The sequence below is a fragment of the Diaporthe citri genome (genome assembly GCF_014595645.1).
Source record: "Diaporthe citri strain NFHF-8-4 chromosome Unknown scaffold_4, whole genome shotgun sequence".
Classification (NCBI taxonomy): domain Eukaryota; kingdom Fungi; phylum Ascomycota; class Sordariomycetes; order Diaporthales; family Diaporthaceae; genus Diaporthe; species Diaporthe citri.
This window is the reverse complement of record NW_025064849.1, coordinates 3926153-4195766: the sequence shown is the minus strand read 5'-3', so window position 1 is coordinate 4195766 and position 269614 is coordinate 3926153. Positions and strand designations below refer to the sequence as shown.

At 53.6% G+C, this 269614-nt stretch overlaps 79 protein-coding genes across 79 annotated transcripts in view; 39 read left to right on the top strand and 40 right to left on the bottom strand.

The window, feature by feature from the left end:
* INS49_010309 (uncharacterized protein) overlaps positions 1 to 427 on the bottom strand; it is a gene marked incomplete at both ends in the record, with an annotated part of 1222 nt that extends 795 nt beyond the window's left edge. The window contains 3 exons of the mRNA XM_043171035.1: positions 1 to 81; positions 177 to 225; positions 317 to 427. The exon at positions 1 to 81 is cut by the window's left edge and continues 679 nt beyond it. Of these exons, the coding sequence (XP_043025600.1) occupies positions 1 to 81; positions 177 to 225; positions 317 to 427 (241 nt within the window). The remainder of the gene's footprint in view (positions 82 to 176; positions 226 to 316) is intronic.
* A 1078-nt stretch (positions 428 to 1505) lies between these two features.
* INS49_010308 (uncharacterized protein) lies at positions 1506 to 3356 on the bottom strand (the record flags this gene model as incomplete). Its single annotated transcript, XM_043171034.1, has 1 exon — positions 1506 to 3356. One exon carries the CDS (start codon positions 3354 to 3356, stop codon positions 1506 to 1508), a length of 1851 nt encoding a protein of 616 aa, XP_043025599.1.
* Positions 3357 to 8650: 5294 nt separating this feature from the next.
* INS49_010307 (uncharacterized protein) lies at positions 8651 to 10253 on the top strand (the record flags this gene model as incomplete). Its single annotated transcript, XM_043171033.1, has 2 exons — positions 8651 to 9005; positions 9112 to 10253. 2 exons carry the CDS (start codon positions 8651 to 8653, stop codon positions 10251 to 10253), a joined length of 1497 nt encoding a protein of 498 aa, XP_043025598.1.
* A 392-nt stretch (positions 10254 to 10645) lies between these two features.
* INS49_010306 (uncharacterized protein) lies at positions 10646 to 12825 on the bottom strand (the record flags this gene model as incomplete). Its single annotated transcript, XM_043171032.1, has 6 exons — positions 10646 to 10749; positions 10854 to 11048; positions 11134 to 11641; positions 11711 to 11979; positions 12043 to 12154; positions 12211 to 12825. The coding sequence occupies 6 exons, from the start codon at positions 12823 to 12825 to the stop codon at positions 10646 to 10648; spliced, it is 1803 nt and encodes a 600-aa protein (XP_043025597.1).
* Positions 12826 to 17331: 4506 nt separating this feature from the next.
* Positions 17332 to 20802, top strand: INS49_010305 (uncharacterized protein; the record flags this gene model as incomplete). The annotated part of the gene is made up of 2 exons (XM_043171031.1): positions 17332 to 18432; positions 18490 to 20802. 2 exons carry the CDS (start codon positions 17332 to 17334, stop codon positions 20800 to 20802), a joined length of 3414 nt encoding a protein of 1137 aa, XP_043025596.1.
* A 666-nt stretch (positions 20803 to 21468) lies between these two features.
* Positions 21469 to 21991, bottom strand: INS49_010304 (uncharacterized protein; the record flags this gene model as incomplete). Its single annotated transcript, XM_043171030.1, has 2 exons — positions 21469 to 21638; positions 21802 to 21991. The coding sequence occupies 2 exons, from the start codon at positions 21989 to 21991 to the stop codon at positions 21469 to 21471; spliced, it is 360 nt and encodes a 119-aa protein (XP_043025595.1).
* Positions 21992 to 26384: 4393 nt separating this feature from the next.
* Positions 26385 to 28779, top strand: INS49_010303 (uncharacterized protein; the record flags this gene model as incomplete). The annotated part of the gene is made up of 2 exons (XM_043171029.1): positions 26385 to 26858; positions 26947 to 28779. 2 exons carry the CDS (start codon positions 26385 to 26387, stop codon positions 28777 to 28779), a joined length of 2307 nt encoding a protein of 768 aa, XP_043025594.1.
* A 689-nt stretch (positions 28780 to 29468) lies between these two features.
* On the top strand, positions 29469 to 30756 carry INS49_010302 (uncharacterized protein; the record flags this gene model as incomplete). Its single annotated transcript, XM_043171028.1, has 4 exons — positions 29469 to 29496; positions 29619 to 29638; positions 29806 to 29916; positions 29986 to 30756. 4 exons carry the CDS (start codon positions 29469 to 29471, stop codon positions 30754 to 30756), a joined length of 930 nt encoding a protein of 309 aa, XP_043025593.1.
* A 1050-nt stretch (positions 30757 to 31806) lies between these two features.
* Positions 31807 to 33138, top strand: INS49_010301 (uncharacterized protein; the record flags this gene model as incomplete). The annotated part of the gene is made up of 1 exon (XM_043171027.1): positions 31807 to 33138. The coding sequence occupies one exon, from the start codon at positions 31807 to 31809 to the stop codon at positions 33136 to 33138; it is 1332 nt and encodes a 443-aa protein (XP_043025592.1).
* A 324-nt stretch (positions 33139 to 33462) lies between these two features.
* INS49_010300 (uncharacterized protein) lies at positions 33463 to 34479 on the bottom strand (the record flags this gene model as incomplete). The annotated part of the gene is made up of 3 exons (XM_043171026.1): positions 33463 to 33976; positions 34155 to 34297; positions 34453 to 34479. The coding sequence occupies 3 exons, from the start codon at positions 34477 to 34479 to the stop codon at positions 33463 to 33465; spliced, it is 684 nt and encodes a 227-aa protein (XP_043025591.1).
* A 2016-nt stretch (positions 34480 to 36495) lies between these two features.
* Positions 36496 to 38129, bottom strand: INS49_010299 (uncharacterized protein; the record flags this gene model as incomplete). The annotated part of the gene is made up of 3 exons (XM_043171025.1): positions 36496 to 36842; positions 36904 to 37917; positions 38003 to 38129. 3 exons carry the CDS (start codon positions 38127 to 38129, stop codon positions 36496 to 36498), a joined length of 1488 nt encoding a protein of 495 aa, XP_043025590.1.
* Positions 38130 to 38692: 563 nt separating this feature from the next.
* On the top strand, positions 38693 to 39222 carry INS49_010298 (uncharacterized protein; the record flags this gene model as incomplete). The annotated part of the gene is made up of 3 exons (XM_043171024.1): positions 38693 to 38728; positions 38999 to 39133; positions 39190 to 39222. 3 exons carry the CDS (start codon positions 38693 to 38695, stop codon positions 39220 to 39222), a joined length of 204 nt encoding a protein of 67 aa, XP_043025589.1.
* A 6249-nt stretch (positions 39223 to 45471) lies between these two features.
* Positions 45472 to 46725, bottom strand: INS49_010297 (uncharacterized protein; the record flags this gene model as incomplete). The annotated part of the gene is made up of 1 exon (XM_043171023.1): positions 45472 to 46725. The coding sequence occupies one exon, from the start codon at positions 46723 to 46725 to the stop codon at positions 45472 to 45474; it is 1254 nt and encodes a 417-aa protein (XP_043025588.1).
* Positions 46726 to 47231: 506 nt separating this feature from the next.
* INS49_010296 (uncharacterized protein) lies at positions 47232 to 47946 on the top strand (the record flags this gene model as incomplete). The annotated part of the gene is made up of 3 exons (XM_043171022.1): positions 47232 to 47387; positions 47472 to 47704; positions 47805 to 47946. The coding sequence occupies 3 exons, from the start codon at positions 47232 to 47234 to the stop codon at positions 47944 to 47946; spliced, it is 531 nt and encodes a 176-aa protein (XP_043025587.1).
* Positions 47947 to 48603: 657 nt separating this feature from the next.
* Positions 48604 to 49424, bottom strand: INS49_010295 (uncharacterized protein; the record flags this gene model as incomplete). The annotated part of the gene is made up of 4 exons (XM_043171021.1): positions 48604 to 48673; positions 48757 to 49053; positions 49218 to 49294; positions 49407 to 49424. The coding sequence occupies 4 exons, from the start codon at positions 49422 to 49424 to the stop codon at positions 48604 to 48606; spliced, it is 462 nt and encodes a 153-aa protein (XP_043025586.1).
* Positions 49425 to 49980: 556 nt separating this feature from the next.
* Positions 49981 to 50664, bottom strand: INS49_010294 (uncharacterized protein; the record flags this gene model as incomplete). The annotated part of the gene is made up of 1 exon (XM_043171020.1): positions 49981 to 50664. One exon carries the CDS (start codon positions 50662 to 50664, stop codon positions 49981 to 49983), a length of 684 nt encoding a protein of 227 aa, XP_043025585.1.
* A 647-nt stretch (positions 50665 to 51311) lies between these two features.
* INS49_010293 (uncharacterized protein) lies at positions 51312 to 52679 on the bottom strand (the record flags this gene model as incomplete). The annotated part of the gene is made up of 1 exon (XM_043171019.1): positions 51312 to 52679. The coding sequence occupies one exon, from the start codon at positions 52677 to 52679 to the stop codon at positions 51312 to 51314; it is 1368 nt and encodes a 455-aa protein (XP_043025584.1).
* A 1789-nt stretch (positions 52680 to 54468) lies between these two features.
* INS49_010292 (uncharacterized protein) lies at positions 54469 to 55977 on the bottom strand (the record flags this gene model as incomplete). The annotated part of the gene is made up of 1 exon (XM_043171018.1): positions 54469 to 55977. The coding sequence occupies one exon, from the start codon at positions 55975 to 55977 to the stop codon at positions 54469 to 54471; it is 1509 nt and encodes a 502-aa protein (XP_043025583.1).
* Positions 55978 to 56745: 768 nt separating this feature from the next.
* INS49_010291 (uncharacterized protein) lies at positions 56746 to 57225 on the bottom strand (the record flags this gene model as incomplete). The annotated part of the gene is made up of 1 exon (XM_043171017.1): positions 56746 to 57225. The coding sequence occupies one exon, from the start codon at positions 57223 to 57225 to the stop codon at positions 56746 to 56748; it is 480 nt and encodes a 159-aa protein (XP_043025582.1).
* Positions 57226 to 58615: 1390 nt separating this feature from the next.
* On the bottom strand, positions 58616 to 59859 carry INS49_010290 (uncharacterized protein; the record flags this gene model as incomplete). The annotated part of the gene is made up of 2 exons (XM_043171016.1): positions 58616 to 59077; positions 59134 to 59859. The coding sequence occupies 2 exons, from the start codon at positions 59857 to 59859 to the stop codon at positions 58616 to 58618; spliced, it is 1188 nt and encodes a 395-aa protein (XP_043025581.1).
* A 1661-nt stretch (positions 59860 to 61520) lies between these two features.
* Positions 61521 to 62542, top strand: INS49_010289 (uncharacterized protein; the record flags this gene model as incomplete). The annotated part of the gene is made up of 2 exons (XM_043171015.1): positions 61521 to 61568; positions 61661 to 62542. 2 exons carry the CDS (start codon positions 61521 to 61523, stop codon positions 62540 to 62542), a joined length of 930 nt encoding a protein of 309 aa, XP_043025580.1.
* Positions 62543 to 62969: 427 nt separating this feature from the next.
* Positions 62970 to 63736, bottom strand: INS49_010288 (uncharacterized protein; the record flags this gene model as incomplete). The annotated part of the gene is made up of 2 exons (XM_043171014.1): positions 62970 to 63493; positions 63676 to 63736. 2 exons carry the CDS (start codon positions 63734 to 63736, stop codon positions 62970 to 62972), a joined length of 585 nt encoding a protein of 194 aa, XP_043025579.1.
* A 1612-nt stretch (positions 63737 to 65348) lies between these two features.
* Positions 65349 to 68190, bottom strand: INS49_010287 (uncharacterized protein; the record flags this gene model as incomplete). Its single annotated transcript, XM_043171013.1, has 2 exons — positions 65349 to 67310; positions 67375 to 68190. 2 exons carry the CDS (start codon positions 68188 to 68190, stop codon positions 65349 to 65351), a joined length of 2778 nt encoding a protein of 925 aa, XP_043025578.1.
* Positions 68191 to 71445: 3255 nt separating this feature from the next.
* INS49_010286 (uncharacterized protein) lies at positions 71446 to 72567 on the top strand (the record flags this gene model as incomplete). Its single annotated transcript, XM_043171012.1, has 3 exons — positions 71446 to 71459; positions 71524 to 72214; positions 72283 to 72567. The coding sequence occupies 3 exons, from the start codon at positions 71446 to 71448 to the stop codon at positions 72565 to 72567; spliced, it is 990 nt and encodes a 329-aa protein (XP_043025577.1).
* Positions 72568 to 73624: 1057 nt separating this feature from the next.
* On the bottom strand, positions 73625 to 75947 carry INS49_010285 (uncharacterized protein; the record flags this gene model as incomplete). Its single annotated transcript, XM_043171011.1, has 3 exons — positions 73625 to 75088; positions 75128 to 75167; positions 75853 to 75947. The coding sequence occupies 3 exons, from the start codon at positions 75945 to 75947 to the stop codon at positions 73625 to 73627; spliced, it is 1599 nt and encodes a 532-aa protein (XP_043025576.1).
* A 2906-nt stretch (positions 75948 to 78853) lies between these two features.
* INS49_010284 (uncharacterized protein) lies at positions 78854 to 80137 on the top strand (the record flags this gene model as incomplete). Its single annotated transcript, XM_043171010.1, has 1 exon — positions 78854 to 80137. One exon carries the CDS (start codon positions 78854 to 78856, stop codon positions 80135 to 80137), a length of 1284 nt encoding a protein of 427 aa, XP_043025575.1.
* A 1145-nt stretch (positions 80138 to 81282) lies between these two features.
* On the bottom strand, positions 81283 to 83921 carry INS49_010283 (uncharacterized protein; the record flags this gene model as incomplete). The annotated part of the gene is made up of 2 exons (XM_043171009.1): positions 81283 to 81333; positions 81420 to 83921. 2 exons carry the CDS (start codon positions 83919 to 83921, stop codon positions 81283 to 81285), a joined length of 2553 nt encoding a protein of 850 aa, XP_043025574.1.
* Positions 83922 to 89464: 5543 nt separating this feature from the next.
* On the top strand, positions 89465 to 90838 carry INS49_010282 (uncharacterized protein; the record flags this gene model as incomplete). The annotated part of the gene is made up of 3 exons (XM_043171008.1): positions 89465 to 89507; positions 89615 to 89903; positions 90076 to 90838. The coding sequence occupies 3 exons, from the start codon at positions 89465 to 89467 to the stop codon at positions 90836 to 90838; spliced, it is 1095 nt and encodes a 364-aa protein (XP_043025573.1).
* Positions 90839 to 94277: 3439 nt separating this feature from the next.
* On the bottom strand, positions 94278 to 95516 carry INS49_010281 (uncharacterized protein; the record flags this gene model as incomplete). Its single annotated transcript, XM_043171007.1, has 1 exon — positions 94278 to 95516. One exon carries the CDS (start codon positions 95514 to 95516, stop codon positions 94278 to 94280), a length of 1239 nt encoding a protein of 412 aa, XP_043025572.1.
* A 993-nt stretch (positions 95517 to 96509) lies between these two features.
* Positions 96510 to 97509, top strand: INS49_010280 (uncharacterized protein; the record flags this gene model as incomplete). Its single annotated transcript, XM_043171006.1, has 2 exons — positions 96510 to 96678; positions 96749 to 97509. 2 exons carry the CDS (start codon positions 96510 to 96512, stop codon positions 97507 to 97509), a joined length of 930 nt encoding a protein of 309 aa, XP_043025571.1.
* A 335-nt stretch (positions 97510 to 97844) lies between these two features.
* INS49_010279 (uncharacterized protein) lies at positions 97845 to 99789 on the top strand (the record flags this gene model as incomplete). Its single annotated transcript, XM_043171005.1, has 3 exons — positions 97845 to 98022; positions 98081 to 98480; positions 98535 to 99789. 3 exons carry the CDS (start codon positions 97845 to 97847, stop codon positions 99787 to 99789), a joined length of 1833 nt encoding a protein of 610 aa, XP_043025570.1.
* Positions 99790 to 100076: 287 nt separating this feature from the next.
* On the top strand, positions 100077 to 101381 carry INS49_010278 (uncharacterized protein; the record flags this gene model as incomplete). Its single annotated transcript, XM_043171004.1, has 1 exon — positions 100077 to 101381. The coding sequence occupies one exon, from the start codon at positions 100077 to 100079 to the stop codon at positions 101379 to 101381; it is 1305 nt and encodes a 434-aa protein (XP_043025569.1).
* A 664-nt stretch (positions 101382 to 102045) lies between these two features.
* On the top strand, positions 102046 to 103094 carry INS49_010277 (uncharacterized protein; the record flags this gene model as incomplete). The annotated part of the gene is made up of 2 exons (XM_043171003.1): positions 102046 to 102097; positions 102160 to 103094. The coding sequence occupies 2 exons, from the start codon at positions 102046 to 102048 to the stop codon at positions 103092 to 103094; spliced, it is 987 nt and encodes a 328-aa protein (XP_043025568.1).
* Positions 103095 to 110170: 7076 nt separating this feature from the next.
* On the top strand, positions 110171 to 111890 carry INS49_010276 (uncharacterized protein; the record flags this gene model as incomplete). The annotated part of the gene is made up of 2 exons (XM_043171002.1): positions 110171 to 110306; positions 110362 to 111890. 2 exons carry the CDS (start codon positions 110171 to 110173, stop codon positions 111888 to 111890), a joined length of 1665 nt encoding a protein of 554 aa, XP_043025567.1.
* A 432-nt stretch (positions 111891 to 112322) lies between these two features.
* On the top strand, positions 112323 to 113999 carry INS49_010275 (uncharacterized protein; the record flags this gene model as incomplete). The annotated part of the gene is made up of 2 exons (XM_043171001.1): positions 112323 to 112757; positions 112824 to 113999. 2 exons carry the CDS (start codon positions 112323 to 112325, stop codon positions 113997 to 113999), a joined length of 1611 nt encoding a protein of 536 aa, XP_043025566.1.
* A 72-nt stretch (positions 114000 to 114071) lies between these two features.
* INS49_010274 (uncharacterized protein) lies at positions 114072 to 114650 on the top strand (the record flags this gene model as incomplete). Its single annotated transcript, XM_043171000.1, has 1 exon — positions 114072 to 114650. One exon carries the CDS (start codon positions 114072 to 114074, stop codon positions 114648 to 114650), a length of 579 nt encoding a protein of 192 aa, XP_043025565.1.
* A 4446-nt stretch (positions 114651 to 119096) lies between these two features.
* INS49_010273 (uncharacterized protein) lies at positions 119097 to 119951 on the top strand (the record flags this gene model as incomplete). Its single annotated transcript, XM_043170999.1, has 2 exons — positions 119097 to 119801; positions 119889 to 119951. 2 exons carry the CDS (start codon positions 119097 to 119099, stop codon positions 119949 to 119951), a joined length of 768 nt encoding a protein of 255 aa, XP_043025564.1.
* Positions 119952 to 134468: 14517 nt separating this feature from the next.
* Positions 134469 to 135199, bottom strand: INS49_010272 (uncharacterized protein; the record flags this gene model as incomplete). Its single annotated transcript, XM_043170998.1, has 2 exons — positions 134469 to 134616; positions 134682 to 135199. The coding sequence occupies 2 exons, from the start codon at positions 135197 to 135199 to the stop codon at positions 134469 to 134471; spliced, it is 666 nt and encodes a 221-aa protein (XP_043025563.1).
* An 878-nt stretch (positions 135200 to 136077) lies between these two features.
* On the top strand, positions 136078 to 137829 carry INS49_010271 (uncharacterized protein; the record flags this gene model as incomplete). The annotated part of the gene is made up of 3 exons (XM_043170997.1): positions 136078 to 136304; positions 136359 to 136874; positions 136923 to 137829. 3 exons carry the CDS (start codon positions 136078 to 136080, stop codon positions 137827 to 137829), a joined length of 1650 nt encoding a protein of 549 aa, XP_043025562.1.
* A 2377-nt stretch (positions 137830 to 140206) lies between these two features.
* INS49_010270 (uncharacterized protein) lies at positions 140207 to 142958 on the top strand (the record flags this gene model as incomplete). The annotated part of the gene is made up of 4 exons (XM_043170996.1): positions 140207 to 140447; positions 140618 to 141798; positions 141855 to 142324; positions 142385 to 142958. The coding sequence occupies 4 exons, from the start codon at positions 140207 to 140209 to the stop codon at positions 142956 to 142958; spliced, it is 2466 nt and encodes an 821-aa protein (XP_043025561.1).
* Positions 142959 to 145014: 2056 nt separating this feature from the next.
* INS49_010269 (uncharacterized protein) lies at positions 145015 to 145633 on the bottom strand (the record flags this gene model as incomplete). Its single annotated transcript, XM_043170995.1, has 3 exons — positions 145015 to 145053; positions 145155 to 145477; positions 145531 to 145633. 3 exons carry the CDS (start codon positions 145631 to 145633, stop codon positions 145015 to 145017), a joined length of 465 nt encoding a protein of 154 aa, XP_043025560.1.
* A 1943-nt stretch (positions 145634 to 147576) lies between these two features.
* On the top strand, positions 147577 to 148611 carry INS49_010268 (uncharacterized protein; the record flags this gene model as incomplete). Its single annotated transcript, XM_043170994.1, has 3 exons — positions 147577 to 147769; positions 147931 to 148097; positions 148171 to 148611. 3 exons carry the CDS (start codon positions 147577 to 147579, stop codon positions 148609 to 148611), a joined length of 801 nt encoding a protein of 266 aa, XP_043025559.1.
* Positions 148612 to 149557: 946 nt separating this feature from the next.
* On the top strand, positions 149558 to 150907 carry INS49_010267 (uncharacterized protein; the record flags this gene model as incomplete). Its single annotated transcript, XM_043170993.1, has 1 exon — positions 149558 to 150907. The coding sequence occupies one exon, from the start codon at positions 149558 to 149560 to the stop codon at positions 150905 to 150907; it is 1350 nt and encodes a 449-aa protein (XP_043025558.1).
* A 460-nt stretch (positions 150908 to 151367) lies between these two features.
* Positions 151368 to 156587, bottom strand: INS49_010266 (uncharacterized protein; the record flags this gene model as incomplete). The annotated part of the gene is made up of 6 exons (XM_043170992.1): positions 151368 to 152580; positions 152816 to 153258; positions 153402 to 155885; positions 156018 to 156100; positions 156152 to 156191; positions 156246 to 156587. The coding sequence occupies 6 exons, from the start codon at positions 156585 to 156587 to the stop codon at positions 151368 to 151370; spliced, it is 4605 nt and encodes a 1534-aa protein (XP_043025557.1).
* An 878-nt stretch (positions 156588 to 157465) lies between these two features.
* On the bottom strand, positions 157466 to 158502 carry INS49_010265 (uncharacterized protein; the record flags this gene model as incomplete). The annotated part of the gene is made up of 3 exons (XM_043170991.1): positions 157466 to 157895; positions 157966 to 158410; positions 158472 to 158502. The coding sequence occupies 3 exons, from the start codon at positions 158500 to 158502 to the stop codon at positions 157466 to 157468; spliced, it is 906 nt and encodes a 301-aa protein (XP_043025556.1).
* A 2979-nt stretch (positions 158503 to 161481) lies between these two features.
* INS49_010264 (uncharacterized protein) lies at positions 161482 to 162970 on the top strand (the record flags this gene model as incomplete). The annotated part of the gene is made up of 4 exons (XM_043170990.1): positions 161482 to 161598; positions 161655 to 161732; positions 161784 to 162280; positions 162340 to 162970. The coding sequence occupies 4 exons, from the start codon at positions 161482 to 161484 to the stop codon at positions 162968 to 162970; spliced, it is 1323 nt and encodes a 440-aa protein (XP_043025555.1).
* A 3002-nt stretch (positions 162971 to 165972) lies between these two features.
* Positions 165973 to 168419, bottom strand: INS49_010263 (uncharacterized protein; the record flags this gene model as incomplete). Its single annotated transcript, XM_043170989.1, has 9 exons — positions 165973 to 166121; positions 166211 to 166425; positions 166506 to 166562; positions 166625 to 166809; positions 167293 to 167305; positions 167782 to 167830; positions 167891 to 167959; positions 168010 to 168080; positions 168178 to 168419. The coding sequence occupies 9 exons, from the start codon at positions 168417 to 168419 to the stop codon at positions 165973 to 165975; spliced, it is 1050 nt and encodes a 349-aa protein (XP_043025554.1).
* Positions 168420 to 168872: 453 nt separating this feature from the next.
* On the bottom strand, positions 168873 to 171689 carry INS49_010262 (uncharacterized protein; the record flags this gene model as incomplete). Its single annotated transcript, XM_043170988.1, has 1 exon — positions 168873 to 171689. The coding sequence occupies one exon, from the start codon at positions 171687 to 171689 to the stop codon at positions 168873 to 168875; it is 2817 nt and encodes a 938-aa protein (XP_043025553.1).
* A 762-nt stretch (positions 171690 to 172451) lies between these two features.
* On the bottom strand, positions 172452 to 173767 carry INS49_010261 (uncharacterized protein; the record flags this gene model as incomplete). The annotated part of the gene is made up of 4 exons (XM_043170987.1): positions 172452 to 173124; positions 173181 to 173243; positions 173390 to 173544; positions 173693 to 173767. 4 exons carry the CDS (start codon positions 173765 to 173767, stop codon positions 172452 to 172454), a joined length of 966 nt encoding a protein of 321 aa, XP_043025552.1.
* A 632-nt stretch (positions 173768 to 174399) lies between these two features.
* INS49_010260 (uncharacterized protein) lies at positions 174400 to 175775 on the bottom strand (the record flags this gene model as incomplete). The annotated part of the gene is made up of 4 exons (XM_043170986.1): positions 174400 to 174572; positions 174634 to 175512; positions 175614 to 175671; positions 175770 to 175775. The coding sequence occupies 4 exons, from the start codon at positions 175773 to 175775 to the stop codon at positions 174400 to 174402; spliced, it is 1116 nt and encodes a 371-aa protein (XP_043025551.1).
* Positions 175776 to 176504: 729 nt separating this feature from the next.
* On the bottom strand, positions 176505 to 177717 carry INS49_010259 (uncharacterized protein; the record flags this gene model as incomplete). Its single annotated transcript, XM_043170985.1, has 5 exons — positions 176505 to 176551; positions 176744 to 176868; positions 176920 to 176956; positions 177101 to 177205; positions 177393 to 177717. The coding sequence occupies 5 exons, from the start codon at positions 177715 to 177717 to the stop codon at positions 176505 to 176507; spliced, it is 639 nt and encodes a 212-aa protein (XP_043025550.1).
* A 541-nt stretch (positions 177718 to 178258) lies between these two features.
* Positions 178259 to 179921, bottom strand: INS49_010258 (uncharacterized protein; the record flags this gene model as incomplete). The annotated part of the gene is made up of 6 exons (XM_043170984.1): positions 178259 to 178860; positions 178934 to 179313; positions 179377 to 179565; positions 179630 to 179649; positions 179706 to 179847; positions 179905 to 179921. The coding sequence occupies 6 exons, from the start codon at positions 179919 to 179921 to the stop codon at positions 178259 to 178261; spliced, it is 1350 nt and encodes a 449-aa protein (XP_043025549.1).
* Positions 179922 to 181345: 1424 nt separating this feature from the next.
* On the top strand, positions 181346 to 183014 carry INS49_010257 (uncharacterized protein; the record flags this gene model as incomplete). Its single annotated transcript, XM_043170983.1, has 6 exons — positions 181346 to 181429; positions 181485 to 181620; positions 181679 to 181860; positions 182130 to 182512; positions 182586 to 182653; positions 182722 to 183014. 6 exons carry the CDS (start codon positions 181346 to 181348, stop codon positions 183012 to 183014), a joined length of 1146 nt encoding a protein of 381 aa, XP_043025548.1.
* Positions 183015 to 183601: 587 nt separating this feature from the next.
* INS49_010256 (uncharacterized protein) lies at positions 183602 to 185609 on the top strand (the record flags this gene model as incomplete). The annotated part of the gene is made up of 3 exons (XM_043170982.1): positions 183602 to 183671; positions 183743 to 185409; positions 185472 to 185609. 3 exons carry the CDS (start codon positions 183602 to 183604, stop codon positions 185607 to 185609), a joined length of 1875 nt encoding a protein of 624 aa, XP_043025547.1.
* Positions 185610 to 186946: 1337 nt separating this feature from the next.
* INS49_010255 (uncharacterized protein) lies at positions 186947 to 189204 on the top strand (the record flags this gene model as incomplete). The annotated part of the gene is made up of 3 exons (XM_043170981.1): positions 186947 to 186971; positions 187064 to 188053; positions 188126 to 189204. 3 exons carry the CDS (start codon positions 186947 to 186949, stop codon positions 189202 to 189204), a joined length of 2094 nt encoding a protein of 697 aa, XP_043025546.1.
* Positions 189205 to 191421: 2217 nt separating this feature from the next.
* Positions 191422 to 195718, top strand: INS49_010254 (uncharacterized protein; the record flags this gene model as incomplete). Its single annotated transcript, XM_043170980.1, has 2 exons — positions 191422 to 191955; positions 192017 to 195718. The coding sequence occupies 2 exons, from the start codon at positions 191422 to 191424 to the stop codon at positions 195716 to 195718; spliced, it is 4236 nt and encodes a 1411-aa protein (XP_043025545.1).
* Positions 195719 to 196559: 841 nt separating this feature from the next.
* Positions 196560 to 198683, bottom strand: INS49_010253 (uncharacterized protein; the record flags this gene model as incomplete). Its single annotated transcript, XM_043170979.1, has 1 exon — positions 196560 to 198683. The coding sequence occupies one exon, from the start codon at positions 198681 to 198683 to the stop codon at positions 196560 to 196562; it is 2124 nt and encodes a 707-aa protein (XP_043025544.1).
* Positions 198684 to 199710: 1027 nt separating this feature from the next.
* Positions 199711 to 201398, bottom strand: INS49_010252 (uncharacterized protein; the record flags this gene model as incomplete). The annotated part of the gene is made up of 2 exons (XM_043170978.1): positions 199711 to 200765; positions 200831 to 201398. The coding sequence occupies 2 exons, from the start codon at positions 201396 to 201398 to the stop codon at positions 199711 to 199713; spliced, it is 1623 nt and encodes a 540-aa protein (XP_043025543.1).
* Positions 201399 to 202593: 1195 nt separating this feature from the next.
* INS49_010251 (uncharacterized protein) lies at positions 202594 to 204549 on the bottom strand (the record flags this gene model as incomplete). Its single annotated transcript, XM_043170977.1, has 4 exons — positions 202594 to 203601; positions 203646 to 203890; positions 203957 to 204233; positions 204481 to 204549. 4 exons carry the CDS (start codon positions 204547 to 204549, stop codon positions 202594 to 202596), a joined length of 1599 nt encoding a protein of 532 aa, XP_043025542.1.
* A 1520-nt stretch (positions 204550 to 206069) lies between these two features.
* Positions 206070 to 207059, top strand: INS49_010250 (uncharacterized protein; the record flags this gene model as incomplete). The annotated part of the gene is made up of 3 exons (XM_043170976.1): positions 206070 to 206206; positions 206290 to 206841; positions 206954 to 207059. 3 exons carry the CDS (start codon positions 206070 to 206072, stop codon positions 207057 to 207059), a joined length of 795 nt encoding a protein of 264 aa, XP_043025541.1.
* A 284-nt stretch (positions 207060 to 207343) lies between these two features.
* Positions 207344 to 208162, bottom strand: INS49_010249 (uncharacterized protein; the record flags this gene model as incomplete). The annotated part of the gene is made up of 2 exons (XM_043170975.1): positions 207344 to 207742; positions 207980 to 208162. 2 exons carry the CDS (start codon positions 208160 to 208162, stop codon positions 207344 to 207346), a joined length of 582 nt encoding a protein of 193 aa, XP_043025540.1.
* A 2064-nt stretch (positions 208163 to 210226) lies between these two features.
* Positions 210227 to 210985, bottom strand: INS49_010248 (uncharacterized protein; the record flags this gene model as incomplete). The annotated part of the gene is made up of 1 exon (XM_043170974.1): positions 210227 to 210985. One exon carries the CDS (start codon positions 210983 to 210985, stop codon positions 210227 to 210229), a length of 759 nt encoding a protein of 252 aa, XP_043025539.1.
* Positions 210986 to 211526: 541 nt separating this feature from the next.
* INS49_010247 (uncharacterized protein) lies at positions 211527 to 212370 on the bottom strand (the record flags this gene model as incomplete). The annotated part of the gene is made up of 3 exons (XM_043170973.1): positions 211527 to 211886; positions 211988 to 212168; positions 212246 to 212370. 3 exons carry the CDS (start codon positions 212368 to 212370, stop codon positions 211527 to 211529), a joined length of 666 nt encoding a protein of 221 aa, XP_043025538.1.
* Positions 212371 to 214221: 1851 nt separating this feature from the next.
* On the top strand, positions 214222 to 215181 carry INS49_010246 (uncharacterized protein; the record flags this gene model as incomplete). The annotated part of the gene is made up of 1 exon (XM_043170972.1): positions 214222 to 215181. One exon carries the CDS (start codon positions 214222 to 214224, stop codon positions 215179 to 215181), a length of 960 nt encoding a protein of 319 aa, XP_043025537.1.
* A 607-nt stretch (positions 215182 to 215788) lies between these two features.
* On the bottom strand, positions 215789 to 217510 carry INS49_010245 (uncharacterized protein; the record flags this gene model as incomplete). The annotated part of the gene is made up of 4 exons (XM_043170971.1): positions 215789 to 216286; positions 216312 to 217282; positions 217339 to 217390; positions 217460 to 217510. 4 exons carry the CDS (start codon positions 217508 to 217510, stop codon positions 215789 to 215791), a joined length of 1572 nt encoding a protein of 523 aa, XP_043025536.1.
* Positions 217511 to 219039: 1529 nt separating this feature from the next.
* INS49_010244 (uncharacterized protein) lies at positions 219040 to 220470 on the top strand (the record flags this gene model as incomplete). The annotated part of the gene is made up of 3 exons (XM_043170970.1): positions 219040 to 219042; positions 219099 to 219190; positions 219246 to 220470. The coding sequence occupies 3 exons, from the start codon at positions 219040 to 219042 to the stop codon at positions 220468 to 220470; spliced, it is 1320 nt and encodes a 439-aa protein (XP_043025535.1).
* A 503-nt stretch (positions 220471 to 220973) lies between these two features.
* INS49_010243 (uncharacterized protein) lies at positions 220974 to 221813 on the bottom strand (the record flags this gene model as incomplete). Its single annotated transcript, XM_043170969.1, has 1 exon — positions 220974 to 221813. One exon carries the CDS (start codon positions 221811 to 221813, stop codon positions 220974 to 220976), a length of 840 nt encoding a protein of 279 aa, XP_043025534.1.
* Positions 221814 to 222899: 1086 nt separating this feature from the next.
* INS49_010242 (uncharacterized protein) lies at positions 222900 to 223658 on the top strand (the record flags this gene model as incomplete). The annotated part of the gene is made up of 5 exons (XM_043170968.1): positions 222900 to 222937; positions 223164 to 223187; positions 223254 to 223310; positions 223365 to 223492; positions 223558 to 223658. The coding sequence occupies 5 exons, from the start codon at positions 222900 to 222902 to the stop codon at positions 223656 to 223658; spliced, it is 348 nt and encodes a 115-aa protein (XP_043025533.1).
* A 1685-nt stretch (positions 223659 to 225343) lies between these two features.
* Positions 225344 to 226673, top strand: INS49_010241 (uncharacterized protein; the record flags this gene model as incomplete). Its single annotated transcript, XM_043170967.1, has 2 exons — positions 225344 to 225943; positions 226020 to 226673. 2 exons carry the CDS (start codon positions 225344 to 225346, stop codon positions 226671 to 226673), a joined length of 1254 nt encoding a protein of 417 aa, XP_043025532.1.
* An 864-nt stretch (positions 226674 to 227537) lies between these two features.
* INS49_010240 (uncharacterized protein) lies at positions 227538 to 228850 on the bottom strand (the record flags this gene model as incomplete). Its single annotated transcript, XM_043170966.1, has 2 exons — positions 227538 to 228149; positions 228221 to 228850. The coding sequence occupies 2 exons, from the start codon at positions 228848 to 228850 to the stop codon at positions 227538 to 227540; spliced, it is 1242 nt and encodes a 413-aa protein (XP_043025531.1).
* Positions 228851 to 233670: 4820 nt separating this feature from the next.
* Positions 233671 to 236391, top strand: INS49_010239 (uncharacterized protein; the record flags this gene model as incomplete). Its single annotated transcript, XM_043170965.1, has 3 exons — positions 233671 to 234879; positions 234936 to 236150; positions 236227 to 236391. 3 exons carry the CDS (start codon positions 233671 to 233673, stop codon positions 236389 to 236391), a joined length of 2589 nt encoding a protein of 862 aa, XP_043025530.1.
* Positions 236392 to 238110: 1719 nt separating this feature from the next.
* On the top strand, positions 238111 to 238829 carry INS49_010238 (uncharacterized protein; the record flags this gene model as incomplete). Its single annotated transcript, XM_043170964.1, has 2 exons — positions 238111 to 238445; positions 238544 to 238829. The coding sequence occupies 2 exons, from the start codon at positions 238111 to 238113 to the stop codon at positions 238827 to 238829; spliced, it is 621 nt and encodes a 206-aa protein (XP_043025529.1).
* A 636-nt stretch (positions 238830 to 239465) lies between these two features.
* INS49_010237 (uncharacterized protein) lies at positions 239466 to 242551 on the top strand (the record flags this gene model as incomplete). The annotated part of the gene is made up of 4 exons (XM_043170963.1): positions 239466 to 239773; positions 239827 to 240140; positions 240440 to 241709; positions 241798 to 242551. The coding sequence occupies 4 exons, from the start codon at positions 239466 to 239468 to the stop codon at positions 242549 to 242551; spliced, it is 2646 nt and encodes an 881-aa protein (XP_043025528.1).
* A 1726-nt stretch (positions 242552 to 244277) lies between these two features.
* On the bottom strand, positions 244278 to 246645 carry INS49_010236 (uncharacterized protein; the record flags this gene model as incomplete). Its single annotated transcript, XM_043170962.1, has 4 exons — positions 244278 to 244518; positions 244692 to 244806; positions 245020 to 246205; positions 246343 to 246645. The coding sequence occupies 4 exons, from the start codon at positions 246643 to 246645 to the stop codon at positions 244278 to 244280; spliced, it is 1845 nt and encodes a 614-aa protein (XP_043025527.1).
* Positions 246646 to 249148: 2503 nt separating this feature from the next.
* On the top strand, positions 249149 to 250877 carry INS49_010235 (uncharacterized protein; the record flags this gene model as incomplete). Its single annotated transcript, XM_043170961.1, has 4 exons — positions 249149 to 249238; positions 249377 to 249895; positions 249946 to 250609; positions 250672 to 250877. 4 exons carry the CDS (start codon positions 249149 to 249151, stop codon positions 250875 to 250877), a joined length of 1479 nt encoding a protein of 492 aa, XP_043025526.1.
* Positions 250878 to 252293: 1416 nt separating this feature from the next.
* On the top strand, positions 252294 to 255051 carry INS49_010234 (uncharacterized protein; the record flags this gene model as incomplete). Its single annotated transcript, XM_043170960.1, has 3 exons — positions 252294 to 253021; positions 253078 to 253750; positions 253816 to 255051. 3 exons carry the CDS (start codon positions 252294 to 252296, stop codon positions 255049 to 255051), a joined length of 2637 nt encoding a protein of 878 aa, XP_043025525.1.
* A 371-nt stretch (positions 255052 to 255422) lies between these two features.
* INS49_010233 (uncharacterized protein) lies at positions 255423 to 257271 on the bottom strand (the record flags this gene model as incomplete). Its single annotated transcript, XM_043170959.1, has 2 exons — positions 255423 to 255803; positions 255892 to 257271. The coding sequence occupies 2 exons, from the start codon at positions 257269 to 257271 to the stop codon at positions 255423 to 255425; spliced, it is 1761 nt and encodes a 586-aa protein (XP_043025524.1).
* Positions 257272 to 258545: 1274 nt separating this feature from the next.
* INS49_010232 (uncharacterized protein) lies at positions 258546 to 260355 on the top strand (the record flags this gene model as incomplete). The annotated part of the gene is made up of 4 exons (XM_043170958.1): positions 258546 to 258602; positions 258655 to 258831; positions 258902 to 259482; positions 259569 to 260355. 4 exons carry the CDS (start codon positions 258546 to 258548, stop codon positions 260353 to 260355), a joined length of 1602 nt encoding a protein of 533 aa, XP_043025523.1.
* A 569-nt stretch (positions 260356 to 260924) lies between these two features.
* On the bottom strand, positions 260925 to 268097 carry INS49_010231 (uncharacterized protein; the record flags this gene model as incomplete). Its single annotated transcript, XM_043170957.1, has 6 exons — positions 260925 to 261534; positions 261562 to 261813; positions 261885 to 264505; positions 264564 to 265173; positions 265300 to 265744; positions 265808 to 268097. The coding sequence occupies 6 exons, from the start codon at positions 268095 to 268097 to the stop codon at positions 260925 to 260927; spliced, it is 6828 nt and encodes a 2275-aa protein (XP_043025522.1).
* Between the last annotated feature and the right edge of the window lie 1517 nt (positions 268098 to 269614).

Here is a 269614-nt window from a genome sequence, read left to right as displayed (position 1 = left end):
CGCGCGCCGCCGTGGTTATGTGCTGGCAGGCGTGGTCGCATTCCTGGGGGCAGTCCCAGAGGAGGAGGCGGTGGAGGAGAGCTGTGGGAGAGGTTGGCAAGGTTAGCCGGCCTGCTTGTCTTGTCTGTGGGCGCGCCAAGAACAGAGTCGAAAGGGCAATTGGGGATATGGCTCACGGATCGGAGTCTGCGGCTTGTTCGGGTCGCAGTTCTCCTGCTTGCAGACCTGCAGTGTATGTCAGCTTCAGTAACCTCAGTGGTTGCCTTGTTCGGCAGAAAGAACGTATGGCCCCTCTCCACCAGTAGTCGTCACGAACCTCGACGCATTGGCGGAACTCGGGCAGCCTGTCGCCAATGGAGGCGTGGACGCCGGCGCAGAACAGCAGCATGCAGATGGCGAGGGCGAGGAAGAGCGGCCGGGGCCGCATCCTGCCCGCTCCTGTGGTCGTCATGATATACTCATTTAATCCGCGGCAGAGCAAGATGGCGCAAGGCTACGAAGGGGAGGAGCAAAGAAGGGTATGCATGAAGAGGACAGACAGCATGCGAGCAGGGTGATGCGCGCTGAGGTGAGTGGGATTCACGTCACGGAGCTTCCGAGCCCCTGGGCGGGTTGCGGTTGCTGCCTGCGGCAGGCAGGCAGTTACTTCCTGCTCGAACTCTCCCCAGCCCTGTCAGCCTGTCGGTCTCGGGTGGAGCTCCCGCAACCCAGACCCTCGGTCGAGAGATGTGAGATTGACATCTTTCCGAGCGGGATAGGATGCCCATGACTTTCCCGCCTGCCATTGCAGAGTCTGTGCAGGTGACAGCGGCACTTCAGATGCTTAATTGTAGTTTACTGCCGCGACTCCCACTCGCTACAGTCACGCCGCGGTCTGGGCACCCGCACAGAAGTGTTGGTCCAAAAAAGCATTTGATTTGATCCACGAACCCGCTCTGTGAGCAGCGTCGCCATCGTTTTTAAAATGAGTACATCCTGGTGACAGCTATTTGTGCCTCACAGGCTCATCAGAATATATAGACATCCGTATATATAAGTGGGATTTTCCATCCACTCGAATCCAAACTCCATTTCTACCGCCCGTTTCCCGGAAGTGAGATTCATTTCACGCATGCTTCCATCTCGGTACAATCCGTAGCACAAACTCGGAACACCCCGTAAAACCGTCAAACAAACAGAAAAAAAGAGACCAGAACAAGTGAAAATCGTCAAGAATGAGAGTCGGGCTGTAGGCCGTATTGTCGACAGTACTTCCACTATGGTATCGTGGGGTCGTGAAATATCATATGTCGCCCTCATCAGAAGGGCCATCCGTGCACTTGTAACCACGGCAGACCGTGAACGCCGAGCAAGCTGTGAGCAGGATCCTGTTTCTCTTGTTCGCCTGTGGATTTGACCCGATTCGCCGTACGAAGGATGATTCCGTGGCTGCGTCAAATCATGATATCATCAAAGAAGAGCGGAATGAAAAGTATAATGTGAAAAGCAGTGAAATGCCCAGCGAATCAGAAGGGTGACTCAGACTGCCGATGAGTGGGAGTGTTGAAGTCCTTCAGGCGCTGGTCAAGGTACGCGAGCCGCGAGGCCAGGTTGATGCTGGCTGGCTCTGTTGGATGCGTCCCGCGAGGCTGATGCACCGTCGAGAAGCGCCGCGCGAACATGGCAGGGTCGAGGTCCGACGGCTGGCTGAACCTGTTGGGGACGCTGAAGCTCATCGAGCTGGAGGCCGAGAAGGGGGAGCCCAACCGCGGGGGCGTAGCGATAGGAGCCACGGCCGGTCGGGCTGTTGGCTGGGCCGAGTCAAAAGACAGTGGTGCCCGTGGCCGAGAGGCGAAGAAGGCATCCTCGGCCTTGCTCGAGTCGCCAGCGAGGATTCGAGGGTCGAGCCAGGTGTCCAGCGAAAGACTGGGCCGCTTGCGGGACTCATGAGCCTGCCGTGTCTTCCTCTTTTGTGTTGACGACCGACTGAGCCTGACCGGTGACTGCAACGTCCTTCGGGGTCCGACGGTGTGGGTCTGACGCTGGCCAACGTCGGCAGGAAGCCCAAACACATCCAGCAATGAGGTCGAAGAGCTTGGCCCGTAGCTCTTGGCGTTCACCGGTGAGCCCAGACGCCGACGCTCTACCATTGAAGGCTCCAGGTTGACATCCGGCTGTGGCACGTGGTCCAGGTTGGGTGGGATCGTCGGGGCCGGTGAGTCCGGCGCGGTGGTCAGCTGCGCAAGCGGCCCTTTAGGTGTCATGGTCTCGGAGGTGCTCATTGCCAAAGACTTTGCCATCTCCTGCGTCTCGAAAGGTGCTGTCGCGGAGGTGGGTGTCGATCGCCGGGCCCAGCGGACAGTGGCGTCGGTCAAGGGTGTAGGGCTGCGGGAGAAATAAGAGAATCGCATCTTGCCTCCATCAGGACCACGGGCCTTCTGCTTGCATAGAGCCCTCAGATGCGCTCGGGTGGCCGCAGCCGTGTGTGGCCACTGCATGAACACGCCGGACGACTCCGGCGCCGTTGGGGTCGAGCTACCGCTCCTTGCTTCCGATGCGCCCATGGCCTTGGCCACCGTCTTTGAGCCCTTCCAACTCCGGATGGCCTGGCGAGCCACCCTCTTGGACACGCCTTCTGGTGGGATGCCGCTCTTGCCGATCTGAAAGGGTGTTACGCGTGGGTCCGAGAGATACAAGTTGTATGTCGCCCAAAGGTGCCGGCTCATTGCTGGCGTCCATGGGGCCTTCCTCGCTATCCTCGAACTGCTTAGGGGCTGTACACCTTCTGTCTGGCTAGCCTCTGAGTCGACACACATGAACCTCTCCGAGTCTCCAATCTCCGGGCTGAAATGTATGTCATCGTCTGAGAAGCACGATGACAACTGACTGAAAGACGACGTGCTCGTCCGTGACCGCGCGGTGGACGGTCGAGACTCGGGCTCTGGACTCGACTCAGAGCTGCTCATCCAATCGATTGCCCAGTTCGGATATCTCGAGGGCGTCAGGGAGGGAGGGGCTCCTGGCGCAGGAGTCTTTGGTGACGAGAGTGATTGGTTATGTCCATATTGAATATGGAGACCGTCCTCGATATCTTGGCCCTCCTCCGGGTAATGCAGGTCACTCCAGGAAGGCATGACATCGGATCCGTAAGTGGCGATTGCAGGTTCCTCGACGCTCGGTATTGGCACGTCGGCAGCAGCAACTGATGCGAGGAACTGTTGTGTTGGCGCGGCGAGGTGTTGAGGATCATTGCGCCGCTTTAACCTGAGGCGTGGTCTCGGTGTAGAAGGTGCCTGGTTCTCGGCCTCTGTGGATGGTTCCGGGGTCTTCTGCGGGCCGAATCGCCCATGGCGGAGGAGTATTCCCCCTGACTCCATGTTTCCACTCATCATGTCTCAGTTTACAGTCCAATCCAGACGGCGGGGCGGGTCATGAACTCGTCAAAGCGTGTACCCGAGTCAAGGTCAAAGGGAGGAATGTTCTCAAAAGTGCTTCCAATAGCCTGCGCGCGAATGAGATGTGATGCTTGGTCCTCGAGGAGATGTTAATGGCCCCGCCAAGTAAAGAGTCCCACCAGATATGTGGTACTAATAAAGGGAAGCCCGTATCGAGTCTCGTTGAACCTCCAAAATCCGGTGGCTGGTCCGTTGTATCCCGTTTCTGTAAGACGCCACGGGCTTTTTTGGTTTGTGTCCCAGAGGCGGAAAAGACTAGCTCGTCTGATTAGATTGTGTCCAGAAACGACGCCCAAGAAAATATCATGAAAGAAACATCAGTCGTGATGAAGAGCAAAGGAAATATAAGGAAATCGAGTCGTCAAGATCGTGAAGCAGGTAGGTGAGCCGTCACAGACTGACGAGCGGGGAGAGTTGATGAACGACCCGTCGCCGTTGAGTGAAATCCGACAGATACCTAGCGAAAAAGGAAGAATGTAGATTGGGTGGTGGGTGATGGTGGGAACACGGGATGGTCGATGAGCGGGATGTATGAATATGTAGGAACAGCACGCACGTTCTGGGTTCCCTGGTTGACAAGCGAGAGGACGGGGGACGGTGGTATGGTGGTATGGGGGGTGGGAGACAGCGGGTCCGAAGGAGGATGGAGGCACCGCGGCGCGTGGAGCGGATGCGGGAGGATGCTAAAGGCAGTGGAGGCGTGCAGCGATCACATCTATTTCGTACCCACGTACCTTTTTCAACCCTGGTCTTTGGTCTGCATGCGACCCCGGACGGCGTGATGGGGCACGGGGACCAGTGATGAGAGGGTGAGGTCTTCTTTTCAGCGGATTAACGCTGCAGACTGCACAGACGTGCGCCAACCCTGAGGTCAAGCTCTGGACTGCGCAGGTGGACAAGATCTCGATATGTGTGAGCCGGCCTTTCAATAAGCGACTGGGCACCGTCCAGTTCCTTCTGCCTGCAGGCTGTCGTGGACCAAGTCTCCGGCAAGACGGTCTTGAGAGCCCGATTGCGCGCTCGGAAGAGCTAGCTGGAGGCAGCTGGAGGCGAGGGCCACTGAGCAGGCAGTATAGCTCGATGCAGTATAGAATGATCCTGGCAGACGCGTCTAAGGTATTAAAGGATGGCGGTGCGCTGCGATGCAATGCGATGCAATGCGATGCGATGCGATGCTTGTCGGGTAGGTTTGAGGGGCGCGGCGGTGTTAACAACACCCCTGGCAGTAATAGCAGTCGTGGATGAGAGCCGGGCGGACAGACAGACAGAGAGAGAGAGAGACAAAGACCAGTTAGGTGTCGCGGGCTGGAGCTGGGCTGCTGCTTGTCAGTTGTCGACGGGGTGCGGGTACAGCGAGGTGCGCCGGTGGCCGATGCCCTGATCCGTGCAAACGCTGTGGATGTCTTGCAGAAGGTAAGAAAAAAAACAGTCCGATCGACGCCAAATAAAGACCAGATCAACAGCAGGCAGGCAGGCGCAAGGCAAGATTGGATTCTGAGGTGATCCGAGGTTGAGGCGAGTCGAGGCGAGGGTGAGGCGAACAGACGGCGGCAGAAGTGCAGTTGCAGCGCGGCCTAGAATGCAGGCGCAGTTGCCCCTAGGTGCACCGTGCTGTGCAAACCTGGCAGCGGGTGGATGACGGGACGCGGACGTCGAGGGATCAGGCCTGGATTGATGATGGGTGGATGTGAAGGTGGATTGGTGGATTGGTGAATTGGAAGGGGGGCCTTGGGGGGGGGGTGGCAGGCAGGTGGAGGTTGTTAGGTGAGGGTCCCCCAAAGTACGGGAATACAGACAAGAGGAGCGAGGATTGGAGCCCGACTTGGGACTTGGACTTGACTTGACTTGGCTAGCGAGGGTGAGACAGAAAGTCTCGGTGGTCTTGTACTCTTGTATGGTTCAGAGATCTGAGTGCCTTGTCCTGTGCGCCCGGGGGCGGCTGAGGCCGTGCACTCGCGATGGTTTGTTTCGGACGGCAAGACGTGGGGCCTTTGCAGGCTGGGAGCTGGAAGCTGGGCGCCCGGGCGGGAGCTGGGAGGATGAGGAGGGGAGGCTGGCAGAATGGGGCAGGATTGATCCCCAGGGGTCCCAGGGTCACTCTGGCAGATGCTCTTTTAGCAACCGAGCAATGCGAAACTGAGAAAGATGCTGTTGGGGGTGGATCTGGCCTGGAACCAGGACCCGGACCTGCAGACGGAGTTTACCGTTTACAAGCAGCAGCACAGCATCGACAACAACAAACGAGCGACGAACGAATGAACGAGGCAGCCAACGAGCCAACGACCCAGCCAGCTGTTTGAATCCAAAAGGTGTAGATGTAGAAACCCATGGCAAACGCAGGTCTCCTGCAAGTTCACGAGCGGAATGGAAAAGCGAAAAACGGCCGCTGGTCAGGCACGCGCAGCCCCCGAGGCGCCGTCCAATCAGAGAGTGCGGCAGTGAGCTGGTTGAGACGCGAGAGAGACGCGTAAAAACGCGCCCCGACGTGGGTGGCAAAGCACTACTCGCAGTCGTCGTTCGTAGCTCTGGCCACAACGCGCCCACTTTTCCCATTTCCCCCCATGTCCGTTAGGCCCGCTTTTGCCATGAGGCCGACCCTCTTCTATCTCGATCCTCCAGCGGTCTCCATCGTCCCCATCGTAATCCTCAATCCGGCCAGCTCGGCTGTGTTGGACCATTTAATTAGTTTAGTCTAGTCTGGCGTACCAACAAGCGTGCTAATCTTGTATCAACACGCGACGGCGCGGACTTCTTAAAATACAAATAGCATCATCATTCAGCCTTGGAACAGGAGATCCTTCGCCCACGATGGAGTCAGGAGAACGGACATGTTCCTGGGGAATGGTAGTCCCCGTCCGTGACGCCTCCGCTCCCAACTCGGTGTTCCAGGACTCTGGTCTCACGGGCTAAGCCAGCTGCTCGATTGGGCCATGGGCTCCTCATGTGCCTCTCCTCGTGTGCTGCCCGCCACCGCACCCCTCCCGTGAGGCAGGATGCGCCGGCCAGCTGCATGAGATATCACACCAACCCCCCCCCTTCAACCTCAACCATGGTATCGCTCTCTGCGCCTATACTCACACTAACACTCTCACGCTCACTGCCAGACAGCAAGTCCACACGAGCAGAAAACGGTGTTCCCGCAGGAGCATGCGCACATGACATGCAATGCAGGCTGCCATGTCACGTATTGCAGCACTTGCACTACCCGAGAGCCGAGCACTGCGCCTGATTGCACAGGTTCCAACGCAAAGGGACATGCCAGATGGGACTTGACATCACAAACAGCACACCACAGGACGAGCATTTCAAGACTCTGCAGTGGACATGTCATGCCAACAATACTCCGCACCTATGAGGAACTGTGCCATGCTCTCTTCCCGGAAGTCAAATCCAGCCATCGAGATCGAGAACAGACACGCGGTGGATGCAAGCCTGTCGCTGTCAAAGATCTCTGATGTCCAACCAGGTCCTATCCTTAGGCTATCCACCCACCCACACGCAGCTGCATCATTCTAGGGCCGGCCCCCCCTTCACCCTTCACGACGTGCATCCTGGTGTACCCACAAGCTGTCGTCTGAAGTATCCCAACCCGCCACCCCGGCCGCCCATCACAGGACGCATGCGAGATGAGGCCCAGGTCCAGGCGATCCGGGTGAGGTTTGTAGTCGGTAGTCTGCTTATACACCGCCTCTGATATTGATATCTGGGCCTTTACTCGGTTAGTAGCACGAAACAAATATTGTTTCTATAAATCCTGAAACCAAATTCCCCGGGGCGCGTAATGCGAAGAGAACGACCGCGGCACGAACCTCGCCCGCCCCGCGTACCATTGAACGACCACGGCAGTAATAGGTGACTATGTGTGTTACTTCCTTGTCTATAGGAGAGGGGATTCAGTGGTAGAGAGAGAGACCCCGACCCGACCGCGAAGGTCGAGATTGAGTTTGAGGACCTTGTCAAGCGTCAAGGACAGCCTACCAATCTGCGTTGGCGGCGCCCGCCCGTCCAGGGTCCTTCGGCACATGGGGAGTCGAGCAGCTATGCGATCAGCGGATGGTCCCACCCGTGCACCCGTCCATCAATCATCCCGTGGGCCTGCGCCTGCGCCTGTTGGCTGTCTGTCAGCAAAGAGGTCTCCTACTGTGGCGATGGCGGCGGCTTCTCTGCCGCCATCGATGACCGCCGGTAGTGCGAATGTCACATGGAGCTTGGCGTTGGCTTTTGCCGCCGGGTGAGTAATCCGAGCTGCAGTCTGGACACCGAAATCGACTGCACTCCGGGCTTCTTTGTCGCCGTCTTCCTCCCGGCTCGGCCGAGAGAAGCGCTGCGAGCAAGACGAGATGAACTCAGCCCCGCTCGACTTCTCCGTTCAAAGGAAATACGACCAGAAAAGGGCGCCGTGCTGCAAGCTGCTGCACAAGGTTAGTGTCGCACAGACTTGCGCAGGGGCAGGTGGGAAATGGGCGGCCAGGTCAAGCTGGGTCTTGGTCTCCTCAGCAGCAGCCCGCGGGCCACATGTTTGGCCACATGCGATGTCTGCATGAACTCTGGCAATTTCAAGCGTACCTGGGACACAGGATGAGTTGTAGGAGGAGACATTCAATCACAGGAGCTCATCACTGAAGACCCAGCATGTGCCGACCGCGGAGGGCAGGGTGGTACAGGATGGTAAATGCCAGCCAGCGTGCGCTCAGATCCCGATGGCACACACACACACACACACACACACACACGACTGCTGCACGACACAAACTCTCTGCCCATCCCCCATCGAGGCCTCGCCCCAGAAGCCCGGGCTGAACTCTCCAAGGTGTCGGCGCCGGGAGCTTAATCCTGCCCCAGTCCCACCTTTGCGCACGCACCCGCCCCGTGAAGCTTCTTCTTCTCCCGGTGGTTGTTCTGACGTCTGTTATCTAGAGGGAGGGAGGTAAAATGAGGGCCGCGCAATATGTGGAAAGGCGGCGATCTGATCCCCGATCCAGCTGAAGCCACGACTTCCCAAAAGGGGGAAGAGCTCTCGTCCGCGCGCCCCTCTGAGACAATGCTCGCCCATCTGCTGAACCCTTTCCGTGTAAGCTAGGGAGCCGAGGACGGTGGTCTTTGACGATGTGGCAAGTCACAATGAGCACCGTCCATCCAGCAAATCCCTCCTCTCTGTAGACAATCTTCTCAGTATAAGCATCAGCTGTTGCTTGAAGACCCCTGTCAGCCGAACAATGATCAGACCAAAGCTGCTGGACGCGCCTCGGCTCGTCCGCATCATCAAATACCTGGCCCCGGCGCTGCTGCTATTCTACTTCCTCTCGGACCTCGAGGAGAACCAGGTCCGCGACCGGTACGCCGAGGTCCTGCGCAGCTTCAAGGACGAGAAGAAGCTCTTCGTCTCGGACCTGCTCGAGAACGAGGTCGACGGCAGGTTCGACGGCACGGAGCTGGCGCGGGTCTGCGCCGGCAGGGAATGGCATCCGGAAGACAAGGCCCTCATCTTGACGTGCTCGCCCATGCCCGGGGGCGTGGGCGAGGTCAAGAATGGGCTCTTGCACTGCATACGGTTTGCGATTGAGATAGGAGGTTAGTCCATACGTTGGCCTGTTGGTTGTCTCTCGGCCAGCTAGCTATATGTAATCTGTGCCTGTCACTGTTGCCGTCGTCGTCACTAACAGCCCGCCGTCCCCAGCGCAGCTCGTCCTCCCCCGGATCACCCGCCGCTCCCAGGCCGATATCTCCAACCTCAACGGCGAGCAGCAGGCCAAGGGCCAGCCCCTCGACTACATGTTCTCGTCCGAGCACCTGCTCACCTCCCTGCAGTCCCACTGCCCGCAGATGCGGGTCTACCGGTCCCTGGACGACCTCTACGACAAGCCGAGCCTGCTCAAGCCGCTGCCGGTGGGCATGGGCATGCTGACGGACGATGTGGCCGTTCTCAACGGGACGTACACCTCAATCATCGCGGAGCCCCAGAACATAACCCGCCGTTTCGCCGAATTCTACGAGCGCGAGCTCCCCCTCGAAAAGCGCCACTACCCCGTGCGCGTCGACCTGCAGCAGACCGTCTTCGCCTGGCCCGCCCACTATGACGGTGAGGCCTTCCGCCGCGACTTCGGCCGCCTGCTGCGCGTGCGCGACGACGTCAGGCTGCTGGCCGCCTCCGGGCTGTGGGAGCTCGTCCGCCGCTTCAGCCTGCAGCTCGACCCGCGCCGGGGCATCGCCCACAACCCTGCGCAGGACAAGAACCCGCGCTTCGTGGGCGCCCATTTGCGCACGGAGAAGGACACGGCGCCCCCGCCCGCCCGCGAGGGTGAACCACCGCCGGCCTATGATGGCCGCTTCCCCGGCTACGACGCCCAGGCCACGTACTTCCTCGACTACCTCGCGTCCTCCGAGGTCCCCGGGAGGGTCGTGTACCTTGCGACGGGCCTGCACACCGAGGACGGGGACGTGCGACGCTTCACGGCCAAGGCCGCCGAGCTGGGCGTCACCGTCGTCACCAAGCGGGACGTCCTGGCGCCGGGCGAGGTCGCCGTGCTCAACAACCGCCTGACCTGGGACCAGAGGTCGCTGGTCGACTACGAGATCATGCTGCGCGCCGGTTTCGTGCTGGGCATCGTCGAGAGCAGCTTCGCGTGGAATCTGGCCCTGCGGAGGGGCAACACGTTCGGCGGCGGGAGCAACGGCGTCGGCGCCGAGTATGGGGGGTTCATGGAGGTGCCGAGCACGGATCCTGGGAAGCCCGGGGTGATGATGTGGCAGGACCGGTATTCGAAGCTGTTTGGCGACTCGGACAGGGCAGTGAGCATGTACTATGGAATTTGGCCTTGATGTCCGCGACGGAGGGATGGAGACGCAAAGCTCGGGTTGATTCGGTTGGCGTTTGATTCCTGGTTCGAATCGGTGGCGTGCGCATGCGAGAGGATATGATAGACTGGCCGCGTATGCTTTGCATTGTGGGAAGATGGCGTTGATGTCTCAAGTGTAATCAAGAAGCCTTCCTCGTTCACCTGCACGCCTGTTCCCGTCTTCCCGTCCGTATGAATAGCCCGACTCCCAGGATCTGAGTACGGTGGCCAGTTGGGCAGATCAAGGCGAGTCTGCCATTAGTGATCCCTCGTAGTTGTACCAGGAAGTCCGCTGGGGAAGAGCACATGTTGATGAGAGCAACCAATTTTCGGAGCACACGACAAGCTGGCACACCACCGAAGCTGACAATCCTATCATTTTGGCCTTCTTCGCAGCCGTTGCTCAAGCGCATTTTCAACATCGACGACGAGGGTCCTCAAGGACACATCTGGCGCCACACCGTCTGCAATCGTTCGATCTAAGGAGAAAAGATCAGTTATGGTTGTCCACTCACACGTGGATGGCGCGATGATCTGGACGGCGGTAGGACGTCCCCAGGGCACGTGGGATTTGGATGCTCACAAAACTCTTTCCGGCGCAGCAGGACATTGTCCCACTCACGTCGAAGACGCTCATCACCTTCTAGCAGCTCAGTCGTTGGTGGCTGGCCTTTTTTGGGGAAGATAGGCGACGCGGAGCCGAAGTAGGCGCTGTATTTGATGACCAACAGCCGGTAGAGATGCTCCACGACCGCCAACGCAGATACCTCATTGAGCCCTAAGAATCGGTCAGTAAGTCTCCGTGAGAAGTATCCTCTGCCAAAAGCCCCGGAGCATGAAGCGTGAACGTGGCTGTCACTCACCGGTGCCCCCGCCCCCTACTGAGCTCACCGGTTGACTGCGGGCGAGATTTGAGTATCCCGAGACCATTTGCCGGTAGATGAGTATCAGCTGCCAGATACAAGCCCACAGAGGCAGCTCGATGAGTCGAGCGCCGTCAAGGGACAGCTCGTCCAGCTCCAGCAGGATCTCCTTCTCGCAGGCGATGAGCGCATCAGTGGCTATCTTTCTGAGCTCCCAAATCACCGTCGGTGGCAGTTGTGATTGGAAGTTGTTGTGTCCACCTGCGGCAGGCGCTCCTCCATGCGCAAATGTGTACAGCTTCGAAGTCTGCCAGATCAGGTACCAGCATCGCATCTCGCAGACCTTGCGAACGAGAGTCTTCGGGTCAATGCAAACAGGCCACTTTTTCTTCCCAGAGCTGGAAGCCGCCCCGTTCAAGCCCAGAGGGCTATCCCTGTATACCAGGAGAAAGGAGAGTATAGCGGCCTCAAAGTCTGGTGTCTTCTTGTCGTACAGTTCTCTCAATAACTGTCTCTCTGCCCAAAGAAGTAAATTGCGAGATAAGTGCTCTTGCCCAGAGGCAAGACAGGCCCGTACCACCAGGTTTGGTGCCAGTTGCATCACCGGCCAGCTGCTAAACGTGGGCGTCGGAGCACTGTTGGGTTCATTGTACGCTTGCGAAGAGTAGTAGCCTGTAGCCGATGTGAAGGGCATCGCGTTGACAACGTACGGCTGAAGCGTCAGAGCCAACCCGGGCGAATCGTTCGACTGCTTCATTTTTACGACAACTCGGTATGGAGTCCCACTCAACTGCCAGTTCTGCTGCAATAGCGAAATGCATGTTGACTCGCGGGTCCAAATGTCGGCTGGAACACATTTTTAGCAGCAGTGATCACCGAATATAGAGGATGAGGCGGGCCTCAACTCACTAGCTTGACCATCATCAGGAAACCGCACATCCAGCAATTTCTCCCGAACACACACCTCTGGGTGTTTTGGAAATGCCTTCCTGCAATGTTTACAAGAACTGCCCTCGTCACACTACGACCATGTCAGCAAGTGCCCAGCCGGGAGAGATTACAGTGCTGCTGTCTTACTTCTCGTTTCCGGATGTGACAGCGCATGCACGCCTTAATCTTGCGCATGTTGGACACCTTGACGCGTTTCTCCCCGGGCAGCGGGTTGCTTCTCCCCCGTTTCATGGGCATTGCCTGGGCTGGCGGGCTCAAGGGGGAGGCGGGATGACCTGAACTCCTAGGCGACAGATGGATAGATATGTCATCCTCCTCTAGACGTTTCGGCGACGGTGGCATTGGCTCCTGAATATGGATTTCTGGGCCGCCCCCGACATGACGCAAGCAGTCGGCGGAGTCCAGATCGTCAAAGCCTCCCCCAGACCATGATGTGCTGGACACAGCCTGGGGGTCAGCATCTTCTAGCCGGCCAGGGGAGGACGGCGAGGCCCTGCTGCGGCTCAAGGGCGAAAGAGTTTGTCCGAACGTCAATGGTGGTGCATGGCCCTCGGAGCCAAGGTAGGTCGACGTGTCGTCGCGGCCGTCTACGGATGGTTGTATGTAGGCGGGTGTCTCATCGCTCGGGAAGTCAAAGAACTGACGAAAAAGGTCATCGTCGTCACTCTGCAACTGCTCAATGAAACTCTGGATATCACCAGGTATGACTTGGCCTTCAGCGTTCGGCGAAACGGGCTTCATTGTGAGATGATTAGGCAGTAGTCACTTGACCAACACCCGGGATGGCTGTCAGGGCGCAGACAGCGGCAAGATGACTCCTGAGTTGATCAGAAGTATTGGATAGATCAAAACAAGATGCCTGTCAGAGTTGATTGTGTGGCACGGGTGAGCAGTCACTGCGCAGGTTGAACGGTAAGTCGTACTGTTGCGCACTTATACGGCATGGTGCCGCCTTTTCTGATTCGCCAGGACTGGTGTAAGATGCGGCTCTGCCAGACCGAATATTGTAAGAGGCATCACGTGGGACACCATTCCGTACGCACTCGCGCAGAAGCTTACCGCATTGGCAGGCTGCAGCAAGCTGTAGCGTGCTGCAGTCCAGATTGGTAGCCGCATGTCTGGGAGACCAGACAGTGCTTTACTCTATTACTCGATGGCGGTACTGGGTTTGACAAGTAGCTGTTCGAGGCAGGTGGACCCTATTTCATTCAGGATGCTGTGTGATCTGCGCCAGCTCGGTCCCGAAGGCGCGAGGTGACGAGTCCGAGCCCGCCATGTGCATCTCAACTGTTCACCGTGCAGTTCATACGGCGACGGAGGAGGAAGCTGTTGGAATGAACGTCAGCTGAAGTAATACGGCGGCAGCCAACTTGTTGTTAGTGACGGCCGGATAGAGCACACACAGCACTCAAATGAGGACCGGCCCGAGAACCAGTTGACAAGACGCCACAGAGAAGAGGCGGAGCACTAGTGTCATGCTCACCAAAGTCATTCAAATGAACGCGATCGTCTCGTCGCTGTATTTCGATGTTCGTGGGACGAGGTCCAGCAGGGCGGATGTGGACGGACGATGCATGATGCCGAGGTGTGGTGGGCCCTCCCCAACCTGAGGATGGCTGCCTGCAATCACCATGGTTGGCAGGAAGCAATGGCTTGCAGGATCGTCAGGGCGTTCGTCCGCTAAACGAACTGTCAAGCTGTCAGGACTGACTCAAAATTCTGAAGCCTGAAGCCTTGTGGCACCTCTGGTTCCCCCGCCTGCACGGCCTCGCCGGAAGGACGAGAGCATGTCGAAACAGCGAAGCATTGCGTCGTGAACGCTAGCGACTTGTCCCATCTCGAGAAACAGAGAAGCGGAATTGGCAGCTCGGGTTTTGTGCAACACGTGCGGTCCCTCAGGCCAACCAAGACGCTCGGCAGCCTTGTGCTCATCGACCCTTGTGTCTTGTGTGACAGAGAAGCTCCGATGCAACGGTTGAGAGTGTCAGGAGGGTGCCGTCGATTGATGTCTGTTGTTCGGTAGCCAGGAACCGCATGCCCAAAAGAAAGGTTCAGCCGTGCCAGCCATGCCTGCTGGGCCACCCACAATGAGGTAAGATCTACAGTAATGGGATGATCTATGCTGGGCTCTCCTGGGCACTTGCCCATTGGGGTTGCTGCTCACAACTTCAACAGGACGGTTGACGGATCATCCTCCTGTGTGGCCCTTGGAAGCAACTGCCGTGGTGCTGCAGCCGTGACAGGAGGGAAAACGGTGGCAGGCAGGAAACGGAGGGAAGATGGAGTGCCGATCAGCCTCTCAGCCCCTGGGTTCTGATGGGGTATCCCAGACAGGCGAGCTTGCAATCGACAGAGAAGCGGCGGGTGGGGACCGCCACTGTGGGCGCAGCTTAATTACGTTGCGATGGCTGGATTGCGCATGAGTTCGGGACGATGCCGTGGAAGGGACTGAGCTTTTCTGAGGTCTGAGGTGTCGCTGATGGGACCCCAAGACCAGGGCTAGCCGTGCCGACTGTGCCTCAAGGCCACAGCGCAGAAGCCAGAGCAGAGCAGAGCAGAGCAGAGCAGAGCAGAGCAGAGCAGAGCAGAGCAGAGCAGAGCAGAGCAGAGCAGAGAGCACAGTCCAGCCTGGCCGGCCCAGCACAAGGGAGCCAGGCAAGACTTGCCGCCAAGAGGTGATATTGTGGCGGCGGGCTGGTAGGCCTGGTAGGCGGGAGGGCGGGATGATCTGCGATGGCTTGATGGATTTTCGATAGGCGATCCGGGGCAGCTTCATTAGGGGCAGCACCGGGCCTGAGTCGTGCCCACTGGGCGTGCTGCCCGCGCTGCCGCATCCCACCCAATTGCTACGGTGGCAGGGTGGTAGCCTTATTAGATGCCGATATCCATCCATGCAGCCATGGACCCTGAGGTCTAGAAGGCCTCGGAGGCGAAAACCTTTCGAAGGGGTCATACGCGAACTGTCGACTGGCACGAGGCAGAACAGGCAAAGCCCAAGCAGGTGCGGCCCCACAAACACGCGGAAGAAAACGTCTCTGTCCTCCCTCAAGGGCGGCACAATAATAGCACTTTAGGAGCGAGTCCGCACGTGCGACTATGCCGACTACTGTGCCTAAAATAGATGTACTTTTGGTGTTTGGCGTCCTTTCGCATTGAAGACCGGACCCGACCCCGATGGTGGCCTGGCACATTTTTCTCCCTTCCTGTCTTTTGTCAACGGATGAGAAGCAGCAGCTCGAGTCAGTAGGAACGACCTTATGGCATTTGGCTGAGTCTGGCCGCTGGGTACTTGACGGGGAGGACAGCAAGAGGGATGGATAGGGAGAGAGACTGAAATGCTGAGAGGTGCACCCCTTTTCCGTGCGTTCAGACGTTCTGAGGCGTTCCAGAAGACGGACCAGTCGACGTTCCGTTCAGAACTTTTACATTTAGTACGACGTTGAGTCCCGTGGGACGGTAACCGCACGGCCAGCGGCGCCCATCCCGGCACTTTGGAGCTGGGTGCTAAAACGAGGCCCAAGTCCAGCCAGCCAGCCTCGGGGCTTGGACCATCAAACCAACAACAAACCAAGGAAGCTAACAACCTTGGAAGTCAACTGCACCCTCGCGCGGCGATCTGTGAGGCCGCATGGTCGCACGAGCTACCAAACAGGTACCAGGCGTGCAAGAAATGTAGGATCTTGGATTTGGCAAGATGACGGAATCTGGAATCCTACTTCTCCCCGTGGACTCTGGTTACTCAATACTTACCCAAATCGCTGGCACCTGGCGGTGCAAAGTCAATTCCAAAACGGTTAGACTAATGACAGCAGCATCAGAAGAGAGAAAACACCTCGCAACGGGCCAAACATCGTAATAACCAACAGACACGGTCACCACCACCACCACCTCACCCCCAGCGATGGTCCGCGAGGTCAAGTGGCCCCCTGTCAGCTGCGGACAGCCGGGAGGCCATCGCATGCACGCAAGCATGCACCACCCACGTACGCCCAGCCGTCGCGACCAGGCGACCACCCAATACGGGATACCACCAGACCCGACAAGGGCCACCAGCAGCCGCCAGACGCCACTCGCAGCCTACTGCATAGCTTTCCTCTTCATTTGTTCACGGCACTTGCATGCGCTTGCAGGCCAGACCAGTCCCTTTGGGGCATGACATGACATCTTCAAGGTTTGCTGGTGAACTTCCAAGTTAACTCCAAACAGCAGTCCCAAAAACTGCCCAAAAATTTCCATCCCCTAATAAACATCCAACAAACCCAACAACGCCTCACCTCACCTCGCCTCGCCTAGCCTCGCCTCGCTCTTCTGCGCCTCGCCCCCAGCCGGCCACTTTCGTATTCCTGGACAGCATCCCCTCCCGGGTTGTTTCCTGGTCCCGCACTGGGCCCGTACTGCGAGTTCGGCTTGCTTTTCCCTCTCTTTCCCCCCTTCGTCGTTACTTGTCACTTGTCACAACTTGGACGCCTGCTTTGCCTTGCTGGCCCTGTCCTAGTCCTGGTTCCCCTTGTCCAACGAACGAGAAGTCGGCGGCCGTTACACGTAGATCTGCCTGCTTGCATTCTGCTGATTCACCAAGCCACCAAGCACCACCAAGCATGCTGCCATAACTGCATCCCCACAGTTACTTTGACCTGTACATAGTCTGCTACGGTACATCGCTTCGAACGGCACGAGGCCCTTCCACCGCGCATCTCTCCCAGTTAAAGTTGCCCAATCCACTCCAGCAACACCTTCATCCGCCCTCCCCATCAAACCTCCCCACCCGGACAACCCTGTCCTATATTGGCCGACCAGGATCACAACGCAACGGAACCTCGCTTCTTTGCTTGTCGCCGTCACACCTTCGACCGTCCTTGCTCCACACTGCCCGCCCGTCCGAGCCCGCTCGACGCGTCACAGCTTCTGACGAAATCCCGACCTGAGCCCACAGGCCCTCAGGCCGCCCCCAGCAGACACAACAGTACGGCTGCTCGAACAGACGGTCCTCCAACGGTCCATACACGCCGGCCTGCTCTCCGTTTCGTCCAGCCCTCTCTGCCTGTTAATACCCTTTGCTGGCTCCTGATTTCGTTCCAGCCCGAGACCTGGTTAGTAGTGTTGTTGTTGTTCTTGTTCTTGTTTCTGCTCCTGTTCAAAGTTCTTCCTCAATGCCTTTGCCCGTCTCTATGGGCTTGCTTGGTTGCGTCATTCTGCCCTCGAACAAGACTTGACAGACACCGCTCTCCACACCCGTCTCTGCCCAGCATGCCGCTGAGCAAATCGTCCCGCTCTTCCAAGAGCAGCCGGCCCTCGCTTCTCTCACTGCCCTCCGTACACAGCCTGCTGTCGAACTCCTCCAATGAGAGGGACGTCAAGTCCCCTGGAGGCTCGTCGGTAGCGAGGGCGGGCTCAGTCGACACAGTGGGCGATGACGAGTCAGGCGCAAAGAAGCTACAGAGGAGGAAGTCGAGACTCAATGTGCTGACGTCCTTCTTTGCGAACCCCAGCTCCCGTGGCTCGACACCCACCGAACCCGTCCCCAGCCTGCGCCCCAAAACAGCAACAGAGGCACTGCCTCCTACGCACTTAAGAACAGAACCCATCCCGCGGAGACCCGTCGCCTCGACCGTCGAGCTCGCAACAAGGCCCGCCTCCTCCGACGGCAGCCCAAACTCCTCCTCAAACCCCCACGACTCAGTCTCTACCATCGACAACTCCCCAGGGGCAGGCGGCCTTGGCATACAGACCCCGGTGACCCAGGTCTCCGATTACGACTTTGATTTTGGCGTCGAACGTACCGAGTCTCCGGAGACAGCTGACACCGGAGCCGAAGCTCACTCCGGCGCCGACATGCCACAAGTCATACAGAAACAACCGAGGGCGGTGTCCGCCGAGGGTGCGCCCCCACTACCTCCGAAGGACCTTTTGCCACAAGAACAACCACCAACGCCTGTGTCACCGGTTGCACCAAGATCCAGAGGAAGCGCAAGGAGCAGCTCTGCTCACCAGTCTTCTCCAGACAGGAGAGACGGGCCCACGAAATTACAGTCCACCAGGCGCCCTTCGCCCTCAAACTCGACGCCACGCGTGAGAAGCAGCTCTGCGCAACCCTCGACGCATAGGGAAGTCCTGGGCGATGGCCCTCAGGCCACCTCCAATCCGGCAGATGCCGTCACATACCCCAGGCCCATGTCAAAACAGTCGAATGATGGCGGTGACAGCCGAGGAAGACTGCGAAGGAGTTGGTTGCCAGGAAAGAGCTCTGGCTCCAAGGACCTGAAGAAGATGTCTGCGAGCAAGGCATGGATCCTATCGGCTGACAACCAGGCCGACTATAACACTGCGTTCCTCGCGAACAACGAGAAGGTATTCGGATGCTGAGAAACCGTAGCACCAGAAACTAGATGCTGACAGTGATGACAGGTTCCCGAGCTCTGGACTGAGAGTGGCGATGTTCTTGTTTACCTCTCCCCCAAGGCCAGCGGGAAAGGGCCATCTTTCAAGGTCTCATCACAAGCAATCGAGGCGTCGATAGTATTCCACGAGTTGATCCAGGGAGAGCTGGAGGCGAGCAGGACCGCGAGGGATAGGTCGAGGAGTTTCGATGGGCGCGACAACTTGATGGCCCAGGACGCTGATCGCCAGCCGCAACAACCACTGATGCCCGAGCCCGCGGACGGGGCAATCCGTCTGTACCTCCCTCCTCCGGCTCCTGACCAGCTTTCTTCCCAAGACCCGAAGACACAACCCGAGCTGCAGCGCCTTGTAGCGATCCGGAACCTCTTCGCCTTCCTGACGGGACAGCCGCTCGTCGCCACCAAGTTCCGACCGACCATTTTCTCGGCATTCCTCGAGATCTCATCACTGTTGAAGGAGTTCGATTTCATGAGCATGGATGGCACGACCTGGGGCGAGGGCGTTGACCTAAGCTTTGGTTTTTACATGTCTCAGCTGTCACTTGCTGACGTGCGGCACAGCCGTGAAAAGACGCTAGAGGCCGTAATCCTGGGCGAGCGCATGAAGTGCTGGGAGCTCTACAACGAGGCCTTCACGCACGCGGTTGGAAAATGGCAGGCAATTGTCTCCCTGAAGTCGCCACTGGCCAAGCAGGTGTCTCCCGAGGTGTGGCGCCGTCTCGAGCGGTCGAACCTGGACCTGCTGAACCGTCAGCACAACGTCAACTCGAGGCTGGAAGAGTTCGAGTTCCCGGCTCTTTTCTCTGGCGTCGCAGGCTCTTCGGAGTTCAAGGATGTGCGCTTCAACCGATGGAAGTCGGCCTTCTCGAGGATGCGGGGTTTCACCCTGGGGTACTACAAGTCCCTGTTCGGTGCCTGGCCGCCCAAGGCGAGGAGCAAGAAGAACCCATTCTCGGAGAGCGGCCTGAACAGACTTGTCCTCAAGACGCTGTATGCGGATCTGTCATCGCTCTATGACCTGCTGGTGGACCGCGACTCGGTCACGCCCCGCGTCATCGACCAAGCCGTCGAAGATGTCTCCGACAAGGAGTCCAACGAGCACATCAGGGCCCTGCGGAAGCTTCTCACAGAATTTGACCAGTCCTCACCACCGGTCCTGCCTCCGATTCCCTACGATATCCCCATACTGCCGAGCATGAAGACCGTGCAAGTCAAGTACGACGAGATGAAAGAGAAGGATCAGCTCAAGTTCGACCGCAACATCAAGGACTACGAGCTCCAGCTCATCATGCACAAGTCGTACAACTTCGACACCGACAGCATCAAGTCGCCCTTCCTCCTGCACTTCAAGGAGTTTGACCACGACCATGCCAAGGGCAAGTCTCAGGCAGAGCTCTTCGACAACCGCCTCGGCACGTGGCTCTTCCTCTATGTGGTCATCCAGTCACTGCCGCTGCTCGTCATCGACGCGCCCGACCTGCAGTTCACCGAGGGCGTCGAGTACTTCCTCTGCCAGCCGCCGATGGGCAACCCGCCGTGGCTCGAGGAGGCAGGTGAGGTCCGCAAGGCCTGGTACCAGCTCCCCGGGTCACAGGTCAAGGTCGAGCTCTCGGCGGACGTGGTCATGTTCTCGGTAGAGGGCACCTTCGAGCGCTCACACTGCTGGGAGGTCGCCAAGACGTGGGAGGAGGCCAAGGTGAACGGCGGCACTGCCGGGATGATCGGGCTGCCACCACCACCAGCGCTCGCCGAAGGGGCTGCCGGCTCCGCGTACTCACCACTCGAAGCACCGCGCGCCGTATTCGAGGACAACGACCCCGTGATGGGCATGGGCGGCACCGGCGGCTACCACAGCAGCAACGGCAACTCGCCCGTGAGCTCTGCGCCGGCGTCGCCCGCCTCGGGCCCCCAGAGGCGCGTCATCTCGCCGAACAGCGGGCTGGCCGCCGGCCGCGGGGCAGGTTCCAACTTCCGCGCGAGCTTCGCGGGCCTGTCCGCCCTCGAGCCGCTCGCGCCGCCCCTTGGTGCCGCGCCCGTTGACCGCCGCTCAAGCCGAGTGTACAGCTTCCAGGTGGCGCAGCGGCAGGACTCGCTCGGCCCGGAGCGGCCGCAGAGCTCGGGCGGGGCCTCCTCGCCGGGCACCATCCGCAATGCCAGGTCGGTTGACAACATGCGCGGCGAGGCACCCGCTCGCAAGCCTGTCGGTAGCGGCGCTGGCAATGGCCACAACCACACCCTCAGCAGCACCTTCGATGACATCCTCAAGGACATGAGCAACCAGCAGAAGCCGGCCAAGCAGAAGAAGAAGTTCGGGTTCTAGGCGATCCCGGAGGACCTTTCTGAGCACGAGCACGGCGGGAGGCCTGGGGTTCGAGGATGGCGAAGCAGCAGCGGCGTCGCTGTTGTTGTCGGTGGTAACAGCCACGACGAAGCAGAAGCAAGAGCGCGAGTGGGAGAAGAAAAGCACAAGGGCCGAAGCGTGAGCTTTCAGCTCTGACTTGGGAATTTAAGCGAGGCGGCGGGGAAAAGGGAGGTAAGGGGGCGTGGAGTGGAGTCTGATAAGGAAAGGGAGCAGGACAGATGCTCGCTCATTCCTTGTCCTGGCGTTCTGGGGTCATGATCATTTACCGTCATTCATCGTCCCTTATCGTTTCCCTTTGCACATTTCATCTAAACTACACCAAATCAGAAAAGCATGGCGGCAAAGTGAGGAACGGGAGGGAAGGGTCTTTTCATGTCTGCTTTTGCAGAAGTACAAAACGAAGGGAGCGTGTCTTGGACGCATCACACGTCACGCATCGCGTCAAAGATGAGGAGTTGGCTTATTACTTGTCATGGCATATTGTAATACTCTAGTACAGTGGATTTGTATGCGCCTGGAAATACCTGTTGGTTTTGGGATGCGGACATCCAAGGCAGATAGAGCAAATGATATATTATCTTTGCACATCGAATGGCCGGAGGCGTGACAAGCGACAGGGTCCAATCAGGTGCAAAGCTTGGCCGAGGGCCGGCGCTTGCCGTTGAAGACCATTGGTGAGCTGGCGCTGAGCAAAAGTGAACATCTGTTGAGCGCAGCGTCGTTCAAGTGTGATGCATACCACACAATGGCGAATCGAAGGCCGGTTGAGCCGACCATCATTGTCGCCATCATGCCTTACGGTTACGTGTCAGCAGATACCGAGACCTACGGTCTCAACTTACCACCTTACTCAACACACAAACTGCGTCTCTCATGATCAGTGTCCCCCGGAATTGGGTCATCGTCTCCATCTAGCGACACGCCCCCACCACCGACTGGGTCTCCTGACACTCTCACCATCCCTCCAGTGCCGCGGAGGTATACCTTGAGAGACCAGTCGTGCGCAGTCAGTGCAGCAGGCCGTGAAGAGCGCCCTGTCCTCGAGGAGCTCGACGTTCTGCATCACGCATCGCCCAGGCCTGCCGCCGCCAAGAGTCCTGGCACCGAAGCACAGCTCGACGCGTCCGGGGCTTGGCGCCCAATACATTGGAATGCTGCAGTGTTTACAGTAATGACGGGGTTTGTACTCCCAACAGCACATTTGGTTACGTGTGGGTAAAGGTACCTACGGATGGAGCAAGATTCCTTGTTGCCTGTTTGAGAAGGGACAGGGCTTGTCTGCCGTTTCTTGCTTCTGAAAATATCCGTACCGGGGCAGCTCTTGTGAGCTATTTGTTTCGCTTGGCCCAGAAGGCTAGTTGAGGCTCGGCGGGAAGTGTTTCTGGTGGTCAATGTGTCTGTTTGCTTCAGACGAGGTTCGTCCCAGGGCGAGGCAGTGTTGGTGAGAGATAGATTCGATATCGACTTCGGTCTGGTTATTTGCGGCCTTCATGATGAAATTGTGGGATTCTTTCCTTTATTTAGACGGCCTCAAAATGTTTGTGGACAGTGACATGTAGATTGCATCAAAGCGACTGAAATAGAGTCGGACGGAGTCGTTGCGGAATCAGACCTGTCAAGGTGTCTTGGCAACACACATTGGATATGGTGGCACCTGTCGAGGATGCGGACGACGACGCGTCGTTAGAGGTTTGGATTGTCCTCTGCCGGGCATTCAGCTGCAGGAGTCCTGCTCAGCATGACTGTGCCCGGCCCTTGACAAATCTCTGCTGCAACCACGTACAATGAGTAACGGGCCTCGAATCAAAGCCACTGCCGATATGCCGCTGTCGACACGCACAAGCGATGCGAGAGGCGTGATGTTGTCCGGCCGATTGCACGTACCGGTGTGCTTTTGGTGTGCAGGTGGCACATGCTTGCGAAGATCTTCGGCTCGCGGGTCGTATCCAATTGGCGGTGCTGATACAAATGTCAAACACCAACCGATGTCCGCAATGCAAGTCCGGTGGAGCTTGCCACACAGCTGACAGGCGAGTAGCCGGCCGTCTGAGGTACCAGTGACTCTTTCTTGCCTCTGCGCAGTATTCCAAGGGCAAGCGAGCCGAACATTGCCTCAGTTGTGGTGGAAATGCGTAGGATGGCATTGCTAGTTGTGGTGACCAAGAGTCATTTTGAAGCACATTAGTGCAGGTTAAGTGGTAGTGTCTGAGACGTCAAACGACAAGCTTATTTGGAAAGAGCATTGATCGGATTTATAAATAGTGTTGCTGTTCGACCAAGGCCAAGAACTGCCAGCCCTACGGAAATGAAGCTTTTCGGGCGAGACCACGAAGCTTGAGGGGGGGGAGGGGGACCCATTGCTGGGCGACAGGCCACAACTGCTGGAGAGAAAAAAGGCTTGGGAGCGTCGTGCAACCTTCTTGGCCATGCCCGCGCATGCGCGTGCCGTTGCGTGGATCTGGGACGCACTGCATGAGAAGTGAGGAAAGCGCGCAGACAAAAGGAGCTAGAGGAAGCCAAGATCTGGAGCAGCCAGATCGGACCATTCAGTCGATGCTTCCAAGATTAGCAGAGTCGAAAAAGTCCGCGCCTTGTCCGCGCCTTGTAGAAAGTAGCCCTGACCAGTACCAGTAGCCTTGCTGCTGGCACGCAAGGGTAGAAACAACGCTCCCGGATCCCAGACTCGGTCGTTTCGAGTCTGAGCGGATGTTTCTTGAGGCGCCCAGACCCAGAGGCATGTTGACCCCCGTAATTATTTTGAGCGTCACGGCGACATCATGGACGTGTTTTGTTCGCGGGCTCTGGCGACGGGGCGGACCAACAATGGCACACAGGCCGGAGCTATTGGAAGTGTCTGCCCGCCTTGAGTTGGTGCCCGGGTGGAACGCGCAAGGAATTAAGGTTTCCAGTGGTGGGCCCTCGCTTCAATGGTGAGGGCGACACTGTTCGGGGGGCGCGCGATCAATGGACGGGTTCTTGTCGGCAGCCCGACAATTTTTAGACTCCAACCAGACATTGAGGCGGAGATGTTGTTAAAGCCAAACAAGCAACTCAAGGTTTGGTGACGCGTAAGACTGGATCGTCAAAAGCCCGCCTTGGTGATGACGATCGGGTCGAAAAAGGGCATGGGGATTTCAACACGGGGTCCCTTGACTCGACAACCCGGCAGTGGCCATGCCGGGCCCCGTTGAGGCTCTGGTGGGGAGGGCGCCGGACGATTCACTGACAGAATCCTCCTCGACGACGCCCGAGTACACACTACATGGTGCATTCATGACTTGGGTGTTTCGGAGCAGGTAACGGCTTCAGGTCATGGCTGTTGGACGGCGTGTCCCGATGAGCGCAACGAGGGCCACGGAGTCAGTGTGAGGGTGAGACCAAGATGGGACGATGGTTCATTCGGTGGGCGGTCTGATGGTCTTGGCCAGGAGCTGGCAGGATCAGTCGCCCTCTCTCCCAGCCTGAGCCTGCGATTGTCAACGGCCGGGACTGGCCTCCTGGCCAGGCAAGCTCCAGTCGGCCAGCCAGCCTGGCCAGCCAGCGTTGAAGCAGGCTAGCAAGCAGGCTAGAAGGTTTGCTCTCAAGCTCACCGCGGTCCGTGGTTGCGACGCCGAACCAGGCAGGTCTGGAACAATTGCCGGGAGAGGGAGGGACCCCGGGGAGGTGGGAGACTACCCAGGTAGCCTGGCTAGGTATCAGGCTAGTAATTCAAATACTATTGGGCTGCTGACATGCTGATTTTCCCCTCAAGTGTCTCGCAAAGGGTGCTGGGTGCTGGGTGCTGGGTGCTGGGTGCTGGGTGCTGATGCTGATGCTGATGCTGATGCTCGTCGCTGACTGCCCTCTGTCGATGGCTTTCCATGGCTGACGGGTTTGAATGACTGACTGGCTGCAGGAAGGTGGAGGAGGAAGGATTCGCAGGGGGGGCAGGGGGCGCGCCCAAGCACTGTTGCCCCGCGATTGTGCCAGGTTCTCGAGGTAGGTACGAGGCACGAGGCACGAGGCACGAGGCACGAGGCACGAGGCACGAGTCCCAGGTACGAGGTACCTACGTGCCGGACCAAGCGGACGGACAGACAAGACGAGGCAAGTGCAACGCACCTGTGCCCAGGTATTGCACGCATGCGCATGCGAAGGAGGCACAGTATCCGTACCTAGGTAGTGCAGCACAGCGACGCAGCGCGGAAAGGACGGGGTAGATCCGGCTCCTCCCCTTGTTTCCGAAGCGCCGTGAGGAGCAGGAGGCAGCAGCATCAGATGCAAAAGCAACCAGCGGCAACAACAGTCCGAGGAGGAGCAGCAAAGAGGAGGAGGCGTAGGCGGGGACGGGGACGGGGACAGAGAGGCAAGGTGCAGCAAGACACAGACAGGCTGTAAAGACAGACGGAGATGCGGGTGAAGAAGCGCAATGTGTAATGAATGCAATCCGTAGGTGTAATGTCATGTAATCAAATCATGTGCATGAATGAATGGCATGGACTACGTAGACACCAACTGCACTGGCATTGCGGAACAGTCGGTCGGTGGTGTTGACGGTCGACGGACCGTCCTGTCCTGTCGCGCGGCTTGTTTGATCCCAAGTGTTTCTCCCTCTCTTCACCACTCACCATCCACGCTCACTGTTCCGTCCTCGCCCTCTTCCCTCCCACTCACTCCCTCCCTCAATCCCTCGACCCCGTCGCCCGTCAGTGATCACCCGTGCCACCCCTCGAATACTCGCTGTATCAGGTTTCACTTGGACACTCTCTCCATCAACATCCCCCTGCACAACCCCAAACAATACCAAACCCACCCAGCCAGCAAGCCCGCCCCATTTCCCAAAAACCAGCCTGTCGCCTCGACCCGTCCACCCGTCCAGGTCCTACACGCGGCTTTCCGTCCTGACAGTGTACTTCTTTCCCTCTTGGCAAGTCTTGTCTTGCCTTGGCATGCCGCTCAACGAACCCATTCCTTTCTTCTATACATCATTCTTCCCGGCACTCGGCAGCCCACGCGAGCCTCCTACAAGCTGACCGACGCCAACTGCTCTGCCTCAGCTGTGTGCGTGTGCGTTGTGTGTTGTGTGTGCCTGTGTGCCTGCGTGCGTGAGTGCGTGAGCGAGTGTGTGTGTGTGGGTGTGTGTGTGTGTGTGTAATCGCGCGCGAGTGTGGCGGCGTCCTGTCCTCACCCCTCCCCCGATTCTCCTCACCCTCGCCATCACTGGCCACCGCTGTCTTCGTCGCCTCCGGTGGCTCAGCTCCAGGCCAAGACTGTGGAGGGGACATCCGGCACTTTGAGAGCACTCGACATTTCCTAGCTGTCCGTCCGTCCTGTTGTTGAATCTACCTGAATCACCCAACCCTCGCTCATCGTCCAGGGCGATCCACCGCCCCTACGGAGCCCGACCGACACGATACCAACAATAAGCCCAAACCCGCCCAAGCCCGACACCCACCCACTCCAGTCAATCTGGAACCCACCGACACCTTCCGCAAGGCACGGCACGGGGACGACGAGGCCACCCCGTCGCGAGCCCCCCCGTGACCCCCAGTCCTGCACAGATGGTAGCCCTATCCGGGACCAGCAACGCCTCGACCACGCTGGAAGACCAACACCAACCCTCGAGCCGCTCCTTCTTCTCCAGGTTCGCCCTGCCCATCCGCTCCAGGAGCACCCGCAACGTCGTCGACTTCCACATCCGCCCGGCCGAGCCACATCGCAAGTACGGCGCCGGCGACAATGTGAGGGGCGCCGTGGTCCTGGCCCTCGTCAAGCCCATCCGAGTCACCCACCTGACCGTCGCCCTGCGTGGCTACGTGCGAGTCTACAAGAGCCCAAACGCCGCCAACGAGCCCATCAACCCTTCCGAGTTCGACTCGGATGGCATCTCCCAGTTCAGGTTTCTCGGCAACGGCTACGCCTCGTTGTTTCAGGATGAGCAGGTCCTATGCGCCGACGGGAGGCTGGAGTCGGGCAGATACGAGTTCAACTTCGACCTCTTATTCCCCGAGAAGGACCTGCCCAGCAGTATTGATGTAAGCGCTCACGTTGACAAACAGGTGTCCTTTTCGGAGGCGCATTGCCTGCTCTTGACATGGAGTATCATTTGCTAACTCGTCGCAGTTCGAGCGAGGGAGCATTGGATACACAATCGTAGCGACACTAACCAGACCAACACCCATAAATGCGACAACAAGTTGCGATCGCAAAATCGAACTGGTGGAGCAGGTGGATGTTGGTACTCTTCAGGCGCCCCGTCCCCGAACCATCTATCTGCAGCCCATCTCGAAAAGGTCTAAGAAGAAGAAGCCAACCGGCTCGACCGTCTCTGAGAGGGGGACAGCAATCACAGCAGACGGTGCGGGCGAGTCTTCGTCGGATTTCGACTCGACAAGAGCGGTAGAAACATCAACAGAAGGGTCTCTTGTCGCAGACGATGCAAACCAAGATGCGCACCACAATCCGAGGAGTCCTGTCAACAGCGACCTGAGGAGCGAAGTGAGCGGGGACAGTGCTGTGAGCGGCAGCACCGGCCTAAGCTCGAGAGAGCGCGCCGACCCAAATCAGTCAGGGAGCCTTGGAACCGTCCAGGCCGGCGTGCCGAGGAAATCAGTATCGTCCAAAGACAAGACAATAACAACAACAATCGAGCTCATGAAGAGCGGGTGCCTACCCGGCGACACAATATCCGTCAAGGTAGATGTACAGCATACGAAACGAATAAAGAGCCTGTACGGAGTCATCGTCACTTTGTACAGGCAGGGCCGCGTGGATTCGGCGCCACCGGTCGCCCTGTTCAAGAACATATCCAAGGAAGAACAGCGGAGGCTGGAGAAGGAAGAATATTATCCAAAGTCCAAGACCGGGCTAGGCGGACTGTCATTATCATCGGCTGGCACATGCAGCGTGTTCCGGAAAGACCTCTCGCAGGCATTTAGCCCCCTGATTATCGACCCTGCCACACTGACCGCCAGCGTGACGACCTCTGTCAGGGTGCCTGAAAACTCGTTCCCCTCGATAAGAGGAGTCCCCGGGGAGATGATCAGCTTCAAGTACCGGCTGGAGGTGATCGTGGACCTGGGCGGCAAGCTTGCAAACGCGATACAAATACAGCAGAACCCAAGGGTTGGCCCGGCTGCTGGTGTGTTGACGTCAGGCAGGGAAGGAGCAGCTGGTCTTGCGTCGCTTGACGGCAGTTTGGTCAACACGGACCCCCTGAAGCGGGAGAAAGGGGTCATATATGATTCTTTTGAGGTGGTAGTGGGGACCACGGACACCAGCCGTCGAGGCAAGGCGGTCTCGTCACCGTCAAATCTGGGGCAGGACGGCGGGGCGTACAACGAGAACGGGGCGTGGCCTGCAGGATGGGAGGATGAAGCTTACGGTGCAGAGGAAGCATACACACAGGAATACGTTCCATACCCCGGCGAGCCCGCAGCTCAATACCCATACTGGAACGGAGGGTCCCAGGAGCCGGTCGACCCAGCACCACACTACATACCACCACCGCCAGATTTTCCAAATGAGAGCGGCCTCTCAGAGAAGGAGAGGGTACGACGAGCAGAGCAGAGACTACTGCCCAGCCAACCAGAAGCGCCAGCACCCACAGCAGGACCTTCAGCACCAGCAGCCTATGGCGGCGACGACGACGAAGCGGCCCCATCAGCGCCAACGCTCGACGACCTAGCAGCTGGGTCATCCGGGCCGAATGGCAGCTCGACGGACGACAAGCAGGAGCTCGAGCGGCAGAGGTTACTGGCAGAAGCGAGCGCACCGCCTGAGTTCCCGGTGGAGGATGACGCCGGGGTCGGAAGCAGTTTTGCGCCAAGTGCACCGCCGATGGCTGACGGGCCTTCGGCACCGATCCTCACAGAAGAGGAAGAGTACGGAGCGTACTTTGCACACCAGGCCCCTGCGACCTCCTCGTTGGAGCCTCTGCCGGCGTATCAGCGATGAGGGATGAGGTAGTGTGGTAAAGCTAGGAGCCATAGACTCAGGTCCATGAAAGAATATGGACCGAGCGATTATTCCTCGGGGGTGGTTGTCACATCGACATGATGGCGTTTTCTGGCGGGTCATTTACATTGCATATAGGCTTCAGGCTTGCGGCCGTGTGGGGTTTAAAGATATCACGGGCAATTCCAAGGGCAGGAGGCGTAGCGTAGCATACAGGAGTAATGTAATCCAGCGCGGACACAACCATGCTTTTTGGGCATGCGCAGCATCTGTCTGTCTTCTGATGAAACGGCTTCCAGTTCTGTACAATTGCGTCGTGTTGTGAGAAAAGGACATAGGCATGTCGTATGTTGGCCACACTTCGTTCAGCACTGGTAGGCTTCAATCCTCGGGGCTGCTTCCGTGGCTGGGCGTAGCCGGGAGCAGATGCCGGCGCGCATGCAAGACTGTGTGACAGTGGGCAAGGGAACACCGGTTCTCGTCCACAGAAAGATCGGATACTGTGGCACTGCAGAAAGGGGGGGGGGGGACAAACGACTGCCACATTGCCGGTCTCCGGTGCCAATATCCGGGTGACCGCTGGTAGCCGCCGGCTCCGTGATCGGCTGGGGGGTCTTGGTCGGGCACGTCCTCCGCAATGGCATACTCCTCCGTTCGGTAGGGATTGACCCGCCTAGTCAGTCAGTCAAATGAGAGCCTCCCCTCACCTTGACCGAAGTTGCTGTTGAGTGTTGTTCCCGGTGTACTCATCTTCTCTCCTTTGATCAGTCAAAGAATTCAAACCAGACTCACTATTAGCTTTTGTGGAAACGCATACACTCAACATGGCGCCTTCTAAGATTCCCCCAAGCGGCGTGTGGTGCCCTGCCGTAACGTGCAAGTCAACCCCATCCACTCCAGGCAGAGCAGTAGCTCGCCTTGACTGCACGGCCCATAGTCTTGCCGTGCTCGTGGCAGTCTGTATCTCGTGAATGTGACTGCGAGCATGAATTGCTGACTCTGCACGTGCCAGTATTTAACCCTGAGACGGACACCCTGGAGCTTGAGGACCAGGCAAAGTACTACTCCTACCTCGCCAAATCAGGACTGACCGGGCTGGTCATCCTCGGGACAAATGCAGAGACATTTCTCCTGACCGTGAGTTCTCAGACCTAGAGCCTCAGTGACGATGTGAGCCCCCGCTGACACCTGTGTCTCACCGTCAAGCGGGAGGAGCGCAAAGAACTGCTCGCCACGGCGCGCAAGGCAGTCGGGCCAGACTACCCCATCATCGCGGGCGTCGGAGGCCACTCGACGCGGCAGGTGCTCGAGTTCATCGACGACGCGGCGGCGGCGGGGGCCAACTACGTGCTGTGCCTGCCTCCCGGGTACTTTGGCAAGCAGACGACGCCGGCGGTGGTGGAGCGCTTCTTCGACGACGTGGCGGCCGGCAGCAAGCTGCCCATCGTCATCTACAACTTCCCGGCCGTGTGCAACGGCATCGACCTGGACTCGGGCACCATCACGAAGCTGGCGCACAGGCACTCCAACATCGTAGGCGTCAAGCTGACGTGCGGGTCCGTGGCCAAGATCGTGCGCCTGGCGGCCGTGCTCCCCGCCGAGGGGTTCGCGACGTTCGGGGGCCAGTCCGACTTCCTGCTGGGTGGGCTGTCGAGCGGGTCGGCGGGGTGCATCGCCGGGTTCGCCAACGTGTTCCCGCGGTCCATCTCGCGCATCTACGCGCTGTGGCAGGAGGGCAAGACGGACGAGGCCATGGCGCTGCACCGCAAGGCGGCGCTGGCGGAGCAGCCGTGCAAGGCCGGCATCGCGGCCGTCAAGTACGCCGCGTCCGTCTACTCGGCCAAGCTGGCGGGCATCGGAGACTCGGCACACAAGTTCAAGCCCCGCAGGCCGTACCTGGAGCCGTCGGCCGCCGAGAAGAAGGTGATCGAGGAGACGCTCAAGGAGCTGGCGGAGATTGAGGCGGGGCTTGCGTGAGGTCCATGGTCTCTTTGGGTCTTGGGTCCTCTGGGTCATTTCCTTTTCTGAGCCATCATGGTAGAGTAGATAGAGTGGCGGAGCATGCAGAAGCAATGCCGACGCGAGATACTTCGTCATTTTTGTAGCAACCAGAGGCCAGGTCCTCGCCGTGAGACGGCTCCGCTGCATATCTCTCGTGGGCGCTCCTCGTCATATCTCACCTCGTACAGCACGTTGCTCGCGAGAGACTGCAACTTGACCGATTTAGAACAGACACTCGTGCTCGTGATGCGCACGCGTGTCTTTGATATGGATCACTCTCGTCACTCTCGTTCAGCAACAAGCGAGACGACCTCTGTCCTTGGCCTCTAGGCGTGTTGGTCTGTGTCAAGACGGAAAGGGGCTGCGACAGGTGCGATGGAAAGAGCCCCGGTCTGACCTCACCAACAGCTTCCCGTTTGCACTAGACCATGCCGAGCATGCTTGCATGCGGCAGGAGGGGGCCAAGACAACAGTAAGCAGACGTGCCAGCCATTGAACCGCAGCTTTCACCTTGCACCTCGGGTGATCTGCTTATAAGCCGCTCTGGATGGGGTACAGGTTTGTCACTGACGAGCCTTGGCCGCATGCGTGCAACCCAGGCAGCCACGAAGAGCTGGACGGTGAGCTCACCCGGTGGGTAGTGCTGGATCCTGCGACAATCTCGCCCGCTCTGTGTTTGTGTTTTGTGTTTGTGTTTGTGTTTGTGTTTGTGTATGTGCGTCCGTGGAGGGGGCACAAGGACAAGGAGAAGGAGAGCTCACCTCCGTCTGCTCCCTTTCAGTTCCCCTTCCTTGGCTTTTGCTTGTGCACTGCCCCTGACACCCCAGACGGAGCCTGAGCACCCTCACTTCCACCTTCCTTTGAGCCAGGAAGCCACTTGGCCCTCCTGCCAGGCCGGCACTCCCGACCTTGTTCAAATATGAAGCAGCCCTCTCGAAGCCTCTGGAAGCTCTCGTGTGGCCAAAGACTCTCCCTGCAGACGACCGTCATGACCACCACCACCACGACGCCTTCCTCCCACCTGTCATGATCATCCCCTCCCGACTCCTCCTCCGGCGCCTGCGACAGAGGAGGCGTTCCATCATCGCCCTGCTGCTCTTCTTCTTCACCATCGACGTCATCCTGCTCCTCCGTCACCGACCGATCACCTCCCGAACGACCCTCCCCTCCCTCAAGCGCCATGGACTTCGCAGCAGCGGCAGCAGCAGCAGCACCGACCTTCACGGGCCCGGCGCCGCCGGCAACGAAACCTTCTTCATAGTCTCGGTCCACCGCAACACGGGGGCGATCCTCCCAGGCTGGGGCACCGCGGTTCTCGCCCTCGTCGACTACCTCGGCCCCGCCAACGTGTACTTCTCCGCCCTCGAGTCCGGCTCGCAGGACGACACAAAGGACAAGCTGACGGCCCTCAAGGCCCAGCTCGACGCGCGCCGAGTCCCCAACACCGTCACGCTCGGGCAGACGGTCTGGGAGCAGCTCGACGACATGTGGGCCCGGCCGGCCCCGGACGCCCCGCGCCAGGAGGGCTGGATCTGGAACCAGGAGGACAAGGTCTACGACAAGCGGCGCATCACCTACCTGGCCCGCGAGCGCAACCGCGCCATGGAGCCGATGCGCGAGCTGGAGGAGAAGCAAGGCGTCACCTTCGACAAGGTCCTGTGGATCAACGACGTCATCTTCGACGTCGACGACTTCGTGACGCTGCACAACACGCGGGGCGGCGCCTACGCCGCCGCATGCAGCATGGACTACAAGCACCCGCCGGCCTACTACGACACCTTCGCCCTGCGCGACGGTGAGGGCCGCAAGACGGCCAGCAACTACTGGCCGTGGTTCCAAGCGGGGCCCGCGCGGGACGCGGCCTCCCGCTCGGAGCCGGTGCGCGTCGCCTCGTGCTGGAACGGCATGGTCATCTTCGACGCGGGGCCCTTCCGCGCCGACCCGCCCCTGCGCTTCCGCGCCATCCCGGACGCCCTCGCCGACCTGCACCTCGAGGGCAGCGAGTGCTGCCTCATCCACGCCGACAACCCGCTCAGCGCCGAGACGGGCTCCGGCGGAGGGGTGTGGCTCAACCCCAACGTGCGCGTCGGCTACAGCGACCCCGCCTACGAGGCCGTCCGCGCGGTGGACGGAGAGAAGTTCCCGGGAGCATGGGCCACCGTCGTGGGTGCCTGGGCCCACCGCTGGCTGGCGTGGAGGGCCGGCCTGTCTCACCACGTCGAGAGCGCCACTGTTACGAAGAGGCTGCGGCAGTGGGTGGCTGATGCTCCTGAGGGTGAGCCCCGGCGAGAGCCTGGGGTTTCGTGCCTCATCAACGAGAAGCAGATCATGTGGATGAACGGGTGGCGGCATCTATAAAACTCGAGCATCACATAGGAAATCCAAAAACACTTGAAACCAGATCGACCTCGCCACGAGTTTGCGGACTCTCAATGCTGCTTGCTGTCTACGTCTATACAGGTGTTGTGTGATATGCTGTCCCAACGTCGGAACCGGGTACTCTACGTTTACTTGTTCCACCTGCGCCTATTCCGCCTCCCCATCCCCTCCTACCATCCAAAGCCAGATATGAGCCCTCCCAAAACGCCTAAATGCTGTACAGTAACACACCAAATCGTATCATGTCGTCCCTCCGCGTCTTGCCTCGACTCTAAGTGCGCCGAGTCGTCTGCCCGCCCCCACCTATTTGTTATGCCACGCAAAGTTCCTCAGCCCGTCCCAGTGGTCGCTCTGCGCGTAGATGTAGCTCATGCTAGACCGCAAACTAGGCTGCAGGTCCTCCGGGTGCCAGCGGAACAGCCACATGACCATGCCCCAGCTTGCGCTCGCAAACACAGGCCAGGCGTAGTAGCTGACGGCATCCGCGGCCTTCCCCTTCGACACCACGGGAAGCGCGAACGGCGAGCCCTCCTTCACGGACAACTTCGCCAGCGCCAGGACGACGCGCGCGAACACGTAGATGCAGATCTGCTGGTTGACGCTCGAGATGCGGCCCGACCGGGGCGACCGCCGCCCGAACACCATGTACCCGCCCACCAGCCCGGCCACCAGGCTGTCGTGCGTGCCTTCCTTGCCCGGGGTGGGCCCCAGGTGCTTGAGGATCAGGCACGTCAGCTTGTAGATCGTTGCGAACTTGGCCAGGTTGCGCGCGTGCGTGCGCGTGGCGCGGAAGATGAGCCAGGCCTTCTCGCGGACGCTGTGGGTGGGCGTGTCAGCGGACTTTCGTGGTTCTTGTGTGCAGCTGCTGGTGGTGATGGTGGTGATGGTGGTGTGACAGTGGAAGGGAGAGGGAGGAAAAGGAGGGCCCACTTTTGAGTGTGTACGGTGGTGGGTGAGGTAGGATGAGCGTCCCTTGGATGTGATGAACAACTTACGTGCCAGACCGGAACAGACATATCATGACCAGGGCGTGCGGAAACCGCACCTTGGTGCCGTACACGGCGCCGTTGCGCGCGCCCTTGAGCACGGCGAGGACGTCATGGTACTTTGGGTCGAGGATGACGCGCTCGATCGCGGTCTGCGTTGGGGTGTCAGCGCATGTCAGTTTCGAGCTCATGCTCAGGCCCAGTGCGGGTCAGGTTCAGATCGGCGCAGCCGTCTGCGTCTCATGCGCCGAATTCATGTCCAAACCCCGAGCCTCAGTCACTCCACCACCAGGGGGGACGCGCTCACCTGTATGCTCTGTAGTGAGGACGACATGATCGAGAAATGTGTTTATGTATGTGTGTGCGTGTGCTCGCTGGCCGTTGTTGTGAAAAGGGGGAAGTGGCTGGCTTGCTTCAGTCCGTTACCTCGGCACACCGGTATGGGCGCTGGCGACTGCCCCGGCACTGCGGTACCCCAAATGCGGACGACGTTGCGCGCAACAGCAAGCAGAGTAAGGGAGAACCAACGACAGTGTTCCGGAAACCTCAGCGCGTTTGAAGAGACGACCAAGAGAGTGAGAAGAAAAGGGACAGATGAAGTCAAGGAGAGAGTAGCGATATGTTTTGTGTATGTGTGGATGTAAGAAGCAGGTCGGCAGATTCCTTGAACAATGTCGAGGAGCGGCAACTGGTGTTCCGGGTCAACGAACAAAGTCGGCCAACGGGCACATGCGGTCGGCTAGGCGTGCTAGGCTGGGCCAGGGTTCCCCACGACCCGCGGCCACCCAGCATGACGCAGGTTCTCGCCGCCCCTAAGCTTCCAACGACTCGAGCCGCCGTCCCCCGGATTCGAGGCCCCTAGGACCAGAGGACCAAAGGAACCGAACCCTCTCCCCCCCACCCTGGTCCGGCCCTGCTCACATCAGATCTCTGGCATGTGAAAGGCGCCCAGCCATCTGGGGACGCGGTCTGAGAACTGACAGAGCACGGCCGCCCGTAGACACTAGGGCATCCCGAGGGAGATCCAGATCCAGATCCAGATCCAGCTGGATCTAAAAGACGGGCGCTGGCGATGGCATCATCATACAAGCAAAAAACGCACGGTTCCGTGGCTTAGGTAGGTATGCAGAAATGTGGATATGTGGATATGTGTGTATGTATAGATATATTTGATTTGAATTATATGGCCCTGCGCTGCCCCTCTGATCGGAGCTGACAGGAAGGGCCAGGCTGACCAGACGTGGTTATACATCTTCACAGTACATCTAATAAACGCGGCTTCGCGATGCCTCGTGTTGGGCCCTCCCCACAATAACCGTCCGTAGACCTGGACACAGATCCAACAACATCTCCGGGACACCCTCCCGCCACACAACCCCCCCTCCCCACCCCGTTTTGATCCTCCAGTCCGTCGCCTAATGTTCTCACAACTACTGTTGCGATCCCAAAATGTCTGGCCCGTCCGGCCAGGTAGTAATAGCAGTTCCCAGGAGAAGTGTCTATACGTTCCGCCGTCCTCCCTGCCTCCTAGGACTGATGCGGCCCGTCCGTTTCTTTTTTTTAGACACGTCGCTCCCATACCACCACAACCAACTGTGGACAGACGCCTGAGTGAAGTTACAATGGGTATATGCAATCCATCAATCAACAGAGAACCGAGCACACACAACAAAGTAAAAAAGGCAATCCGGTATGCCCAAGTCTCTCTGACTACTTCTCTCTCGCCACCGCCAGAAACGTAAAAAAGAAAACCAAAACCCAAAACGTTGGAATGGGCACAGCCCGTTCGGCCGCCATATCCGCCGCATCTCTTATTTTCTTTCCGAATAGACAAAGGAAACCTGCACGTTGGTTGGTGCAGGGAAAGAGGAAGAGCAGGGCGACCCTTGGCCCTGGACAGGTCGTGTCTGCGAGACGCTTTGCCGCAAGGGACAAGCCTTGCGCAAGCCAGAGCGGAGAGGAGTGCTCTCTGCCACAACAAAAAGGTCTCGTAGAATCAGGGGCCAAGGCTCATGGATCATCCAAGACGCCGGGTCGCGTCTATGTTCGTGAAGGAGTTGTCCACCAGGTGGTCGAGGGAATGCCCATGAAAGGTATCGTCATTTCGTGCGCCATCAAATCATCCCCATTGTAAAAATTGAAGTGGGCGATTCTGCCGAAACAACGCGCTTGTGTGGTCAACAACATTGGGAGTCGAATCATTGCCGTCTAGTACTCGCCGCCACGGTTCAACAGATCCAGTCGCGCACCGTATACCACAGATGGGGTCATCCAATGTTCAAAGCATTATTCGTGTCGGTTCCCAGGACAGCCATCGGCGCTGAAGGCCACGGCATCACCAAATGGCCCTCTAATATCTGACATCAGGTGCGCGGTAGCCGGCGAATCTGGGCTGCTCGTACTGGACACCAGCCATGGACTCGGGAGCCGTTGGCACCTCGCCGCTGAGCGACCGCAGGGGAGGCAGCTCTGGGCGTTGGGCGTCTTTTTGAGCAAATGAGCCGGTAGGGGGTGCCGAATTGTGGGAGCCGGCGCCCTGACTTGACGACACGGCGCTCAGCTCCCCCCTCAGCTGCGAGTTCTCCATCCTGGCTGCAGCGAGCTCGCGCCTCATCATGTCCACATCACTCACGATCGTATGGTTCTGTTGCTGCAGGTACTTGATAGTATCAGTCTGTCGTTGGTGCTCGGTGATTGCTGTAGAATGGTCAGTCATGAGGCCTCCTCCACACACATAAATTCTTAGCTGCCGACTAACCTTTGGACAGGATTTCCCACTTGGACGCCTTGGAGCCCCGCTCCTGCGGCATCAGATCCCTCAGTTGCTCGAAAAGCTCTTTCATCTCCGTCCTGCGCTTCCTCTCCGCGAGCTTGTGGCTGACACGCAGCTCCGGGGTCCTGCTGTATGGCTGTGCACCAGCCGCCGCAGCCGCATCCTCGGCCTGCAGATCCCCCAGCTGTTTGTGTTGTAGCGAGTGGTGGTGGACCGCGGGGAACTCGCCCGAATTGCTCGACATTCGCTGGTAGTCAGGGGGCGTGAGGCCTTCGTCCAACCTCCGCTGACCTGGTGGCAGCCTAGACTCGGCAGTCCACTGGCTGCTGGCGAAAGACTCTGCCACACTGCTCCTCCTAGAGTCGATCAGTGACTGGGCGCCCGAGGGCATACGATGTAGTTCCTCCTCCGGAAAAGCCCAGGCCTGGCCCTTGGTGGGCTCGGCCGCGCGAGCGATGGTGCCTGTGGTGGGGCCCGTGATGGTCGGTGCGGTTCGGACGACCTTGATAGTGCCATCGATTGGGTTGCGCTCGGTGCTGGGCTGGTAGCCATTCGAGATGCGGTGGACTGACAGGCTCTCCATGCCTCCTGTCCTGGGATTCCGCTGTTGCTGCAGGGTGTTCTGGATCGAGGTCGTGGAGTGGTTGTTGCTCGCGTAGGGGGATGCGCCGAGCCTCATGCCCCCAAAGTCCTGGTTCATGCGGCTGTCGACGCTCTCGCGCCTGGACATGGGCTCACCTGTCTCGACGGCCAATGTTGCGCTGTTAGGGGCGGAGTCGATGGACAGGTGGCGGTCCAGGTACCGTGCGTCGGGGCCGGCAGGGCTGGTCGGGGACACGATTGACGCAACGCTCATATTGCTGGTCACCGGGGATATCAGAGGCTGCGGCAGCAGGTTGGTGGTGGTGGGCGAGGGCGTCTTGTCGTTTTGTGACTGGTGGAAGCCGCCATTCGTAGGGCTGAAGACATTGACGGCATGGTATGATGCGGCTGAGGTGTCTACAGGCACGAGGGGGTAAAGGTCAGCTCTCGGGTCAATTGACGATCACAGGCACGACACCGCCACCGCGTGGGCTCGACTCACGTTTGCTAGATGCGTCGGTGCTCGAGTAGTAAGCCGAATCCCTATTGTCGTCGGAGGGGTTCAGAACACCGGCCAGCCCTGCGGGAAGCTTCTGCGAAGCGGGACGGGACTGTTCGGTAGTAGCCATGGCGCATTTGTTTCCTTTGGGCTCAAGTCGGATGCTTGAATCCCGGAGAGATTACCGCGGTGGTGCTGTGTGAAAGAAGACGAGTGAAGAGGCCCAACAGTAAGAAAAAAAAAATTGCGTATGGCGCCAGGAAGACGTGGCCGGTATTGCGGGGCGGGAGGGATGACGTCCTGGGGGTATAGAGACTGAAAGCGGGATGGGTTGATCTCAGTCTCGTGGTGTCCTGAGGTCGCGGGAGTTTGAGAGATGATGCGCGCTGTTGATGAGGGTGGCAAGGGCCAGCGTGCTATTACACGAACAGGGCGGGGCGTAGTCCCATATAGCTATAGTGTGGATGCGTGTATATGTATGTCCAACCGGGTGGGGAGGAAATGAACGACTTTAGAATGAACGACGTGGTTGATGAACAAAGAGACGAGATGGACTGAAGGGCAACGGCGATCGAAGCCAGGCGTGGGTTCGGCGGGACTGGCTAGGCTGTGTCTGTTCTGCGCACTCTCAGATTCGATTCAGATTCAGGGCCAAGCCGACGGGGGACGGGGAACGGGTCAGGACCAGCGAGGATGGGTCGAATCGATTTCGCACGGGCGCGGAAGAGTGTAAGGGTGTGCTGGTGGTGGGTGCGGGTGGTTGTGGATGTGGGTTTTTTTAGTTGGGCGACGAACGTTGATGGGTCTCGCACGGAACCTGGACTAGCAGCAGCAGGCTTATTATGACCGAGAGCCTCACCAGCTTGTGCCGAACACTAACATCCGAAGGCGGTTACCAGCCCCGTGATCCGTACCGGCGAGTGGAGTATATTGGACGGATAGGGCAGGGCAGGGCAGGGCAGGGCAGGGCGCAGGACACAGGGTCAGGAAGGGACACAGGGACACAGGGTCAGGAAGGGCCACGAGGAGAAGGAGGAGGAGGAGGGAGATGAAGTCGAGAACGAGGGCAGCCAGTGGAAGCGGCAAGAAGAGGACGAGGAGGAGACCGAGACCGTGGGAGGATTCAATGTCCAGGTAAGCACAGTAAGCACCTTGGGAATTGAGTTTTTGCTGAAAGGGTCAAGTCCCAGGCCGTGAGAATCAACCAAGACTCGGGCCTTTGATCGAAGGGAAAGGGAAAGCCGGGGGAGTTAGGTTCGCCTTGATGGTGTGCAGGAAAAGACATTGGGTCCGGAGGGGGAGAAGGCCAATAGGAAGATTGGGGCCACGCGGGACGGCTCTTCCTGATTCGACCTGACTTGGACTTGACTTGGACTTGGCCGCCAAAATTGACGAAGGACGGGAGGACAAGAAGAGCACATAGCCTACTGACACTGACACTGACACTCGCACTCCACACTCGCACGACGGCACGCGCACGGGGCAACGAGGCACACTGCAGTCGTTTCCTCATGTCACTACTTATCTACTGCTCCTAGGTAGCTACCAGATGTGTACACAGGGTGATTGATTGCAACATGATGTTAGCAAGAAGAAGAAGGCCAGGCCCCCGTTCGGAGACAGACAAGTATCAGACCAGCTGTAGGGTACGGGCGGCGTGAGGTTTAGTTTAGGTACATGCCGTAGGTGGGAAAACTGGGGAGAGACACTCCTGCGAGAGGAGACATGGATCGAGTGGACATGAGGGAACGGGGCGCGAGACCCAGAAGGGAAGGCACAATGAGGGAAAGGGCTCATGGGGCAGGGACAGGGGCAAGGGCACGAGCAGCGGCAGCAGCAGAAGGAAGCGTGGGCAGGGGCAGGGTTCGTGGGTCAAGGGCAGGGAGTGAGCGTGGGCGTGGGCGGCCGAGAAAGCGTGCTGCAGGCGGGCCATGGGGACTAGGAAGGGCAGGAAGCGTGGCATTCGAAGCCGAATGTGGTTCTGGCTCGATGGGGAGGGGTGTGGTGTGTGGTGAGTGGTGGGTGGCCAGTGGGTGGATGGTGGGTTTGTGGTGCTGTGCAGGGGCCGGGGAAGACCTGCATCACTGCAGGACTGCGGTGCGCTCTCGTAGGAAAATGGAGATCTCTGTACACCGGTTGCAGCACGTCCTGACCGTGGTCGCTCCCTGATGTGGACTACACAGCAGCAGCAGGAATCGACGGTACAGTAGCAGTAGTCAGTTGAAATGGCCTGCTGCTGCTCGTTACCCGGGTACTGTACCGCACGTATGCGGTGCCGTGCGGTGCTGTGTACCCCGTACCAAGGTACCCTCGTACCTCCGACGATCCATCCGGCGGGACTCGCCCACACGCACACACACATGCCCACATACCACGCATCACACCCCTGCCATGGGGAGTTGGAAAAGGTTGGCGGCAATGTGCAGGTCTGGGCTCCAGGTACCCTATGTATTTCGAGATCAAGAGTCATGCACGCGGCCGGCGCAATCGGCTAACAGCCGGTACCTGTCATGCACATCTTCCGCTACTGCGAGCCTTTGTGCTTACTGCTCGCACTTGTTATTACTGGACCGTGCATAGAGTTTTACGAGCAGAAATGCCACGAGGCCTTCTCGCATGCTGATGTTGCTCCCGCCGCACTCGAGTGGAGCCTTTGGCCCCCCTCATCCCCTTCCCACCCACCCTTCAACAAAGAGCGCCTGCCACCTGCCACCTGCCGCCATGCCTGCCCCATGTGATGATTTGCTGCTCTCGTCCCGTCCTGGAAGGTGCATCCAGGCTTGCTCCCAGGAGCCACGATGCACCGTTCCTTCAAGGTTTTTCTTTTGCCCCGACGCGTGGGGCCTGGCCTATTGCGATCTCTGATCCGAGGATTTGCCCAGGACGGACCTCGGAGCTCGTCGCAGCAGCGGTAGCAGCAGCAGCAGCAGCCCCAGACCGGTAACAAGAATAGTAGCAATGGAGAAGAACGTGCAAGGAGGACGACAAGTAGAAGAAGGAGAAAAAGACCGCAGGTGGGACACACATGCTCGTATCATGCAACGGCAGTGGCAGTGGCAGCGGCCACGGCACCCTTCTCGTCCCGTCGAGGCCTTTTCTGTCTCAGCCTGCGCGCAATCTAGTACCGTCTAGACAGTAGATATGTACCACAAGGTAGTCAAGTCAGTCTGATGGCCCTTTCTTTGTCGCCCTAGTGCAGAACGCAGAAAGCAGGCCCCAGCCGCGCTCCTCATCTGCACTCAGCTTACTGTGCGACCGCGTGGTGGGCGTGTCTAGGCTTGCCTTGGGCATGTACCACCAGCCAGCCCCCGGCAGCCTTTCAAAGCCCGAGGGATGCAGGGGATCGCGCACTAGGTGGCTTAAAAGTACCGAGTATCTCCGGGCTACTGCACAGCAGCGAGTTTGCCCCTACCACGTGTTTCATTATACTTGCCGCGCCGGCTGACTGCGGCCCAGTGCAGCGCGCCTACGTAGCCTGTACGTACAGCAGATACCTACTGGCAGGTACTGTAGGTACATGCCTCTTCAGGCCCGGCCGGGTTGGTGTGCTCGCGTGTGCTGTGTATTTTGTTCCTCCTCCGGGCTACCCTGGCTGGCCCTGGCTTGTCCCATGGACACTGATGCTGCTGTCTCTCCTCGCCGTCTCTCACCTTTTCCCTTTCCGACGGTTGTCGGGCGCTCTGAGAAAAGGGAGCGTACAGCGTGCATGGCTTGTATGGCGTGTCTGAAAGCAGCAACTTATTGGAATCCACGGACATTGCTATCGCCATCTTTCCATTGTGGTCTCCATCATCACCATCAGCACCGTTGGGCCCCGGCCGAGAGGAAGGGCCAGCCCACGCGAGGCTGGCTGATACACACTTCTCACCCGGCTGCCTGCTTTGCCTGCCTGACTGACGGGCCTCGTGGGCGGTACACTTTCATTAATTTTGCACACTACTCCGCATTCTGGTGGCTTGACCCTTCTGCCCCTTCCCCAGGCTCCCATGTCCTTACCGGGCTTTTAGGCATAGACTATTCCTTCCGCAGTGTGCCACCTCCCGCATTTCCCGCCCCCGTCAGCGCGCACCGCCCACAGACCACAGACCACAGACCACAGACCACAGACCACAGACATGATTGTCAAGCTATTCCCGAGATCTGTCCAATGCTAACGTGGGATAGGGCCCTCGCTAGGCCCATCGACACCAAGTGCCAAGTGCGCTCGACGCCAGGAGCGGCGAGCCACACCCTTCCCAGGGATGCCAGGATGCACACACTCCTGACGCTGTGCTGCCACGGCCTGCATAATAAGCAAGGGCAATCATCTGCGCTCATCAAATCCCTTTCTTTTTGGCCCTAAACCATCACCAGGCTCGAGTGCTACCTCCTGTCGTAGCTGACCGGACCTGGCCCCATGCTGTGCTGCACGATGGGCTCGTCCTCCTGCATGCCAGATCCCTCCGCCGTCAGCCAGACATCCAGACCTCTCCCAGGCATCCAGATGTCCTGCCCCAGCACCAGGGCCAGCCGTGGCTCCTTTCAGCCCTTGTGCCCTGTCTGCCTGTGTGAGAGATTTGGCCGAAGAGCCAGAGGAGACCTTGGCGATCATTTCCGCTTCCGGGATACCACCCTCCTTTTGCGGCCGAGCATCGCCTTCCGTGCGCCTTTGCCGCTGTGTACGTCTAGGAGAGCGCTGCCGGTTCTTCATTTTGCCAGTGTGCCGCTGCCCGGTGCGCTGTCTGTCTGAGGCTGTCATGCCTGCTGAGCCCGGGCTTGGGCCTGGGATGCCCTCTTGCTGATCGGGCGTTGGTGTGACAGGCGGGCCACTCAAGCCTCCGGAGACTTTTGCGAGTGACTTGCTGCGCAGAACCAAATTCGTGTTATGGCGGCCGATATGCCTATCTGACCTGTCTTGTGGCCGGTTACCATGCAGCTTGCCCTGCGGATGATACACAGCAGCAATCGGTGGTCTCAGCATGATCTTGCGCGAGGAATCCTTCGTCCCATCATTATCCATCTACAATATTGTAAGGGGACGGGAAGGGCATGGGTGCGGCCGAACTTGTCCCGTCGTCTCCCTCTACGACGACTACGTCTTGCCGCACAAAGTGCATGCACATGCACATGCACAAGCAGAGGTACAGGCACAGACAGGCACAGGCTTTCATAAGCGAGAATAAGACGAACCGCAAGGTCCGTCAAGGGGGACGATGAACGCCTGCTCCGTGGTAACAGCACAGCCGAGCTCAGCCGTCACCGAATCGCGTAGGAGAGGCGTTTCCCTTCTCTGTCCAACGGTCCCACAGAGATTGTCAAGTCGACCGTCGCGCAGGATCGAAAGACCTTTTACCCGTCAAAGGCAGCGCTCCGATACGGCCTTTAACCATCTGTGTCTCACCCGATTCGTTTCTGGGGCTGGAGAGGTGGGAAGCCCACGAAGTATGTCACCTACCGGCAGGGCGACTCCTTGGGATGGTTACATCGATCTGGTGTCGCGACCGCCTGCCTGCAATGCACTCCAGCAACGGTCCTCTTTTTTCATGCAGGTTCGTCTACCCAAACCCCCTCGCCCCCATCCCAAGATCGGCTGCAACATCACGAACGGTTCAGACCCCGAAGCTCGCCAAGTCATGAACACGGTTTTGGAATTCCGTCCTGCGGAGAGCCCAATCAGCTGCCCTCGCGACCATATCGCCCACGTGGGAATGATCAGACTGAAGCGGCTCTCCTCGCAGGCGCGCAGCGCTCATCATTTCCCGTGTGTATTCGGCCCGTCAGGGAACGAACGGTGCAAACTCGTGAACCCCTGATTTCCCTTCGGTGATTGCAACGGCAAGGAAATCGGTTATGGCGGTCCTGTCCGAGGTTGGGGATCGTGCACCACGCTGTTGGTCGCCAACTTGTTGGAACATGCTCGATCAAGCCACACGTTCCCCTTAACACTGGCGCAGCCACATGGCTCCCCCGTTCCCTCAGTCGCGTGCGCTATGTTCTGCACTCACCGAAAATGATCAACACAGTGGTGAGCCAAGGGAGCAAGGGCTCGGATTCTCCGCGTCACGTCTTCGCTTTTAAGGGTCCAGGGCTGCAGCGGCGGGCTAGTGGGAGCTACTGGGTGACATCGAACACGTCGTTGCTTCAGTGGAATCCCGGTCACCAAAGATTTGTTCTAACTGATGCTACCTTGCACACAGCGCTCGAGCCGACGGGACCGTAAGTCAATCAAAGTTGCGTGGCCGAGTCCGTATCACAGTCGACCCGGCTGTCGAGGTCGGCAAAGCCAGGGCTGTTGATATCGGATCACGGCTTCAGACCACGACTTCAATGGTAGCGGCATGGCGCCGCCAGTCTCAGCACTGGAGATCACCGGTTGACGTGCTGGGCAGAGGGGTTGGACGAATGCCATTCTTCCCAAGTGGACAAGAAGCAAAGCACCGCCGTTGATTCCCACGCTGTGTCTGCGGAATGGAGACCGCACAACGTCGTGAGCGAAGACAAGGCCTACGATTTCGTTCCTCGCGTGGACGAGAACGGGCTGTTGCACATTCCATTCTCCGGAATCTGCTCACTTCACGGCTCGAGGAGACGGCCGCGTCGAATGTTTCGGCCGTGCCGCCTGTCTCAGCGAGCACCTCCCATTCGGCCCGCAGAGAAATTCTTTCCCCCCCCCCTTTTCGTGGAACACGGCAAAGCAGGTCTTTGGCTTGTATATCCGTTTCTGTGTACCACATTCACCCACCGCGGGCCTGGACTCTATGCTCGGACGTGCTGCATGTCTGATCTGCTCTGGTCATTTCCAGGAGACGTGATGCTCTACGCCAATAGCCTCGAGCCTGTGCCTGAAGACGGCCTGGGATTGCACGGCCGTTGCTCTGCAGGTGATTTTAATAGGATACGCCGCGGCCAGGCACGGTGAGTTGTGAGACTCACAGGTGTTCTTGCAGATACGGCCCGGCCTACGATATGGCGGCTAGCTGGTGGACTGGCCTGTCTGAGGAAACACTGGCCTTTGAGCTCGATGTGTCTCCTGATCGGGGCTCATGTGACCACGTCAGGACGGCGCGTATGTAGGAATTAGTGGCTCATGGAAGAATATGACACTGTTGCTAAGCATCGTGAAGCGCGCAGGAGACAGTCCCGTGATCTTGAATGTCTCAGACATCCTCGACAGGTCCAGACATGAGAGTTTGCTGGCCTGGCGTCTGAATGCACGTATGAGCTCTCATTTGACGGCACAGAGATAAGCAATCTTGACACCCGGTGATGCCCTTGAAGATACTCTTGCTATCAGGTGCACAGACAGGTCTCGGTCGTGGACGACAGGCAGCTCGCAATCATTCCTGTGGAAGACACATCACGATAGACCATCAAATCAAACACCGAGGCAGCCGACCTTGGCCTAGATCTAAGCGCTTGTCACGTACTTGTTGATGCAAATTCATGGGTATCATTCTTCTCGCAAACCGATCCTGGTCTATAGGTATGCCGCTCTACAACTCGCTACGCGAGCTCCCAGCCTGCGCCCTCTCTGCCTTCCTCTGCTCCTGCAGACGCTTCCACAGCTCCGCGCTCCAGTGGTCCTTGTCCGCCTTGTGCAGCTTCGCGAGGGTCTTGAGCTTGTAGTCCCACTTGTGGTCGACCTCTCCCGGCCTCGGCCAGACGCCCAGGGTGGCGCCCATGCTCTCGTCCAGGAAGTTGTCCAACACCAGGTTCGCGAGCTTCTGCTTCGCGGGCACCAGCTCGGGCCTCTCGATGGACAGGACCTCGAGAATCTGCGCCATGCCGCCGTTCGCGAGGAAGTCGTCCCGGATGACCGGGCTCTTGATCAGGCCCCTCAGCGCCGCCGTCTTGGCTTTCGTGAGGCTCAGGAGGCTGGCCTCGGCCCCGGTGGCGGCCTCGCCCGCGGACATATCCGGAGTCAGCATGTTGAAGACTGCCTTGCTGAGTTCCCTGTCTGTGCCGGCACATTCCGTCTTGCTGATGTCGTCCCAGGCGCTCTCGACCTCTTGGAGCGCCTTCTGGTTGTTCTGCAGGGACGACCCGACGATCGAGGCCGCCAGGCCCGCCTGCTTGACCACCTCGTCCTCCCCGTTCTTTGAGAAGACGTCCTGCGAACTCATCATACACAGAAGCTCCTTGATCGCGCCCGTGTCCTCGGCGATCTTGAGACCGTAGTAGATGTCGTGTGAGATGTCGTCCAGAATGTCCAGGGCCGCGCCGATCGGCCGGTCGTTGAGCGCGAGGGTCTTGAGAACCGTCAGGGAGTCGCGGAAAGACTGCTTCTCGTCCTGTGGCTCCTTGATCTTCCCGACGGACTCATACTTGGGCGCGCCTTTTGGGATCTGTGGTTTGCTTTCCGCGTCCAAATCTTCCTGCCCTTCGATAACCACCACCGACGAATCCACCGGTAGACCCTCGAGCGCGGGATCCGCCTCGTTCGGGTCGTTGATCTTTGCCTCCCTCTTTCCCGTGTTCACGTCCAGCCTGACATGTAGCCCTGGCGGTATCTCCTGGTCCTCATGGACCGTCTGGAACTCATCCGTTGGCTCAAACACTCTGGGATAGCAATCGGATGGATTCTCTGTATGGCAGATCAAGTCGCTCTTTTCTCCTTTTTTTGATGTGCTGCCTTCGGAATTTGTGCTGGCCGATGCGCCGAACGTCAAAAGGGCGAAAATGAGAAACAGGAATAAGGCTGCACTTGACCCGGCCGATAGCCGTGACGGTGCTTTGTGGCTGCTCATTTCTCAATATGATGATAACAACAGTGTGAGAAAGTAAAGAAAAAAGTTATAGAAGTGTGAGGCCCTCGCCGATTTGTGATGCGTCTCCGAGTTAAATGCTGTACAATTTGCGACAACAAAGATAATTAAGAGGCTTGTTGGAATGTAGAAATGGGAACGAAGCATGAAATATTCACCATCTGAGTAGCCACGTTTACAAGTCAGAAGATGAGTCAAAAGATAGAAATAGAAGCCTTCAGAAAGGACAGATTCCCATGCCACATCGCCTCCCATTCAAGCCCTCAGAGAGGCAACTTGGCAAGTGGGCACGGCTGACCAAACTGGCCAGCTCGAGTGGCAGGAACGGGTGGAGCACGGACCAACCAGACACACCCCGAGACCTGCTGACTCAGCACGTGGGGACTGCGGGAGGGAAGCTTTGGGTTGCCCAGCATCGTCACAACGAGAGCAATCAGCCTGAAGAGAAGACGAGCCAATTGACAGCGCAAAATCGACCAGACTTCAAAATGCTGGCCGTCAGACAAAGAGCGGCCTATGTCGCCCGAAGGGCTAGGCCGGCAGCCATCGCCCCGCGACAGGCCACCCGATCGTACGCATCCGACCATGGCCACGGCGACCACCACGACCACCACCACGCCCCGCAGGTAGAGGAGTCGCCAGGAGTACGTTTGCCCATGAGTTAGAGCTCTTTCCTGGGCATCGAAGGAGTCAGGGTGGAGAACCAGTAGCTAACATTCTCCTCCCAGCTGGGCCTGTACATCTCCCTCGGCGCCATCGGCCTCTCCATGTTCGCCTACTCCATCTCCCGCGACGAGAACTCCAGCCTGGCCAAATGGGTGGACAGCTTCAGGGCTGAGTCCCAGCAGACGTGGGAGTACAGAAACACTCTCCGCTCCGACATCAAGGACCAGGCGGCCCGGGACAAGCATCTATTCGCGACGTCGCAGAAGGACCCGGGATACGAGCTGAGGACACCAGAGTGAGTTGGATTCTTCTTCTATTTTGGGGCCCGTTTGGCTGGTCAATTCTATGTGCCTGGGGTGTCCTCGACATGCGGTGGCTAATTTGCTTCAAAACAGGCTCATCGACTCCGGAAGCCCCAACAACGTCCCGGCCGGCCACTACGCCAACCTGGACCAGGTCATACAGCACTACCAAAAGCAGCATCTGGACGAGGAGGCAAGGAAAGCGAAGAAGCTGGGGCTGGCGAAGACGGAGTAAATGAGGGACGTGGACGAGGGGCACTGCGAGCCTTGTATCATATGGGTCAACGAGTGCAGATAGATCAAGAACGCAGTCAATTTTCCAAGCAGAGTTCTACACGTATGAGGCAGACTTCTCTGTGAGCATGGGGTCACGGCAAGGGCTACTCGAACCCTCAAGTGATCGATCTCCTGGCCGTAATTGTGACACACAACGATTGTTGGTACTGCTCGCCATGCGCAGAAACTACCGGGGGGTGGCCCACTGGAGCCTCAAGATAAATTACATGCAGAGCCGACCCTACGAACACCAATACGAGAGCACAACGCACTTGGCATGGCACGCCTAGTTGAAATACGTCCGATTCGTAAGACACAGTGGGTTCTGACCTCTGCATTCAATCGCCTCAACTTGATAAACTGGCTCGCCCCCCGACCTGAGCCGTGGGGTGGTCTTTCTCCTCCCCACGTTGTTGCCCGATTCACCGGAGCGGTTTCTTTTCCCTCACGGATCATGGGAACGACGTTGCTTCCAATTGCACTTTTTCATGTGCTTCATTCCTTCACTTATCATGCTAGATAGTGGTTGTGCCCCTGCCGTTCCAAGCAAAACCATGACCATTCGCCGAGACCGTTTCGACACAATGCAAAGAACCCGCAAAAGACCGCATCCATGTTACTTCAGAGGGATAAAACGAGAAGAGTGCGTGGCACCAATACCGGGACGACCGTGCTTGACAGGGCGGCTGAAGCGGTTTGTTAGCAAAGTGTGTGAAAGGCCCCTCCTCGAGAAATAGGGTATAAAATAGTCCTAGGGATGAAAACGTACTAAGAGATAGAGAACTCAGCCAGGTAGTGGCCGACCATCTCGGGCTTGATCTCAACCTGGTTGAACTCCTTTCCAGAGTAGATGCCGATGACGCTGCCGATCATCTCGGGGACGACGAGCATGTCACGCAGGTGAGTCTTGACGACGTCGGGCTTCTCGTTCGGCTTAGCCTCCTGCTTCGCCTTGCGGAGCTTCTTTATGAGACCCATGGGCTTGCGCTTCAGACCACGGTTGATCCTTCTGCGGGCACGGGCGTGGACGACATCGCGGAGCTGGTCGGAAGAGAGATCGAGGAGCCTGTGATTCGAGGAGTCGTGTTAGCCATCCGTCCCTCTTCTCGTGCTTGACGGCCCTCCTTGTCCGTGTTCTAAGTCGTGGTGATGGGTGTCGCGACGAGAGCATCTTGTCGCTTTCTCTTTCTTTCCTTCCATCGATCGAGGAGAGTGTATTTGGCCACATACTGGTCAAGGTCAATTCCACGGTAAGAGAACTTGCGGAAGGTTCTCTTCTTCTTGAGCTCAGCGGCGGCCTCGGGGTCCTGCATCGCGAGCGAGGTCAGCCATCACGCCGTCATCATTTTTCTCGCAACCCTGTCCGTGGGCAGGCTCGTCGGGGGTGGCATCGTTGTCTGTCGTGGGAGGGAGACGTACGTAGTCGGCGTCAGCCATGATTGCGGTTTGGTCTGGATTGTCAAGATTTCGCTGTCCGATAGGGTGCTGGTATCAAATAGCGAAATTTCCGCGATGGTCGTCTTTCGAGGTGGTTGAAAGAAAGAGATGGAAGTGGGACGTCTCTGGCGCAGGCCAACCGAGCCCAGTCGGCCAACGCTAGCTCCGCCAGAATTTTGATTGTGCTCACCGCAGGCTGGCAGGCGGGGTCACGTGTGTGGTCACCTGATTCCGGTAGCACCAGTGTAGGGGAGCCGGACTGCTGCACTACCTGGACGGATAACCTGCCGACTTACTCTTGTGACAACTTCAGACTTGTCTGGTTGCTTTGCGACGCAATTCATCTTTTTGAACAGGGTTGGGAATTCTTAGCCCTCATGGCCACATCACGGGCTATTGCAGCGGTCAGAGGCCGGTCAATGCATCAAGTGAGATGAGACTGCGACGGATATGAACTCAATAATTCAAAGTGACTAGGTATGCTAAGTCGAAATCTACAACATCTTCGCCGCCCGAATTGCGCCAACACACTCCCAAACACACAACCGCACGCTCACTAGCCCGCCTTGCAACTCGCCCAGTACCTTTCGACCTCGACCATGACCCTGGCCCACCTCTCGAGCCCCTCAGGCCTCCAGACCTGGGAGCGGTCGTAGTACTCCTGGAACTGCGGCTTCCCGTCGCTGATCTCCACAAAGGGCCGCTTGCTGCGCACGTAGATGTGCAGGTCCGGCTCGACCAGCCAAGCGCGGTCCAGCGTGCCGCTCTTGACGAACCTGACCGCCGGGCCGAACGCGTACTCGCTCCACACCGCCGCGAGGCACCGGGGGCACCGCACGATGGTCTGACCGGCCCCGGACTCGGACGGGATGGCTACGCGGAGCAGGTCGTCGGGTGGGGTGTCGTCGTTTCCTCCGGCGCTGGGTGCTGGAGCGGGAGCGGGAGCGGGAGCGGGCCCGGCCGGTGGTAGCGTGTCTGGTGCGCCGCGGTGGGCGGGCATCGTTGGGGCTGCTGGTGCCAGGCGCGTCACGCTCGACGCCTCGATGATGATGTTGGGCGAGAAGGCCGAGCCCGTCTCACGCTGGCAGGCAGTGCAGTGGCAGCTGTGGGAGGCCATCGGGGCCTGATCGACAGAGTACCTGACATGGCCGCAGCAGCAACCTCCTTCCATTGGGAAGGCCGAGGGGTTCTCTGAGTAGTGGGGAGTTGTTGCGGACGGTTCTTGGTTGTTGGAAGCCATCTTGATGACTATTAGCGTCTCGCGGTGTCTTCTGGGGTTTGTGTTTACTCCCGTGGTCCTTATGGGCACACTGAGGATTTTGAATCTGAGGATCAAGGCAGAGGGGTTCTTTCCCTATAAATGGCCCACAAATGCATGTAAGAGAGAGGGAGGGCGCACGTATTATCTAGTGCCGCATCGGGCAGGTGGACCCGCTCGAAGACCAATCACGACGCAGGAAGAGAGAGAAGGAGCAGGACAGCGGATCCTCGAGCATCAAACCCGCTTACACCGGAGGATGCACTTGATTGGGGAGAAAGCAGTGCGCGATGTGCCACGTCGGCCTAGGTGAGCCCGTAGAGATGCCTGCTGAGGTGTACATACGATGGTGCGTGTGAGGGTCGTTCCGAGGATGAGCCGGCTGAGACTGTCTGCCTCATGCTTAGATGAGACGCGGTCTACGATTCGTCATAATGAGTCTACGCAAGTCGCGCGAAGCGAACGTGTACCAGGTAAGAACAGTAAGAAATTGATTGCTATGCTGTGACCGCTCAATCGGGGCCAGCCAGTATATGCTGTGGAAAGGAGTGTGGTATCGTGCTAGTCCGTTACAATCTGTACACCTCAAAATACCTCCAGTCACGCTGGAACAAAAGAAAATCCCTCCCCTAGAACCTTGTTTGGGACTTGAGGTTGTCGCACTCCTCCAGGAAGCGGTAGATGCCCTCCAAGCCCTCGAAGCCCTCAGAGACGTGCTCGGCAGAACTCAAGACATGATCAGACATGCTCTCGTATCCTTCCTCGGCCTCGACTTCTGGCTCCGGGGTCGACAGCCAGGGGTTCTCCTCGATGTACTCATCAACGTACTCATCAAAAAGAGCCTCGTCTTCCTCGATCGAGGACAGGTCTGACAGCTGCGATCTCAATGAGCCACCAGGAGAGGTGAGTGTCTCCTCCTCGTGCGCATCAGGCGCGTACGGAAAGCGCAGTGCCATCGGGCTGCCGTAGCTGGCGTCGAACTCGGGGTCTTGCTTGATGACACCTCGCTGAACGCCGGTGTCATCACATAATCGTTCCACCGTATCGGAATCAAGACCTGGGAACCGAACTCGCAGGGTGTTGTTCTTCTCCAGCGTGATGGGAAGATCACCAAGCGCCGCGAGACGCTTGAGATCGCTCATGACGGCCGTGAGGTCCTTCAGCTGCCGCGCAAAGTCGGTCGAGAGGACGTCGAAGAAGCCATCGGCATTGAGAGTGGCAGCGCCAACCTCGTGCTTCGCGTCAGAGCTGGTGGCCATGGCAGCGACGGCAGCCAGGGGGCTCAGGGCGGTGACGGTGGGGCTGATCTGGAAGTCGACGAACGAGCCGGGCATCATGCGCGGCATGCTAGCCATCTTCCTGCCTGCGGACTCCTGCAAAGAGGTCACTGGCTTGTATCTCTTCTCGCCGTTAGGGCCGTGCCCGTCGAAATGGGCCCTCTGGCCGGAGAGCCAGAAGGCACGCATTGCTTGGGAGACGTTCTGGACGACCTGTGCCTGGGAAGTGGGTCCGTGGCTGAAGTATCGCTGGCCTCCGACACGTCCCGAGCCGGGCATTGCGTAGCCGCCGGCAGTCCGGGGCATCGCGCCGCCGGTGAGGTTCGGTCGCAGTGTGTGGGCGAATGGGGCTCGTCCAGGGAACTGGGAGAATGCGCGTCCGACATTCGTCTGGTTGAAGGCAGAGCGGTCGATTCTTGGGGCGGCGCGTAGCTCGTTGGCTGCGGTAGTGATGAAGCGGCGGACGCTAGCGTTGAGACGGTTGTAGGCGGTGGAAGATGTCCATCGCACACCTCGCTTGGACTGGCGCAGGAAGGCGGTAGGGTGGATAGGCTGTCGTCCGGTGGAGCGAACGGTGACATACTGAACTTCTTTGCTCAGGGGCTGGGTCGCGCCGGCAAGCTTGCGCTGGAGGACTTTCGTCATCTTGGCGGTGTTGACGACCGCGCTGCGGAGGGCGCGCATGACCACAGGGGCCAGCACTCCTCCGGCTGGAGACATGGCGGTGGTTTGACTGTGTCTTGTATTCTCTGGACGAGAACAACACAGAGAGTTGACGTTGTGACGGGAGGGAAAGGAGCGGACGGAACGCTGGCTCGCGGTGGCTTATAAGCTCCCTCCCTTCCCCTGCCGGTAGACCCCGGGATCTACAAGCGGACTTCGCCACACCTGCCGCCAGATCTTATCAGCTGGTCTGAGGTGCTGAGATTGCGCGGTGTGGCAGCTCCCCACCTGTTAGCTCCCTCTCCAACTGGCAAAGCCACATCGGGGGCGCTTGGACTGCTCGGTCGCCAGGCCACTCCAAACCAGCTCCACTGCTGCTGTGAGATTTTTCCGACTCCGCCCAAATTTTCTTCCAACCTCTACAACAAAAGCTTCCATGCAGAGCTCCAGACACCACCAACACTCTTTCTTTCGCATTCATTCCACCACAGGACTTAACTTCAGGCAAGGTACGAAAGCTCTCCTCTCCCCTTTCAAAACATCTGCTGTGACGAACACACATCGAACAATCCAATTCTTACTAGCACCATGGGGACTACAATTTACTCTAGAATTACCCTGAGCAAACACACTCAGCACAATTGTTTCGACGGCAAGCCTTTGCGAGTTCGATCGCTAACGTGTTGATGATCAGATTAGTGTCTTGCCCCCTTGCCCTTATTCATCTGCCCTTCAACGCGCGCCGGTCGTGCTCAAAACATCCAACTGAAAAGGTTCGTTGCAACATCCCTTCTCGCGCTGCCCCCGTTTTCCATGATGCATACACTACATTCAGGGATTCCTCGAACCGAAGACCAATGTGGACATAATGTTTTATAAGTTTCAGCCTTGTCTGATTGGATACACTTGACTTGATTCTTGCTGCTGCCTGTTTTCCTGCGGCAACATCTTGCTGACTGTCACCGATCAGGTACATTTCCCACAACTCTTCCACGCCTCTAGCAACATGATGAAATTTGAACGAACGGGCGGACAGATCGGAGCTCGACGGCCCGTCTCGTCAAAAGCAGGGCTGTACACCTTGTGAGGCGGGTTCGCGCGGGTCACCTTGTTGAGAATTCGTCACCTGATCTTGCTATCGCGAAACGCGTCCTGTCGCCGTCACGGCATGTCTGTTGTCGAGGGCTCTGGCTAACTCCGAGGACAACAGGTAATTTGGCTCTCCCACTTGTTCCGCAGACTTCCTGTACAGCAACATGATGAACATTATTCACACTGTTTGATCCGTGCCTTTTGGCCGGAGATGAACACTAAACAAAATCTGATTTAATGAGGTACGTCGACCACAAGCAGCACGCAACGGGCCAGGACCGCGAGCTAACGATCTCCCACAGACTGACAGCTGTTTGCCTTTGTCGAGCAAGTTTCGCATTCGAGTTGATCCTCAAGCTGACAAGTCGCCAACGGCAGGTGATGACTTCCACGTAGAGTCCGGCTGCATTCCTCAACTGGTGAGTTACTTTCTCTACTCGACCCGACCCGGCCTTTCTGATGATTACCTTGCTATTTTGCCACTGAGTTTCTGTGACGACGCAACCATATTTTACCTTATCTATCACCTTGGAGAACTGATCAGGCCATGGTCATGTCGATTTTTACACCTTGAGTGTTTTGAATTCTCGCTGACAATGCTGTCTCCAGCAGGTTCTTTTTGACCAAAGACCGGAGAGTCTACATCTATCTATTAGTGTTGATGAATACTACATTATTACTCAAACGTCATGTACCATTTCCTCCTGTGACATGCCCGGTGCATTCCTGTGACCCTGTACTGTCCCATCCGTTTCTATCCCTTGAGCTGTAACCTCGCATTCCACGCGACGATGCACCGTATCAAGTCCCAGTCTCCATCGTGGCCAACCCAGTCCGTAACAACGATGCCCGTGCCCGCATCCCCGACGCCCAGCTGCGCCGGCCCTTTGCCCTCCTCGGCGTGCCTCACACAGAGGTACTCGATGATCGCAGGGTTCACCTTGGCGGCAATCTTCTCAGGCCAGCAGCTGGCGTTGAAGAAGTTGCTGGCAGTCAGGAAGTTGACAAAGAGCGGCGGAGGCGGCGGCGCCTCACCGTTCCCAGGCCCAGGGGCAGCGGCATAAACCTGCTGGCCCGCCCTCTCGAGGTGCGACCGGGCCAGCTCGGCCTTCTTCTCGATTCCGGCGCTCTTGCCGACCTCGTAGAAGTCCTGGACGCGGACGAGCCCGCTGTCCACGGTGCCGTCGGCGCAGTTGTCGGGCCACGCCGAGGCGTCGATGCCCCAGCCGCGGCCGCCGTGCTCGGCCTGCAGCGCGCCGTCGTTGTTGAACCGCCGCACCAGCACGATCTTGCCCCTCGCCTCGCCCATCGACGGGATCCGCGGCTCCGTGAACCAGCGCCGTGCCACGTCGTCCTTGTTCCCGTTCGCCTCCTTGCCCTCTTCGCCCTCGTCGCCTCCCTTGCCGCTGCCGCCGCCGCAGTACCGCTTGAAAAGGTGCTGCGACAAGTCCTGGTCCGTCCCGCGACCCGTGCCCTCCCTCTTGAGGCTTATGATGAGCGCCTCGGACGGGTTGTCGTCCAGGAAGGCGTACAGCTCGTCGAGCAGGCCCGCCAGGTACCTGTTGCCCCCTAGCGAGACGGGGAACACGCTGTGCACGAGGGCGAGGCTGTGGTTGCCGTCCCCCTTTGACGCAGACACCCGCAGGTCTAGGAACCGCACCCCGTTGTCCAGCTGCTCGCGGACGCCTACCGCCTGGCACCGCACCGAGGGGAGCGCAACGTGGCACGTCGGGCTGTTGTGCGTCCCCGGCACGGATAGCGCAGACAGCGGCCACCCGTCGCCCAGCTCGTGCATCCACCGTGACAGGTTGGCTGAGCTGAGGATGGATAGGTGGTGCTCAGACGGCGTGTACACGGTCGTCAGCTCCAGCGCGTCGCCCTCGTCCCCTCCTTCTCCCTCGCCCTCCTTGACCCTCTTCATCACCACGGACCGCGCCCCAGGGGTTGGGCAGTCCACGACATACTTGTGCGCCCCTGCTCGGAACGTCAGGCGTAGGACCGACCTGCCGGGCTCCGGGGGCCGAATGTCCGTGGCCCTCGTCTCGAAGGCGCCCACGACGACTGTCCCCGCGACGTCGACGCGCTCGCTGGGCTCCTGGCCGTCCTTTGGCGCGAACAGCGCCGGCGTGGTGGCGTTGCTGGTGAAGAGCCCCGTGATGCGGGAGAAGCCGCCGCCGTGCGCGGGGCCATCCCTGTCGAAGCGCTCCACGAGCACGAGCTCGAGCGGGTTGACGGTGACGTTACGTATCGTGAGCGAGGCCATATCCGTTCCGGGTTGGGGCGAGCGGGAGCGGCTGCTGCGGCCTGTGTGCTTGGGGGCTATTAGGGATACCATGGCTGCTGTGAGGGGGCTGTTGACATGGTTTCTCGGCAGCCAAGCTTCGTGTAATGCGCCTCCTTCCCAGCCTCTGCTTTTCTTGGCCGGGCTTGATGGGACTTGGTTTGCAAATCTCTTGAATATCTGCGCGAAGAAACAGAATTGTTGAGAATGTATGTGCTGACGATGAATGAAATTGCTTTTTGAGCGCTCTGAATGACTCCAGGGGCTCGCTTCCGTTCATTTCGTGGAAACGAGCTCAGTGGGGCTCACTCATCAACGCTCATCAGTTATTCGCAACAACAACAACAACAACAACAACAACAACAACAACAACAACACACAGAACACTCCGGTCTTGTTGTGTTGAAACTACAATTTCAAAATCACAATCATGATTGGCAAAAGATAGATTTACAACGGCATCGATGTTCAATTCATCGCCTGTTTTTGTGCGTGCTTAGTTTCAATCACACAGCCCAAAGTCCCCAGTCCAAAAAGTCGTTCCGCAACACCATCTCTCCCCAACGTATGTACTCGTTGACCAAGTTGTAGTCCCGGATGCAACCATGAAGTGAAGAGCCGCGAAGAGACTGAACTTCCGCAGTTTTTTGTCCAAACGCCAAGATGATTCCCCGACGTGCTCGTAACTCCCAGCCTGTTCCAAAGACGACCAGCCCCTCGTCGTGAGTCCCGAGAAACAACACCCTATGATCAGAAGCTGGACCTCCGCGGGCGTCTCGGCGGAGGAGGAGCAGCAGCACCGTCGCCTCCCTTGTCAGCGACCGCCCCGTCCCCGTCTCCGTCTTCGTTCCCGCCGTTGTCATCCCGCTTGCGCTTCCTGCTCAGAAACAGCAGGACGTGGTCTGCGTTGCCCAGAACGTTCCCAGAGCCCTCAATGTTCATACCCGCCGCGACGTAGATCTTGAAGGGCCTCGGCCTGCCTTCCTCGTCAATCATTGGTATGCCACCATCCACGCCCCCAGCCTGGCGGATCGTAGCAGTGACGGCTTCGGCGATGGCCCTGGCGTGCTCTGCTGGTGAGGCCGTCAGTAATATGGCGTTGTTGTCGCCCTCGACTTGCACCGTGGTCATGATGCGCAGCTCGATGGGACTGCGGTCATTGTCGTCGTCGTCCTCGTGCAGGGGATCGAGATTGATGTACTCGCGGTTGTCGTGGTTTGCGTTGTTCATGTTGCGCAGATGGGAGAACTGGGCGACACTTATGGGGCGGGAGGGGTCGTCCGCGACGCGTCGGGCCACTGCCTGCTGTCGTAGATGACGGGCTGGGGGACAGTACGCTGGCGGGGGAGAAGGGGCACTGTGTGAGGCTTCCTCCTTTGGAAGACCGGTCAATGGGTCAAGAGAAGCCTGACTGGATGGGTGGGCCATGGTTCCCAACGGAGGAGTGTTGGCAAGCGGGTGAGTTAAGTGTGTCGATGAAATGCGTTTTGTAGTAGCTGCCTGGCCTTGATATGCGCTGTTGAAACCATTCACATCCACAAACAACACAACAATGTCAAGTCTCCTTCTCTCAGGATGTGAATAGACACGTTCAGCTGGAGCTAGTCGTCCGTCTGATTGTAAAGCAATGAGGCTCGCAACAGAGTCTGACCTGTAGTCTATCAGCCAGCGCGTTGCTGCTTGTTTGTGTCGAGGAGTGAATGAAGTATGGGTAACTCAGGTGTGAATGACGGAGCAACAGAACAAAAAAGCATTTGGCAGCAGAGACAGGCAGGAAGCTTTTATTCTGAAGATGGGATAGAAGGAGAGTGAATACCCATGGACCTACACTCTTATTCAAACACCCAACAGGCTAATTCAAGTACAATAGCGAGCACTCCCATGCCGGAAGACATTGTGGTGACCCTGATGGTGTGCCAGAAGGTGGCAAAGCATGGGTCAGTCGTTGGTTCCATCAGGAGACAGGACCAATCATTGCAGGCAAAGTGAGATTGTAGGTGAGACTTCCCCAGAGACAATCAGACCAATTTCTGCTGGAAATGGAGGTGAATAGACTGAGGCTGGGATTGTTCGTGGGGAGGGGAGAAGTGCGCTTCCTATTGTTGTCCCATTGTTGTTGATGGAAGCGGGTCCTGGCCGTCATTGCGTAACGCTAGGCAGGCAGCCTCATTGAATGCCCGTTTGGGGAGTGGCTGCTCCTTCCCTTGAGTCCTTGAATCAATGAGAACCATCGTTCAACTCGAACGAGCCAGGGCATGCCAGCTATCAGTTGCGCTGCTCGATCAAACCCCAACTGCCACTTGGCAGTGCTGGATGGTTCAATCTACGGTTTGTCCATCGCAACAACAGTCATGACAACTACCACAATTTCGGTCACCTGGCACAAGAAACAGATATACAGATCACAACTCGATCATATTCATTGCCGCTTCGTTGAGCGAATCTAGCAAAACTCCGACCTAAATGCCCCGTTGAATGGGTATCTTGCATGCCTTGTGTTGAAAGACGCCTTCCGCCCCACGCGCTTTTTAGCTACCCATATTCCATGTTGTTGAAAACCGTACGCCAGTTATTGACCCAGGATTGTGATTAGTATAAACGATTTTAAAAGGTACTTGCTCTAGAACTTGAGAGTCTTGGGCTTCTCCCAGTTGAAGTCCTGGTTGGTGCCAAAGTGGCCGTTCTTGGCCGTCTGCAGGTAGATGGGCCGTGCCAGGTCGAGCTCCTTGACGATGACACCGGGGCGCATGTCGAAGTTCTTGCGGATGATCTCGACGAGCTCGTCGGAGGTCTTGGAGGAGGTGCCGTAGGTGTCGACGAAGACGGACAGGGGCTCAGCAACACCAATGGCGTAAGACAGCTGGACCAGGGCGCGGCGGGCGAGGCCGGCGGCGACCAGGGACTTGGCAACCCAACGGGCCAGGTAGGCGGCGGAACGGTCGACCTTGGAGAAGTCCTTGCCGGAGAAGGCACCACCACCGTGGGCACCCCAGCCACCGTAGGTGTCGACAATGATCTTACGGCCGGTCAGACCGGCGTCACCCTGGGGACCACCGATGATGAAGAGGCCAGATGGCTGGATCTATCGGGCTGTTAGCGTCGAGTTCATTGGGGGAAGGGATATGGGCCCAGGCTTACGTGGTAGACGGTCTTGTCGTCAAGAAGGTTGGCGGGGATGACCTTCTTGACGATCTTCTCCGTGATCTCCTTGCGGAGCAGCTCTGTCGTGATGTCCTCGGAGTGCTGGGTGGAGATGACGACGGTGTCGACCCTCTTGGGGATGACGGCGCCGTTGTCGTGCTGGTACTCGACGGTGACCTGGGTCTTAGTATCAGGTCGGAGCCATGGCAGGGAGCCGTCACGGCGGGCGACGGACAGGGCAGAGTTCAGCTTGTGGGCTAGCAGGTGGCTGAGAGGGTGCAGCTCAGGGGTCTCGTCGGTGGCATAGCCGAACATTATACCTTGGTCACCGGCACCGAGCTCCTCGAGGGCCTTCTCGTAGTGCAGACCCTGGGCGATGTCAGGGGACTGCTGCTCGATGGCCACCAGCAGGTTGAGGGTCTTGTAGTCGAAGCCCTTGGCGGAGTCGTCGTAGCCAATGTCCTTGATGGCATTGCGGACGACCTTCTGGTAGTCGAGGTTCGCCTTGGTGGTGATCTCACCAAAGACCATGATCATGCCGGTTTTGGTGGCAGTCTCACAGGCGACCTTGGACAGAGGGTCCTCGGCCAGACAGGCGTCAAGGATGGCATCCGAGACCTGGTCAGCGATCTTGTCGGGGTGACCCTCACCGACAGACTCGGAGGTGAAGAGGAAGGTGCCCTGCGGGTGGGCGGCATGGCCGTTGACTCCGTTGGCAGCCATTGTGATTGTGTGTGGTGATGAGTGAAAGGGGATGGTGGAACAAGACGTCTACTGGGCGAGAGTTAGTCTCATGTGTATATGTTTGTATATGGGAGAACCTTGTGCCGAATAGGGTGTTGCGGGATAAAGTTCCTCGAGTCTCGAGGTTGGGGAGGGGCAGTGATTTGGACAGGTTTTTGGGCTGAGGAGGAGTTTTCAATGGCACTGAGACGGCGGGGTAGGGAGGGCGCGATGGATGGACGGATCGCTGGTGTCTCGGGAATGAGACAGCCAAGTGTGAAGCTAAAAGATTGCGTGCTGGCGGCGGCGGATGGCTTACCTGTGGACAATCTGGACGGATGAATGGAGGGAGGAAGGAAACACGACTAGGAGACGGGAAACCTAAGGGAGAGAACAAATCGAAACGTCTACGGGAGAAGAAGTCTGGGGAGGAGGAGGAGAGGGAGGGATTGAGGCCCGGGGATGGGACGAGACTTTATTGAGTCGGTGTGTTAGGTAAACTGCGGCCCTGGACTTGCTCGTCAGAAGAAGGAGCCGACAGTCGGGGCCCGAAACTTTTTGGGAGGGCTGGAGGGGAGACTGGAAGGTACGACTAGTCTGCTGGAAGGGACCCTTGCAATGTTCAAGGACCTTACATCAACCGTCCGAGGAGGGGAAGCGCAGGGTGTGCCCCCACCGCCCGGTAAGAAGAGGTCGTGGCTACCTGGCGAGGCCATTTCACTTGCCCGAGTTATCCAGTACCGTCTACCCGCGGCTCAACAGGCTCGACGAGCCCATCGATTGCGCGATTGTAGCTCTGGCAGTCGCATCTGCAGGAGCAGATGCGAACCCGCACAACCGGCGGCCAGACATGCCCGCGCCCAGACCCCGGTGTCCACCACCCACGACTCGGGCGACTCGGGGGTTCGCAGAGGACAAAAGCGATTCCTGACGGGCGGAGGCGAGCTCATGCCATTGCCAGTGCCAATGATAAGCTGTCATCATGCACATGTGCTGACATGGCCCAGGGGCGCACCTAAATCCTGACACCGTCTGAGTGACCGGTCCCTCACCACCGAAACTCCGGGAGGGCATCCAGTCCTCCTGTAGGACAACCTGTTGTAAGATAACCCTCTATGAGATAACCTCCTGTGGGATAACCCCCTGTGGGATAACCTCCTGTGGAAGAGATTCCAATCTAAAGGCAGTCCATAGCACCAGTATCAACCGTCTTGACCACCACCTGCCCCTCCGGGTAGTACTACTTGCTGATCTTCAGCCTTGTATCTCGTATTTCAGTCCTAGAGTCTTCCTCTCAAGCTGGGGGAACTCGTCATGCCAACCATTGATACCAATTAGCCATCATTGCGTGCCATGTACTACCAGATGGCTGTCGAGTGCTCCAATGAGGGAGATGGTGCTGGCGGAGGAGGGCAGAGTCAGACTGGATGAAGATCTGCACCCCGGTGCCCTGGGGAACTGATAAGATAAGGAGCCTCGCCTTCCCGGGCTGAAGCTGCCCCTCGTAGTGGGGGAACATCCCCGTCAGTTTGGGGAGACCACGAAAATTCTAGGGTGCAGAGCAATGTTTGGCACTTGGCTCCCAACCCGAACTGTCTCGACCGTCTTCTCTTCAACACATAAATCCAGTCGCTTCCGAGGGCACACCGCTCACAGCCAAGATGAGTAAATACGGCGTCATGGTCATGGGCCCAGCAGGGGCGGGCAAGGTGCGTCGAGCCTCGCGGCATTCTGGTCGCTCCCCTCCATGCATCACCGCCGCAAAGTGATGCACAACGACTGACGAGAAAGAGCGTCGCAGTCCACCTTCTGCTCAGCCCTCATAACACACCTCCAACTCAACCGCCGCTCCTGCTTCTACGTCAACCTCGACCCGGCTGCCGAGTCCTTTGACCACCAGCCCGACCTGGACATCAAGGACCTGATCTCGCTCGAGGACGTCATGGAGGAGATGGGCCTGGGCCCCAACGGCGGGCTGGTCTACTGCTTCGAGTTCCTCATGGACAACCTCGACTTCCTGACCGAGGCCCTCGACGGCCTGACCGAGGACTACCTGATCATCATCGACATGCCCGGCCAGATCGAGCTGTACACCCATATCCCCATCCTGCCCGCCCTCGTGCGCTTCCTCAGCCAGCCCGGCGCCCTCGACATCCGCCTGTGCGCCGCCTACCTGCTCGAGGCCACCTTCGTCGTCGACCGCGCAAAGTTCTTCTCCGGCACCCTCAGCGCCATGAGCGCAATGATCCTGCTCGAGATCCCCCACCTCAACATCCTGTCCAAGATGGACCTGGTCAAGGGCCAGGTGCGCAAGCGCGACATCAAGAGGTTCATCACCCCGGACGCCACCCTGCTGGACGACGACCCCGCCGAGCAGGTCCGCCGCAACACCCTAGGCGCCGGGGAAGCCGAGGAGGGAGAGGCAGAAGCAGAAGAAGACGAACATGCCGACCCGGCCGAGAGGGGCGCCGTCATGCGCGGCACGAGCTTCAAGAGGCTGAACCGCGCCGTCGCGAACCTCATCGACAGCTTCAGCATGGTCAACTACCTCAAGCTCGACTCGTCGGACGAGGAAAGCGTCGGCGCCATCCTTAGCTACATCGACGACGTCATACAGTACCACGAGGCGCAGGAGCCCAAGGAGCTGAAGGACGAGGAGCTCGAGGATGAGCCCGAGGAGTAGTATTCCGGGTAGTTCATCCTGACTTTCCTTGTCTGGTTTCAAAAAAGAATGTGGATGTGTGTGTGAAGCGAGGCGGGTGTGTCTCGCAGTCATCTCGGATTTCATTGCTTGCATAGCGCCGGAGTTGTGGTATCTCAAATTATCATGAATGCTATTCCAGGTCCATTTACACAACGCTGGTTCCCCCAAAAGTACGCCGGAGGTAAACCCTCGACCGGCGCCTGGTGCCCGTAAAACCGTTCTTGCAGTCATCCTGTCTGTCATGTAATCATCGGTACAATCATGTCAAAGAGAGGTGCTTGCTCAAGGCCGAACACCAACACCGTATAGATAGCATCACCGCTCACCACTCGTGCAGATTCTCAACTCGCCCACTCCTCCGTCCAAACTCACCATCCGTGTAGATCCACCCACCCATCCACGCCCCTCACAGCCCACCGCGAGCCGCTCTGTTCTGGAGATAGTCCTGCGCCTCCCTATTCCCAAAACTCTGCTGCGCCTCGTACCGCTCATACTCCCTGAGCCAGACGTCCCTCGTATACCGGTACAGCAGCGTCGCATAACCGCTCACCACGCCCACAAACGCAGCCAGGTCCCGCGCGGCCTGGTCGGGCCCGCGCTGCCACACGGCAGCCACCACCGCAGCGACGCATGCCCAGAAGACGAGCCGCACCACCAGCGCCGTGAACCACGCGACCACGCGCCGCACCCACAGCAGCACCTGCAGCGCCAACAGGAGGACGAGGACGGCCGCCGCGAGGACCACGACGTCGGGCGAGTTGATGAGTGCCTGCGCGGCGCGGTCGAGGACCGGCCGCAGCACGGGCGACATGATCTCGTTGTAGAGCGTCGAGAGGAGGTCTACGAACTGGCGGCGGAGGGTCTGGAGGGGCGACGAGGGGCTGAGGACGTGCTGGTTTAGGAGGGCGAGGGTCTGCTGGGAGAAGAGGGCTGTGGTGGCGAGGTGGTTAGCGGATGTCGGTGTGGAAGGTCGAGTGTGTGTGCGCGCTTGAAGATGTGGCCTGTTTATTTTGGCCGGGGTGCTGTCTGTGGTTTTGGTATGGGGGCTGGATGTGGCGTCCTAGGGGAATCTTTTGGAAGATCATTAAGGACATGGGCCAGGAATCGCGTACCTTCGCGGGCAAAGTTCAGGTTTTGCCAGAGCGTGTCTTGGAAATTATCTCCGCCGTCCATCGCAGGCTACCATCCAACCGTATCCGTCTGTCGGTCTGCCGGTCGAGCTGGGTCCCCGTGGTTTCCTTCGCACACCCTGTGGACAGCTTCTGGTTTGGAAGCGAGTACGATGCAGACGGGGAGGGACACACGAGGTGTGAAAAGCGTCAGCTGCGGTTGATTTCCTGCAAGAAGCGAGATGCCAGAATGTTTTGCTGAAGCGAGTGGGCTTTGCGGATTTGTGATGTGTTGTTGGTGCAGCAGCAGCATGGGTATAGGGCGCGACTCACGGGGCCCCAGATGCTCAATTGTCCACTGGAAGCAACCCGCAGCGGCAGGGGTTCGCGCTTCCCGCTGGGAGTGCACGGGCCAGTGGTGTCACAGGCCGAGGATCTCATTGTGATGTAGTCTTTCTCCTTGCTGATCCCTGCTGAAAACATACAGCGAACGGCTTCACAGACGGGACGGGGATATAGTAAAAGCATCGGGTCTTTTATCGTGGGTTTACGTGTTTCATTATCCATTTTTCGAGTATTGCGCGTTTTGTCTCAAGTGCAGCGACGGACCTGAAAGCTCCTCGGTAGACCACCCGCTGAAGCTCTTGCATCCGTATCCCTCCATGAGTAACACGTCTACATGTGAGACACTCCTCACCTCGTGACGAGGACAATGTCAACTACAACTACCCAACAAAGAGGCCGCTTCATACTATAGTGTGTCTACAGAATGAGGCTAAGCAAGAAGATATTGGTTGATGGAGCTCTCTTTCACCACACATCCGGCCCACTCGCGAAACGCGGTCGCTCCGGCGTGGAACACGGCCTCACACAGGGAACCAACACTGCCGTCGAGCATGCCGTGTGCTCATTATGCGGTACGTGACTTGCGCTCCTGTAGACGGACAAGTATCAAAAGCCTTGCTGGGCCCGCGTTTTGACTTGTAGCAAGATCCATTTCCGTATGCACGCATTCCGTGTATTTGCTCCAATTCTGTACCTCATACGAGACTCAAGGGCCAGCACGTCCGTCCCAAGGAAACATGCCTCTCGCTTGAAGTGATTCATATCATAAGACATTACTTTTTACCGCCCTCTCTCTAGAAACCATGTACAGTCGCTACCTAGCCGTCATGAAATAACCTCGTGGGTCGAGCTCCCAGTTTAAATACAAGAGTCCACCTCAGCCTGGTATGTTCAAAGAATTAGTAGAAGAAAAAGAGAAGGAAGAAAAGAGGGGTATCAAATCCTGTGCAAGCCCATGTGGTCATCAACAGGTGTAGTCGGCCTCGGAAACCCAGACCCAGGGAACCATTTTCGTCTTTGTTCCTGTCCCGTTTGCCTCCCCTTTGGAATACCCTCCCGAGCCTATCCTCACCGTCCCATCCTCCCAGCCCCAGAAAGGAGCATCTGTGTACGAACATGTGGAGAAAGAAAGGGACACCGCTGATTCAAGAAAAGAAAAGGAAATGTAAAGTCTTGGGCAGAAAGCCAGGCTGAAGTGACTGAAAGCTGCCGCGTCTGATATCATGGGTGGTGCCGTATCAAGCGGCAGACCAGAAGAAAAATGAGCAGTAGCGAGAGCGATGAGCAACGTAGTCACAGAGCAACTTCTTTCCGAGGTGAGGTGGAGCAGATCACGACTGGTCCGTCCCCTCGAGGATCCTCCTCGCAGCATCGATCCTCCTCCTGTACATCCGGCCCTCTACGCTCGCCCGGCCGCTCTCCGTCAGGCCGAGGACGCACCGACCCAGGCTCGCCACCGTACGCTCGACCAGAAACTGGTCGTCTCGGGGCAGCGTCTCGATGCCGGCCGTCGTGCTGCTCTCCTGCATGAGGCTTGCCGTACTGCTGATGCTGATGTTGTGCTTGTGCCCGCCGTGGGCGGCGGCGTCGTTCTTGGCCGTCTCGCCGTTCTGCATCTCCTGGCAGGCGGCCGTCGTGTCGCTCATGAGAGACGTCGTGATCGACCTCACTGCCTGATCCGGGGACCCGCCCTCGGGGGTGAGCATTCCTGTGCTTGACGTCTTGCTGCCCCTATTGACCAGTGGGAAGCTCCGTGTCGTGCCCGTGGAGTCGAACGAGGACACGGAAGGCCGGTGTGTTTTCGTCGCTGCGTTCGAGCTCATCGGCCGGCGGATCGTCGAGTACATCACCTCTCGCCTTGCCTGCCCTTCCGGACTGGGTCGGCCGGAAAGCCCGTACAGAGGCGAAGCGAGCCCGGTAACTGTCGCTCGCTTTTCCGTCTTCGGGCTGTCCATCGTCTCGGTAGAAGGAGTGCTAGGAGTGCTGCACTCCTCTGGCAAGTCGTCCAGGGTGTCGGCGTTCCTGCTACTATCCATGCTCTGCCTGCTTGACAGAGCCTCTTCGGCGGTTGCGAAAGACTCGACACTCGATATCGATGCCTCGCTGCCTCGCCTGGAATGCTGTGGTCTCTTCTGTTGATTCTCCGTAATCGGACCCCTGGTAGTCTCGATCGACGATTCTGAGGTGTAGCTGGCGTTACTGTCGCGGCGGGCCATGCGCTGGCTGATCGTACCCATGGCACTATGAAGAAAGAAATGCTCGTAATCGAAGGCGTCCTCTCGGTCCTCGTGTGAGACTTGGTGCTGCACAGCCTCGTGATAGAGCGAGTCCCCGCCTTCGCTCACTGAGTCAAAAACTTCTTCCAGCTCGTCCTCGTCTACATCGCCGTTCTCGGTGAACATGTCGTCGTCGTCTTCCACGTTGACGAAGCCATCCGCCCGGAGTGCGGCTTCGCTGTCGCGGTCCAGTTGTGCAGCTTGGCCATGGCCCGCGTGTTGAACATTCTCGACACTGTATATACTTCCTCCGTCGTCGTCGCCTATTTCGCCGACATTCACGGCACTGTCCTTGCCGACACTCGCGGTCTCGTCGCTTGAATGCCCCAGCTTATCAGGGTCACCGTCCGATCTGGTGTCAGAGCCCACTGTCGAGTCCGACGCCCCTGCCCACTGGCCAATTCGAGAGTAGGTAAAGGGACTCGGCGTGCGTAAGCTCTGCATGCTCCTCCTCTTGAGGCTGTCAGCCCGCGCTTGCTCCCGCAAGCTGGAGATCTTGCCCTTGAGGTCGTTGACTTGGTCCTTGATGTCCCTCATTTGCGTTACCGAGGCGGACCGGGCGAGACCTCGCTCGCTACCACCCCCATATGTCGGACTCGTGATCGAAGAGTGCCTATATGATGGGTCGAGGTGGGCCCGACTCGACAACTGTGATGCCTCGTCTTCGCTGAGCGGTTCGAGTGGTGCCTCACGCACTATGTACGACGCCCTCTTGTACTGGCCGTTCAGCTGATCCGCACTCTTAGAAACGGTCAGCGGCTGCCTGGCACTGGGGAGCCCAATGACACTCGACGACCTCTGCGGGTAGACCTTGATAGGCAAGCCGATGCGCAGGGAATTATCACTGCCCTTTCTGCTGTGACCCGAGAGAGCGGGCGATGAAGGAGACGTTGTCGACATGTAGAGTGCAGACGTCGCCCGTGCTATTGGCGGAGAAGGAGTTGAGCCATTGGAACCGGACGAGTAAGTTGCAACAGCCAGTGAGGTCCGAGCCCTCGTGAGATTGTCCTCCATAGTCTTCAAACGGCGAGTTAGAGCTGTGGGATTGCTTGTCTGGGGGGCTGTTTCGCTCTCAACTCACCGTCAATCTCCTTTTCGCATTAGCAAGAATGTGCTCAGCCCTCCTGCTCAGTTGGGCGGTCGAGTACTTTTGTCTGCTCTCATAAGAGAGGCTCACTGGCACACTACTCTGCACATCTGACGCGCCAGTAACGTCCGATTCCTCAACATAGGAACTAGCCATGCTCTCCTCATCGTCGCCCTGGAAGACGCTGTCGCCTCCCACACTGACAGCGTCACTAAAGTCTGCAAATAGGTTGGCCTGGTCATGGTGGTCGGTGACTGTGCTGTCGCTGCCGGTTGAGGAGCGGCGGTCTCGTTGTGCTGCGGCCTGTTCCTTTGCCTTCTTCTTGATAGCTGAAATACTCTCGCGCTGGCCCATCGTCGGTGAAGATCGTAGAGCAGCATCGCTCTCGCTATCTCCCGTCCCGTAAGGTGAGACCCGGACAGGGATGTGCCGAGGAGGTGAGGGCCTCCCGGGCGTGCTCTCAGCCTCGGTGACCTCGCCGATGTCTGAGAGCATTGTCCCGTTCCCGTAGATGATTGGCGTCGCGGGAGTGGCAGAAGCAAAACCGGTGAACTGTTGGTTGTACAGCATGTTGTTGATGTTGTTGTTGTCGCTTGATGATGCACCGGCGGCCTGGGCGTTCCTCCACATGGTCAGAGGCGACTGGGGACGGTTTGAGTCGAGGCGAACTGGCGAAGGGGACCGGTCGTAGTCGGGGTAGTCGGGCAGGATCATGTCCGGGTTAGTGAGGGTTGGGGAGGCGGGCAGAGATGGGTGATGGGCAGGCGCGGATCCTGTCGAGCCAGGTCGCGATCCCATGGTAGCGGCCATTTTTGCACTTTTTGGGGCGGTAGGGCGCTTCCCCAGAAACACAGTTGCATGCAAACGGCGGGGCCAAGGTCGAGGAGGGTAGAGGCCACGACGGGCAGGCCCTGCCTCGGAAGGCTTACTGCAGTTCCCCGGGGCCGAAGCTGGTCGTGCCTATGTCATGGGCGTGTGTGATGGAGAGCTGGAGGCGATGGTCTATAAGAGCGACTCTGGTCTAATCAAGAAGGGTGGCTGCCGGCGGCGATATCCAGTCGGTTGTGAGAGCAGCACGCTGAGTTGGGCCGGCGTATGGTCGAAGGTGAGGGTGCGGTTGCACGTCGCAGCGGGCATCAACAGGGCACGCACGGGGAAGTGTGCAAGCAATGGGCCGAGTACGTGTGAGTGCAAGTTTGGCAATTTCTGGCGTTACAGTCGAAAAGAAACAGACTCGGTGGAGGCCAAGGAAACACGAGGTGCGCGCTTCCAAAACACAAAGAGAAAGAAGGAGCTGGACGGGCCGGGGTGCGCAGAGCAAGTGGTTCTCTCAAGTGTCGATCCTGGCTCCAAGTGGTTTGGACGAGGTAGTTGGGCTTAGATGGGTTTGCCCCGAGTTTTGTTTTGGTGTCGCGGTCAGATCCGAGCAGGTGCCAATTGGTGGAAAGCGAGTGGACGTGGTGCAAGTGCATGCACCACAGGGCAAAAGGCGGGAGGGACGGAGCAGAGACAAGAGGCAGAGAGAGAGACAGAGAGATACGAAAGTCTGGTTGAGGGCCGGGAAGCGAGCTGGGATTGAGTTGCGAGAGGAGCAAGAGCGTGCACACGGCAAATTGGCTCTGCAGGTGCAACTTGCAGTGCAGCCAGAGCCGGGGCCGGGGGAGGGGGGGGGCAGGGACCAGGAGGGACCAGAACCATGAACGGGGACTGGGACCAGGACAAGCGGCTGGAGTGGAGAGTTGGGGCTGTAACAAGCGACTTGCACAGCGCTTGACCACAAGCATCTCCCTATCCGGGCCAAGATTTCAAGTATCGTGGTGGGTACGTACAGTAGCAGGCAGGTAGCTGGCGAATCAATATACATGCTGTGTGCCACGGCAGATACTGTAGTACCTGGCTGATAGGAGAAACGGCAGTGTTGCGCCCAGGTACCGGCGAGCTGGGCGACCGACGGGGCGCATTTAATGACTACAGGCAGTATTGCGCAGCAGCGTGGCATAGCATACTGTATAGGGCAGGCATACAACATGGCATAAGACCGCCTAAATACATCACCAATCTCGCTCTGTCCTGCCCTCGCTCCTTGTGGCCTGCGTCTTCAGCTGGGCCGGAGCCGGACAATGAGATTGTGTTTCCTAATGCGGCAGCCCATCGTACCGCACCCTCCTGATCATGTCTTGCCCATCCACCCGGGCCGCTCCCCTGCCTCTGACGAGGTCGGCTATAGCCTTTCAGCTGGGCTGATCGAGACAGGTGGGAACATGTGAAGGAGGCCGAGTCTCGGCCGTGCGATGCACAAGTTACTCTCTTGCCAACCCATCGGTGCCTAGGCAGGTAAACAGACAGACTACGGCCCAACCCAGATGCCAACCAAGATAGGAAGAGAGGTCGATGTAGCCCAAGATCTCGGCCCAATGCGGTCATGCATTCGAGCAGTGGCTATCAAGATCTGCCAGGATGTTTTCTGTGGTCCAGGCCGTCTGTGCCATTCAGGCCGTGGTCAAAGAGTGTGGTATTGCCCCTCGAAGGATGCCACAGAACCTTGCCGGAATGGAGCGCAGAGCCTCCCCAGAGTTGGGCCAGGTCGACCAAGTCGGGCGAGTTGGCGTGCTGGCGTTGCCGAATACTCACTCACCCACCCACTCACTTCCTGTATACACAGTAGTCTGATCTGTACAGTATCACAGGTGTGCCCACTGTGACGGCGTTTGCATTTAGGAAAAAAGGGGGCACGTTCCCACTGGTGATTTTCATTGGCGTCTGGTCAATTGCTCAATGCTCTGGTTTATTTGACGTTGCACCCAATTATGCACCTTCAGGGGCCCCCTGATCGTGATCAAGATTGCTCCTTTCTCCACGCGAACCCTGTACCTGCTTTCGCCTCCCGCCGGTAGGGCGCGGCAGACCTGTTGGGGCTTCTTCTTATTACTCTTCATACTTCGTTTATCCTTGGTCATCACCTGATCCACAGGATCAGTATCAGACCGCGTTCATGACGACGTCGAGATTGGAGGACTCTGTAAGTATCACACCAGCCGGTTCCTTCCATCGTAGATTGAAACTAATCCTCAATCCCCGACCGTCTGGGTATCCCGAACGTCCCCTGCACGCGCCTAGCCTGTGGGTCTTTTCGGCACTTTTTCGCTAACATGTCATTGGCCTTAGATGCGACCTGCCCTGGTCGGTCGGTGGAATGAGCCATGCCCTGTCTGCCCTGCGCTGCCCTGCGCTGCCCTGCGCTGCCGTGCGAAACTCTCCTGGACGAAACAAAAATACCTTCAATATTCAACGCTGCGGGACGGAGATGACTCTCGCGGCTGCAACGGTGTTCCCGTCCCCCGATGGGGCCACGGAGCCAGGCTGTGAGAAGCAGGACATAGCTGTCAGGACCTGGAAGCTTATTTATGCTGCCCATACGGATAATTCCCTCGACCGGCGGGACATGATACCTTTCGAGGCGCATCTCCGCCGGGCTTCATCTTGCCGTCATGTCGAAATTCTTGCAACCTTCGTTATGACTCGCAGAAAGCGAAACCGTCGATCATGCCTGGATCACTGTTTCCAGATCACACCCAGCGGTATTGGATACTTGGGGTGAGGTATAGCAGTCGACCTATTAATGCTGTCATGGCCTTGGGAACTATATCTGCAGGTGACCCTGGAGGATGAGGATGTTCTGCAGGCCGTCAGAGGGTGCGTCAACGCACGCCACTGCTGCAATTCAACCTGTCATATAGAGTAGTAAGCGAGAGGATTTGCAGTAAATAAAGTATCAGACACAGCCGTTGTCGTCAGTCGTCCGGCTCAAACGGTAGGCCAGACAGGGAGGACCCACCCACGTTGTGCGACACGACTCCTGCAACTCCTAAAATGAACGAACTGCAGTCCCTAGCGCCTGCCGTCCGGCCCAGCCCACCGTATCTAATCTAATCGATAAACCCAGTCCCGCCAAAAATTTGAGAGGCGCCGGCTCTGGATTTGCTATGCGCATGGATGCGATCAGCTCTCACACTCAGTTAGCAAATCCTCCACCAGCAACCTACAACACCACGGTCAATCGCAAAGATGCTGCGACAAATGTAAGTCCACGGAGAAGATCCCTCAACACTCTCAAAACTAGTTCTGACGAACACTTCCTTGCAGAAAACCCCGTAACGCCCGCTCCAAGCGGGCCCTCGAGAAGCGGGCCCCCAAGGAGAAGGAGAACCCCAAGACGTGCCTCTTCCTGCGCGGGACGACGTGCTCGCAGGTGACGCAGGACGCCCTGGCGGACCTGTACTCACTCCGACAGCCGCTGGCCAAGAAGTTCACCAAGAAGAACGCGATCCACCCCTTCGAGGACGCCACCTCGCTCGAGTTCTTCTCCGAGAAGAACGACGCCTCCCTGCTGGTCTTCGGCAGCTCCTCCAAGAAGCGGCCCCACTGCCTGACCCTCGTGCGCACCTTCGGCCACCGCGTCCTCGACATGCTGGAGCTGGGCCTCGACGCCGACTCCTTCCGCCGCCTCGCCCAGTTCCGGGGAAAGAAGCCCGCCGTCGGGCTGAGGCCCATGCTCGTCTTCGCAGGTCCGGCCTTCGAGAGCACCGTCCCGGACAAGTTCACCATGGCCAAGAGCATGCTCACCGACTTCTTTGCCGGCGAGAGGGGAGCCGGCTCCGACAAGGTCGACGTCGAGGGCCTGCAGTACGTCATCGTTATCTCCGCCGACGAGGCCGAGGCCCAGGCCGCCACCGCCACGGGCCTGGGCGACGGTTCCGTCAGCAAGCCCGCGATCCACCTGCGGTCGTACCTGATCCAGACGAAGCGGAGCGGGCAGCGGTTACCGCGAGTCGAGGTGAGTCCGCCCTATTTGCCCGTGACGAGATACCGGCGAGACTGACATGCGTTCCCCCAAACACACAGGTCGAGGAGATGGGCCCCCGGATGGACTTGCGCGTGGGCCGCATGAGGGAGCCCGACGAGGCCATGAACAAGGAGGCCATGCGGCGGACCAAGAAGGGCGAGGAGAAGACCAAGAAGAACGTCACCGTGGACTCGATAGGCGACAAGCTCGGCCGCGTCCACATGGGCAAGGTGGACCTGAGCGCCCTGCAGACGAGGAAGATGAAGGGCCTGAAGAGGAGCCGCGGCGACGAGGACGAGAGCTCGGCGGAGGAGGAGGAAGCGCCCAGCAAGCGGAGGAAGTGAGCGAGCTCGACTACAGTAAGGCCTGTTGCTTCTGGCGCGCGGACAATTTTGCATTAATGGTGTATGGCGTTGGCGGGTTCACTCATGGCTCAACTGCAGGTCCATTTCGGCTGGTAAAATACACTTGTGCTTCTTGTCTTCCGGGCTGGATTCATTGATGATACCTACAGCCCTATCTATGATACGTGATATACAACATGTACATCGAATCGCCCAAAAGGCCATTCATTCATTCAGTCCATGCCAGTCTGTTTTGACCAGCTACCCACGGCCTGGGCCCACGGCACAACAGACAATAATAGCTTACGGCACCACAGTGCCATACTCGTGCTGATGATGCCCATTTGATGGCGAGAGGCTTCACTTCAGTAAAGCGTTCTCGCACGTATGCGGTATGTTGTCGTAGACTCGTCAAGAGAGCGTGCCAGGCGGAATAGTATCCGTTCATGCCTTTTCCGCTCACATCCGCGGCGGGACCACGCGATGCCGCCCCGGTCCAGGTCCAAGGCTCGTGGCCTTCATTTGGCTTTGACTTCGAGGGGTCGTTGGTTGAGCCCCCAACCTTGCCGCTCCGGCTTTGAAGGGGCGTGCTTCCCTGTTAGACGCCCTCGACCGTGAGCGTTATTTGCGACGTGATCCCGGAGAACTCCCAGTCAGCCAGAATCACTTCCCTCGCTGGCAACAAATATTGACCCAGGACGGTAGACCTGGTCAAGCTTCCTCCTCATCGTCCCCGGGGTTTCGGGGCCGGGCGGCGTGGCAAGCCGGTAGCTCTGTTTCGGGGTATGCTCCTTCGGCCGTTCCGCTCGCCTGCTTCTGATGAGGAAAGACCTCGAATTAGCCACCGTCATCATCCCCGTGCATAACCCGCAAAAGCATGCATTGGTGAATCGGCAGGCAGGGGCGGGAAGCTCGAGTTCCACATAGACGGTTCGCATCCCCTGTGCATGGACCTTTGGGAGAAACAAGAGCACGCGTCAATTGACATCTTTCTCCACAAATGTGTGATAGAAAAATCAGGAGCATTCGAGAAGCAGGGAAGGGAGGAGGTGTCAGCTCACGTGTCGCTCGGCGGCGCGGGGACGGGCGAGCTTGGGTTGACAAGCTCGCTCAGCATCTCGATGTGGCTCGTGAAGGTGAGCTCGCTCGGCTGCTCATCGACCCAGCCAGGCCCCCACATGTCGACGGGTATGTGGTTGTGGCCACTGCTGCCCGTGTCGTACAGTGCCAGGCGGACCGCCCACTCGAGGTGCGGCCACCACTTGCGTTCGATGTCCGGGCCGAAGTAGTCGGAGTTGAAAAGTGATACGATCCCCAGAACCTCCCTCCTGGACATCCCTTGCAGCCACCAGATGTTGTCGAGCACTTTCAGCAGGGCGAAAAAGGAGGCAAGAATGGCGAGGGCCCGCGGTCGCCTCTCCTCGACGAGCTCGACAAAGCGCTTCGAGACAGTAGCTGGAAACGCGAGCGCCCCTTTGCCCGGCTTGCTATGCGCCCAGTTCAGGGTCGCCACTGCGTGTTGGTATGCCTGCCGAGTGCTTGTCGCTAGGTCCACGGGTTCGTTTCCAGGGAGGGCATAATTCGGATCGTGCACCGGGGTTACTGGCGCAGACGGGCCGAGCGCCGCGATTTCCTCGTCCAGGTCGTCAAGCAAATGGCCAAAGAAACCCTCTGTCGCTCGGCTAAAGTTTAGGTTTAAAACTGGCTGGGAGTCAATGATCGCAAGGATAATGTCGTTCTGCTTCAGCCAGGCCCACGAAGCCGCCACGACCGTCTTGACGCCCTGAAAGGAGTGGAACCAAGTCAGTGGTGGCTGATACACGCTTCCAGACGCTCCAATGTCCCTCCCTTCGTAGCCTCCAGCGTTCATCAGGGCAAACGGAGACTCGTCCTTTGTGAAAATGCGGGTAGCGGTGCTCTGGAAGGCGATAAGCGTGGAGGTGAGGAACAGCGTTGCGGCGTTGTCGGCGTTGATGCCGTTTTTTAGGCTATTGCTGTAATTGTTCAGGCACGACGCCATGTACGCATGGCCGGCGCGAATCAGTTCGGTGTCGTTCGGGCACAGACTCCTCATGTGCAGCGCGGACACGGCGAGGATGGCATCGACCAAGTGTGTGGACCCAGCAAAGGCGAGGTTCGGAATGGCGACGCCCCACATCTCTGCGAGCTCCGGAGAGGTGATGGCGAGTGTCTTGTATGTGTGGTTCGTATACTGGTGCATGAGGCGGAGCTCGGTCAGGCGGCCGATGGGTTGTGACCCGGGCAGCGGTTGTGCTGGCTGACGGTACAGCGGGATGGAGAACGCGGAGGATTGAGCAGTGGCGGGAACGTAGCCTGCCGGGCGAGGCATCGAGGCTTCCGAGAGCAGATCATCTAGCGAGGCAGCCTGGCCGCTGGAACCCGGCGAGGCCGTCGAACCGGCCAGGAGGGCGTGGAGTTCCTGGGCAACATCGGGGTTCTCGAAGTCGCAGGGTACGCCATGCTTGACGCAGTTGCCACAGCGTGGATGAACCTCATCGCACTGGAGTAGGTCTTGTGTCAGTCATTAGAACGTACGTACGTGGCGAGGCCCGTAGGAGGACGCGAGGTCGACGAGGACGCTAGAAATGGATAGGGGGGGGGGAGCTGGACCTTTATCTTGCGCGCCTTGCACCGGCGGCACCCCGCTCGACTCTTTTTGTGGGACCTTCTTGGAGGCATCGGGATGTCTCAGGAGATGACGCTCTCAATTCTCCTCTTATAAGGTAGGCAAGACCTTGGCCAAAGGCTATCTGCGTCCTTGCTACCGAGGCAGCAGGTTCATGGCGAGGCCTAAGTGGCTTGTGACCAGACCGAGACGCGAAACGGGGGAGCGGGCCGCTGTGTTCGGGTCCGTGCTCTTAGTCGTCAGCTCTCGGCGGAGTCGGGGGAGGGCAGGAAGCAGCAGTAGGCCCGGAGCAGCTGTCTCGGAGGAGGAGAAGGTCGGGAAGAGGACGTGTCTAAGGTCGCGAGTTCGAGTTGGAGGCGAGGGTTGGGAGTGGTATGAAGATTTGGCGAAGCGGAGTGGCGGGCGCGGAGATAGATCTACCAGATCTGTTGTCTGCTCAATCTGGGTCTCGCCAGGCGTACCAGCAGGGGGTCGAGCGTGCCTTGCTGGGATGACATATGCTTGCTTGCTATTGAGAGCTGAGACTGATGAATGACTTGACTGATTGACTGACAGAAACCTTGGACGTGAATTGCGGGATCAGGGGGGTGCTGGGGTGTTATGATTCGGGCCACTGGAAGGGCCCGATTGGCTCATACTGGGCCTGTGGTCGATCCGGAAGACAGTCGGTGCTCCCGGACCCGTCGACGGTTCTCTCGAGTGGCCCAGCCCGAAGCAGGTTGGCCTGGGCCATGATGGCCCAAGATGCACTAATGGTGCACACTGCCACCGCTCCGCCTTACGGGCGCGCGTAACGCAACATCTCGATTCCAGACGGCCTTCAGATGACGATGCTTGCTAGTGCGCTGGAAACCCAGCTGAGACGCAGCCGGCCGATGGTATGAATCGCCCGGGCGCTGGCGTCCGATGACAGGCGGTCACAGGTGTCCAGAGTGGACGAACGGGACGAAGTGGGCAAGAGGAGAAGTCTCATCCTTGCCAACGTTCTCGTTCTGGTTCTGGCAGTTTTCAGACAGGCGTTTCGTTTCCAGCCGCCGAGCCCAGACCAAGGGCAGACCATCGAGCGAAGAGCCACGTGCATGGCTCTGTCTACGGTCCACACTACGCGTGAGAGGGTTGATTCGTCAAAACTTGACAGGCAGATCTGGATCTCCGGAAAGCTTACTGAGGGGTGCAAGCCAACTAAATTTGTACATTGCGTGGGCTGCCAACGCAGATCCGGGGCGTGCAAGCCGGGATTTGGCCCCGTCATTCCTGCAGCCTCGCACCGGATTGACGAAATTGGTATGGGGCCGAGGTGGCTCATCTGGTGGTGCCTTCCAACTGGCGTGATAACACCAGCACCACCCCAGAAACCAGGACACACTTGTGATGCTATCGCGGCGAGCTTTGATATAGTGGTTTTCTGCCACGAGCGCGCGGCGGATGGATGCGTAGCGTCGACTATGGGGCAGGGGGGACGGGCAGCATGAACCTCACCATTACTCGTATCAGGCGAAACGGCCAGAATGGGCCAGGCGTCCCTACCTCCGTGGCCCAGAGTGTCACCCCGACCGGATGGCGGACGAGCGTGTGGCTGAGAGCTTCCCCCAGGTGGAGGGCAGGCAAGAGAGCTGGTCCCTGCCGGGGCGGTTGGCGCCTCCTCGCAAGTCCAGCATGTGACGGGACAACAACTCGCCGTGTCACCGTGGAGGCCACGGGTACCAGCAATTCTGATGAGCAGAGTTGTTGGCCCTGGTCATCACCACTATAAGACGAGATGTCATCCGGTCAGGGGAGAAGCGGTTCTGATTGTATGCATGAATCTGAGCTTCAAGCTGAGGCTGAGGTTGAAGCTGGTTTCCAAGCCTCGTGCCTGGTAGGGCTCGATTCCGAGTGCGTGGTGGTGGTTCTCGTGTTGAGGGATAGGCGTCGTTTATGCTGTTCACGTCTGGAATAGCGTGGACTAGATATTACCTTGCTACAAGACAGTCGGACTGGTGCTCGCAACTCAGATTCTGGTACTTGGCACCGCCGAAACTGTAGTCTGGTGTGCTAGAGATCTGGGGAATTGTGCGATGGTAGGACTGATTGGAATGGGTCCTATCTCGTTTTACATGCCAACAGATGTATTGTGGTTGCGAAGATCAGAAACATCAGTGTGCATGTGTGATGGGTCTGGGGGTGGCTCGGTGCTGTCTTGATGCAACGCATCCGGTCTGCTTGGAGTCTGAGATGGTATCAAGTGCTACGTACTGATCGTCCATGCACGCAGCATGTAATGTACGACATGGCACAGCCCCAAGGCGCACACATAGAGCTGTCGGCGGCGTCAAGAATGCCTCATCTGGGTATGCTGGTATCTCCGATTCGGGCATGTCGGAAGTCGGGATGATTCCAGAGGTGCGTACTCCGTACTCCGCAGGCCATGGGCTGTGGAGAATCCGAACCCGGTGGTGGGTAGGACAACGTCCGCTGTCACATCGGCCGAAAAGTTTACAACTGCAAAAAATCGTCGATTAGGTAAGTGGGGACCTGTGTGTGTCAAGGCGGCCGGGCAGGGCATTCTCGTATGATTTGGTTGACTCAGGATGTTTCATTGCCGGCGGCCAAAGGGTGTTTGTGTTGCGCAATCACTTGGCCATATTCCGAGATGCGATCCATCCAAGAGGCTCGCTCCTTCCCTCTGCGGGTAGGCTGGCAGACTGCCTACCTAGGTAGGTAGACTAGTAGTCCAGGTGGTGGTGGGTGGTGCACTATGTCGAACTGGCAGGTCGACACCACCACCACCTCCCGCAACCCACAACCCACCACCAGTGGCACCACCACCCAGTTCGGGCCCCTGACTAGCACCAGCCCCAGGTGGCGGCAGCAGCAGGCGCCAGATGCTCAGATACCCAGGTGTCTGGTGCCAGATAGTGGTCCTGGTGGCCCTACTGGCCCTGTCGCTGTGGGGCATGTTTAGGGCCTCTGGGGGTGACTTGCATCGATTGACCCGGTGTCTGATCCACCCTGCGAGCGGCTTCAATCGGCCTCGGCCACCACCCACTGGTTCCCACTGGTTCCCACTGGCACCCAGCTCGCAGCTTGCAGCTCCCCGGGCTGCCAAACTCCACCCGCACCTGCTTCGTGATGACGTGAAAACATTTCACCGTCCACAGTAAGCCGACCGACAGGCGGGTTCTGGAAGGGCGCAATGGTTGGGATGCATCCAGATTACCACCCGCCTGTCCCGTTTGTCCATCTGTCAGCAGGCGAAACAGCCAGAAAAGCATTCCCACTCGCATCCAATTAGTCAGTGGGCCCTTTTGTCTTCGATTGCGCCATCGCCCCTAGCGGATTCTCTCTCGTCATCACCGCCGTTTTTTCCGTGACTCTCTGCCGCTGGTGAGTCGATACCGCGGTTTGCCCTGTTCGCGTAGACTCTACACCGTGATCACATCTCCACACACACACATATATATATATATCCATCCATTGGCCTCACCTCGCCCTGCCGGACCTCTTGGCCTGGACCTGGCCCTGGACCTGGAGCGCGACTGACGATCCATTGGACTTCCTCTGCCTCTTGACCCCTCCTCCCAGCATCAACTACCGCCTCTTCAACCCACCGGCCCCCGAACATCAACAGTCCCGGTCCAGCCCCACCCCGTCGCAGTCATGACCGTCCCCGTCCTCAACGGCCACGCCAACGGCACCGGCCACGCCCATGACCAGCCCATCGAGACCCCGCCTCGCGCGCCCTCGCCGGCCCAGGGATTCGGCACCCTCGCCGTCCACGCCGGCTCTCCCCATGACCCTGCCACCGGCGCCGTCATTGAGTCCATCTCGCTGTCCACCACCTTTGCCCAGAACGCGGTCGGCAAGCCCGTCGGCGAGTACGAGTACAGCCGCAGCAGCAACCCCAACAGGACGAACCTCGAGACCGCCGTCGCCGCCGTAGAGCACGCCAAGTATGCCCTCGCCTACTCGTCCGGCAGCGCCGCCACCGCCAACATCCTGCAGAGCCTGGCCGCCGGCTCGCACGTCATCTCCGTGTCCGACGTCTACGGCGGCACCCACCGCTACTTCACCCAGGTCGCAAAGGCCCACGGCGTCAAGGTCACCTTCACCCCGGCCATCGAGGTCGACATCAGCGAGCACATCACCGACGCCACCAAGCTGGTCTGGATCGAGAGCCCCTCCAACCCCACCCTGCGCCTCGTCGACATCCGCAAGGTCGCCACCGCCGCCCACGCCCACGGCATCATGGTCGTCGTCGACAACACCTTCATGAGCCCCTACGTCCAGAACCCCCTCGACCACGGCGCCGACATCGTCGTCCACAGCGTCACAAAGTACATCAACGGCCACTCCGACGTCGTCATGGGCGTCGCCGCCTTCAACAGCGACGACCTGCGCGCCCGCCTGTCCTTCCTGCAGAACGCCATCGGCGCCGTGCCCTCGGCCTTTGACTGCTGGCTCGCCCACCGCGGCATGAAAACCCTGCACCTGCGCGCCCGCGAGGCCACGAAGAACGCCACCGCCGTCGCCACCGCCCTCGAGGCCCACCCCCAGGTCATCGCCGTCAACTACCCGGGCCTGGACTCGCACCCCCACCGCGCCATCGCCAAGAAGCAGCACCGCGACGGCATGGGCGGCGGCATGCTGAGCTTCCGCATCCGGGGTGGCCACGCCGCCGCCGAGCGCTTCTGCCAGCTCACCCGCGTCTTCACCCTCGCAGAGTCGCTCGGCGGCGTCGAGAGCCTGTGCGAGGTGCCCTCCAGCATGACCCACGCCGGCATTCCCAAGGACCAGCGCGAGGCCGTCGGCGTCTTCGACGACCTCGTGCGCCTCAGCTGCGGCGTCGAGGACGCAGAGGACCTGCGCGCCGACGTGATCAACGCCCTGGAGAGGGCGGTCGCCGAGACGGGCGTCAAGGGCAACGGCGTCAACGGTAACTGATTGTAATTATGTTTTTCGGGGGCTAAAGGTGGCGTTCTGTCGTTTTCTGAATGATGACGGGGAAAGGTTCCCCTTGTCAAGGCTGCATCAGCCCAAAATTAAAAACAAGAAACTCTAAAATCTGGGGTGCAAGGGGCTTGAGGCGTTCTACATTGGTCGGGCGTGTATTTGATAGACATGGTGTCATACCAACTGAGGAGCACATCAACATGGGGGGTTTTCCCAACTTTGGCCAATGATGGCCCATAACCACGCGAGCATTTGTCCTTGTCCCACCCATCCATCTCCCACTACGTATGTGTAGGTTTTCTACGTGTGCTACTACTGGTCTTGGTGAGGAGATGGCAGGCGATACTGCAGTTCAGAAAAAGAGCCGCAAATCATTTCCATTGAGTGCGGGCGGGTGGGTAGCTAGACATTAAGCACGCCTTCCCAATGCCGTCCTTTGCATGATGTATGTACCCCCTATGTCTCCCTTTCGACACAAGCGATCAAACCAACCGGCCTTCAAACCCCTCCCTCCGCCCCGATTCCCGAATTCCAGTTGGTTTGCAGAAGAAGAAGAAAATTGGGGAGACAACTAGCCAAGCACACGGTAATGCTCGTGCTCACTCATGCTGTATGTATGGGGTGTGTTTGTGGGTATGCAAGTGAGAAGTGACAAAAAGGCGACGGGCGCGCCTCAGCAGGCGAATGGATGGATGGAAGAGTGTATGAATGTATGTATGTAGGGAGAGGAAACCAAGCGACAGGGCAAAAGAAAAGAAACCAAGAAGCCCTCCCTTCCAACCCGGCCAATTTGAAACATGACAATGACTCCTATCCCCTTCCCCCCTTTATCCTTACAGACGATCCCCAATTCATTTCCGCCCGCGATTTTCCCTGTTCCACCATGTTCGTGAACAGGTGGGACGGGACGGGACGGGCCAAGGGGGAGAGAAGAGGTGGGAACCGTGAGACCATACCAGCAAAACGCCATACTATCAAAATCATCAATGCCCGTTTGAATCTACTTCCCTGTTTTCGGTTTTCAAACGGTGAATGGAGCACGAAAACAATGTCTAACAGGGAGAATCGGGAACGCCGAAATCACAGAGGTCCTGTGTGATGCATCAACGCTGCGCGAGTGGCCCTCCTGTCTCGCATTACCTGGCCCGCTTCTTTTTCTTCTTCTGGTGGTACCATCTCTCCACCTCCTACAACAGGTTCGATCAGTAAACTCGTTCACAAAAGTAGGCCTCAAAGTAGGGAAGGCTCGGGTTAGAAAGAGTCAACAGCTTACAGTCGCGAGCGCCAGGAACCGAGTGACCGTGGGCATACCACCCATGGTCGTGACACGCCAGTTAGCCATGCGGTGCTCGACCAGCTTCCTCGCGCTGCGGATGTACTTGAGCGGCGCCGTCCCGAGGTCCTCGTTGGTGATGTTGGGGTTCTTCAGCTGCCAGAGGATGATCTGCACCCAGCGCTCCAGCGCGGTCCACTGCAGGAGGTGCCCGCCCAGCGCGAGGGTCTGTTCGGCGTGCAGCCTGAACACAAAGTGTACGGTTCCGGATGGGAAGAACACTGTCTGGCCTGGCTTGAGGATCACGAACCGCCAGTTGCCCCCCGTATAGTTCAGCGGGTCGATCATCCAGTCCTCTTGCTCCTTGTCGGTCGGTCGCGCAAGCCATCCGAAGCCAAAGTTGCCCTCCTGGATCGTGATCCACGTCGACCATCCGTGACTGTCCATGTGTGGGGCTGTGTTGTGGCCGCCCTCGGACATGAGAACCCACTCGAGCAGCTCCGTCCACTCGTTCCACTCCTCTCGGGTCGCCTTGATCCTCTCGGCGCAGTGGCCCTCCAACAAGGCATCGCGGATCCGGGGAAGCAGCTGGCAGTTTTCGCCGGTCAAGAAAGACGGTAGTATCGACGGCGGAAGGGGACTTCGGAGGTCCAGGATGTTCCACGGATCCCTCGACGCCTGGCCCCGGAGGAAGCGCTCCCGAATCGCGCTTAGACTTTTTGTTTCGTAAGATGGCAGGTCAAAGTTGTGAGAAGGTATTTGCACGGAGACCTGTCTGCTCAGATCTTCCATGCGTTTGAACAGTTGTGCTATTGGACGTTCGCTGCTGGTCCATTTGAACTGTTGTTGACCTGTGGTGATGATTGGAAGCCGTTCGGTACCCCTTTCTAATATCGTAGAAGCCTCTTCCGAATTCAGAAAGCCGACATCAATGGGGCCCTTCCTGACGTCCGTATTTGGGTGCTCGCACTTTGACAGTATGGCGTGAATGTATCTATTTGTCGTTTCACCTCGAGACCAGTCGTCCTCCTTACGGTCGGTGAATTCGTATTCTAGCTCGACGAGAACCTTGCGCCTGAACTCTTCGTTGAACACCACGTCGGGCGGGGGTCGAGAGTCGCTAGAATGTGATTGTGGTTTGTTCCAGAACTCAGCATTCCCCGAAGGCGACTGCGCCTCAGTCTTGGACAAAGGCTCCTCGGCGTCCAACCGTCGCCTCTTTGGGGGCAAGTCAAGCTCAATTTCATCGATTCCTGGGATCGACGTTGCGCGCCTCCTCCGGGGCACAGCTGTCCATCTCGTGCCGGACCCCGTCTCCTCAAAGCTGAAGGTGTGCTGATCCATCTGCGGCGCCCTCCCGACTGTCGGCTGGGGCGTGACAGCCACGGGGGTCGCCGATCGTGTTGCCTCAAGGGCATTGGTAATGAGCTGGGCATATGAACTCAGATGCGAAGCGCACAAGTCGTTCCGGCACGCGCCGTACAGCTTCGCCAGGGCCTCGATACTAGAGCAATTCCCATCGTCCAGCGCCGACAGGAATGCTTGGGGCACGGCGCTACAACCACAGCGCCCACCATGCACCCGCGGTATTGAAGATGATAGAATGGGTGCTGATGGGTCATACGGCCGGCTTCTTGGTGACTGCATGCCCGGCCTGGGTCCTTCCGAGGGCACCGTAGGTGGTTGCGGCACCGGAGGACCCGGGGTCGTCCCTTCCCCTGGGGCGTCGTCGAGGCCATGTGGAGCTGCGCCGTTCGTACTTTCTGGTTGCGGCGCAGCCGTCGAAACCCTTTCATGAGAAGGCTCGTGGCGTGGCGTGAAGGCAGGCCCGGGCCGCGGGTGGAGACCATCAACTTCCTCGGGGCGGTCTACTTGCGGGTCGGTGATGGTGGTGTCACTGTTATCACCGAGGGAGAAGTCATCAGAGTGCCGGCCAGCAAGCTCGTCTGAGGACGTCGACACGGTTTGGTGGTCAGCTAGGGCTGGCGCTGGGCGTGGTCCGGGCGCCGGGGTTGGTGCTGGGGCCGTCACCGGTGATGGTAGAGGCAAAGGTGATGGTGCCTGGAGCAGATTTGGTTCTCGGCCTGTTGCAAGATGAGACTTGTGGCCGTTGACAGTCGGGGTCCCATGCGCAGGTGCATGCGACGGGGCATGGTGGGCTGGAGGAGTCAGGGTCGTGGGCGCAAGGCCTGACCTCATCTGGATGAGCCCCTCGGCCATCTCGACCTCGGCAGGATTGATGGGCGACATTTGAGCGCCATTGGAACGGGGCCAGGGGTGTGTGCAAGACTGGCTGGCGTTGTGAGATGCAGGTGCATGTACGGTCGCGGGCGCAGACGCAGGTGCGGGCTCAGGTGGGTTGTTGAAGGCAGTGGCTGCCGGTGTCGCGCTCCTGGAGGGGTCATCGTCAAGTGCACGGAAGACAGCCTGGCTGTAGAAAGGCTCGGGGGCGGCGTGAGGCTGTGGCATGAAGGCGCCCGCCGCGCCGGTCAGGTAAGCCATGGGGAGGTGGGTACTGAGTGATGAGGAAGGGGGACGGGAGCAGGAACAGGCATGAGGTCAAATCGAACCGTCCACCCAATGGGCCGTGAGGATGAGGCTGATGTACGGAGGTCTGAGGTGCAGGAGCTCGCTGTGTCGCCTCCCGCCTCCCGCCTCTCACAGCCAGCCCTGGGGGCGCCTGCGGCTGGGCAAGCAGGCGTCTGGTGCTGCCGCAAGTAGTGCTGGGCTGGAGCTCGGGGGCAGGCACTTTGGGGGGGCGCGCCTGGGCAGACGCGGCCATCCAATGGCGGTTGGAGCAACCCCACCACTCGGGAAGACAATCTGTGCAGTGTGATCTGGCGAGGTTGAAGACGAGTCCTTGGGCCCTTGGGAGGGAACGCGTTGGCACTCGCATTGCCAGCTGCTGATTGAGAACGAGGCTGAGGCTTTGTAGGTGGCCTACGAAACAAAAGGCAGCCTTGACTTGTCCCTGCTGCTGCCCACTGGGCTGGCCTGGCCTGACCTGGCTGGGCTTACTTGCAGTTGGAACTGGGGCTGGGGTCCTTTGTTTGCAGCCCGCTTGAGCTGCACTTGGGCAAAGACCCACGTACGGCCCGAGCGCCGACGAGTGATGTTCCTCGCGCCTTGTCTCCTCTCGGCCGGTTGACCCGAACCTCCTTTGACTTCCTCCCATCCTCAGCCCAGCAACATCCCATGCTGCTGGCCCTGGTTGTGACCCTCACTGACCTCTTGTCAAATGCTGAAACGTTCGACAACTGTGATTTGCAGATTTGCACCGAAGCGATCACCTCGTACCATACTAGTCAGTACCTTTGAACCAACAGAATTCACCACCCATAGCCACGAGGGACCACTCGACGGTCAGAACCGAAAAGAATAGCATATATGAGCACCTTTCACAAAAACGCTTGCCAAGTCTCCAGATCAATACCAAAATCTGTTTGTGTAGAACTCACCTTGACTCCTCTACATTTTTCGAAGCCTTTCTGGTCAGACTGCACGGCTGTGGTCATGGCTTCGGTCCGTCGCGGTCCCCGCTGTACTGGATGAGATGCAGACCATCACAGTGTGATGAAAATGATCGAAATCGGAACTCTGCAGTGCTCTTTCAAAGAAGGACGAATCTGAGGTCTTAACGCTTGCAAAACTTGCGAAATTCGGCCTCGACCACGTCTAACATCACCAGTCCCGTCCTGTTTTGAGAACCAGACAGGCCGATCGATCGCTCGAAACTCAGAGGCACTGTTCGATGAATGTTGAGATGCTTCATTTGGCATACTTTCTTCGCCGTTGGTCGGTCAACTGGAAGCCCTCGAGGGACTTTGGCAGAAGCCATGTCTGTGTTGAGAGTCGAATGCATTTTCCCTCGAGGTCAACGCGGCCAAGGTGCGGCTCTTTAGCTTCGGTTTGGATTGTTTCTTCGTATGAAGAACGTGAGGGTCCAGCCACTCACTGGTTCAGATCAGCCTTTTGCGTCAGGGCTCACATGTCCGAGGAGGAAATGGCCTGTGTCAGCATTCCAGTCGGGGCGGAACACTCAGCCAGGCAATGGGTATGCACCCCATAGGATGGTTGTCTTCCTGCGTGCCCGACCGGGCCAGCGCTTTCTGGAAATGGAGTGAGTTTGGCTCAATTTCGCTGGATCCTCGCAGCCACGCGCTGCGTGGAACAGCCAGAATACGCCCTCCCTTGTCAGATCACAGGCCTCACTCTCCACCTGACCAGGCCTGGTCTCACACAAGAAACTGGTCAGACTTCAGAGCATTGCTGGTAGCCTGAACCACCCCAAACCGCATGCAAGTGGGAACGAATATCCTATACGAGTGGTTGCTCGGGAGGGGCATGGCACCATTCCGCTTCCTGCATGCGGTCCTACGGTGTTTGAGCTTCAAATTGACTCAACGGTGTCACGTCGGTACAAGATGTTTTGTGGGAGGGTCTCCTTGTTCCGGAAGGTGAGCACTGTGAATCCACATGAAATGGTAAATTTCTGCTCCGATGCCTGTGGGACTCCTGGCCCGGCACCTATGCGTGCATCACACGTTAACATCAGCTGGGTTGAATCCCGCGATGTTGGTTGTCGCTACAAGTTGAGCTCAGCTCGGATACGAACTCCACTGCATGCATTGTGCGGGTCAATGCCGCTGGAGTGTCTTCTGACTAGTCATCTCCGTTCATGTCCGTCGAGGGCTTTCGACCGTGGTAGCGCCGTCGAGTCGAATCGAGTCGATCGCCGAAGCTTTGAAATCGCTCGTCAAGTAAACCCTCGGGCTTCCGCGGTCTGCTTTGAGTTCACCTCGGTACGTGCATGATCATCTGAGAAGCAGCCCTGGTGGTATGTATAACACATCCACTGGTTTTTTTTTTGGGTGGTGAGTCCAGTAGCATCCGAGTATTGCTCTCGAGGCTGCATCCATCACTCCTCACTGACACTCCACTTTGCACAACCACGGCCTTGTCAGACGCTTGAGCTGCGACCCGCCTGACCTTGCAGACGGCGGCACAGCGATGTCCAGAAGCACCGTAATTGGTCTGTCGCGGTACTTTTACTTCTTCCGGGGCGGCGGCATGCAACATCCATACATGAGGCAGGACCCACGCGCGATGCATGCGATGTAGCATCACTAAGTGAGAGGAACCCCAGGCGGACCTGACCTCTCGTCATTGAATGCGATGGTGGATTCTTGTTTCCTTTGAAGTCCGCCGGGGGTGGTTATGCGTCCCTATATGGTCAAAGGGCCGCACGGTCTGGCCGCAACAGTTGCCCACCCGTTATTCGTTTTTGCAGATCTTGGTTGATGGAAAATGAAGGCCCCGGTCCTCAACGGCGGGAGGTATTTGGAATGTGTCACCAACTTGACGGGCTTGCCTATCTGTCCCTAGCCGATTGAGGTTCTCTTTGTCTCAGGTCTCGGACTGCGACCGACCAGTCGGTTAGGCGCATCAACACATACATTTCTGGGAGTTCGTGTACCAGGCGGCTGGGATTCATTGTCCGAGACAACCACGTGCTGTTAGGCACGGGAAGTCTCTCGATGATTTCCGCCCGCCTAAAAGAAGCTTTCCAAGCCCTCGGATATTGATGGGTCTTGCTGCGCCGAGACAAACAGATGGATGTCTACTGCACGCTGTCACTCGTCGATTTCATCGTACTGACGGGAGATCAGGGGCGTCTGCTCAGCGTTGCCTGTTTGCCAAGCCCCTGAAGTTGCAAGCCTCTTTACCGTCTCCGTGGGACCGGGTCGCATTTGCAATTTACGACCTCCAAGGTTCGCAGTTGAGCCGCGGTGTCGCATCTATTTTGCGGCTGACGTTTGTCGCATTCCAATCGCGCCAGACCCCCTCCATGACAAGGCCCCGGTCCATGTTAGCGGGCCATGATGTCCATCAGGGTTCTCATCGAAAGATTGGGCCACGGAGAACCAAAGACCACTCCATGTTTCGCGCCGCTTGTGTGTGCTGGACAAATCCCTCATGCGCTGGACTCGGACTTTGCTTTTCCTTCTTTTCTCTATTGGCCTCGGTGTAGACGGGCATTCTTTCACTACTGTAATAAGAGAGGAGATAAGATGGGGATACCGGACCTCATGACCATGAATGCAATGGCGCAGGCAAGACTGGAGCTCTCAAGAACGGCATGCTTGCCGTGGGGGTGGGGTCAGATTGATCTTTCTGACCATCGCTACATGGACGCTGTCATCTGCTGACTCTGAGCTGGGCCGTGATGCACACACAGTCTTCAATGGCAGCCAAGGGTTTCACCGCCCACTGTGCCCTCCTTCTCTGCCACACTTGCCCTCCTCTTTTTTTCTCGTCCTGTGCTCGCCTATGAGAAGGACCCCACAGTCCACCTTGGCTGCAGGATATGCGATTGCTTGGCCCCTCATACGATCAAGGTCTGTTCCCGCGGTCAAGGCTTTTTCTCTGCCCCTCGAAACTCTTGTGGTCAGAGCTGCCCGGCCGTTATTGAGCTAACAAGCTCACCAAGCATTTTCAAGACGATCTCTGGCGGCTTGGTAGCCCCCACCAGCGGAGTCTAGCTCTGATGTGGGCTTTGGCCTGGAGCTTGAAATGGATTTCTTAGTCTCGGTGCCCGATCCGCGCCTAGTGTGTCTGGTTGGCGAGAAAGAAGTGCTGCGCCCTAACAAACCCAAATCCAACAGTCGTCGGCAACGCTGAGAAAAGAGAGGTCTTTCTATGGATCAAGAACACACATTCTGCCCTAGGTCCGAGGACTGACCGAAGACATGAAAAGTCGCAAGCATGCTAACCAGAATACGGACTGCTCCGAAACCTAGATCAACACAGCAGTAGTTGGCGGCAAGCCCTCAGAGCCGAAACAGATGATAGACAGAGATCCAGCTCATCCGATGTTTATTTCTTGAGGGTCGCGATACAGGCTTACCATATTGATGTCTCCCACTGTCGCAGTTGCCTGTTGCGAGCAAATCTGAAGAGGCTGCGAAAGAGAGTGAGGATGGCGAACTGGACGCCCCGTCGTGGTCAGTCCTTGCGTCGAGCATCGCCTATCGTCCATCATAAAGTCATTTCCATCTTGGATGTCTATTTTGAGAGCATGTCCGAATGGGTACAGATGGCCGGTCGTGGGATTGGCTCCATGTGTCAGTGGTGTCAGTTGCGTGTTTCTCCGAATGCGTGCGTGCCTATGGAGCGTGAGGTGAGGTGGGAGGAGAGAATCGGCATGGTCAGCGGGGCAGGATGGTCTGGGTACATGAGTACATCGGGGATGAGCGCAGACCATGTCCATCAAGGTCCTCGCGCGTGTCGTCGCCCTTGCTTCTTTTTACAGCTCACTCGGCCGGTCACCCACCCCTGCGAGGTTTCGACGCCGACCAGGAAATCCTGCTGAGCCAAAGCGAGGACCACATTGACGCAGCCCACATGCCCGCAGATCCCATTGTTCCTCACCCACCAAGCGACCCCCCTGGGGGCCAATCAAGCAGGCCTCAAAGGCTAATCTCACGCATGCGGTTGGGTCTCCTGCGGATTTAGCAGCACAGCAGAGCAGACCCACCCCTCCCAGGTGAGCACCTTGATGGTCATAAGCGCAACTGGCTCGGCCACGGCTCGCCGGTGATAGTAGGGAACGGCTGTGGTGACTTGTGGTAGACTATCGCAAGGCTTTGCGTCTCTGCCCCACGGCGGCCCCATCAAACATGCCCATGCCCATGGCCGTCGCGAGCTAACCACAGTTCCGCACAAAACTTGCCAACCCACTTTCTTCCTCCCTCCCCCTCCCCTCCTACCTTCGATTATCTGAACTACACACCTGTTCGTCGCCTACCCATCACGCATCGATAAAGTCTCTGGTCCATCTCTTGTTCTCGGCGTCTCGCTCTCAGATGCTCTGTCATCCTCCTTCTCACACCTACCTGACTCAGCTTGGCGCAGTCCCTCAAACCTAATCATCCTTCTTCTTCCTCCTCGCCTCGTCCTCACTTTCACTTCGACCTCGACCATATCCGCCGACCGATCAGCCAGACCTCACCCTCGTGCCCCACAAGGCCCCGTCGAGATTCACCATGTCTGCCGAAGATGCGGGTAGCAGTGTAACCGTTGATTGCGGTTAGTCGGCCCCCTCTCACGCGGCCCAGGTTGTATACAACTTCGGCCTGGTGCATCGTCCCACCAAGCAAACGTGAGCGAAACGTGCTGACCCTCGGCATCTGTAGACACGGGCAACGAGTACGATGGCCGCCTGGGCCTTCGCATCAGCTCCATCTTTGTCATCCTGGTCGGCAGTCTCCTGGGCGCAGTCGTTCCCATCGTGCTTGCTAGGTCCAAACGCATGCAGGTGCCCAAGACGGCCTTCTTCATCGCAAAGTACTTTGGCTCTGGCGTTATCATAGCCACGGCCTTCATTCACCTCCTCGCCCCCGCAAACGAGGCCCTTGGCTCAGAATGCTTCCCCGAGGACTCTGCCATCAAGTCTTATTCTTGGGCTGAAGGCATCGCTCTCATGTGAGTAGCTTCATGGTCTCCCCTCTCACTTTTGCTTTCTTGTCTCGTGTAAATTTTCAAGCGTCGATTCATGGCTTCTCGGGCACGTCCTCAGGACTCGGTTGCCATGAATCATGTGTTTGTCTTTCATTTTTTTTGCCAGAGACTCTTGATGGCTGACCTCGTTCCACAGGACTGTCTTTTCCATGTTCTTCATTGAGTTGCTTGCGAGCAGGTTTGAGTGGAACATCAATCTCGCCCACACCCACGACCCATCGATGGAGTTCATGTCGCCGTCCTTTAAGAAGGGAAGCGACGAGGAAAACGGGAGCGGCCGGGTCCCCAGCACTTCGGCTGCGGTCTCAGCCGGCAACCAGCACTCCGGCTTCACGAGCGAGGTCACCTACCCGCCCGGAGGCGAGGATCACCTCGGGCACAAGCGCGAACACATCGATCCCGAGTCCTTTGCCGCGCAGATGACCGCCTTGTTCATCCTCGAGTTCGGCGTCATCTTCCATAGCATCTTCATCGGCCTCACCCTCGCCGTGTCCGGCGAAGAGTTCACCGTCCTGTACATCGTGCTCGTCTTCCATCAGTCCTTCGAGGGCCTCGGTCTCGGCTCGCGTCTGGCTGTTGCCCAGTGGCCCCAGGGCAAGGAGTGGCTGCCCTACGTCCTCGGTACCGCGTATGCCCTCTCGACCCCGATCGCTATCGCTGCTGGCCTCGGTGTGAGGTCGAGTCTTCAGCCGGGCAGCCTGATGACTCTGACCGTCAACGGTGTCTTCGACTCGATCTCCGCCGGCATCCTGATTTACACCGGACTCGTCGAGCTCATGGCCCACGAGTTCATGTTCAACACCGAGATGCGTAAGAGCAGCATCGGCATGACCCTCGCGGCCTTTGGATGCATGTGTCTTGGCGCCGGATTGATGGCCCTGCTCGGCAAGTGGGCGTGAGCGGGCAGACTTGATGATGGGAGGAGATTTGTTAAAATAGGAGGAAAGCGGAACCCTCAACCATCCGACCAGGACTCTCTTCGACTCTGCTCGACTACTGCGGGGTCTTGTCACCTCAATAATTGCATGTTCGTTGGTGGAATTCGTTTGTGATTTGTGATGGAATGGATCTGTTAGAGTAAGTCTGGCCCCACGTCCCCGTCCGCGACACGACTAGAGGCTCGGGATGAGTGGGGGCTAATGCAGGACGGCACAGCTAGACGATGCGATACCCAAGAGCGTGCTTTAGGCCATTCATCTAATGAGAGTATTGAATTTTTCTTGTCGAACCCTATTCAACGAGGCGGACTGTTGCTACCTAAGGTGCAAAGCTTGCGACTGTGACGATGGCAGTGATTTCCCACGCAAGGAAAAAGAAGTATATCATCAACCTGTCCTGCTGATCCGCCCGGCAGGCTCATGTGGCTCTCTCGATGTGTCTTTACTAAACCAAACCACACAACAGCAGGGAACTAGCAACCCGGGATGCGAAAAACGAGCGTGTGGATGCCGAAGCCGAATATCAACACATATCAAGTTTCCATGATGGAGGGTTGCTTAGTGCTGTATGGTCCCGATGTCAGTCTCGGCATATGTTGCAAGGGGGAGGCAAGGGGACGACGGGGCTGAGTGGTCATCGTACCTTGCAAGAGCCGCAAGAGCAGGTGCCAGCGCAGGAGCTAGAGCAGCAGGAGGTGCAGGAGCTGGGTGGAGGGATTCGAGGTCAGCAGAGGTTCGCGGCAGACGAAGGAGGCGTGGACGGTATGTGTCGACCGGGGCGGTACCGCATGAACCGGTGGTACAGTTCGGACGGGATCACACGGCCAACCACTTGGAGGGAGGGGGCTCACCAGGGAGACATGTTGATTTGATGGAGATAAAGTCCTGAGTGACTCGAGGTGTGTGTGTTTGGTATGTGTCTTGTGTTCTTGGATGGGTGGTATTCTTTCAGGAGGTTTGGGAGATGAGAACCTTTGTGGACAGGAAGGACAAGAGGCGAAGAAGAACGGGGGCTTTAAATACCCCTTCCCTCAGAACCTCCCCTTCTCTCCTTCGCACCGGATTCCATTAGATAAAACTACAACCCGGGGCGTGAGGGGGCGCCCATCCTCCATCCCACGAGGTCGCACAGCATGTGCAAGCCTGGTCCTCTGCAGGAAGTAGGTAGGTGATAGCCTTGGGCGATCTTGTGTGGTTCGCTCGCTTGTCTCTCACACACACTCACGCACGTACATGGAACTGTACGTACGTACACTCGCACACATACAGAGACATGCAGATACACACGCCCACAGACACTTACACATGCCACCCACGCCACCCACGCGCGCTCCACACGCACCACACCTCGCAGCTATATGCAGGCATGCACGCATGTGCTGGCTAGCTTTCCAGCCGTATGGATGGATGGGGTGTGTGGGCGTGGGTTACCTTGGCCTCGGCCAAACAAGGCGTGGGGACAGGCCGTCGTTGGGCAGACAACAGCAGCACGAGGCATGCCTCTTTACTGCATAGTACAACCCGGTACATGCCTGATGGCAGAGTAACTACGAGCCCGAAGCTCCGCAATAACTGACTCTGCCAATGCATGTACTGGACCGACCGGCTCGGCGATCCCCCAACTTCGGTCTCCAACTCCCTCGGTCGGCGCGGGCGTTCCTCCTAGCTGGGCCACCCTGGATGTCGGTCGGTCTGGTATGGCACCTGGGCGCAACTTGCCCGGGGATTGGCTATTAGGCGATAGCGATGATTAATTATCAGCTCAACATACCACACTTTGCCCCGTGGGGAGGAGGGCTCGAAAGCTCAGGTGTGTGGGATGGGGGTTTCGGTCAGGCGTGGGTGGTATAGCTAGCTGTCCCCACCCCCTCCTTGCACCCACTGGTCCCGTGGGACGTCCTACCGAATTTTGCCCAGCCTTGCTTGCCCTCCAACTCGTCCAACGTGTCGCGAGGGGAGGAGGATCCCATGGGAGGGGTTGGGAATGGGTGCTCTCTGCTGTGAAACCTATCCTGCGGGCGTGAGAACTCAACCAGCAACACCATGTGGTACGTAGGTGGTATCGGAAGTAATGAGCGTCTTGGAGAAGCTCTCCTATGGTAGCAGGCGGGCGCGTGTTGCCGGGACGTGTGACCGGCCTGATGGCACTTCCCGAAATGGCCTCCCGGCGTGCGGGCGGCTGGGGCGCGCCGTCCCATCATTGGGCAGCTGTCATAGTGTTGGCTTGCCTCGATTCCCTGCATATCATCCCACTTGGCATGTATGTTTGTATCCATGTGTATGCGTGTACGTGTATGCACGCGCCACTTGTGCGTATGTATGCATGCGCCGTTTGTGCGTACGCACGTCTATGTAGGTCAGACAGAAGGCGGAATGGTCGGTCTTGTCGACTCGGTTGGCCTCGGACTGGAGGACGACAGGGTGATCGCCATGCGTGGCATTCGCCTCAAACGATGCGCGCCTTGCGCCTTTCGAAACAACTTCGAGTCGCTGGTGTCTGACACAGGGGCGGGCGCGAGCTCATGGGATTGGCCGGTCCGTCTTACTGGGGCTTCTATCTGAGAGGGTGTCCTCAGGCACGAAGGAAGGAGGTTGGTGGCGTCGAGGAGGTTGGGTCTAGACTTACATCAAGTCTTACCAGACACTCTTGTCTTCCACTCTCGACTTCCGCGTATAGAGGACCCTAACAAGTGACAGCACTGATCGACTCTTGTGTGTGCTGCAACTGAAATCAGACCGCATCGAAGTGCCGTGTTGCCCGGGAGGTTGGGTCTCAAGCGGCCCTCAAGACATAACATACAAGACATGATTAGCTCACCAACAATGCGGGAAAAGGTCTCTGCCATAGGCAAGTGCTCGATAGAATTGCCATCAAATGCTGTGACTCCAAAAGTATGCAGTGGTATCCCTTAACCACAACTCCTCGCAATGCGAATTCAGACGAGGCTGGACCATCCTGGTGGTACGCCTCCCTTGTGTGCTGCTCCCCAAATCACTGGCCCTCCGTTTATGCATCCAGTCTGCTCCCCACGATCCCGTCCGTATTTCGTACACTTCACTTCCAACATGAGAAGCCATGAGGCAGACCGCAACCGAAAAACTGGAATAAGTTGGCATCTTCCTGCAATGAGGTTGGCTTCATGTCTCACCAACCTTTCGTGGGTGACGATGCAGTCCAGGGTGGTCTCTGCTATCACCTGCACTTCCCTGAGTCGTGGTTGAAGACGGGTATCGTTCCACTCTTTCGAGCCGCCGAAGGCGTTTCGCCGTGTCGACGCTCCCTCCTGAATCACTTTGGGTATCGTCCCCGTCTAGTCTCGAGAGCATCAGTCCCACTGGCTCTATTGAAGCGAGGCTTGGATCCCCGGGTTTTCGTACGGGACTGACTTCTCGTCCCCCTCTAAGGTCCATCTGTCGACGCACTTCTTGCCCTGGCCTTGTTAGGCCTCGGGCTCGGAAGATGAGGAACAGGCAGGGCGCCGGAGACGAGATACTCTCTACGCTTTTGCTTCGAATTGGGCCCACGTCGGTTCCGATGCGGCCGCTCGCGGACGCAGTCGTCAAAGTCGGGACGAAGCATGGCCTTAGCATGACGCTGGTACCACGGCCTGACGTCTCCGTCGCTGGCGTTGCTGTTGCTGCTGCTGGCCGGCGTTTTCGGGGCCGTCCGGTTGGCTTTCTCGCTTGTGCCCTTGGTCGTGGTGGCCTCGGCCGGCCCCTCCTCGCTCTCAACCTTGCTGGCACCATTAATGCTGACTTCAGAAGATTTGGTCTGAGACATGTTGTTGAGTATTTGTGAGAGCAAGTCCTCCATCTCCTTGGACCTTTTAGGCGCAGCGGCCTTGCTAGACTGGCTTTGCGAGGTGGCCGACTGCGTGCTGCCAGAAGTTTGCTCCTTCCTCGCCCTCTTTTGCGACTCCTTCCTGGTCTCGCTCACGTCGTTGCGCCTTCTCTTCTTCGAATTCCGGATGTCATCAAAGGCGCCATCAAGACCAATAGAAGGCTTCTCGTCGTGCACGTTGCCGTTCGAGGGGTCGCCTTCAGATGACACGGAGGAAGTAGAGTCGTCGGCCTTGTCCTGGACCAATTCAGACTCGTCATCACTCGAATCTGAATCAGAGTCAGAAGACGAGACATCATCCTCGCCATCTTCTCTTGGCTCCTCTGCAGCTTCCAAGTATGGTCCAAGATGCCGCTTGAACCTCCAGAGCTGGGCCCTGATCAGGTTAAGATCAAGCGCCCGCTCTTCGGAAGGATCCTGATTGTAGAGTGCCGTTCTCTCCTCTAGCGCTTTTGTTCTTGCCCTGATGTAATCCCTCTCTCTGCTGGCCATGCGCTCGCACTGTCTCAGGACTTCCTCACGGGGCAGCCAGTAGTTTACACTGAGCTCGTCGACGGGTCGGAAGGCCTGGAGCAGGAGCGCCCTGTCGAGCTTGTTACGCTTTCGCATCAGGGTTGAGGTCTTCTTCGTGATGATTCGACGGGCTTTCGGGCCCAATGGCTTCGGCAGCTTGGGAACGGCTCTGTCGCGCGCATCGTGAGCCTCGGGCCGGGTGGTCGCCGATTTCGATGCGTCGTGCCGATTGACCTTCCGCTTGTTGACGACGACGCCACCCTCTTTGGAACGTACTGCAGCCATAATGTCGGAGGCTGAGACGCAAGAGGGGGGGACGAGGGGGAAGGGGGCAAGTGACGATGATTTTGGATGCGACGAAGAAGTGTCGAATGGGTCTTCGCCTCGTCGATGACCTCGAAACTTTTCTGCGGGTCGGGACATGCGAAGTGGGGTGCCGAGCCGGAACCGAATCGGCCGAGCAGCTGGAAAGAAGCAACCCCTATGCACTAGATGCGGAAGCAAGTTGTGGCAATTGTCGCGAGGGACCTCGTTGCTGGGTAGTGAAGTAAGAGATCAAGACGCCTCGTCAGTCTGAAGATGACTTCTGCAGTTAACACCATGCACTGATTTGGTGCTGTTCGCCCCAATTGGTTTGGTGCTATTCGCTTCAACGAGTTGCGAAGCTGGATGGACATTGATGCTTCTTCTCCGTAACACAACACAATGTCTTTCCTGTTGTACCGCGACGCGGCAGGAGCTGAGGCTCAAGAGCCAGGCCATGTCAACTATGCCATGGTTGCGCTTGATCTTCCAGCCCGGCATGGGCCACACACACATTGCGCCTTCGGCGTGAGGAATAATGTAGATAACGGCTTGGCCATTTTGTGACTGTCAGGTTCGGCTCGGGAGTGACGACAGCTGCGTGCAAGTGTTTCGACATGAATTCATATGGAGCCCGACCTTTCCAGATTCATACTGCCCAAGCGTCGACATGTAGTGACTGAGGGTTTAGCAGATTGGAGCTGAGCGCGTCAACAAACTATCTATCAGATCCTGGGGAACGGGAACTCAAACGGCCAAACCCCACACCCGAAGTGCCAGGGGAAACCGCCGGACCTCGGCATCTCTGGGGATCGTGGCAGCTCGGCTTGGGGTCAGGGTAGATGTGCGTCTCTCCTCTCTCTTCGATTGACCATTGAGCAGTTCATCTTTTGTATCCGTCACTCGTGATCTCATTTTCTAGCATTTCGTCTTACACTCCATATCAACATCAACACCATTTTCATTGACTTCAAGATGAGCGGTCCCGGCGTCGGTTTCGAGTATCCTCCTGTGCCCGTGGAATGGCTCAAGCGGGACGCACTACTCTTCGCCAACAGCATTGGAGTCACCGCTGATGAGCTGCACTTCCTCTTTGAATTGCACCCTGACTTTGCTGTGTTCCCGACCTATCCTGTCATCCTGCGTGAGTTCGCCTCACCCGGGCCTTCCATGGGGCGACCGGTGTGCGTCAACAATACTGACTGTCAGTCCAGCATTCAAGGGTGCTACCCAGGAAGTCATTGACTTCTACGCGGCCCAGAAGGCCGTCAAGATCCCCGGTGTGCCCGACTTCGACCACACTAGGGTCGTTGACGGCCAGCGCTTGCTGCAATTCTTCAAGCCCCTGCCGCCCTCCTCGGAAGGCAAGAAGTTTGAGATCCGCCAGAAGGTGATCGGCGTCTACGACAAGGGCCGGCCCGGCTCCGTCCTCGAGACACAGACTGACCTCGTTGACGCCACTACCGGAGAGGCCTACTCGCGGGCCATCGGCAGCGCCTTCTTCGTGGGCCAGGGCAACTGGGGCGGGCCCAAGGGCCCTGCCACGGTCAACTTCCCGCCGCCAAAGGGCAAGCAGCCCGACGTGACCTTTGAGGACCAGACCACCAAGCAGACGGCGCTTCTGTACCGCCTGAACGGCGACTACAACCCCCTGCACGCCACCCCGGAGCCCGGCAAGAAGATGGGCTTCGGCGGCGAGATCATCCACGGCCTGTACTCGTTCAACTCGACCGCCCACGGGCTGCTCAAGCACGTGGCTGGCAGCGACCCCAAGAACCTGAAGGAGTTCCAGGCGAGGTTCGCCAGCCCTGTCAAGCCCGGGGATAAGCTGGTGACCTCGGTCTGGAAGACTGGGGAGATCAAGGATGGCTGGGAGGAGGTCCGGTTCGAGACCAAGGTTGAGGGCAAGAAGGTGTGTCTAAGCAATGGCCGCGCCCTTGTGAAGGCCGTTGGGTCTACCAAGAGCAAGCTGTAGATAATACTGAAAAGTGGCCATGCGCAATGAGATCGTACGAATTGAGCGAAGCATGTTGTGAGCGCGTTCCGTTGAACAATGAGTAGAGTACTGCCGTTGTGTTGGTGGTGTGTTGGAACGTAAATTGAGCCCTGTAGTGGCCCCTCTCAGTCCGAAAGGTCGCTGTAAGTACACGGCAAATTTGCCGTGCACCTCAGCAATGAGCCCCTGGCTTACAGGCGGTCCTTTGCGAATCCACCACCTAGGCAACTACTCAAGGAGAAAATCGTCACACCAATTCACCGTTCCTTTTCTCCTTGGCGGTCCTCAGAATACCACAACAAAAATGATACAACATGCCTGCGAGCCCTGATTTTCAAGTCGGCCAGCGCCTTTCCTACGATGGCGCCCTCTGCACCGTTCGGTACATCGGCCAGGTGAGCGGCACCGCTGGAGACTGGCTTGGCGTTGAATGGGACGACCCGTCCAGGGGCAAACACGATGGCTCACACAAGGACGTAAGATACTTCACATGTGAGAAATGCCCTTTCAGGTGCAGGCACCCGAGATGTGGTGTTGACGAACCGTGCAGGCCTCTCCAAGTCCCCAAAGGCCGCCTCTTTCGTCCGCCCCACGAGGACAGCAGATGAGCCGCGGACCTTCCTGGAGGCCCTTCATGAAAAGTACGCCCCAGCCGCCGCCGCGGACCAGGCGCAGGCGTCGTCCGGCCAGCAGATCGTCATATCTGGCAAGGTCGCCGAGGAGATCGGCTTCGACAAGATCCGCAGACAGCAGGCGCAGCTGAGCGAGCTCAAGATTGTCATCCTCGACAGCCTGCGCGTCTCCTCAGCGTCTGCGCCCGGCGAGCAGCCCATCTCGGAGGCCTGTCCCAAGGTCGTCGAGCTGGACGTCAGCCGCAGCTTGGTTGTCGATTTCCGGGAGATCGTCGATGTGTGCTCGCAGCTCAAAGCGTTGCGCCGCCTGGGACTCAAGTAAGTGGGCTGGCTCTGCGTGCGAACGGGGCCTCTGGACTAAGTCTTCAACAGTGGAAACCGATATGAGGAATCATTGCTCGCAGGCCTTCACGTAGAATCAGCACGGGAAGCTTTCAAATCTGTGAAAGAGCTTGCGCTCGATGAGACCCTCCTGGGCTGGGATAGCATGTGCCACATATCTCACTGCTTCCCGTCTCTGGCAACTCTGCACGCCAGCACCAACCAATTGTCCCGGCTCTCACCTTTCGGCGCCACTACGGCTACGGAGACACTGACTACGCTCTATCTCGAATTCAATGACTTCACAGCACTCAGCGACCTGGCTTGTCTTGGCCAATTGCCTTCGCTGAAGAACCTGCATCTCAAGGGAAACAATATCTCCACCGTCACCGCCGATGCATCCAAAGACACACCAGTCTTCAGTCACACGCTCACCCACCTCGACATCTCATACAACAAGATCAGCAGCTGGTCCTTCGTCGACGCCCTCCCGGACTCCTTTCCTGGCCTGAACTCCCTCCGTCTAGCCCACAATCCCGTATACGAAGACCCGGGTTTCGACAAGTCCAGCGCCCCAGCCTCAGCCGTCGGCACAGCAGGGTCCAAGGCCACCGTGACGGAGGAGGCCTATATGATCACCGTTGCGCGGCTGGCCTGCCTGCAGACCCTGAACTTCAGTGCCGTCACACCCACGGACCGCACCAACGCTGAGATGTTCTACTTGTCCCGGATCGGCCGGCAGCTCGCGTCCGTGCCAGACAGCCCCGAGGCTGAGGCGGCGGTCACCGCCCAGCATAGGAGGTATGCGGAGCTGTGCGAGCTTTACGATGAGCCTGTCGTTGTGCGGAGGAAGGAGGTCAATCCCGCATTCCTGGAAGCGAGGCTTGTCAATGTTGCTTTCCGGTTTCGTGAGTCATCGCGAGGTGTGGGAGAGGGAGGCGGTGTGAAGGCGGTGGAGAAGCATGCGCAGATACCCAAGACGTTTGACATCTACGCCGTGAAGGGTATTGCAGGCAGACTGTTTGGGCATGAACCGCTCAAGCTCCGACTAATCTGGGAGACGGGCGAGTGGGACCCCGTGGCGGGCTTCGATGACGCTGGTGACAGCAGTGATGAAGAAGATCAAGATGTAGCCGGAGAGCGGGAGGCTTTGGATCGTGCCCGGGATGCCCAGGATGTACCTACACGGCTGGACAGCAAGACTGGCCGGTGGATCAAACGGGAGGAGGAGCTCAGAGACTCCCCTAGACAGTTCGGCTTCTGCGTTGACGGACTAGATGTTACAATCAGAGTAGAGCCAAGATAGACAACTAGATCTGCAGGTTTGCCTGCAAAGCACACTGAGCTGTCAAGATCGGAAACAGACACGAGCTTATGCAGTTTGCCGGATGTTTACGTGCAAAATGGATCAGGCACCCAGCTTTGGGAGATTCGTTTGGCAAGCAGCCAACGGCGACGACCTCCTGTTGACTGCTATATCATGAGGGAGAAAGAACGGGTCTGGATCTCATGGATTTGAATGCATAGCTTTTCATTTTCATTCCTCAGAAGATCGATTTCACTTATTACACACTACGCCGAACAACAGCTACCATGTACCCCAGCGTAAATCATTTCATTGTCCGTCCTGGCACCGACGACGGCACTCCCGGACCGATCGTGCCCCTCGTCGCTGTCGACCAGCTCCCAGACTGGATGCAACTGACCGGCGTGCCCCGCGAGCTCGACGCGGAGCAGACCATCGGATTGACCAACCTTGGACTTGTCGACAAGGACGACAGCATCTTCGAGGTGCGCTTGCACCATGGGAAGATCAGGGCCATTCTCAACAGCGCGGACGAGAAGACGGATTCGCATTCATCGGGCGGCGGAAAGGGCAAGGCGAAGGCGAACAAGAAGAAGAAGACCGCACCTCACGCTGAGACCAAGAGCAAGTCGATTGAAAAGATGGCCAGCGAGGAGTCACTTCCCACCTTCACCGAGCTTGCCCCAGTCGAGAAGCCACCGCCGCAGGCTCAACCGGCTGAGCGCATGCTCAGCGCCTCTCGCCACAACACGGCCAACACCGCAGTGGGCACCCAGGCACGCCACAACAGCAGCGAGAAACCCCTCCGCCCGCACATGACAGAAGCCACGCGCGACGAGCCCCAACAACCGGCTGCCCCGAAGCACATGACCACCGAGCAAGACGAGCAGCCCACCATCTGCCGGCACTGGTGCCACCACGGGTCGTGCAAGTGGGGTCTGAAGTGCCGCCACCAGCACCGTATGCCCATGACCGTGGACGGCCTCAAGAAGGTCGGGCTGAAGGACTTCCCAACTTGGTACCTTCTCATGATGAGCGGCGCCGGTGGGCTACCAGGCCTGCTCAGCATGGACGCCACGCTCAGCGGCCACGGAGAAGGGCAGCCTTGTCCCGCCCGGCAGCACGCAGCGGGCCAGAAGCAGCCGCCCTCCCAGCCTATCAACCAGCACCACGTCCCCGATCACCCATCGTCCCTGGACCTCCGTTTGGTGCGGGGCCGCATGTCCGCACTGCTCACCTCTGGCGGCGCGGTGAGCAACCGCCAGCTGAAGCAGCTCAGGGAGATGCGCCATCTCCTCCTGCGCGGCGCGGGCGCCCCTGCGACGGGGGCCCAGGGAGGGCAGCAGCAGCAGCAGCAGCCCCGCCCTCACAACAACAACAACGGCAACTACGCCAACCTGTACACCAACGCGAGCGTCGCCGCCAACGCGGCCAGCATCCGGCGCCAGGCGGAGCGCCAGCAGCAGGTCAGGGACGACATGCCGGTGGTCACTCGCGTCCGGGCCAGGGAGGATGTGGAGGATCATCGGGGTCAAGCGATTGTGGCAGGCCGTGCAGGTGGTAGCGAGGAGAACCTTCTGGACATTGATTGATTAGATGGTTTCGGTGCACGCGTAGGGAATCCGGAGATAGCTGCACCAAACGTAGACAGGCCGCGCATTGGCATCTCTGCCTTGCGCGACGCTTCCTGGAACGGTAGAAGACAACTGAACATGTTGAACGATTCGAGTCATGGTGCTCCGAGGCCTTGATCGCGAAGACCACGCGGCATTGCTACCTAGGTCTTGCAAAGCCCGGAGTTTAGAAAACAAGAAGGCGTTATTGTTCACAAGTCGCGAGTCAACTCATCTGGATTTCAAGCTTCAAGTGTCGTTAGGTCGAAGTGGCTGACGAAGTAGCCAAGCAGGCCTCGAGAAGTTGTCATACACTTGCCGAGTGATCTTAACGCCGGACGCGTCCGGCCTTAAGTACCTAGGTAATGAGGTCATCAACAGGACCCGCGCGGGAAGGTTTTAGGCTTTGGGCCGTTCACCCAATCTAGACTACCCGAATGGCCGCTCATGTCGCGACGATCGGAGATAGATGCGGATAATCTCCAAGCTTCACGGGTATACAAAAAGAGCTATTGGACCTGCCACCGGGAAGTCGACTCTGGTCCCACCAACTCGGCAGTGATAGTCCATCTTGAGTCGCAAAGTCTTTCGTCAAACAAGCTCCACACCACACACAGACCTTCACATCTCGTCCCGACCAGTCATGCCTCAAATCAACGGTCAAGAAGTCGGCCCCATTGGCTACGGGCTCATGGGTATGCGTGGCGGACCTACTACACATTTGCAGAAACCCCATACTGACACTCACTCTGATCAGGCCTGACATGGCGCAAAAACCCCTGTTCTGAGGAGCAGGCCTTCGCCGCCATCAAGGCGGCTCTCGACAACGGCTGCAACTTCTTCAACGGCGGGGAGTTCTATGGCCCGCAGGAGTACAACAGCCTTGTCCTCCTGGAGCGCTACTTCAAGAAGTACCCCGAGGACGCGGACAAGGTCGTCCTCAGCGTCAAGGGCGCGGGCGGGCCGAGCGGGATGAAGCCCACCGGCACCGAGGCCGAGATCAACAGGTCCATCGGCAACGTCATCCAGCAGCTCAACGGGCGCAAGAAGCTCGACGTCTTCGAGTGCGCGCGCCGCGACCCGAACGTCTCGATGGAGGAGACGTTCGGCGCCATGCAGAAGTTCATCGACGAGGGCAAGCTGGGCGGCATCTCGCTCAGCGAGGTCCGCCACGAGACCCTGCTCGACGCCATCAAGATCACAAAGGTCGTCGCCGTCGAGATCGAGCTCAGCCTGTTCCACACCGAGGCCCTCTCCAACGGCATCGCCGCCACCTGCGCCAAGCACAACATCCCCCTGGTGGCCTACTCGCCCCTGGGCCGAGGCCTGCTCACCGGCGAGATCAAGTCGCCGGATGATATCCCCGAGGACGACATGAGGAAGCACATGCCGCGTTTCCAGGCCGGCAACTTCGAGCACAACATCACGCTGGTGCACAAGGTCAACGAGCTGGCCAAGAAGAAGGGGTGCACGCCCGGCCAGTTCGCCCTGGGCTGGGTCAGGACGCTGTCCAAGAGGCCCGGCATGCCCACCATCATCCCCATCCCCGGCGCCACGACGGTGGAGCGGGTCAACGAGAACTCCAAGCTGGTGGACCTGACGGACGAGGAGATGAACGTGATCGATGGTATCCTTGAGAAGATGGAGGTCAAGGGCGACCGCTACCCCGATTACGTCCCCGTTGACACTTAGCTATCTCCGCGTCTCCAGCCACTGGGCAGAGAGCCGGATCGGGGTCGGAGTAAACGATGTCTTGCGCTTCTAGCTCCCGAGTATCCCGAACGTTTAGGTAGAACCTAATTCGAAACACCCACCTCCCTCAAGGATTACAAAAGACGCACCTACCTGTGACATGGCCTTCTGTAGGGTGACTTCCTATAGGATACCCTCCTGTGGGCTACCCTCCTGTGGGATAGTCTCGTGTGGGATAGTCTCGTGTGGGATAGTCTCGTGTGGGATAGTCTCCTATGGGATAGTCTCCATGGAATGCCCTCCAGTGGGATACCCTCCCGTGGGATAATCTCCTTCGGGGTGACTTCCTGTGGGACAGCCGCCTATGGGAGGTTATCCCATGTTGTAGAACGACACGTGAATAGGTATTTCACAAAAAGATGTGTAGTCTTGAACACTTGTCAAAGCCCTGAACCCCTGCCAGCTGTAGTTAGCAAATGGAACCACATCTCCAACTGCTTCTGGATGAAGATCGTGTATAGGCAGCATGCAGGTCGTGTCTTCAGAGCCCACCGAGATGGGATGTGATATTTTTCTACAGCGAAAGATGAATCTTCGAGAATTGCAGAATTACTTTTCATCCTATTGACAGATAACCTGAGCCTTGATGACAAAAACGTGAAATTGTAACTCACATTGGTGTTTGTTGAGCGGAGCGGAAACTGTCCCGAGCTACGAGGGGCGCTCTGAGCGGAGCCTAGTCAGTCTTGCACCGGGATTTTCAACGTGAATGCTCGCAGAATGTATCAAACGCTATCCCCATAAGGACGGGCGCCGATGTTGAAGAATCTAGGCTGCATATGTGCTGACGAGAACTGCTGCTCGACAGAGAAGACATTTTTATCCCCACCAGTTTGGCTTACCTAAGACAGTGGCTCCCAGGATCCTTTACAGCCTGTGCTCTCAGTGGTCTACTGTCTGTCTCAAACGAAATGCAGCCCCCCCCTGTCATTTTAACTCGCGCTCCCTTCTCCCCTCCAAAATCTTAAAATCTCCCTATTTACGCTATTTTTAATATACCTATTATAATATACTTAATAATTATAATATATATATATATATATATATATATAATCTTTATAACTTAAAATAAATAAATAAAATATTTTTTTTTATTTATAATAAAGATTTTTATATATATTTATATATTAAAAAATATAAAATATAAATATAAAAATTTTAATAAATTTTAAATTTTAAATATTAATTTTAAATATTATTTTATTAATTACTTTTAATATATTATATAATATATTAATATATAAATAATAATAAATATAAATATTAATTATTTATATAATTTTTAATAAATAAATAATATTATAAGCTTATTTTATATTTAAAATATAAAGAAAAAAATTTATTTTTTATTTATATTTATATTAAAGCTTATTTTTATAAAGTTAAAGCTTATTAATTAATTATAATAAATAAAGCTTAAATTATAATATATTTTTTTAAATCTTTATAATAAATTAAAAAGAATAATTATTTAATTAAAAAAAAAAAATATTATAATTTAATTATAAATTAAATATTACTTTTTATTTAATTATTTATTTATATTTTAATGCTTTTTAAATATATTATAAGCTTAATTTATTTTATAATTTAATATATTAAATAATAAAAATAATTATTTAAATATAAGTTAATTATTAAATTAATAATATTTTTTATAATCTTTTAATATAAATTTATTTATATATATTTTTTTATTTAAAATTTTAAAATATTAAAATTATTATGTATTTTATAATTAATTAATATTTAATATATTAATAATTTACTTTTTTAATAAAGTTTTTTTTTAAAATTAAATATATTTTTATAATATTATATTATATTAATTTAACTTTTATATAATTAATAATAAATAAATAAAATATATAATTAATTTAATTATAATATAAAAAATAAATTATAATAAAGTTATAATTTTTTTTATTTAATTATAAATTAATTATAATAATTTATATATAAAATATATAATTATTAATTAATAATTATTATTAATAAAATTAATTTAAACCTTATATTTTTAAATTTATATATTATTTATAATATATTTATTATATAAATATATTATATATAATATTTATATATATTATTTATAATATATTTATTATATAAATATATTATATATATATATTTATATATATTTATTTTTATATTATTAATTATTAATAATATTTTATATTTATTTAATTAACTTTAAGCTTTTATTATATAAATTAATTAATTAAATTAAATAAAAAAAAGTTTTTATTATTTTTTTATAATATTATTATAATATAAATAAGTTTAACTTAATATATTTTTATTTAAAAAAGTTTTTAAATATAAAATAAACTTTTTTTAAAAAGTTTTTTAATTATTTTTTAAATATTTTTATAAAATTAATATAAAATAAAAATTAATTATAAAAAGTTTTTAATTAATTAAATATATAAAAAATTAAATTATTTTAATATTAATTATTTTTTTATTTATTATAAATTTAATTTTTATTTTTATTAATTAAATTATTAAATATTTTTAAAATAAAAGTTTTTTAAAATAAAAAAAATTTAATAAATTATTATTATTTTTTTTTAAATTTTATTATATTAAATTTTATATAATTATATTATAAATTTATAATATAAAAACTTTAAATATATATTATAAGTTTATTTTATATTTTTAAAATTAAAAATATTTAAATAAAGTTTATATTTAAAATATAAAAAAAGTTTATTTTTTTTTATTTATATTTATATTAAAGCTTATTTTTATAAAGTTAAAGCTTATTAATTAATTATAATAAGTAAAATATTAATTAAATTAATATATATTAATTAATAATAAATTAATTATATTTAAATTAATTATAATATAAAAAATAAATTATAATAAAGTTATAATTTTTTTTATTTAATTATAAATTAATTATAATAATTTATATATAAAATATATAATTATTAATTAATAATTATTATTAATATAAAATTAATTTAAATTTTATATTTTTAAATTTATATATTATTTTTATATTAATAATTTTTATATATATATATATATATATTAAAATTATATTTTTTTTAAAATTATTATTTAATTAATTAAATTACTTAATTAATATAAATATTTTTATTTTTTAAAAAATTATAAAAAATTAAATATTTATAATTATTATTTTAAAAAATTAAATATAAATATTTAAATATAAATATTTAAATATAAATATTTAAATATAATATATATTTAAATATTTTAAATATTTAAATTATTTAAATTACTTAATTAAATTATTTAATTATTAATATTTTAAAACTTTAAAATATTTAAATATTATATTTTAATTAATTAATTATTATTTTATAACTTTTTTTATATAAATTAACTTTAAATTATTTATTATAAAATATTTAAATAAAATTTATATTTAAAATATAAAAAAAAAATTTTTTATTTATATTTATATTAAAACTTATTTTTATAAAGTTAAAGCTTATTAATTAATTATAATAAATAAATCTTAAATTATAATATATTTTTTTTAAAATCTTTATAATAAATCTTAAAAAATAATTATATAATAAAAAAATAAAAAATATTATAATTTAATTATAAATTAAATATTATTTTTTACTTAATTATTTAATTATACTTTAACGCCTTTTAATTATATTAAACGTTTAACTTATTATTTATAATTAACATACTTTAATTAATGTAATATGAATGGGCAATGATGGATTTTAGGTGAATTTACCGTGAATTCACGGGGAATTATGAATTCACAGTACTTTCACGGTAAATTCACCGTGAATGTTAGTATTCATGGTGAATTCATGGTGAATTCGCCATGAATTCACTATGTGTATGTATATATAGGTAGATTCCCCGTGTATTCCCCTGGAATTTACAGGGGCATTAAATTTCATACCTTTACACTCATTATTAACCCTTATAATTTAATATATTAATTAAAGCAAGTTAATAAAAAATAATTATTTAAATATAAGTTAATAGTTAAATTAATAATATTTTTATAATTTTTTAATATAAGCTTTTTATATAAGCTTTTTTATTTAAAATCTTAAAATTATAAATTTATTATATAATTTATAATTAATTAATATTTAATTATAAATAATTTACTTTATTAATAAATAATTTTAAATTTTAAATATTTTTATAATATTAAATTATTTAATATATAATTAATTTATTTTAAACTTAAATTAATATTAAATTAATAATATTTTTAAGCTTTATTTTATAAAAAAAATTATATTTTTTTAAATAAATTTTTTTTTATTAATTTTAATTAATAAAAGTTATATTTTTATTTTTTTATAATAATTTAAATAATTATATTTATAATAATTAAGTTAATTATATATAAAATATTTAACTTTATTTATTAAAATTATTATAATATTAATATTTATTATTTTATTATTTTAAAGTTAAATATTATTTTTTTTATTATAATATTAAAAATATTTTTATATTATTATAAAATAAAATAAAAAGCTTTAAATATATTTAATTATTTTTTATAATTAAATTAAGCTTTTATTATAAAAATTAAATTATTAATTATTAATAATATTTTATATTTATTTAATTAATTTTAAATTTTTATTATATAAATTAATTAATTAAATTAAATAAAAAATTTTATTATTTTTTTATAATATTATTATAATATAATTAAATTAAGCTTAATATATTTTTATTTAAAAAAGTTTTTAAATATAAAATAAATCTTTTTTAAAAAGTTTTTTAATTATTTTTTAAATATTTTTATAAAATTAATATAAAATAAAAATTAATTATAAAAAGTTTTTAATTAATTAAATATATAAAAAAATTAAGTTTTTTTAATATTAATTATTTTTTTATTTATTATAAACTTAATCTTTATTTTTATTAATTAAATTATTAAATATTTTTAAAATAAAAATTTTTTAAAATAAAAAAAAGCTTAATAAATTATTATTATTCTTTTTAAATTTTATTATATTAAATTTTATATAATTATATTATAAATTTATAATATAAAAAAACTTTAAATATATATTATATTAAAAATATTATAATAAAATAATTGCGCTAGCTTATTTAAATTAAATTATTAAGTAATTTAATCTTTATAACTTTAAGTAAGTTTAATAAATGCCATTAATAAATAAAGTAACTTATATTTATATAAGTTATAATAAGGCATTTTAAGTATTATTAACTTAATGCTGCTATGCTTTAAATATAGCTTATTATTTATATTCTTTTATTAATAATGCTAAATAATTATTAAGTAAGAATTAAACCTTAGTTTTTATATTATAAATATAATATGCTTTTTATTATATTATTTTAGCAATGCTTAAAACTTATATATAATGAAAATTAAACTTATAACCTTAGCGTAAATAGCAATAAGCTAAGCTATTAATTAAGATAATTATTATAGCTATTATTTATTAAAAATGCTATAATAAAATAATTGCGCCAGCTTATTTAAATTAAACTATTAAGTAATTTAATCTTTATAGCTTTAAGTAAGTTTAACAAAGTAACTTATATTTATATAAGCTATAATAAGGCGTTTTAAGTATTATTAATTTAGCATTGCCGCGCCTTAAACACAGCTTATTATTTATATTTTCTTATTAATAATATTAAATAATTATTAAGTAAAAGTTAAACTTTAATTTTTGCATTATAAATGCAATATACTTTTCATTATATTATTTTAATAACGCTTAAAACTTATATATAATAAGAATTAAATTTATAACCTTAGCATAAATAGTAATAAGCTAAGTTATTAGCTAAGATAACTAGTTATAACTATTATTTATTAAGAATGCTATAATAAAATAATTGCGCCAGCTTATTTAAATTAAATTATTAAGTAATTTAATTTTTATAGCTTTAAATAAGTTTAATATTAAGGATATAAAGGTAATATAATTAAAAGTTAAGCATTTATTATAAATTAATTAATTTTACTTAAAAGTTAAGCATTTATTATAAATTAAATAAAATTAAATAAAGTTTATTATTAATTTAATTAATAATTAAAAGTATTATAAAAAAGCTTTTAATAATTAAGAAAAGTTATAATTATTTAAAAATATATTAAAAAAAGCTTTTTAATTAAGGCTTATTATAATTATTATTATTAATAATTTATATTAATAAATATAATTAAAAATTAAATATTATTATTATAAATTAATTTTTAATGCTTAGTTAAGCTTTTTAATAACTTATAATATTATTATTAATATATAATTTCTTAATAAAATTATTATAAATAAATAAGCTTTTAAAAAATAAAATTTATTTCTTTAATATTTAATTATTTATATTTATTAAATAAGCATTAATTAATATTTATTTAACTTTTATATAATTAATAATAAATAAATAAAGTATATAATTAATTTAATTATAATATAAAAGGTAAGTTGTAATAAAGTTATAACCTTCCCTTATTTAATTATAAGCTAGCTATAATAGTTTATATATAAGGCATATAACCGCTAGCTAGCAGCCAGCTGGCATTAGCTAGCAGCTGCTATTAATAAGACTAGTTTAAACCTTGCACTTTTAAATTTATGCATTGCTTGCAGCGCACCCACTGCATGGGCACGCTGTACGTAATGCCTATATGTATTATTCCTATATAAAGCTTAAATTATAATAAATAATATATATTAAAATATTATATTATATAAAAGTATATTTAATATTATAAAAATAGTATAACTTATTTTAATTCATAAGAATTATAAATATATATTTTATATTAAAGTATTTCATTTTTTAATACAGATATGGTGAATTATAATTAAGTTTAAAATTTGAGATTTTGGAGGCAGAGGGGGGAGCGCGAGTCAAAGCGACAGGGGGGGCTGCATTTCGTTTGAGACAGACAGTATCTCCGTCTCCCATTCTCCAAGTTGCTTCAAAGCATCGACTAAATTCCGTTCACTTCCATGCTATGAGCATGCTATGAGGGAATCAAAGCTCTGAACATGGCATCTGTCTCATCACACCCGAACGTGGAGGTCCGCGGGAGCAAAGGCTCTGGGACTACTGGTCGTAGCCTTTACGCTACCAAGTCATTTGCGCCCGGGGATCTAATCACAACGTTCACAGACCCGATTCTAGGTGAGACCGGCTCCCGCATCCCGCACTTCCCACAGCAGCTGCTCACACGTCTCAGCACTCCCCAATGGCCCCTCCGCTAAGACGGTCTGCAGCAACTGTCTCGCACACAACGTGCCCACAAAAGCCTGTACTGCGTGCAAGGCAGTCTCGTACTGTGGCGGAGAATGCCAGAAGAAGCACTGGAGCTTCATCCACAAGCAGGAGTGCAAGAGCTTCCGTAAGGTCAAGGAGTCAGTCGATCAGGATTGGCTGCCCACCCCTGTCCGTGCTCTCCTCCAGGTCTTACTCCGGTGGGATGACGATCTGGACTTGAGAAACGCCTTTGGGAGGCTGGAAGGCAACCTGGACAAATTCAAGGCCAGGGAGGACATCTGGAATGATATCAGTCTCCAGGCTTATGGTGGCATGACGTATGCTGGCAGGAAGGAGGAGGACGAGCAGCTCCACCTCGCGCGAGATATTCTGTGCAAGATCCAGACGAACTCGTTCGACCGAACCGACGTGGACACCGGCCAGGCGGGCATATTCTTGCATCCAACCTTGGCCATGGTGAACCACTCTTGCGTGCCCAACGCCAACGTCAACTTCCTCAAGCGGAAAGCATGCCTCAAGGCCGAGCTGCCGATCAAGGAGGGCGACGAGATCAACATCTCGTACATCGACTTCACAAAACCAAAGCTCTTCCGACAACTCGGCCTGGCGCTGTACCACTTTGAGTGCACTTGCCCGCGGTGCAAAGACGACCTGACCGTGTACGATGTCTGCCAGCAATCACCCGTCATTCCCCTCAACTCCTTCAGCCTGGTCCCGAACGTGCAGAAACTCCGAAAGCCCGCGATCAGCCCTCCGACGTCTAAAAAGGAGCTCCAAGAGCTCAAGGACAGCATCGATGAGATCTACGTCGCCTGCCAGACCCCCGAGAGGTCACGTGGCCCCACAACAACCGAGGAGAGGCTCATGGTGCTCAAACACCAGTGGAGGCAGTGTCAGCCTCTCATCCAGGCCGGCATGTGGGCGCAGGAGCCGCTGGGGCTGACGGTCGAGCACGCCATCATGTACTACACGGAGATAGGGAGCTACGCGCACGCGCTCTCGGTGGCGTGCTTCGCGGCGCTCAACTGCGCGCCCTACAAGTATCCGGCCCCCTTCAAGGAGCGGCGGCTCAAGGGCCTCATGGTGATCGCCAAGACTCTGACCAACACGGCACCGCCGTCGGCGATGGAGGCACTCACCGAGGTCACGGACCAGAGGGTGATGGTGTGCCTGCTGCAGGCTGACCAGGTGGCAATGTGCGAGGCGCTGGCGCTCATGGTGGAGAAGTACGGGCCCGTGGCACAGACGGAGGAGTGGGAGATCCTCGACCTGGCGAGGAGCATGCTGCAGGACATCGCGAGCCTGCCCGGCCGCGAGAAGGAGGCCGCGCTGCTGCGGGGCTGGGCCGGGAGCAGGGACGAGGCCGGTACCAAGTACTTCAAGGAGCAGATCCTACAGCCGATTGAGGACCTCGCTGGGTTTGCTGTTGAGATTATGAAGGCGGATTTCGAGACGGACGAGCCCCTCCTGGAGGTTGACAAGGTCGACTGAGGTGGGGAGCTCGCTGTCTTGGGTACATGGAAGATCGATATGACTGTTCATCAACAACGTTGTTTTGTGCGACGACAGCATGTTTGAGCGTTAGGCAGTCCTGGCTGAAGGCATAGATGGCCTGAAGGCTGGCGGGAAAGTGCAGATAGGAGTAAGTGTAAAGTCGCATTGCAGAGAAGGGAATGTCTGTATCTAGTTGATAAGCAATTGATCTCATTCACCACTTGCATTAGTGATGGGCGGCTGAGCTCCCACCAAGACGTTGCATCTCCCCCCAAAACTGCAACAATCGCGACGAAGCTCGAGGCAGCCCACCAGCCAACCCGCAACACCCGCAGCAGCAACAGCAGCAGCACAACAACAACAACACAAGCACAAAACAACTACTCATCTCACTACACACAAGAATATTACAAACACCCCACAATCACAATGCCTACGAATCGCACCGCGCGTGGCGTCAAAAGCAGCAAGGGAGACGCGAAGAAGCGCACCGCTGCGGAGAAGAAACAAGACCACATTGATGCGGTCATAGAGAGAACTAATGAGGTTCTCCCCACAGTCATCGAGGAACCAATCCAGAACAGCGTTGACGATTACGCGAAACACGATGACCCTCAAGCAAAACAGACAGACATGATCGCGAAGTTCACGTCCCTGATCCCACGGCCGACCTTTGACGACGCGTGGACCGAGCAAGACGAAGAGAACCTCAAACAAGAGGCAGAGAGAGATGCCCAGTTCCAGCACCGCTGTACCTATCAGGACTACGTGAACTCGGTTTGGAAGACGGCCTATAAGTTTATGGGCTGCCTAGCCACAGACATAGTCGGGCCAAAGACCTATCTCAGGTTCCACAGCGACCACGTAACATCCAAGAACAGGTTCTGGGCTGCTCCCTTCTGCCAGAAGCTCTCAGCCATGATCGTTTAGCCAGTATTCAAGGGGGACCCTGGCAAGCTGGCACTGGCAATCCAGTGGACAGTGATCTGTCGCACAAAGGACCGTCGCAGATGGCGGCTGAGTGGGTGCGGCAGCGATGACCCATTCCTCAGCATCCTGAAGGCGGTGGTTGAGCGGTCCCAGGATGGAACAAAGAGTCCCAGAATGCTACGGCGTATGGCCTTGGGCATATACAAGGAGAGGCACCCCACTCAGGGATTCCAAGACCCTCTCTGGAACCAGTTCCTCCAACGAATCGAGGAGCAAGCGCCAAAGAAGAAGTCTCCCGTGGAGCAGGAGGTGGACAGCCAAGACTTTGGCGACTTGGACCTCTACAGGGTCAACGCCACTGACCTCAACAACCTCCTGGGCGCAATAGTCAACGTCAGGATGTTCGGATTCCCCGTGTTCCCGGACCCGACCGCCCTGGCAATGACGGTCCTATACACCCGAAACCCTACCGACATCCCGATGAAACCACAGGTCATAGAAGCGACCAAGGCAGCCCTGCTGGCTCACAGGCGCGAGGCGAGGCGTGCTGAGAAGTCGGGCGTGCCGGAAATTCGTGGCCCTTCGGCTCCATCTCAGTCGGGTGGAGCCCAAGGCGCCGCGGACAGCGAGCAAGGTGCTGGCCTTGCGTCAAATGCTGATTCCAGCCTCTCTGATGGAGAGATCGCAAAGGCTGAGGCTCAGGTCTCCAAGGACGAGGCCGAGGAGGCTGAGGAGACCGAGGAGGTCGAGGAGGAGGCCGAGGCCGCTGAGGAGAAACAAGCCCCCAGGCGAAGTACTCGTCAGAAGGCCAAGAAGAAGATCAGCACCCCAGTGGTCCTCACATCCAACGACGGAGATAGTGAAGAGTTCAGATTCACGCCCCCGTCACCCAAAAGACCACGGCCAAGCCGCGCTCAAAAGAAATCAACAGGCCAAAAGGTAGATTTCTTCATCAACATCCCTGTGAGGAGCGTGTCGAGCTCGCAGGCCAAGGATGGATCCGCAGGAGCTGCGGAGGGTGCCGCGACCACTGGGGGTGTTGACATGGACGACGACCTCATGCAGGATGACGCTGGTGTCCAAGATCTTGGTGAGATCGAACTGGGCGAATCGGAACACAACTTGATGAGCCAGTCGGACGGGAACAATGCAGGTTCCCCCGTGAAGAGACCATAAGAGACACGGCCGGAAGAGCTCAGCTCCCGGTCAAGCAAGCGCAGGCGGTTCGACAACGGGACGGTGTCACCCATGCAGCCAAGAGGCAGTTCCCGCGTTGTCGTGGAGGACTCCGATCCAGGGAAGGACCTGCAGCAGGAGCAAGAGAAGGAGCAGGAGCCTCGTCGGTTCCTGACATCCGCCCCATACCGCGAGGCTCGTGTCGGGCACGCCACATCGTTCGTGTTCCCCATCGTCCCGACAGACCTGGGCCTGGAGGATGCCCTAAAACAAGTCTTTGGCGAGGCACCAGCTGTAAGTGGCAGCCAACAGCACCCTGCCCTGGCAGACAAGCCACTTCAAGAGGAATCTGGCAGCCAACAGCACCCCACCCCGGCAGACAATCCACGTCAAGAGGAAGCTGCTCAGCCTGGTGTAGCCCCCCAGCCCGCTGTGGCTCCCCAGCCCGATGCGGCTGCCACCATGGCCGAGGCTCAACAGTCTGCCCCGGATCAAACCCAGGACACGTCCAAGCAGCAAGGCAACAACAACACCGCCGTGACTGTGAAGCCGCAGTATCACAAAAAGGTGAAGAGATTAATGTTGAACCAAGCCGACTGGCTGTGGGAAGACGGCTCCAACCCATCGAGGAGGAACCCACTGGATACGTAGCAGCTTCTCACCAAGTACAGGTAGATGAATAGAACTTCGTCCCTGTGTCTTTGATGTGTATTGGTTTTCTTGACATGCGAGTGTCTTGCGTAGATGATTCTCGACCTGGTGATGTGTATATGTACTGATTAGTGATATGTTCTGTGTGATTGAATACCCGCTTATTGGTAAGTAGGTCCTGGCGTCTTCCTGTTCTGTCCAGGAGTTTGAGTATTCTTTGATCCGAATTTTCTACCATCACAGAGTTGCCAGCAGGTAGAAGGAGAAGATGGCGGTCTTGAGCACGCAAGCTTGCCCACGACATGTTGCACTTGCTGGCTCCCAACGCTGGGCTGTGTCAACTGGTTGCGGTGTCCTTTCTTGAATGAGACTTTCTCCTAACACCTTTGCCAATCTGTCCGCTTACTTCTACTCACTACCAACCAATTAGACAAGGTTTGCCGTTCGTCTCAAGCGAAATGCAGCCCCCCCCCCCTATTGCGTTAGTTAGCTCTCCCCTGCCACACCAAACTTTAGCTATCAACATAAAATATATAATAAAATTATTAAAGATAACGTTATTAATATTGCTTATATATTTAATTTAATAAGAAAGAAATTATTATAATATTTAATTATTATTTAATAAATATAAAATTATAAATATTATAATTTTATTTATATTTAAACTTATTATTATTAAATAAATAATTATAAATTAAATTTTAATTTAATAAAATAATAAGATAATAATAATAAATATTATAACTTTTATTATAAATATAATTTATATAAGGTAAATTTTAAGTTTTAATTTAAATTTAAGGGTTTTATTATGGGCTAGCCTTGGGTCGTCTGCTGTAAGGTGTTTAAATAGGGTTTATATTTAAAGTACAAAGGAAAAGGTTTACTTTCTATTTACACCTATGCCAAAGCCTATTTTTATAAGGCTAAAGCCTATTAATTAATTATAATGAGCAAAGCCTAAACTATAATATATCCTCCTTTTTTAAATTTTTATAGCAGGCCTTAAAAGGTAGCTATATAATAAAAAATAAAGGATATTATAATTTAATTATAAATTAAATATTGCTCTTTGCCTAGCTATTTAATTATATTTTAATGCCTTTTAATTGCATTAAAGGCTTAGTTTATTATTTATAATTAATATACCTTAGCTCTTATAATTTAATATGCTAGCTAAAGTAAGTTAATAAAAAATAATTATTTAAGTATAAGTTAATGGCTAAATTAATGGCATTTTTATAATTCTTTAATATAAGCCTTTTATATAAGCTCCTTTATTTAAAACTTTAAAATCGCAAATTTATTATATAATTTATAATTAATTAGCGCTTAATTATAAGTAATTTACTTTATTAATAAGAATTTCCTAAATTTTAAGCATTTTTATAGGGCTAAATTAGCTAGTATATAGCTAATCCGCTTTAAGTTTAGGTTAGCGCTAAGTTAGCATTACTTTTAAGCTTTATTTTATAAAAAAAATTTTACGCCCCTTTAAATAAACTCCTTTCCCTTGCTAACCTTAATTAATAAAAGCTATATCCTTATTTTCTTATAGTAATTAAGGTAATTATATTTATAATAGCTAAGTTAATTATATATAAAATACTTAACTTTATTTATTAAAATTATTATAATATTAATATTTATTGCTTTACTATTTTAAAGTTAAGTATTATTTTCCCTTATTATAGCATTAAAAATATTTTTATATTACTATAAGGCAAAGTAAAAGGCCTTAAATATATTTAGCTATTCCTTATAATTAAGCTAAGCTCTTGCTATAAAAATTAAGCTATTAACTATTAATAATATTTTATACTTATTTAGCCAACTTTAAGCCTTTGCCATATAAGCTAATTAATTAAACTAAGTAAGAAATTCTACCATCCCCTCCTTATAGCGCTACTATAGCGTAATTAAGCTAAGCTTAGCATACCTTTGCTTAAAAGGGTTCTTAAGCGCAAAGCAAACCTTTTTTAAAAAGCTTTCCAGCTGCCCCTTAAATATCTTTATAGAATTAATATAAGGTAAAAAATAATTATAAAAAATTCCTAGTTAACTAAATATATAAAAAAATTAAGCCCCTTTAATATTAATTACCTCTTTATTTACTATAAACTTAACCCTTATCTCTACTAGCTAAGTTGCTAAGTATTCCTAAGATAAAAGTTCCTTTAAATAAGGAAGGGCTTAATAAACTATCATTATTCTTTTTAAATCTTATTATACTGGATTTTATATAGTTACATTATAAGTTTATAATATAAAAAGACTTTAAATATATATTATGGGCTAACTTTAAGTTATTTATTATAAAGTATTTAAATAGGGTTTATATTTAAAGTATAAAGAAAAAGGTTTGCTCTCTATTTATATTTATATTAAAGCCTATTTTTATAAAGCTAAAGCTTATTAACTAATTATAATAAGCAAAGCTTAAACCATAATAAACTTTAAGTCTTTGCTATATAAGCTAATTAATTAAATTAAGCAAGAAATTTTATTATCCCTTCCTTATAATGCTGCTATAATGCAATTAAGCTAAGCTTAGTATACCTTTGCTTAAAAGGGTTCTTAAGCATAAAGTAAACCTTCTTTAAAAAGCTTTTTAGCTACCCCTTAAATATCTTTATAAAATTAATATAGGGTAAAAAGTAATTATAAAAAGTTCTTAGCTAATTAAATATATAAAAGAATTAAGCCCTTTTAATATTAATTGTCTTTTTATTTATTATAAACTTAGCCCTTATCTTTATTAGCTAAGTTGCTAAGTATTCTTAAGATAAGAATTTTTTTAAATAAAGAAGAGCTTAATAGGCTGTTATTATTCTTTTTAAGTTTTGCTATATTAAGTTTTATATAGTTATATTATAGGTTTATAATGCAAGAGGACTTTAAATATATATTATAAGCTAGCCTTAAGTTATTTGCCGTAAGGTATTTAAATGGGGTTTATATTTAAAGTGCAAAGGAGAAGGTTTACTTCCCATCTGCATTCACGCCGAAGCTTATTCTTATAGGGCCAAAGCCCACTAACTAATTACAATGGGCAAAGCCCAAACCGTAACAGGTTTTCGCTTTTTTTTAATAAATTTTATAAGTTTTAATTAACTTATTTTTTTCTTTTTTCCTTATTTAACCTAGTTTAATTATAATAATATATTAATATATATAATTTATAAAATTTATTATAATATTTATTTAATATAAAAAATTTAATAAAAATTAATTTTAATTAATGTTAATTATATTAAATTCTTTATTTTTAATTAATTTAATTAATTTAAAGTAATTATTATAAATATAATATAATTAAAAGTTATTAAAGTTTATATAAAATAATTCTTTTTTAATATTAATTTTTTATATTAATTTTATTTTAATTTATTTATTTAAATATTTATTATATTAAAAATTAACATTATATTATATACTTTTTATTAAAAAAATAAAATTCTTTTAATTATTTAAGTAATTTAAAAGCCTTAAAAAATTATATAAAACCTTTAAAAATTATTAAGTAAGACAGTTCTTACGTTTAAATGGCAACAAGGGCATAATGTAATAGTGAAGAATGGTTGATTTACAACTAGGTTTGCCTAAGAAAAAAGAAAGGAAAAGGAAGAATTGCCAAAAGGGCAAATTAAAGTGGTTTTAAAGGCCAGTTGGGCTGATAAGATAAGCCAACCAGACGGGCCCAGAGGGCCCCTGCACATGATCAGCCCCACGGCCCTAACATTAAGGTTATATAAACTTTTTATATTTTTAAAACTATATTATATTGTAAAATAAATTAAAAAAGCTCTTATAAAAAATTATATATTAATAAGTATAAACTTAATTAAATTAAAAAATAAATATTTATTTAATATATTATTAAATAAAATGCTTAAAGATTTTTATTATAACTTTTTAATATAAAAAATATAATTAACTTATTATTAATATTATAAAATATATTAAATTATTAATAAGCATTAAGCTTAATATTTTATAAATTTATAATTTAACATAAAAATTAAGTTTAATTATCCTTATAATTATTAAAAAGCTTTTTATAAAGATTTAAAAATTATTAAAAACTAATTTAAGCTATTTCATAATATAATAGCTAAGTATTAAATTATTAATAATAACCTTTATAACTTTAATAAGATTAGCTTTATAATAAGTATAACATTGAACATCTCAGGGGAATCTATGAATTCCACGAGAGAAATCCTGTGGGAGAGCACGGAAACAGTCAAAAAGCTGGAGGGCGAGCTCTCTTCCAGGCTGGAGGCGTCCGAGGCTGTTGAGAAAGACCTCAGGCTCGCACGAGCCCACATCAGTGAACTGACCAAGGACGTGGCGGCCAGGGATGAGGCTATCACCAAGCTGGAGTAGCAGGTATCATCCGCAGAGAAGCAGGTGTCAGCCCTGCTGCAGCAGAAATCAGCCATGGAGCGAGCCGGGCAGGAAACAGCCCGTAAGGCAGAACGTGAGCTGTCTGAACGGACAAAGGAGATCGAGACCCTCCGCGACGAGATGACCAAGCTTCAGAGACAGGTACAGAACAAGACCTCGGAACTATCTGCCGCAGACGTTCAGGTGCAGGCCCTGGAGAGAGACCTCCAGGGCGAGAAGGAGAAGAACAAGTCCATGGCTCACTTCCGAACCAAGTATAACGTTGAAGAGGGCCGGCACAAGAGTGAGATTGACCAGTTGAACGCCGAGCATCAAAAGGAGATCCAGCGACTCAAGGCCGAACAAGACAAGGCTGTCGAAGCTCTCGAGGCCAAGCACGCCCGGGAGATCAAGGGGCTGGAGGGTGCTGTTCACGGCCACCAGCAGCGTTCAGACCGTCGCAGCCTGCCACTTCTCACGCCATCCACCACAGGGGCGGCATCCTTCTACCGGCCACAGGCCACAGAGCCTTCCGAGTGGCAACAGCTGCTGGACCTAGAGTCCACACAGGACGACGAGGGACACGGTTTCCTCAGGTCCATAGAACCGAGTATCGCGTACGAGGACTCAGAGGTCGGGAACTTCTCCCTCAAAGACCTCCTCCCACACGTGGTCAAGATGGCCCAAGCCCCAACGTATAGAGAACGGTTTGAGACTTACCCCGAGAGTGGGGAGCCGGGCTGGTTCTGCTTTGTCCTTGTTGGCAAGCTTGGGCACAGCGATAAAGGCAGTCGGCCCACACAGAGAGGGTGTTCATACAACAAACACCGGTACAACTGTATTCAGGTACGCCTGCAGGAGGGCATTGGGCCTAGGAGTATTGAGTTTCGAAGTTTCGAAGTAGAATAGTATAATGATAATTCTAGTGCTCGCATCAGGGCAACGTGTAACCACCGTCAACGACAAGGTTGGCTCCTAGTGACTTGTCAGTGATCGCCACATCAATCTCACACCAGAATTCGTAACTGACCTGTCATGTAACTACTAGCATCAGATGCCAGGTACACATAAGAGCCCTTGAGCTCCTCGGGCAGTGCCATTCGGGCCGCAGGCACCATACTCGTCCACTTGTCCAAGATAAACTGCGGTGCGCCCTCAAGGAGATCCGTCAGAATGTACCCCTGCCCCGTTCACGTCAGCTCCCGCTCTCCCTCCAGCCAGAAAAACGAGTGTCAGTGGATTTCCGTGTCAACGTCCACTCACAGGGGATATGCAGTTGACTTGTAACGAGACACACGAGGGCTTCTAGAACCAGATTAGGGAACCAAATGGGGTTGCTAATAGCTAATTTAATTAAAGTATCTTGCAGAATGTATATATTATTGAGAGAAGCTAATGCTAGGCGGGCTATGAAAGGTATGATATATTAAAAGAAAGGGGAGTGCTTAGTTATCCCTTAATATATTCAGCCCTTAAAAAATGCATATATCCTTATGTGCTTTAATGTTATTAAATAATCTTATAATTACTTCTTCTTTAAGAATCCTTAGTCCTAATTTATTTACTATTTATTTTTATTATCCTATTTATTAAATTTATTGGCTTAGTTAGTAAACTTATTAGGTTTGGCAGCTTAGTTGGTGGATTCATTAAGTTTACTAACCTATTTAGTGAACTTATTAGGTTTATTAGCCTACTTAGATTTAGCAGCCTAGCTAGATTTAGCGGCTTAATTAAACTTATTGGCTTAGTTAATAGAAATTAAATTTAAATTTGCAATAAGTATATTTATAATAGCTAAAGTTAAAGTAAAAGCGTTGGTAATTGCAACCTAGAAGTTTTAATTAATAATTTTATTATTATTTGCAATATAAATATTAATTTATACACCCTTTTTCTCTTTCTTTAAGCCTTAATAAACCTTTTTAAGCTTAATAATCTTCTTATTTATTAAGAATTTTTTAAAGTTATTTAAGTCTTTAGCCTAATCCTTATCTTTCTTTTTATTTTTATTATTAAATTACTTAAATTTATTAAGCTTTATATTTTTTATTAATATAATAAAAGGCTATATATTAAGCATCTTTAGGGCGTTATCTTAAAGCAATTTATTTAATTAAGCCTTTAAGTTTAAGTAAAGTTTTTTTATTAATTTCTTAATTTTATTATAATTAGCATTATTATTATTATTTTGCTAATTTATTTAAGAATTCTTTTTAAGCTATATAGAAGGATTTATATTAAGATTATATTTATTATTTTTTTATTAATTAATGGTTTCCTTATCCCTATAATTTTGCTTAATATTTTATTATAAAAGGTTAATAATATTAAAGTTTATAATTGGATTAAGTAAACCCTTTTCTTAATAATTATAAGCATGATAATTTTTAAACTTATAAAAGAAATAAGTAAGCTTATTATAATCCTTTTAAGCAACCTTTTTAATAATATAATAAGGAATATAGCATTAATAATAAACGCTGCCTTAATTACAAAGATTTTTATAATATGCATTATAAAGTGCTTAAATTGCTGCATATTAAGCTATAATCTTTACATTTTATCTTTTAAGCTTAATAAAAAAGTTTTTATTTAAAATATTAATTAATAAGTACTTAAAGTGCATTTATATAATATTAATGCAATTAGCCTTAAAAAGGAATCTTATATTATTATTTTAAATAAAGCAGAGAATTATAATATTTTATTTATTACTTATTATAGCTATTTAAATATAAACTTTAATAAAATTATAATAAACTTCCTTATTAAATAAGGCTTAAAGGCGGGTTTTAATTTTATTAACTTAGGTATTATAAGGCATAATAATATAAATTTAGGGCCTTATTATTATATTAATTCCTAAAATATAAAATTAATAAATATAAGTTATTATTTCCATTAATAGCTAAGCTTATATTATATTAATAAAGCTAACGCCTTTCTTAATCATTATAAATTAACATATTAAAGAAATATAATTATTAAAAAGCAACTTAATTACCTTATTATTAGCAAAATTAAAATTTATTTTAAAAATATATATATTATAAATAAGCTGCTAAATAAATATATATTAAGCATAAGTTAAGTTAAAAGGCATATAAAAGTTAAAAATAATTTATATATTTCCATTATAAAAAATATTAAACGTAAAATCTTAAAATTCTTTATATTATTAATAATTTTTTGCAAAAAAGGCAATGTAATTAAGTTTTATAGCTATAACTTAATAAGAAAGGGGTATTAAAAGTTAATTAAGGTAAATATTTTTATATTTATTATTTTTATTATATTATTTATTAATAAATAATTTATTTTAATAATAATTATTAATAAGTATAAAAAGGTAGTAGTTAAATATAATTTACACTTAGCGAATATATAATTTAAATTCTTGCAATACTTTATTAATAAGGATAATTATAAGATTTATAAAATCTTTATACACTAAGAATTAAGTAATAATAAATATATAAATAATAACCTTAGCTTTATTAAGGATTTCTTTTATAAACTTATTAATATTCTTATTTAAAATCTTTATTTTATTTAAGGTTAGGATATTAGTTAAGTTATTAAGTTAATATAATAAGCGTATTAAGTTAAGCTTATAGTTATCTTGCAGTTTTTAAAGCATAATGTTTTTTAGTTTTTAAATGCTATTATATTTATTATAAATAAACTCCTTAATGCGGTTTATAAAATTATATAGCTTTTTAGGCTGTATACTTAAGCATAAAATATTAAAGATTCCTAAGGCTTAATGTATATCTTTATTATGCTTAAGATAAAAGCTTTTCTTTAATGCCTTGCTTTTTAATTATAAGTTAATAATATAAATAATAAGTTTATTAAATTATAAATTAATATTAAACATTTTATATATTAAGGTTATAATATTATTATTATTTATATTTTAATTAGCAATAATTATAATTTAAGGATTATAATTAAGGTTTTTAAGTTTAGGTTATTTAGCTTACAAAGCTATTTCCTTATAAATATTATTTATAATAATTGCTTTTTCCTTAATTTTTATAGCTAAGGTTATATTATAAGTAGTTTTATCCTTAAATCTTATTATTAATAGCATTAATAAGTATTATAAGTTTTAATACTTTTTATAAATTAGCTTAGCGTAATTATTTATTATTAAAAAAAGGTAGTTATAATTAAAGTTATAATAATAAGTATTTTAAATAGCAATAAATAAAGACTTATAATATATTTTTTACTTTATAATATTTGCTTTAATAAATTAATAAATATATTGCTATTAAGTAAAACTTAAGCTAAATGTAAAGTTGGGAATTTTATAGCAATTTTAAACTTCTTAACTATATTTATTAACATTATTCTTATATTATTTACTTTTAATTAAATAAGTATTATTATTATTATTTAAGGATATTATAATAATTAGCTTAATATTATATTATTTATCGTTCTTATTAAATTAATGCTTATTATTTAAAAAGGCAAGGTTTAAATTATTCTTATTAAGGATTTTTACCGCCTTTAATTAATGAATTATGCATAATACGTTTTAAATAAATAAGTATATATAAGCAAGAAGGATAATATAAGCTAGCGTAATTTTGCTATTATTAGGAATGCCTTTAATAATTAAAGCTATAAAGGGCGTTTTAATAAGCATAGTTAAGGTATGCCTTTGGTTTTTAAAGAATATATGCAATGCTTGTAAAATGTATTAAATAATAATGGCTTTATAATGCTAAAACTTTAATATAATAATAGCAATAATTTTATTATTAATATTTTAAAGCATTTTTAAGTAAAAGAAATCTTTATGCTTATCTTAAATGTTATTTAATTTATAAAATAAAAGGGCTGGATTATAATAAAATTAATATATTGCTTAATTTAAGATAAAGAAAATTTATATAATATTTATGGTAATGGGATTGCCATTAAATATAGTAAATTATTGGATTAAGGGGATATTTTAAAATTTCTTTATTTTAAGAAGGCCTTAAACCTTTAATTTAATTATAATATTATTATTGATTTTAATAAAATAAAGGTTAATTATAAACTTTTTTATTTTTTCTTTATTAAAATTAAAGATTTTTATAAATTTATTTAAATTTATTATATTTAAGGAGTTAGGGTTATTTAAAGTTAAAGAATAGGGCTAAAGTTATTATTAGTTTCTTTTTAAGCTAACTTATTTATTTAAGCTAATATGTTATAAATTAAAAGTTAAATAGCTTATTTAATGGATTATTATGCAATATATAAATTAATATAAACTGCGAAATATTAGCTGTTATATTTATTAATAATATAAGGTAGTTATAATATTTATTAACTTTCTTTATAGTTTTAACGTAATGTTTTTTTAAGGTTTTACCTTTAGTATTATTTTTCTTATTTGCATAATGCTTTTAAAGCCTTTATAAAAGTATATAAGTAAAGCTATAAATAAGCTTTTCTTTATTATTAAACTTTTTTATTATTATAAATAGCTTAATGATTGCAATATATATATTGATTTATCGCTACTTAATGTTTATCTTATCTTTGCTATAAGGAATATAATAAGATTAAAGCTAGTTATGCATTATTTTTATAATTATGCTAATGATTTCTTTCTTAAACTTATTATTTATAAGGGTAGGGACTTTAATATATGGAATTTATATTTAAACCTTGCATAAGGCATTTATAAGTAGCATTAATTATATAAATTATTCCTTATTAAATATTTTAAGTATAAAAAAGTGGTATAAATAAGGGACTTTAACTTCTTTTTTATTTTGCTTAATAATATATATTTAGGTATTAATTAGTATTGAGACGTTACTTGGGCTTCACGGCACGAGGGCTCGAAATGTGCACCAAATTATGTGGATTTAAAGAGTATGCTGGCCTAAAAAGGAAAAAAGAGGAAGAAAGGAAGGAAGGCTCTAAAGGAGCCCTTTGGGCTGCAGCTGTAGGGCAGGAGGGGCTTATCGATAAGGGGGCCCGTGCAGGGCCCTGCACGGGCCCAACCGCCTTGCCCCAGCCGCCAGCCCTGACTAGTATTATAAATGCTTTATAGTTAATCTTATTAAGCTTTAAGGCTGCTCATTTCTTATAAGCATATTTATATATTACATTATTTCTTAGGCTTATTAATATCTTGTTTATATTGCAAAAGGATATGCAAGCTAATAGCTTGCAAACATTATTAAGGAAATTAGTAATATAATTGTAAATAATAATAAGCTAACTATAAATAGCAATCTTTAGGGGTTTTACTAAATTAAAAAGAAAGTTTGCATATTCTTAATTAAGATAAAGAAATTAATTATTAAAGTCTTCTTATTTTTTAATGATTAAAAAGGTAAGCTGCAGAGATTTAGCGGAGAAGGCTATCTTAATGAAGTTGCAAAGCTGCATAAGGCTAAGCATATATAAATTATAAAGATTATTTATTATATGCCTTTAAAAATTAATATTAATATTATTATTAATTATTATTATATTAAGCAAAAAGGCGCTTCTTTATGGCAGCTTGGCAAAGCCTTGCGCCGTTAATAAGCTTCCTAGTTAATCTTATAATATTGTGGTTATTTAAGGTGCAGTGATTAAGCTATTAAGGGGAATAAAGATAAAAGCAATTTTTATATTAATTATATTATAATAAATATTAAGGTTTATTTTAAGCTAAAGGTGTTAATATAAATGGCTAGAAATTTAAATGGCTATGGTAAATTTAAATATAAGAATGTTGCTAATAGCTGTTATAGTTTTTTAAATATATAGCATTATTAGCTTTTTTAAGGCAAAAGCAATGTAAATAAAAAAAGGGGAAATATACTTAACTTTCTTAATTAGCTCTTTATTTATCTTTTTCTTTTCCTTAAGTTAAGCAAAGTTAAGCCTTAGGTTTTAAGTATAAGCGGGCTAATATAATTTAAAATTATCTTTCTTAAATATTAAGAATAATAAAAACTACTTATTGCAAAGAAGCTCTTTATTTAGCATTATATTAAATAAGATATTATTTAAGGAGTTTAATAAGGAGTTTTGCTATGTAATGTTAAGGAAAAGTATGGTTAAAAGGTTAGCTTATAATAAAGTACCATTAAAATAAAATAAGGCTATATTTTGCGCTATAAAAACGTTTTAAGCAAAGGCCTTTTGCAATTTATAAATTAATTGCTTTAAATTATAATTAATCATTAAGGTAATAATGTTATTTAAGATAGTAATAAAATTAGTATTATTATTAATCTTAGTTAATATTTTTATTATAAAAGAATTAAAGTTTATAAGTATGTTAATTACATTATTATACTTAGGTAAATATTTACTATTCTTTAAGATAATAGCATATTTAAATATAATGGAATTTCCATTATTAATATTATTTAATTACTATTTAGGAAAGTTATTACTTACTCTTAGCTTATCCTATTTAAATCGCTAAATGCTAAAATTAAACTTGCTTTAAACTTAATGTAAGTTAATAATATTATTGCAATTACTTGCTTTGCTTTATAACCGCAATAATAAATGCAACTTACCTAAAAGGTTATTTATAAAATTATTAATATATGGGATTGTAATTATGTAAATAAAGGAAATAATAATCTTTATGAAAAGGGAAATAAAGATATTAAGTAAAATAAAAATGCTTTTTTAAAAGTACTTAAATATATTTATTAATGCGCGTAAGAATATAGCAATAATTATTTTATTGCATGTTATTTTAATAATATGCAAAATAAATTTAAAAAGGGAGAATTATTGCATAATTAAAAATAATATATATAAAGAAATTTAAGTTAAATAAGGGTAGAAAGTAAAGGTAGTTATAAGTAAAGGTTAAAGATAAAGGTTAATATTAATAAAATAGCAATTAAAAGTAAGCTTTAAAAAGTTTTTAATTTTTAAGGCAATTATTTATAAATAAATTAAAGTTATTATTATAATAATAAATAGTAATTTACTTTTAATAATAATTATGCATTAAAGTTAAGATAAGTTTTATTAATATTTGCTTTTAATAAGAATTTAATATAATTAATTAATTATTTAGTGATATAATATAAGTATATTATTTATAAGGAATTTTAAGAAATAAATATAAGGGTTGCTAATTTCTTAAGTTTATAATGCTTTTAATACTTATTAATAAAATAGGGAATATTAAGAATAAAAGTATTATAAAGCTTTTAAGTTATTCCTTTATAATTTATTTACTTAATTTTATAATACTATTATTTAAAGTAATTATTTAGCTTTTTTAATATAGTATGGTTAATAATAAATTTAATAATAAATTTTTTATAATTATCTTATATTAAAGGACTTAAAGATAAAGGCGCTTATAATGCATAGCTTAGCGTTATAAATTAAAGATATTTAATAAAAATCTCTTTAAATTATTTAAGCTAAGGAGAAAGCTTAAGTTTATACCTAAGTAAATTAATCTTTTTAATAATTAAATATAGTTTAATGCAAGGGAAGGAAAGCTTTATTTAATAATTAAGATAATACCTATAATAGCTAAGTTTTGTTAATTTAATATATATAAAGTTTTCTTTTTTTAAGGTAGGTAAATATTAGTGCTTATTATTATAGTAAGCTTTTATCTTAGCTTATATAATTTATATATATTTAAAGGCTTCTTTATGTATTATTTATTGAGCTAGTTTAAACTTATAAGATGCTAAATATATAATAAGCAAGAAGCCTTTTAAAAGGCATTTATAAAGCATAATAAATGGAATTTACTTTATTAAAGTTAATTAAGATATATTTATAATAAATAAGATATGTAGTAAATAATGTTCTTAAGAAGAAAGGTTTTATAATGCATTAAGATATATAATTAAGTTGGTAATAATAGTTTAAATAAATTATTTTGTTTATTTATTTATTGCAGCATAATTTGCTATTATTATATAAATATTAATGCAAGCTGCTTTATAAAGTTCGTTTTATAATATACTTATAAATTTATTGTTTATATTAAATATAAAGATATTTAAAAGGCTTTAATTTAAGTAAATATGCTTAATATAAAGCTTAGCTTAATCTTTAGCTATATAGCTAATCTTATTAATTAAATTATAAATAAATTTAAATATTTTATATATTATAAGGAAGATATAATTATAGCCCTTTATAAATAGCGATAAGTTAATAATTAAATTAAGGTAAAGCGTAAATAGCAGGATTTTAAAAGTTTTAATAAGTTATAAATTGCTAAAGGGTAAATGTTTAGCTAATTTGCAAGCATTATAAGTTGCATAATTAGCGATGTATTTTTGCACTTAATAACTTATTTATAGAAAGAAGGTTATATTTTAAAGGTAAGCTAGGGTTTGGTTAACTTTTATATATACTTGGTTATTATAAGTTAGGCAAAGTAATTACTTAATATATAATATAAGTATAATTAATTGCATAGCATTTCTTTTAAGATAATAAAGGAGATAATTTTAAAGATATATAGTAAAATTATAAAGAGTTAAGTTTAAGCTTTTTAAATTATTTTATATTTAATTAAGCTAAAATATAAGGCAATTATAAATAAAGTAAAATGTTTTATTTTATTAAAAAGCTTAAATAATATCTTTTTAAAAGGGTTTAAATATATAAAGCTGCGTTATAATCTTGCTAATATTTTAAGCTATAATTACTTTAGTTAAAAATATATTATATATAAGTATTTTTGCAATAAGTTTTAATAAAATATTTACCTTATATTTTAAAGGAGTTAATGAGGTTATTATAATCCAAGGAATATTAAAAGCTTATAATTTAAATTAAATTAATTTTATAATATAGCAAGCTTAGCTTTAAATAATAATATAAAAGCATATTAAGGGTTTAATTATTATTTTTTTAAATTTAATAGCAAGCTTCTTATCCTTAGGTAATTATAATAAGGTATTAACATTAATATGGGTTTTATTGAAATGGTAAATAATTATAATTTTATAAGCATATTGCATAAGGAATAGCTGCTATTTAATAATATAGCAAACATTTTATGGAAAATATATAGCTGCTTTAAAGAAGTGCTTAATGGATTTATAATTTATAATAACTTAAATAATATTATAATTAAGATAATATAAATACTTTTCTAAGGCTTAAATAAATTTAAGCATTTTTAACTTTAATATAAAGTAATTCTTTTTTATGAAATTTAAAGTATAGGAGAAGAATAAAATAAGTTAGCTTTTATTATTTACTTAAATTTAATATAAATTAGCTTTAATATCCTTATTATTAATATTTATATAGAAAATAAATAGCTTAATAAAGTTTAAAAAGGCTAAATTAATATAATTAATAAGGGCTATTTTAAGTTATTTTTAAGCTTTAATAAAATGGGATTAAAGTTATTAATAATATTTTTATTTCTTTTCTTAAACTTATAATTCCTTAGGCTTTGCATTTAAGGCAAAATGCATTACTTAAGAAAGAAATAAGTAATGTTAAGCATGGGTATTTCTTTATAAGTTTGCTTATAAATTACCCTTAAATCCCAAGGTCTTAAGTTTATTTAATAAATTAATAATAATAGCATAATTTAAAATGAAATTATAATAATAACTTATAAAGCTAGTACCTTATTTTAGTTTTATAAGATTAAATAATATTTTAAGATTATAAATAGCCTTTATTTTATTTATAATTATAAAAAGTTTAAGCTTAAATATATAATGCTTAAAAGCCTTTAATTTAACTTAAGTAAAATAATACTTTAATAAAGATATTATATAGCTATTATTTTTTAATATTATAAAGATAAGCTTAAGGTATTAAATATATTTATTAATAAAGTAAGAAAAGATTATAATATTATTAATATAAATTAATATAAATTTTTAAAGATATATATTAAAAAGGCTTTTTATATAATATTAAAAAAAAGGGGGGGAAATTATAAAACTTATAATAATTATAGCTATATACTTAAGGCCTTAATAAAGAATAATAAAGATTATCTTTTAATAATCTTTAAAAGTAATAAATTATTAAAAAAAGCCTTTAAAAATATTTATAATAATAAATATATTATAACCTTTAAAAAAGTTAAGTATATTATTTTATTAAAATAATAAATAATTATAAAAAATAAGCTTAATATTAATTTAATAAAGATTAATAATTATTTAAAGTTTATTATTATATTAAATAATAAAGATTAATATTATAATTATATAATTTTCTTTTAATTAAATTAATTTTATTATGCTTATTTTAATTAATTTATTAATAATTTTATTAAAGGCTTTATAATCTTTTTATAATATATTATATAGCTTTTAAATTAAGTTATTAAGATTAATATTTAATTTTAAAGAAATCTTTATTTTTATATTATTATTAAATTATTTTAGCTTTAATTAAAATAATTAAATATATTAAAGGATAATTTATTTAATTTTATATATTTTATTAAAGCCTTAATTAAGATTTATATTTATATTATTAATATTAAATTATAAATTTAAGATTAATATATTAAAAGAATAGCTATTTAAAAATTATTTTTTTTTTATTAAAGGGTATATTATTAAATATTTTTAATAAAGGAATAGTAATTAAGGTGGAATTTTTTTATATTAAAAAGGTTTTTAAGTTAAAAGTAATAAATATAGCCTTTAAGTATTTAAAAAGCTATTCTTTATAAATTATTATAAGTTAATTTTTAAAATTAAAAAAAAATAAAATAATAATAGCATTATTTATAATATTATTAATAAAAAAGCTATAAATTAAGTTATAATAATTTAAAATAACTTTAAGTTTAATAAAGTATTTAAAAGCTTAAATTAAGAATTCTTAAGAATAAATTTAAATATTAAAATCTTTGCTAAATAAGATAAAGTATTTATAAATTATCTTAATAATAATTATTTTATATTAAATAAAAAAATATTTAATATAAGTAATATAAATCTTTTAATTTATATTTAAAATAATAATTAACTTATTATTATTTAAAAAACCTTAATATATATATAATTAACGCTTTTTTAAAAAAGAAAGATTAAAAAATAAGTTATAAGATAAATTATTAATAATATAAGCATTTTTTTTAATAAATTAAAATTACTTATTTTAATTAAGGATATTAATAAATAATTTAACTTTATAAATAATAATAATAAGGTTAACTTTAACTTTAATTAAAAAAAAAGGAGTTTATAATAATTTATACTTTAATTTAAAATAATATAATAAGAATACTTCTTAAAATATAAGCAAAGCACTTAAAGTAATATTAAAAATATTATTAATAAGTTTTTTATTAAGTATAATAAGTATAATATAAAGATAATTTAACTTAAATAAAGAATAAAAAGGATAAAATGCATTTTATTTTATTAAATATAAGAAAATAATATTAATAATGCTTTTTATAATATCTTTATATATTATTAAAATAATAAAATTATTTTATTTTAAGGAAATCTTTAATTTAAGTATAAAAATAAATATTAATATAAGCTTAAGCTTTTTATTATTTTTTTATAAAGATAAGTTATAAAGAAATTATTTTAAAGGGTTAATAATAATATTAACTTTAATAAAGTTAAAAATAAGAAAAATTAAGAACTTTTTATATAGTAAATATATTCTTAAAGATATTTATTAAGTTATTTTTTTATTTTAATTTTAAATTAAGGTTTAATTTAAAATTATTACCTATATTAAGTAAATCCTATATTAAACTATAAAATTATTAAATATTATTAAGAATCTTTTAAGAAAGGGTTTTAGGTTCTTTATTAATATTTATAATATATGCTTATAAAGAAAGTTATAAAATGCCATTTTAATGGTTTTATAAAGGGAAATATTTATAAGCAAAGCGGTTTAGCTTATTTAATTTATTATAAGTAGTTTAATTAAAATGATTTTTATATTTTTTATACTTATTAATTATAAGATTATTAATTATTTTTTTAGTTAAAAACGGAACGTTATATATTGCTTTATATTCATAGCTAGGGCTGTGTAAATACGCTAAATTATATAGGTAGTTAAGGCTATAATTACAGGTTTACTTATAAGTATCGCAATAAGGGTAAGAAATTTATTTTTAATTATTATATTATAGGAAATAGTTTAATTATTTAAGTTTTTTATAATAATTATTATTCTTTTAAAGGGCGGTAAGTTGCTCTTATAGCTTATAAATTTCATAGCTTTAAGTTTCCTTTGCTTTCTTATTCTTTTGCTATTTTTAATAAATATTATATTTATTTTAATTAATAAGTTGCTTAAAATCTTTAAGCTTATTATGCTAAGTTTATAAAATAATTATTACATATAACTTAAGATTTAATTTAATATAAATTTAATAAACTTAAGCGTTTTTATTTAGCTTTTTAATTTTATTATAAAGATAAATCTTATTATTAATATATTTATATAAAGGTAAAGTATCCTTCTTATTAAAAAAATAGGATATTTTATTTACTTTAATTATAAAGTTATTATAATCCTTATAAAAGCATTAATAAAGCTTAGCTTTTTATAAATTTAAGTTATTAATAAAATTTTCTTACTTATATTTAATTAATAATATAAATTAATAAGCACTATTTAAATTTAAATTTAAGATAATTTTAATAAAAAGGTTAGCAAGAATTATAGCTTTGCCGTAAGTTTTTGCAAAATATTAAATATAAGCAATATATATATTTACTTTAAAGCTATAAAACTTAAATATCTTTAGCTTTAAGCATAAATTATTTTCATAAGTTAATATAAATATTTAATTTAAATTACCTTGCTAAATATAATAATCCTAGCTATAATAAAAGTAATCTTAAGGGTAAAAAGCTTTTTATTAAAGAAAGCATTTTTAATAAGGGTATTAATAATAATTATTAATTTTATCCTTTATATTTAATTTAAGGGGAATACTATAAATAAAGCGTTAACTAAGAGAGTTGCAATTTTTAATTAATAAATAAAGGGAGTTATAGCAATACTTATAATAAAGGGAGCGGATAAGCTAGCTACTTATATTTTATTTATTTTTATAATTCTTTAGCTTAAAAAAGGCTTGCTAAGAATTAAGAATAAAATAATTAATTAATGTAAAAAAAGTTTTTTAAAAAAAGTAGCACTTATAAGTTTTATAAAGGAATAATAAGTTATTATTACTTAATTTTAATGTTTTACCTTGCTAAAGTTCTTTATAATTTATTAAATTTAAACGGAGAATTAATTTAATATAATAAAATAAAGTTTTAAATGCATTCTTAAAACTATACTTTGCTTAATAGCATAAATAATAATTATATTAAAGAAATAATTGCTTTAAGTATATAAGGGTATTTATATAAAAGGAGCTAAAGGCTAAATATATATAAAGCGCTTAGCAAGTTTAAAACGAAACTCCTTAAAATAATCCTTAAGTCTTAATAAGCAAGCATAATTTTAAGATAGTTTTACCTTAATTATCTTGCCAACCTATTTTAATAAAAGGGGTTTTATATTCTTTATTTTAGTTAATTTTAATTAAAGGGGATAAGTTAATATTAAATTTATTTTAATTAGGAAATTAATTATAAGGAATGGCTGGCTTTTAAAACTAAGAAACCCTTAAAAAATCTTAAGGTAAAGAATTAAAGAAAGGTTATTAAATTAAGTTAAGGGAGTTAATAAAGCTTAATAAGGCTTAATTAATGCTTTATATTTTTTTAAGTTATATTTTATTAAAAAGAAAGTTATAATTTAATGCCTTAATTATTATAAGTTATACTTAAAGTTTTTTTTAAGTAAAAGCAAGGATTAATATTAATTATATAAAAATAAAAGAAGCTTTTTAAGCTAATTTTAATGCATTAATAAGTTTAAAAAGTTAATTTAGTTTTAGTTAAAGCGGTTTAGCAGTAATAAAACATTCTTTTTGCATTTTAAGGAAGCTTATTTCTTGCCTTGCTTATAGAGTTATTTATAAAAAGGTTTTGAATTGGAGTTAAAAGTTATTTAATTAAAGGGTTTTAATGGCTAAAAGTTTATTAAAGCTATTAAGCTAATAAATATTATAACTTAATAAATATAAGGCTTATTAATAATTATTTAAAACATTATTAATAATATTTAAGGCCTTTAGCTAATTAAGCTAAGGTTGATAAGGTTATTAAATTAATTATATATTAAGGAAATGCAATTATTTAAATAATTATAAATAATTAATATTAAATTAATAGTTAAATTTTAGCATAAAAGCAATGAAAAGTTAAATTAAGTTATAGCTATTATATAACGAAATATACAAGGGCTTTTAAAACTAGATTAGGGAACTAAATGGGGTTGCTAATAACCAATTTAATTAAAGTATCTCGCAGAGTGTATGTATTGTTAAGAGAAGCTAATGCTAAGCGGGCTACGGAAGGTGTAGTGTATTAGAAGAGAGGGGAGTGCTTAGTCATCCCCCAACATGACTCTCGCAAAGTCCGCCCACTCCACCGCCAGAGACTTGGCCAGGTGAACCTGCGCGGCCTTGCTGGCGTTGTAAGCGGCCTGCTTCTGCGGGACGTTGACCAGGATCGCCGACGCCGAAGCCGTGAAACTACACCGTTGCCCCTGAATTAGCCACACGCGCTTATAAGTCTTCAAGTCGGAAGGCAACCTCACATAATACTACACCGGCTCTGCGCGCCGCCCTCCTCCCCACCGTCCGCCTTCCACTGCCTCTCAAAAACCTGCGCAGCCGCCTGGGCCACCCAGAACGTCCCGTGGAAGTTGACGTCCAGCATCTCCCTGAACTTGTCCTCCGGGTAGTCCAGCGCCGGGGTGTTGCACGCCGTGCCGGCGTTGGCGACGGCGATGTCGAGCCTTCCGTCCGGGCTGAGCTCCCTGTCGGCGACGACCCTCTCCACGGCCCCGAAGACGTCGTCCCTGCTCTTAACATCGCACTTGAGCGCCTTCACCACCCTCCCAGTGGTGGCGGCGAGGGAGGCCGCCGTGGCGTCCGCGTCGGCGGGCTTCTGGCTCGTGTAAGTGATGGCCACGTTGGCGCCTGCCTCTGCGAGCCCGCGGGCTACTTCCAGCCCAATTCCACGGCAACCTCCTGTGACTATGGCGACCTTGCCAGTGAGGTCGAAGTGGGAGAGGACCGGGGCCTTTGGGTTGGGGTGGCTGGCGAGAACCATTGTGCCTGTGTTGGTCTATAATCTGTTTTCGATGGGGGTTGTAGTAGAGATGTTCTAGTCCAGGTCGAGCTAACACTTACACTTGTGACAAGGAACGCTGTAAATATCTACATTCATTGACACACAAAGTTGAGAAAATTAATTACTGTTCACTTTCGAATAGAAATGTTGGAGAAACTGGAGAACATCGCCGATGCGGGGAGAGTCCCCAGTCTCAACCCCGCCAGGCAGCTAAATGATGCATGGCGGTGGAGAATTGGCCGATGTGTCAGTTTGTGGCAGCCCGGGTAGGCTGTGTGTATATCAGGAGCACGGAGATTCCCAGACGCGGGGAGAGATCGAGGATTGAATCGATCTGCGGAGGAGGGCAGGAGGGCTGAGTGAGAGAGCCTGGATCCATCGCCAAGCCGAGCGTCTTTGAAACGGTCATCTACGCGTTGTTGGACGTCGAAGTCAGCACAAATCGAGATATAAAGGTAAGCATTCCCAGCCGTGTGTATGATGACTGGTTTTCTAGATCCAGTCAACTCTTTTGCCCAATCCTGTTCAGCCGTCTTGCTCAACCCCCAGCATCATTCAACCTGACTGACATTCAAAGATCAATATTCCCCCTTTTATACATAGCACTAACACCCAACAACCAACAAGCCTCACCAATTTGGGCCACCATAACCAAGGATTGCGGATCCGTCAGCGCTATCCACTCCCCCATATTTCAACGTCGCATTCCATGCAACACCAGATCGGGGTCGCAATTCGCAGCCTGTGCCCTGATAGCCCATGGCTCAGCCGAGAGATCTCGATATTTACACGTCACATCCGGCCATGTTCAGGTTGGACAGCGGAGTTGAGCACTTGATACGTCCACTCTTTCCGGGATGGCCTCTGAAGCAGCCCTTGCGGACCCGGCAGTCGCGGGCGAGGCTGTCGACGAGACCCCTGAGCCGCCGACTTACCGCCTCCCAGACCGGCCGGCTTCATCGAGCGTGCCAGACGACCCGTGGACGACATACAAGCCCATCATCGAGCGTTTGTACATTGAAGAGAAGAAACCTCTGAGGGAAGTCATGCAGGTCATGGAGAGAGAGCATGGCTTCAGATCGACGTGATTCAAGCCCGACCCACCCCTGAGATGGCAGATGCTAACGCGTCTCCTCAGCGCCAAATCATATAAACGCCGGCTCAAGGCCTGGGGTTTGACAAAGTACATTAAACTGCAGGCTGATCATGACGAACCGGTCGTCCGAGAGGCATTCCCGGACGGCACCCGGGCCTCGGCCACCCGCCAGCAGCACGGGTACGTGCAACTCACCAACGGCCGGCTCGTAGACGCAAAGAGCCTCGCGATGCACCTGAAGCGGAAGGCGAGGATCAGGAACGCCTCCCAGTGGAAACGGCGGTATGAAGTGCTTTCGCCCGGGGCGGTCGTCTGCGCGCCGGACAGGTTCCGCGTCCTCGAGGGGGTCTATGCCAACGTGCGCGCGTACATGATGGGGCGCTTCGAGGAGTCCATCACCACGCCAAAGGAGGTTGACATCGCGCGGGGGTGGGACCCACACTCGGGGCGCTGGCTGCGGTTCAGCGCTGCCGTTCAAGCTGCCTGCGAGGAGGGCAAGATGGATGATGCGTACGTATATGCCATTGCTGTTCATGATCTCTCTATCGGGGACCATGAGTGAGATTGGGACCCTGCTTTGCGGCGTAAATTGCTAATGTGTCACAGCATAGTCTGGATGCGCCATGCGCCGGAGGAGCTGGGGCTGCTACTGAGGCACCAGCCCTCCAACACTCTTAACAACTTCTTCCGATTCCTAGCACAGAGCATTCGGTTCATCGAGCCTCAGGACCCGGCCGGCGCTCAATTTCTAAAGGTTGTCAAGGCCCTCATCAAATTCGGTGTGGCTTACCTTGCCCAAAACGCCGCCTTTCTCAACTTATCTACTGGGCATCCCTTGTACCGACTGTTTGACTGCCTCGCGAGGGTGGACGACGACGAACTACTCCAGGCTGCTTGGAATGGTTGGAAGGTCGGCTGCCAGTCATGGTACGACATTATGAAGGACCCAGCAGCTTGGAGCGCTAATGTCGACTATTTGAATATTGCCTCGTTGGGTGGGTGCAGCGTCAGCGAGCTGCCCACAAACATGGGTGCCATCCTGGACAAAACCTCGAAGAGATATGAGGCAGAGGGCCGACAAAGTCCAAAGTATCTGGCTTCCTTGTGGAACAAGGCAGTATACGAAGAAATGATTGCTTCGAATTTTGCAAGGGATCCGCGCCCGAAAAGTGATACGTTGGTAACGTGTAATACAGCGCATCTGCGAGGACTGGCGGCTGATGCCCGAGCTACGGCTCCTGAAGCTCCGATCGGCGTCATCAACTCTTCAGCGCCGCGCCGGGCACTGGATCGGTGTATCGAATCCATGAAGCAGACAGTCGTTGCCATGGAAGAGGAGCATGGAAACAGTAGTCCTCTTGTTCTTCAATTCATGCGCCAGCTGGAATACGGCATGTACGAGATAGGGGAGATGGAAGTAGCGGCCGAGATGGCGAGCTTGTTAGAGTTACGGAGCAGTCCCTGTGACTTACATGTATCAATGGCTTTGGATCAAAGGATGATGGGCATGTGAGCAGAACTGCTATTGGCGTGGGAGGCCCCTCGCATAGTTGACCCGGCACAAGGCCTGGTAGACTGTGCTGGAGGACGGTGAGCTGTGGAAATACCCAAGTTTCGGTCTGTCACGGAGCTGGTCGTCGACGGTGCTAAAGCCCTTGAGCGTTGCCTGCCAGCTGCTAGGTTAGAAGCCTAGTTCCGAATATCTGTTGTGAAACAATGACATAATCACTGTGACAGGCCTGTGTCTTTCAAATCGGAGGTGGTGGGTTGAGCTCCAGAGAGGACAAGCGAGGCTGGTGAAGTCGCATCATCCTTGAGCTTCACCATAGACGGTCTGTGATAATCATTCACAGCATCGCCCTTACTTGAATCAATCAACATGACTCGGACATGTGAGCGTTGTCGAAGGGGGGTGGCAACCCCCAATCTGTATCAAGATGAGCTGGTCATGTAGTCAGAAGCCACTACCCAATCGCCAGATTCGTCATAATTGTGTGAATATTCAGCATGATTGTGTAGAGCCCTCAGAATGATACAGCGGGGGATGTGGCCAGAAAAGGTGCCATGGGAAGAAATGGGAGCTGGATGTGGAGGTGCCGCCCACAACAGGAAGGATCCCGTACAAGCTGGCACAGCTAATGGGAGGAGACAAACTATTGCAAAGCATCGTAAATACAGCAGGAGGCTCAGACAGCAGTCTGTCTGCTGTCGGTACCCAGAGCGGAGGGATAGACACTGTCCCTCAGTCGTTGATCATGTCCGTCCAATCAACCCGACAATGCGATGGCCGTCCCGGCCGATGGCGCGAGTGGGTCCAAGTTCCAATGACATTCGGCCGTTGTACCCGGCCGGGGCTGGCGTATCTTCGCAGGAAGCGAATCTCGGAGCATTTGCTGCGGAGGTGGGTCTAAAGCAGCGTTTGACTGCACGTTATACCTTCGTGTTGACAGTGTCGATGGGCTGGGCGACCAATGACCCGAATTATGATCTAATCGTATGGCTGCTGGCAAGGCTGGGACTGCCGTGTGAGCCATTTCAGTCTGAGCTTTCCCAACGCGATGCCGCAGCCGTGGGGTCGCGGAGCAGCAGCTTCGATCTCCTGCGGAGAGGGTTCGGATGATCGCCCGTCATCGCTGAACAGGGATGGTTCGATTCGCGGGAGGTTAGGCTATCGTTCCATGTCTGCAGACGTCAGCCGGCCTGTTGGGGCCCCGCCGAGAGAGGACATTCTCGAAAGTCTTCGAACACCAGGCAACGGATTTTCGAAATGACGACATTCGTCACAAAAATGTCTTCCAGCCGTTGGTCCCATCATGCCACTGACAGCTTCCGGCCGGGCCGGGAGGGCTAGAGAGGGTCAGGATGTAGAGATTCTCCCGTCGGAGCTTCTCAAGTCAGATTCTGCAGCGTACGGCATAGGCCCCTGCCCTTGTCTGTCAGTCCGCCAATAGCGCGGGCGGTTGGTAGGGCTGGCTGGCTGGCTGAACGAAGGTTTTTGGTTCCTGGAGCCAACCCACGTCTCTGGATCGATCTCTGCGAGTCGCCTGTCGCCGGGCCCAAGGGTTCCTCCTGGCACTACTGTAGCCGTCTGCCTGCAGTAGGCGCACACGGATCTAGGATGGCGTTGCGAGATGCCCGATCAGGTCTCCCGAGAGGCGAAAACGCCACGTCGCGGCGAATATGATTTTTCTTCATTCTGCCCTTCTTCTGGACGTTTTGCCATGACTCGGAGGTTGTGGTGGTCGAGGGACGGAGGGAGACACAGTCGGGGGCTGGTTGGCTCCAGGAGAAGAGGAAGGCATCTCTTTGCAGCCAGGGGAAGAATTGGATAGGATGCAAAGATGGCGACAGCCTCGGGGGGGCGACGAAAACCGGAGAAGATGAGTGGGCTTGACGTGTATGCTCTTTTCCTGGAGGTGGGGTGCGATGCTGGCTGCCACTGCTGGGCTTGCAGTGTGGGGGGTCTTCGCTGTGCCAGTCTGGTTTCCCCAAAGGCGGGATGTCCCCCTCCACACCTGACTTGACGCCCCCCGACCCCCGACACCCCCAGCTTGTCAGCCGGTAGGGGACTTGGGCTGGGGCTGGGACTGGGACTGGGATGGTTGGGCGCTTGGCCTTGGGCTTGTCGGGCCCTGCTGAGTAAAAGAGCAAAACGGAGCACCGAGCCCGTGGCGCCCACTCACAGACCTGCCGTAAAACATCGTGAGTTTTGGTCCGCGACCAACTTTTACCAACGTGTCACCCTCGCCCCCCATTCTCCCTCTCACCCGTGCCTCGCTTCCTTCACTGCTGCTCCTCCACCCAAGGCCACGGCGCCACCCTCAGGCCTCCCCCCTTTCCTCATCGCTCCCTGATGACCATGGACGACAATTCCTCCCCCGGGCGGCGACATGAGTGTTTCAGACGCCGGCTTCAACTCCAGCGACCTGAACCTTGGCGCCGCCTTCGGAGATCTCGACACCCCGCTGGGCTTTGCAGACCAGGCATGCAAGGAGTGCCGCCGCCGCAAGTCCAAGTGCAACAAGGCCATACCGACATGCAACCTCTGCGTCAAATACCGGAGACACTGTCTGTATGAGAAGCACTCGCGCACTCCCTTAACCAGAAAGTGGGTCTTCCGTCTTCCCTTCCGTACGTCAGTTGGAGAAGGGACCGCCGCTGCGGCGCCAATGAGCCATCCATTCCATCACGCCCTGTCGCGTCCCATCCCAGCCAACCCCACTGCCTCGCCTTTATTTCTTGCGCTCAACATTGCTGACCGGCCCTGCAGACATCTCACCGAGGTCGAGGAAAGACTTGAGAGAGGGCGGAGCACCTTGTGCGCCAGATGCGCGCGGTGCTGCCGCCTCACCTGCTGCCCCGGAAGAATGCCTCTCCTGGTCAGGGGGCCAGGCCCTCGTCAAGTGACCCGTCCTTTGACTTCAGCAAGATTGATCAGCCCGGCTCATCTTCCCACTCCTCGGACAACGCCGAAGGACAGGCCCACATAAAGCCCGATCCCTCCGATGATGCGCCCTTTGATGCTGAGCCCACTCCTGGCTCGACTGCAACGCCCGCTCCGCCGGTCGTAGATGTGAAGCCCCCCGGCGACCACGGGCCCCAGAGGGAGCCCGGCCGCCTTGCACCTCACCGTGTGCCTCAGAGAGGCATGTCCACCATCCTGGAGAGCCCGCCGGCGACTGATGACTTCGAATGGGACGAGCAGGACAACATGGTGAATGCTGCGTTCTCCCCTGATATGAATGATGACGACGCGGCCCTGGATGGTATGGCCTCGCTCACGGTGAGCGAGAAGGAGGGCGGCTATCTCGGCGTCGCTTCAGGGGCTGCTTTCATACGGCTGCTGGAGCCCAGTATGAGGAGGAGGACCATCCAGACGAGGTCACGCCCATCAATGACCTCGTACCCGTCCTTGACCATGCAACCGAACCCGAACCGACAAATCGCCGATATCATGATTGACGCCTATTTCAAACTCTTTCACCTCAACTACCCCATCATCCACGAGCCGACCTTCCGGGCTCAATTCTCCGAGATCATACCACGACCACACGGAGACCCCTGGCTCGTCCTCGCCTACGTTGTCGCAGCCATCGGTGTTTGGAGCTCCGCGAAGACTTCGGACAACCTCGACCTCACTCTTTTTGCGCAGGCCAGGTCCATCCTGTCGTTCAACTTCCTGGAGCTCGGCAACTTGACTCTGGTCCAGGCACTGACTCTGACCTCAAATTACCAGCAGAAGCGGGACCGGCCAAATTCTGCATACAACTACCTAGGACTGGCCGTGAGGATGGCAATGGGCTTGGGTCTGCACAAGGAATTCCAGGGATGGAACATTTCGCCATTGAACATGGAGATTCGCCGTCGCGTCTGGTGGTCTCTGTGTGTTTTCGACTGTGGTGCCACTATCACTTTCAGCAGACCGCTTACATGGCCCTTTGACGGTGTAGAGGTGTCTCTGCCAAGAAATGTTCACGACAGAGTATGTGCTGCTTATCCGGTGCCTCACGATGGGGTTGATACTGACAAAGACGCCAGGAGCTAACCCCAAATTCACTCAACTATCCTCCCGAGACGGACGACATCACGCCTTACACCGCAGTACGAACACAAGCAGCCTTCCATCTCGGCACCAATTTCATCTACACAAGAGTCATCGGCAAGCCCCTACCGAGCGCTGAAGAGCTTGTGGAGCTTGACAAGGAGCGTATCGAGCCTTGGCTCAAGAGTGTTCCTCCTTACTTTGCCGAATCCGCCAAAGTTCCGCCCAAGTACACCTTTGCCCACGTCACCATCAGCTGGCGCTACCGAAACTTCCGAATCATCATGTACAGGCCGTTTGTCATTCGAAAGGCTTTCCGAGCTCGAGATGGCCGAAACCTGGATGAGACCCCCGCGAGCCTGCACGCGTATAACACCTGCCTGGCCGATGCCAAATACTCCATCCAGTCCATCAGTAACTACTGGGTTAACTGTGAACAGGGCCGCATGGCAGCATGGTATGCCTTGTAAGTATCGCGTCTCTGGCCTACCATGTAATTGAACTCCAAGCTGACCACAGACCGAAGGTACTTCATCTTTCAAGCAGCCCTGATCCCCTGCATATGCCTCCGCAATCTACCCCTGTCCGACCAGGCCGCCGACTGGCGCCAGCAAATCACCATGACCCTGCAAATCATCGCCGGCCTCGCGCCCTTCAACGCCAGCGCGCAGCGGTGCTACGGCGTCATCGCCGAGCTGTGTGGGCGATACCTGGACCACGTGCCGCCGCCTTTCCCGCAGGCATCGCCCAGCCCGAACGCTGCCATGCCCTCCATGGGCGGTACACCGTCCAACGGCCACAACATGGCAGCTCACGCGGGCAACAACAACAGCGGTCACCACCACAGCGGAAGCCGCCAGATGCATCAGCAGCAACAACAGCAACAGCAACAGCAGCAAGACCCGTACCAGCAGCACATGGACGAGATGATGCTCCCCATTGACGAGAGCCCCCAGACGCAGATGAACAGTGTGTACCCTATGATGTGGCCTAACGTGCCAGCGTTCGAGGCGGCGGACCAGTTTATGGACGATGCGTGGATGGATTTCCTGGGAGCCGAGGGCGGAGCGACGCCGGAACGTGGCTGGTACGGGCACTGAAGGCTTGTGGCTATTGGGTTTATTTTCGGACTATCTTTTGTTTTTCCTTGGTGCAATTTGCCAAGGGCTGGCATACTGGCGTTTCTTTGGATCGGCATCGCGCAGACGATACTATGGGAGGACTATACCGCTTGGGTGCAGCGTTGCTTTGATATCTGTTGTAAGGGCTTGATGGGAAATTTAGGGCAAGATACTTGCGTGGAGTTTGAACATGCTAGATTGAGGGAGTAACATAGAAGACTTCCGGCTGGTACACCTAGAGGCATCAGCAAGGAGCATTAGGGTCTGGTCCCCCTTGAGTTGTATGTTATTTGGGCAGGTGTAATCATATGATCGATACCAACGAACGGGGATCGTCACATTGGAAGGTGATTTCGGGCCTGGATCACCGCAGTATGAGCTTTATTCGCGAGTGAGGATCGGGTACTTCTCAGCTGTACTTGGGACTGAGTGAGCGCACTGTCCCACGATCGAAACCACTATAACTTCGGCACGTATTGTTGTACTCGATGCTTGTGCGGCCAGAGCAATGGCTGCCACCACCGATGCCTTAAGGTAAAGACTGTTCCAACCGTGCCCGTGCCCAAGTGAGCTTCTCAGGAGAGATGCTCACAGTTTGGTAGGCAATTCTGTATCATACCTTCATACCCGGGCGGAAAGAGACTGGAAACCATCAAACAGCCTCTTGGTATTCCTGGTCACATTCCTACCGCAGACACCTCCACACAGGCGATTGTTGTTTCCTCAATCAGTCCTTCCCATTCGAGCATGACAGAGTGGCCAAGAGCCAACCAAGTCTATGGGCCGAGAACACAAGGGGAATTCCTGCCGTCCATGAGACGTGAAGTCGGGCCTGACGAGGAAGGTACCAGTCTTAGTAGGTGAGTAGACAAAACCGCAAAATAGTTGGCCTGAAGAGGGAAGACGAGTACGTCTATGCCCTCTAACGCGCAGGCTTACCTACACAACCAGGCACAACAACAACAAAGACACGAATTTCTCATATTCTCGCATGGAGTGATCCTGAGGGGCCAGGCCCAGAAATACACACATACACACACATACACACACACACGTACACACACACCCACACACCACACGCGCACATATACAGATAAACAGACCGACAGACACACACACACCCACACGCACGCACGCACACACGCACGCACGCAACCAGCACCACAAGCACCAGCACCAGCACCAGACGACGAGAACGAAGATGACGAGGACGAGGACGAGGACGAGGACAAGGACGAGGACGATGATGAAGACCGAGGACCATTCTCCGTTGGTTTAGGGCCCCGTCGCCACCGCTCCCGCCACCGCCGCCATCGAGGTCCGCGTCTGGGCGGCTCTGCGCCGGCCCCAGGCCCCTGCCCATCGCCAGCCTGCACGCCGCAGCCGCCACCACCGCCAGAGCCGAGGCGGAGACTGCGCCTCGCCAGCGCAACCCTTCGTAGAGGGCTTGGGGGGGGGGCGGAGGGGAGGGTGTGCGCGGTGTGCCGGGTTGTTTTTTTTGGTAGCTGAAGGGGGAAGGGGGAAGGGTGGTGGGTTTTTTTCTTTTGGGAACGTAAATATGTAAAGAATGACAGGCATTCGGGCGGCTTCTTTCTTTCTGCTGTGTCGAACCTTGTGTCTATCATCCTGTGTTCCCACAACTACTTGAATACACTCGGCCTTGCGTTGTCAGGTACGCCTTGGGCACCATTCCTTAGATACGTCCACTTTGAACACGGACACTTCTACAACACTAAATGAGGAGGCTATCTCAGAGCAGGCTATCCCATAGTAGGTTATCCCAGAGGAGGATATCCCAGGGAGGCTATTCCAGAGGAGGTTGTGCCAGAGGAGACTATCCCATAGGAGTGCCAAAGCATGAAATGGAACAAGCTCCGTTGCAAGCCATTCAACAGGTGGGTGTGACAGAGAAACTGAGCGTTGATTTTGTGCTTCACGAAGGGAACACGTCCATGACAAGCTATGCTCATGACCAGACCGCCCCGTGACACGGACTCAAGGGTTTTAAACCGAGTTGGCACAAATACCCAAGTTCCTATTCTCGCTGCTGCCATAGCGAGTTGTGCCCCAGTACCTAAGCGGAGAGTTGGTAATTGTGGCGATGTTGCAAAGCATTCACCCAGCAAATCCATCCTTTGGGTGCGTCCTCGGCTCCAAAGACAACCTATGTCGAACTCGAACACCGCTGCCAGCTTGAGCGATGTTGATGCAATAGAGAGCAAGCGCGTCGGCGGAGCCATTGGCCAGGCTAGCCTCTGTGTTGCGGGCCAAATTGATGGCATATGAAGGGTTGGGCGACTGAGCAATGATACGGGCAGTAGTGTCAGCTGAGGCGGATATCGCAGCGGCCCATATGAAATCGACAAGACGGTGATCGTGCTCTACACCGTAGGATCGAATGATCTTAGGGCCGGCAGTGTTGATCCGTCGCAGCCCTTTGTCCATGGCACTGGCTGCGTCCGGGCCCTCGGCGATGGCGCGGGCAGTGATTGCAGAGGCTGACAAGTTCGCATGGTAGCCGGGTCACGCTGTGCCAAGGGAGTGAGTACACGCGGAATCGGGCCCAGGGAGTCGTACGGCGGCGGAGAGGCTTTCGGGTCTGTGATGCGACGCTTCCATCCGCGTCTGAACCAGTCCTGGGTTTGGTGTAGCATTCTGTGGTTTGGGCTGTGCTGTAGATGAGCACAAATTGCGGAGGATGAGACCACTGTGCTGCTTGTGTATTGATGCAGCCTCTACAAACTCTTATAGCGGCGCAAGGCATTGCTGCTCTATCGATGTCCTCGCCGGTGCGAGGTGGTCGCAGCGCGAGTCAGGAACGTGTCTTCCTAGTGGTTGTTCGTTTCACATCAAGCATTTACTTCCCATGGCTAGAGAGAACCAGCTACTCTCTGGTCACTACGCATTGTGCGTGCGCCGAATGCTGGTGCTGTGCACAGTCTTGTGTGCAGACGTAGACATCGTGATGCACTGGATGGTGTTGAATCCGTTGAGGGTTTTAACCGCAGATCCCAGAAGGTGGTCGTCTCTCGGCACGCGGAGTGGAGTGACGACAGGCTGGGGAGATGCTGCAGCAAGTCGAACGGTTGATGGGTCCAATCGGCTGTCGGTAGGCTGACACGGGAGATGCACCGCGTATCTTGTCGCTCTCTCCACGCCGGCGTCCCGATGGAAGAATCATGGAATGGGGCTATGGTTGCACCCACGTTGCGGGATGAGATCATGGTCAAGGCTTGGTGTGCCTGGTGCGTATGCGATGGTCCCCTCGCCGTGAGCTACTGTGGGCTACTGTGGGCTACTGTATACCTACCCGACGGTGGCTTGGGGGCCTTGTCGACCATCTTGGAAGTTGGACTGACTTCACCTTCCAGGACTGGCAGGCTGGCAGGCTGGCAGGCTGGCAGGAATGACAACGAGTGGCTGCCCTGTTACGGAGGTGGAGACGGCGCCGATCGCGCGTGTGCCGTCAGCCGGTCCGCTGGGCGCCAAAAACCACCCCACCTGCCCACCAGACAACGGCAGCCAACGAGGGGTGCATTTGGGCCCCGGCAGCCCTGGATGCACCTGCCAAGGATTCAAGGCACCGTGTGACGGTCTGTCCGTCTGCCCGCCCGTTCTGCCCGTCCTTGCAGTCCAGCCCGTCACCCCGTCCTGCCGGGACCCCAGGGAGGAGACTGGACCCCGGGAGTCAGGAGAGTCAGATCAGGGAGACCAGACGCAGGAAGGGAGACAGGCAGTCGATGAGATCAGCGTGCGCAAGGGACCAAAGAGAAGGGGCGACATTGCGGCACAGCAAGGTACCGTACCTACATAGCCCACATGTAAGGCACCTGCATCTCACCTGCGCCAACGCCTGGAAGGATCAATTCGAAGACCTCAGTTCTCTCAGCTGAGCCCCGGATTTCTATTCCCAGGGCCCAACCGCCCACTACAGTATTGTCCTGTCGTACCTAGGTATGCTGCATTGCTGCTTCGCAGGAGCACTGACGATCCATCCATCTGCCCACCCACTATCTCCATCCTCAGCCATCATCCGTCATACAGCCAGCCAGCCAGCCAGTCAGTCAGTCAGTCAGCGAGCGAGCCGGCCAGTCAATCAATTCATCCCCATCAGTTAACCAAGTCCACTCTTCAACCCTGCGGAAGATCTGCAGGAAAGTGCCCAGGCTCATCTCACCCTCTTGTCCCCCAGCCCAGCCATCCTGCGCCATCCCAGCCCGTCCCGTCTCATCTCATCTCCTCTGCACGGGGCTCTTATTCACAGTAATTCCGTGCGCCCAACCCTTTCCAAGACTGGCCCGGGTCTAGGTCTCAGTTGCCTCATAGTTTAATCTGCCCCGACGAAACAAAAACTCGACCCCCGTCGCCCTCGGACTTGATCGACTCGGAACCTCCCCGACTTGGGAACCTGACCTAGAACCAAGCCTGAACTAGAACTAGAGACGCCTTCCTCATCCTCTTGCGACATCCCGACTGTGCTTTACTTCAGTCCAATTGCTTGCATCGCCTCCATCTTCAATCGCTGTCCCAATCGCCCCAGACCTTGCGACGTCACTCAACTCGGCTCCCTCTGCAGTCCAAGCACGCACGCTCCAAGATGCCTATCCGAAACCCCTTCACCCGGCGCCCTCAAGCCGACGAGGGTCTGCGCCCGCCGTTGAGCATCGACCCTCCGCTCAAGACGCCCCCGGGCTTCGAGCGCGTCGACACAGTCGGCTCCAAGGCCTCGTCGGCCGCATTGAGCATCAGCAGCCGCCGCTCCAATGATACCGGCGAGTACAAGATGTCGGGTATGTGCGAACCACTCCGTCGCATGAACCATCATGCCATGCCATCCATGGCTTGTCATGGATCACTCGGCCCCTCCACCCCGCTATCGATAATGCCTCGCAATTAAGCGACATTCTCTTTCTCGATGGCTCGATTGCTGACAATCCCTGGGGATCCGCAGTGGTCAATGACAGCGGCGTGTACCTGCCTCCCTCGCCCTCCGAAGACAAGCCCTCATGGCCCCGTCGCTACCTGTCGCGCAACTCTACAGACACCAGGAGCGACGTTGGCGAAATCGAGCACTTCGGCATCTCGCGGGAGTCATTCGACTCGTACCGTCGGTCTTTTGTAGGTCCCACCAAGATGACTACCTAGCCCAGCTTGATCTGAATTCTCTGACTGACCTGCTGGTTACGTACAGGATGTCTCCGCCCGCTCTCCTGTTCCCGTCAATGACCCCTTCCCAAGCCGGCGGTCCATGGACTCGGCGCGCTACCCACGCACGCGCATGCCTCGTCAGCGCCTCTTCGAGCGCGAACCTCCCACCTCCGAGGAAGGCGAGGGCTTCGGCGAGGGCTTCGAGGAGGTGGGACTGAACGATGACTACAAGCCCCAGCCGCAACAGGCGCCAGCCCAGCCACCGAAGAAGCGAGGCTTCTTTGCCAAGTTCTCAGACCACAACAACCAGGAAAGCCCTCACTCGCCAGTGGCGTCCCCCTCGCCGACTACGTCCAGGTTCTCCATCCTGCCTGGTCGGAAGCGAGGCCAGAGTGGCCAGGGCGCTGAGCTGGGTCAAGTAGACAGGCCCAGGTCTTCCAACCGAGATCGCGAGATGACAGATGTTCAGCCGGTAGAGGCCTAGTTCACTGCTATGGGAACGGCTGTTGGAACGACGATTGCGACGACTAGCCAGCTAGTCGCTGTTACGACACGAGAGGCTTTAACGGGGAACGACATCAACGCTTGATTTGAAACGAGCAACAATGTCTATATGCTGGTTGCTCAAAAACGACACCGCATTGGGAAATTTCAGCCGCTACCTGCTAGAAGGGCTCATAGATCCTTTAGCATCGCTTACTGCGGCCCTTTTGTTAGACCTGGGCCCGGATGGACGGTTACCGGATATAGGACACTCGCTAAGGAAGAGGTACCTAGGAAACGGAGTTCGGGGTGGTCTTTCTCAAAGAGGACCAGACATGAATTATACTAAACGGGGGAGAGATGTACCATCACTCACTCTCATACCTAATGAAATGATAATTGTACAACGCATTCAAACCACCGGCGGATCCGGCTTTCACAATAAAGCAAAATGACCAGCTGCTGCAGTGTCGAGCCCTTTCGACAATGCAATTGAGTGAGCGGCTTCAACTATGGTGCAAGCGTGTGAACATGCGGCCCGGCAAATGCAACCCCTGAATCTGTGTTGGAACAAATGATACATCAGAAATCGTCAGCTATGCTCATTTGAGACCCGTTCCGCCGGGAGCCGCTGCGATGCCACGATTGTTTCCTGCCAACTCATTGCCTCCGGCGCGGCCATCAACCGGCCCCGATAACGGGGCGGGACGGAGCGTTCATGACGCCACCAAGTAATGACTCAATTGAGCCGGCGATTTGAGTCACTGGCGCCATCGACACAGTTTGTTTTTACAGTGATACATGTACACCCACCTAGGAGTCTGTGTTCGTCTCCAATGACTACTGATCCTTGATCTGGTCCCGGCGAATCTCCTCACACAAGATACACTCCGTGCTCTATTGTGAGTATGAATCATCATCTTACTCGGCCAAGTACATCTTTCGCCATGGCCCAGCCCGGAACCAACGGCAGCCACCCGGACGGACTGCCGGTCGACGAGTCCGGCCCGGCCTCCACAACTGTCGCGGCGGCGGTCGAGGGACCGGGGGCGCTCGCCGCCCGCTTCGGCGATCACAAGCTCGGCCTGTCATCGCTGTCGGTGCACGCCGACGACTACATCAACAACCACCGCGCCGTGGCCCCTCCCCTGCACGTGAGCACGACGTTCCGGTACAACGACGACCCGGACCGGCTGCGGGCGTGGGACAACACCGACGACAACGCCCCCTACGACAGTCACATCTACAGCCGCGACAGCGCCCCCAACACGACGCGGCTCGAGGCCGTCCTCTCGGCCCTGCTGGGCGGGCCCGCCGTCACGTACTCCTCCGGGCTCGCGGCCTTCCACGCCCTGCTCGTGTTCCTCAACCCGAAGCGGATCGCCATCGGCGGCGGCTACCACGGCTGCCACGGCGTCATCGACCTCGTGGCCAAGCTCACGGGGCTGCAGAAGGTCGAGCTCGAGGACTCGGCCGCGCTGGCGACGCTGCAGCCGGGCGACGTGATCCACGTCGAGACGCCGCTCAACCCGACGGGCGAGGCGCGCGACCTCGACCACTACGCCTCCAGGGCCCGCGAGCTCGGCTGCTACCTCACCGTGGACGCGACGTTCGCCCCGCCGCCGTTGCAGCAGCCCTTTGACCACGGCGTCGACGTCGTGATGCACTCAGGCACGAAGTATTTCGGGGGCCACAGCGACCTGCTGTGCGGCGTGCTGGCGGTGCACCCGGCGCGCGAGGAGCGGCACGGCTGGGTCAGGGGCCTGCTGGGTGAGCGGCTGTTCCTGGGGAGCGTCATGGGGAGCATGGAGGGCTGGCTCGGGGTGCGCAGCCTGCGGACGCTGGAGCTGCGCGTCGAGAGGCAGAGCGCCAGCGCGGCGAGGCTGGTGGCGTGGCTGGACGGCGAGCTGCGGGCGGCGCAGAAGGACGGGGGCGGCAGCAACAGCCCCGTGGCAAAGACAGTCGAGAAGCTGCAGCACGCCAGCCTGCAGCCCGAGGCGGCGCAGGAAGGGTCGTGGCTGCGGAAACAGATGCCCCGGGGTTGGGGCCCCGTGTTCAGCATCATCATGCGCGAGGCCGACCACGCGCGCCGCCTGCCCAGCAAGCTGCACCTGTTCCACCACGCCACGAGCCTGGGCGGCGTCGAGAGCCTGATCGAGTGGCGGGCCGTCACGGACAAGAACATCGCCAAGACGGTGCTGCGGGTCAGCGTCGGCGTCGAGGGCTGGGAGGACCTAAGAGAGGACCTGCTGCAGGGGTTCACGGCGCTGCTGGACGAGGATAAGTCGAGGAAGTAGATTCTGTTGCGTGCGGCCGATGTGAACGCCGCCTGGGGTTCTGCGAGAAGGAGACTGGAATTTCAGCTTGAACATAGACTTGAGTGGTTGCTCTATCAAGAGAAGACCATCCTGGTGGACCAAAAGGCTACGTGCCGAATGGGGTCTGTTGGCACGTCATGATGAGAATGTTAAGAAGTTCTCTTCAATTAGTACTGTGTGGATGTTTGGAAGAATCCATTCACATATTAGAAAATCCAATGTTCAAATCAAAACATCCCCAACTACAGACTGAAAATGTCACACTGGAGATATGAAGCAGAAAAGGGTCACCCAGTGCAAACAACTCCGTTTTGACCTGTCTATGGTACCGTTCGAAACTAGCGCTAAAACAAACCCCGTGTACTCCTTTTCTTTTCGTCCCTCACCAGCCGTCGTTCCCCAGCTGTCAAGGTCCCGCTGTCAGTAGATTCAAACTCGCTCAGCATCCCCATTGCCCAATCATCTCAACCAGCTTGTCCTTCTCCGCACTGCTCTGGACCAAGTCCCAGAATGCCCCCGTGCCATCCTCGGCCTCATCTGGCCCGGTCTCACCGTCACCATTTTGTTTCCCTGTTCCATTGCCCTCCCCGGCATCCTCGGGCTTCTTCTGCTCGTCTCTCTTCATCCCCTGTTCGAGCAGCTCCCTCGGAGACCCCATCTCCGCCATCCGGCCCTTCTCCAGGACCAGGATCTTGTCAAAGTCCGCAACAGTGCTCAGACGATGGGCAATCACCAACACGGTGCAGCCGGCGGCAGCGAAGGCGTCCCGAAGGCTGGACTGGATCGCGGCATCTGTGGCCCGGTCGACGGCCGATGTGGCTTCGTCCATGACCACTATCTTGGGGCGGGCGAGAAGAGCTCGCGCGAGGCACACAAGCTGACGTTGCCCCTGGGAGAGATTGCCACCTCCAGTGCTGATATCCATGGATAGGTTGTTGAAGATGTCGGTACTGTCAGAGGACTCCGTCTCTGTAGTGGTGACGACGGCTGTAGAGGGCGCCCCGTCGGCATTCTCGACTGCGGCACCAGTGACTGGGGTCTCATGGTTTGGTGGTTCTGGAATGGCCTCTGTGGTTGAGACGACCGTCTCCTCGTGAGTGGACACCACTGGGTACTGCGAAGGCCTCTCAGTATTGACTGGCTGCGGCCTGGCGAGGTGGACGCTCTGCAATGTCGTCTGGAGCTCATAGTCCTCCTTTGTGTCGTCCATGTCAAGATTGGATCTTAATGATCCTGAAAAGAGGAAGGGATCCTGAGGAATGATTGCAAGCCGGCTGCGCAGCTGCGTAAGCTTCAGGTCTGCGATGTCGATGCCGTCGATGACAACAGAGCCCTCTCGCGGCTTGAGTAGGCGGAAGAAGACAGACGCCAAGGTCGACTTTCCGGCGCCGGTCCTTCCAACAATGCCGATGCGTTCACCTGGCTTGACCACGAAGTTGAGGTTCTTCAATACAGGTGGAAGGCTGTCCTTGTAAGCGACGGACAGCTTCTCAACCTCAATTCTGCCCTCGGCTGGCCATGCGGCAGGTGCGTCCTTCCCATCCTCTGGCTCAGTCTCGATCTCAGAGTATTCAATAACACGCTCAGCTGCGTTGAAGCTTAGTTCCAGGGACGTCATGCTTGAGAGCAGCGCAGTCAGCCTCCACGAGTACCTAAGCGCGAAGGTAAGACTGAATCCAGCTAGCGCGGCATCAACGTGACCGGAGACTGCAACAATAGCGACGACAGTGACGAAGATTGTGCCTAGCATGGACAACCGGAACGACATCCATCGGCCGGACAAGCTCAGTGCCCAGCTTGCTTTGTGGGAGTTATCAATGAGATTGAACCTACGTACGTGTCAGCATATACTCTCGAGCTTTGGGTGAACAAACAATTGTGACTGACATCCGATCCATGTAAAAGTTCGTGCGATGGAAGGCGCGGATTGTTGAGAGACCTGACAGGACAGAGCCAAATTGGTCGTAGATCGGGGAGTGAGAGATGGAATTGAGTCTCTTCACCTCGCGGGCAACATTAATGTACTTGCTCGCAACCCGGGCGTAGACAAACATGAGGAGAATGCCTGCAAAGATCACCCAAAGAGACACAGACAAGCTAGCCGCGATAGTAACGACGAGCGAGAAGCTGCTGTGCAAAAAGTTGGCCAGATCACCGGGCAGGCGCCTGTCGACCATGAAAGCATCAGACGTGAAGCGGTTCAAGATTCTGCCAGCTGGGACACTGTCGGCCCAGCGGAGCGGCGCTCGAAGGATAGCATGGGTCATCCTCTCGAATAGGACCCGAGAGGTTCGAAGCCCAATTGCTGTCATTGTGATGCTCCGAGCAACCTGCGAACAGATCATTAGTACAGGCGTCTCAAGCAGGGGTGCTGATACAAACTTTGATGGAATGATTGTGCGCGGCAGCCACAGCGTCATCGAATGGCATCCTCTTCATGACATGAGAAGCAGATAGGAGGTGAAGTACTAACCTGAAGCACGACCATCAACACATAGAACACCACACTCATCCCAATCCAAAACCAGATGGAGTGGCCCTCCGCAGCTGTGTGTATGCTATGTGGTACCACCTCGGAGTATAGCATGCCCTTCTGGGGATCCTGCAGGAAGACTCTCGAGTTGTCGTAACGGTTGAATGTAGCCGAGAAGTTACTCGTCTCCTCAGCGGACGACCCATCTGTGAGTTTCTTAAAACTCCAGACACGACCGATACTAGCGAGTCCGCCGGACACAATGAAGAAGATGACGAAGAACCAAAGTATCGGTGCTCTACTGGCTTGGAGGTATGTCATGTACACCTTCCATTTGACGCGACCAGTCTCGCGCTTTTCCTCGTCTTCCTTGCTCGACTTCTGCTTGTTTCCATTGGGTTGTTCTGTCCCAACAACGGTTGTTTCCTCGGAGGAAATCTGGCTCTCTTGAGCATCGATCATGGTCTGAGTCTCGCTGATGTCGTGGATGGAAGAGCGTTTTGACCCGCTTGAGGAGGCGATAGTGGTGTCAGTAGGCGTGATAGCCTCAGCGCTCTCTACTCGGCCGTCCTGGAGCCGTACGAGGTAACTGGCTTTCGGCATGCACAACTCTGCGTGGTGTGTGGCCAGAATCCTGGTCCTCCCTTCTGCCAGCTCTCCCGTCAGCGCGAGGTCTACTATGCATCGCCCGACATGAGCATCCACTGCAGAGAGGACGTCATCCAAGATCATGATACCCGCGCGAGAATACAGAGCCCTAGCAAGGGCAACACGCCATCTCTGACCGCCGCTGAGCGTCACACCCTTTGGCCCGACCTCTGTTTCATCTCCATCGATAAGAAGCTCGACATCTTTCTCCAAGGAACAGGCGCGCAGGACATCCTGGTAGCGCGACTCGATGAAAGGAAGACCGAAAATGATGTTCTCTCTGACGGTTCCAGTCTCTATCCAAGGAGTCTGGGAGACGAAGGCGGTCAGGGACGGGATGAGCCACTCCTCTTGCGGGATGGGCTTGGCTTCGTCCAGCTCTTCCTCAGCGGGCGGTGTCGGGGTCTTCACAGTCCCGGAAAGAAGTTTGACTTCGCCAAGTATCGCCGCTAAAAGGAGAGACTTTCCCGAACCCGTCTTTCCAGCTATGATGCTGAATTTTCCCTCGGGAAAGCTGAGCGACACATCTCGCAGCATAGAGCGTTCTTCTGTCGTCTCAGGCGCTCCGTCAGGGTCCTCCTTCTTCGGCCAAGCGACAGTCGCATTGTCGAAAACGATGGTCTCTCCAGAAACAGCAACAGGCGCCTTGTCGGGCTGTGAGAAGTATTTCTCGAGCCTAACGCACGAAGTCCAGGCTTCCATCATGTAGACTTGGAGGATGGGCAGCAGTGCCGTTGCTTCGTCAAGCTGATCAAACAGTCCGAGTGAAGCGAAAATGACCGAGGCTTTGATGTTGCCACCTTGTTCCCACGCGTACACGCTCTGCGACACGCACGCAAGAAGGAGGGGGCCAAGATTCATGATGAGCATGACACCGCACATGAACAGTGAGGCTTTCCAATACTGTGCCAACTCCTCGTTTCGGGACTTGAGGATCTTGTCTTCCCAATGCTGTTCGAGAGCCGAGTACTTAATCTGCCGCATTCCTTGCAGGGCCTCCGTCAGGAGATGGGCCTTGCCGTCCCGGTATCTCATGAGACCAAACTGGATCTTGGCGTATTTCTTCGACATCCAGGTATTCAGAGGAATCACCAACGCGGCGGATCCAAGCCCAGCAACGACTGCTTTCCAGCCGAGAATAGTGACGAGGAAGCCGCCAGCGAGAATGAGTTTGACTACAGCCAGAGGCAGATAGTAGTTGAAGCTGCAGAACATGGTGACACGGCCTGAGTCGAGTTTCATGTGATTGATCACTGATTGGCGGACCTCGTCCTTCTTCTCTTTCCCTTGCCCTTTTGGTCCTGCATCTCCCTTGTCGCTCTTGTCCTTCGAATCAGCCTTTTGGTCGTCCTGGTCCTGAGTGCGTGGGGGTGGCATGGCCGTTTCGTGCTCCTTCATTGCCTTGTCAAACACCAAAGTTTGCAGCACAGCCCCCAGAGGGATGACCAGTCGGCTATTCGTCCACCAGCTCAGAAGGCTACCGACTATGTTGTCGAGTGAAAGGCTGAGGCACAGAGCGAGCGCCCAGGCCAAAGTCTCCGCGATGCTCGAATCAGGCGTGCTGGGTTGTTCCAGTCGCCCTAGAAGGTTGTACATCATGTAGTTTGGAATCAGAGCAAGAACGGCAGAAATGAAGACCAAGCACCATTGCTGAGCGAGTTCAATCCAGTGGAACTTGAGTAGCCGCCACCAAAGTCTCCCACTGCCGTCGCGGGCGGTGAACATATCGTGTAGATTGCGTGAGCGGGTAAGGTAGTCAAGCCTTGGAAGATCTTCCATCTCCAGCTGTCGCTGCTTGGAGATATCAAAGACGAAGCTGTTCCATGAGAACGAGATCTTGGATAGCAGCGAAACGGTGTGTTGCTGGTCAACTAGGGTTCCTTTGAAGTACACGTCCGGTCTGCGAGGGAAGAAACCAAAAGCGAAAAAACCAACAACAGCGGAGATTGCCTGTAGGAGCCAGCATACGCCTTGAGCAAGCCGCGTGGGTTCGGAAGCCCTGAGAACATATCCAAACTTGCTTCGGTAGACCAGAGAAGCGAGGATCAGCACTGAGCAGACGAGAGCAAAGTTGGCCAAGCGATATTTAGCTCTGTAATCACCTCTGCGCGGGAGAAAGACGGTTTGGAAGAATATGAACCCCTGGACTGCATTAGCGAGCGCCAAGAGGTACCGTCAAGGGTCGATAGAACTCACCCAGGCAGTCACATCTGCCCATCTGCTCAGGAAATTAAGGAACCCAGATGATGAGCCTCCATGATGGTACAATACACCTGCCACGATCGAGGCTGCCAGCCCAAGAGCCGAGCTCAGCCATGCACCCACGCGAGGCAGCAGGTCCGAATACTCATGAGTAGACTTCTCGGTAGCCTCTCCATCGCGATCCTCGTAAAAGCCCGAGATGGTCGTATAGCCGTTAGATTTGAACAGTCTTGCCTTGGCGAAGAAATGAACAACGACCGGGATAGACAGAAGCGCAACCAGCAAGGCTTCACCACCGGCAGCCGCGGCCTTCAGGTCGTCATGACGCGTCGTCATCTGGAGACGGGAGCCTTCGGACGGCCCGGTCCTGCTTTTAGCAACTGAGATTCAACAATGTCGCGGATTGTATCAACGCCTGAATGCGAGGGATTGATGAAATGAGAGTAGCCCTTGATTGAGCAAGTTGACGGATGCGACCATGCAGCGCGGAGAGGACAGACAATAAATGAAGAGATTTGACACCGCGCCCGAGGAACTACAGCAAAACCCAGATCAAGAACAGCACAGCCAGAGGATAGAGACACCCGACCGCCCCATGTGTGACGGAACGCGAGGTGAGGCTTAGGGGAGAATACGCAAAAAGATGGAAGCCTTGGGAGGGCGAAAGGAATGTGTCCGGAATGCGACCCAAAATGTTGCTTTGTAAGACGTTTCTCGGTCAGACAGGTGAACCGTTTCCATTGGGACGAGAGCCGCACGGCACCGAGTCGGCACGCCCCACTTGCCTGCCTTGTGGGCCCCTGCCAAGTTGACGTGATGTAACCCAGGCGGGACTAGGCCTCATTCCCCCCGTCCAACCCGAGTACTGCCGTGCCCGCGCCAGGAACTGTAAGCTCCTTCCCCCGGATAGACCAACTTTGGTCAGCCTGTGAGTCTCATTTTGATTCATACCTGAGGGCATCAACAGAGGGCCAGACATCCACTCAAGAATACATAAAGATGTTCTGAGGTAGGTGGTCTGCTGGCAATGTTTTGAATTCATCAAGGTCATATCTATGTTATCGCGTCTCATTTGTCACGCGGCACGGCCGAGACACTGCACCGTGAAACATGCATTTTCCAGCCGGCAGGAACCTCTCTGGCTGGCCATCAAGGTCCTCAAGCCCAAAAAAACTCAAAAAACCCAAAATTCCGCGGCATAGGGCCCCCCCCCCTTAACCATTGACAATCACGCCCCCGTTGCAGTGGATTGTCTGCCCTGCCACGCATGATGAATCCGCGCTCGCCAGGAACACAACACACGCCGCAATCTCGCTCGGCTGGCCGGGGCGGCCTATCGGAGCGGTGAACTGCTTCTGCGCCTCGTCGTTCATTGTCGCAGGGATCAGCGGAGTCCAAACCGGCCCTGGCGCGACCGCGTTGACGCGGATACCCTTGCTGACATATTGGTTGCTCAGTCCACGGGTGAAGGACACGATCGCGCCCTTTGTTGACGTGTAGTCCAGCAGGTCTGGCCGTCCGATGTAGGCGTTGATGGAGGCGTTGTTGATGATGGTGCTGCCGTACTTCATGTGTGGCAGCAGGTACTTGGAGAGGTAGAAGAAAGAGTGGATGTTGATGTTGAACGTGTGCACCCATTGATCCCTGACAGAGTGAGAGACGTCAGTGTTTCGCTCATCCAAGTTGGTCGCCACCGGTCTCTGTCAGGACTCACTCCGGAAGGTCTTTGATGTCTTCAACCATCATCTGGTAAGCAGCATTGTTGAACAAGATGTCAATCCTGCCGTCAAAGGTCTTGACTGCCTGGTCGGCCAGCTTCTTGCAGTTCTCCTGCTTCGAGAGATCTGCCGAGAACAGGTGGCACTTGCGGCCACGAGCCTCGACTGCCTTCTTGGTGTCCTGGGCGTCTTTCTCCTCGTCGGGAAGGTAGGCGATCAGCGAGTCGGCACCCTCCTCGGCAAAGAGCAGCGCGGTCGCCCGTCCGATCCCTGAGTCACCTCCTGTAATCACGGCGTTCTTTCCCTTGAGCTTTCCAGCTGCGAGATAGGGAATCTTCTGTCCCTCCTCGCCTGGGAGGTATGTCCGCTGGGGCTCTGGCTCGTTGGGCATCTCAGACTCCTTTCCAGGGAAGCTCTGCTTGGTCACAGGAATGCTGTGGCCTGCAAGATACTGTCAGAACGCCTTGCAAGGTCCAATGTTATTCCGCATGCGCGGACTTACCCTGCTTGAACTGGTCTGCTTGGTCCGCCATGATGGGTACGCTTCTGGGGTATGGTTTGTGTACTTCGTATTTCAAGATCAAATCTGTAGCTGCGACGTGGTGTGGTTCTCTAGGTTGATGATGAAGAAGAAATCGAGCCGTCCAGTCCCTCTTGGCCTCGCTCATATACTGTATCACAAACAGAGGGCCGGAGGGAAAGCTCCCAGGTGACTATCAATGACGACATGGGCAGTTAAGAGATCTCGACGTCATTCTTAGATACCGGTGGGCCCATCTTCCTCTTTGCTCACAGTGACGATCAGCTGTCAATGCAGGCACGACCGTCGAGAGCAAAAATGCACTTACGAGGCCATCGTCCTGGCCAAAAAAGTTGATATCTAATGCCGATGTGGTGTTTTTGGTGGTGCCCTCACCCATCCCGGCAGCGAGATCCCGGAGCCCTCCTGGGCCCGCACCAATGTCGGATCTGCTCCTACCTACTCCCGGATCGCCAAGCAGGTTTATTCGGGCCCCAGCAATTAAAATCAGCCTCATATAAGCTGGCTCAGATGGCCCTTCTCCACACCGGCCCGAGTCTCTTCGGGAACCAAAAAAGCCGCCTGAGGTTGCTCCAACCCGGGGGATCAGCCGGCATGCAAGCCTCACAGGGCTGTCTGGCGAAAACCTACCCATGGAGTCGAATTTAACCATCGGCGTCCGGATCTCATCGATCATGTTGCAGCCACAATCAGTTTGCTCAATGCGCACCTCTCTGACGGGCCAGTAGGTTGCTGATGGGTTGCATTCGGCACCTTCTCTTGCTCTCTCCATCCCGAAGGTGTTTCAGCACATCACACCACGACCATAACAGGCTGAAGATGAGAATCAGCATGATGGCCCACGCCGTCGTTCCATCATGCATGGGCCCTCGTTCGCAACCACCGTCGTACAGCAACCCCAATGGAGGAGGCGCGTATTCCGCCACCTAAGCCGTCCTGTTCTACGGTATGGCCTTTCGCAACTGCAGGGCCAAAAGGCTCACTACCATGGCCAATGGGCACGAAAATGCACATCAAAAGCCTCAAACGCTATGGTCTCGCCCAGAGACCGGAAAGATAATCCATATTTCTCCGGACTATTGCTCGAAGTGGGCCACCCGAGCCGCAGCTCCACCCACGTTTCGGGTGCAGGTCGAGATCCACCACTTTATTTTGACATCTTGCTTCTTCAACTTGAGCACGGTTCACAGTTTCCCAGTGAGGGACGGCTTCCTAATCACGCCATCTATCATATATCGTTTCCCGGCACTGGCCGACCGCAGAGACCAGCGTGAGTCGCCCTCGCCCTGCGATTTGGTCTGCTCCTCTGTATTTCCTACGCGATGGCACCCGAAGCACGGCTATTGCAACGCACCCTCCAGGTTCATGGACGGTCTTCTGGAAATGGTGACGAGGCGATCGAGTCCAATTTCCTGCATGGCGCTGATCCGGCTCCAATTTCATGTCAAACTTTGGCTATCACCCTGGCTCAGACGGCCGACCCCGTCTTGTCGCTCATCTAGACAGCTGTCACTGAGATGGCACATGAAGCCGCGGAGCATTTGTAGACCAGGGCGCCCTGCGTCGGACATTGCCTTAAACGATCAATTCACGGCTAGGCTCTGACATCCGCCTCAAACCTTCAATGAGCCCCTCCAGGTTGTATACTCCAAGCGGATAGCAACTAGCCCACATCAGAGCCAATTCAGCCCGAGATGTGTCTTCGGCTGCAGCGAAGAGCCTCGAGCACTTCACGCAGGATTCCGAGGTTAATCCGCCCTTATCATTTGCCCAAACCCCCTTCGCCCTTGCACTTTCGCAAGTGCTGCGTCGGGTTCGCTCCTCTTTTGGAATCAGAATAACGTTCTCTTCGGTGGTTTCAGCAAAGCTTTTGAGGCTGCCACACTAGCGTCGAGTCTCTTGCAAGCTCGCGCACCAGTTTCCCGCCTCGCATCGTGAGCCCCCACTCGGAAGAATGCTGGCGAACTTGTCACCTGTCAGAACTGTAGAGGCGCTCGCGGCGCGCGTTTCCTGGCCCAACACATGAGCTGCCCGGACAACTGCATAGTTTCAGACAATCTCGTGGTTTGTTTCCCTTGGTTTTCAACTGGATCAAGTCCGCAGACGCCCACGTGAAGGCGACCTCTTCCTGCATCTCACGTGCATTCGTCAGAGCCTACCATGATCTTTAGTCCAGTGGACTGAGCTCTTGGGCCTAGTTCCGAAGTATGATGGTCTTTACTCGTTCATCTCGGTTAAACCGGTCCCGATGCTCTGGTCTGAGCCCCCAGTCCTGTGCTTGAAGTAACCATGGGTCTGTTCCCTGACTGCTCATGGTTCTTGGAGTCCACGAATGGTGTGGCTACAGACCAATGCCCCGGCACTCGATCCAAGCCACGAGCTGCTCCAGGTTTATGGCTCGGGATCTCACACATGTGCAAGTACAGTACCGCACACTGAGCCTAGTTTAGCTCATCGGTAGCTTCGTTCATCATACTGGTACGGGATCTCGCCGGGGCCCCACAGACGGGGGAACATTGCTGTCTAGCGCTCGATCGCCCCTTGCCGCGCTGCAGGGGCCATCGGTGACTGATGACGAGCAGAGTACTCCAGCACAGGCAAAAGCAAAGCGCGGACGCAAGTCGCCGCAAGTGTCGCGCCAATGAAGTGCTGGGCCGTCTCAAGTCGCCGGTCTCCACGATCGACAAGTGTGTTCCAGGTTCATCCCCCTCCAGACCTGCCCAAGTGCCACCCCAGCACAGCACCCATGAGGTGTACGTACCTTCGACGAGATGCCACAGGGGAACGCACGGCTTGTCCATACGGTCATGGTTATCTCCGACGTTGGGTGCTATATCACTCTAGCCGTCCTCCAGACACTATGCAGGACATGCCTCCTCAGCCTCTCTGGCTACGATACTGGACGAATTCAGGGTGAATCACCTACAATGACCACGGCTTGTGTAAGGCGAGGAAGATATTCGAAGTCAACATGACGAAACTACCGGAACACTACCTCACCAAGATGGCTCTCTCCAGCAACCCTGGGGACCGCGGCACTCAACTATTCATTGTCATGATGGTCGTGTTGGGTCTTGCATGGATACTGGTATGATTTTCGATGGAGTCAGCCTCTTGGGATGATCACTGACACGCACCCGATAGGTATTGCTTCGAGCATATGTCAGAGTCATCATGATCAAGAATGTTGCGGCAGACGACTGGTGGATGCTTGCTAGTATTGTGTGTCTTCTCGCACTCCTCTGGACCAAGCAGGACTAACTAGACCAACAGCTCGCATACACGGCTTACTCGATCGTGGCATTGTGGGGGATCATCGACGGAGGCACAGGAAAGCACATCACCAATCTCAGCCTAGAAGAAACATTGGTCGGCCTCAAGGCGTGGTACATCTGCGAAGTCATCTACGCACCCATCTCGGCCATGGTCAGGACCTCGGTCGCGCTGTTCCTTTACCGGGTAGCCACCGAGTCCATCCACAAGTGGATCATATGGATCAATCTCGGCGTCATTTACATCATCTCCCTTGTGTTCACCTTCATCGCCATCTTCCAGTGCAACCCACCCTCCTACTTCTACGAGCAGGTACTGGGAAAGCCGGGTGGGTGCATGGACATCAATGTCCTGCCCAGCGCGGTCATCGCCCACAGCGTAATTGGCGCGGTGACTGATTTGGTCTTTGCTGCGCTTCCAGTTGCCATGCTGTGGGATGTTCAGCTGAACAAGAGGACGAAGGTTGTGGTTGCTTTGTTGCTAAGCATGGGAGCAGTGTAAGACTCTCTGACCCGATCACTCTGGGGACCAAGGCACTGACACTCACAACTTACAGCGCTGGAATTGCTCTGCTTGTGAGGATACCATTCGTCAAGAGATTAGCGATTACGCCAGACTTCCTGTTCGAGACAGTGGACGTTGCGATCTGGTCTGTTATGGAACCATCACTTGGGATAATCGCCGGCTGTGTAGCGACTTTGCGACCACTCTTCAAGAGCATGGGCTTCGGGAAGCCAACGACACAGAGGTACGGCTACGGTTCCTCTCGTTATGGGCCTTCGGCGGCCTCCGACAGACGCACCTGGGGCCTTGGTCGGAACACGATGCAGAAACTCAGCGATGGGCCGTTCTCCCCAAGTACGATCGACTCGTCACGCCTCGAGTCCGGGGCTGGCATCCAGTCAACATCAAACAACGACGAATCCGACCTGGACTTTGAGATGCAGCCACAGGGACCAGATCCGGTACCTACGCAGTATCATGGGAAAGGAATCGTGTCAACAAAGATCGCCAGCACCCCTTGGGAGGACTTCGCCGCTCAGGGAAGCGGCATTAATGTACACACGTCTGTCAACATCTCATCACAACCGAGATCGCACAATTCCTTCCCACACCAACAGGGCTCGATTTCGTCCTCGGCAACGACGTTGCCGATACAGGGCTCAGCGGGATCAGGAACGGCTTAAGCAAAACTATAGAGGATACGTTATGAGTGCGATTGCATTATCAGCGGCTCTTTTATTTCCTTTGTGCCTCTACGTACGACTTGATGAGCAGGATGGCAAGAAGATCTCGTCACAGAGAATACGTGTATCTACAGCTCTGAATCCCACGGGATCGCTGAGGATCTCTAATAACTAGTACACTTTTGCTGAACATTTCCTCGTGTCAAACTCGACACAGGTACGGGCTGTGTCTGTTCCCACATGTACTCGATCAGTACACCATCTAAGCCATCATATCACGATGACGTTGGCCAGACCTGTCAACTCCACGCACAGAGTCACAGCGGACGCAACACAACATCTCGAGCGGACGGAGGGCCCGATCTACACCGTAGCATGTTAAAAGTCCACGCTGTCTCCGTGCGCGAGAACGGCACTTCGGAATTCAACGCACCAGCCGCCGTTTGCGCCATTGCACGGGCTCGCGGCATGGCTCGGCATCCTGCCTTGTCTTCTCTGTGCCTCTCCCACCGCGCCGGCACCAACCTTGTGGCGCAAAGCGAGTCAAAGCACCACGAACCAAACCTCTCAACACCCAACCCAACCCAATCCAGGAAGAGTGCCTTCTGATTGGGGCACTCGCTCGCCTATCCGGATCTGACAGTCGATGGCGCGCACCAGGGCACGCAAGACCTAGGATCCCGCGGGCCCTTCCTTCTTCCCTTCCCTTCCCTTCCATACCACTGCCACGGGAAGCTGACACCCGCTCCAAGGTTTGTTCAGGCTGTTCTCAGGATGAGAGGCTTGCTTTTGGTGCTTTGGGGGCTGGAGCTCGCCTCTTCGGCCGACTTGAAACTTCACGGCGGCGGATCATGTGCGGTGCTACCTTGGACGGAAAGCATGGTGGCTTTTAGGGGCGGGCATGCATGCTTCCTGTAATCCTGGCTGGCATTTGCGTCGCACAACCACCCAGGGGCCACGTTCTCGCGTGAGGTGGCTGTTGGTGGGCTTGTTCCTCAGGATCAACACAAGCAAGGGCATGTCGATGATTCGTCTGTCGAGACTCGACCGTCATGATAAGCCAGGTTGGATATGGTCAAGTGTGGAGTTAAACACTGGCTGAAGCGTCCACCGGCGCATATGTGGCTCTCGGTGTTGAATTGCAATCCTTCGAGGCTGTTTGGCTGTTCGAGAAAGCCCCCCTCACCCTGGCAGACGCCAGAGGCATCTCCTGGTTCCTGGCCCTGTGCAGCTGTCAATCTGAGCTTGCTGGGGCAAGGTTGACCTTGCTAGAACGCCGCTACCGCACTGGAGCTCAACCCCAGGTCGAGGTCGAAGGACTGGGGTGGACAGCCTAGCGTGATGATTGGCCGCCCTTCAGATCTTCAGACGAACATAAAGTCGTGGAGGAGCGTATGGATACATGTGCCATCTTTGCTAATTACAAGGAAGGCATCCGCATTGAACCAGGCTCTACTGTATTGTAGCCCAGGTTCCCAATCGGGTATCCTCTGCAGGGTGAACCGATCTTTGAGGACCTGGAGGATTCTTCTGGAAGACATCGATGAAAGAGAGCGCGCCACAGGACGTGTGTCTCAGAGTGGGCCTCAGTCACCATTGGATCGATGATCACAGGTCTAGATCTTGATTAGATCTCACCCACCAGCAGCCCATTCGGAGATTTGGACCCGAACTTGGCCAGAGCTCCTCTGCTGCAGCGCGACCTGTTCCCTGCTCCTCCGGTGGTGCTGGAAGAAAGGGGGGCACACACACACCCTCTCACTCGGAATCCCCTGGGCTAAGCAGACGGCTATTCTGTGTGACACGCCATTGAGTTTCTTCAAGGGACACATCATGTGTCATCTGAAGGTCAGCCAAATGACATCTGAGACGAGGCTGCCCAACTGGGTATGCTCACCAGCAAGAGCTATCGCAAAACTCTTAACGGCTGTGTCAGGAGCAGGGCGCCATGGCTTGAGATGGAAACTCTCTCGCTCAGAGAGGCAAGGCCGAAAGTTTGTGGCCCAGCCTGACCCGGCTACTACTGGATACTTCATACTGTTACGGGAAGCTCTGTGCAGTGAGCTGCTTAGAGCTATCTCGCTGTGTAAGCACCAATCCATTCACAGACGTGCAACTGGCTGCTGTTATCGGCCACCCTAGCACCCTATTCACACTTCCCCGTTGCTCTTCTTGCACGGTGGCTGCCGGAGTCTCGATCTCGGATCTTGCACCCGCGCGGACAATGCGTTGGCAGCCCAGGTCTGTGTACTATCTCGGACAATGCCCGGATTGGAAGTTTGGGGGGAGACAGCGTGGTGATCGGCAGGTCTAGCCAACACGTTGTTTACTAGGCAAACCGTTCCGCTCGTGTCCAACGGCCTTCGGGCCCGACGAACGCTCAGGCATGTGGTCCGGAAAGCACGGAATCCGGACGTTCGCTCCCCAGGCTGGTCCCATCGAGCTGGGAGACAGCAGTCGCCGGTGTCGATCTTGGGAAGCCCTCGGCCCCCGCAGTGTCTGTGTCACTGAAGGGGGCACGGCCTTGATCGACCACGCCGGCAGATGGAGGAAGTCATATCGCGATGATCACCCGCTTGGTGCTGGTAGCGCGGGATTTTGAAGGGTCTGATCAAACTGCCGTACTACCTAAGTCTCAACGTCATATTCTCAACAGACGCACAAGGCCATGTTGGGCTCGAATTTTTGTACTGATCGTTGCAATACAGGTCATAGCACACAGTTGGCAACGCATCTGCTTCTCGTGAGTGCAAGCGCCATTTTCAATCTGGGGAACAATGACAGTTTGTTCTCGTCCTGCACATCATCACTCCATTTTCGTTGGTTTTGCAGTGCTCAAAGCGAGTATGCCTGAACAAAATTCCTCTTGGCATCAAATGCAATATCATCGGACTGCTGGATCACGTCGAGTCTTCCAAAAGTAACAAACGAGCCTCCCATCCCTGGCCCTCCCTGTCCATCAATGATTGCACAGCCTTGCTCCCCAAGTTCGAAGCCTGCCATTAGGCCGTGGCAGCCGCATCTTGTCCATCTGAGGTCTGTGTGGGCGTCGCAAAGGCAGTTCGAGGGACAACGACACGCTCAACGGTGGGCTCTGCCAGCTGGGTAGAACCATCGGCGTTGAAGCAGCCGATGGTGCCGTCGTTGTTGACTAGGACCTGGTCTATTCCCCCAGTCACCCCCAGTCAGATGATCAAGGCCTCTCACATAGGACGTGGCAGAAAGGTTGCAAGAACTTACTGAGGGCAAGCTGACGGGGCACGACGGTGGTGCTGTGGCCAGCATTGCAGCCCGAGCAGGTCAGGTACAGGTCGTCCCATCGAGGGGTGAAGAGGGTGCTGATGGTGGTCACAACGGACGAGTGGTAGCCGATGATGTAGGTTGTGCTGTGTGGGGCCTCCTCGACGTGGCTCCACGTGACATTGCAGTTGCCACAGCTGTTGGAAAAGTTTCCGCTGCGTCGCATCATGGGTCAGTTCCTACCGTCCAGTACCAGAAGACGAGTGTCATGGCAAGCGCGGGGCTGTTGGCTCACAACGGGTAAGGAACCAGTGTTCCAGCGTTGTTGCCAACGCAGACGTCCAGATCGATTCTAGAGGGCGGGTCTATCAGCGTTTGCTTGCCATCTGAGCTTTGTTTATGGGCAGCGCGTACGAGGTCCAGTCGTAGTACCAGTTGGAGTAGTCATCGGTGTTGCAGTAAACACCAAGGCTGCTGCCGTTGAGGAGGTAGGTGCCCACCGCGCAGGACTCGTTGTAGGGGACAGGACTTGCGGTCGGAATGGTGATGGTAGACCCTGCGACATTTCCGCCGATTCCGCTGGGTTCTCCCGCCGCAGACTGGGGGACAGCATCAGCCAGAGTGGCAAGGAAAAGGGCAGCGAGAAGGATGAGGACCTCCATCATGATGGAGCTCAAGGCAGTCGATTAGTGAGGCTGGGCAGGTAAGGAAAAGCTCTTAAAAGACGAGGAAAGATCCTGATTGTGTTGTTGCGGTGCACGCGCTGGTCTTCGAATCACGATGGGGTGAGTTGTGGAAGGGGCGATTTTACGTCGAGGGGGCTTTCAGGGGAGCTCATGTTCATACAAGACTGTCAAGATTGGATGGCGATATCTCGCTTGCCACTGAAGTTCCAAATCCTTTCCTCGAGCAGCTCCAACTCAAAAAACTGGTCTGGTTCAATCATGTGCGAGACCGTCTTCAGCTTACATATACGCCTTGAGGGTTGAAGGCAGTCTTGCTTACTGAGCTGTCGACTGTGGTCTGACACGAACATAAAGATGTGAACTGTTTGCTGTATGGGCTACTATGTCACTGCGTACCGTGAGTCGTTGCCTTAACAGATTGCCCGGGGGTTCGACAGAGAGACGTCACAGGGACCTAAAGGCAGCCGAGGAGGCAAAGGGAAGGAGCATTACCACCTTCCAGGTTTGCTCTGTATTTGAGGTCATCCTTCGGATCAACCGTCCATCAGAAGACTTAAGCGGCTCACAGGGTCTGCCGGACAATTCCAGCCCAACCATCTTGAACCACACGCATGGTAAGAGTAGAGGTCAGAACCAGAGTGTTCTATGTATATAAACTTGCATGCTAACTCGGAAAGGTAGCATGGGAGCCGAAGTGTGACTCCGTTATGGCATTTTGAGCCCGGGAGGGAATCTGAAGACATGGATGATCCTGCCAATCCACTGCATTGAAGGCTACATAGGCTCCTGTAGACAGCAAACGACCAAAATTCCAAAATGGGCCAGATCCTTCTCCCCAATCGAAGAAGTGTCACATACAGCTCCTCAAATGAGGCGTGCCCTCACATGTTTGGCAAACAGTAAAGGCTGCCATTGCTGTTGCCGATGTACTGCTCTGTTGGAGCCTGTGTTAGCGACTTCTAGGCTTGCCCAGCAGGCGGTATCGCGCACTCACGAAGGTTGATCGTTGCAAAGTGCATCTGCTTTCCATCCTCGTTCTTGTGCTCGCAGTAACCGTCGCAACCTGTAGAAGCATCAGTATTGCCCAACTAGAATGGCGACCGCTGGACGCACCGAAGTTCATGCCAAACTGGTCCTCCCCATTCCAAGGGTTCTCGCAATGGTTGCAAGTGTGGGAGAAGTCCCTGCGAGACGCTGCTATCAGCTCGTATCCACGAAGAATGCTTGCTCCACATGGAGGTTCAGGCAGATCGCGCCCAAGAGGGAAGTCTGGGGTCATACTTGTCATAAGGAGCGAATTCACAGTCGGGGCCCCATCCAAAGCATGTGTTCAGGTCCAGATTGGTCTGCACGTAGTCGCCATTGAAGTTCTTGCACTCTGCGTACAACCGGACAGCGCGGCCCGACTTGCCGTCGAGGTCGTGAATGTCGAAGTTATGGCAGGTGGTGTTGAAGCGGCTGGAAGCGCAAGTTATGCCAGAGAAGCCGAGGGTGGCGAGGATGGTGATGGTAGAGACCTTCATGTTGACTGAGTGTCGGTGATGGGTGATTTGCTTTTGTTGATGGTTGTCCTGATGGGTCAGATGGTGTAGTTGGAGGAGAGAGTTGTTGCGGACGGCTCTTTTAAGTAGAGGGAAGGCGGCTTTTTGTTGCGTTCTAATTCACCTGTACTGAGTGAAGCTCCTCCAGTGATCCACAACTTGTGTTGAATCACAGGAATAAGTGTTGGCAAGCAAGAGCAGTGCTGATTCCGGATAAGCAAGTCGCTTCGGGAGAGGGATCTTCGTTTACCCTCAAGCCGACGGCTAGGAGACCACACAAACAACAGACGTCCGTGGCAAGCTTGGGCAATTACAATGTCATTCGTTCGTTTCCTTACATGAACACAAGCAGGCAGTACACAGCATGCTCGAACCTCACCGACCTGACAGCCTCCAAAGCCAAAGACCAGCGCCTTTTTTTTTTTGTTCACCCCCTCAAGCCACTCCGTTACCATCGACCTGACCATCCACCTTTTCCAGAATCTGCAGCTGGCCCAGGTTGTCATATGCGACCCGGCCCTCGTCGACGGCCCGGCGCATCTCCTCCCGCAGCGGGGTCTTCTCGCCGGTTTTCGGGTCCCACTCCCAGCCCTCCTTCATCCACATCCACCGCAGGCAGGCCCTGAGCTCCTTGTCCTCGGGCAGGACGCGCATCCACTCCGGCTGGAAGGCGCCGTCGCGGCCTTTTCCCTTCCAGTCCTGCGCGCGACCCAGGAGGACGTCCCGGCAGAATATCCGCCACGAGTCGAGCGCGTACCGGCCCGTCGTCAGGTGGCCGATCTCCCAGGCTGTGCCGTGGCCTCTAGCCGTGGTCTTGGCTTGGGGGTCGTTCTCTTTGGAAGAGTCGGGGCTTCCGGGGTTGCCGTCGCCCTTGTCGGCGCCGGGGTGGTCCTCGGGCCCAAAGACCTCGGCCGCGCGGACGTCCTTGCCGTCGCCCTTCTGCGGGTAGTCCTTGATCCCGTAGCGCACGTCTTTCGAGGGGGGCCGCTCGAGCCAGGTGCGCGCATACTTCTGGATCGTCTTGGTCCGTTGGTTAGACAGGCCGAGATGATGCATCATAGCCTCAATGTCAGCCGGGCCCGCCTCGACCAGGGCCTGCGGCGTTGGGTAGCGCTCCATCAGCTGGCGGAACACGGGGATTGCAACCCTTCCAGGAGTTCTAATCAGGAAGGTGACGGCAACCAAGAGTCGAAAGGGGTCACCGGCCAGCTCTTCCTGGACAAGGCCGAACCTGTCTCCTGCCAACGGGGGGATCGGAAGTGCCGACACAGTGCCCCGGGCCGGTCGGCTTGTCTTCTTAGCCGTCGGGCTTGGTGTCACTGAGGCGGTGCGTGCCTCGTCGATTTTCTTGCTGGGAGAAACAAAGAAGTGGGATGCGGCCTGCTTCTGGGCAGGCTTCGCTTTTGCGGGTGGTGTGGGCGCAGCGAAAGGGTTACGCTTGGCTGACAGGGCTTGTGAGGCCGTGAACTCAGCCGGTGGGTTGTAGTGCCCAGTCGTCGGTCCGTTCATCTCTCGCGTCGCATTATTCTCTCGAGAAGCCTCTTGAAGCTGGCCGAGGATATCTATCATCTCGTCGAACACATCGGGAGCGACAGGGGGTGCTGGCTGTGGTGGTAAGGTCTGGAAGAAAAGGTTCGGGTCTACAGGTGGGTTATAGAGCTCGCCAGCTGAGCCATTGAGTCCACCCTGCAGGTCCTGGCTCGAGGACTGATCTTGTGGTTCGGAGTTCGTGTCATCGCGCTTCCGCTTCCGATCTGATGACACTGAGCTGTGAGCTGGGCCGTCAACATGCTGTGGGAACAGGCTCTGGGATATAGTGGCATCTAGTCCAAGTGACATTGCTCCGAATCCGTCTTGGCCTCTATCAAACGGCGACAGAAACTGCCTCTCATCAAAAGCGCCGCCAAGAGCAGACTGCGCCGGTATTATACCAGAAATTGGCCCTGAGACGTTGACATCCAGCAAATTCTGCCCCTGGTCGACAAAGAATGGTGACTTTGCAGCGCTCTTCTCATGTGACTGTTTCGCTTTCTTGGCCACTCGCTGCTGCTTTCCCGCGTCCACCGCCGCGCCGTTGGCCAACGGCAAAGACAAGTCAGCCGGTCGGACCAGCTGAGGGTTGAAGGCTCCTGCCTGATCATCCGGGCTCTTGGCCCCGTTTGTGGCCTGCTGCAGGTTGGACTCCCCTCCGGGTGTGTTGTTGACCATGCGACGGAAGCTCTCTTCATTCGCGTTGAGACCTGGTATGTAATGGTCCTTGTGCACTTTGCGGATGTGCTCCTGCATGGAGCGGTAGGCCTTTCCGTCGTAGCAGCGCTTGTTACAGACGGACCCGTCCTGCCGCCGTATAGGGCAGACGACCTCAAATCTGGCGTCATTGGCGGAAGATGGAGCCTGCTCTGCACTTTGCGTCTTGGGCTTGGCCTTCTTGGTGGTATCGGTTGCTGTCTTGGTGGGCTGAGGATTGCTTGCTACCCAGTCCGGCGGGGGCTTGTCCATGGGCACGATGTTGTTGATGACTTGGCTGTCGTCGTCATGAACCAGTTGGATGCTCTGCAGGCTCGTCGTGTTGCCATCCACCAGTCCGCCCCAGAGATGCTTGCCCGCCACGAGCTTGTCGCTCGCATTGAGTGCAGGTGCCCCCAGAGGCCAGTACCTCTCCTTGAAGTCCCCGATGTGATCAGACTCCCTCAACATCCCCAGATACAGCGTGAGATCATCACCGTAATGCCTTGCGAGGACCTTGTCTCTCAATGACTTTGCACACTGCACCTGTGCCTGAAAGGTCTCCCAACCAGCCGAGAGGCCGATCTTGTAGAGTTGCCTGAGATCATCCTCAAAAACCTTGCCCGACATGATAATGGCCATGAGAAATTCCCTCAGGTCGTCGTCGATGTTGAAACCGCAAAGCAGGTTGCGGGCCGTGTTTTCGTCCATTGGTGGGGCTTCTGGGTTCTCCGGCGTCCTCCATGGTATTGAGTGCCGGCCTGTTGGTGCGCTGTCATTTTGGTTGTCGTCATCCTCAGACGTGTCATCCTCTGACGTGTGTGAAGAGAATGCGCGGTCGTGAAGGAGGGCCTTGACCTCGTCCTCGTGCGCCTTGCTGGACGTGATGGCCGAGATGAGGAACTCCTTCTCGTTCTCGTCAATCTCAAAATAGTTGAGCAGGTCTCTGGCTGCATCCGCATCGAGCGTTGTTGATCGCGCGCTGGGGCGTTTGGCCGCGACAGACCCGGTAACAACTGCCTCCATCTCGAGTGACGTGAAGACTCAAAACAGTCTCACATAATGAGGCTGTGATGAATCCTGCAGTGTAAATTTCTTGATGACGCATAGAGAGCGTCACGTCTGATCAAAGCCTGGAATGAAAAGTTGAGTTCTGGAATTGAAGTCGAGGTGGCCGTTGAGGCGTGAGCACGGACCAGAAAACACTGACATACGACTCCCTCAAAACAGTACCTCAGTACCTGGGCACGCTTGGGTCCTGAAGTCTCAGGCACCACCAACAAATTCCTGGCGCTTCTAATCAATTCGCCGTGCCTGGAGGATTTTCGGTCGATGCCAAGTAGACTTTTTGATGAGCATTTTCATAAATAGATCGGTAATGTAAGCTATGGGTTGACCCGATGCAGGCCGCTTGTTCAATATTTCAAGTAGACGGCCAGGCGTGCACGCACAGTACACAGTCCCAGTCACAAGGCTAAGCGAGCATCCTCTCACCACATGTGTTGAGCAGTGTTGAGGACGCAAGAAAATGGTAAAATTGAGACCTGAAAGCTTTGATATACACTCTACCAACCCTGAATATTACTCCTGTCCCCGTCCCCGTGTCTCTTCTGTCTTTCCTTTTTTTTCTACTTCGTCAATGCGAGTGAGACAGGAGAAACCGGGAGGAAGAAGTCTAAGTTTGATAACATTATACACATACAGCAGCCACTTTTGATGAAGAGACCACCAGCCAGGCCTTGACAGGCCCGTTGTCTCACTGCTCTATCCGCATTGCTGTCTTTGTGTTTAATGGCGCACCTTGGACTCTGCTGGTGGGTCGTAGGTGACCTTGCGGGACTTGAGGTTGGCCCACTTGTACCTCTTGACCCACACGCTGATGGCAAACAGAGCCGTCGACACAATCAGCACCTGCATACCCATCTTCTTCCGCTGGTCCATCTCGGGCTCGGCGGCCCAGTTCAGGAACTCAACCACGTCCTTGGCCATCTGTGACGTCGTCGCAGGGGTCTCGTCCTCGTATTCCACCAGGTCGTTGTACAGGACACGAGCCATGGCGATACCGGTTCCAGGGAAGTAGGGGTTGAAGTTGAGGCCGGCACCGACGACGGCGCCCGCCGGGGGCTCCTCGGGGTAGCCGGTCAGCAGGGAGAAGATGTAGTTGCAGCCGCCGTGTCGGGCCTTGACGATCAGGGACAGATCTGGGGGCAGAGCGCCGTTGTTGGCAGCCCGGGCAGCCTCGTCGTTCTTGTAGGGTGCAGGGAGGTAGTCGGAAAGCTTGCCGGGCCGCTTCTCGATCTCGCCCTCGTCGTTGGGCTCACTGTCGTACTCGTTCTCCTCGGCCATGGCCTTGGCCTCGTCGACGGTGAGGACGGAGCCGACTAGAGATCGGTAGGGAATTCTGCTAAGGGAGTGGCAAGACGCGCAGACCTCTTGGTAGACTTGGAAGCCTCGTCGGAGCCTGTTCAGGTGTGTGAGTTCACATTCGGGGTGTGTAGGGATCGCGTTTCCACGTACGCCTGGTGGTCGAAGGTCTTGAACCACTGTTCGTGCACCCAGGGGTACGCGGTAGGGTGGAGACTATGCGTTTGTTGTCAGCTCTGAGGTTCCCGTCTTCGAAATGCCGCCTGGGGGTTGGACGGTTTGTATATGCCTCAATACAGTCCAGGCACCCCCAGATGCATCAATGCTCCCGAGTACGAGCAAGGGGCAATTGATCCACTCACCCCTCTTCTGCCTGTGTCGCGGCGAAGGCATCGGAGCCGTAGAGATGGTAGTACCAAGCGACGGAGCCGAGGGCGGCAGCAGTCGAGGCTGCGGCGGCGATGTTGAGTCGTCTTCCCTCGGCGGCGTTTGCGTTGCTGGTCGTGGACGCGGCGCGCTATGAACCAGATAGCCCGTTAGCCCCAATCCGAAAGCGATGAGTCCGTCTCGAACACAGTATGAGATGGTCGTGAATTTTGGGCGCCGGTTGTGCTGCATCTCGCCCAGCTGTTCTCCCCTTCGTCCGCGGACGGATCGGTTCGTACCTTCGCAAAGCTCATGGCGCCATTTCGTGCCCCGGAGAAGGCGCGCGTCGAGCGCAAGCAGGACCGGGCAAACATCTTGGGCAAGGAGCTGCTGCTGCTCGGCGTTCAGAGGATGCTGCGAGGAGATGAGTGGGTGAGTGGGGTTGAGATCGAGTCCCAATGCCTGGAGATTTGAGGTCTAGTGGTCGGTAGCCGTTGGATTGAGGTCGAGAGCCAGAGCAAAACCTGTGCCAGCCGTAAGATCCCGAGGAATTTGCCAATGAAAGCTGCTCGATTACACCCCCCAACCGTGCACGGGCCAACCACAGCAGACACGACTACTGTGAGACCTGGCTGCACCCGCCAGCCAAAAGGTCAATCCCACCTCGTGCACCTCTCTATGACGGTCACATTCAAAAACGCATAAATGCGAACAGGTGCCCCCTCGATCCGCACCACGACCACGTGAAGCTCGTCGAGGTCGACGCATATGGCATGAGTACAGTCTGCCTGCTAATGCATTCAAGATTTACCGAATTTGCCCGTGTTTTATTTGATTATTTGTATGTCGTCTACTCCCGCTGGACCTGGCCAGCCATCAGTTTTTGATAAGAATAAACGCCTTGGAACAGCACTTTTCCCAGCCCAGCGTCACAAGTCACCATGTTCGCCGCGACCACATCTTTGACGGCTCAGTTTGGCCGCGGCCGAAGAGGAAGGCGGACACCCTATGCACCGTTCTCCTTCGCCTTGGTCTCGTCCAGGACAGCTCGCCTCTTCTTCACACCGTCAGCCAGCTGGGCCAGAACAGACTCGGTGTCCTGCCAGCCGATGCATGCGTCGGTGATGCTGACGCCGTACTGAAGGCCTGCCTTGCCCTCCTTGGGTACCTTTTGGGATCCTGCGCATGTGGTCAGCTCTGGAGCTCCGTGCCAATCGTTCGCGCCTGGACAGGAACTCACCCTCGTTGATATTACTCTCAATCATCACGCCCATGATGCCAGTCTCGCCCTTTGCGAGCTGCTCGGCCAGGACGGCCGCCACCTTGGGCTGGTTCTTGTGGTTCTTCTGCGAGTTGCCGTGGCTGCAGTCCACCATCATCCGCTCGCGTACACCCGCCTTCTGCAGCGCTGCCTTGGCCTCCTTGATGCTCTTCTCATCGTAGTTTGTGCCTTTTGTGCCTCCTCTCAGGATCACGAAACAGTCGTCGTTGCCGACCGTGCCCACGATGGCAGCCACGCCGGGCTTGGTGACAGACAGGAACTGATGAGGGTGCCTGACAGCGCCGATCGCGTCGATCGCAACGCCTAGGGACCCATCGGTACCGTTCTTGAAGCCTACGGGGAAACTAAGACCACTTGCAAGCTCACGGTGCAGTTGAGACTCGGTTGTTCTCGCACCGACAGCACCGAGGGACAGCACATCAGCCACGAACTGTGGGGAGATGGTATCCAACATCTCGCTCGCAAGAGGCATGCCCTTCGAGGTAAGGTCCACAAAAAGTTGTCTCGAAAGGCGCAGACCCTTGTTGATGTTGAAGCTGTTGTCGATGTCCGGGTCGTTAATAAGACCCTTCCAGCCGACAGTCGTGCGAGGCTTCTCCAGGTAGGAGCGCATCACAATCAGCAGCTCGTCCTTGTGCTTCTCCTTCTCTTTCAGTAGCATGTCACAGTAGTCAAGGGCCGCCTGGGGGTCGTGTATGGAGCAAGGGCCGATGACCACGAGCAGCCGCTGCTTCTCGTCCGTGCCATTGACCACTGCGACAACCTCCTCACGGCCGTCGAGCACGGTGCGCTTCGATTCCTGGGTCTGTTTGATCTCATGTTGGAGTAGGTCGGGCGCTGTGAGAGGGTTGTAGCCGCGGACTTAGAAACGTAGGATGCAATTAGCCACTGATTCTTCGCGGTAGTTCAAGGAGCTTGGGGCTCGCAGTCCTACTCACTTCTCCAGTCCTCGCTCTCGGCCTTGTTGCCGACGTTCTTGTTTTCGATGTAGAAGGACTGCGAGTCGAAGGTGAGTCAGCGTCATCGGCATGGGAGTGTGGCGTGAGTGGGCCGCAGCTCGGCGTCCGGCGCAGCGGGGCGGTTCGTCCACTTACAGCCATTGTGATGGGAAGGTCGAACGCAAGGAAGCTTCAATGCACGCTCTTGGGGACTGGGTATCTCTATCAGGAAAAGGGAGAAAAGTAGGGAGAAAAGTAAGAAAGGAGAAGCTGGAACGTATCACGAAAATAAGCCCGAGAAATTTGGCCCAGGGCAGAGCTTTGTAGTTGGTGTGTGAATCAGATGGATAAAGTTTGGGCCCTTGAGATAGCCATTGACGTATGCTTATTTCAAACCAGAGCGCATTGGGTTCAGCATTGAGTCACTCCTACAGTGGGGGCCGGGAAGCAGTTGGGGCAGGCAGAGGACCCCTTAGCTTGAGCTGCTAAGCTGTTAAGCTCCCTGCGAGCTGTGCCTAGGGAACAACCCCTTTCAGCCGGACTCTATTCGCTATAAAAAACCAACCAATCCAACGTGTTCTATCAAAATCGAAATTCATGGGCACGCCTTGGACACTGTCTCCTTTGAGAATTTGTTTCGGCGCCTGTCGGGCATACACACAGCCGCGCATTCGGTGTTGGGGTGGATCCGTAACCAGGTGTCACGGCACAGAGAAGCAAACCAGGGCCCAGGCTTTGCCGTCGAGCCAACGTCGCGCAAAAGTACGGACTTCTGTCACATCCTCACGTGAAGTCTTTCTGACGAGACCGAGAGTCGGCAGCCAACTGTTTGTTGCACGACACATGGAATGTGATGGCATGAGTGCGGTGGCACAAGGAGCTTGAAGTCGCTCAGTCGAGCTTGACCGGGTTTGCAGCCTCTTTCTTGAACTCCTCAACTACTAATTGTCAGCCATTGGCCCTTCTCTTGTGGGCATAATGAACAAGGGCAAGAATGCGAGTCGAATGGTACCGAGATGAGCTCCAGGTTCGGGGTAGCGATGCCAGGGTCTATGCCCTTGAAGCTCTGGATGCAAGACCCCGGCATCCCTCGAAGAGCAGAGTCAACACTCAAAAAGGGTTCCACTTACTGCCGTTGATCTTTCCATATAACCATTTAAGCCCCATAGTACTGATGGCACACGTGATTCCAGAGAATGTGAAGAGTCCAACCCTCTGAGGCGTGGTAAGAAGGGTAAAGATGGGGTACGGGTAACTGATCATTTTGTCAGTTCGGCGTGTCTACCTGTTGAGAAGCGGAACTCACGTCTGATTGTACGAGAAGGTGTATTCAATCCATGCCCCTTGAATGCTATCAGTGATTGTACTTCCGTTTCCATATGCGAAGTGGCTGCAGAGGGAGATTTTTGGCCTGTAACTTCCCCATGGCTACAGTTGATACAGACATCTCCTCCAGGGGCAACATGTACTTCTACCCAAGGACTTACAATAAGCAAAGGCCAGGAAGGTGCTAAGAGTCAATGCACCTTGGAATTTGATAGTCCATGGAGGGCTGAGGAGCAGGAGATCCAATGTCAACATTATTGCTGGCACTACAGATTCCGGAATCAGTTATCGATGCACCATTGGAGAATTCCATGGGCTGGAAGGGAATTCGACGGGTACTTTCTGCCCACGGTCTGTCTCACAGCTCACAGCCCGTGATACGGCCTGGCATGACCAACGAGGGAGACTACGACCACAGAAACAAGGTCATACCGGGTTTTGGGGGCGGCTTACTTGCGTGGAAGCCGAAATCCGGCAAGAAAGGTAGCTGGAACTCTTCGGGGGCCAGGAGACGCTTGTCGATAAGAGTGATGCCCCAATAGAGGATGCTGACCAGGACTTCCAGAGGTGTCGAGCACACCGAAATCACGTTCTTTGCATTGAAGAGGGTAGAACTCAAGGTCACGTCGGCGAGCAGTCCCAGGGCCATACTCGTCAGCGCGAGCGCCAACCCGATGATGGTCAAGAATTGAAACACGCCTCCGAACTTTTCGTTTTCGGGAGTGGGGTATTGGAAGAGCCACCTGAAAGACGCTGAGAAGGACGCTATCCCGAGCATGTGAATGATGGCAGAGATGGACCTGGATGGCGACGCCAGTCTTTGCAGGGGATGAATCGTGCGTGCCATGGTCGGTGACCGGTGGTGCTGTCTAGGGAAATCTATCACGCGAAAGAACGTCTCCTGGAAATCGTTGTAGCTGAAAGCAGATCGCTCGAGTGTGTACGGCCTCGATTTGGCTATTTGCAGTGATGCGAAGAAATCTAGGTCGAAAACGGCAGGCTGAAATAAGAAAGTCTAGGAAACAGACCAGTCCCTGTGATGACATCTTGGACAAATTCCAAGTCAATATCCTGAGCCGTTCGAATGAACATCGAACGATCCCGGCAGCTTCGGCTGAGCAATTACATAAGCGTGACGTCTCGCGGGCTGCAGGTCATTCCCGCGCGCTCGGATCGTCTTGAGCGGACGAAACCCTGCTCCGCCGGCGCCGTCGGCGGCTCACGATACCTCCTCACCACCTGACCATGCCCGAGGATTTCCATTTATGGTCTGGTTCGGTCAATACCGGCTCCTCCCTTCCCAAAACTTGACAAAGCCATCAGACCTTTCGCTTCTTCAGCCTCACAATTACATTCTCCTGCTTGCAAAACCACAGGTTCCGTGTCTTCCACGTGCTGTTCTTGTCCGCCAATTCCAACCCGAAGCTTCTCAACACCTCGGGTGTCAGCTTATGCAGCTCAGCCAGAGAGATGTTCTTGCCTATGCAGGTCCTTGAGCCGTGTCCGAACGACAGGATATGGCGGTCCATCATCGCTGCGTCAGGCCCGAGCCACCTCTCCGGTCGGAACTCATCTGCGTCCTGGCCGAAGACCGACTTGTCAAAGTGGACGACGGCAGGGTTTAAACCTACCCAGTAACCGCCTGGCACGAACATCCCGCAGAGCTCGAGCCCATCCGCTGGGACGACCCGGCCCATGCTCAACTGCACTCCTGGATGTATTCGCAGGGCCTCCTTGATGCAAGCGCTCAGGAAATCAAGCTTGATGGCGTCCGAGAACTTCACCGGTGACTTGAGCTGGCCGGAACTGAAAGCATGGTCGATCTCGTCCTGGAGCTTCTTGTACACATCCGAGTTCTTGATCAGGTGATAGAACAACGACCGGAACGCGATAGCCGTCGTGTCAGACCCTGCAAACAGAGCTGTGTCCATTCTGTCAACGTTCCTGAGGCATGACTTTGTGGTAAGGTCCAGGGAGGTCAGAAGAAGACATACCAACATATGCTTCTTGTTCGATATCACCCATGTGGAAGTCCATTTTGTTTCCCTTCTGCAGTTGGACATCATACAGTTGCTGCAGCATGTCTGTCCGCTTCCGAGAATCCAGCCGGGGCGCCTCATCGAACCGTCTCGCCACATAGCTTCTCGCGGAAATGCCAATATTTTCCACGGCTTTCAGCGCCTTGAACGACCCGGGCACAAAGAGGGACGAGGCGAGGATCAACGGACGGGCCGAAGCTGGTGCGACGGCACATAGACACAGAAAGGGCATCAGCAGGTCCAGTGAGTGGATCCACCCACCATGGTCATGATTCTTCTGGAGAAACCCGAACATCTCCCCAAGATAGAGCTCACCAATCACGTCGAACGCGTACCTGGGATGATGTTATCAGCTTGCGAGCACAGAGACTCAGCTTCGGAGTGGGTCTTTGGGTTACATTTGGAGGTAGTGCCCCAGGTTTATCACCGGCTCATCTGCCTCGGCGCACTCCTTCAGCCGGACCATCATCAACTCGGAGCATCTATCAATGTACTCCTCGGATTTCAAGACGTTGGCCAGAGAGTACACATGACTGACGATCCGTCTTCGTTCGCCATGGGCCCTGTCGTTGGTCTCGGTGAAGGCACTGAGTTATCCACCTCGTCAGTGATGTGCCTTATGGGACGTGCCCACGGTAAGAGCTTAGATACTCTTTATGCTTGCTAAAATTCTAGATCAGGTCGTCAGTATGGCTGTTCACTGCGAGAGGACACTCACGGATCTCACCTGATTGTTCCACACAGGATAGAAATCAGTCTTGTTCAGGGCATTTTGTGTCCTGTAAACCAACTTGATGGCGTTGGGATCCGCACATGTGAGCTCATCTGGGGCAATCCTCAGAAGCGGGCCATACTTGGCGTGAAGCTGCCTGTGTACATTGTCAGGAACTGTTGTCAGTTCCGACGGTATGTTTCCAGCCGCTCACCGTTGAGTCTTTTCCATGTCACCTCGTAAAATTTGTATCATATACCACTGCCATTCCCCATGTCAATGACTCGTTGCACTAAGCGCAGTGCTCATATGCCGATGAGCGGCAGTCTCCAAGTCAAACACACGTGAGGCAAGGACAGATTACTTACGGCTCGGGTGACTGAGGCCAGCCATGGTCCAGGAACTTTTGCCAGTGGGTGAAAACATCTCGTATAGACGACCCAGCATAACACATACGCAATGAAAACACGAAGACCTAGCTCAACAGACGATACGATTGTCTCTTTCGTCAAGACTACCATATTGAAGGCGATTGCTTTGCTGCAGACTGGCAATTCAACAATCGCGAATAGGCGCACAAAGTCTATCGCACGATTACCTCCCCCCCCGCAGTCGACAAGCATCCGATCAACGTCAGGGACTCTAACCTAAAGGATCGCCAATCTAGTCCAGACTGCCGGAGACATGCTACCGCTGTAAACGGGAGGGTGGGGTCGCATCCCAAGTGGATCGTGGGTCTGTGGGAGCATACGCACGCGGCTGATGCTGCTACACCCAACGGGCAGACGCCATATCTTGGACGTACAATACTGTGGTAAATCTCCGGATGTTCGCTCCTCACGGTGTGCCTTGGTATTCACCGAGCACTCTTATTCCTGGGAAAAGCTGATGAACCATTGCATGGTCTGAAACTCTATTTCTGCCACTGCAGGGTAGAAATGGGGGGATCATGACTCGTCGTCCACCGGATTCTTCTGCCGGCATCTCGTCGAGAGCGCCCTAGTATCCACAACAATGTTACAAAGATCGAGGGCCTGGAGACTCGTATATGAGATCGGGAAGACCCGACTTGTACTCTGTCCTCTGTTCGTAGAGTTGTAACAGTATCCAAGGAATTCAAGGAACCTGCAGACGCCCCCTCCGCAGAGCACGTCCGTGCCTGTCGGCCGAGGCGTGTCTGCTCTGTCTGCTCACACAGTGTAGGTATGGCATTCCAGCCTGACCTGTGGAGACCCTCTCCTATAATCCGATGGGATATCGTGAAATGAGGCTTAGGGCCAATGTCCCGGAAACCCCCCCCGGCAGAACTACGGCCTCGCCATTGGGGTGCGTATGACCCTGTAACAGGCCGAGTGTGGTCTAGCTCCGGGCAACGTCGACGCCTCTGCAGCTGGGAAGGTGACTCGGGGGCTTCAATCCTCGTGGTGCTCGTCCGAGATTCCTTGCAGTCTTGTTCCATTGATGCTATTTTACACTGTGGCAAGGTATGAAACGGCAGATTGGAAAGTGCTGGGAGATATAGTCCATGCCAAGTTCGATCCTTCACGGCTGTTGATTATCTTGGAGGCTTTTCCGCCGTTGCTGCGAATGTTGCGTGTCGACTTTTCTGTTTTTCTCTCGATCATGAGTGTGTAGTGGTAGCAAGTCTAGCCACCATGAGGGCATTTTCTGTTGGCCTCCTCCTCGTCGGGGGCCTGGTCGCGTCCTCTTTCGCCGATGTGTCACCACCATCGTGTGCGGTAAGCAGTGGGAATTACTGGAACAGCAAACTGAGTACTGATGTCCTCCTGCTAGACGAACTGCTTGGAAACATACCTCCCACAGTCAGGATGCAATGCGACCGACGCTGCTTGCATATGCTCGGACGTCACTTTGACGGGACAAGTACAAAACTGCACACTGGCAGCATGTACGACGCTTGAAGCTCTGAGTAAGTTCGTGTTATTCAGATGTTTGGGCTTTCGTGCTGACTACAGTTGCCCTTCCAGCGGCCTTAAACGCAACAAAAACCTTCTGCGGCGAGCCTGTTCGGGACCTGACAGTCATCACCCCGGTCGTCACCGCCATCTCAGGGACCTTCGCCATTGTAGCCGCCATCATGAGGCTTGTTGACAGCCTCGCCCGGGATACCTTCCTCAACTGGTCCAACTTCTGCATTGTTATGTCACTTGTAAGGATTCAAGCGCCTTATCTGCTGTGGCGTAAACACAAAACTAAAGGAAACAGGCCTGTTGTTTGGTGATAGGAGCTCTTGTATTTCCAAGTAAGTTGCTGTCACGGCCATTTGCGCTTTGCTGAATGTTGACAATATCGTAGTGTCCACATACGGTTTCGGGAGGGACATTTGGACGATCCCTCACCACTTAATTACCCGAATCATCATGGTGCGGATCCCATCATTGCCAGACCCGAACCGAGCTTGAGGCTGACATTCTGCAGCTCACCTGGCTCTCAGAAATTCTGTACATGGTAGCACTTGGCCTGACCAAGATAGCCATGCTGCTGTTGTATCTCAAAGTATTCCCGGGCCAGACTTTCCAACGGATTTGTTTCGTCATGGTAGCCATTTGCCTGGCCTACATACCGGCAGCGGCCTTGGCCACTGCCTTCAACTGCACTCCTGTCAGCTACAACTGGACGGGGTGGACGGGGCAAACAGAGGGCCACTGCTTCAGCTTCAACACCTTTGCATGGGCGCAGTCCAGCATCAACATCGTGCTCGATCTCACCATCATCCTGCTCCCGATACCACAGCTGTGGAGGCTCAACATGGGGAGGAAGAAAAGGATTCAGCTGGTGCTGATGTTCAGCGTCGGGCTCTTGTAAGCATCCCTACCCTTCAATCTGGAGTTCAAATCCCATGGCAACGTGGTTCTGACCGCGGTGTATTCGCAGCATAACCATCGTCAGCATTGTACGGCTGACGGCCCTGGTCAATTTCGCGACGACCACCAATGCCACCTGTAAGTCTCAGCATATATAAGACCCACGGCACGCACATCGCAACTGACAGACTGCCCTCTATTACCAGATGACAACGTACCAACAGCCTACTGGAGCGTCCTCGAGATCTTCGTGAGCATCATATGCTGCTGCCTGCCCGCGGTCCGCTCGCTCCTCAAGAGGGCGTTCCCCAGCTGCTTCGGCAGCTCTGGAGGCAGCAAGAACACACCGGCGCCGTACATGACCCCAAAGTCCCCACGCTACAAGCTCAGTGGTGGGATCCAAAAGAGTATTACGAATACCATTACATTTGGGCCGAGCTCTGCCGACGGAAGATCAGATATTGAGCTGGTGGACGAGAGGTGGCGCGACCGCGACTGAGCAACCGTGGGCTTGGTGATATGGCAGGCGTAAGCTTGAACTGTATGATTATAATGAGATCTTGTCCAAGGCGGACAGGCCGGACAGAGACAATGCATTTGAAATCTAATGATGAACTTCCATAACCTAGTTCGTGCATAAATGGCGAGGAGCTGTATACGATTGGCAGGTATCTATAAGATTTGCCAGATACCCAACTATTATATACAAAAGGAACCAGCATCAGAACTTAGTCATGAATGCACTGTGTATAATATTAGAATAGGGTTTGGAACTGGAGGTCCACCTTGTTGGAGTTCATGATGTTGAAGGACCCTATGCGGCCTTGCTACCCCGGTGTGGGATCCCTGTAAGCTATCCGGCACGCTGTAAGACTGTTGGTCAATGGGCATCTATGGCCCCAGTTGGACGGGAGCTTAGCCTACTATCGATAAGAGCCAGCGGCCCCAAAAAAGCTATGGAGCCACAGCTGCCTTGACCTTCGATCCGCGGTCCTCCCAACCGCCTTCGAGCAGTCGCAGCACGGAGAACCGCCCTTCACGCGTTGCCGTGACTCTGCCGAACCAAGTAACAGCCCGTCAGACAATATGGCAGAGGCCAATCAAGACGAAGATGTCAAATCGCAGAAGCGAGACCGTTCAGAGTTCGAAGGGGAGGGTAAGTTCAGCTCACCTACTTTCCACGCGCGCTTGTATAGATCTTGGAGTGGCTGATGATGGTGACCTCAGACAGCTCATCCGACGACGACATGGGCCCGCAGCTGCCCTCCGCAGCTGCTCCCAAGAAGAAGCGCCGCGTCCTCCCCTACGAGAAGCTCTACGTGTCTGCCCTGCCCAGATCTACCCGCTACTCGAAGTCCCTGATGCACAAGGAGCAGCTCTCCTTTGTGACCATGACTCCCCACACCGACTTCCTGATTACGTCCTCGGTGGACGGTGTAGTCAAATTCTGGAAGAAAGTTGCCGAAGGCATCGAGTTCGTCAAGGAGTTTAAATCCCACCAGGGCGAGATCCGGTCTGTATCGTGTAGCGCGGACGGGAGGAGCTTTGCGACGGCCGGAGTCGACAAGACCATCAAGATATTCGATGTCATCACGTTCGACCTCCTAGCCATGCTGCCGCTGGAATACACGCCAAACAGTGTATGCTGGGTGCACAAGAAGGGTGCAAGCCTGCCTTTACTTGCTGTCTCGGACGCCGAAAAGCCCGTCATCCACGTATATGATGGCAGGGGCGAGAAGCAGGAGCCGATACACGTGATCAAGGGCTTGCATAGGAGTCCAGTTAGTCTTATGGCATTCAACGATGCCTACGACTGTGTGGTGTCGACAGATGAGGGCGGTATGGTGGAGTATTGGAGGCCCAGCGGTTCTTACGAGAAGCCGGATAACGTCTTCCAGTACAAGAGCTCGACAAATCTGTTCGACTTCAAGAAGGCAAAATCTGTCCCGACGTCTCTCACGATATCTCCCTCTGGACATCAGTTTGTGACATGGTCGATGCCAGACCGCAAAATCAGGATATTCGAATTTGCCACGGCAAAGCTGTACAGGACGTATGACGAGTCGCTGCAAGTCATCGAGGAGATGCAGCAAGCCGGCACGGCTCTTCAGAAACTAGACGCAGTCGAGTTTGGTAGACGGCTTGCTATCGAGCGGGAAGTTGAATCGCCGGCCTACCGCAGTAAGGCTACTGCAGTGTTTGACGAGTCAGGCCACTTCATCATCTATGGATCTATCGTGGGTATCAAGGTACTCAACACATACACTAACCAGGTGGTCAAGGTGTTCGGCAAGGATGAGCAGCTTCGGGCACTAAATCTTGCCATCTATCAGGGCGCACCGCAGAAGAAGGGTGTCACTACCGTCGCTATGGCCGCATCGAGCAATCCATTGCTGGAGGAATCTGAAGCCAGAGACCCCATCATTTTCGCCACAGGCGTGGGGAAGGTTCGCTTCTATATGTTCACCAACGAAGAAGAGATATCCAGGAGCACACGGGATGTGCAAAATGAGAAGCCCACAGCAGACGGCAAGAAGGCAAAGGCAGGACGAGAAAAGCAAAAGGAGACAGGCACTGCGGCTATTATACACACAACCTACGGCGATATCCACGTCCGCCTCTTCCCTGATGCCGCACCAAAGGCGGTGGAGAATTTTGTGACGCATTCCAAGAGCGGCTACTACAACAACACGATATTCCACCGTGTCATCCGGAAATTCATGATACAATGTGGAGATCCGCTAGGAGACGGTACAGGCGGCGAGAGTATCTGGGGCAGGGAATTCGAGGACGAATTCAGTAGTTTGAAGCACGATAAGCCCTATACGGTGAGCATGGCCAACGCCGGACCGAACACGAACGCGAGCCAGTTCTTCATCACGACTGAAAAAACAGTAAGTGGCTTCCTCTATGACCTGCCTTCACACGCATCTCGTTTGGCTGACGACTTGGATAGCCTTGGCTTGACAATAAGCACACCATTTTCGGTCGTGCTGTCCAGGGCCTGGATGTGATACACAAGATCGAGAATGCCCGGACTCACAAGGAGAGGCCGGAAGAGGATATCAAGATCCTCAACATCGACATTGTATAGATTTCAATCGAGACGTGATCGGCATGTGCCGGATGCCTGCTTGCAGGCGATCTACACGGCAACTTGGCGACTCTGACCACCACCTAAACCAAATACACAGTGCTTCCCAGCCACTATAGCCCGACTGGCCCCCCGTGGCTGCAATAGCAACATACGCACAACCACGTAGCTTTCTACAGAGTCACTTACTTGTTCAGGATTCAGCCTCCGATCGGCATCTTGCATCGTTGCAACCCCACGTGACGGCGCAGCTATCGGTGCGCCCAGTTAGATCTTGGCCAAGTGCCGCCCTGGGCGGGGATCCACAAAGCAGCCGCGTATTAGTTCCTTATCATCCCAAGACCTGTTGCAAGGGCCTGTCCGGCGCCTGAATCAATCACTGCCAGCCATTGGGTTTCCCTCTTCCCCATTCAGCCCGGTCCCGTCTTCATCCCTCCTCCACGCATGAGACTCAAACCGTCCTTGCATGTCTGCCCGCCGGCCGCGATCCTCACTGTGTCATTGGGCGAATGAGAGTTCTTGGCAGGTCGAAGTTTTGCTCGCTGGCCCATCGTGACCCTGGCCCATTCGACGGACGGGCGGCGACGGACGAGGGTGGACTATGGGGATTTCCAGCTTTAACCCCGCTTTAATTGGCCCGCCAGCAGAAGAGCGACAGGAAGCGGACGACACCGACGACAACCCAGGCCACGCCCATTCCGAGGTATGCCTCGACCCAAGAGGCCGGGTGCGCCGGAACCGAAGAAACGGAGCAGGAATGGCTGTTGGTGAGCACCGCAGCAGCAGCCCCTGAAACCTACGGACGAACAGCATGCTGATGACGCGTGACAGGCCGTGTAAAGCCAGGAAGGTGAAATGTGGAGAAGAGAGACCTCAATGTGTAAAGTATAACGACCTCGCCTCCTTTTTCATACTGTCCGAAGTACCCTAGCAGGTTGCGCAACAACGGATTGCACTTGCAGGACCAAGATGCGAGGAACCATCAGTGCCCATCAGCCATCACCAGATCGATGCTCAGATTTTCTACGAAAAGTTTGAGATGTTTCGCTACCGGCCGTGGACTCGCGGGGTTCTCCGTTCGGGTGTGCCCTTCCTTGCCATAGCAACCTGCGCAGCTCATCCAAGTGGAGGGCAAAATCGACCGTCAAGCCATATGATCATGTTACCTTGTTGAGCGCGTGGAACAACTGTCCTAACATGCACCAGCTGTGAACGCACAGGTGAGACTTGTGATTATAGCATCAAGCTCAATTGGGAAGGGAGGAAAAAGAAGAATCCAGGCTTCGAGACCATCCTATTCCAAGTCCCGTCGGAATCTTCATCGAGTTCGCGACAAGATGCACGGCGTCAATCTGATGGCTCGTCCAGCGCGACGGTGTCACGCATCACAGAAGGGCAGTCACCGTCGGCAAGCAGCTTACGAGCCGGTCCTGGTGAACAGGACACGCCCCCAGGCCCCGCGCCCGCGAGCGGCCCCTCCCCCGGCACAAATCCCAAGTTTTCCTTCCCAGGGTCGAGCGTGTTCGCTGCTCAATCCCGAGGCCATGTTCGCAACGACTCGGACGAAGCAGCATTTCGGTCTCCTGGTTTTACCGGTCCAACACCATCGCTTCCTCCGCCTCACAGTAGCAACCCGAATGCCGTCTCCGGAGCATACGCCACCGCTCCAGAAAGCAGCAGCAATGGAATAGGACAGCCGCCTCCGCTAAAGCGTCTGAAGTACAGCGTCGACCTCGACATGCCTCCGCAGATCTCATCACCAACCGAATCCACTTCCGCGGGCGCCACGCCTCAACTCTTTCCTAGCATCACCAGTACTGGGCTAACCACAGCCACCACGGCCTCGTCGCCGTTGACACCAGCTGCCTCCTCGCCATACAGCGACGGGGGGCGTCAGACTTCGTCCAGCCACGGAATGCTAGGATCTCCTGATGTCCGAAAGATGTCAGTCAACTCGCTTCTCTCAGGTCCTCCGGGACCGGTAGCGCGGCAGTACGCACCGCCATCAGAGAGAGCAGTTAATGCCAGGACCACATTGTGCTTATCCCATGTCACCACATACTATGGGGTCGACCCCGGCTTCAGGGACCTGGACCTCGGCCAGAATGACGACGCTCATGCCATCATCAAGTCATCCAGGGACTCCACTGCCGAGGATGACATGAACGCGGTCGACTCTATCAGAATAGAAGATGCGAGCGCGACAAGGCCGCGAGGGTATTACAGCCGCCCTATGCCGGTCCGGATTCCTCAAGACCTCGAGCCCCTCCCCTCCAAGCTGCGCGACAACCCGATGAACTTACTGTACTTCCACCACTTCATGAACCATACAGCCAAGGCCCTTGTACCCCACGATGACGAGCAATCCAACCCGTACAGACATGTCCTGCCGATGATGGCCGTCCAGAACGACAACCTACTGAGCCTCATGCTGGCGTACTCTGGTCAGTGCCCCTTTGGTGGCCCTTGCACTTGTATCGAGCAGATTAGAGGACTCTTACTAAACTCTGTCGCAGCTTCTCATCGCGCCCACCTGCTGAACCAACCAGAGCCAGCTATGCGGATAGCACACTGGGTCCAGGACATTTTCCCAGCCCTGCGAAATGCCTTGAACGATCCGAACCAGAAGATTTCCAACGCCAATATCGCGACCGGAATCATGCTCGCGTCCCTGGAGATCGTCAGTCCGACCGCGTTCGGCTACACGATCCCGTGGCAGCGGCACCTGGGGCTCGCGCGAGAGCTGATCGCGTCGAGGCCGGACGGGATCCGCTGGTCTCGGCGGTGGACGCAGGAGGACCAGGTGCGCGCGTTCCTGTGGAGCTGGCTGGCGTTCCTGGACGTGCTGGGCACGCTGAGCGGGGGTCGGAGGGAGAGCTCGACGGCGTGGATCTTGGACTACCAGAAGGACGACTACGAGGAGGAGTTCGACGAGATCGACTGTTTGATGGGGATGACGACCCGGGGAGTCTACATCCTGGCCAAGGTGGCCGAGCTGGCCAAGGAGTGCGACGCGCTGCGCACCAACGGCGGCATCACAACCAGCAGCGGCCCCGGCGCGGCGGACATCTTGCCGCACCCGCCCGGGATGCCCAGCGGCAGGGAGTGGCGGCCGCCCAAGGACATCATCACGCGGGCGTGGGAGCTCGAGGACGAGGCGAAGCGCAGCATGATCCTGCCGCCGCAGCCGTGCAAGCACCTGCACGCGTCGGGGGACGTGGTAAGGTGGAACCAGCGCGAGATATCGGCGCTCAACGAGGCGTACCACTGGGCCGGGCTGGTCCACCTCCACCGGCGCGTGCTGGGCAAGCCCTCGAGCCACGAGGACGTGCAGGCGGCCGTGCTCAAGATCCACGCGTGCGTCGACTGCGTGCCGCTCGGGGGCAGCGCCGAGGCCAGCGTTCTGTTCCCGCTCTTCACGGCCGCGTGCGAGACGCTCGCGGGCGAGGCGCGGCGGGCGAGGATCCGCGAGAGGCTGGGGAGCATGGCTCGCAGCGGGTTCTTGCAGGTTGTCAGGGCCAAGGAGCTGGTGGAGAGGGTGTGGGAGAGCGGCAGGTCTTGGGATGAGATGGTGACAACAGAATTCGTCGGGTGAGGGGTGGTGGTGCCAAAACCTCTGGTCTATGCGCTGGGAAGAGAGATGATGGCTTTGGACCGAATAGTTTGACCTGATGAGTTGGTAGCGATGCCCTGACTACAGCGATATTGAGGAATAGCGCAGCGACTTGCACAATTTACAAGAGTTTCACGTGTTTCTCTTTGCCTGGAATAGCGCCGTGTCAACCACATGTGCCATGATGTTACAGGCGTTGATGGGGGACGACATTCACAAGAGCCACGGCCTTGTCCGTAAGTCAATGTTTGATCAGTCGTACAAGTACGGAAGTCATCGAGGCTTCGAAGGCGACGTAGATGGCTGCCCGTTCCATATCTGTAAGCAACTTCTCTTCTTGTGATTGGAAAGATTTATGCCACTCCGAAGCCTTGTGTTCCCCAATTGAATTACAGCATTTTGCGATCAGAGGGAATGAAATCGAAACGCATTACTTCTTTTTCCCCCAACAAGTAAAGGCCAACCAGCCTTGCAGTGTGGTAGACAGAGATCACCCCACCAACCAACGCAAAGAGATTACTTGCATCATAGCTGCTCGATTGAACGCAAATATGGGCTGATACCTGTCTGCCCTGCCCCCGAGAATAATCTGGGCCTCCACCCAAAGATCCCAAAGCTCTCAGCGCTCACTCCACCAGGTCACGTAAGAGGAGTCGTCTAGGCCATGTGCGGGTCAGCTCTAGAGTGGCTCCAGGCTCGATCGGGCTCCGCCCCCGCAGAGCAGGCCCAGGCAGCCAGGGCTGGTGTCCCCCACTGGCACATGTGAGAGAGCAAAGTGGCCCCACCGTGTTCCTGTGCCCTCGTGTAGTGACGTTCCCTTATTCATGCGATCCCCTCCCTCATCTCCCGGTGCAATCAATCATCAACCTGGGCTGTGTGGAGGTATTGTATTAGCTGGCCTTATAGCTGGTACCAGGCGTGAGATGAGACGGCGCATCAGCCTGGGGTGTTGGCTGGGGCCCTCTGCAAGGCCGAATTGAAACCCGTCTATTTCATCCTCAGCTCTCCCCAAACAGCGACCTGTTTCGCCGGGAATACACAGCAGCAGTTAGCCCCAGCCACTCGCGGCCCACACAACGAGCTGCATGAATGCGCATCTGACAAGTGCCCGGGTGCTTGAGTGCTTGCAGGCGGCTCCGTCTGTCCCCGTGGGCTCCATTGTCGTGCGTCAGGTCAAGAGTATTCCTCGGAATACGGAATGCTCAGGATGTCGTCCTCGGTGTTGAACGTGGGGCCATTTCAGGACAGTCACTGCCCGAGCTCTACCCTTACAGTACTAACTGCTTTCACGTGCTCACTCCCAGGCCCTGCCAAGTGGCACATCGCCACCTAACTTAGACTGTGTCATGCCACGTCAAACGGCCGCGACCTGAACCTCGCGGCCCGGCGTCATGCCACTCTGCCGGGGCCTAGGCTCGATGGGTACCCGACAGGCCTGTCCTACGCACATCCCCTTCTCGTTACCCCGGCCTGTCCCGGTTGCTTGGGAAGTCCCCGCGCACCAATGCACGCCTGTCTCCACGCACAGGCACACAGGCACACATTGCACTCGCACTCACACGACCTCGTTCGTTGCTCTTGTTGACCGGAAGGAGCCAATGGCCCTTCAGCCTGCCTGGGCGCACTTTTCTCGGCTGGGACGGAAGGAGGAAAACAAAGGGTATTGGTATATCTGATAAAGGACAAGAAGCAGGGCTTTCGCCTCAGCCCCAGCCCAGCCCAGCTCACGTTTATTCGAGTGAATGACAGAACAGCCTTTCTGACGTGGTCGTGGTCATGGTCATGGTCATGGTCTCGGTCGCATGAGCCTAGCAATCTGTGTTTACTTAGGCCGAACACATATACCCATCTTCCACTCCTCGTTTCCCACTTGTCCTATCCCATGCGCCGTGTTCTGCACGCATTCATGCGTCCCAACTGCCTGTTGCACACCTCTCCATTAGTGAGCCCAACTTGGTAGCCCAGAGATGGCGCTTGCATCTTGTTTACTCGGTCCCCGTCCTTAGCGACCTGCCAGCTCTTGGTGTACACACGCTCACTCTCTCTTCAACAACGCAACAAACGCGACAAGCTACTTTCATTCATTTCTGGGATAGCACAGAGATAACGCTGGTGCTGAACCACGACTTCTACACGGCCCTCCCCCCTTTGCCAGCATACCCCATCCAGCATTGACAACGGTTCGCATTAATTTCAAGGATGGCCTGGGACGCGTCCGATCGCATCAGGGCCCGCGGTCCACAACTCCAGACCCTCAATCTCTCAAAATTCGTCCTTGACGAGCCCATCTTCGACCCTTCAAACAGCTTCTCAAGTCAACAAGACGCCAACATGACCCTTGGAGGCCTTCTGTCGCCGATCGAGGAGGAAAGCGGGTTCGCCTTCGACAACGCACCCCTCCAGGTCAAGGTCAACGTCAGGTTTCTGGACCCCGTCGTCAAATCGTTACATTACAATCGAATCTACTCCAGCTCACCAGCTTTCGAGCCCACCGACCGGATATGTCGTGGCCTGTTGCACAGAATCGAGCACTGCTCCAAGGAACTGATCACCCGCAACGACCCGGAGGCGCTGAATGAGGAACTCCGTCAAGCACCCCGTTTCGAGATCAGTTTCCAGCTCAGGCACGATGGGCTTCCTGGAATCTGGGCCGAGAGGGTTTTCAAGTCCTACCAGAAACACCCCGTCACCAGTACCCTGGCCAAGGACATTCTTTGCTCGACTCACAGCATCGTTTGCGTCTTTCTAAGACACCATGACCAGCACTTCCGATGGACCAACGATCCCTCGCAAGAATATTCCCATGACACACCAACATCTCAAGCCTTCACTTACCGGTGCCCCGGATCTCTCTTGCGTGCCTCGCTCTTGTTTCATAGAATCTACGCAGACCTGGGAGTTTATCCCTGGGTACACCCTAGAGCTTGTATTCAGGAGCCGCAACCCCTCACGGCGTCAAGCACTCATCACACGAACTCTGAAGGTCAATAGCAAGCAGACCGCCCCGCTGAATCTTGGCCAGGGTGAGACGCTATTATGGCAGGCTTACAGGACGCTCGAAGACATGCTTGACTCGAGGAGGACTGCCTTTGAGATCGAGCATGCGGATTGTGATGGATTCGAGGGCGTCGTTGACTGCGACTGCCGACATTTTGACGAGGATGCCTTGTGCGTGGACCTCCGCGTCATTAACAACCTTGGGCCCTACTACGAGCACCTGCACCGCAACATTCAAAGCCGGCTACAGTTGTTCAGACACGTCTGTGGAAACGACTGCGACGACTTTGTGCGTGGCGTCCATGGTAGCCTCGACGAGTTGAGGGAGAAAGTGGACGCAAAGCTCGATGTACTGAACGACTTCGACTTCCGGATTGCGGAGCTGATTGGTCACGGGTGGCGCATAAACAACCCGGCTCGGTTCACCCTCGACAGCAAACAGAGACACAGCCGGCGGACGATCGAGGCTCTGCTCGATCGCATACGGACGGGCGTGGGTGATGTCCTGCGAGGGCACGATGTTGCAGTCCGCATGATTGCCCACAAGCGAGGGCATCTCGTCCTGGACAAAGCTCTCATATCGCGCAACCACCAGTCATCGCCAGGCCCGTTCGCCCCGAACACCCCGGAGGATGAGCAGGCACTGTTTGTGGCGCACCTGAGAGCACGCATTCAGGCTGACATCGACCTCGTTTGCAAAGACACGTGCAGTCTCAAGGATGTCCCTGAGGAGCCGTCTCATGAGCACTCGCCGCGCCCTCGCAACCCACCGTCTCGCCCATTCACACCTCGTTCTACAGTTTCGGACGGGCTTGCCGTGCCGAAGGTTCGCCGGGATCCCGTAGAAGTCAACCACACTTCGCCCTCATATACGCCTCCAGGCTCACCGGGCCACTTCACACAACCTCCCGTGCCACCCTGTGTCCCACCCAGAAGCTCATCGATGCGTATTTTCCCACTTGTCCCTGCCAAGTATAGGGAACGTGAGGAGCACTCGAGGAACACAACGCCGTCAGAGCGAGATTCGGCTATTGCCGTCGACTCTGCCAGTGACGGAAGCATACCTGATGAAGCTGTCAGCGTGGCTTCGTCGGTCAGTGGCAAGGCTCGTCCCGTCACTGACGAAATTCATGAGCATTCCCTCCGAAGCGAGGCCTCGCCTGTGCTGAGCCCTGCAGCTGAAGTCTTCAAGCACAGCGAGGCTGAGGATGACGACTCCAGCTCCTCAAGGTCAACGTGTTCCTCCATGCCAGCACTCACCGAGAGCGAAATGGCCACGCCTGAGCACAGCCTGCTCATTACACCTTCACAAATGCGGCATTCGTCGCCCGATTCGGAGGCACACCTCTTTAACGTCTTTGGAGATGGCGGACCATCTAGCCCTTTGGTCTTAGCAACACCAGAGCTGCCATACCCTGTGTATCCGGCAGCGAAAACCTCAGCAGAGCACGGTCTTTCGGTACCAAAGACGCCCGTGACCTCGACCGCACCCGCTTTGGATCTAGCGAGAGGCGAGGTACCAGCAGCGGTGTCGACCGAGAGCCTGGCATCCACCGAGGCTACCAACGGCACAGATCTCAGCTCTGCTCTTGAAGACCAAGCATGTCTACAAGAAGCTTCTGAGGGAGATGCGACCCCCGAATCGCATGGTGTACTACAGTCGACCAGTCATGAAGAGGCTCGCTCGGGCCTAGGCATCATCAATAATTCCGATTTAGCAGGTCACACCTTTGACGAGTCAGAATGCGAGTCCTCGGATATCGCACAACGCAATGTCCCGCAAGAAGGATGGTTGCTACATTGCGTCGAAGAAATCAACGAACGGGATGACGCCGTCCCACAGGACGCTGAGTATTCCGGGATCGTTGCAACAGTCACCGAATGCGGCTCGTCCGATACGTTGAGGACGCAGATTCGGATTCTTGACGATGTCATCGACCAGCACGAATTGCCAGCACCGCAGTCCAGTCTTGGTCGAGATTCTGTCAACGAGGACGCAGCGAGGCTACAGCTGGAGGACGGTCAAGAATCTATCGATCCGGGCATCGTACACGAAGACGGCGTAAGCCTGCCGGAGCTCTTCGAGGCGCCAGAGGCAGCTTGGTCGGGTGACTCGATCGATGCGAGCGCGGACGCGACACAGGTGAGAGACTTGAGCGCCGAGGATGAAATGTCTCGGTCCAAGATGGATTACTTCGAGGCAGACGAGGATGACACGGATTCGGAGGAACATGACCATTCTCGGTCCGACGGAAACTTGCAGCCCGCCGCACCCAGCCCGCGATTCGTTGGAGCCTCCGAAACACAGTGCATAACGCCGTTGTCAGACTCGGAGGGCGGCATCTCGCAGCGCTCCGAGACCCTTGAACGGTCCTACGGGAGCAAGCACCCCGGCCTAGGATCAATTGACGAGGCCGCTCCCGAACCCTTTCCGGATGTGTCTTGCTCAGTCAGACAGCATTCTTCATCAGACAACACGGAATCGGCAACAATTTCGGGGCCTTCAACAAGCGACGTTGTCCGAGGCGGAGACCTGAATGGTCCGAATGCCGCGAGTTTGGAGTCAACCGGTGGTCTCACTGTACCAGACCTCGCTGTGTCGGCGCCGAAAACACCGAAACACGACGTGTTCTCTGAGCAAGCGCTTGCAGCAAGGACTCCGACGCAGGGTGATTTCACGTCGACTTCAGAAACGCCGAGGCATGAAACCTCTCAGTCGCTTGCCCGAACAAAGCCGCGGCCCGCACCTACCGGGTTGAAGACCAATTTCCTCCTCCCGTCCCTGCCAGTCTTCGCCAGCATCGACCCCACTGCCAACCAGAGCAGGGCCAGCTTCCAGTCATCATCCTCGGAGTGGGAGGACTGTGTTTCGGAGGCGAGACAGTCGAGCGATTCGGTGGACACGATCCAGCAGCCTCCGTCCCTATCGGATCATGACGTCGGCGCCACAGAGCGCCCCGGCTCTCCGAAACGCCTGGGCACGCCCACTGCGGGAATCCTGGGCCTCCACGAGTCACGATGGGCAGACTTTGGCATCCGCGGCGCGCTGACGGGGAGCCACGCGTTCGACAGGCCCTCGACAGCGCCGTTGCTCAGCGCCGAGCACACGCGCGAGGAGAAAGCTGAGCCGAGGGGCGACAAGGTGGAAGAGGACCTCGAGGAGACACCGCGCGCCCGGCCTGCGACGCCACACCGCAAGTCGCTACATCTGCTACACCACAAGAAGAGCATCAGCTCAATCATCTTTCCTGGAACGCACCACGGGCACCAGCTCCACCAACATGGCAAGGCGCCGAAGTTGACCAAGAAGGAGAGCAAGGAGCTCAGGGCGCGGGAGAAGTCGAAGGCCAAGCCGGAGGGCAAGGAGAACGGCAAGGCTGTGGGTGTTGACGCCCAGAAGCGAGAGGAAGTCGGGGATGCGGGGCGATTCCCAAGGGCGATGATGCTGATCACCGGGCTGGCGATTGCGTCGTCGGTGGTGAATAGGAGTTCTGCCTGAGACTAATCAGTGGGTGAACGTGTGGTGATTTTAGGGGATCGAAGAAAGCGAGGACGGCGCAGTGGTTGGTTTTGACAGAGTGTCGTCGACACATTCGCATTCTTATATTGTACGAGCACACTTTATGGCGTTGGGAATCCGTCCCTTTCATGGGGACTACTAGCATGGCGTTGCTGTCGAGGAAAACGTCACCATCACCCAAGCATATTGGTCCTTTATACTGTGTTAGAACACACATGGCGGAAGGGGGGGGGGGGAAGGGGGAACTCACTCTCATTCCGAGACACACTTTTCCTTGGACTGGATACTCTGTAGACTTGGGCGCGCTCGCTCGCGGCTGGCCATGACTTTGACGATGATGAATTGAAATGAGTTCAATAATAACAACGTCGGGAGCATGTGCATACTCGTGAAATCTCCGCTTGGCCAGGCATCCCGAACAGGAAGGAAGTCCTCACGGCTCCTCGCCCGCTGGATCCACCGAGACCGTGGCATCACTTTTTGGTTTATTCGTCCTACGTGAATTCAGACCATGTCTCAGACAGCCTGTCAGTCAGCCAGTCCAGAGAGTTCGAAGATAGCATTACTGCTACTGCTGTCACTTCGTCTAGCAGCTCTAGCTAGGTACCATTCTATTTGTGCGTGTGCCTCGAGTGTGAGGTTCAGTGTCTAACTGTATATGCTACTGACCTTTGCGTAACTTTGCTGCGAGGCATTGTTGCCACCACCATCTACTCTGCTTGTAATCCAAATGACGGCCGCCCAGTCGATGCTGTGATCCCTCACATCCCGCTCCCCCAAGAAGCAGCCCCCTTCTCTGGTCTCGCCCTATGCATGCCCCTCAGAATCGAACCACGGAGAGCGTCCCCTTCCCGTCCTCACCAATCAGCCACCTCTCATCACCACTAATGCAGCCCTTCCCAAGCAATCTGTCCCACATCTCGTCCGCGAAGTGCACCTCCTCGTGGGCACCCTCGCCCTCGCCGTCGTCGTCTCGCCCACGATCGGCGGCCTCGCCCCCGTCACCACCACCGTTCAGCCTGACCCTGCGCTTCCGCAGCTTCCGCCTGGCCATGCCCGCCCTCAGCTTCCTCTCCAGCCGCGCCATCCTAGCAACCGCCGATGCGTCAGCAGTACCTCCATCGCTGCTCGATCCGCCCTCGTCCTGCCCGACCTCGTCATCCCCGCCGACACCGAGCTCCACCACGCTGATCGAGGGCCGCACGTGCACGCTGAGCGTCTCGAGCATAAAGCAGTGCCGCGCCGTGACCCGCACCCCGGCGCGGAAGTCGACCACCTCGCCCACACTTAGATAGGGGAAGTCCTCGTGCCTCCAGCACGGCGCCCACCCGGGCCACCGCGATGTCCCCGCCGCGATGCCCGCCTCGATCTCGCCCGCGAGTCCCTTGCGTCTGCTGCTGCTGCTGCTGCTGCTGCTGCTGCTTCTATCGCTACTGCCACCAGCCGGCAGAAGAGCCGCCGCGCTGTTGCCGTTGCCTATCCATAGCCCCGGGCCCGTGGGCCACTCCCCGGCCCCACCGCCGTCGACGAGAGCCGTGTGCTGCTGTTCGGCCATGCCGCAGAACCGCGCCTCGTTCGTGCGCGTGCAGAAGGGCATGCGGACGTCCGTGTTGGTGCCACACTGGTCCACCCACCGGGGGCCCTGAATAACAACCTCGGCGCCGTCGCCGGTGGCGGGCTGTCCTGCGGTGCCGGGCACAACAATAGGTATGCCCGTGGAGCGGACCAGGTGCACCCTCGGTGGCACGAGGCTGCTGTGCCCGCCCTCGGCCCAGCGGTGCTCCTCCTCCGCGAAGTAGAGGTTCCGCTCGTCCATTCCGAGCGAGCGAAGCGTCGGAGTGGCACCCTGGCGCACGCCGTAGAAGGCGAGCGTGTCCCACGTGATTCGCCGAATGGTCCGCGGATGATCCCGGGCCGAGATGTCCCAGACGATGACGCTCTCGATGGGATCGTCATTGTACAGCGACCGGTTGGGCTGCCACACGTAGACGGCGTAGTGCGTGGCCGTGTGCGCCGAGAAGAAGCGGTCGTGCCGGTTCAGGGGGAAGCCCAGGAAGTGCGTCTTGAACTGGCACCGGGGCCTAACTGCCCAGGTGTCGGCCTCGCCGGCCGCAGTTTGGTCTCCGGGTGAGCTGGCCCCTCTTCTTTCCCGCACGACATCCAAGGCGGTGACGAAGTGGCGGTGGCATTCCTCCCGGTCGTTGAGCTGGTGGTATGCCTCTCGCTCGCACCACTCCAGGATCAGGACCCGGTCACAGAGCCTCACGCGCCGGACTATGCGGTCCTCGCCCTGCGGGAACGGCACGACCACCTCCTGGCCGGTCTCGAGGTCGCGCAGGCGCCACGGGCAGGACGCCGTCTGTTCCTCCACGCCGGCTGTGTCCTCGTGAGCGGCGGAGTGGTACACCAGCAGCCCGTCGTCCTGGCTGTATGACCAGGCCGGGTCCGGGTAGTGGAAGGGCGCCGTCTTGTCGTCCAGCCGGAGGAAGCGGTCCCAGATGGCCACGGGGTAGAACATTCTTGACGGGCCCTGCTCCGTGGACCCCAGCTTGATCGCCTCGGTGGTCCACGGCGTCGCTGTCCGGAGGTGATGGTACCTCCTGGCGACAGTGGCGAAAGTCGCAGTCCAGTCTGGAGACCAAGCGGCCTTTGCGTCATCTCCAGAACCCTCATCCTCACCTTCTCGTCGCCGGTCCCGGTCATCCGCCGTGTCGTGCACCTCAATTTCGGCAGGTCCGGGCCCGCCGAGTGCGCCGGCCAAGTACGCCACGCGCATCTCACGACTTCGCGGGAAGTGCCACTTCATAAGCTGAAGGTTCAGATCCGGGTCTGCAAAGGCGCCATGCCAGCTCCGGGAGACTCGTCGGCAGAGCACAACGGTCCGCGCGGAAAGGTGCGCCACCACCAAGAGGAAAAGGTCCCGGGGGAGCTCGACGATGTCCATGCTCAGGGTTCGTTGGGGCTTCTACTGGCCCCTTCTAGTATGGCCACTTCGCAGGTTTTCAAAAGTGAGAGATGGGCACATTCCAGGGCGAGTGCTCAGAAGAGGGCCGCAGCAACAGCCACGTTCGCGGTGGCTGTCGGGAACAGGAAACGGGGTCTATTCCCGGGGCGTCGAGCGGTGGGTAGAACTGCGACTTCCCCTTTTGGTCCTTAGACCCAATGAGAAATTCGAGTGATCGTCCGGAAGAGAACCCGTCCATTCGAAGGGGTTGTCTCCGAGGACAGAAAGGGTGATGGTCTTCCTCGGGTCGGCAACAACATCAGTCCACCGCGCTCGGGAGGACGGGCATTTAGCCGATACTATTCCTGTACCGTGGACAGGCAGCAGCAACGAGGGTTCAAAGGTTGCGCAAGGCTGCGGTATCAAGTCACGCTGTGACGAATGGAGAAGGTGGTGTTGTCAAAGGAAAGGGGGGATGAGGAACTGACTAACTGTATTGTTTGCATGTGGTGGTTGTCTGGTCCGGACGAAACCGCAGTTGCCGGGGGCCGGCCAATTCAATGCGGCGGTCCTCGGCAATGACGCATCCACCGGGTGGGATCGCAACATTGATTAACGTATGTATCAAGCTTCAGACTTCTTTTGAAGGAATGCAACTGGTTCTGCATATATGGCTGACTAGACAGCATCGATGGCTTCTACACAGGAACAACCATTCTCCCATCAGAAACCACTCCGTCAATGCGTTCATTGCGTTACCCCAGTTTCAGCCTCCATCGTTTCACCAACCAGCTCACTCTAGCCTCTCTACTGTCATTGTGATCATTAACATGTGTGGAAAACTGTTAAGCTACAAGGGCAGATGTTGGGGATCATCCAGTCAGAAAGCCGTAATTGGTCAAGAAAGCGTCAGCGCGCGAGTGAGATGGCGCAGACGTGACTAACACAAGTAGCAAGAATCATATCATATCATTAAATCTTTCATCCTCAGACTTTTTGCATGCACTACGAACAATCACACACCAATCTAGCTGTGCGTAGGCATAGCAACGTCGGCCTTCTTGCTGACCGCGTCGCCCGCCTGCCAGAGCGCCGTGACCGTCTTGAGCTGTGTGTAGAAGTTGACGCCCGGCTTGCCGTAGAAGGTGCTGACGCCGCCGCCGGCGACGGACCTCTTGTTGCCCGTGAAGGAGAACATGGGCAGGGGCACGGGGATGGGCACGTTGATGCCGACCTGGCCGGCCTCGATGCTGCGCCGGAACGTCTCGGCCGTGGGCCCGCTGCGCGTGAAAATGGCCACGCCGTTGCCGTACTCGTTGGCGTTGATCAGGTCCACGGCGTCGTCCAGCGTCTCCACGTTGAGGCATACCAGCGCCGGGCCGAAGATCTCCTCGCGGTAGCACTTCATGTCGGGAGTAACGTCCGTGATGATGGTCGGACCCACCCAGTTGCCGTTCGGGTACTTGGCCGGCTTGTAACCCCTGCCGTCCAGCAGGATCTTGGCGCCCTCCTTCTCGGCGCTGTCGATCAGGCCCTCGATGCGCGCCTTGCTCTCGGGCGAGATCACGGGGCCCAGGTCCGCGCCCTCCTCGAACCCGCCGTTGACGCTCAGCGCCTTGGCGCGCTCGGCCAGCTCCGGCAGCCACTCCTTGGTCTCGCCGACCATGACCAGCGTCGAGAGGGCCATGCAGCGCTGGCCCGCGGCGCCGAACGCGGCACCCACGACCGCGTTGAGGAACTGGTTCTTGTTGCAGTCGGGCAGCACCGCTGCGTGGTTCTTTGCGCCCAGGTTGGCCTGGACTCGCTTGCCGTTCGCTGAGCCCCGGCTGAAGATGTACTCACCGGCCTTGTTGCCGCCGACGAACGAGATGGCCTTGATGGCCGGGTGGTCCAGGATGTAGTTGACGGTACGGTGGGCGCCGTGGACAATGTTGACGACTCCTGGAGGGAAGCCGGCCTTCTCGACCAGCTCGGCGAGGATCATAGCCGCGCCAGGGTCGCGCTCAGAAGGCTTTAGGACGAGCGTGTTGCCCGTGATGGTGGCGATGGGGATGCACCAGAGCGGAATCATGGCTGGGAAGTCTATCGCAGGTCCCGTTAGTTCCCAAACTCGTCCACAATTGTCACAGCTCAGGGACCAAACTCACTGAAAGGGCAAATCGCTGCCGTGACGCCCAGCGGCTCCCTGTACGTCCTAGTCTCCATGTCCTTGGCGACCTCGAGCACCTCGCCCTTGAGGAGCTCCGGCGCACCGCACGCCGCCTCGGCGACCTGCAGCCCCCTCAGGACGTCGCCTTTGGCGTCCGCGAACGTCTTGCCCTGCTCCAGCGTGATGCTGGCCGCCAGGCGGTCCCAGTTCTCCCTGATGAGGGAAACGAACTTGAACATGATCTGCTGCTTCGCGATGACGGTCGTGTTCCTCCAGACCGGGAACGCCTTCTCGGCGGACTCCACAGCGGCCGCGAGCTCGGCGTCCGTCATCTGCGGGACGCGAGTGACGAGGTTGTTGGTCGCCGGGTCGTAGAGGTCGATGAACTGCTCGGCCTTGGAGGGCCGGAACTCGTTGTCGATGAAGTAAGGGGTGTCTTCTACCTTTGCGATCTTCTCGTGTGTCGTCGGGTACGATGTTGCTGTCGACTCCAGGGCTGGGTTCAGGTGTGCGGCCGTGGCGTGTAACCTCCTGATGGAGGCTGCTGGTGATGAAGAGGGCGCCATCTTGGAAAGTGAAGGTGCCGAGAGGACGAGAGGCGCTGCCCTGCTGGTACTAGCTGCTGTTCCTGCTGCCGCCCTCGTGGAGCGTGCTGCGCTTGCAGTTGCTCTGGTCGATAGGAGTCGACGCATTGGAAGCTGTGGTGGCGGGACAAAGGATGAGGAGGAAGTCGGAGAAAGGGAGGGGAAGAAGGAGGAGAAACTTCCTTGGCCACGGGATGTCGAAGCACTAGCAACGGCCACGATATGAGACCACAGGCTAGTAACGGGATATGGTATTAGGGGGAGTGGACCAGTATCTAAACGACATATCCGACGAAACCCAATTCGGGGCTGTCGTTCCCTTTAAATGTCAGGATATCGGCGGATGACGCAGGACGATCGGGGTCGCTGGCAGGGGGGATCTGGCCCAATGCGGGGAGTGAGTGACAGACTCTCTACGCAGTGTTGTCGCTGCCGCCCTTCTCCACACAATCGGGGCATGTCTCGCACGAGGAGACAAGTCCCAATGCCGCCAATTGCCGGTGCGCCGGAAATCTCTCCCGCCGGGGTCATCTTACCCATTTGTCATAGTTTCACTCTTCTTCCCTCTCACAGGAGACATACAGATACCTAGGCAGATAGCAGGACCGGCCCGGCTCAGGCAACCAAACTGGGCCGAATCTACTCCATGTCCGTGCTGCGCCCGCTGGCGATATCGGCTGGGATCTAGGTGGCTCGGAGCCTCACAGCAGGCCCGGGATGATGTGAGGGGGAAAGCCGCAGCGGATCCAACATCTGAGATAGGATTGGAGGGGACCGACATAGCTTTCCCCATGTCATCTTGTTCCCCACGCGGATCACTCTTCTAGATCGTCCGGAATAGGCATGTCAACGCGACAGCACCCGACAGCTTTCAGAGCTGTAGTCTCGTGCATACAAAACAGAGGCGCACCTAAGCGCACAGCTACAGGCAAGCCAATCCGAAGTGGCCGTCTCGAGGCTTGTGTGAAATGATTCCTATTCCCTGTGATACCGTACTAAGAATACACCAGCTGCGCCGTGCTCATCCCTATAAGCCCTACGAGCCCTAATGTGAAAAGCGAAGCATCAATTTTTGTTTTTTTTTTGTTTTCCTATTCCTTCTGTTGGGTTCTTTTCTGTTCACCATCCTCGATCACTCATTACTACCTTCCACCCGCCTCGCCACCACCTTGTCAACCTACGACTGCTGGCTGCGGGTGGTGCGCTTCGTGGTGTTGTCCTTCGCGGCCTCGGCGCCAGAAGAAGCAGCCGCAGCGACCTTGTCCTTGGCCTCGGCAGCCTTGTCCTTGGCATCAGCCGCGGCCTTCTTGACAGCGGGCGGGGCGTTGCCACCACCCAGGGAGCTGACGATACCGACAACAACAGCGATGACGGTGACCAGGACGGCACCAATGCCACCGGCGACCTCAGGAACGAACTTGATGGCCTCGATGGGGTCCTTCTGGGCAATGGTGACGAAGAGGTCGACCTTCTCCTTGATGAAGGTGACGGGGTCGTCCAGGAACTTCAGGTCAGAGGGAGCCTTGGCGTCGTCCTTCTTGGGCTTGTCAGCCAACTCAGCAAGCTGCTCGTGAGGGTGCTTCTCGAAGAAGGTCTCCTCGGCGAGCTTCTTGGCGTCCTCGATCGAGTGGCCAATGTAGACGTTGTCAAAGAGGATGTCATTCTGCATGGTCCAGATCTCGAAGCCAATAGCTCCGATGGGCTCGAAGTTGGCAGGGGTCTTGTCCTCAAAGAAGTCGGGGTTCTTGATCTTGCGGGGAGCCCACACGCCCTTGTAGGCCGGGTTGTCGATGTAAGGAGCGGTCCACTTGCCCTTGTAGTCGGGGTTCTTCTTGTTGGGCTTGGTCCAGGGGCCGCAACCAGAGACATCGGCACACTTGGGGTTGGGGACAGTGGGGGCGATCCAGTCACCGTCCTCCTCGTCATCCCAGTCCTCGGGCTTCTGGGCCTCGGGGTCAGGGACGGTGAGGGGCTCATCAACAAGCCAGTCCTCGGGCTGCTCGGCCTCCTCATCGACAATCTCGAAGGGGGCATCCTCGTCCCAGTCATCAGGCTTGGTGGCATCGGGGTCGGGGATACGGGCCTCGTCAACCCAGTCCTCGGGCTTCTTGTCATTGGGGTCGTCAATCTCCTCAGGGGGGTTGACGGAGGGGGTGAAGTCCTCGAGAAGGCTGCCGTCCTTGACCTGCTCGCCATTGAGCTCGATGACGAAGGTGTTGTTGGGGTGACAACCAGCGTGTAGAGCTCAGTGGTCTTGACGATACGGGCCGGTGGGGGAGACTTGAGGTGCTTCTCCTCGTACTCGCCCGTCTTGGGGTTCTTGTGGTTGAAGATGAAGTGGACCTTGTTGGTGTGGCCGCACTTGTCGGGACCGAACATGATCACGTACGGGGTGGTGTTGGCGAACTCGTCCTGGTGGAGAGCCTTGTTCTCGCGGAGCAGCTTCATGTAAGCACCACCGCACTCGAGACCGGCTGGAGCGCGTCGAGTCAGTAACAGAGTCTCTGGCGATGAGCGTAGAGGGGGGCCGGAATACGTACTCTGGAGCTTGACCTCGTATTGAACAACAAGAGTCTTGCCCTTGTTGTCAATCTTCTCGGGGAACTTGGCGGAGATGGCGTGGTGAGCGGCCTTGTTCTTGACAACCAAGCCCTTGTCTCCCTCAATTCCCTTGTAGACGGTGGGCTCCTCGACAGCCCACTCGCCAACGTACGCCCACTCCTCCTCCTCCTTGCCTGTGCCGGTGAGGTCCTTCTTTGCGTGGGAAGGCTTCCATCGTGCCTCCCAGTCATCGGTGAACTGCTCAAGGAAGGGAGCCTTGAGGTTTGTGTGGGCTGGAGAATTACAAGCAGATTAGCTGCTGATCAACCGATTTGGCCTGTCTCCACATGCTTCTGCAGCTTCTCCAAGGGAGTGTGCGGGGGGCTCCGAGCGCAAGCTCGGTGCCCGGCAGTGCTTCCTTTGTTGTGGAAATCTGGGGGTTGTGCTTACAGTGAAGGTGGGCAGAGAGGCGTCCACGGAAGCTGTGGCGGACTCAGCAGCAGAAGAGCTCGTCGCTCAGAACCTTCTGAGAATCGTCGGCGACAGAGCCGTAGGCCAGGACGGCCCAGGCGACGATGGGTGTGAACCTCATGATGGCGATGCAGCAGACTTGGATCGTCTGTCCAGCTGTTGTGGTAGACGGGGAGAGCGGAAAAGAAGAACAGATGCAAGTTACCCTCTCGTGATGATGGAACGGAGAAGGAACGCTGTCTGTCGATGGAGACAGATGAGAAGAGTTATTCACAGCGAAGGAATAAGATGGTTTTGCTCTCAGAGCCCGAGGAGAAGAAAAGCAGACTCGGGGCAGATGAGGCAGCGTGTTGATAAAGAGCTGTGGATTTATCTGCTCGGGGCTGGGCTAGGCTGGGCCGGTCACAGAAAGAGGCCACGTTGACAGAGCTCCCCAAAAATCTAATACAGCAACCGCTGTGCATCAATCAGTCAATTCACCCAGGCGACAGGGGTTGCAGCTTCCACCACGGACGCTACAGTCGGCCTGGCCCCTGCACTAATTGAATGCGGGGTCGGGTGTTCTCCTTCACTCAGCCGAGACCCATCACCGATTGCTGTGACCCGGGCCCTCAGGCAGGACAGATCCACCTGTAGAGAACCTTTTGGAAGCTTCGACTGCAATAAAGGCGTCCAGGTAAGGCCCCTTGGTCATATCGAGTAGGTTTCCGCTGGCTATTCACAGCCACGGATGGTAACACGGCACTCCCGATGGGTATATACATTACTGCGTAACTTCATGCTAAAAATGGCAGCCGCTCACGTTTCCAATATCAACACTGAGTGAATTGGTATACGTGGCATTTGTATACATGGCATGTAAGTGGGTGTCAAGACCCATCAGTCATTAACAGACGAGATGTGACTGACACCTTCTCCTCGGCTTGGATTTGGGTTTGTGTCAAGGTGTTCACTTCCCAAAGCCATTATGCTCTGCTATCAAGCTCTGCTCTAGAGACAGTAAGGGCGACCGTCAAACTCTGACGAACCATAGCACCAGACTGTCGTCGATCCTGGAGGAAAGAAACCAAGTCACACGAGTCTTCAGTGGATGTTCCAAGTGTTGCCCCAGAGCAGGTAATTCCAGATCAGTCAAAAGGTCCGGCGTCTTGTCCGTGTACTTCCACCACGTGTGTCCTTTGAGCTTCAGCCTCAACCTGGAATGTGTGTAGACTATGAAAATGTGTCGACAATGTGAGACCACAACGGACCATATCTGATTCCACTTTAACAAAGCATTATAATAAAGCCCATGAGTCAGAAAGCTATGTAAAAGAGAAAAGCAATTGCAAATTTGAGCCCAACTGCTGGTGGCATACGGACCACGTGTGTAGACAGGTGGACGACGAAGTGCAAATAAATCACACCACCGCGCCGAGATGATCGGCAAAAAATTGACGTGCTCGCCGCTACGGCTCCGAGACCAAGCTCTCAATGAGCGGGTCGATTTTGTCCCATGGGAGCCCAACTTCTTCAACTGACCTGACATTGGTACGCACACAGTTCCTCACGACACCGCAGGCCAGCTCTTCCACCACTCGAACCGCGCGTCCAACCACCCAGTCCCAACCCACGCAGCTCAAAACCGTACAACTTCCCGCCATGAGCACCAACGACGACCGGCTCGTCCAGTCGGACGACCCCGAACACCCCGCGAACCTCATCCCCTCCCTCTGCGCCAAGTTCTGGACGCTGGGCTGGGTGACCGGCACCGGCGGCGGTGCCTCCATCCGCGACGAGTAAGACTTCCTTTCACTCTCGAGCGACACACAGATTCCCGATCCCAGTCCTGGCGCTAACACGGGCACCGCGAACCCACCAGCGAGCACGTCTACATCGCGCCCTCGGGCGTCCAGAAGGAGCTGATGAAGCCGTCGGACCTGTACGTGCTGTCGCTAAGCCAGACGCTGGAGAAGCACCGCGCGGCGGCCTCAGGCGGTGACGGGCCGATCCGGCCCTCCTCGCGCGTCTACGTGCGGTCGCCGACCCGCTTCAAGCCCTCGCAGTGTACGCCGCTCTTCCTGTCCGCCTTCACGCGGCGCGGCGCCCGCTGCTGCATCCACACGCACTCGGCGCACGCCGTGCTGGTGACGCTCATCCTGGAGCAGGTGGGCGCCAGCGAGTTCCGCATCAACAACATCGAGCAGATCAAGGGCTTCGCGAGGGGCTACCCGCACGCCGAGGTGGGCAACCTGGGGTACCACGACACGCTCCGCATCCCCGTCATCGAGAACACGGCCCACGAGGAGGACCTGACCGAGTTCCTGGAGGAGGCCATGGACAGGTTCCCGGACGCGTACGCCGTGCTGGTCAGGAGGCATGGGGTCTATGTCTGGGGCAACAGCGTGGAGCAGGCCAAGGGGCAGTGTGAAAGGTATGTCGCCATGGGTCACTGTTGAATCTTGATAGTCAAAGGTTCAGAGGCGGTGGTGCGGGTCGGACCGGCGTGGACGCTGAGGCTGTTCACATGCTGACATAACTTGCAGTTTGGACTACCTGTTCCAGATCGCCGTCGAGATGAAGAAGCTGGGCATACCATGGGAGTCGGACATCCAGCCGACACTGCCCAGGAACTCCCTCAAAGGACAATGAATTACTAGACGGTACGGTGGGGTCACACATACACACACCAGAGACGCGGCGACGACGAACGACACTAGATGAGAAGCAAGCGAGCCCAGTAGCTCCAATGTCTGGATGGGTATCTTATCCCTACGTATCTCGCTGCCTAATTACCACATGACATGCCCTTCCCAGCGTCGTTTTTCCAGCCATAAGACCCGGTTCATATGCATTATTAATTCGTCAAGTCCAAGAACGCAAGATATCATTCCGGCCGGCACACATAGGTGCGGCGATGACAACGAGGTACCACTTTACAGGGCAATGGCAGCGGCGATGAAGCCCAGGAGGCCCAGGCCGGTCATGCCGACCTTGACGGAATCAGCAGCCGAGCCAGAGGCGGACGCAGACTCAGACGACGAGGAGCTGGTGCTGGTGGAAGAGGAGCCAGAGGTAGAAGAGCCGGACTCGGAAGAGGAGTCAGAGTCATCAGTGGAGGTAGCGGAGGCGGAGGAGCCCGAGGCGGTGGATCCAGAGGAACCGGAGCCAGCGGTGGCAGCGGGGGTGCCGCCGGACGTGAAGTAGTTGTCGCTGATGCAGCCCTGGACACACGACGCGTAGGCGTCGGTCTCGGCCTGGGAGCCGTCTCCCTGGTCACAGTTGGCAACGCACTCGGTGGTGGCGTTGACCTGGTTGGCGTCGGGGTTGGGGACCTGGTGAGGGATGAAAGTCAGCATCAATGCTTCTTCAGTGAGGTTATTTTTGGTGAGGCGAGCTCCGAAGTCCAAGAGGCACTACCACCGTCAAAGATTCCAAGGTAGCTCGGCTCGCTGTCTGCGGGAACGCGAGTGTGTTCACCACCGTGTGGACAACGGCAAGATACCTCATGCCTCTAGACGTGGCAGATACCCTTTCGACTCGGAGGTCACTTCAGCCCCGTATGTACTTACAGCGATGCACTTGGACTCGCAAGCGACGTCACCGTCCTTGCACGCGTCGAGGCAAGCAATGGTGGAAGCCTGGGCGGCGTCGGTGGTGGCGGCGGTAGGCGCAACAGAGGAGGTACCAGTGGTATCCTGAGCACTGGCGAACATGGCGAGAGCGCCGGCGACGATGATGCTGGTGAAACGCATTTTGAGTGATGTGGAAGAATCAACGGCTGTGATTAAATTAACAAGAGTGTAATGGTTCCGTATGGGAGCGACTGTGTAGAAGAATAACTGTATAGCTTCTGGATAAGGTTCAACTTTGAGCGAGTGAAGATGAATCCGACACGATTATAAACTGGCAGTAGGAGCAAGAAAGGGGAATCATTAGACTGGTGGGCAGATGGGAACAAGGCACATTTAAACTCCCGTCACGCGTAGACAGAACATTCCTATGGGGGGTCCGCAAAAAGAAACACGGGACTGGGGGGGGCGCTTGGGAGGGATCAAGGACGAGTGAGAGGCGAGCGAGGATCTGGAGATGAACATGGCCATGGGCCCATGTCTGGCTTGGCCGAGAAGTCACTCGAATGTCCGGGGATGGCATGTCAGGATGCTGGATTTCCAAGGCAGCCCCCCTCGCCGGGGCACGCAGAGCATCCACTCTTGTTTTTCATTCCCCAGCAATGGGGCCACTGGATTCGCCCAGCAGGCGTGTCTGCTGGTCTTGCTGGATCCCTCCCCCCAGGAGCCTAGGTCGCGTCAATGCAGACCAGTCCTGAGCAGAAAATAGAAGGGAAAAGAAAAGAAAAAAAGGCGCCGCATCCATGCGCAGGACAATCTCGTTTAGATTCTGGTGGTGACGGTACCTGATTCGGCCGCGGGCAGGGTGGGATTCGCCAATCAGGGACGGGACGGGCGCGCATGAGCTCTCAAGCTCGACCTTGCCTCTTCGTGTTCGCGAGGACTGGTGACAAGCCAGACAGACCCGCGTTCGCTCCTCCAGGTCGGATGGGGCCTGGCTTTTTTGCCTCGTCCCCCACTATACGAGGGCCGTCGCGTGCCTAGACTGGACAGGCAGACACAAGGTTCACGCTTTGCCCTCCACATCTGCTTTGCTGGCGAGGACCAGCGGCCGCCGGTCCCCTCTTGTGCAGACTTCTGCATGTGCCGCCATGGTTCTCCTGTTGCTTCGCTGTTGCTTGGTGCTTTGCTGGGTTTCCTCTCGCCGTGTAATTAGGCCAAGGATGGGCGACTAGGATGGTGACAGGATCTTCCCCGCTCAGCGCTGCCCCTTTGAACTAGCTTTTATAGGGGCGGATGATCACTCAGGGCCGGGGTAAGTGGGTTTGGATTTTCCCTTCGATCGTCCGTCCAGTCTTGCCAGTCCAAGCGCTTCCCATGTCCGCCCGCCCGCTGGCTAAGCCGAGTTGAGAACACAGACAGGGCTATTGTTCAAATTGCCCGTCTCCTGATGATCGTTGTTCGGAAATGCATCCATCGCGGGAAGTGTTTCTGTTCCTTTCGACGCTACGGGAGTCGGCACGGGGAAAGCAAGGGCTGGCTCGCATGCTGGCAGGGTGGGCACCAGACCAGAATTCTCGCCCTGTGCAGCCGGGCGCCAGGCTTAGCTGTGCCTTCTCGGCCCCAGATGTTGTCAGACCCAGTGTTCCCTCGGATGTTTAACCCCCGTGTGGTCGCTGTCCCACTACCACGTCAGTTCTAGAATTCCGGCCAACCAGACAACATGTGATATGCTGTGTGTGGTAGGTCTGGATGGCTTTTTGTCGTCGAGCCCAACTTCGGACGAAGAAATACGAGCAGACTGGACCGTCACAGGTATAGGAGCTGGCGGCAGTTGTTCGCGTCGATTATAGGCCCCCAACAGTCCTGGGGCGATTGCTCTAAATTTCTACATTGCCACAATTATGCAGATGCCCGGCTGCTTGCTCCAGACCCCTTCCTCGACAGCATGCTGCGCTTGTTGGTTTGCATCGAAAGCGATATGGTGTTCATCGGGCTAGGCCTGCTATATCTGAGGGACGTATGATATGACGAAGTCACCTACTCGAAGTGCACATGGGCATGGCTCCCCTATGTTCACCCGTCACTGAACATATGTGGATATAGTAGTGAGTGGCTTTAGTTCATAGTACATTTCTTACAGCCACAGTTCAACCCGACAGCGTCCAACTACAGGACCAAACATGGTGGTCGCCGGGCTTGACTGTCTCCCAGCCGTCATCATTGCACGCCGCGACATCCTGCCATTTACCAAGGAATAGTTCCTTCCTTGTTGGTGAACGTTCCTGACTCCCCGTCAGGTCCCAGCGTGGCCAGCCGGCAGGCGTTGATAGCCCCGCTCTCAGCTGAGTTGGTGCCCGAGTAGGCGTTCAGATTCGTTGCGCAGAATCCCGGGCAGCAGATGTTAAGCTTCCAGGTCTTGTCGTCCTCGTACTGCACAATATAGTGCAGCGCCAGCTGGTTGAAAGCCGCCTTGGACGTGGTATAGTGCGTGGCTCCTACCTTGCGGAAGGTTGAGCCGAGTTTCGGGTCGGCCAGCATAGATACGCTGCCGAGTCCTGAGCTGATAAACACAATACGCTTGGTCTTTGTCGACTTCTCCAGCAGCGGAATGAACGCGTCGGTCACTACTTGGACACCAGCGACATTCGTGTCCAGGATGCGGAGGAACTGCTCTCGCGTTGAGAGCGGCTTGCCGTCGGCAGAGTGTGAAATGTTGGAGATGGCGGCATTGTTGATGAGCACGTCCAGGTGACCATGCTTCTCGTCGACGGCTTTGGCCGCTGCGGCGATAGAGTCGTCGGACGATTGATCGAGCACGAGCGGCTCGACTGAGAATCCCTGCGCTTGAAGCTTCTCTGCGGCTTCCTCAATGGCTTGTTTCCTCCGTCCTGCCATGATGACATGGTAGTTTTCATGCTCGACATTGAGCTTCTTCGCAATTTCGAAACCAATGCCCTGATTGGCGCCGGTCACGAGAACGATGGTCTTGGAGTCGGCAGTCATTTTGATGTTGATGGTGGTTGTTGCGGTTTGCTTCTTAATGAGTCATTCATGTCGGACAAAACCCATACACCAGCAGCCAGACGAGATGCAATGGCTACTTATAGTCAATGAGCTCTTAGAGTTTCAGGTTGCAGCAGACATTAGAAATCAACGTGCGCAGGAATGTGCCCGTGTTGATGGCTTCGTACTTAGCTCCCGGACTTTTGAGGCTAACTCCGACTGTACCGTCCTCATTGAGGCTATCAGTGAAATGCCACGTAGCGACCCTGCCTGGCCGTCACTTCTTTGTGGGCATTTGATTCATGATGCCTGGAATAGTTAGTAGCGCTTCGAAGCATATACCCGGACCCGGTAACTCCGATTTTAGTGTCGCTCCTCCGAGTGTCAGCTCTTGGCGACTTCGAGAGTGGCCTATGGCCTGGCATGAGGTGCAGACACAAGGCTACCGGGCAGCCAGGGCCATATGGAGATATGGGATTCTTTCTAGCGAGGCCGATGTGCGTCCGGGGCCGAATGCTGTTGAGGTACGTCGGCAAAGACTTCAGACCAACTCGGCGTCTCCAGCATCTACCAACGGCTTCGCGTCTGACCATCGCAAGATCAGGATGTCCCCGTTCTTCCCATTCATGCTGCCGTCCTCGTCAATTCCTCGGCCTTCTACCAGGCAGTCCCTCAGCAGGCGGATAAAGACGGCCGTGTCGAGGTCTGGCGTGTCGATCATACTGATGTTGCCCGCGGTGTCGTTCAGGTTCTGCAGGTTCGGAGGGAAGGACGACAGGAACGAGGAGAGGTAGTGGTTGTGCAGCATAGCCTGGTGCCGGGTCGCGTAGGCCAGCTCTGTTTCGGAGAGGCGAGCGCGCATGGTCGGCGTCGAGAGGTAGTGGAGAGTATGCTTGTCAATCTGCGATCACAATGCCAAATGCCATGTCAGCCTCCAAAGCCGTCAACTGGTCCTTGCAGTGCGGCAACAGGACAGGTCCATCCAGGCCAGTCTATGCTCACCTTGGCTATCCTGGAACGCAGGAAGCTTCGCACGATGTATTTGTACCGCTCCAGCTCGGTCTGTATAACGATGAGGGCGAAATTGGTCTTTGGGTCCATGTCGCCAGTCATCTCTTCCACTTTCTCGATTTGCGCCTTGATTCGCTCGTTCATGCGCTCGAAAAGGCCGTCGGCGGGCCATCTAAGCGATAGAAGGCATTAGAACGGATTCTCGAGGGACGGCACAATGTCGCCGTTGCATTGAAAGGGTTTGCGCACTCTAGAAGCTCTGGGGCGCATCGCTCGGCAACCCAGGCACGCGTCAGGGCCTGGAGATCGCGAGTCTCGCTGGGGATGGTGTCGATCACGGGGTCGACCTCGCGCAGGATGTCGTCTATATCCATTATTACAAACTTATGAAACTGTGGAAACCACGGGGAACGAAGAAGGAAAGTTGAGACTTGAGAATTGGCATAGGACAAAGTCGAACCAGTTGCTCGAGGACTCGTCGCGACTTTCAGTACGCGATCTGCATGGTGGGGGCCGGGCAGTTCTATGGCAGTACAAGTCAGGGGTCCCCTGCCGTGCCCCCGTCCAGACCGACGTCTCCCGTGTAAGTGGCCGGCCGACCTCGATTGTAACCGACTTCACTTTTTGTATAACCACTGACTTCTTTACTGCCATGTTGCCGTTAAGCTTTTCCAAAGAGGAAGATACACTACTTGATGATTTCAGCCTTATAGGTACTGCATATTTTCCTCAATTACTATCAGCTATCTCTTAGCTTGGTTCGCTGGCGTGACTGGTCCTGCATCGAAGATAATTTGGTCCTACGTTTACAGTGAGGGCGGACTGACTGCTTAAAGACCTCACACAGTGCCTGGTTCTTGCTTGAGTATGCCAAATTCCCATAGCATACTTGCTTTCAATGTGTGAGCTTCTACGAACATGCGGTACCAAAGGAAGATTGGTTGGAGTCGAGAGTGATTTCCTAGGCCACAGCTGACCCGTCCATATGAACCTGTATGGACAAGATCATTCATACTAAAGAATTATTGAGAGTTTCCATGCCTTAGAGCAGTCTTAACGGCGTCTTTTTCCTCTAAGCCACCCTAGTGCCAGCCTTTTCTCTCAACTTCTGGCTCTCTCACAAAGGTGCTTCCATAGGTTGTAGTTCAGAATATAAGTTGCCTAGATCTTTGAATCTCAAATACATAATTCTTATGCTCCTTGGGACTTCCTATAACAACTGTGTACTTCATGAACCGCTCAAACACATCGAGACTAGCACCATACACTATCAGGCAAAATATTTCAGGATAACTACACTTCGCTCGAAATCCAACATTGTCAGTATCCTGTCAGCGTCTTTGAACCAGTTGTACCTTTTACTCACCAGAATCAACAGACATCCAAACGCAATAGACAGAATGGAGGGGAACACTTCGAAAAGTTTGCCACAAATTCCGGGAGAAGGACAAGAAGACACGCTCAACGTTGTGGAGTCTTTCTCAGTCAACCAGAGCGGACCCCGACGGAGAGATGATATAACTCGGCCAGATGAACCGCATAAGGATATGAAAAAACCTCGCATCTCAGCCCGGGTCTCCCAACAACAGTTTCAAGAGTCGGTTATGCTCCTCCGCCGTAGGATGGATGCACATAATGATGATTCTCGTCAACGCTCAGCACATGGACTCCAGCGACGACCTGCGGTGAGATATCCTAGAACATCTCTACGTTACCGACAGCAACTTGATGGAAACAACACATCGTCGCCGATGTCCGCAGATGCTGTTGCCCCCGAATCAGAAGCGTCTGGGCCTGTGTTGACCGGACTCTGCCAGAAGCCCAGTGAACAAAGCTATGTTGAGAAGCACAGAGAGGCTCAGAAAGTCCACAGCAAAGCTCATCCCGGTGATATCAGCAGTCTACTCCAGCCACAACCATCCCGGGGTAGTCTCAAGGTGAAGAATACTCCCCTCAGAAGAAGAGGCAATTCGGGCCACCCACACCGGAGACAAGATCTCATTCGACAGACACTTGCTCTCAGACGTCAACGCAAACCCGCCTCCGGCAACGAACCAGCGTTTTATCTGCAGAATGATAAGAGTCTCGCGGCAGTACCTAACTGGCCCTTGGGCGTCAAACCTACCTCCAGTCGAAATAGCGTCGACCAAAAAGCCCAACACCATCCGCTTACGCAGAGGGAGATACGGCTGCTCCTAAGGAACCCCCTAATACGTGATGGGAACATGGGGCCGTCGCCTACCCCCGATGGCGTGACACCTCCTCGACCTCCTCCGCACATATATGGCATCACCCCCGGGCCCCAGAGAACTGGCAGATGGGACCTTCCGCGAATATCGCGACTGGCAGGACTGAAGCGCCGCAACGCCCAAAGGAGGAGCTCAAAGTCAGCGCTCCAGCAGAATTTCGAGTCCTATAACGACAGGTTTAATGCCAGGTTCCGTCGAGGAAGCGCAGCCAGGGACGTCCATCGCAACTACTCCTCCCCCGTCGAGCTCGCACAACACAAGCTCGCAGAAAACGATTATCCAATGTATCGGATCGAAGAGGCATCCCACGAGCCGCCAGCTAGCGAGTCCACTCAGAAATCGACATCAGGGAAGCCCAACGTACCTAAAGACCATCCTGATGGCCAGACCCTCCTCAAAAACTGCCAATATCGAGAAGGAGAGGGAGGAGCACCCCAGAAGGACGGAAGCCCTCAGCGTTCTTCCCAAACCACAGAAGAAGAAGACGCGCCGTCAGGACAGAAGACACAACACCAAAATGACGGCAAAGAAACGCCCAGCACAATTGCACGCATACACCCCAGCCCCAGGCGTTTCCCTCTCATGACCAAGGGCCCACGGCCCGCCCCCATGAGCCTCTCCACGTCGTCCTCTGCGCCATCCACACCGCCGTCATCCGCACCGCTCACAGCGGCGACCCAGGCCTCTCCAGCAGCATCAGAGTCAGAGCTCGAGCCAAAGTCTGCGCACCTCGCTCAGGACGAGGCCGGTTGCAGTGCGGTGGGGTGCACGTGGGAGGACTGCTCGCGCATCCGCGGGACCTTCAGGATGCCGCTCCCGAGCGCAGCGGGCGAGAGCAAGCCCGAGAATGACAGCGGCGGCAGCGCGGCGGAGACGAGGAGCGAGGATGACATCGTGTCTGTTGGCAACGGTTTTTCTTTTCTCCGGCTGAACTGAAAAGAGCGAGAGAGCGAGAGGTGGGTGTGGTAACTTTGGATAGCTTTCATGGCTCAACGGTCAATCACAGATTGGGATATCGTGGTTTTCGGATGGATGCTTTGGACAGATTGGTAAATCTACATCAACACAATGTATGAGCTTTCACGGGGAGATGTTCTCTTGATAATGGCTTGGTGGTTTGGCGCTGAGGAATAGATACCCATGTTGTCTTGTCTGGTTGACTTGTAGTGTACTACTTGGTTTGGGTAGATAATACAGTGTCCAATTAGAGTTAAATTATCTTTACAAATGATGCTACATTTTGAGACGTGAACAGCCTCGGTGATTAAGATGACGGTACGCTCAGACGAGTAATTCAAAACCTCAGCTTGGAAAGCAATTCAAGAGCAACGCTCCAGGTTGGGAACTGGAATTCAATCGATATGATTGCTCTTCCACTTGTTGTTTCACTGTTTCACTTGAATTTGATTTTCTAGGTAGTGTCATCTGATTATGCTATGAGCATGTGATTTCTAGGGTGAATAGGGTGAAGTAATCATGCCACTGTTGCCATATCATCTTCTCGTTGACCCGTTCCTACAATACCGACCAGGTGGCAGCTCCGTTACCTACTAAGCGCAATGTCGTCTATTCTCAAGATCATCTTGACCGTCTCCGCCGCCAACTCAATAGCGCTCGTGCTCACCAACAACGGCTGCAGCACGTTCTCCTTGGATATGTTGGAGTTGACACCTCCACTCTTGATGCTCACACCCGCGTTCCTCTCGCCCAACTCGTGGCGGTGTCGCAAATCCGTGACAACTCTGATTGGGTTCAGGCCAGCGTTCTCGGCCAGGGTCGTCGGAATGACCTCCATCGCATCGGCGAAGGCCTTCCAGCAGATGGACTCGGTACCCGTCAGCTCTCGTGATTGTTTGGACAGCTGAGCGGCAATTTCGATCTCGGGAGCACCACCACCTGCAATCAGGGCCTTCTTCTTCACCAAGCATCGCACCACACAAAGGGCGTCGTGCAGGGAACGCTCCGCCTCGTCGAGGATGAGGGCGTTTGCACCCCGGACAACGACAGAAACAGTCTTGCCTGCAGACTTGGTGCCGGTCACCTTGACCATGCGAGATCCGGAAGACCTCCTCCACGAGGTCAGCGCTGCCGAGCTTGTCCTCCGTGAATGAATCGATGTCCGCAACGGGCTTGCAACCCGTGGACTTGCAAATGAACTCGACCTCGTCACGCTCGATATCCTTGACGACCAGAATGTTGAGTTTGGCGAGGAAGTGGAGGGACAGGTCGTTGACGGCATCCCGGAGAATGGACTTCTGGATGAGCAGAACGTTGCACTTGGACTTCTTGATCTTCTTGGCCATGTTCAGCAGGTACATGCGCTCCTCCTTAACAATCTTGTCCATCTGGCGGTAGTCGTTGACCGAGATTGTGTTCTCCATGTCTGGCTTGGGCGGGCTGAGCTGGAACTGGATGAGACCGATCTTGGCCTTCTCCATGCGGATGGGACCGCCCGCGTTCTTGATGACTGGTTGGGTGAGAACCACGCCGTCCACCAACTCACTGTCCTCAATCGTACCGCCGACCTTCTTGATGGTCCTAATATTCTTGAGGTCCACGTTGTCTGCGGTCTTGAGGTCTATCGTCTTGGTAACGGAGTTGACGGCCATGGGGCCGAGCAGGTTGGCGTACTGCGAGACGATCTTAGAGGAGAGGGAGGTGTTCGCTGCTTGCAGGAGCGCCGAGGTGTCCGTGAGAGCGATGGGTTGTGACATGTCGTGAAGGACTGCTACGGCGGCAGTCGCAGCTCGCTGGAAGGATTCGGATATGACGGAAGGGTGAATGCCTTTTGACAGCAGGCGGTCGGCTGCGCCCAACAGTGCGCCGCAGATGACCACCACTGATGTTGTGCCGTCACCAGCCTCGACATCTTGTGCGTTGGAGAGGTTGACAAGCATCTTGGCTGTGGGGTGGAGGACAGACATGCTCTGCAACATGGTGCTGCCGTCATTTGTGATTATCGTCTCGCCCTTTCCGCTACGGATCATCTTGTCCATGCCGCGTGGTCCCAGGGAGGTTCTGATGGCGTCGGCAACCGCTTGAATGCAAGATCAGTACATTTCATGCAGTAGTGAAGGCGAAGGGTGTGTATACCTCTTGCGGCGACAATGTTGGAGGAGCGGACGGCCAAGGGCTTCTCCTTGTTCTAAAAGGGGTTGTCAGATGCCATCATGTCCATACAGCTCCTTGGAGCTTGAGGGAGCTGGCTACTCACGCGGAAACTGTTGTTCCCACCGCTTGCCGGTGCCTCTGTTGCGGTCGCCATCTTGATTGTGGTTGCTGGGTATTCCGGAATGCGGGTTTGGGAGCGCAGAGGTTGTGTGGTTGAGAAGTCCAATCGTGCACGCTGGTTGATGAACTCAAGCTCCGTCCCTACTGCGTACACTTTTCCAGAACGGTGACCCCTCGCTGCAGCAGACGCGACCCAGGGAAGTTTTCAAGGCTGTTGATGTGGGGTCCAGCTAAATCAAACTCAGTCTAGCTCCAACCGCGTAGAACAAGGGTCTGTCTCCTTGTCTACCAGCTCCCCGCTGCTCCTTGTACTGCCTGATGGAGACACTGATGAGCTGTCGGGCTGTGAATGATTGTCGTGAACGGATTCTGAGTGCTTTTTGACTGTCGAGGGACCTGTGTCCTCGTCTACCAGCGTCCCGCTGCTTGTTGTACTGCTTGATGGAGACACTGATTGGCTGTCGGTTTGTAAATGATTGTCGTGACCAGGTTTTGGGGGCTTGTCGACTGCAAAGGGGTCTTTGACTGTAAATGGGTTCTCGCCTTTCAAATGATCTTCACCTTTCGAGGTTCTCTTGCCTTTCCGGGCTTTCTTACCCTTCCGGGAGTTTTCGACTTTCAAGGGGTCTTGGACTCTCAATGGAATTTCAGCTCTGGTAGGGTAGATGTGGTTCTTCCAGCTCCGTGGAAGGGCACGGATCAGAGGCCACTCGTTGTTCCACCCGATGGGACCGTAGCAACCAGTGATCAATATGGCTAAAACAGATGATACGGCGACGACGACAAGGAAAATCTCGATTCCGGTCTGCTAGGCGGGAGTCTGGGAGGAGGCAGAGGCAGTGCTGGCAGATCCGGCACAGTGGGTGAGGTTGGTCGGAGGCATAGAGAATCACTAGGGAGAAGAATTTCTGAGGTTGGTAAGGCTTCTTCTGTACGGTCTGGTCGTGAAGATGTGCGGTATTCAAGGTGGTTGATGGTAAGGTGACTGATGGTGTTGTGAAGGAAAACAGAAGTCCCAGGCTGGCAGCCAAGAATTTGCTTTCATCACCCTACGGCCAGTCCAAAGCTCCTGCGTTTACTGTGCATCTGCTCGATGAGAAGAAACAATGTTCTAGTTTGGACAGGCTTCCTGTCGAGGGTGGTCCTGCCGTAAGTTATCTTCAGGAAACTGGAAGGGTGTACTACGAATGGCCAAGCTTGGAAGCTGCACCTAGGTATGCCCACATTGGGAAGCCACAGTGCCTGCATCTGAAATGTCATTGTCTGGGTGGTGGGTGCAGGGGTCGAGGCTCAGCTTGCCTGACAGGGGTGTGGCAACCCCAAGCCAGCGCGGCAGAGCAGCAGGCAACTTCGGATTACGGCAGCGCCGTCGTTTCTACAGAGCCCAAGCTTACAACCATCAAGCCGCCCCTTCCAACCTCAACGTCACCCCGACCCATCACGAACGCGAGCCCTTTACCTTCCCCATCCTGCCTCTTATCGCGCAATCAAGCTCCCACCCGCCCACTCGACATATCAAGCAATCGGTTTTGGGGGACTGTTTGATTCCCAACACCAGCCAACATGGTGAGCCAGCCTCCTCGGTAATGCCGTCGCAGCTGTCCGTGCTAACAAGACAACAGCCGTCTGCCACCGGTTCGAGCTGGGAGAAGTACCAAAAGAACTACGCCGACGATGAGGTCGAGGAGAAGAAGATCACCCCGCTTTCCGATGAGTCCGTACTTGACCCGACCGAAATGGAGATGCAGCTGTGTTGACGACGATTCTAGGGATATCCAGGTACTCAAGACCTACGGCGCCGCACCGTACGGGGCCGCCCTCAAGAAGCTGGAGCAGCAAATAAAAGAGAGGCAACAAAGCGTGGATGAGAAGATTGGGGTAAAAGAGTCAGACACCGGTCTCGCACCACCACATCTATGGGATGTCCCAGCCGATCGTCAACGAATGTCGGAAGAGCAACCGCTTCAGGTAGCGCGGTGCACAAAGATCATTCCGGACGAGAAGGACGACTCCAAGAGCAAATATGTCATCAACGTCAAGCAGATCGCCAAGTTCGTCGTGCAGCTCGGCGAGCGCGTTTCCCCCACCGACATCGAGGAGGGCATGCGCGTCGGCGTCGACCGCAACAAGTACCAGATCATGCTTCCCCTCCCGCCCAAGATCGATGCAAGCGTCACCATGATGACCGTGGAGGAGAAGCCCGACGTCACATACGGCGATGTCGGAGGCTGCAAAGAGCAGGTCGAGAAGCTGCGCGAGGTCGTCGAGATGCCTCTCTTGTCGCCCGAGCGCTTCGTCAACCTCGGTATCGACCCACCCAAGGGCGCACTTCTGTACGGGCCTCCTGGAACCGGAAAGACCCTCTGCGCGCGTGCTGTGGCAAATCGGACAGACGCGACCTTTATTCGTGTCATCGGCTCCGAGCTGGTGCAGAAATATGTCGGCGAGGGTGCACGTATGGTCCGGGAGCTGTTTGAGATGGCGCGTACGAAGAAGGCCTGTATCATTTTCTTCGACGAGATCGACGCCATCGGTGGTGCGCGATTCGACGACGGTGCAGGAGGCGACAACGAGGTGCAGCGGACGATGCTGGAGCTGATTACACAGCTGGACGGATTCGACGCGCGTGGCAACATCAAGGTCATGTTCGCGACCAACAGGCCGTCGACCCTAGACCCGGCGCTCATGAGGCCGGGTCGTATCGACCGTAAGATCGAGTTCTCGCTGCCCGACCTCGACGGTCGTGCAAACATTCTCCGTATCCACGCCAAGAGCATGTCCGTCGAGCGCGACATCCGATGGGAGCTCATCTCGCGGCTGTGCCCCAACGCCACGGGCGCTGAGCTGCGCAGTGTGTGTACCGAGGCCGGTATGTTCGCCATCCGAGCACGGAGAAAGGTCGCCACGGAGAAGGACTTCCTCAGTGCGGTAGAGAAGGTCATCAAGGGTAACCTCAAGTTCAACTCTACTGCGTCATACATGCAGTACAACTAGACGAGACATTCTGGAAGCTCGTATGGCTGGGATGTGATAGTGCTGCGGCTTGTTTGTATGAATAGGGGAATACCTAGAGAGTCACTAGGCACATTCACGTTAGACAGCATAAAGACGACCCCGTTTGATGATCATATTTGGCTATATCCTGGCCTCCAATCCTGTGGTATCTACATAATTACTCCATTGGCGTGCATCCTCCGCAATCCATTCCATACGCCTGCTGGCTGCCCAATTCTTTTCCCAAACTCTTCCATCCCCAAATAAATGACATGAAAGCTGGTAGTGTCCGTATTTATGAACCAGTAAATCCACCAGCCGAATCCCTACGGCACAGCCACCCAAGAAAGAATATTTGCGAGGTAAGCCATGATTCATGTACACCATCTCATGTAGTAAGCACGCTGTCAGAGCGGTGATCAGGCCCGGCTCAGACTGAGGACCGGGAAAGGTCCAGGCGACCAGATGCCCGCCAGTCGAGCTACTGTGTCATGTCGTAAATCCTAGGCCGCGAGACAGCCCAGGCAGGTGACCTCGCCTTCCACGCCCTCCTCTACACAGCACCGGCTGCAGATCCTCCCTCGATGGCCCGTGCCCCCTTCCTTGACCCATGTCCCCTCCCTTATCCTGTGGTCGGCTCGTGGGCTGTCGTGGTCGAGGTGTGCGTCCTCTGGCGGCGCGTCCTCCATGTTGAACGAGTGGTCGTTGCCTGTGTCATTTGCTCCCCCTTGCTCATGTTCGCTGTTGGTCTCCTCGTCCCGCATCAGTACCTCCTCCTCCTCGTCGCTGGGACCGCGCCTGTCCCGCGGCGTCGTGGCCCACCCCAGACATTCCCGCATGCAGACGTAGCAGGTCCTCTCGCCGCAGCCCTGGCAGTCGGCGTACGAGTCGAGCTCGGTCTTTTTCGTGGGTTTCCGGTGGCAGATGTGGCACGGCGCGAGTACGTTGGTGGTGATCGTTGTCCTGGGGCCCAGCTTGCTGGCAGATGGCGACCTGGCGTGGTTGTGCCGTGACGATGGTGCGAGGGGGGTCGGCTTCGGGTTTGTTTGTTGGAGTGTGTGGACCGAGTATGGTGTTTGTTCGTCGCTGTCTTGCTGCTCTGCCATCATCCGCAGCTTCTTAGCCCGCGGGCTGGAGAGCGAGATGATCTTCTTGGGTGGTGGGCCATGGCGCTGGGCGTAGATGTCGTGGTGGAGGTCCTGCGGGCTGAGGTTGAGCTTGTCAGCGAGGGACGCAGCGGGCGGTTTGCCGTATAGTTGCTCATACAATATATGGTACTCGGCGTTGGCGTCGAAGTCATCGTGCCGCCTCTTCTTCGACAGAGGCTGAGTGAGCGAAGGCATGGCGACGTCCGGGTCTGCTGATTCTCAGCTGGCGGGCTAAGCGCCGATAATTCACGCCCAGACGCTGCCACTCGGCGGAGAGAGCGATGGCCCTTGAGAGACAGGCTCGAGTGTGTAAAGAGGGGCTGCAAGTTGCGGGCACGATATCCAATGTCACCGGATATTAGGTGAGGCGAAAACGAGAGTGATGTTATGTACAGAGTGTAGGATGTCAAGTCAAGGGGGTGGGAGGAGAGCTACTAGGGAATTGAGGTGACAGTACAGCACGGTAAGCGGGTTAATCATTAGCACATGCAGGCTCAGCTAATAACCCTGCGAAGCGGCGACGGATTTTCTCGCCCAATAAGCAAGCAGTCGACGTGAAACCTACCGAAAGGGGTCAGTTGATGATGATAGAGCGACTTCAGGCCGTCTTCATCCATCTCTTTTACATTTGGCATTCTTTGTTGTTTACGATCCGCCATCACAAGATGCTTGTTTACTTTGACGAACCGCTAGGGGACGTGCCGGCAGGCAACAGTGCTGCTCTCATCGCGGTGCCTGATCACGCATGGCGCCTTTGCATGAAAGAGGAGACGTCCCCTAACCCTTGGTCTCCACGTTTACACGTCATGGCTCGGATCAGGACTGACAGGTCGCCTGGCATTATGCGTGGAAGATGAGTAAGCGCGTAGGTATCGTGAGTTTGGAGGGCTCTGTGAGCCACAGGCAGATTTGTAGACAGAAAAGGAGAAGTACTTCGTTAGTCACCGTACCTTGATTAACGGTCAAGTTCCAGCCGTTGTCCACACGGTCGGAATGCGAAGCGGTGTTAAGCAGGCGCCGCCGGCGGGCGGGCCAGATAGCGGTACCCAGGTACCAATTGGGAGCACGTGCTGCCTGAGAAGTGGGGATGGGGGGGGGGGGCGGCCGTCCGCGTCCAACTTCCAAGACGACCTTTCGCCTCGCAACCTTCCTCCGACCACACCCGTGCCTCTGGACTTCCCCCATTCGACGTTCGTCCACCCCATCACCATCCCAACCACCACATACATCTGCCTACGGTCATTCGATTGTGAAGGTACCAGCGAACACGGCCATCAAGATATGAGTCGCGCCGGTAAACTTGCTCCGGAGGTAAATCGGTACGTAGCCTAGATCTATCTCCCTTGGCCCAGCACCCTGTCTGTAGTCCAACCGGTCACGTATGCCCGCCGCCTATGGCTTGCTCCGTGTCACCACCACCCATCGTCCACTCCGTACCTGCAGGCCACACGAGACCTCGCTGCCTTGCGCCTTGGCCTATCTGGTCCCAACGCGACATCTCCCTTTGGACTCGAGGAGCCTTGCTGACTCAAACTTCATGTCTAGAGCTTTGTTCGTCAAGAATCTAAGGTTCGTTATCAATACCCCCTCCCCGTCCTCTTATCTGAATACATTGATGCTGACAGGTCCCCTTAGCTACAACGTGACACCGGAGGAGCTCTTCGAGCTCTTCGGCAAGTACGGGCCCATTCGGTACGTGACACCTCCGATCTGATATCGGCCTCGACATGCTGATGTCCCCTGCAGCCAGGTCCGCCAAGGCATTGCAAGCAACACAAAGGGCACTGCTTTCGTTGTCTATGAAGACGTCATGGATGCGAAGCAGGCGTGCGACAAGTTGAACGGCTTCAACTTCCAGGGCCGTTATCTTGTCGGTGAGTCTACCTATCATCGCCGTCCCTCCGGGTTCAGATCCTTTCCCACTAACCCAGTCCGGCAGTACTATACCACCAGCCAGAGAAGATGGCCAAGTCAAAAGAGGACCTCGAGGCACGCAAGGAGAATTTAGCGCAGCTCAAGAAGCAGCACGGCATCGATTGACAATTTGACGGGCCTCGGGACAAGCACCTGCAACCACGACGTCCTGCAGGCCCGTCTTCCGCTTCGAAAACCTCGTCTTCGAAGACCTCCACCCCTCCCAGATCGGCCCCGCGACCGATTCCCAAGAAGAGCAGACCGACCCCTATGAAGACTGGAGGATCTAGGAATTCATTCTCCGGCTTCGTCCGTGGTCTCCTCCCGACCGTCCCCGAATGCGCTTGATCACGGCCGCCACACGAACGAAATTTCGAGGCGGCATTCAACCACGTTGGGAAAGCTGGGAAAGCATATTACTAGTGTGGACACACACGCGCTGGTCTTGCTCGGCAAACTTGAATTTTACATGCGACGGATGACTCCAGGATCCTGGTATGGGGAGTCTACTTTCATTGTGAACGATAGGGCGTTGCTTCGTTGTCTCGGCATCAGATTGGCCTCTTAAGGATTCCGCCCTCATTCTCTACGCGTGGGCGGCTGCAGCGCGTATTTCATTATCAAGGCACCCGCCGTTGGGACGATTCTCATTTCTTTTTTCGTGAAGGTTATCGAGCTTATCACTGGGCCGAGCTGTGTTATGCCGTGACGGATACCTGGACTGAAGTCCACAATTGAGATCACGATGACTCCTCTCTAATGATATGATGTTGTGCCAGCTGTGGCTCCGTAGTGCTGTGCTACTGACTGATTGACTAATCAACTTGCATGTGCTCGCATAAAGCATGCGAGACTGCCAGTGTACCGCGTGACAGCTCGGACTTGCCTATGCAGCATCCGAGGGGGTTGTGATTGTATGTGGACTGTGATGAATGAGGCCATGCCGCCTGCCTCGGAATGCTACATTAAGGGTTGGTCTGAGCAACAGGCGACCCGGAGAGCCGCTAGCAATTATTGGAGCTAGGCCCGCCAGGCTGCCAGCGCGGCAGACTCAGCGGTGAGGAGCCGAGATGTGTGCTTTAACCCGCGAAATTGCACTGCCTGTGCCGAGCAATAGCGCACTGAGTTGGCGGACGTTCGGGGCCTGACGGACCCCCATTTTGTGCTCGCAACCTGTGCTGTGTCGAAGTTAAGCTTAGCGAAGTGCCTGCAGCCCCAGACCCTCTTTTGGCCAAGAGGATGCGACCTCCTAGGTCAATGACGTTTCATGATTCGGCAAGGACCCGGCCCAAGGATTTCACAGCCGGCCACCTCGAGCCTTGGGGGGCACCTGGAGGCACCTCCGCCTCACGCGCCGTGCCTAGGAACAGCATTGCCTCTCCTTGAGCCTTGACTGTACCACTCCTACTCCTCCTTGGGCCTGTGACTTGTGGCCAGGCAATTTGTCCACCCTTCCTCTTAACCAACACAGCTGCAGCATTCCACGCTTCCGTGCCGTCGTTTCGTTTTCGTTTCTATTTCACTGTATATTCCAATCAACTACAACATCTCCGCGGGCGAGTTTTACTGGACGCTTCACATCATCACTTGGTCTACCTCGACTGGCTGAACTTACGACCCCAAAGGGACACGGCACACGGCTTAGACCACCTGCAGATCTGCCTTTCCCGCATCTGTTTTAGCACTGCCCCTGACGTCGACATTCTGCAGGCCTAGAGACGTGCGGAGTCACAAGGCACCGACCTCACGCCTCAACTCCCCAATCTCCACGGCTGGTGGCACACCATAACCTTGCACTGCACTCAGCTCATATGGCCGCACTGGCGCACGCCGCGATCAACCACGTCGTCCGCGAGTTCGTTGATCGCCAACACCTCACCTCATCCGCCGCATTCGCCATAGCCACAGCGCCGAATGCCCCATTACCCACCCCGGTGGGCGTCGATTCTATCGACAGCATGACACAGACGACGACTACGACGAGCATTGCATCCACACCAACAGCGATGATGGCAGCCGGCGGGAACGGTGGCGACGACCAGGGCGAGTGCCGCCTGCTGGGGCCCTTTGCGCTCTTCGTGCAGCTGGCGCTCGGCGGTCTCGCCCTAATGTCCCTGGTGTACAAGAGGTGGCGGGAGAGGCCGCAGAGGCCTCTGAAGATCTGGTTCTTTGATGCGTCGAAGCAAGTGTTCGGGTCGGTCCTGGTGCACGTCGCCAACGTGTTCATGTCGATGCTCACGAGCGGACGCTTCTCCATCAAGGTCGAGCCGACGTCCGCTGCGACGGTGCGGGCCGTGTCGATGATGGTGGTGCGAAGCCTTGTACGGCGGGACGGGCAAGACGGTGGAGCACCTGACGAGGGCTATACGCCGAATCCGTGCTCGTTCTATCTGTTGAATCTTGCTATTGATGTAAGTCGGCTCAAGGCAGACATGCCCGTCTACACTTCCTTTCAGGATATATCAGTCATCTAACCGATCATATCAGACAACACTCGGCATCCCCATACTTATCCTCCTCCTGCGCGTGTTCACCGGTCTCGTCTCGTACACGCCCCTCGGCCAACCACGAGAGTCGATCCAGTCAGGCAACTACGGAAATCCACCCAACGCGTGGTGGTGGCTCAAGCAGTCGGTCATCTACTTCTGCGGTCTGTTCGGCATGAAGCTCTGCGTCCTCATCATCTTCCTGATGCTGCCGTGGATCTCCCGCGTCGGAGACTGGGCACTGGGCTGGACTGAGGGGAACGAGAGGGTCCAGATCGTGTTCGTGATGATGCTCTTCCCCCTCATCATGAACGCGATGCAGTATTACATTATCGACTCCTTCATCAAGAAGCCGGCAGGCAAGGAAGACGACGAGGGCCACGAGGGCTCCGGGGCGTCAGGTGGCACGTACGAAAGGATCGCTGAGCCTGGAAGTGAGGACGACGATGAACCTCGCACGCCCCGCCGGCGCAGCGGCTCGATCCCCCTGGAGGACGAGGCTGACGTGAAGTCCAGCAAAGAAGGCAAGAAGGCCAAAAGCCCAGCGGAAGGGGAATATGATCCCGACCTTGATGGCGATAGGACCACGGTGGTAGGGAGCGGTTCCTCGCCTTTGAGAGGGGGTGTACCCAAGGAGCTCTTACCAAAGGAGTAGATCTCATCTCTTTTCTTCTTGTTCTAGCGATTTTTGTTCAGGCAATAAAAGTATTTTATCTTGGAGGCGGTTGAGGTCGAAATTTCCATTCGCGCTGATAGCGCGAACACTGTGCTGGGACCACGTCTACCTCCTTTGAACTACGGGTTTGCCAGCCTCGACAACCAACTCAGCAAAGATGCTTCCAAGATTAGAGGAATTGATTCAGAGGTGTGCTCAACGGTTATGGGCTCGTCAGCACCACATTATGACCGCCACGCACTGATTGTGTGTAATCCCCATGTGTGGCGGTGTACAGGTCTGTGGCAGTAGCATCTGACTGAAAGTATCACGCTTGTCTAGTCTGCTGATGAGCATGCTAACAACGAGTCAGATAACACACGCCGAGGTTTCGATCACTTGCTCATCACAGCGTCCTCGGCGCCCTCGGTGCCGTCAACTACCGAGGCTATCGTGCTCAGACGAGAGCTTGAGGGGTTGGTGAGGCGCCATGCCTCGCGCGGACATTGCAGACAACGAGACTTTCACGGTGATCGGTCGAGCATATATGTTCATTACACTCATTAGGTGCCTTTACAAGACACCCGCGCCGCTCAAGGAGATCATCACGGCGGGCAAGATTTATGCGGCGCCGATCAGCGACTGACTCGGATTCCCAAGACTCCCAAGACCAACGCCCCCCTTCCCCTTCCCCCCACCCCCTTTCCCACCGACCATCGTTATAGTCGCACATCAGGCCAGTCTTCGCAGCCTTACCCCTTCCCCTGCCTTGCCTTTCCCAGGACGCAAATACAGACATAGGTGCCTACGTATACTTAGTATACACACCAAAGCCCAACACACTCAAGGCCGGCAGCCGCGCCCTCACACCGCGGCACTGACCAGCCCCAGCCCGCGCGCGTCCCACTTGAGGCCGTGCCGAGCCAGCCACTCCGGGTCGTGGATGTCGATCGGCTTCTTCTTCTGCTGCTGCGGCGCGGGGAAGAGGTTCTTGCCCGGCGCCGAGGGGGACGGCAGGCCACTGCTGCCGCACAGCTTGGCGTGCACGTACTCCCGGGTGCTGGCGAGGGCGAGGATCCGCGCCGACGACCTGCTGCGCCGGAGGGACCAGAGGGACCTTGGCACGGAGGAGCTCACGGCTGGGGGTTGCTGGGTTACTTGCTGTTGCTGTTGCTGTTGCTGTGGCGGCGGTGGCGGTGGGTATGAGGGAGTCTGATGCACCAGGGCGGACTTCCGTGTGTCGACTGTGCTGGTGCTTGTGCTGGTGCTGGGCCTGGTTGTGGTGGCCGCGGTCATGGTGCTTGTGGTCGTGGCGTTGCTGGGCCTAGTACTCATTGTGGTGTCGGTGTCGGTGTCCCTTGCCACCAGTGCGGACATGGGCCTTGGTTCCTCCGAAACTTGCTTCAAATGTGGCCTCGGGGACTTGAGTTCTTCTGCCCTAGGGCTGAAGCTGTAGGTGGGCGTGCGAGGGGCGGGCTGTTGGTTATAGGTTTCTGTTAGCTTTCGGGGTCCTCCTCGACAGGACGTGATAGCTATGACCGACTCACCCTCTGGGGGACAGCAGGCCGGGCCTTGCTCTTCGGGACGGTGTGAGCGCGGGCGAGCGCCGGCTGCCCATTGCCTCCCGCAGCGTACTCGAAGGCCTCGCTTGCTCTCCGCCGCAATGGGAGGGTCGGAGGCGCTGGCTTCACGTCCAACGAGTATCGTGGCACAGGTGTCTTGTCGTCCGCGGGAGACGCGAGCCTCAGGTTGTCCAGCGAGACCCTGAGGTTTTCTACGGATGCCGAGCCGTGTAGTCTCTTTGGAGTAGGGGGTAGTTCCCTCGTGGGCGGCGCGGAGGCGGCCTCCCTGAGGGCACTCAGGGACTTTGCGCCGGACAGCTTCCTTGGTGGCCGGGGCGACGACTTCGCCGTGCCCGAAGCCGGCGCTGGGGAGCCGTCGAGGACATTTGTCTTAGCTGGTCGTATCTTCCTGCGCCTGGCTGGGCAAGGGCCTAGTTTCCACCGCAGTACTGAGTTCAGGATGGCTGTGTTGTCGACCTGCTGGCGGCAGGACTGGCAGTACGTGCTGAGTTGGATCTCGATGGTGTCGAAGTGTGCGCACTTGTCAGAGCACTCGATGCGGTCCACAACCTGGTGGTTGCAGATTGCGTGTAGTCTCGTTTCTTGGATGCACATCTTGTCGTGCGTTCCAAACCTTTGTGCATGTACGACTTTGGTATCAATAGGAAGATGTTAGCTGGGCAGCGGGGGAAGTATAGCACCACGACTTCCTGACATTGGGCGGTCATATTATGCTGCCGCTCAGGGGGACAACGGATACATATGTTCCCGCGGGCTGACAGCTGCGGCCGTCACATCCAGCTCTCGGAGCTTGATCCATGGTGTGCGGCTCGATGCCAAGATGCGACTCTGAACCTTTGGCGCACGAACCTGGGCTATGGTAGGATGGAGGCCGGGGGGTTAGGAAATGCCCGGGCATATGCTTTTCAAGACTGCCCGGGCCGTGCATTGCTGGAGCACGCGACGTGGAATGTTATCAGCACAAGGCTTGTTCGGGCCTGTAAGGTTCGTGGCTAGGCGCCACGGCCTGTCGCATGTCGCTGTAGATCGCACAAGGCCAGAAGCTTAGCGTTCGGCGCCTTCGGCCTCGCCTTGGCCCTCTGGGAGGAATTCTGGATGGGGAGGGCTCGTCATCCCTTCGCACCCAAGCTCACAGGCGCAGGTTCGGAACCTTGAGCTTCCTGAGAGTAGAAATCCCCTACAGGCCATGATCGGTAAAACGCCGTGGCATCTGTCATCGGGGTTGAACCGCGCTCAGGGCCCGGACGTCGGGTTTCTCTGGATTGCTCGTAGGTTTACCGAAAATCATGTTGCCTTGGATGAAATTCGAAATGTTTGACTTGTTTCTGGGAATATTCTGCCACACAAGGAATGCATAAATGAGTAGTTCTCAACCCCACGGGGATGTGTTGTTCACGGTATCCGTCAGGTTGTATGCTCTCGGTACATCCTTGGTATTGTCCACTATTATTAGTGATCTCCGTCTCAATGACACCAACATGGGCTTCGGTGTGCCTTTTGATGGAGAAGCTGTCGCAGCGGGTTAATTTTGGCCATTTGTTTAGTTTCGCCACCTCGAGTACCGTGTCAGACTCGCGTGTCAAACAGTCGACACCGAGCATGTCAAGCTTCTATCACTGTGTTTCACGGGGCGTTCACCCCCTTCTGGGCACCATGCCACTTCAGACGGAAGACAAAACGCAATGGGATCATGCGGCAGTTATCTTTCGAGGTCTTCGACTGAAACAAACACTATTCGTTTCCGGCGTTTGTTTCTTGCCTCTGCGGGTTTCCCCAGATCACCGTGATTGTGCCTACCCGGCCAGGCTCAGGCAATCCGTGCGTTGCCTTACCGAAAGAATGAAGCAAAGCACGTACCTTATGGATATGCCGGTTGTTTCTCTCGTATCTCTTCAGTGATCTCACAACAATATTCTGTCACTGAAATGTCAGTCCCACAATCTGGAGTGGCTGTGGCAACACGACGTGAGGCTGGAGTGGAAACTGTAGCGTGTGCTATGGCTGAGTTTGCAACTTATTTCATGTTAAATGTGGACAAGGTTTTGGACCAAATACACACACTTTGTCAAGTGAAAACGGATCAAATCGTGACAGAGGCATTGGTGGATAAAGATAATGCCATTAGACGCAAGTCATCAGGGCAGGCACTCACCATTCCAAGCGATGGTGGTTGCCCCGAGGTCCTTCGTAAATGTGATATCTCGTCCCATCTCTACAAGGGGTAAGCATAACCTGAAGGGGTGAGGCATAAGATGTCAAGGAGCTCGGATGATGAGGACAGAAGTGGCCTACAATAGCCTGTGCCAGACATCTTTGACGCTTTACCCTCAATATGGCATGCCTTCGATAGGTAGAGTGCAAAACCTTTTCGGAAGTTCGGCCGTTAGCCTTTTGTTCAACTCTCTAACTTGGGATTGTTAGTAACAGACCACCGCGGGCAGCAACCTCAACTGAGTCAGGACGCGTCTAAGAGACATTGATTACCTGAGATTTGAGTTGTACAGCCAGCCAAGGACAACAGATGATTGCCTTGCCTTCTCCAGAACGAAGGGGCAAGCTGCACGTGGCTGGTGAGAATGTCCGATAGGAGAATGCATTACAGGACGATGTCCTGCAGAATAATCTGTGTTGGGGGTCCAATTATTCGGGCAAGACAACCACACACCATGTCTTTGTGGGGAGGGGGAAAGGACACCCGTTTCCTTTGCTGCAACTATTATGTGGTGATCAAGCAGATCAGTAGGCGATGAAGCTCTAGGATCACTAATGCTGTGCGTGGAGCAAGAGTTTCTCCGGGATGGCTCGGTTGCTTCTTCCCGGCTTGGACAGTCCCAGGTCGGACAAGGCAGTTGGACAACATGTTCTGAGACGAACTGGCTGCGAGTGTCTGCCGTCTGATGTTTTACCACGGAAAGGCTGAACACAGACCTTTAACATTGTCGCCATTAGAGTCAACAGATCGCCTCGGCCGAAGAATAGGCACGTTTGATCCCAATGAGTTGAATGAAGCGCAACACCATATGTAGGCTCCCCGGTGACTTTTATAGAAAGCATTTGATACTCGAGTGGAGGCCTTGTAAAAACGGCCACACTTGTGGCAAGCATCAGCCAAGCTTAGAAGCCTCCTGTGATTCGGTGTTGTCAAACCCTCTGCTGTTCACTTAGCCATGCTCTACGACTCTTGAACAATGCTCTTTTGGAAAACATGAAAGTTCCATAACAATAGTGGCGCAGCTCTCTTGACTTGGTATTCTAAAGGCCATGCCTCTTGATGGTCCCGGATGCTTCAGTGGTGTTGATGAGAGCAAGCTCAGAGAGCAAGCTCAGAGAGCAAGCTCAGAGAGCAGCACCCGACTAACCGCACAGATCGCGAGTAGTCAAGGCACATACCGTACGATCGTTGACCATGAGTGTAGGAGGCACGTGAGAGAAGATATCAGGCACACTGCCGTTGTCTGGAGCCATCTTTCTATAGCAACCTCAAGAAACTGACAGCAGGCGAGCCAAGGCGGGGCCGAAGCTCATCGGGGCCGAAAGGTGGAGACTGCGGAGGGCAGACGGCACTTCAAGCTTAGTACGGCAAGAGTCGCAGCACGTGTATGAGCGGGCGGGCCCGCTGTGGGACTCCGGACGCTGGGCAAAAACGGGCGTGCGGTTGGAACCGGCCAAGACAGCCGGTGCCCCGCGGGCCATGACTCGATGGTGGCTGTACGATAGCGAGAATTGGATGTCGCCAATCCCAGTTTGTGGATTGAGGGGACTCTCGAGGACCGCCGCTGGCCAATCTCGATCTTCTGGCGATGAGGGAATCTTCCGACGATGAGGACAGCAGGGGTCAGGAGAGGGCAGCTCGATGCAAAAGGCTGTGCTGCAGTGGTGGGTCGAAGTAGGACCGAAAATGCAGTCAAGGCTGCTGACAAAATGTTGGAGAGCCTGAGACCCAGATGTCCAAATTCCCTGTCCTGCAATAATACGCGTATTTCAGTGACACGATCAGTATGAGTCACCGGCGAGAAGATCAGCGGTGGGAGGTTACATGAATACTTTATTAATGTAGATAGCCCAGACACGGCCTAGACGGCGAGGCCATTGCTGGGTTCAGCCTGTGAGGAGGTGAGCAGATTCGTCGGTCTAGCATTTGATGGTCGGCCGTAGCGCATGCCAGGTTGTCGAGACGCCAACGAGCTTGTCGTCGTCAGCACACGCTGCCTGCCTGCCTGCCTGCCGACCGGCCGTCGCTTTGAAAGAGGAATATCTATCCGTGCGACAAGCGGTCTAATCCTTATCCTCGCGAATTGTTTCCTCAGAGGCGGCCTTGAAGGAAAGTGTTGAGTACCCCGCCGAGGCCAGTGGATTCACTGTCCCAACCAAGACCTCGTCTTGGGACGTTGGTGCTTCGAGGATGGCGGCCGTCACCAGACGACGAAAGTTGGTGCGGTTGGTTTCGAAGAGATCGACCAAGGTTGCTTTGCTCGCTGGGGGATAAATGGGGAAAGGGGGTCAGCAAGGGAGCAGGCAAGCATCGATTTGAAGCAGCGCGATGCTGCACACTGGAGCACCTGGGGATGCCTTAAGTCCGTTAACGCCGGCGCATGACGGGGCTCCCCCAGCACTTCTAGACCATCTGCTTGGTATCATTCAATCAATGATCGCACAGCTCACAAGCAGCCCACGTCTCTGTCTGGGTCGACGTCGTTGCATCGCGGCAGCTGCATGCCCGTTCTGGCGCTACGCCCTTTCTCTGCTAATACACCACTCCACTCTTGTGATCCTGCTGTGGGACGGCGCCGCATATAATCCCGCCGTCGACCGCATTGATCTCTGCGCTCCTTGCCCGGGCTCTGATCCTTCTGCCCTCTTCAGCTCGGCTGGCCTGCGCAGGGACCGTTTCTTTCGCGACGACCGTTCGAACATCCGCCGCACTCGCGCACTTCTGGCCCTCCTGCGACATCCTCTACTACTGCGACTTGCTATACTTGCGCGGATTTCCCATCGCTCTTGCGCCGGGACTTGTTCGGGCTCCAACTTTCTGCTCGTTCTCTTGTCTGGCCTGGCGCGCAAGCCAATTGCTCCGGTGCTTCAGTTTCTGCCCTGCGCGCCCTTTGCCCTTGCTCCAACCCACCCGCTTACCCCGCGACAACGCCCGTGCTGATTGCGATTGATTGCTAGGATTGCGAGGCGCATAATCAATCCTCTGCAGGCTGACGCCGCCGCGCCATCTGTTTGTCTCACTCAAAGCCCAGGCCTGGGTCTTCGACCCCCAAGCGTATCTGTTTCCATTCCCCTTCTGGGGCCGCACGGTCAACATCAAAGACGCTGGGATACGCATTACTTGGGAAGCCGGCTGTCCACTGCACCTCGAGGTCAGCTGCCAGCACCCCGTCCTTAGTCTGAACATTTGGCAACCAAGCCCGATGATGACGCCCACACCACCTTCGAACACGCCCTCCTCAGGGCCGCGCTCCCCCGACCAACACCGGGTTGTGCGCAAACGGAACAGAGTGCCGCTGAGCTGCTATCCATGTCGGTCCAGGAAGCTGAAATGCGACCGGACTCACCCATGCAGCAACTGCGTGAAGCGGGAAGGTGTCGACACTCTGGCTTGCTCCTATGCGACTCCCTCCAACCGCAAGAGGAACCAGAACCAGCAGGGCAATGGCCCTGACGACATGCAGAACCGCATTGACCGGCTGGAAGGCTTGGTCTTGTCCCTGATGCATGGCGGCGCCACCATCTCCTCAGAAGCCGCAGCGGCCGCCGGGGCCGTCACAGCCAGCAGCAGCAGTACGAAATCATCAGGGCCCGGCGGCAACTCAGCAACCCCCAATTCTTCGTCTGCAGGGGTCGGCCAGGATGACGGAGAAATGAGAGACGATGAAGAGGAGGACAGTGATATCGATGACGGGCTGGCCAACTCCCTCGGTGTGCTCAAGGTGGACCCCGACAGGGGAAAGTCTATGTACATTGGGCAGGAACACTGGCACACCATTCTTGCCGACATCTCCGAGGTCAAGAATTACTTCAACAACCACAAGAAGGATCTCGAGAAGAGCTATGAGAAGGTGCTCCTGAGCAAACCGGCGTACGCTCGGAACGGGCCAACATTTTTGATGGGTGCTGCCCCAGCGACGGACGTCGAACTGAGGGCAGAATTGCCTCCCAAATCGGCGGTATTGACACTCTGTGCTCGGTACTTCAATTCCATGGACAATGCGGTCAACATCATCCATGCCCCTACCTTCCACCAGCAGCTGCGCGCGCACTGGCAGGACCCGAGCAAGACGCCGCTCATGTGGCTAGGCTTGCTGTATTCCATCCTGTGCCTGGCAATGTTGAGCTATCACAAGGTCGGGGATGAGCCGCCTGAGTGGAAAGGCAGGACTCTTGAGCTGGCCGCTGAATATCGGTTGCGGACCGTGCAGTGCCTCATCACCGCGGACTACACCAAACCGAGCGAGTACACTGTGGAGACCATGCTTCTCTATGTCTTCGGGGAATTCTCGTCGAGGTGGGACGCGGACCTGTCACTGTGGCTTATTTGCTCCTTGGTGACCCGCGTGGCATTTCGAATGGGTTTCCACAGAGACGCCAAATGGTTTCCATCGCTCACACCATTCCAAGCTGTAAGTGGAACATATTTCCTCGGCATTAGCAGCCAAACTAACACCGCGCGTGACAGGAAATGAGAAGGCGAACATGGGCTCTGGTGAGAATGTCTGATGTTGTCTTTTCACATCAGGTTTCTCTTCCGAGTATGATCTACGATCAGGACTGTGATACGCAATTGCCACATAACATCTTTGACGAAGAATTTGGCCCAGACACCAAAGTACTTCCACCATCTCGGCCAAGCAGTGAGCCGACCCCTGTCAGCTACATGATTGTCAAGGTCAAGCTCTGCCTGGAGCTGGGGAACATACTGCAGGTGACAAACCGGGTTGGGAAGCAGGCAGCATACGACGACATCCTGAGGTTTGACGCCAGGCTGCGGGAACTCAGAGACGAGATCCCTCCGCATCTGAAGATGCAGCCTCTGGAGGGGTGTAACGACCCTCTCACCATGATCGTCGCGAGGTTCAACGTCGATATCTTGTACCTGAAGATAGTATGTCTTTTGCATCGGAAATACCTGGCACGTTCGAGGCACAACCCCAGATACGCGCACTCCAGGCGAAGTGCTATAGAGGCGTCGCTGGAGATGCTACGGCACCTGATCAGCCTGCACCGGGAGTCACAACCCAATGGTCGGCTGCGGGCGATCAAATGGTTTGTTGCATCAATAGCGACAAAGGAGTTCCTCCTGCCCACAATGCTGGTGATTCTCGACTTGCATTTTGACAAGCAGACGGATGGCGCCGGCCGGTGGCGACAAGACTCGCTCTCGGCGAATTTCTGGACTCCGGAGCAGCGCCTAGAGATGGTGCGCAGTCTCGAAACGACGCGAGACATATGGGAGGGCATGACGGATGGGTCGATGGAGGCAGTCAAGGCCTACAACATCATCAAGATTATGCTTGATCAGACCAAGAGCCCCGGGCCGGAAAGCCAGCCCAGCAACGCGCCGTCGGCCGTTCCCCAACAGGCCCCGGCCCCGACAAAGGACGACCTGTTTTCCAACGTAGGCGGTGCCAGTCTGGAGCCGGAGCAGTCGGCGGCCATGACCCTGGGCATGATGTCCTCTGGCGGGCTGACGCCCGATACGGCGGCTGCCTTTGGGGGCGCCATACAGAGCCCCGGGGGGACGACATACCCAGGAATGGACCTGTCGGTACCCCCGGTTGGCGAGGGGACAGGCATGACACCCGACTTCTCGGGTGATCTGGGACTGAACCCCGGGTCGCCCTTTTCGTCCATGTTCGGCAACGGCATGGACATAGGGCAGAATTTCGACTGGGTAAGTTTTGGATCCCATGGCGATGGGGGTTCCCAAATATGGCGATGACAGAGACTGACACATTACATTCCCACAGGATGCACTGCAAAATTATACGGAAAACACCAATTGGGGAACTGAGAACCAGTTTCAGACGTTCTTTGGGGGCGATACGAGCAACATGGGCCAGGGTCGGAGCGGTCCCTCACCCGGCAGCGGGGACGGGTTCTCGTTCAGCACGCCTGGGAGCAGCTCGAAATAGGAGATATGTGTGCTTGAGTACGAACGACCGCATGCAGGTCACTTGGTTGCCTCGGTCGTTTTGGCATGATTTGGTCGGCTGAGGGCGAGGTGTTGGCTGGTTGTTGATTGAAGCAATGGAATCTGGGCCGCGCCCTTTGCATTATGGCTGGGTACAAGGCCTCCGAGCACATGTGCTCCCACGACACAAAAGTCGATAGCGAGGGCAAGGTAACTGGCAGGATTGTACAAAACCAAAATACCCATCTCTCTCCCTCTCTCTGTATCTCTTGCTAGGTGAGCTATTTAGTTAGCAGGAATAGCAAGGTCTACTACAGATATTGCACGTGGTTCAGTCATTACGAAGTGTCAGTCAGGATGCCTCTCTGCATGATGTCGTATTTTTGGTCTGTTCTCCACCTGTCAGGGGCTGATGTGAGCGATCCAGCGAGGCTATGAATCAGACCTTTCAGTCCACTGCTCGTCACCTCTTAATAAAGAGGCATTCGAGCTTCCTGAGTCACCATCCAGGCCCGCCTCCTCAGCCTGGCCATGGATATATGAACGCCCGCCTCGTGTCGGCTGGAGGGCGGGTCGAGCTCAGGGGCAAAGAGGCTGTTTCCCTCCAAAACCGCCCTCGGCCAGAGTGCGGCAGACAGAGACAGAACATGCGATTTTCAATGTGAGATCCCGTGAACCGCTGTGCCGGCTGGGAACCCCGTATTTCGTGCTGACTGTGTTTGATTCCTATATGGCGGCGAGGCAGCCAATCGATCTGCTGATGCCCGCCCCTTCGCAGACTGGCGGCTCCCCCTGAGCTGGTTTGTTTCGAACGTAATGCACACCGGCTCAGGCACTCTTAGGCCCGTTTCGCCGGCCTAGGTTCCACCCCAGGTCCGCGGCGCTGATTGGCCCACAACGGGAAACAAAGTTGTCTCCTTGGCGGTGGGGACTCCCTGCAGCCCCTGCCCCCCCCAGCTCGGTTCGTCCCTTGGGGTTACTGTGGCTGGCCGGGGCCTATCCCACCAACACCGTAGAATCCACAAGTGACGGACCAGGGGTCATTGTTGGCTCAACGCCAATGGATCTGCCGGCACCTGGGGTGGTGATCGCCACCCTTTGACAGAAAGCTTGCTTGTCCCGTGAGGCCCGACGGGGACCAGGGATACAACGACGGTGGTGGTCTGCTTCTGCCAGCCAGCTCGCCCGGTTCGGGCCTGTTTGGGTACTCAGGGGAGGGAGATCGTCTAGGTGGAAGGAGGGACGGACGGAATTTGTTGAAAAGGCTCGAGTGAGCCACAGGTTTGTTCGATCCAGTGATGCTCACGATCCTCTCACTCACTCTTTTCTCATCATCGGATCCCTAGCAAGCCTCGGAAACTCCATCAGCACCGTGTGTTGCCTCGCCTCTCTCTCCCAACCGTCCACATTCTTTCCTTTGAGGCGCTGTGCCCGCTGTTGCTTGTCTTGTCTGCTGCTCCTGGCCGAGCACTTACAATCTCATTCACTTTGTCGCCCGCCGTTGACATTGAACGACAACCGGCATTGTACAAAGCATCTTCCGTCCCTCATTGTCCATAAACTTGAGTGCCTCTTCTTAGTCACTCGTGCCGCTAGCATATAGCAACAGAGTGTTGTTATATTGTCTGTCTCGAACATCCCCGCAGCATCCAAGAGACCATTCTCTCCATCTGAACATACTCCACCAACAACAACATTATCACATCACAACAACGACAAAATGCAATTCCAGCACCTCACCACTCTGCTCACCTTCGCAGGTGCAGCCCTGGCTCTCCCGACCGCCACCACGCCCAGCAAGGCCCTGGGCAAGCGCGAGGCCACCCAAGTCCTGTTGGACATCATGCCCAAGTCCAGCTCGTGCGACGGTCGAGGCGACGAGTGCCGCACCGCCACCCAGGCCGCCTCCCACCTCGTCCAGGCCATGACCAAGTACAACACCACCGCACCCATGGAGCAGGCGGGCATCCTGTCCCTCATAGCGTACGAGTCCCTGGAGATGCAGTACAAGAAGAACCTCAACAACGCCGCCGCCGGGCAAGGCACTAGCAACATGTAAGTCGAGCTATTCGACTCTCTCTTTCGGGATTTGCTCTCTCCCCAATCACTTACTTTTTGACACCGTGCTGACCAAGTATCTTCAACCCAAACAGGCAGATGGGCAACTACAACGTCCAGTACGCCAACAGCATCCCCGAGCTGGCGGCCAAGAGCCCCACCGAGTCCACCGTGCTCGACCTGGTCACGGCCGACGAGTACAACTTCGGCACGGGCCCCTGGTTCTACGCGACCCAGTGCGAGACCGCCCACGCCGCCACCAGCGGCAAGCCGGACGACTGGTTCCAGGCGTACATGAGCTGCGTGGGAGTCAGCACGGGTTCCCAGCCCGAACGCCTGACGTACTGGAACAGTGCGAAGACTGCATTTTCCCTTGCCTGAGGCGTTTCGACAAGGTGCGCAAGGGGTAGGGAGATTTGGGGACATGTGCTAGGGAGACCCAGGCGTTTATGCTGCGATTTTTAACTTTCTGGGGTCCGTTTTTGAGGTGGTCAATTCTTGCGGAACCGTACCGTTTAGTTATGAGTTCATGAAAAATACCCAGTTTTCGATTTATTCAAATATTGCATCTTGTGTAGGTCAGGTTAATCAGAGGTGTAAGTGTGCTCGTGGTGTAAGTGCCGTCCCTTTTGCTGCTTCTTCACCCCAGTCCGACGACTGAGGTATTGAAACACCGAATTTTGGGGCAGGATGATGAGATACTCAAAACACCGAGATAATTGGGTGCGCAGAAGATTCGCAATCACACCCGAACGCAGAAGCCGCGATACAGGTGAGGTCTACGCACAAGCGGGCCACTGAAACGTTGGTCCCCATAGTTATCTGTATCCATCCGCTGCAACCTCGCCGCGCACATGCTTGCTGGCCTCGGAACTAGAGCCAACAACCCCCTAAACCTTGTTATCACGACCAACATCCTCCCCCACCAGCCAGCCTTCCTCTGCCCCCAAACGCAACGCACAGGCCGTACGTTCGTCCGACAGGAAACTGACCCCCTAAAAACTTCACACCCCGAGCATGATGGCTGGCGATAGCGACTTCCGCGTGGTGATCGCGGGGGCCAGCATCGCGGGGCTCAGCCTGGCGCTGGCGCTGGAGCGGGCCGGCGTCGACTTCGTGGTGCTCGAGGCGCACCCGTCCGTCGCGCCCCAGGTCGGTGCCAGCATCGCCGTGCTGCCGAGCGGCGCGCGGGTGCTGGACCAGCTGGGCTGCTACGCCGACGTCGCCGCGCTGCTCGGCTGCTCCACCGACAACTTCATAATCCGCGACGCCGGCGGCGCGAAGTTGATCCACATTGAGAACTTGGAGGAGCACCTGGTGCAGCGGTTGGTGGCTCTCTTATGTTTCCTTTGTTTCCTTTCCACACGCGCGCACACAGACACACATACGATGTGCTCCCGTGGCTCCTGAGGCTGACTGGGTGGATTTGTTTGGGGACGGCCCTTAGCCATGGGTACCCCATGATCTTCCTCGAGAGGAGGATGGTCATCGATGTGCTGCACAAGCACATCCGCCAGAAGGACAAGGTCCTGACGTCCCGGCGGGTCGTCGGCTTCGAGATGGACGAGCACAGCGTGTCTGTCGAGTGCCAGGACGGCTCTGTCCACCGGGGGAGTATCCTCATCGGGGCGGACGGCATCCGCAGCACTGTAGGCCGGCAGATGTTGCAGCTGAGCGGAAGTTCCAAGAAAGGTAAATATGCTTTTCGTACTTCTCTGGTAGCTCTGATGATGCTCTCTATGCTGCGGCCTGTCCTCTGTGGGGCGCCTTGTCTGCTTGAAGTGATGTGTCCATTAATTTCGAAAGCTGCCCAATACTTACCGTGTGGAAATATGCTTCATGCTCTACGGCCTGTTCTTTTCCTTCGAAAGTACCTACGTGCAATTAGCTTAGGCTTCCTAGTATCGATGTACGGCCAAGGGAGCGCCTAAAAATCCAAGCACCATGTTATGTAAACAGTGTGTTTCGCCCACTGCTAACGAGCTCCCCAGAATTCCCCGTCCAGTACAGATGCCTCTTCGGCATCTCGGACAGAGTGCCCGGCATTGCTGAGGACGCCATGCACCATGTCACCAACTACTCGTCGTCGCTCTTCGCCTCCTCGGGGCCCAACGACCGCACGTACTGGTGCCTGTTCCACAACCTTGGCGATACGTATTATGGCGACGCACTACCTCCCTACGGCGAAAAGGAAGAGGCCGAGACTGCGAGGGTCCATGGCTCTGATGCTGTCACGGATACGGTGAAGTTCTCGGACCTGTACGAGCGGCGGATCGCGAGCGTGAGCACACCGCTGCATGAGGGCGTGCTGGATGAGTGGTACGAAAGGCGGTGCCTGGTCGTCGGTGACGCAGTGCACAAGGTTATAGATCCTCACCCGACCGCTTCAGCGACTAGCAAGTATCCCAAGACTGACTGGTACCAGTTCAACCCCATAGTCGGGCTCGGGGGCATGAGCGCACTGGAGACGACCGCCGTGCTCACAAACAACCTCATCGCCCTCTTGAAGTCATCTCCCAATCCATCCCGAGCTGAGATCGAGTCCGCCTTCGCCAAAACCCAGGAGTCCCGCCGGCCTCGCGCGAAAGCGCTGGTCGACGCCTCGACGCAGACTCAGCGCCGCTTCGCCATGGAGTCACCGTGGCTGCGCTTCATGAACATGTACTTCCATCCAGCCCAGGGATCGCGGTCCGCGCTGCGGCTGCTGTCCGAGGCATACCCTGGCGCGCCCGGCCTCGACGTCGCCGCCGCAAGGAAGGAGGGAGTACCGCCGCCGGCGAAGGGTGCGGCGATGCCGGCGTGGCTCGCTGCCCGACCGGCCCTCCGTGCGCTGCCGTACGAGGACGAGCTACTCCGGGCGCCCGGGCCAAGGACGGCGTTCGTGAGCCTGGTCACCACCGCGGCGCTCGTTGGCCTGGGCCTGTTGGGGGTGCAGCTGCTGCTGTACACGTCCCTTGCGAACGGGACCTTCAGGCTCGTGGACGAAGCGGTCTGGCAGAGGAGCGTCGAGGTGCCGGGGAAGGGCATGGTCGACCTGAAGGACCCGTTCGGGACCGCAGGCATATTCTCCGGGCTCGGCGAGCTGCTGACGACGCTGGTCGCCGTGTTCCTGCCGCTTGTCGCGGAAGACGTGACGAACGTGACGAGCCTCGAGAGGAAGCTGCACGCCGGCTACTTCCTCGTGTCTGTATTTCTGCCCATCATCGCCGTGATACTGGTCGAGGGTAGCAGGAAGAGGAATGTCTGGTCGCTGATCTGGAGGTAAGTCACTCTCCCACAGTGGCCCCAGCTGAACAACAAACACCCTCATAGAAGGCATGCTAACAATTGCGTTTCCTTGCACCCACAGCCCCAGCATCTGGCTCACCCTGGCGCAACTCTTCGGCCTCGGCCTCATCATGCCCTTCTACGTCCTCGCATTCTTCTTCAGCTCCTCGCAGACGGCCTACTGGATGCCCGCTGAGCGCTTCGTCCCCGAGCGCTTTAGCAGGGCGGCCCTTCCCGCCCTGGCCCTGGGATTCCTCGCCCCGTCGGCGTTGATGGCCGCGCCGATGGTGTCTGCTGGAGTCCAAGAGTACACCCAGCAGATCATCGCATTCTGGCAGGTCACGCCTGTATTGACGTCGTGGCTGGCCGAGGGGATCGCGAAGTCTCTGGGAGGGTCGGCGAGTGGTGGCAAGCGGAGGCCCTTGGAGGATTATGCTGGGCTGGACGTCGCGAACCTGAACAGGCTTTACGGTGCTGTCTTCTTCGTGGCCGCCAGTACGCATGCTGTGGTCATGCTCGCTGTCGTTTGGGTCGTCAGGCTGTCCGTCGCTGGCATCTTTCTGCCTGGCCAGACCGTGGGACCAGTGGGTAGCATCGTGGAGGGCGTGAGCATTTTCATCAAGTACGACCTCCTCTTGACTGTTGCGGCGACGATCGTACTGTGTGTGGTCAATCTTATGGAGATGAAGCGGGTGGGACTTATCGAGGGCTCGACGTTGAAACGGATAGGCTGGCTCGTCGCCGGTTGTGCTGCCGTTGGACCTGGGGCAACGCTGGTCGGTCTTTGGAAGTGGAGGGAGAGAAAGACGGCGAGGCCTGAGCTGAAGGCTAGATGAAGATGATATGTGCTCGACTGAAACTTCAGCACATGGCAAAATGTAGATGAAAGATTCAATAGACTGAGCCAGATCATGCTTTGAGCAACAGCCGCTCTCATTCTCCCCATGTTCTACTCTCATCGTTCACACAAGTAGGCAAAATGTCTTCAAACACGAGGCCAAATCCCACTGGGCACAGGCTTTCTCAAACGGCAGACTCTTGGGTCACACTCGTTTCCGTTTTAGAAGCAGGCATATCAGCTTATAGGCAAAAGGGAGGGGGCAAAAAAGAGCACCACTAATCCTTGATTGAAGATCAAGGTAACAATTTTCACGAAACAAGCAGCAACCAGAGCCCAATCGTCAAGCAGATATGTGTGTAGGAGGGAGGAAGGGGTCATACTTACTTCACCGGAAATTGAACTTTGGGATTGACTGGGGTGTCGAACTTTTTTTTTGGATTGACTAGAGTTTCGAACACACGGCTCTGCGATCGGGTTAGCATTGTCAGAATTGGTTTGATCAGCTAGACGACTGGGCTACTGGGTTGTGGAAACGGCAGCTTTACGTTGTTTAAAAGGGAGAGACACTGGCAGCTTTCCGCGAGTGGATGGGGAGAGAGAAGAGATAGCGAGGCCTGAGCAAGACACATAAGTCACTGAGATTGCTCTCGGGCAAGGAAACTCCATGCTCACGTTATTACTGATGAAGCGTTATTGGTCGTGGCTCTGTGATAGCCTGGGTCTGACGGTGTCTGGTTCTGCAAGCTGTGCCCTCCATCATGACAGCACACTCGCGTCTCCTCCACTCAAGCCTTTGAATTAACCTCCGAGAAGCTCCAAACTCATCTTGGGCACTCATCACACTTCCTCACACAGCCAATTTACTCAAGCGCACACTCACTTGAGACTTAACTAAGGACACAAGCACATCTACAACTCACGCAGGGTTCAAGGCTCATCTTGTGACAGATCTCAGTTGAAACTCTACAAGTGCACAGAAGTAAAGTATCAGGGAAAAAGATTGATTAAAAAAATAGAGGTGTCCTATTGCGCAACCCATGAGGGTGTGCACGAAGCAGGAGTCATCACCGAGTAGCAGCATCACCCAGAGTCCAGTCGTCAAGCAGATTTGTGTGTGATGTGTGTGTGTGAGTGTGTTTGGGGGGGGGGGGAGGCGGGGGCGTTTATACTTACTCTGCTGGAGATGTCTCTTGCCACTGGGGTGCAGCAATGACTGGTAGCAGCCTTGGTTGGCAACCGAAGGGTTGCCTCGTTGGGGCTGGCCATGCTCCCTCAGGAGTAACTAACATGGACTTTGGGTTACTTGACCTTCCGGTCGAACACACAGCTCTGTGATCTGGTTAGCATTTTTGTGAATGTGAGTCTAGCTGCTTGACGGCTGGGCTACTGGGCTGTAAAAATTGGCGGTTTTCGTCGTCTAAATGGGAGCGACCTGGTGGCTGACGAGGCTGCTGGTGACTGGCGAGCAGCTCCCTCGGAACTTGAGCCTTAGCAGCCTGGTCCCTTGATGCGCAATGGCAGAATTGACCAGAGAATTGAGCTTCAGCAGAATGTTGTGAAGTGATATATGGCTTCTATTGAACATCTTCATCGCCTATCGGCATAGTTGGCTTTTCACATGTCCATGAGGAAACGACCCAGAAGAGAACTATGTACCACCACATCAATCACAAAGCCAAACCCCTTTCCGTAAATACCGAATCAGCTCAAGCCTGTCAGGCTTAAGTCTGCCAGCTTGACGCCACGGTAGTAGCAGAGCAGGGCACAGTCAGGGTGTGATTCGGGTCAGCCTCCCAGGTGACAGTCGACCCAGCGACCTTGATGAACTTGTACTTGGCCACGCTTCCCGGCGCGAGGTTGACGGTGACATCCCACAGCGGGCTGCTGGCGGTGTACTTGGAGGCGCCTAGCGCGACAGCTTTGCTGGTGTCCCAGCTCCCTAGGGCTGCGACGTCGCCGGATCTGCAAGTGTGGGCGAGGTGGCATCGCGTCAGTCTTCGGCTCTTTCTGCTCGGCCACCGCAGTCCGAGCTAAGAACCACCAACCCGGCGCGTGCGTGGACACGTGCGGGCGGATGGGACGTCACGAGACAGCAACGTGACTTCCTGAGTGGGGGCAGGGGGAAAAGTGCTTACAACTTGATCGTCGTCCCGTAGGAGGTTGTCACGAGCTCGTTGAAGGTGACGGGGACAGACGTGGCGGTACATCCCGGTGCGGTTGTCGTGGCGGTCGGCGTGGCTGATCCTCCTCCTGGCCTGGTTTAGAAAATGCCTTCAGGGCTTTCTACTTCCTCCATTCTTTTCATTTGCAAGCATTGACATGCATGTGAAAGATGCAAAGTTCCTCCCCATAGGGATGAACCTAGTAAATTGATCTCTTCCCCTCGCCCGGCTTTTAATCTTTTCCTCCTTTTCCCCACACCCTCCTTCCTTTTTGCTTGTGAAAGTATGGAATTTTACTCACCACAGATGCCACTCCCACTGAGCTGTGCGGTAGGGTAGAACACCCTCGGAACACCGCCGCTAATGGTCACGGCCAGGTTCCCGCTCGAACCGGCGGTGAAAGAAGTGCAGCTCATCACGTCCGTCAGCGCCTGGCCAGAAGTGAAACCCGTGTTCGCACCCGTGAGCGTCACTGTCGTACTCGAGCCCGAGCCGACGTTGCTGTACACGCCGACGACCTGGCTTCCGGTGCTCCCCTTGCGCATGCCGATGGTGTGGGTGTCCGTGTAGATTGGCCAGGCCGAGTAGTCCAGGTATGATGAGTCCTTTGAGATGGCCAGCTTGCGAATGGCGTTCAGATCGGTGATCCACTTGTACAGCTCTGAAGAGGTGGAGTAGCCAGACAGCCAGATGGCCTCCCTGTTGTTGGGGGTATCGCCGCCACGGTAGTGTTGCTCTTGGCCCTCATATATGATCGGGATGCCATCCATGAGCATCGTGAATGCGATCGCGCTCTTGGCGAGGCTCATGTCGCTGGTGAGGGAGGGGAAGCGGGCATTGTCGTGGTTCTCCAGGAATGAGCCGTACAGGCTCAGATCGGCTGCCTGACTCTTCATGGTATTGATGCCATTGGCTAGGTCTGATATGCTGCCGGAGGTCGATGAAAAGGCTCGGGTGATCCAGTAGAACGCAGGGTAGTTTACCAATCCACTGATGTACTGCTGGTAAGGCATGACATAGGATGGGTCACCATTGAACACTTCGCCAACGATGTAGACACCGGATGCGTCCTCAAAGCTGGACAAGTGGGTATTGTCGACATGCTTGGCGCTATCAAGCCGAATTCCATCGATCTTGTAGGTGGCCACGACATCCTTGATCCAACTATTGAGGGTGTCCCTGACGTAGCTGTCCTCAGTGCGCAGGTCAGGGAGTGACACGACTTCACTGCCTTGCCAGCATACCTGGATCGAGGTCTGATTATTGTAGTCGATGGAGCATGGGTCGTGGAAATATGACTTGGAGTTGAAGGGCTCGTAGGTGCTGTAGTCAACACAGCTACTGCAACCGTTCCACGCGTAGTGATTTGTGACGACGTCCAACATCAGGTACATTCCCCGACTGTGGAGAGCAGCAGAAAGCGAGACGAGGTCATCAGATGTGCCGAAGGCTGAGTTGACTGCGTACATGTCCTGTGCCCAGTAGCCCTGAAGCATTCATCGTCAGCCAACCTTCCTCTGACAGGAAAAACGCAGGTACTCCAGGCTTCGATCTTCGTCTTCTTCTTCTGGAGACCGAGCGAGATGGAATTAATTGGAAGGGCCAGTCATCGATGTTTTCTCACATGGTACGACGAGCCGTCGGTAGTGTCACCAGATATCTGCTCGACAAAGGGCGAAATCCATATTGCTGTGAAGCCCATCCCCTGGATGTAATCCAACTTGCTGATCAAACCCTTCCATGTGCCACCACAGTAGACTCCTTTGGAGGAATCACAAGATGCAGTGGTCGACAAATCCGTTCGAGCAAACCGGTCAGTCATGACCTGGTAAATGCTCTGGGCTCTCCATCCTGCGGGCGTGAGGGACGTGGCTGGCGCAACAAAGGCAGCTGCTACGAGGAGGGGGAGAAGAGATCCGAGAACCATGGTGAAATACTGGACAGAGGAGGCTTGGAATGAAGAGAAGGGCACGATCTGTGTATCTCGCAGCTTTGGATACCAACACAGCTCCTGAAATTCAGTCACCCGCTGGCCTTGAGCCGTTTTATATCACAAAATCGTCGAGACCGAACTTGGGGTGAGATCAAAAATAAAATAGTTCTCATTCACTGGAACACATTCGCTCTTGTGACCACTCACTCGGGCGGACCCTGACTCCTCCTCTCATGCCACCATTCTTGCAACGCCCTGGAGAATTACATGTGCAAGACCGTTTTCTTCCGGAACAAGAAGCCGCGTGGTTAACCCCGGCGCCGCACGCGGTCTTAGCGACGTGAAGCCGCAAGTGACCCCCAAGTGGGTGGCGGACAGGAGAAGAGCGCATCTCGCCGATGACCACTTTAGCCCATATTCGGCAGGTTGGAGAAGAACGGATGCGGATAGAGTTGGGTGTCTGAAGGCGTGATTGGCAAGAATGAGCGGTAGAGAGCGAAAGACGGGCAAGGACAAGAATCGTTAACGGGCCGACCCAGGAAGAACGTGTTGCTGGAGCGAATCACGAATGGAAGGCTGGTGTAAGTGGCTGCAAGGTGGTCAGCTGGGAGTGTCTCATGAAACGCCTATGTGAGTTATGGAGGCGGAGGGGGGTGAAGATGACAACTCAATTACCCCAACTCCCTAGTCAGGGCTTACATGGTCCCGCCGTCTTAGTTCCCCGGAGTCACGATTGAAAGGTGTTGTCGCTCGCTAGCGGCAAGGAATGGTGACGAGACGGGTGTTGTGGGGGTATGTGGAAAGGCAAGTCCATGATGACATATCAGGTAGCGAGCTGCAGGTACAGCAGAAACGGCCGAAATCCAACCGGCTGGGTGGTGGCCACGTGCCCCAGTCACCCCGAGACCTCGCCGTCAATTTGCTTGTGAACTTCCTCATATCATCGAGGTGAAGCAGTCGGACCGGCGTAAAAAGGGTCATGAAGATCGGTTGTCAACTTGAGCTCGACCCTCGGCAACTGCAGCAAAGGGCCGAAGACGCCCGCACCACGCGCTGGTGACTGTATGCGCCTCGGCCTGCCAGCTCCGAGCTCGACATTCGGCTATACAGCCGATGAGGCAGGTGGAATAGTCGGTGGGCTTCGACATGGGCACGGAAGATGCTGCCGAAAGCGGGCACGCTCCCGCTGCCCTCCACGGCAAGCTTTCGGCGGGATGTTGTTGCCCAGAGCGAGGTGAAGCCGTGAGACAAGGCCGCGGGAGATGTGCGGGATTGCTTCCCGTAATGGTGTTACCCCACAGGCTCTTCCAGACAGCCGGACAGGGCCAATCTCTTTGACAGGATGCTTGGGCATGTCTGGCCAGTCGTCCTCATCGAGAACAAAACGGTATGGCTTCAGGATGAGGGGAGGGGAAGCAGCACACCTAAACTTTCCGTTATTCCTAGCCTGATAACGACAACTCTGTCATCAGGACCATGGCTTTCTGTCTGAACACATATTTCTGGTTCAGGGGGTTCCTGACCGACTGCCCATCAACTTCGCTTGAGAAACACCAGGAAACCCAACGGGGACTATGGAACAGCCAGGGTGGATCTTCTTGCGAGGCGTCGAACAGAGCTGGCTAAGTGCCACAGAGTCAGTTGTCCCATCATCGTAGATGGATTGGGCACCGGGTCCAGGTCTCCTGATATCATGTAGCCAACGTGCAAGACCGAGTGAGGCTTGTGAGTGTCAGAGGAATGTCTGCTGGACGACGCCGGTAGGTTGTCTCATCGTCAACTTGGGATCAGAAAGACATCCTCTGCAGTGAGGTTAAAGCTAGTCATTGCTGAGTGAGGAGGTGGCTGCAATAGCTGGATGCCACCGCCCCCAATTCAAGCCACCATTTATGGTGCTGATGACGCCGTGGGTTGCCTGACGTGATGAACAGGGCTGGTCTCGTGGGGAGCACTATGCTGTGATTCTCCAGAGCTTGAGAGAGAGAAGTCGTTCACAGCAACAATGACCCCCTCCCAACTAGAGTAGGCATTGCGTACCCTTGCCTGCCTCCTGCCTGCCTGCCTGCTACCCAAGCCCAGCCCAGCCTAGACCAGCCTCTGCCCCTGCCTCTGCCTGCTGTTGCCCAGTTGCCCGGTGTAAGTGCTAGCGCCCGCCATGAGCGTTGCATGTCTCCACTTTGGTCCACTTTAGCTCCGGTGATTGGTCCATGGCCCTGCAGATGCGCCGCTTATCGTCTATCGGTGGATCCAAACTTTTTCAAAAAATCTCGAGGCCGGTTCTTTCTTCTCAAGGGTCCGAGTTCAGTTTCCATCCTGTTTCCTCTACTCGTTGAAGCGCAAGCAAATTTTCGCCCTCACCTTCCATTTTCCCAACTTCTGCTCGGCATCACTCAGCTGCGCATCTTCCTTGTCTATTCAGTCTGTCTTTTTTGCATGGGCAGTTCGAAGATCTTTCTCCCAAAACCCCCAGCCACATCGTTAGACCCCTCTGTCCACCATGTCTCCCCTGCAGCCGGTCGCCCTCTTCGGGCTTGAGGTCCCTCCAGGAGACATTCTGGTCCCCGTCAGCCAGTCCTTCCCTGCCACTGTGAGTACTCCTTGTATTAATCCTACAATCCGCAATTGCTCCAAGAGCCAGGCAACATCAAGCGATGGTCTCTAGCTTGTTCAATCGCTTTTCGCGAACACATTCCGCCTCCGGCGACGGGATCGCTGACAAGGGCAGGTCCGTATCACCATGGCAGCCATTGACCCCACAGAAGAGGTTGAGGAAGACGCCGAGGTTCCCCGTCGGCCCCGGTCTACCCTGAAGCTTGTCAAGCAGTCGATTGGCGACCTCGACGGCGAGTCTGATGAGGACGACGAGTATCTGCGCGATCTGCTCCTGGGTGGAGGCGACGACGATGAGGACGACTCCGAGGATGACGATGAGGAGACCAACGGCGGCCCCAGCGACCCCTCAAAGTCCAAGAAGGCCCGCCAGGCCGCAGCTCTCAAGGAGCTGCTGGATGCCACCAAGGACGAGGAGGACTCTGATGAGGAGATGGCTGATGCCGCCTCGGGCAAGAAGAAGGGCAAGAAGGCCGCCCCCAAGGCTGCCAACACGAAGGGCAAGGCTAAGGCTGTTGAGGAGGAGGAGGAGGAGGAGGAGGAGTCCGAGGACGACGACGAAGACGATGAGGACGATGAGCTTGCCGGCCTTGACCTTGAGCAGTTCGTTGTTTGCACTCTTGACACGGAGGCTGTGAGTATTGACGCTGCGCATACGGTCGGCTACCGCTAACAACTCCACAGCACTACCAGCAGCCCCTGGAGCTCACTATCGGCGAGGAGGAGAAGGCATTCTTCGTCAACTCCGGTACCCATACCATCTACGTCACGGGTAACTACGTTATCAACGAGGACCAGGCCTCCGACAGCGAGGACGAGGACTCCGACGACGATGAGTACGACCTGCCCCCCGAGCTCGATGAGCTCGTCGGCGACGAGTCCGAGGATGAGCTGGATGACATCGATGGCGCCGGCCGTGTCGAGGAGATAGACACTGATGAGGAGGAGGTGCCCAAGCTGGTCGAGACGAAGAAGGGTAAGAACAAGCGCGCTGCCGAGGATGCCGCCGAGGGCCTGGACGAGTTGATCGCCAAGGAGGGCAAGGAGGACGCCAAGCTCAGCAAGAAGCAAGCCAAGAAGCTCAAGAACAACGAGGGCAAGGCTGTCGCCGCCGAGAAGGACACACCAAAGTCGGAGAAGAAGGTCCAGTTCGCCAAGAACCTGGAGCAAGGCCCCACTGGCTCCCCTGCTGAGAAAGGCAAGAAGGCGACTCCCACTGGCGGCGTTGAGGTCGTCCAGGGTGTGAAGATCGATGACCGCAAGGTCGGTGCCGGTCGGACTGCCAAGAGCGGTGATAAGGTCGGCATGCGTTACATTGGCAAGCTCGATAACGGCAAGGTCTTCGACTGTAAGTCATGCGCCCTGTAAATGTGCAAGCCGCAGGGCATAGGTGCTGACATAGTGACACAGCAAACAAGAAGGGGGCGCCATTCTCCTTCAAGCTCGGAAAGGGCGAGGTCATCAAGGGATGGGACATCGGTGTTGCTGGCATGGCCGTCGGTGGCGAGCGCCGACTGACCATTCCCGCTCATCATGCCTACGGCAGCAAGGGTGTGCCAGGCATCCCTCCCAACAGCACCTTGACCTTTGATGTCAAGCTTCTCGAGATCAAGTAAGCTGTTAGGGCAGAGGTGGCTCCTACTTGTGATTCAAAATGGCGGTATCTGTATAGCCCATGAAGATGCGCTCAGGACCCTGTCCTACATACTATCAGCACAACAGGCCAGGCTCGTTGGGGCTGGTCGGCCTTCATGCTGGCCGACCGCGGAGATTAATGAGGTTTCCTAGGTTGCGGCGGTCGATTTACCAGCAACGGAGTCTTCTGACCTACAGACAGTCTTGCGAGGATCCGGTCCACCCTGGACACGGGTAGCAGATGTTTCCGGAAGGGATGACGAGGTCTGCATTGCATTGGGTGGCGTACAAAAAGACACAAGGGTTCTTGATGGGGTTTGTTGCGTGTCTTCTCTCTTCTAGTATTGCTTGATTGCGCTCCAGATTTTAAAGTGCCAATAATTCAAATTAGCTTGTCAAATACAAATTCTGATTGAAACTACGCGAATGTATATCCTTGCGCCCAGTCTGCCATGCCCGTTGAACAGTCCTCACGGGTATCAGCATTGCTATGCACAGAAGCCATTGAAACCAGAACCAGCAGTCACGATGGCCATGGAAAGTGAGATCAGTTCCTGCCTCGGTACCTTTACTGCGTTGTCCACCAACACGTCTTGATCCGGTAGGCGCAACCAAAACACGAGGCCAATGCAGCGCCAGAGACATACAACTTCTCCCGGCTCTCCGGCATCCGCCGTCCTCTCTCTCACCTATTTTCTGGACATCCTTCTCCACTCGCTCTTTTGCTAGAGGCGAATGATCTTTGGGACCCTTCCATTTCTATTCTTCTAGCCAGTTTCTTTTGTTGGCGTATTCGATTATATATGGCATGACTGTTGTTCACCTTGCAGCCCCCACGGACCTGAACTCGTCGAGATGAAGCGAAGCCATTCGCAGAACAATAGTCCTCCGAGGTCCATCATCGTCTCCCGGACTTCCTTTTCTTCGAGCGCTTCTCAAATTCGTCGACTGGGAACAGGGACCGACACCAGCACACCCTGTGCACCGCCGTCCAAGCTACGTCGAGGAGGTTCGAGGTTGCTATCTGCCCTCAAGTCGCTTGCTGGTCGCACCCACGGTGAGCTCCCGTCTGCAGTCCTATAGTGGTCTCCTGACATCATCAAAAACTGACTGCGATATCGGTTCTGCCAGCATCAACATTGTCCGTGGCTGTCGATGTTCAGACTAATTCGGGCTGTGTGAACGATAGTCCCCTGGCTCGAAGCGACACGAAGCCAGGACACGTGGACGAAGACTCATCCAAAACAGAACGAAAACTGCGAAAAATGGCATCGACGATCTTACGAGCTCCAAATGAGCCCACAATAGTCTGCCGGCCTTTGGTCAAGGCACGACCTCCTCTTCAGGCTTAGGAGGCTGCTGCAGGGAAGTTCCCGCTGTCACCCCAGGATCACCACATGGAGTCATCAAGCTCATCCCCGAAGTCGAGCCCTACTTCGAGCATATATACCGTCAAACAGTCTGAATCCACCGGCAAAACCTCGGTTGGGTCCAAAGCGTCTTCCAGCAACTCCTCTGAGAAGAAAAGCCCCCTGGCCAGGTGGAAATCACAGCAACATGCTTCATTGGTTGTACCAGATACTGCCAATGGTAGCCTCGACACGATCGAGGAAAAGGACGCCGAGACCGAAATCACGCCCACGGTCGCCACTGTTGAGAAGGCTGCCGCAGCCAAGATCTACCTTGAGACCTATTACAATGAGCGCCTAGCTCAGCCCAACCCACGCGAGGTGCGCCTGCGCTTGCTGGGCAGCGAACTTTGGCATATGGGTGCTGCAGTCCCCGAAGCTGAGAAGAATAGACTGAGACGCCAATTCTACCGCAATGAGTCTGATCATCTGCGAGAGACGCGGGTCATGAAGGCTCGAACCTTGAGAGCCCTCACAGAAGGGAGAGGTACGGCTTCTTCATGCTGCAATGACTACCAGATCGTCAAGGCTCTGGGGAAAGGCAGCTTCGGAGTGGTCAGGCTGGTCCGAGAGAAGCTCAAGACCGGGGACAACCAGCCCAGTAGGAAGGTATATGCAATGAAAGTCATCCGCAAGTCTGGCATGCTCCGTACAAGCCAAGAAGGTCATCTCAGAGCCGAGAGAGACTTCCTTGTTGCCTCCGAGGGATCCAGATGGTATGTCCCGGGGAACTCAACAACGTGTGAGAGCATTTTACTGACAAGCCCACCAGGGTCGTACCACTGATTGCCAGTTTCCAAGACGCCTCCAATCTTTACTTGGTCATGGATTACATGCCCGGTGGAGACTTCCTCGGCCTTCTCATCAGAGAGAACATTCTAAGCGAGCCGGTTGCACGCTTCTACATTGCCGAGATGATTATTTGTGTTGAAGAGGCTCACGCACTGCGCTGCATCCACCGCGACATCAAGCCCGACAATTTTCTTGTGTCGGCGTCGGGACACCTGAAGATATCAGACTTTGGCCTGGCATTTAACGGACACTGGTCCCATGATTCTTCATACTACCAGGCCAGTCGTTACTCCATCGTCCAGAAACTGAACCTCAAGGTCGACGGCGACGAACAAGACAAACAGGACGCTCAGACCTTGTCGCACAACGTCAAATGGAGCTCGAACATCATGATGAGCCTCAACAAGCATGAAAAGAAGAGTTTTGGTGACGGCGAGCCTCTGTTGCAGTGGCGAAACCGATGTGGGATGAGGACGTCGGCCAAGTCAGTCGTGGGAACCAGCCAATACATGGCCCCAGAGGTGGTGCAAGGAGCCGCGTACGATGGCCGCTGCGACTGGTGGAGCATCGGTGTCATCCTGTACGAATGTCTGTACGGCCATACTCCGTTCCTTACTGATGAAGGGAGACAACATACAAAGCAGAACATTCTGGTAAGTGGGAACCGGTTGTTCACCTGAGGGACGTCAGAGTCGAACTGACTTGAGAAAACACCCAGAACCATCGCTCGACTTTTGCATTTCCTTCACGCCCGCTCGTGTCCGGCCGCTGCCAGCACCTCATTGCTAGCCTCATCCAAGAACCGGTAACTCGTCTGTGCAGCCAACGTTACCAGTACAAGGATATGCAGCAACAGTCGCAATCCATGAGCAGCAGCGGCAGTGGGGCCAACCAGGCCTTCACAGACCGTTTTGTGTTCCCATACGATGCCGAGGACATCAAGGCCCACAAATGGTTCAAAGGAGTCCCTTGGGAGAGGCTTCACGAACTCGACCCGCCCTTTGTCCCGTTGCTTCGATCGACCGATGACACACAGTACTTTGACGACGAGGAGCCCATAACAGACCTGTCCGACAGTGACGATGAAGACGAAGATGAGACAATGCCCCAGCTAGAGAAGTCAGCACTTGTTGTTGACGGAAACGCAATCAACGGCCTGGATGGAGCGGCTGCTAGCAGACCTGCCGTCAGGCAGAAGGTGCATGAGGCCGTGCCAGACCCGGGCTCATCGGCTGCCACGACTGTCAATCATGTCCATCTGCCAATGACTCCAAACTTTACTCCGCCTTCCCCAGCGCGGGAAGAGGCCCAGTCATCTGCAACGCCGAAGGCTCCTGCCACACCAGTCTTTGCGGCGGCTGAAACCGCCGCCGCTGCCACCACAGTGACCAACGCATCCAGCAAGCGTGCGGAACGCGAGGCTCTCCTCGTCAAGACGCTGCAGCCTTTTGACTGCGGCATCCAGGCAGCAGTGCGTTCCTGGCTGAACATCCCTTATGACAGTCTGCGCCTCCGCAACTTCGAGATCCAGGTCGACGCTGAGCCCGGACTGCGGGCAACAGAGCGCGATACACTAAAGGCACTGGTGCGCATATACGGGAAGAAGGAGAAGAAGCGCCCGCGCGATCGTCTGTTGCGCGACCCTGCCACAAAGCGGCTCGCCATGGAACTGAGGAAGAAGACGGCCTTTATAGGGTACGACTGGAAGCGGATACAGGCCCATACACAGGCACAGACACAGACGTTGACGACGACCTCGTCGGTGCGTCGCAGCCCCGCAAGCACGGGCATGGGCATGCCAATTGAGCAGCTCGTAGGGAAAGCCACAGGGAATGGATCGAACCTGGCGATAAGTGGAGGGCCAAATGGTGGAGGAAGGCTGGAGCCCCCGCCCGGGTTCGAGCATCTTGGTCCATTAAGAGCATTTCATCCGGGGAGGATGAGCATAGACTAACGGACGCAGGCGCGGTAAGGGCTTGTTGTCGCCTTGGCTCAAGTTGGTGACCTCTTGCTTGTACTCGTGTCATGGAGATTGCCCCTCTCCAGAACTGCTTGGTTCAGTCCTGTGGGAGGGACGCAAAGGAAAACATTATAAGGATTAACATAAATAGATGGGCAGGAACTCGGGAGTGGAGAAACGCAGGCGGCAGGTTTTAGAGGGCAGTATGAATAGACCGCATTCAATTCTTGCCTACATTAATAGATTAATATTTTCCCCCTTTCTGGGGTAACGTATATACACGGACACCCACCCTTGCGAATAGGGTCCGATATGGTTAACTTCACCGCGTCGAGGAGCTGCATCCTTTCCGTGGGACTGGTTACTCATGACTTGAGCCCGCCGACCTCCTCGACGACCCCTTGGCCTCCTCCGCCAGCCAGCGCCCTGGCGTTCCTCAGCTCCCACTCGTACTCCTTGAGCGCCCTCTGCTCGCTGCCCCTGAAGAACAACAAGGCCATCAGCCCGTCGACGCAGCCGGCCACGAGGCCAAGACTGCTCAGGAGCAGGAGCACGAAGTTGACGGCGTGGCTTTGGGACCGCGAGAGCCCGCCGCCGTGGGTGGGGACGAACCACACGGCGACGTAGCAGGCGACGGTGACGAGCACCCAGGAGCCGAAGTGCAGGGCGCGGTGAAAGGCCTGGGCGGCCTCGCGGGCCTGGTAGGCCTCGAGGGCGGCTAGGAGGCCGTCGAAGTCCTCTGGGAGCTGGCCAAAGGGGGCTGGGTAGGGGAGGAACGGTGAGGCGGGGTCGTCGGGTCCGCCGCCACCCGCTGGTGAGGGCCCGAGGGAGGACAGAAGCTGGGCGTCGTGGTCCGCTGCTGCGGCGGCGGCGTGAGGGGTTGGTTGACTGGCGGGAGCGGGGCCGCTGGATGAAGGAGGTGCGTGTTGAGGATGGGGTCGGGGTCTGCAGCTGCAGGAAGGCGCCGTTGGCTGGGCTGCCGCCATCGGCGGTGGCGGGGGAGCCGGCCGTGGGTTCTACGGCATCCTCTTTGGTGGTGGTGGCGGCGTTGTCGAGGCCACTATGGTGGTCGTGATGGGCATGACGTGGCGGTGGAAGGGTGGATGTCCGGAAGGCCGATAGCGACGACGCTGCGCCGGGTGGGAGCGGCCACTTGAGGCTGGCGGCCTCGGCGGCGTCGCGAGTGGTCGTGTGGAAGGATAGCGTCGCCTCGACCGAGAAGTGGTCCGACAGGCTGCAGCCCAGGTCCGGGTGGCGCGCCAGCATGCCGACGCGGGCGTCCCTGACGACCCAGCCGCCGACGGCGCCGTCCTCGAGCTCGCGCGGGCCCGTGCTCGCGAAGACGTAGTCCAGCCTCTTTCCGCGCGGGTCCGGGCGGGCCGGGTCGACGCCGATGATGGGCCGGCCGTGGCCAAGCTTCTTCTGCTCGGACGAGGGCCACCGCCACGTGTTGAAGACGCTGTTGGAGGTGACGCCGTTCTCGACGAGGTTGAACTCGGCCGTGGGCATTGGCCTGCCCCTCGCCCTCTCGGCGTCGTCCTGCGTGCAGCCCAGGCTGGAATCCGGGTAGAGGACGCGCCAGACGTCGCGCACGGGGGCGCGGCCCGTGATTATGCGATGCGCGGCGGACAGCGGAATCATGTTGAAGTCCCCCGCGGCAACGACGAGGTGGCCGCGCTCTGCGGCGCCGCGGAGCAGCTTGGCGAGCTGCCAGGCCTGGGCATCACGGTGAACGCGGTACGAGTCGCCGCGATCCGTATCGTAGGGCGCGTGGGTGTGGGTGTTGAAGACCTCAATGACGTCGCCCCGTTCGGGCCCATAACGCAGGCGGGCGCAGGCGACGCCCTTGCCGACGTACCAGTCGCCGCGCCAGAAGGCAGTGGGGCGGCCATTGAGGGCGTAGGGCACCATGGACGACTCCTCGATGGGCCAGCGCGACAGGATGGCCAGGCCGCCGCCAAAAGCGCCGCTGTGGTAGAACTTGCCGTGGGGCAGGATGGCGGCGGTCTCGCGGCGGATGGCGAGGTAGTCATCCTGGGCCCATACCTCCTGCAGGCAGAGGATGTCCGGCGCGGGTGTGGAGCGGACAATCTGCCTGCCAATCTCTTGCAGCCGGGGCTGGCGGAGCTTGGAGATGTTGAACTTGAGGCCCCAGCAGTTGAGGGTGGTGATGTTGACCTCTGGGGGTGGCGGGTGAGGGTGTGGGTGCTCCATAATGAGATTGAATGACCGAGTGACTGGCCCACCAGCTGCCTGGGCTGGGGCCAGGTGAGTGGGGAAGAGAGAGAGAGAAAGAGAGACAGTAGAGCCCGGTGAGGTGGTGAGAGTAGGCGGGGTGAGGTGAGGTGAGGTGAGGTGAGTTGATCGCGTGTTAGTTATATGACCATGGCATCGCACATCACGATTTCATCCCGTCTTGTCCGTCTTGTCCGTCTTGTCCGTCTTGTCCGTCTTGTCCGTCTTGTCCGTCTTGTCCGTCTTGTCCGTCTTGTCCGTCTTGTCCGTCTTGTCCGTCTTGTCCGTCTTGTCTGTCTTGTCTGTCCGTGTGTCTTGTCTGTCACGGCTGTCACGCCCGGCTGGGATGGATCATTGGATCATTGGCGGACCAGATTTGTCATTGGTGGTGTCGATGTTTATTGTATTATGCTGCAGGTGAAAAGGGGAGCAGACGCGAGAGATTGAGAGGTAACCCATGCGATGGGCAATCCGGGACTAGATTCGAATCGGTGGTAGTCTGAGGCAGATGGAGAACGAGAGAACGAGAGGCTTGTATCAAAAGGCGGCTTATGATGCTTGGAAGCATTTCTCGCGTCGATGTTGAAACCAACTGCTGTCCATAACGAGCTCTTCCCCGCCCTTACCATGCAATGCCTGCGTCGGTAGGTCTCTGTGTCGAGGTCGGATCAGTCAACATCTACCGTGGTATTATCATCTCCAGTCTTACCGCGCGCGCTCAGGATTTTGGGCAGTAGCCGGTGCCGACTGCCTGCCTCACGAGGTCTGCCGGGTGCAGGGGATCAATTAAGCTCAGGCTTAAGACGTCACCAACGAACCCCTGGCCTTAGCTGCATTGATAATCCCGGATGCTGCAGCTGTCCTGCGGCTACCCCTGTGGGAGCGCCTGGGAGCGGTCTTTTTTTGCCTGCCGCCAACGACTCGCTCAGCTAGGGATCTGCCTCCTGCTTGCTGCTTCTGGTGGGCGTGCCATTTTGTCGCAAACCAAACTGCCTTCAATTCCACCAGTTCAGATACACTGTTCACTTCAGGCTTCAATTCCTCGGGGCTGCACAGAGATCACATCATCATGTCAGATCCTGAGCCCGAGGATAGGGCTTCTGCCCAGCCCTCCAAGCGGCGCAAGCGAAACGACGGCAGTGCCGAGAACAGCCCCCCAGAGTCAGGGCCAGAGCAAGAGACAGAACCAGAACGCACTCGCGATCCATCGCCAGCCACACCACACAGCCAACGCCGCAGCCTCTCAATACGCCATGGCAGACCCCAAGCCCGGTCACGAAGCACAGATCCAGACAACAATGAGAGCAAAGGTGGCCATGATCGCGTCTACAGTCCGCCCTCAAGATCGCGATTACGCTCCAGGTCGAGGGCCGCCTCGCGCTCAGACTCCGCATCGCAATCAAGGTCGAGGTCGAGGTCAAGGTCGCGGTCACGGTCACGGTCGCGCCTAGACTCCCGCTCAAGGTCCCGCTCCAGATCACGTTCTCGATCGCGATCACGCTCGCGCACTTCCTCGCGCCGCACTCCCCACCGATCGACGTCCACCACGCCCTCCCGCCCGTCGCAAAGGCTTCCGCCTCTACGCCCAAACTTCGAACCCTCACTCGAGCTGCGCGGCCACGAGAAGCCGATCTCCCAGGTGCGCATCTCCCCGGACGGGAGGTGGATCGCCTCTGCCTCCGCAGACGGCACCGCCATGATCTGGGACGCCGCGACGGGCGCCCACATGGACACCTTCGTCGGCCACATGGCCGGCGTGTCGTGCCTGGCCTGGAGCCCTGACAGCGAGACCCTCGCCACCGGTTCCGACGACAAGACCATCCGCCTGTGGAATAGGACCACCGGCGACCCGGCCCACGCTGGCGGTGCCGACGATAATGCCGCCGCCGCCGCCATTGGGAGGATCGGCACGAGCGCTAGGGGCATCGGCGGGCGCACTGGCGATGCGGGCGTTAGGGGCAGCGGAGGAAGAAAACCCCTTTTGGGCCACCATAATTATCTTTATTGTCTCGCATTCAGCCCCAAGGGCAACATACTTGCGAGCGGGAGCTACGATGAGGCAGTCTTCCTGTGGGATGTGCGCGCCGGGCGACTTATGCGGAGCCTGCCGGCACATAGCGACCCAGTGAGCGGTATCGACTTCTGTCTGGATGGCACGCTGGTGGCGAGTTGCTCCACGGATGGGTTGATGTGAGTGCTCCCGACCCCATCCTCACTCCCATCCCCAACTTCTAAACTCCCGCTTCCATGGGCATGTCGCTAACACAATTTGACAGACGCATCTGGGATACCGCCACCGGCCAGTGCCTCCGCACCCTAGTCCACGAGGACAATCCTTCCGCCAGCTCCGTTTGCTTCTCGCCCAACGGCCGCTTCGTGCTGGCCAGCTACACCGACTCGTGCGTCCGCCTGTGGGACTTCATCAACATGCCCTGCGCTGTGAAGAAGACATACCAGGGTCACGTCAACGAGGGTTACTCCATAGGCGGATGCTTTGGAGTGGTGCGACGCCGACAGCCTAGGCTTGCTCAAATTCCCACGCAGAACGGCCACATTGGCCAGCTGGACGGGGAAGTGGAGGAGCAGGCAGCCAACGGAGAGGAGCTGGCAGGAGACGAGCAGGCCGAAGAGGAAGAATACGATGAAGGTGTCCCCTTCGTCGCCTCAGCGAGCGAGGACGGCGACGTCGTTATGTGGGATGTCCGCACCAAGGAGATAGTGCAGCGCATCCCGCGCGCTCACGACGGCGTGTGCTTCTGGGTCGACGTCCACAGCGCCTCGGGCACCATGGTCACCTGCGGCTATGACAAGCGGATCGTGGTCCACCGCCACAAGCACCTGGAGCCGGAACCCGAGGACGACCAGGGTCGCGCGGGTAGGGACGTTAACGGGGCATACCCACATGGCGAGGATGATGCAGCGGCAGACCAGACGATGGAGCGCGAGGCTGTGTTTGATCGGGTGAACGGTGAGAATGGGCACGATCACGGCCGCGACGACTTGGGAGATGAGGATGAGGTGGCGGAGGCCGCGGCTGATGCCGACGTCCCGATGAGCGAGTAGGGGGCAGATTTCTCGGTCCTGCGTGATACGAGGGTATCAAGCAAAGTGACACCTAGGCACCGTCGCATACTGGGTGGCCTCCCTACCTTCAAGGAACGAAATAGATGCTGGAAACTTGGATAGCAAACCAGCAGGGCAGCAGGCAAAAAAGCATAGCGCAGGCGTTGGATTCCCGTTGTCACGGTCGATGAGTCAGAAGAATGCAAGCCTGCGAGGCAGCACTTCCTAGGCGTATGGGGTTGTCGCACAATAAAGAAACATTTAGCAATCAACCAATAATCCCAAAAGGAAACTCCATCGATTGTGCTGTCTATCAGAGGGGATGGGGTTATTTGTCACAATATCCATGCTGTATCAACGTACGCCTGGCGCTGTGCATTTTGTGCCTGTGCCATCATCCTTTAAAGAAACCGCCCGTGTGTATAAAACCAACAAAGACCTCCTGTAACACAAAAACCTCCTTGAATACTTGCGCTGGCTGGCCGGTTGAGCCGCCAGGCCCGCTCGATATAGTGCCCATCGAAAGGCATGTGTCACCCCGACTGCGCTCCTCGCAGCGAGTGATCGTGTTAATCGACATCATCATGGCCACCATCTTGGTGCTGGTCCTGAGGTGGCTCAGAATCTCCTCCTGAATCTCCACCTCCACCTCCCCAGGGAAACGGGACGCCCTCTGAGGCAGGGATGATACCACCCGCCTCATCGTCATCTCCCTCAACGCTCGACCCATCCCGTCCGACATCATCATCATCGTCATCTGAGACGCTCCGCAACCCACCGAGAAGGGCGTCGATGTCAACAGGCACCGGCGCCCAGCCGAACACAGGCGGCTCCCAGCCCGTATCGTCATCCTCATAGTCGTACTCGTCATACTCTTCATCCTCCTCGTTATTGCCCAAGACCCACGGGGCACGGCCGGCGGTAGCCTGCAGATTGTTCTCGTCGAAGGCCCAGGGGGCAATGCCATCCGTGTCCCGTATGTCTTCGACAGGTGGCAGGGGTGGAGGGATTGGTTGGCGCATCACTTCGAGCAACGCGTCGAGCCCACGGAAAGGGGTGGCGATAGGAGGAGGACGGGGAGCCCATTCTTGATCGTCTCTCTCGTCTGGGTCCTCGTCCTCGTCTTCCTCCTCCATGAACTCGTCCTCGAACTCGAGCTCGTCCTCAAAGTAGTCTTCACTACCATCTAGTCAAATGGTCTCCCACCCGCCATTATTAATGTCGGCCTCGAGCCTGCGCGAGATGTAGGACGGGACACCATGGCTGAGCCACATGGTCCTCAGCATCGAGTCGTAGCGCTTCTGCGACAGGAACAGCTGCCTGCTATGCCGGAGTCCCATGTCTGCCTCGCCGTACTTGTCCATGTACGGCGCGTTGCTCCACGACCCGCTAAGCCGGTGCAGATAAAAGGTTGCACACTTGCGGATGTTGATGAAGAGCCCGACATTTCCTTGGCACCTGATGTTGCAACATGTTAGTTTCTGATCCCAAAATGTACAATGTCAATCATTTCAATAGATAGCACTTACTTCCGCATGTGTTGCTGGGCCCCGCCGATCCTTCTCCTGCTACCTTGCCGCCTAAGCGTCGTGGTTGTATCCTCTGCCGAGCAACAGATGCTCTGGCCACAGAAAACGTCACCACACAAGAGACAAATCATCGGATCAGAGATGTCCTTGCCAGTCCGCGGGCACCGCCGCCTGGTGCACTCCTCTATGAGCGTATCGTAGTTCATAGGTAAACCTACGAGCTCGAATATGCCGGGGTGGCTGAGCATGCGGTCCCGGTCTGCAACGTCTAGGGCGGCCAGATCTCTGGATTTTATCCGTGCCCAGCAGTGTGCCTTTTCATGTCGGATCCAGCCACGAACGAGTTGGTCACACAGGGAGCCCGGCCACCCGACATGGATGCCCAGCGGCGTGAGAGCTGCGCACATGCTGTCGAAATCCGGCAGGCGGAGCGCCTCGGTCAGACGGTCGAGCTCGTCCTGTTCTGGCTGAGGTGAGATGTGGCTATTGAAGTCGACGCCGTACTTGACGTAAAGCAACACCACGCATTTCCGCAGAAAGACTTGGGCGTATTTCTTGGTGAATGCGTAAAAGTCGGCAAGACTCTGGAAGCAGGGTTGGTTGAACCCATGGTCGAGAGGAGGGTTTGCATCATCGGGTATCGTATACTCCAAGTCCATGTTGAAGACGGTCTTGCAGAATTCGGCGAAGTTGATCAGACTCCTATCCTCCAGGCCCTCGCCAGACATCCACTCGTGGTTGGGGAAAGTGATCCTGGCGGTGCGGTAGACAACCTTGACTATCTCTGCAAGATAGCATACGCGCAACAGGTAAGAAACATCGATGCCATTCGCTGCGGAAAAGCCGAAGACGCTCTCACACAGGAAGATGAACGTGTCTTGTGTCAAGAGTGGCGGATGGGCAGCCAAGTTGTCCTCTCCATCCGGGACGAAGAGCTGGAAGTGTTGCCTCTCGCTGTCTTTCTTGAACTCCCTGTCAATTCGGTTTTGGCCGGCGTACTTCTGCCCTCCTACGGAGATGTATGATGTGACGGTCTCTGCCAAGATGCGCAGGTGAGTGAGAGCCTGCTCAGGTATCTTCTCGAGTAGAAGCGAGCCGTACTCGGAGTCCTGCCCTCTCTGCTGTATCTCCACAGCCGAAATTGAGAAGCCCACAGTTTGGGCTAGGACATCACTGTCGCACAGATCAGTGGGATTCCCCAGCGGTTCGTTCATGCGTTCGAGCTGATCAGGACCATGCCTTCCCATGAGACCATTGCGTCGAAGAGTATCTCGGAGGCGGCGGTAGACAATAACTAGTTCCGACATTGCGCTGCTGCTCTCGCCCATGCCCGACGATTGTCCACTTGATTCGGGAGTGTTGCCACCCCATGGCGTACCCACAGATGGCGTCCGAGAGCCTGACTCCCATGCGTCGACGACAAGATGCGACGACTTCTCTGCTAAATTGGGCAGTAATGTCCCCTTGGTGTATTGCGAGAACATCCTCTGGGATGAATGGGATTGAGGCTCCAATGCCAGGGCAGCGTTGTGCGTAGAGGACAAGTTTTCCTTCAGGAAGACCGCGAACGCTTCAGAGGATACTTGGATCTCTGTTGAAGTCTGCAGCACGCCGGGGTATGATTCTTCTTGGCCCCTCCAGACGATCGGCAGGAAAGCGTTGCCCAAGGCCTTGCAAAGTGGACACACGAATTCCAGGCGATACGGGTCCTCGGGGTGGTGGCGCGCGATCTGCTGTTTGTGCCGCTGCTGGGTAGCCTCGAAGTACACTTCGAAACAGCTATAGTGCATGATGTGGCCGCATCCTATGGACACTGGCCCATTTCGGACTGCATGTGGAGGGAAGCCCTTGCCAATAGTCTGGCGCTCCGCAATGAAAGTCTCTCCTTGTTGGTTGACCTTTTGCACATCCTTGCGATTTTCGTGTGCCACTCCAAAAGGTCGGATAGGCTCAGCCGATCGGTCGAGGTCTTTGGGTGTGTGGAATGCTTCTCGAATGAAGTCAGGGTCTGACAGATCTGTCTGCCGTAGAATCCCGCTCTCCCTGATGAAGCCAAAAGTCCCGTAAAGTCGACGATCGTCTGTATCTTCCTGGCAAAGAATACATGTCCCGGATGGGTACTTCCAGAAGTTCTTCTCCTCCACTGGCTCAGGCAAATCCTCATCTTCCAAGTCATCCACATCGCCCCAGTCAATATCACCCTGATTCGCGAGGAATGTCTTCTGCTGCTGTTGAAACTGCGCCATCACTCGGGCCTGGCGATCCAAAGCTGCCTTCTTCTTGCGTTCCCGCTCCTCATCGGCGTTGGCCATAGCAGCCGGTGAAGCGGTGCTGATCCTATCCACTGGGACACCAAGCCGCACGTATGCTGCCTCAAAGTCGGTGGGTCGTTTCTGGCGCATACGCTTGAGAACGAGGGCGATTCTAGGATGGCAACCCTTGAGCTCCTCCTTGGTCGACATCATGTCCAGTAGGGACACAATAGTCTTGGAAGCGGGGGCATCCTGCATAAAGTTACTTCGCGCGACCTGGGTCAGAGCGGTATGAATGAACGACGGTTTCGAGGGGTCTCCACCAGCTGGCTTGTCTTCGGCAATGGCGATGAGGATAAGGTGCAGCCACTTGCAGGTACGTTTCGACCCTCGTGTATGGTACAGTTGGCGTGAGCTTCTGACACACCAGCGGGTATAGTAGACTGTAATAAATGATCTGGGCGAACATGCCAGTGCTGGTGAACTCGGCGAGTCCGGCGAAAACACCGCCGGGTATTTGACGTAGCTTCGGCTCGTACACCACGTCCTCAATTGGCCTGCCGGTCTTCTTGGCTACGCATTTGCGCCAGGCCATTTCCGACTCTTCCCGCTGATTCTTATTGTAGTGGGCAATGTACGGATCGACCTCCTCAACAAACTGCGGCTTCAACTCAAACGTGCCAATGTCTGACACGCCCTCTGGTGCTCTGTAGTTGGACATCTCGTCGAGAACCCTGGTGAAGTCCTCCTGCTCTTGATATCGCTCCGGCAACTTGTTTCCTATTTCGGTGAATGAGAGAGGTTTGAAGCAGAGCACATGAGTGATGTCGCGGCGCATGGCCAGAATACGGCTGTTCGGCTCATCGTCAGTGCGGATCAGAGACGTCCTGTCGCTCAGCAGGACAACGAGGAGGTGAATCATGTCTTCAACAATGTCCAGATGTTGTGCGTCGTCCTGAGCAGTCGACTTTTGTTCGAAGAAACCCTTGGTCCATTTCTCCATGCCGAAACGATCAACGATTGAAGCGAGCACTCGACTTGGGTTACATACCACGAGCGCTGTCTGCAACAAGAAAATGTCTCGATGATGAGAAACATCCCTCTGACCAACGCCACGATAGGTTCCAGCCTGGTGTCTGAGACTCATGCCATTGCGAACCCACATTCCAGCCTTCATTTGAGCCAACCAGGCGCACACCCTCAGGGGGTAGTCGAACGCCGCCATGAGGAAGTCTTCTGGACCGTAATCGCGCCTCGGCATGGCCCGCTTGCCCATGAGACGAGGGTGGCCTTTGAGCTCTTGGGCTGTGAAGTGGAGGATAGCTCGCAATTGTTCGACAGTTAGGGACTTGCCACATTCAATCAGCCAGGACAAGGTATAGTGAAGAGCGTGGTGGAAGCTGATGGGCTGCTCCTCAACCACAAACTTGACGACATCATATTTGGAGCTGTCGCCATCAAACTCGAAGTCGCCCAAAGCTTTGAAGCGAACCTCGTCCTTGATTTCAGCCTGGGTGAATCGTGCGCGCTCCGCGCCAATGGAGTTCACAATCACGGTCTTTGCCGCCAGACGGATGGCCCGACAAACGCCGTCTGTGTCTTCGACGCCTGTGAAAGACCGGCTAAAAAGGCGACAAAGTCGGTTTATTTCTCGTGTTATGAGTGACGCACTAATCCATGTGTCGGTCTCATACTCAACGTGCTCTCCAACTGCCCTAGTGTTTGGACATATGCCTTGATGGAGCTTGACAAGGTCGAGGAACTGCAACATGTACCGATCTTCTGTCCTTAAACGCTCTTGCACATGTGGAGACAGGAAAAGGTACTTGAGGTCGGCAAAGAAATGGTACATGCGCCTGTTAGTCACAGATCCGGAGTCAAAAGCTAAGACAGCAGTATCCGAGACGTTCCATGGATGGCCCACTTGACGAGTTGTTAAAAAGGTGTACAGAATAGCCAAAAGGCTGGTCAAGAAATTGCCGCGCTCCACGACCTCTGCCGTGATTGAGGGTGTGGTAAGCATTTGAAGGGAAAGATTGATGATTGAGTGGTCTGGCTCTCGATCTCCAATGAGATAAAGCTGGGCCAGGGTTGTGTAGAGCCCGGCAAAGCGCAGGCCAAGAACGCGTTTGAACTCCGGGATCGTAACGACTGTCGATATGTAGAGAGATCGCATGTCGTTGCGCACTTTCTTCCACATGCGAAGATCAAAAAGTATCATCCAGTCCAGGCGGACTCTCTGGAACAGATCTTCTGAAGGTGGAACATTCTCCGTTTCCACGTATGCAGCCGGCGCGAGCATCCAATACCGACCCGACTTGGGCGGCGTTGCCTGTTCATCCTGCGCCACGCCAGGCGTCTTCGGTACATCGAGACTGTTCTTCGCATATATGGAGGACGGTATGAGAGGCTCTGCGGTGTCAGAATCGGATGGAGTCAGATCTCGATCCCCTATATTCCGGCGGGGGCCACTCGGCACCGGAGGAGGAGGAGGCGGTGGGTAGCCTGCCATGGTTGCTTCGTCTGCTTCCAAAGCCTCGTCAGCTCGCCAGTCAGACATGTTGACGTCGCCGGCGGCGCCCGGTGCTGAATCAAGCATCATCACATCTTCCTCATCGTCATCGACATCCTCGTCCATGTCTCCTTGGGAAGACGGTGTATGATCTTCGCCATCGGCATCACTATCGTCGTCATCATCATCGTCGCTGTCTTCCAAGTTTCTCGTCGTATTTATACCGCGCCGAACGGCTTCTCTCGCTTGTTGAAGCCTAGCAGCCTGCAGCAATGCGAATTGAGTGTAGACGTTCATGGAAGTGTCTTCCTTTTGGTCTTCCTTGTCCTCGTCGTCCATTCCTTCATGGCCGACGATGGCATGGGTAGCTGGACTTCCCATGCGCCATGGCTTGAGAAGTTCTTCGCAGACAATGACCCGCAGAATGGAGGAATCTTGTCCGACGGCGCAACCCGAGATGTCCTTTAACCACTCGATGATTGTACCGCACATTTGCTCTCGAAACGTATCGCGTGAAGAGCGGATCGTAACAGTAACGCGGATTTGCTCTAACGTGTTGGCCCTCCCCAGAAGAGTCTCAACGTCCTCGTCGTAGGTGAGAATACTTCTCCCGATGGTGTCGGTTTCGTATGCTTTTTGAAGAGCTTCTCGCTGAGTCATTGCGCATGCCCTGGCAACCTGGTCTCTAACCTCTGTGATAGTGTGCTTCTCGTCGTTCCATAGGACAATGGCGTATTCCCCAGGAGATCCCACGTCGCCACCGTGGTATGTTGAATTTAACCTTGACATCTCCTCGTCGTGCTTGATCGATTCAACCGTCTTTGTCTGTCGCAACTGCTCGGGCGAGCACGATATGACATCACAGAGGTAGTCGATAACCCGTCCGATCGTCATCCGGATGCTGAACAGTAGGTCGTCGGGCAACCTCGCCACCTCCTTGTCCTTGCCCTTTGGTTGCTCGTGCTCCCAGGTCGAGTGTATCGTACAGAACATAGGGGTCTTCCATGCCTCCGGATCGCCGCAATCACAGCAACCACTATTGCCTGGAGAGATGCTGATCCTCACCATGTGTCCCGTGTGATCCGTAGCATCGAAGCATTTTGCGCAGAGGCAGCAGGTGTCGTCAGTGCCGCACGTCTTGCAGCTATATGAAGCCTCTCCTGCTTTGAAGATGTGCCCGCATGCCATGCCTCGAGCGGCCTCGGTGTATTCTGCTCCCTCGATAGCGCCCTGGGCGTCCTTGAGCTTGAGGATCGAGCCATCGACGACAGGTCCTCCGTTTGGGAAGAAGAGCCTGAGGTAGTCGTCCTTGCCGCCGGACATGAACCTGAAGAGATTTTCGAGCAGAAGATCCTCTGATTCTTTTGTGTATCGGTATCGCTTCTGAGCAGGCAGCTCCATCAGAAACTGACAGAGCTGCAACTCCTGTGTTGACATTGTAGGGTCCATCTCGGCGAGCTCAGCTCATGTCGATGTCGCGCGACCTGGACGCAGGCTGGCAGTCGGTTGGAAATAGCCAGTTGGCCTCTTGTGGGTTGCGCGATTCGAAGATCGAGTTGAAGAATTCTTTGACAGGAGTAAGAAAGACCGCGTCAATAGCGAGCGATCCGTTGTGGCAAGCCTGGTAGGTCAAAGTCAGGATGCCGTGGTCTTGAGCGCGGGGTTCGAGGTGACAGGCACTGTTCGAGGAGCTAAGGCCGAGAAAGGAGTACTTGCAAATGCGGTTTCCGCCTGTCCGAGTGAATAGGACGGTATACAATTTGAGCGCTGTATGAATTCGATTCACAGAAGCAGCATCACCTTGCAAAAAGTGGGATTAGTGATCTTGCTGCAGCAAAAGCTCACACCGGAGGCCCGCAAGTTGCGGCGGTTGATATGTGCATAGTGTGTCACTGACAATTACGCTGCAGGTAGACTCCTGGGCAGGGTGCCGTCACAAGCGTCACAGCTTCACTAGCCCACTAAAGTGCGACCCTGCCGGACCTGGCCCCTACAGTAATAATCCCGGAGCCAGGATGCAGGGATATGCGGGCGCACGCTACACGCATCCCTTTCACTTGTACTACTCAGTCAAACTTAACTCGACAGCTGAGATATCATTGCCGCACACCTGCAGTGGATAGCACTTGCACCTCAGTCTCACATGCGACCCTGTTCTTCAAGAGACCCTTCTCTAATTGATGAGCTCACTGGCGGAAATGAACAGGTGCACTACAGTAGAGCACGCTGTGTTTTACTGAGCTGGTTAACCCCAAACTTGTCCATGCCTGCTGCGTTATTGACGCATCTGTTAATGCAAACCTGTTTAGCATGCCAACGAACCAGACCTGCGTGTTACTTCCCCTCAGCCTTTGCAGTCGCAATCCCTTGAAAACCACTGACATGAACCACTCATAACATACGAGCCTCCTGGCTTGCTGGGCATCTGCTCACCAAACCGGCCCTTCTCTCAATCCAGTACCACCCTCAGTTTGGACTATGCAAAACCAAAAAAGACGTCTGTTCTCCTTGCACACGTTTGCCTTCAATTGAACAAAGCTCATCCCTTATCATTCTTGCCCCCGTCGTGGCCCTCGTCCCAGCGTCCAATTCGTGCTCGTTAAGTAATTCATGGAAGTGGTTACTGGCCATGTCTCAAAGTATGCGGGACGTCCCAGTCGCCCTCTGAACGCGGTCGTCTCCGGGTGCACAGATGGCAGTCAAGTTCGTCCCGTTGTCATTTTCGTCTAAACAGCCCTCGTCTATGCTGTACAAGTACACTCTTCATCGGGGTCGTCCGGTGTAAAGGCCAAAATGTCCCCCGGCTGAACCATCGCGTCGCCCTTGTCATCTTTCATTGCCCGAACTCTCTTACTCCTCCTCCTCGGCTCCCTCCAGATACTTCTGCTTGATGTCTTTCCATTGACGCTGTGTGCTTGTTAGTCCGTTGGTCCCGTGGGTTCGCGCTGCGAGTTCCAGGGGCGATA